Source organism: Narcine bancroftii, chromosome 11 (genome assembly GCF_036971445.1).
Source record: "Narcine bancroftii isolate sNarBan1 chromosome 11, sNarBan1.hap1, whole genome shotgun sequence".
Classification (NCBI taxonomy): Eukaryota; Metazoa; Chordata; class Chondrichthyes; order Torpediniformes; family Narcinidae; genus Narcine; species Narcine bancroftii.
Genome location: NC_091479.1, coordinates 17645787 through 17890771, shown reverse-complemented (window position 1 = coordinate 17890771; position 244985 = coordinate 17645787). Strand labels below are relative to the sequence as shown.

The window sequence follows — 244985 nt, the reverse complement described above, 5'->3', positions numbered from 1 at the left end:
AATTTGTTGCTAGTTGGCACTGTAAATGACCAAGATACGCTTTTGAAGGTAACAGTGATTTTAGCTAGAGAATCCATCAGCATGAATATTTACATAATAGATAACCTGTAATGTTTTAATTTAGACATACAACATGGTAACATGCCCGCGCCACCCAAATACACCAATCTACAACCCCCGTATATTTTGAAGGGCAGAAGGAAACTGGAGCCCCCGAAGGAAATCCACGCAGACACAGGAAGAATGTACAGACAGCGTTGGCTTCGAACCCAGGCCACTGGGACTCTAATAATATTATGCTAGCCATGCATCCCGAGGGCTAGAAAAGGACTGAGATTATAAAAACATTTTTATTACTCATTTATAATTGCACTGGACAACGTTTTTCAAACATTTTGCTTCCTGAAAAAGGGGGTTATGAGCTGAACACAAAGATAATTTCGGATTTGCTGTATCACCAATGAAGTAGGGGAAACATGAACTTTTATTGAATTTAACATTAAGTGTACACTCATCACAAATGTATCACAGCTGCTACAACATTGACAAGATATTTCTGCTGTATTGAATCTTCCTGAAGACAATAAATGCTATTGCCTGAAGAAAATATGCATCAAAATGCATTCAGTCTCTAATCAATGTAATGCACAGCATCTGTACATGTGAGCTGCTTTTATAGCCTGTCTGCATCTATTCTGAATAAGCATACCCAGGCCGAAGACAACATTTGCATAGCGCCTACATGGAGTTCATGCCCAGGCAGGCTTGCACTGAACAAAGCAGCTTGCTTTGTGGGCAATATACTAATAAAATATGAAATTACAAAACCAGGTTACATCTAAAATATGGTACTTGATAGAGGAATATTTAAATTTTTAAAATTAATTGATTAAAAAACATTTACACATACATTTTGGCCCATGAATATGTGCTGCTCAATTAACCTACACCCCCGATACATTTTGAACAGTGAGAGGAAACCGGATCCCCTGGGGAAACAGTCAGACACAGGAGAACATTCAAACCCCGGCCCTGACTGCAGGTGTGTAAAGGCGTTGCCCTAACCGCTAACAGGATTAAGGGTATTTTCGTGATCAGCAGCCCAAAAATACTTCCCAAAAAATGATCGAGGAAGCAAAATTTTTGTTGTCCAGTGTTTGAGCGGGAAGCACGATATGGAAAGATTTTTAAAAAAAGCATGGCGCTGCAAAGAGAAATTTGGAACTTGACAATCAATTGCACAGCAACAGTAGAACATCTCTCCTTGGATGGGGAGAGAGGTGAGCATTTGAATTTAGTTTGTGGCAGTGGGTAAAAGGAAATGGATTTCCCATCCCACCACAGGGCAACAGAAAGGGGTTGGCATAGGCAATCTTAAACAATTTCATGTTCTTGGTCCACTTACTTCTCATGAATCCTCAGCACCCGGTGTACAATTGGAATTTCTCGCCCTTCAATTCTGAAGACAACAATTTCGCCCACTCTAATGGGATCTTCTACACGATTTGTCAGGAACAGAAGGTCCCCTCGAAAGAATGCAGGTTCCATACTCCCACTAAAACATGAAGGAAAGGACAGATTAGCCCCAGCTCTTTCAGACAAGCACATGATGCTTGAGAGAGTCAGCATAAAAGAAAACCTATCTATTCCACCTCCACTATCACCACATCTCAAACAAGGCCCAGTTCTACCAGAGTGCTGGTCTGCACAGGATCAAGGGATGTGGGGTTAGTTCAGAAATGTGGCAGCCATGATCCTAATGGCAGAACAGGCTGGGCAGACAAAATGGCCGACTGTAATTTCTTCTTTTACGGTTTATTGTCAGAGTACATAATAACACCATTTAAAACCCTGAGATTCTTCATCTTGCGGGCACTTTACCACTTATTAGTGCAAAAAAAAACTGTACTCAATGTACACTTGTAAATAAATAGAAATGTGAACAAACTGACTGTGCAATACAGAGAGAGAAAAAAAATCAGTAAAGTGCAACGGTAACAGCTCTTAAATGAGCCCGAGTTTGGTGTTGAGGGGTCTGACGGTGGAGGGGTACCAGCTGTTCCTGAACCTGGGGGTGCGAGTCTAGTGGCACCTATACCCCTTTCCTGATGGTAGCAGTAAGAACAGAGCGAGTGCTGGGTGGTGTGGATCCTTGATGATTGCTGCTGCTCTGACGGCAGCGTTCCTTGTAAATGTTCTCGATGGTGGGGAGGGTTTTGCCTGTGATGTACTGGGCTTTAAGCTCAAGGGTATTGGTGTCCCCAGACCAGACGGTGATGCAGCTGGTCAGCACACTTCCCACTACACACCTGTAGAAATTTGCCAGGGTTTCCAATGTAATACTGAACCTCCACAAACTCCTGAGGAGGCAGAGATGGCAATGTTCTTTCTTCACAATGTCATTAGTGTTTGGCAGTAACTCCCAAGAATTTAATTTTGCGCACTCTCTCCACCTCTGATTCCCCAATAATTACTGGATCGTACATCTCTAATTTTCCCTTCCTGGAGTCAACTATCAGCTCCTTGGTTTTGGTGACATTGAGTACAAAGTTGTTGTTGGTGCATCATTCAGCCAGGTTCTCAATCTCCCTCCTGCATACTGTCTCATCGTCCCTTTTTATACAGCCCACCACCATGGTATCGTCAGCGAATTTGTAGATGGTGTTATCATTCGGAGCCACACAGTCGTAGGCTTTGAGATGTGGTGACGATGGAAGTAGAATGATTGACTGTCTCCAAATCAAAATGATTTATTAGTACCCTAGTATACATAGAGCCACTCCATCAATCATGCCCAAGCCTTCGAATGTTGGTCAAAGAATTTCATTGTATATTTTGCTCAAACAGGGGTCAACACACTCAAAGGTGATGGCTGTGACGATGGTGAGGCTAAAGGGTGAGGGACAATATTCCCTCTCATTTTTAGTAATCAGTGCGTGCAAAAATCTGACGTTGTGCAAATTTTTCTCCTGTGACAAAAGCCTGTGCACACTGAATGCTTGTGTAAAAGTAAACCTGAAATTGTTTCAAGATAATTTTGGCACAGCCTCTCTCATGGCTAATAAAACTGTACTGGCATGTTTTAATGTAATACAAGTATGACTGCATACTACAAATTAACAGATTATAGTACTGAATATAACTACATTAGTTACTAACCTTTCATGTGCACTTTATTTCCTGTTTGTGCTGGCTATAAAATGTGCGCGCACATGTGCACAGCTTATGAGTGGTTCTCAATCTTTTTCTTTCCACTCACATCCCACTTTAAGTAATCCCTAGGCCATTGGTGCTCGGTGATTAGTGTGATTAGTAAGGGATTGCTTAAGGTGGGACGTGAGTGGGAAGAGAAGGTTGAGAATCACTGTTCTCAACCCAATTGTTACTGAAATATTGTGCTTGAGAAAAATTGCCATTGGCCCATTTCCTTTGGAGATCTGAAACCGCGCACATAACGAGTCCATGAGGGATGATTAAAACAGTGGTTTTCAACTTTTTTCTTTCCACCCACATCCCACCTTAAGCAATCCCTTACTAATCACAGAGCACTTATGACATAGGGAATACTTAAAGTGGTATGTGAGTGGAAAGAAAAAGGTTGAGAACCTTAGAGGGAACAGTGGTGAGGGAAGGGTGGGTGAGGACCCTTTAACAAGATACAAACATCTGATGAGCGAACAGAAATTAATAAATTAAATCTCTTACCTGAGTACAACTACAATTGGACTTTCACTCCCTGTGAGAACCATCAATCCTTTCCATATCATCAATGCAGATGATACAATCATACCAAAATTCAACACTTGATAGTACAACTGAAACAAAATGAACATTAATTGTACACAGGCCGTGATTTCTATGTAAATGTACCCAAACCCATCAATCTTGTCATTTTATAAAATAGCAGAATTTGTAAAAGCAAATCTCTCAACAGCACTAGTCGCACAATGTACTCCAAGCACAGGTTAATAGGAAACCACCTTCACAAAGGCAGCATGGTCAACGTAGCAGTTAGCGCCACTCTGCTACAGCGCAAACAGCCCGGGTTCAAATCTGTCGCTGTCTGCTCCAGTATCATCCCACCCTTCAAAAACATATGGGGGGGGAGGGGTTGTAGGTTAATTGGGTGTATTTGGGAGGCACAAGCTCGTGGGTCAGAAGAGTCTGTTACTGTGTTGAATGTCTAAATTAAAAATATTAAACTAGAGCAGAGAACCAAATATCCATAACTTTGGTGGGGGTCAAAAAAATTGCATGTTCCAAATTAAATTTGAGAGAAAACTGCAACACAAAGCCCAATTTCTTAAAAAGATAACAAACTGGACATTGAGATATAAACTTCCCCAGGGCACCAAATACCCACAACTGATTCTCATCTCCTCCAACCTCTCTCCAACTTTCAGGGCAGCAAAGGTAACACTATTTCATCCTCTGGAAAAACAGCGGCCACATTTTTACCCCGACTTCGGAATTTCTGCCAGGCTGCGGATGAGCTTCTTCCCGCAGGCCGAGAGATTGATTAACGGTATCTGTAACTGAGAAAATTATCCCCAAATATTTATATTTAGTTGAAATTATTTACATATTTAAGGGATTATGCCCTGCATTATGTGATCCAAAGTAAAAACACAGGAAATGCTAGAGGATCTCAGCCAGTCTCACAGCGTCCATCACTGTTGTTTCGGGTTTGAGACCTTAAATTTACATATTACATTTAGACGTACAGCACGGTAACAGGCCATTTCGGCCCACGAGCCCTTGCCACCCAATTAACCTACAACCCCCCCCCCCCCCCCACCGCCAGTATGTTTTGGAAGATGGGAGGAAACTGGAGCCCCCAGGGGAAACCCATACAGACACGGGAAGAACGTACAAACTCTTCAGTCAGCGGCAGATTCTAACCATACTGCCCTTCTTCTAGGTTCGAGTCGCAGGTGGATGAATTAAAAGAAAAGCGGGGAGGAGTAAAAAAAGTGTTAATTGGACAACGGAGAGGAGGGAAGGTGAAAGGGAGGGTGGGGGTCGAGGTGAGTGCGTTTCTCTGTGAATGCAGAGCTGGAGTAAACAAGACAGAGGGACTTGAATTCTTCAGCGGTACAGACAGGGGATAATAACCTTGAATTTAAAATGGCACTCAATACTCATAAGACTTGGCTGTTGATTGGCTCAGAAAGTTCACAGATGGGACATGTTTTAAGATGGCAAACGAGACTGGACGTCAATACAGGCACACGATCCTTTATCCGGACATATAAAATCCTGAAAGCTCCAAAATCTGGTAAGTGGGCAGAGAGGCGGCCGGACGACTGGAAGGGGGTGGGGGTGGATACGGCAGCACAATTCGGGTGGGCTTTCCAAAATCTGGAAAAATCCAAAATTCAGAGCACATTGTCCCCCAAGGGTTCCGGATTAAAGGATCGTGTACCTGTAATAAAACTGAAGTTTAGTTAAATGTACAAACCAGGACAAGCAAGTTATCACTAGAATTCAATCACCATCAGACACAGAAGCAAAGTAAATAAACCAAGGGAAAAAAGTGCAAAGAAATTCTTAAAATTAAAGACTGAGGAAAAAAAATCCCCTTGTTAAATGTGATTTTCGGTGGTGGAGTTTTGACTAATTACATTTTACCGTGTCACTACGTTCTTGTGCATTATAAGTTTTGAAACAATCAAAGTAGTTTCAAATGTTATATTAACGGTCTAACAACCAACATTTAATTGTAAAATTAAACTAAAAATGCTGGATGATGGAACAGATTATGCAATCTGTGGAAAGAATTAACTTTTCCAGTCATTTCTTTTCTCTTTGGAGTGAAGGAGGTTGAGAGTTCGACGAGATTTTGAGAGTCAGGGATAGCAAACACCAGAGGACACCTGCACCAAGTGAAGGGAGGGAAGCTTAGGGAGACGTCAGGGATGAAATTCTGTTTATTCTTCACAGTGTTGTGGGTGCCTGGAATGCCTTGTCAGGGGTGGTGGTGGAGGGCACATGGATGAAAGAAACATAGAAAGAGGAAGGAGGAAGGGTTAGTATATTTTTGGTAGGAATATATAGGTCAGCACAACATTGAGGGCTGAAGGGCCTATACTGTAATGTTCTATCTTCTAATACAAGTGTGCAGAGAATAGGTGGTCAAGCTCTAATCATTAACCTTGTTATCCTTCTTGGTGACATTAACAGGGGAACTTCACATGTTTGAAAATGATCACACATTCACAATTTGCCAACTGTATTCATGCACTGGCAGGTAGTTTCTTAGTTATGACTACTGACGGGTGTTTATTTGTACAATAAACTCCACTCCAAAATTAAAATCTGGCACACCAATATTAAAGATGCTCGAGATAGGGACAATCCAAGCCCTTTCTCGCCTAGTCTCTTGAGGCCTAAAGATCACACACAAACCTGGCTCAGATTAAAAGCACAGTGCTAGAGAAACTCAGCAGTTCAAACCGAGTACTTTATGCAGATAAAGATACATAACCAATGTTTCGAGCTTGAGCCCTTCATCAAGGATTGGATAAATGTCGGCAGGACCCCCCGAACAAAATATTAGGGGGTAGGGGGAAAAAAGAGCACAGACCCAAAGGCAGGAGGTAATAGGTGGAGAAGGGAGGGAGGACACACCCACAGACAGGGGGAGGGGGGGGGGATGGCTCTGTGAATGGAGAGGGAAGGGGTAGGGGGTGGAGAGCTGGAAGAATGAAGATAGAGGGGAAAATGAAGGGAAGGAGAACTAAGATTAGGTTAGCAGAAATCAGAGAAGTCAATTTTAATGCATCCAGTGGGAGGGCGCCCAGAAGCTGCATATCAACAAGTCAAGACTGAAGCACACAACTTCTGTGTAACTTCGATTGGGCATTAGATAGTTTAAACCTTACCAAAAAAATTATAATAAGAGACAGAAACAGTGAAATATCAAACACACGTTACGAACAAGTCATTCTCTGCCGGCTGTGACAAAAGGCGGAAAAGCCTGGCTGACTTTCGTGAAGAAAGACGCTAATGGGCAATCGAAACCCTTGTGTCTCTCTGCTCTATCACATCAGATAAGAACCTCAATAGGATACACTTCTTGAGAAAGTACGTAGAACCAAAGGGTATATTCAAACTGAGGTAACTGTGAGATGTCGGCAGTGGGGGGGGGGGGGGCGCGGGGTAGGGGGGTGGGAATACATTCTCGAAAGATGGTGAAAGTTGAAAATTTTTTACCCCGGGGAGCCATGGAGGAATCAATGGATATTTTTAAGGCTGAGATCAGAAGCCATTCAAACTAGAAGAGTCCAGGGACACTGGGAGAAAGCAAAGAACAGAATATGATCCGCGTGGTGGAACAGGTTTAAGGGCCCACTTCTGTTTATGAAGTTATCTGGAATCAATGATGAGAGAACGTCTTGGGCCAAATTACAAAACAGATTTGACTCTTGTATTCTCAAAAGCAATTATACATCTGGTCGTATTTATGCCTGTTAAAAGGTATCAACCCTGAATGAAGAACTTTCCACAAGGAGTAAACCAATCCAAAGGCAAGGTTCAATGGGAGGGCATTGATGGGATGGGGGGAGGGGAGGGGTGGGGGTGGTGGAGGATATGGAAAACATGACCCAGAAGTGCAGGGTGTGGGTGACGGCATGGGGATGGGTATGGAACAACGGCCCGGGAGATACATATAGGAAAGATGGGCTGGAGGGGGGGACAGAAAAGAGATGGCACCACAGCCCCAAGGGGGGGGGGGGGGGGGGGAGGGGGGAGGGAGCCCCGGCCCTTGGTGGGGGGAGGGAGCCCCGGCCCTTGGTGGGGGGAGGGAGCCCCGGCCCTTGGTGGGGGGAGGGAGCCCCGGCCCTTGGTGGGGGGAGGGAGCCCCGGCCCTTGGTGGGGGGAGGGAGCCCCGGCCCTTGGTGGGGGGAGGGAGCCCCGGCCCTTGGTGGGGGGAGGGAGCCCCGGCCCTTGGTGGGGGGAGGGAGCCCCGGCCCTTGGTGGGGGGAGGGAGCCCCGGCCCTTGGTGGGGGGAGGGAGCCCCGGCCCTTGGTGGGGGAGGGAGCCCCGGCCCTTGGTGGGGGGAGGGAGCCCCGGCCCTTGGTGGGGGGAGGGAGCCCCGGCCCTTGGTGGGGGGAGGGAGCCCCGGCCCTTGGTGGGGGGAGGGAGCCCCGGCCCTTGGTGGGGGGAGGGAGCCCCGGCCCTTGGTGGGGGGAGGGAGCCCCGGCCCTTGGTGGGGGAGGGAGCCCCGGCCCTTGGTGGGGGGAGGGAGCCCCGGCCCTTGGTGGGGGGAGGGAGCCCCGGCCCTTGGTGGGGGGAGGGAGCCCCGGCCCTTGGTGGGGGGAGGGAGCCCCGGCCCTTGGTGGGGGGAGGGAGCCCCGGCCCTTGGTGGGGGGAGGGAGCCCCGGCCCTTGGTGGGGGGAGGGAGCCCCGGCCCTTGGTGGGGGGAGGGAGCCCCGGCCCTTGGTGGGGGGAGGGAGCCCCGGCCCTTGGTGGGGGGAGGGAGCCCCGGCCCCTTGGTGGGGGGAGGGAGCCCCGGCCCTTGGTGGGGGGAGGGAGCCCCGGCCCTTGGTGGGGGGGAGGGAGCCCCGGCCCTTGGTGGGGGGAGGGAGCCCCGGCCCTTGGTGGGGGGAGGGAGCCCCGGCCCTTGGTGGGGGGAGGGAGCCCCGGCCCTGGTGGGGGGAGGGAGCCCGGCCCTTGGTGGGGGGAGGGAGCCCCGGCCCTTGGTGGGGGGAGGGAGCCCCGGCCCTTGGTGGGGGGAGGGAGCCCCGGCCCTTGGTGGGGGGAGGGGGAACCCGGGCCCTTGGGAGGAGGGGGGAACCCGGGCCCTTGGGAGGAGGGGGGAACCCGGGCCCTTGGGAGGAGGGGGGAACCCGGGCCCTTGGGAGGAGGGGGGAACCCGGGCCCTTGGGAGGAGGGGGGAACCCGGGCCCTTGGGAGGAGGGGGGAACCCGGGCCCTTGGGAGGAGGGGGGAACCCGGGCCCTTGGGAGGAGGGGGAACCCGGGCCCTTGGGAGGAGGGGGGAACCCGGGCCCTTGGGAGGAGGGGGGAACCCGGGCCCTTGGGAGGAGGGGGGAACCCGGGCCCTTGGGAGGAGGGGGGAACCCGGGCCCTTGGGAGGAGGGGGAACCCGGGCCCTTGGGAGGAGGGGGGAACCCGGGCCCTTGGGAGGAGGGGGGAACCCGGGCCCTTGGGAGGAGGGGGGAACCCGGGCCCTTGGGAGGAGGGGGGAACCCGGGCCCTTGGGAGGAGGGGGGAACCCGGGCCCTTGGTGGGGGGGGGGGGAGCCCGGGCCCTTGGTGGGGGGGGGGGAGCCCGGGCCCTTGGGGGGGGGAGGGAGCCCGGGCCCTTGGGGGGAGGGGGGAACCCGGGCCCTTGGGGGGAGGGGGGAACCCGGGCCCTTGGGAGGAGGGGGGAACCCGGGCCCTTGGGAGGAGGGGGGAACCCGGGCCCTTGGGAGGAGGGGGGAACCCGGGCCCTTGGGAGGAGGGCGGAACCCGGGCCCTTGGGAGGAGGGGGGAACCCGGGCCCTTGGTGGGGGGGGGGAGCCCGGGCCCTTGGGGGGGGGAGGGAGCCCGGGCCCTTGGGGGGAGGGGGGAACCCGGGCCCTTGGGGGGGAGGGGGGAACCCGGGCCCTTGGGGGGAGGGGGGAACCCGGGCCCTTGGGAGGAGGGGGGAACCCAGGCCTTGGGGGGAGGGGGGAACCCGGGCCCTTGGGAGGAGGGGGGAACCCGGGCCCTTGGGAGGAGGGGGGAACCCGGGCCCCTTGGGAGGAGGGGGGAACCCGGGCCTTGGGAGGAGGGGGGAACCCGGGCCCTTGGGAGGAGGGGGGAACCCGGGCCCTTGGGGGGGGGGGGCGGAACCCGGCCCTTGGGAGGAGGGGGGAACCCGGGCCCTTGGGAGGAGGGGGGAACCCGGGCCCTTGGGAGGAGGGGGGAACCCGGCCCTTGGGGGGGGGGGGCGGAACCCGGGCCCTTGGGAGGAGGGGGGAACCCGGGCACTTGGGAGGAGGGGGGAACCCGGGCCCTTGGGAGGAGGGGGGAACCCGGGCCCTTGGGTGGAGGGGGAACCCGGGCCCTTGGGAGGAGGGGGGAACCCGGGCCCTTGGGAGGAGGGGGGAACCCGGGCCCTTGGGAGGAGGGGGGAACCCGGGCCCTTGGGAGGAGGGGGGAACCGGGCCCTTGGGAGGAGGGGGGAACCCGGGCCCTTGGGAGGAGGGGGGAACCCGGGCCCTTGGGAGGAGGGGGGAACCCGGGCCCTTGGGAGGAGGGGGGGAACCCGGGCCCTTGGGAGGAGGGGGGAACCCGGGCCCTTGGGAGGAGGGGGGGAACCCGGGCCCTTGGTGGGGGGGGGGAGCCCGGGCCCTTGGGGGGAGGGGGGAACCCGGGCCCTTGGGGGGAGGGGGGAACCCGGGCCCTTGGGAGGAGGGGGGAACCCGGGCCCTTGGGAGGAGGGGGGAACCCGGGCCCTTGGGAGGAGGGGGGAACCCGGGCCCTTGGGAGGAGGGGGGGAACCCGGGCCCTTGGGGGGAGGGGGGGAACCCGGGCCCTTGGGGGGAGGGGGGAACCCGGGCCCTTGGGGGGAGGGGGGAACCCGGGCCCTTGGGAGGAGGGGGGAACCCGGGCCCTTGGGGGGAGGGGGGAACCCGGGCCCTTGGGGGGAGGGGGGAACCCGGGCCCTTGGGGGGAGGGGGGAACCCGGGCCCTTGGGAGGAGGGGGGAACCCGGGCCCTTGGGAGGAGGGGGGAACCCGGGCCCTTGGGAGGAGGGGGGAACCCGGGCCCTTGGGGGGGGGGGGGGGGCGGAACCCGGGCCCTTGGGAGGAGGGGGGAACCCGGGCCCTTGGGAGGAGGGGGGAACCCGGGCCCTTGGGAGGAGGGGGGGAACCCGGGCCCTTGGGAGGAGGGGGGGAACCCGGGCCCTTGGGAGGAGGGGGGAACCCGGGCCCTTGGTGGGGGGGGGGAGCCCGGGCCCTTGGGGGAGGGGGGAACCCGGGCCCTTGGGGGGAGGGGGGAACCCGGGCCCTTGGGAGGAGGGGGGAACCCGGGCCCTTGGAGGAGGAGGGGAACCCGGGCCCTTGGGAGGAGGGGGGAACCCGGGCCCTTGGGAGGAGGGTGGAACCCGGGCCCTTGGGGGGGAGGGGGGAACCCGGGCCCTTGGGGGGAGGGGGGGAACCCGGGCCCTTGGGAGGAGGGGGGAACCCGGGCCCTTGGGGGGAGGGGGGAACCCGGGCCCTTGGGGGGAGGGGGGAACCCGGGCCCTTGGGGGGAGGGGGGAACCCGGGCCCTTGGGAGGAGGGGGGAACCCGGGCCCTTGGGAGGAGGGGGGAACCCGGGCCCTTGGGGGGGGGGGGGCGGAACCCGGGCCCTTGGGAGGAGGGGGGAACCCGGGCCCTTGGGAGGAGGGGGGAACCCGGGCCCTTGGGGGGAGGGGGGAACCCGGGCCCTTGGGAGGAGGGGGGGGAACCCGGGCCCTTGGGAGGAGGGGGGAACCCGGGCCCTTGGGAGGAGGGGGGAACCCGGGCCCTTGGTGGGGGGGGGGAGCCCGGGCCCTTGGGGGGAGGGGGGAACCCGGGCCCTTGGGGGGAGGGGGGAACCCGGGCCCTTGGGAGGAGGGGGGAACCCGGGCCCTTGGGAGGAGGGGGGAACCCGGGCCCTTGGGAGGAGGGGGGGAACCCGGGCCCTTGGGAGGAGGGGGGAACCCGGGCCCTTGGGAGGAGGGGGGAACCCGGGCCCTTGGGGGGAGGGGGGAACCCGGGCCCTTGGGGGGAGGGGGGAACCCGGGCCCTTGGGAGGAGGGGGGAACCCGGGCCCTTGGGGGGAGGGGGGAACCCGGGCCCTTGGGGGGAGGGGGGAACCCGGGCCCTTGGGGGGAGGGGGGAACCCGGGCCCTTGGGGGGAGGGGGGAACCCGGGCCCTTGGGGGGAGGGGGGAACCCGGGCCCTTGGGAGGAGGGGGGAACCCGGGCCCTTGGGAGGAGGGGGGAACCCGGGCCCTTGGGAGGAGGGGGGAACCCGGGCCCTTGGGAGGAGGGGGGGGGGGAAGGACGGGGACGGAACCCAGGCCCCGGGGCCTCCTGCCCCCACCGACCTGCCGCTTGTTCATCCGCCGCACATCGTTGAGGAAGTCCAGCGACACCATCTCGCCGCCGCCGCCGCCTACACCGACATCGAGCGGCGCTCAGCCTCTCCCTCCCCGCCGCCTCGCACACGCTGCCGCCGGCGGACAAAGAGCGGAGAGAGTAGAGCAGGGCCGCCCACGGCGCGCAGCACTCTGGGAGGGAGCTCCGCCGCGCCCCCTGCCGGCCGGGAGGAGTCCGGGCCAATGAGGAGCTGCCAGGTTGACCTGAACCACTGAGAGATGATTGACACACACCCCAGTCAGAGCAAAATGTGGCTGGATTCCAACCTTTCAACATTTCCAGCCCTGTTTGCATGACGTTGCCAAATTTGATTTGCCCTTCCCATGACGAAGGTGTAGATTAGAGCTAATTTAGACCCACAGCACGGTAACAGGTCCTTTCGGTCCATGAGCCTGCGTTGCCCAATTTTACCCCATTACCCGACACCCCTGAATGATGGGAGGAGACCGGACACCCCCATGGAGAGCCCACCCAGACGTGTATAAGATCCTTACAGACCGCGCGTGCTAAATGACTTCCCTGAAATGGGTCGCACCCAGACGCAAGATTTCAAAGCACAAAGAGGTTCTTTGCTCCTGGGCGGGGACGAGGCAGAATGACCACTTATTGCTCGTGCAAGAACCGTACGCAACGTAAACGAGCAAACTGCAACATAGCGAGGGCATAAGTAAGAATCCCTTAAGAAGTGAGTCCCCCATTGAGTTTGTCTGATGGTGGCGGGGTAGCAGGTGTTCCTGAACTGGGTGGCGCCGATACCCCTTTCCTGAAGGCAGCAGCGAGAACAGAGCGTGGGCTGGGTGGTGTGGGTCCTCGATGATTGCTCCATCGGCAGCGTTCCCTGTAGACGTTCTCTAAAGTGGGGTGAGTTTTGCCTGTGATGTCCTGGGCTGTGCCCACTTCCTTTTGGAGGGCTTTACGCCCCAGACCAGACCTGGTCACCATACCTCTGTAGAAATTTGCCAGGGTTTCTGGTGTCACAACAAACCTCCACAAGCTCCTGAGGAAGTCGAGGCGCTGACGTGCTTTCTTCATGTAGTGAGTTGGGTCCAGGAAAGATCATCCGAGATAGTAACTCTCAAGAACTTAAAATTTTCTCACCCTCTCCTCCCGTGATTCTCCCTATGATCACTGGATCATACACCACTGGCTTTCCCTTCCTGAAGTCAACAATTTGGTGACATCGAGTGCGAGGTTGTTGTTGGTGCATCGTTCAGCCAGATTCAATGCTCCATCACCCCTTTTTACACAACCCACTACTGTGGCATCATTACCAAATTTGTAGATGGTGTTTGTCCCGAGCCACAACCGTAGATGTAAAGAGAGCAGGGGGCTACGAACACAGCCCTGTGGCACTCCAGTACTGTTGGAGATTGTGGAGATGTTCTTACCCCTCCTCACTGGTTTATTGTCAAAGTACATTCATTACATCACGTACAATCCTGAGATTCTTTTTCCTGTGGGTGGGTTTAGCAAATCTTCTCTGCTCTCTGCTTTGCCTCCATGATTCCCCTCCGCACCCTTGGCTCCAAACCCTGCGACCACACCCTATGTCCCACTTGCGCCCACACCTCAGCACCATTCAGGGGCCCCAAGCAGTCCTTCCGAGTGAAGCAACGTTTAAAATTGTGAACTTGCGGGGGTCGTTCACTACATCTGGTGCTCCTGCGGTGGTCTACTCTGCATCGGAGAGAGCAGGTGGCACCTCGGCTCTGTCCGCCCTAATAGCGTGGATCTCCCAGTGTCTCTGAGAAGAACTCTTTTCCCTACTGTTTGGCGAATCTTTGTTTCCTTATGGCCGCTAAAGTTGAAGCATAATGGGGATATTACATTTTTAATGTATTATTAGGTGACAATAAAAGGAACCTTTGGGAAAGCTTTTTTGAACTTTGATAGGGAAATAACTGAATTAAAGAGAAAATAAACACATAAGATATAAATATTCACAGTATTATTTAAATGGAGTCAAGCTAGGGAGTGGGGTAGTGCAAAGGGATCTGGGTGTACTTGTACACCGGTCGCTAAAAGCTAGCATGCAGATTCAGCCAGTTGTGAAGAGGGCAAACAGCATGTTGGCTTTCATAAAGAGGGGATTGGAATATAGGAGCAGAGATGCCCTCCTGCAGTTGTACAGGGCCCTGGTGAGACCTCATCTGGAATATTGCGTCCAGTTCTGGTCCCCAAATTTGAGGAAGGACATTCTTGCTATAAAGGGAGTGCAGTGCAGATTTAACAAGGTTAGTTCCCGGGATGCCAGGACTGACATACGCGGATAGGTTAGAAAGACTGGGATTATATGTGATGGAGTTTAGAAGGATGAGGGGAGACGTGATTGAGGTATATAAGATTATCAAGGGGCTAGACAGGGTGAATTCGGATTATATGTTCCCAGTGTTGGGAAGAGTTGGAATAGTGCAGGCAGCAGTCCTTTTGTGTTGTTGGAGCAGTCCACGATTAGTATACCATGAAGAGGTTTAAGAGCCTGACAGTTGTTGCAAAGAAACGGTTCTTGACCCTGGAGGTGGTGGTCTGCCTGAAGGGAGCAGTGAGAAGAGGCTGCAATCAAGTTTATTGTCTTCTGATTGCACAAGTGCAATCTGTCAATGCAACATTCCCTGGCCCTCAATGCAAACAACACACAACGAGACATAATACACATATAGACAATACATGTGCCGGACAAGTATTCATGGATACAAATAAATAAATATTTCATAAACTTTAGAGTCTCGGACGATCAGTGTGAGCTGTTCCCTTGGTCGTTCAGCATTCTCACTGCCCATGGGAAGAAGCCTGGCGGTGCTGGCTCTGATACCCCTGTGTCTCTTCCGCAATGGGACCAGCTGAAAGATGCATGGTGCGTGGGGTGGAAGGGGTCCTCAGTGATTTTGTGTGCCCTCCTCAGGCAACAATCCAGGTAGGTCATGTCGATGGTGGGGTGGTTGAAGGAGAGACCCCGCTGATCCATTTCACAGGCAGTGAGAAAGCTGAACGACCAAAGGAACGGCTCACATCAACTCAACAAGATTCTCATATTCATGAAACAAAATCTATTTATTTATTTATACGTATGCACAAATACTGGTCCTGCATGTGCATTGTTCCTCTGTATGTGTGTTATTTCTGCGTGTTTTGCACAGAGGACCGGAGAATGCTGTTTTGTCAGGTTGTACTTGTGCGATCGGATGACCTGACCTCGCATCCATTTATGTGAAACACTGTTACTTTTTCTGACAGCCTAGCTATGACTGCTTTGAGGTAAGAATTTTAAGATAACCTTGTACACCCTAGAAGCACAACTCTTGAGTAATTGCCCCTCCACCCTGCCTCATTATCCCCCCCCCCCGAGTATGGTTCTGCCTTTGACTGCAGTCGTGCAGAAGACTGTAGTAGACAATTTGAGGAGCCAGAAAAATAACAAAAACCTGCAGAGGCCAGAATCCCAAGTGGTGAGTGGATCAGGCTGTGCTGTGGAGAGAAACGGGTTGGGACCCCTTCATGGAGCGTCTTATCAAAATTTAAGAGTCAGAATATTGCAGATTTAAGTATCATTCCAAGATGTGATGAAATAATCCACGTGAACACAGCTCAGGAGTGGATGAACGTAGGAGCAGGAGTCGGCCATCCTTCTCCATCATTCAATGGCTGATCTGATGATCAACTCACCTCCTTTTCCCCATATCCCTTAATTCCCCTACTATGTAAAAATCTATGTCTATCTATTCCCCAACTATGTAAAAACCTTGACTTAAATATATTTACTGACGTCGCCTCGACTGCTTCAATGGGCAGCGAATTCCAGATACACCACCCTCTGGGAAAAGCAGTTCCTCCTCATCTCCATCCTAAATCTAGTCCCCTGAGTCCTGGTCTCACCCACCAATGGAAACAGCAACTACCTATGCTTATCTAAGCTTTTCGTAATTTTATAATTTCTATAAGATCCCCTCTCATTCTTCTAAATTCCAGCGAGTGCAGTCCCAGATGAGGCAATCTCTCTTCATAGGCTAAACCCCCCCATCTCTGGAATCAACCTGGTGAACCTCCTCTTCAACGCCTCCAAAGCCAGTCCAGTCTTCCTCAAGTAAGGAGACCACAACTACAAGCAGTCCTCCAGATGCAGCCTCACCCCAGCTCCTAAAAATTGAATTCCTCTTGAAACGAAAGCCAACATTTCATTTGCCTTCTTGATCGCCCGCTGCAACCTACAAACCCATCTTTTGCGATTCATGCACAAGCCTTCCCAAGTCCTTCATGCTGCCATTGCTTGCCATTGGATGATAATTGCATTGCTGGAGAATCCGAAGTTTCATTTGATTCTTCGGACAGGTATTGAAGTTTCTTAGCATTATTTTCAAAGAGGCATCTCCTCCACATCCCTTGGTAATGTTTACGTCAACTGAAAAAAATCCACTTTGTCCAATGATCTCATTGTTGCTTGTGAGAACATGATATCTGCAAGTTGGCTGCAGGACCTCCTAATATTCTATCGGAAATCACAGCACATTTACTGGAAAGGTGGCTGGACGAACACAGAACTACTGTGCTACATGCACAGGTCATAATGCCCATTACTCATCATCTACACTTTTAGCACATCCAATTCTTCCCTTCCTCTGCCAAGCTCTCAAATTCATTCAATCCTTAAAATCTTCCCTCTCTTGCATTTAAAGCAGAAGACTCATCTACATTCATATTCAGCCCTGGATTCAAATGATCCTTTTAGATTTGTAGCAAATCTCTGCACTTACCCGGTCTTCGGATGAGTTTCTTTTTTGTTTTGAATATTGTGGGTTTAAAATGTGGCAATATCTCAAGAAATTGACACATTGTGAGATAGAGAAACATGCTGGTGAAGACAGGTCAGTGGAAGTACCATCCAGAGTAACTGCCAGGCTTCTTTCCACGACTTACTTCAAAAGCCTTCTGCAACTGGCATTACTGGGAATGTAAGTGCACTGGGAAAATCACCGCAATGCTCTGTAGAACCATCCCCTGAAATTCGAAAAAGTTTGAGGTATTGGAATACATTTTCATAGTTGTCAAAATTAACTTGAATTTTACAGAGTAAAACTTTCCAAGCCCCTTAAGGAAATACAGTTAAAATAGACAATGAATCAAAAGGCCTTTTCACACTGCATTGTAAAACGGAGATTCCCTGGACGTTTTCCCGCGAACCCTCCCGTGAACCTGTGCTGTGGAAAGGTTGGCCCGAGAATTTTAAATGGGTCTGTGGCCCCGGGAGATTTTCCTGGACCTCCCTCTCCCTGCGGTGCGAAGAGCCAAATGGCCAAGCAGGGGAAGCCTCGTGACATCAGCGGTGCGAAGAGCCAAATGGCCAAGCAGGGGAAGCCTCGTGACATCAGCGGTGCGTCATGTAGGCGATTAAAATTAAAAGATACTTACCGCCTGACAACCGTGGGCCGCATCAGCACGCCCCGACAGCAGTACATGTCAGGATGAATGGCCGTCCTCGTTAACCATAAACCCTCACCTAGCTGGATTTCCCAGAGCAGTTCTAGCTGGGTGAGGGGTTTAGGGAAACAAAGTCTGCCATTCATCCTGCATTGTGCCGCCGTTACAACGTGGGGGGAGGGGTTGGGGACGGACAGGGGGTGAACTTGAGCAATGCATCATCGGTTGGGGGTGGGAAATCCCCTAAATTACCAGGGAGAGCAAATTCCCAGGAATTTGGACCGTGTTGTGTAAGTTTGTCCTGGGGACAAAGTAGGGTCACTGCTCCCCTGTGGTGTGAAAACGGCTAATGAGAGTGGTGTTGGAGCTTGGTGATCAAAAGCTTGATACATTTAAAGGAATTTTTAAATTTAAAAAATTTAGACATACGTCACAGTAGCAGGTCCTTTCAGCCCACGAGTCCGTGCCATCCAAATACCCCAATCTACCTATAACCCCCGTACGTTTTGAAAGGTGGGAGGAAACCGGAGTACCCGAGGAGAACGTGCAAACTCCTTCCAGATAGCGCCGGATTTGAAACCGGGTTGCTGGAGCTGTAATAGCGTCGTGCTAACCGAGCCCGTCAATGTCTGAAAGGCAAAGAGATGGAAAGGCTTGGATGACAAATACCTGAGGTTATTTCCAAATAAACTGCAAAGGTGTCAGCCATGTCTGAAGGCCGTAGGGAGTAAAAGATGCCATCAACCTCTGTGGCCATGTCCTTTTCCCACTATGTTCATTAGTAGCCTTCTCAGCATTAAGGGGACACGTTTACAGAAGAATAATATTCTGCTTTATTTGGTGAAATGTTCTTAGCCTTATAAAACAGTGCATCCACTGATATACTTGAGAGCACTACCACAGGATAGTTGCTAAATATTTACAGATTACAGCAATATAGAGATAACTGTAAAGGACAAATGGTTAAATTCACTTTGCTGCTTTTATTTGAAACATCTGTAAGTAAACATAATAACAAGGCACAGAGGCCAATGCAGATTAAATAGAGGGGTGATGGCTTGGGGAAGGGGAAAAAATCCCTGATAACATGTAGATCTACCTTTAGCAAACTATATGGGATACCTTGCAAAATGTCTCTCTACACGCTACGACACACATTTATCAAAAAGTACAAACATTCTGTATATGCTGTATCAAGACAATGAAATAAAGTAAGTGAAGAGAGCTGAATTCGAGATAAATACTTTAAATTATTTTGACTGTTTATCAGTAAATAAGAGAGCTGAATTTTGGCTCAAAAAAGTGAAGTGGCAAACTCCAGACTCCAATCACTGCTCTGAATGTCCAGCTCTCTGGATGGATACACTTAACCAGATGTGTCAGCACAGACTCACAACCTCTTCAGACTAGGCGAGGCGCCACTCACGGGTAGAGGATGGCACGCGGCAGGAAAACCTGGGAAGTCAGAGAGGAGTGTGCGTGTCTTGACGGAGTTCTGCTTGGAGTCTAGAACATTCCCTTTGAGTGTAATATAACACAGATCACGTGAACATGGACAGTGTAAGGTAGTACAGCACTTAAATAGAAAGTACGTGAAAATTTTAGTCAATATGACTACAATTAAATATAAATCTCCAAAGTAATTTATAAAATTGAGTAATATGGGAGATACATTTTTTCTTTAAAGGAATTAATTTTACAAACTTAAGATACAGTACAGTGGTCATGTATGCAGGGAATTACACCAGTTTAAAAAAAAATCTTTTAAAATACTTTATTTGGTCCTCCTGTAAACTACTTTTTAGTGCCTTTCACAACGGTACCAGAGGGAACAGCAGTGCACATGTCAGATGATGAACACTTTTCGGAATGGCACTGCCCATTTACGAAGACAGCAATGGCGTCGACTCCCAATTCAATCTCATACATTCTACGATGTCTGCTTCGTGGGAATGAGCAGAAGGAGAGGAATGCGTCACTCTTCCCGGTCGGGGTGAGAGAAGCTGAGGATGCTCTCGTTAAACAGCTGTGCTCTGAAGCGATTTACAGCGAGGAAGGAGATTGGACATTTGCTTGCATCCTCCACTTTGAACGGGTGAGAGACAGAGAAAACAAAACAAACCAATGCACAACCTAGTCTGACAGGAAAACACTTGTTTAAAAAAAACTTTTCCAGGCAAGCAAGGCTCACTTTGGATTTCCCATAATCAGGGAGGGAAAGGGCAGTTTAGTTCACACTGATTGCTTGGACTTGTTTAAAACCAGTGCACAATTCCCACTCAGCAAGAAGAAATAATTTCATAAGTGGATTTCTAAGATTGACTAAACCTCGACAACTTGAAATCTAGCCTCAACCTAAAATATCAGATCATATTAAAGTTGGTTCTTGATCGTTAGCTGTTCAGTGGCTTTACATGATTGTAGCAACACACACTTATCCCTGGTAACCAGCACCAGTGTCAAACATCTTCACTTTATTTTCAGTTTAAATGAGTTTTTTTTTAATTTCTTCCCAAACTGTGAGAACTGGTGGAAATTTTAACTCAGCAGCAAGATTTTCAGTTCAACAATTTCAAAAGCGACTTGCCATCGATCACGTGCAATAGTCTATTCTATATCACAGCTTGGCCTTTTAGAGGGTGTGGAGAATCTCACTCTGCATCTCGGTTCGAACGTTTTTTTTCTAGGTATTTGGGCTTTGGAAAAGAACTATTTCTGTCTTACGGATAAACAAGGAAGTTTGACTGAGGTTTGGTCCGAGATCTCAAAATGGCATCTTGGAGAGAGTGCCATTCAAATTCCCAATAGGAATTCATTCTGCATTCTGATAGTGACTTGTATTGGGCCAGTGTCTGATGCCCAGAATGTAATGAAGGTACTGATACACTCCACTGATCAATCCCTGTAGCGACCAGCAGATAAACTTCCTACAGGCCAGAATAACAAGACTACCAAAATACCCAATTCTGGAGCAAATTGTTGCAAGTCAGTAACTCTACAAATAGCTACGCATTTGAGCGACACAACGTGAAAACTAATTAAAATAACAATGACTGGACAGCTTGTGGTGACTTTTCCTGTACAATGCGAGGTGCTGCAAGGTCTCCTGCTGCCCTCAAGTAAGCTTCGAATAATACCACTGCAATTTTTGTCTGAAAACTTGGATTATTTTACTAGCTTTCTCACCATTTGTGTATCTCGTTTTAGAACAATCTGTGAGCTTTAGGCAAAGATATAGGTTTGAAGATTCTGTTTCATCCTTTTGGGGAGTTGTGCCTGAGAATACGGGGACTTCTATCCCTCCTCCTGCCCCTTGATACCTGGAGAGAGCTTTAAGTTACTCTAAGAATTGAGAACACACAGCTCTTTCTAATTAACAAGGAATAAATATAATGGCTCAAAGCTTCTTCTAACCAGGTGCTACAATTAACTAGTTAAATAGTTTTTCTTCTTTCCTCGATAAAATTAAAAGTCAGTAAAGATATACTGCGACAGTCACACAAAAAAAGGAAATGACTGGGATTACAATTCACAAGAACAAACTGGAAAACGAGAAGCTTGCCTTTGCGAGGTTAGTCCGTGATTTTAAGAGTCCGTCTTCAACACAAAGAGGAGAAAAAACTGTGATTATAAGTAACAGGAAGCAAATGTCAGAGTTTTCAAAAAAGACCTCACAAATTAGGGAGCTGCCACAGAGATCTCAGGTCTGGTGTCCGAGTCAGCCATGTGCATTGGAAGAGACACAGTCGTGCTGTGCTATGGAATTTATCGCAAAACCAACCTCCGGTTACTGCACAAACCAGAGTAAAAAAAAGTCACTTTTGAACAAATGGTTTTGCATTATGTTTCACAGTTTCTTTACAGGAATAAAGAGATGGAAACCTAGAGGTTGCGATTACAAAGTAGATTTTGTAACCGACTACTGTTTAACACGGTTCATTCTGACTACCTGTACTATTCAGCTCCCTGTAACAGGGAGGTGAGGGACATGGTGAAACTGTGGGCAAGAAGCATGAAGGAAACTAATTGATAAGATCAAAAACCTACCGTTGGGGGAGGGGTGGAAGTTAATGGGGTGTAAATTGGGCATAGGCCAAAATGGTCTGTTACCGCGGTGTATGCATGTCTAAGGTGCCACAAAAGTTACGATGGCTCAACAAACTATGACAGGGGCATTGTAATTGTTTGCAGACATTTCTTCATATTATAATCTCTCTATTTACTTCTAAATAAGGAAGTGGAAAGGAAAGGAGATTTAAAATTACCTGAATTACACTGCGAATCCTTATTTCATGCACACCAAACCAATTATATTAACAGGAACTATGAGCCACTAAGTGAGCTTTTAAAAATAGAGGCACCAAACTTCCAGGCCCCAATTCTGATCTAATGTTGACTGGTACGGAAGCAGTGGGTCATGCTTCACACTGTGACATCATGGACTAATAGCTACTCACGCCTGTGGGGAAAGTCGAACTGAGAGCTAGCCTTGAGACAAGCGAGCAAACTAACGCGAGACAGTACAGAATTTGAGAGCACTGAGAGGTGGATGTTTTGGCTTGTTTTCCTTGTGGAGTTCTATTGTGCATTGGGTTGTACAAAGTAGAAAACCTAACGCTTTGAAGCCAACAAGAAAAAGAAAAAAATTAAGAAGAGGGACCCAGAAGCAACACTTGTTTCACTGTCTTGGACTTTTGAAAGGGCAGGGAGAATCTTAAGGATCAGCTATGAACGAGGACCACTTTCCTTTACTTGTTTATATGCTGCTGTGCTATGTTTCCATGAACCAGGCTTATCGTTGCAGACTCGTCCAGGACAAAGGAGATTTGAATCACTGTTCCGATCCTCCGTTCTGCTTAGATAATATAAATCTCATCCCGTGAGTCCGAACGTGAGCGCTCAGTGCTGTTTCACTGTCAAAAACGTCTTTGCAAACTTGGCACTGGAGATCGGCCACCTCGCCCGGCGTCGGCTCCCCATTGTGTTCGCCTTGCCCGTTTTCACTGATCGCGTCAGCCTGAAGCTTCTCGGGGTCTTTAAATTTGTGGACAATGTAGAGATGCCTGTTGAGGGAGAGCGCGGATGTGTAGCAGAGGCCACACTGCGAGCACTGGAAAGTTGAGCCATCAGTCTTGTGCTGGGGGATGTGCTCTTGGAAATCAGGTTGGCTCTTGGTCATGTAACCACACTTGGAACATCTGTACTGTTTGAACAGTGCAACCTTCAGCTTTTTGGAGAACGACGCAATGGTGCTGGAGCTGAGCGGCTCAGCTGCTTCGGAGTCGCTTGCCAACCGCTTGCCAGGTAAGTCCTCCTCAAAAAGTAAATAACAATTAGAAACCATAAGGCCGACATATTTAAGCAGGTGTGCACTAAAAATATGGCTTATTATTTATTTTCAGGGTACTGGGATCACCAGTAATGATTAGCATTTATTGCCTACCCTTGGCTCGCTGCTGATATATTTTCTTATACATCTGCAGTTCTTAACATGCATGTATTCCCACAGAATAGTTATATCCAGAATTCTAATCCAGTAGTATTGGAAAAACAGTGATGAATTACCAAGTCAAAATGTGATCTGAAAGCAGTGGTGCCCTCTCTGCATTTGAGTCAGTCGTGGACCCCTCCCCACCATCAGCAACATCTCCAGGGAACGCTGCCGTCTGAGGGCAGCAGCGATCATCAAGGATCCCCACCAGCCAGCACACAGTCTGTTCTCACTGCTGCCATCAGGAAAGAGCTGTAGGGGCCTCAAGGCCGGCACCGTCAGGTTCAGGAACAGCTGCCACCTCTCCACCGTCGGACACCTCCATGACAAACTCAAATCGGGCACTCGCTTTTCTTTCCCCTCTGTATTGCACAGTCTGTTTATATTTTTGTACTTGTTGACAAGTGTACTTTGAGTACAGTTCCCACCCCCCCCCCCCCACCACCCCCACCAATAAATGGCAATTCAGTCCCGCTTGCAGGAAAAAGAATCACAGAGTTGTAGGTGATGTCAGGTACAATAAAAACCCTTTGCCCCCACCAAGTGTGTGTAGATGATCATGTATGCTTATCCTGTTAACCAGCCTTGTTTTATCATCCCTGCCACTGTGGCTTGTGCTTGTCTTGCTATTTATTCCATGCTTTGAGAACCTGCTTCTGCTACCCCTTCGGACCAGATTCCAACTACCTTCTGGGTGAAAGAATCCTTCTTCAGATCCATTTTGTGCCCCTTACTTCTAGTTTAGTCACCTGTGTTCTGGTAAAATGTTTTTTTTATACACTACCATATCTATGTCCATCATCCTCCTTTGCCCAAGGGGGAAAAATAGATCCCAGCCAATCCCAGCTCTTCTTGTAACTAAAATATTTCCACCCAAGACCACATCTTGTGAATTTCCCAAGCACCCTCTTCAGTGCCAACCTGCCCTTTTTCTGGTGTGGCAACCAGAGCTGGATACAGTACTCCTGTGGCGGCCTGGTCAATATTTTGTTAAGTTATACACCAGGATTCCTGATCCTCAATACTTCTTAGGGCCCTAAGAATTTGAATATCCTAATTTGTATGTCCCCCCAGTGCGCATCACCTCGCACACATCAGGATTAATTTCATCTGTGATTGCTATACCCACCTTACCACCCTGCACCCTATCACCAATAACAACTGGTTTTGGAGTCATCTGTAAACTTTAGAAGCATGCATTCATATTCAATAAATATCCCAAAACAACCCTCCAACTATCACCCCCTGCACACAGTTTGTCTCCCATAAATGCTGAGTTCTTCCATCAGTTTGCCAAACTAGAAGAGCATCCCATATTCTGCCTGAGTAGTGACGTACGACTGAGTGGTATCAACAATAAATTTTCCATTTGCACCTTCCCTCCTTCTCCTTATCACCCAACAGCCTGTCACTCACCTCCACCCCTTTCCCACCCAGATCCATCTGGCCATCAACTCCCCCTGCACCCATCCATCACCTGCCAACCCCTGCCTCAACCCTCCCCCTCACCTCTTTATACCGGCTATCTCCCTTCTACACTTTGCCCTGTTGCAGGGGTCTGGTCTTTTGCCTCCACACATCCTGCCTGACCCAATGAGTTCTTCCAGCAGTTTCTTTTTAAAATTATAGTACTCAAGGAATTATTTATTTTAAGGCTTTGTACAACTGCAGCAAAAGATCCCTTAAAGTGGAGGAGGTGATGGGAATGTGGGGAGAATTTTTAAAAAAGGGATTTACGTGTAAATGGGTTCTTGATGCTTGGCTAAAGTAGGCCAAAGAGCCGGTTTCTGTGATGTATAACTTGATGACAATCAAATCTTTTCCTTGTTTTTTTCTTGGTCTGATCTCATTTGTCCTCAGAGATATGTGCATAAATAATATACCTTGCCAGGTTTCCTGCTGAGGTGTACCTCGCTGATCACCTCAGAAATGATGCAGGGAAGTCCAGACACACAACAGTGCGACAGTGAGAACACTGAACGACCAAAGGAACTGCCGACACCAACCATCCAAGGCTATCATACCCATGAAACAATATTTATTTATTTGTATGTATGAATATTTGTCCTGCTTGTGCATTGTTTGTTTGTGTGTGTGTGTCTGCGTGGTTTTTTTTAAACCAAGGACTGGAGAACGCTGTTTCGTTGGGTTGCATTTGTGCAATCAGACGACGGTAAACTCGACTTGAAAACCTTCAGAAACAAGTGGGGAAGGAAAACTCACCACTTTGGCAGCTGAGTTTGTGTGCACAGCTTTCGCCATCTGGTTAAAGTCTGGGTTTCTGATGCCGTGCATTAGGTTGATGTGTTTTTCCAGCATGAAACGCTTGGCAAAAAAGTGCTTTTCATCTGTGCAGTACCTGGAAATGAGATGAAAAAAAAATCATAAATATCAAAAGGCATTTCTTCCATCAATAGGTTAAGACCAATCCTGTTTTTCCATTTAAGTGCATAGCTAGCCATTGCAATCAACAATTTCAGATTCATTCATCAAAACATTTTCTGGCTAATTTTCTTTCTTCAGCCAAGTGCAAAAATGTTTTAAAACATTCAGTTGATTAGCTCCATCTGTTGCTGTGTCGCTGTTCCAGAAACACATTCTGCTGACCCATTTCTGAATGGATGTCTTCTGGGCAGTCAGATCTCGTCCATTGTATCTCCAATGGATGGAATCCGCAGTCCAGTTAGGGAAGCAGCTCCTACTGGGAGGAGGACGTTCAGGACCACATCGTTCAAGTTCATCATCATCTGATTGTACACCTGAAAGCCGATGAAACAGCATCTCTCCAGACCACGGTGCATGCACAAAAACACACAATACACAGTACAAAGATCACATAAATATATAATATTTGGGATGATTTCACGGTTACGGGATACTGTTTGTCAGTCTCACAGCCTACGGGAAGAAGCTATTCCCCAGCCTGGCAGTCCTGATTTTGAGGCTCCTGTACTTTCTTCTTGATAGTAGTGGGTTAAAGATACTGTGCACTGGATGAAAAAGGAGGTCTAGAATCCCTTGAGCTCTATTTAATCAGCGTTCCATGTAAATGTTGTCTATAGAGAAAAGGGATCTTCTTGGCTGTTTTAACTGTATTGGCTTTGTGGCAATTGTACAACACAATAATGCATCCGGATAGGACCCTCTCAGTCATGCACCTGTAAAACATTGTCAAGATGGGGGCCAGTAGCCTTTCCCTCCTCAGCCTCCTTTGGAAGTGTAGGTGGTGCTGCGCCTTCCTGATGAATCAGGAGGTGCGAGTCCAGTATAACTTGTCCTTTATACACACAATGAACTTGATACTCTCCATTATCTTTCTGATAGAACTGTGGATATTTAGTGGAGAGTAGCCCTAACTTCTACTGTGATGAAATGCTTTGAGAGGCTGGTCATGGCCAGAATTAACACATACCTAAGAAACAATGAATATTGAGAAGTCTAAGCTGGTAGATCAAGATCAAGAGATTGAATACTGTTAAAGAATTATATAATTCGATACTGTTGGGTCCCATTTATTTAACTTTTGGGGTGTGATATATAGCCTGTGTAACCAATTATATTGTATCATGTTTATTGTATTTCTCACAGTTCCGGAGCGTAGCTTTTCCCATGTTTCATTTTTTATCTTTATGACACACCAATGGCATCATGAAGAAAGCCTCTACTTCCTCAGGAGTTTGCGGAGGAGCTAGTGGAGTTGTTCAAGTGAACCGGTACGGACTTGAAGGGCGGACATGGCCTGTTTCCGTGCTGTAAACGGTGATATGGTTATAGACGTCAACCTTTATCCTCCTGAAGTCCACAATCATCTCTTTTGCCTTGTCTACATCAGTGCCATCACTAGGGTTGGTGTCACCCAGTGCGGTAACTCATGGTGTAACACCCCCACCCCCCCATTAACTTCCTCCCGAACCAGACCATATGGATCCTTAATGTTTTTTGTACTAACGTAATTTGTAAATTGTAATTCCCGTAGATCACTGAATCTAACAGCGACAGTAGTGAGATAAGCAACCAGCAAAATTAAAATCACACTATGATATGCAGAGCCTAAATGGATTTACATAGTTTTGTGTGGTTAAAGTGAAAATTCAGTAAGAATAGAATTTGAAATAAAAATGTTTAAGAACCACATTGAAATTATGCTGATTTTGATTTTCCTCCTTCTTTTCCTTTAATTACTACTTCGTTCTCAAAAAAAGTTATTGATCTCGGCTCACAAATAACTACTGCAGCTAAAACACCCAAACATTTGACAAAATCAGGGATTATAAAAACACCAGCAGCAATGAAAACAACAGCGCGCGCTGGTGGCGCGTCCAGGTGCAACCACGTGGTTCGAAACTTCGCAGTCATTGGATAATAACGAGCACTCTGACCAGAGCACATTAGAAGGTTCGACGAGTAAATAAGCATCGAGTTTTCGCCTTGTAGTTGGGTTTACGAAAAATGTTTTTGTTGTTATATCTAACTGGAGGGATATTTTTATTAATAAAAAAAAAATTTCTGCTGAAACACTGAACAAAAATTTTAATGAGTCATTTTGGTGTCACCCCCTCTGATGGTGTCATCTCCCTTGTGACACCAGTGGTCCACGCTGAGGTTCAGGTGGTTGTTCTTGTGCCATTTGGGACAAGCCTTTCAACTTACTCTCTGTAATACATCTCATCATTGAAGATTGATAAGGCCAACTACTGTTGCATTATCCACAAATTTGATAATTCTGTTGCAAATGAACCTGCACTGCAGTTATAAGCCCACAGCAGGCACTGTGTTGGGCTGAGGTGCGCCAGTGCTCAGTTTGATGGGACTTGAGGTTTTGCTGCCAACCCGGACAGACTGTGGTCTTTCCGTCAAGAAGTCCAGGATCCAGTTGCATAGAGGGGTGGCGAGTCCCAATGAGGACAGCCTCTGAGGCCGAGCTGAAGACAATGAACAACAGCTGGGTATATGAGCTATTGTTTCTCTGGGTGGGTCAGAGGCATGCAGCAATAGGGATTGTTTTTGTAAAATTTTCATTTTGGGGTCTCAGCCTACTCTCATTCATCTGGACACTGCCCAGCCAAGAGAAGATGGTGGACAGCTGCTTATTAAACCACTATAGTCCATCTGACGCTATTGGGTAGCAAGCTCCAGGATCAAGATTCAAGACTTCCTTTACTGCCATGCACGCGTGCACTCCGGTTGAGACCTTCTTGATTTTCAGGTCATGTGTGGCCTTCTCTACTTCCTGTTGTCAGGGTTCACAACAGATCAAACATCAGTACAGGCTGGTGTCAAGTGGCGTCAACACTTTTCTCTATCTCCTCTTTCTTCCAAAAGCTTTTAGAAGTGGAGATAATCTAAAGAATGGTAAGCTATTTAATCTACATTGCCTCCACTCGAGAATCAAGGTCACCTCAACTTAAGTTATTGATGTGCAACACTCAAAAAAATGTTTGCTGAGCTCAGGGGTAATTGTTGACTTAAATTACAGAATGAGCGATGTGTTCATCAACCCAAAACAATAATCTTCTACTAACAGGTCTCTATGTTCAAAACACTGCCCTCTCATAACAAAGGCCCAGAACTTTTCTTGTTCAATAAATGAAGTCACTGAAGATGAAATGTACCATTAATTTCAATGTGCAGCATAGATTTTGATCATATTTGATGTTCATGACTTCAACTCAGTATAAGCTCACAGTGTACTAGATCAGTACAATCTTTTTTTTGAAAACATCATTGGTATCTTGCACCACAGAAATTGAACAGATTGAAATCAGACTTATCAGATCCATGTTTTAAATGTGGCAAGGATGTAGGAACCTTCCTGCATTCAACTTGGTCTTGTCCCAAGCTAAGATCTTTTTGGGTGGATTTAGGGAACTTTTTGGAACAAGTTACAGGTGTTGTAATTCTGCAAAATCCAGATCTATATTTTATTAGGAAATATTGAAGGGACAAGACTTGAACTGTCAGTATATCAATTGGAATTTGTTAAAGTTGCATTAGTGGTGGCGAGGAAATGTATTGCAGTTACTTGGAAATGAGATACGCATTTGGGTATGGTAAGAGGAAATGCAGAAATTCAAAGTTGTATTCATTGTGTAAAAAAAAAATCACATATAATTGAAGAAATAAATATGCTACGTTTTTTTTTTACAAATTTGGCACCCGTATACCCAAATATTAGGGTTAAATTTGGAATTGTGCTTCCTGTGAGAATCTCCTCTTAATTGTATTGAAGAACTCGCATCGCTCTGTGCAACCCTGCAAGTTCCTTCGCTCTTTCTTTTATTTTACACAGCTATATTGTATCTTTTATCTGAATTATTTTGAGGGTGGGGGGGGAATATATACCCTGATGTCTGTAGCTTCTAGTTTGTTCTCTTTTTGCAATATGTATTATTATATTAATCTTTGACTACAACATGCATGGAGAAAATTTTAAATAAAATATTTAAAGAAAAGCTCACAGTGAACCAGATCACAGTAACCTTGCTCCTGCAGAATAGAACATTACAGCACAGGACAGGCCCTTTGGCCCTCAATGTTGTACTGATCTATATATTCCAACAAAAAAAAACTAAAACCTTTCTACCTTGTAACCCTCTTCTTTCATCTAGATGCTAGTCAAAGTCTCTTAAATGCCCTATTGTTCCAGCCTGGCAATCCATTTCAGGCACCCTCGGTGTAAAAAGATGTCTCCCCTAAACCTTCCTCCCTTCACTCTGCACGGACATCCTCAGGGGTTTGCAACTCAAGTTCATTTATTATTATTATTGTACAATTGTATAAGGGCAACTGGAAGAAACAGCGTGCTTCGGCCCTTGGTATAAAACTATGTATTCAGAACACATATTTACAAGCAATTTACAGGATATGCAGTACATATAGAAAATAAATAAATATTGTTAAATAATAGTGGAGTCTTGGAGGGATTTATCTCACTGCCCGTGGGAAGAAGTTGTTCTTCAGCCTGGTGGTTCTGGCTCTGATCCTCCTGTATCCTTTTCCCAACGTGAGCCGCTGCAAGAAGGTAGGGGTCCTGAACGATTTTGTAAGCCCTTTCAGACAATGATACTGATAGATCATATCTATTGGTGGGGGAGGTCGACTCCCGTGACCCTCTGTGCTGGTCCTTGGGATTGACCTCTGCAGCAACTATACTGCACTGTGAAGCAGCCGGCCATGACTCTCTCAGTAGAACTCCTGTAGAAAGTCTTCACAGGGAGTGCCATTGCTATTGTCACCCTGGGAAAAGGATGCTGGCTGTCTACCTTATCGATGCCTCTCAGAATCTTGTTGACCTCCGTAAAGTCACCTTAATAGACTTTTGACATACAGTATACTTCGTAAACATATTTGAGGCAGACTATTCACCATTGCAGTTGTTGCTAAATTATCTAAATCCATCAATAAGGTCTGCCGAGTCTGTCACCTCAGGACCCACAGAAAGGGAATGGAAGCCCTTCTTGATTGGACCCTGACCTTTTAAATCTAATCAAATCTCTTAAGAGAGCAACCTCTATCCTCAAGGACCCCCATCACCCAGACCATGTCTCTTCACTCTACTCCCATTGGGAAAATGGTACAGGAGCCCGAAGATAAGCACTCAACGGCACAAGGACGGCTTCTGTCTGAAGGAACAATGAATCACAGACACTGCCTCACTTTGTCTTAAACTTGCACTATTTTAATTTATTTTGTAAGGTGGTTTTATATCACTGCAATACTGTTGCAAAACGACGAACTTCGTGATCTGTTCATGACAATAAATTCTGATTCCGAAACAGCTTGGCAGCTAATTTGTACAGAGCGAAATGCTGCAGACACATCAATCAGTATGTTTTAGTGATGGTTTTGGTTTTGTAATCAACTGATGATATGATACATACTGAAAAATAGACTAGTGATGAAATACAGTCTGTAAAAGTGCTTTGTTTTATCAGCTTGGTGGGTATTTTGTTTTTTTTAATTTGGGAAATAAAGGATTGCCTGCTTTTAAAGTTAGACAAAATATCTTTTATATATATTTGAAAAACAGATTCTTAGCTTTGTTGTTAATTTTGAAAGCTTTTGACCAAAAAGGTATAGAAGCAAATGAAGTAAAAACACATTGCTGGAGAAACTCAGCGGTTCAAACAGTGCACGTGATGTAGGAAAGATAAAGTTACATAACCAATGTTTTGGGCTTGAGCCCCTTCATCAAGTATGGAGATTTTTGTCATACCTTGATGAAGGGGCTCAAGCCCAAAACGTTGGTTATATATCTTTAACTTTGACACTGTTTGACCTGCTGAGTTTCTCGCGTTTTTACTTCATCCTTCATGCTTTATTTTTATAGAAGCAAATGAAATTCCAGTAACACCGTCTTGGAACCGTTTGATGAGGAGCTTCTGATAAGATCAGTAAATCTTTGAAGTTCCACACTTTTACAAAGGAATTTTGATCTTGGTAGCACCCAGGCTAAAAAACATAGTCAACAGTTCCTGGTAAGTTCCAGACAAAGGCAAAGATTTATAGCAGTGGTTCTCAACCTTTTTCTTTCCACTCACATCCCACTTTAAGCAATCCCAATGCCATTGGTGCTCTGTGATTTGTAAGGGATCGCTTAAAATGGGATGTAACTGGGAAGGGAAGGTTGAGAATCACTGCTCTAGACCCAATTGTTACTGAAATATTTGGCTTGAGAAAAATTGTCATCAGCCCATTTCCTTTGGAGTTGAGAAACCGTGCACATAACAAGTCAATGAGTACGATTAAAACAGTGGTTTATAGATTTTTTCTTTCCACCAACATACCACCTTAAGCAACCCCTTACTAATCACCGAGCACCTATGGCATAGGGAATACTTAAAATGGTATGTGAGTGGAAAGAAAAAGGTTGAGGACCACTGATTTATAGTTAATATTGTCTCAAATCTTTGAAATCTAATAATTGTTCTAACTACAGTAAAAATCTAATAATTGTTCCAAATACATTAAAAAAAACCCCAGTATTCAGCACCTACGAGGATTAGTAGATGCCAGATAAGTGAAATTTTACAGATCATCGGTGAACTGTCGGCTAGGGGTGCTAATTTTAAACCTAGAGAATTTATTTTCCGTGCTTTTTTTTGCTGGTTGCTTGAGGCTGGCAGTTGCCTGAATTCTGGATAATGGGGATTTCACTGTAATTACAAAACATCCCCACAAGGTGGCAAAACACATCCATTTCTGAAATTCCTTTTTTTTTTACCTTGGCGCACCCTCATTGATGACTTGGGTGAATCTACATCCATGCAGGAATGTGAATACATATTAAGAATGTACATTCCTTCATCAGGTTAGGGAAGCTATAAGCTGGATTTCACCCACATAAACAAAGTGCTGACAAGTAGTTTCTGGCCTCTGCGTGAAAAGTATCCACCTTTTAAAGTAAAACGCATTCCATTTGGACTTCCAACTAACTTCTGCGACCACCAAAAGCACGATCTTCAGAGCCCACCCCAAGCTCTGCTCCTTAGCCATTGATTCAACTCTGTCTCTCTTTCTCTCTGACAAGTCTAACATTGAATCTGATTGTTTGATTCTTAGTTGAGTCTTGGCTGTTTTATGGAGTGAAACATGAACGTCTGCAGATGTAGTAAAAACACACACAGCTTTGGAGGCGGTGCAGAGGAGGTTCACCAGTCCAGAAATGAGAGGAGAGATTTGGGACTGTTCTCACTGGAATTTAGAAGAATGATAGAAATATTAAATTATGAAAGGCATAGATAAGATAGAGATAGGTAAGTTGTTTCCATTGGTGAGGGAGACCAGAACTAGGGGACATAACCTCAAGATTCAGGTTATTTAGGCCAGTGGTTCTCAACCTTTTTCTTTCCACTCACATCCCACTTTAAGTAATCCCTAGGCCATCAGTGGTCTGTGATTAGTAAGGGATTGCTTAAGGTGGGATGTGAGTGGGAAGGGAAGGTTGAGAACCACTGCTCTAGACCCAATTGTTACTGAAATATTTTGCTTGAGAAGAATTGTCATTGACCCATTTCCTTTGGCGATATGAAACCGTGCACATAACGAGTCAATGAGGTACTATTAAAACAGTGGTTTTCAAACTTTTTCTTTCCACCTACACACCACCTCAAGCAATCCCTCACTAATCACAGAGCACCGACCGATGGCACAGGATTACTTAAAGTGGGATGTGAGTGGAAAGAAAAAGGTTGAGAACCACTGATTTAGACAGATGAGGAACGGTTTTTCCCAGAGGGGGGGTGGATCTGTGGAATTTGCTGCCTGGTGAAGCAGTGGGGGGGCGGGGCGGGGGTGACCTCAGTAAACATATTTAGGGCAAGGTTGGATAGATTTTTACAGAGTCGAGGAATTAAGGGACATGGAAGATGAAGATGAGCCATGTATGGCGGAGCAGGCTCGATGGGCCGGATGGCCTATTCCTTATGTACACACTGGAGGAACTCGGCCGGTAAGACGGGCTCAGGCCCGAAATGTCGGAAATATATCCGTCCATTGGATGGATGCAGCGAAAATGGCCGAGATCCTCCAGCGTTTCTCGTGCTTTTACTTGGCTGATTTATCACTGCCTTTGACAAGATTGTCCGCCCATTTCTACCAACTCTGCCCCCGACTCAGCTTGTTTAAAACCTTCATCCTTGCCTTTGTTGGTTTGAGATGTCTATTCTATTATATGCCCAGCTGGATTTTAAAGTTCTTATTCACATTTTTAAATCCCTCCTTGGCTTTCATCTACCCTATTTCTAATCTCCCCTAGTCCCACTGCCTTCAGCAGAAAAGAATTTATGGTCTGCAATTTCTTCATGAATATCTCCCCTGTTTCCTATTTTAAGAGGTTCCTCAAAACGTGTTTGCAAGGGATTTGTTCATCTGGTCAAAAACCTCATGATAGCCAGTTTGTAATTTTTGCTGGATAACACTGTTCGGAAACACCTTTGAAATTTTACACTGAGCATCAACACAGGTTGGTATTGCGGCGAGGATCATGCTTGTTGGTCTTTGAAATGGCTCTGTCCACGTGTGAATTAACTCCTTTCAGGATAAAAAAATAAAGGGAAAACACTGCTTTTTGAGTACTAGCACCTAGGCTAAAAAACATTGTCAACAGTTCCTGATAAGTTCCAGACAAAGGCCGGAATTTTAAAAACATGTAGACAATAGCAGTTGGCGTAGCGGTTAGCGCCACACTTTACAACACCAGCAATTGGGTCCGGGCCGGGGTTCGAATCCCGCGCTGTCTGTAGTGTATGTTCTCCCCTTGTCTGCGTTGGTTTTCTCCGGGGCCTTTAGTTTTCCCCCCACCGTTCAGTGTAGGTTAATTGGGTGTAAATTTGGCAGCATGGACTCATGGGCCAAAGTGGCCTTTCTAAATTTTATAATTTAAAAATGCACAATAAGACCATTTTGATCCTTGACCCCCGTGCAGGCCAGTTACACCCAATTAATCTACAACCCCTGGTACGTTTTGAACAGTGGGAGGAAACTGGAGTCCCCAGAGGAAATCCATGCAGACACAGGGAGAATGTATAAACTCCTAACAAGTGGGATATGAACTGTGGTCCCAATCATTGCAACGGCATTCCGCCAACTGCTTTGCCAACCGCGCCGCCCCATTCAGCCACATTATGCTTCTTACAAATGTTCTAGAGCATCACAATTAGTTCTTAGAATTGAACAAACAAAACCTGATACCACAATTACCATACTGCTTGCGCATAACTTGCAATTTCATGCATATTCTTCATCACCACCATCAATAAACTTTGAAAGACTTCTTGCATTCAAGAACTCCAATTAAAATGATGCACTTTTTCAACACGGTATCCCAAATAATACTTGATGATTTAATTATATTAAATTCATTTTACATACTCCATGTCTGCTGTGGAGTGATAATCAGTTCAAAGAATCTACTGTGATTCCACTTTGGTGACAAGATGCGCAAGGTGTAAAACTATGAAGTTGTGTTTCTGGTAACTTTGACCACGAACTTTTATCTCTTACTGTGCAAGTCAGATAGCATTAAAGGAAATTGAGGTTGACTTACACTGCTCAATCCTGTCATAAGCCATCTTTAAAAGCTCTCCAAGCTAGAATATTAAATATGGCACTAACTCCAGGAGTGAGAAAGGACGAGTAAAAGGAAAGGAGATACGCAATTCAACTTAACGACTGAATGGTCAACACTCCTGTATAGAAGCACACTGTGTAAATCCCTGACACAGTTTCAATATCTATGGGCAAAATGTATTGATGTTAATTGCTCCTCTATGCATTGGATGCTTCCTCAGTAGTTCAGGGACAGTATTTGAACTTGAATATTTATTTATCTCGAGCACTTCTCAGCAAACTTCACAATATAAAAATTAAATACAGTACAGTACCCTGTGTGCAAAATGCTTGGAACAACAGAACTACGCAGCACAGGAACGTCAGCAGAATACCTGCATCAGTGGTTAAACAGCGACCGGCTTTTTGAGTACCGACATAATGCCACAAATGAAAAATTCACATGTAATAAAGTTTAGTGCTTGCCAACAAAAAATCTCTGCTTACAAAAGGGGATAAATGCAGAAGCAAACTCTAGAAATTCTCCTCGACGGCTTTTTCAAATGTTTCCTCCACCGTCATCTGCCTCGTTAACAATGGTTTTTCTCTTAGAAGTCTCTCGATTTCATAAACTGACATGATTTCTTGTTCTGTTATGAATGCACGGTCCTTCAATCACCACGTCGTCTACAGGCACTTTCTCTGCAGTATTAAGTCACCTTCGTCACGATCACCTCGACGCAGAACAATTTCAGCTATTTCACCATCGGCCAGTAAATGAACAACCAGAGCCTCATTATCGGTTAAAAACTTCTTCAATATCCACTTCTTCCAGCTTACTGGTGGACTCTGAATTTGTATCTTTTGGTAGGAAGTCACACATTTTTTTCTCACCTGAACATGATTGCAGGCTGGGGGTTGTGCCAGGCATGTACAACTGTGTCTTTAGTCACTGCCTCACCATAGACAGAATCCTTTACGCTAAACTCCTTTTGGAAACCCGCCACACCCAAGCCTCTGTTCGCTGCTGTTATTTAAGGCAGTGTTTTTATATTCACTCTTCATTGATCTAAGAATATCTTGGTCACATGGCTGAATTAATGAAGTCACATTTGGGGGAAGGTACATGACACGAATATTATTTTTGATGAGATTTTCAGCTGAAGGGATGAGCAGAACAGTTGTTGAGGAATTTTTAAAAAAATCTTGCAGTCGTCATCCAGTCCAGCTCCCCTGCAGTGTGCACGAGCCGCTGGTACAAAATATTTGTTAAACCAATCTGAAAAAATATCCTTGGTGACCCATGCCTTTTTGCTTGCATAATAATGGACTGGTAAGGAATTCACTCCTTTAAGTCAACGAGGACGGAAGCTTGTTTGTGGCTGCTGTATTAACATATCCTATTTTCCACTAGATCTTTGTACCCGAGAGCTCTGTTGTCACCAAAGTGGTGCCAAATGAGCGTCAGAGCCTCACGTGGGCAAGTCAGGTGTTTAATTTTTTTCAACTTATGACATCATGTCAGTGCCAAAAATGTTTTTGGATCTTCGGATACGGGGCACTTAACTTGTACTGCTGTGGTTCCTCAAATGGAGCTGACTTTATTCCATTGAGATGCTCACACACCAAAAGAACATTTTCAGAACTCTTATTTGACTGTGTGCAGTTTTCCTGCATCCTGGCATATTTCCCAGCGTATACATTATGATTAGTATAAAACTGTTTCTTCAGGATTCTACATTCTTTGAGATCTACAGATATGGTTTGTTCACTGCAATCAATGCATCAAATAAAGTTATTCACCTTTCAAAGTTCTTAAACTGCCACCCTTTAGATTTCAGATTTATTGTCAGAGTACATCCATGACACCAAACACTACACGAGATTCTTTTTTCCTGCTGGGAATGTAAAAAAAAACACATTGCACAACATACACATGTAAACAAATAAAGGAATGTAAATAAACTGTGCAAAACAGAGAGGCTACAAACCAGTGACGTGCAAAAAAAAATCTTTAATTGAGTTTGTGGTTGAGGAGTCTGATGGTGGAGGGGGAGCAGCTGTTCCTGAACCTGGTGGTGTGAGCCTTGTCTTCTTTTTCTGGCTGACCATCGCACAGGATAATGATGGTTCCTTTCAGTCAGTTTGTGGGTCCTGGAGTGGCTGTACAGGCCGATCCTTGACAGGCCCTGGCTGCCACACACTTGGCAGGTGAGACCTGGAGGGGCAGCTGGTGCAGAAACTCTGTTGTGGTGCTTCCTGTGCCTTTCCTCTGTTGCTACAAGACTCACTCAACGATACAGCTTTCTTGATGGTAGCAGCATGAACAGAGCACGCGTGCCAGGTGCTGATGATCGCTGCTCTCCGACGGCAGCGTTCCCTGTGGATATTCTTGGTGGTGGGAAGGGCTTGCCTGTGATATCCTGGGCTGCGTCCACTATCTTTGTAGGGCTTTATGCTCGGAGGGATTGGTGTCCCCATTACCAGACTGTGATGCAGCTGGTCAGCACACTTTCCACCACACATCTGTAGAAATTTGCAGGGGATTCCATATATGGTGCATGTTTAAAAAAAAAATTGCTTGGCATTATATAACAGTATAGCTAGCTTTCAAGCTGAAACACCACCAATGTATTTTTAAAGCTATTTAAATACCCCTCAGAATTTCACAGGAACACTATCAAACAAAGGAAGGTCGAGAAAGTTAGGGAAGCTACTCTAGACCTTAAGGACTTACAAGACACAGTTGGGCTCCAAAGTGAATGATTTGATCAAGCAGATCAGGCAATTTAGAAACATTCCCAGAAATAGATGCATGCTTACCAACAGGTATAGGTTCTCTTGACGCCGTCATGATTTACTCGGATATGTTTCCGCAGACTACGTGAGGAATTGAAAGAACGATCACACTGTCGGCATGGATATCTCTTCATTGACTGTTGAAAATGAGAAAGAAAATTGAAATATACAATTATTGCTTAATTTTTAAAAAAACTTTATTTATTCATTCAAAAAACAAATAATATGACATATACAGCAATTAAACATGAACATATATATATATATATATATATATAAAAAGAAAAGAATCCCCCCATCTTCAGCCAACTCTCCTAAGGAGAGGCATAAAAAAGAAAAAAGAAAGATTAAAAAAGTTAAATATACATATTAAAATCTAATCAATATAAATTGAAATGTAAATATTCTGAGTATAACAGCCATTTATTAATAAAAAATTATAATTATCATGCGAAACATATGTAATTTTTTCCATTATTAAACAATATTTCATCTCATTATGCCATCTATTAATATCAATCATATTTGTATCTTTCCACGTACTAGCAATACATTTTTTTGCTACGGATAAAGCTAAATATACAAAAGCAAGCTGGAATTTATCTAATCCCAAACCTTTCAGAGGTTGAAAACTACCCAATAAAAATACTGTTGGATCTAAAACTATTTTAATCTTATACAGATATTATAAAAACGATTGAATTTTCTTCCAAAAAGATTGTATATGTATATATAACCAAACAGCATGAAAAAAAGTTGAAAAAAATGACTAAAAAAAGTTCCAACCATATCACCACATCTAAAACACAAATCTGATTCATTAAAACCATATTTTTTTAAATTTTCAGGTGTCAAATATAAATGATGTAAAAAATTGTAATTAATCATTGCATAACGTGCATTTATCAATCTAGTTACACTATCATAACAGATATCTAACCAATCATCTTCAGAAAAAATAAAACCAATATCCGCTTCCCATTTAATTTTAGATCTATCCCAACCCTTTTTATCCATACCATCCTGTAATATTTGATACATAGATGAAATATAACCCTTCTCTGGTACCTTCATAAGAAAAGTCTCAAATTTAGTCATTTTAGGTAAAATCATATCTCTATCAAACATACATTTTACCAAAAATCGAATTTGATAATAAAGAAATAAAGAATTCTTATCAATACCAAAATCTTCCCTCATCTGATTAAAAGATAAAAACTTACCCTCTTTAAAACAATCTCCCAAATTTTTCACACCTTTAAATCTCCAATAAACTTTGATTAGAAAAGTTGATTATTATACAACAGAGTCAAAGCCAATAATTTACCCCTAGAGCCTATCATTTTATTTTTCTTTATCCATAACTTCATTAAATGTTTTAGTATAGGCACATTATATTGTTGTAACAAATTTATATTCCACCTAAACAAAAATTGGTGTATTTAAAATTCAGAAATTTTAGCCCAACTAGGAGGCTGTACCAAATCCATCAATGAACTAATAAATTTAAGTTGGGCTGCCTCATAATAATTTTGAAAATGTCGTCCCCCTAACTCATATTTCCAAGTTAATTTATTCAAAGCTACTCTCGAAAATTTACCCCTCCATAAAAACTCCCTAACCATTTTATTTAAATTTCAAAAATTTTTTTTATCAAGTAAATACAGAATAGATTGAAACAAATATTGTATACGCGGAAAGATATTCATCTTAATTGTATTTATCCTTCCCATTAAATTAATAGGTAAATCTTTCCATTTAATCAAATCAGTTTTAATTTTTTTCATTTACGGAGCATAATTTAATTTATATAAAGATTGATAATTAACATTCAAAATTATACCCAGATATTTAATTTGATCAGTCCACTTCAAATTAATAATATTCTTATAAACTGAATAATCTCCTTCACTTGCCGGTAATATTTCACTTTTTTCCCAATTAACTTTATATCCAGAAAGACATCCATATTATATTAAACATTCCTTCAAATGCAAAAGTGACTGAGCTGGGTTTATTAAATACACCAATACGTCATCAGCAAATAAATTAATTTTATACTCCTCATCTAAAACTTTCATACCTTGCATCTGTGTATTTTGTCTTATCAACTGTGCTAAAGGTTCAATCACTAACGCAAACAAAGCTGGTGATAAAGGACAACCTTGACGAGTTGATCGAGTTAACTTAAAAGATTCCAAAATCAAACCATTCGTCAATACTCTAGCTACCGGTTTACTATATAGAGCCCTAATTCAACCAATAAAAGAAGGACCAAACTTAAATTTCTCCAAAATTTTAAACAAAAAATTCCATTCAACTCTATCAAATGCTTTTTCTGCATCTAAGGATATCACCATCGGGTGATCTAAAGATTGTCGAAATCTATTAATCAAACTAATCACACGCAAAATGTTATCTGAAGCATATCTATTCTTTATAAAACTTGTTTGATCAATATGAATCAATTTTGGTAAAAATTTAGCCAATCTATTCGCTAATCTACATTTAATAACGAAATTGGTCTATATGAAGATACTTTCAAAGGATCTCTATCTTTTTTAGGAATTACTGTAATTAAGGCACTAGAACAAGACTCAGGTAATTCATAATGTTCTCCAACTTGATGTAATACATCCCCAAACACTGAAGATCACACATGTCAAACTCTGGCCTGCGGGCCAAATTTGGCCTGCGATATAATTATATTTGGCCCGCAAGATCATTTCAAAAATGTATTAGAGGTGGCCCGCTGGCCGCCGCGCCAGTATAGCGCATACACAGCTAATACTATAAATCCCAGAATGCATTGGCGTCAGCCCGCTAATCGCCCCCACCTCCTCTGTTTACGTTGCAGGGTCTCACCGTGGACTCTAGTTTTGGGGCCTGGCCAGTGTCAGGGGAAGCCAAGGCCGCTTCCCAGCGCCCGGAACTGGAGGCCTCGGGCCTGACCTCGCCAGGGCCATTGCCCACTCCCCCTCCCTGCCGCAGGCCGACCCGTGACTCACGGTGCGGGGCCACTGATCCGCCGAGATGCCGCCCTGCAGCGAGAGCCGATGCCCCCGCACTGTCGTTGTCCGACCCGATCGCCCGCAAACCCCGCCCTCCCGCACACAGGCCTGAGTAAGTAATATGAACTTTAATCTCAGGATAAAACGATCTTCCAGTAGTTTCATGTCACAGTGATAAATATATTCCTGGTTAAAAATGGTCCTGCACCTGGATACAAGCTCATTAGGCATAAAACTTGAAAAGTGTGTAAATCAAAGGATATCAAAAGGGCATGGCAAATAACCCTGCTAGAGTTCATGCCCACAATCAGTCACCCATTGGATTGTTTCAGGAATCATGTTATTCTCCCACATTCTCAATAGCCCTCAGATTTTACTATTCGACAGCACACTAGCAACATTTGACAAATCCTCTATAGAGAAATATTATTTATTGAATATTTTATTTCTCATTTGTTAATGCTTCTGGAAAGAGTTTATCCAAAACTATTATTAAACATTTATTTTAATAAGAAAAAGTTTAACATTATATATGTTGAAAGAAGAGAAAACATGCAGATGTTGAAAAATTTCAATAAATATTTAGTTCGGCCCTCGACTTAGTCCAAGTTTTTAATTTTGGCCCTCCGTGAATTTGAGTTTGACACCCCTGCTGTAGATAAATCATCATAAAAAATTTTATAAAATTCAACTGAAAATCCATCATCACCAGGCGATTTACCGTTCGGCATTTCCAGCATAGCCATTTTAATTTCCGAATCAGTAAATGGTTCTTCTAACTCCTGTATATCTCCATCCTCTAATATCGGTAAATTGAACTGTGATAAAAAAAGATCAATCGATCCAGTTTCTTGTTTTCCTTCAGATGTATATAACTTTTTATAAAATGAATAAAATTCATCATTAATCTCACAAGGTTTATAAGTAATAAGAGAATTCCGTCTAACAGCATTAATAGTCCTTGACATCTGTACTTTCTTTAATTGCCACGCCAATACCTTATATACTTTCTCTCCCCATTCGTAATACCATTGTTTAGTCCTATTAATCACACATACAAATTGATAAGATTGCAAAGTATTATATTTCAATTTCAACCTAGATAATTCTATTTTCTGATCTTCTGTAGCATCTTTCTGAAATTCCTTTTCTAATTCATTGATCTGTTTCTCTAATTCAAGACTCTGATTTAATCGATTCTTTTTTATTTTAGAAGCATAACTAATTATTTGTCCTCTCAAATAGGCTTTCATAGCATCCCATAATACAAACTTACTTTGAACAGAATTAGAATTTTCTTTCAAAAAAAATTAATTTGTTTTTTCAAAAAATCAATAAATTCCATATTTTTTAACAACACTGTATTAAATCTACAACGATAAGCTATTTGAATTTTTTCAGAAGTTTCATATGTAAAGTATAACAGAGAATGATCTGAAATCACCCTACTTTTATATTCCGCTTGTTGTATTTTCCCTTGTAAATGTGCCGATACTAAAAAAAAGTCAATCCTTGAAAACGATTCATGTCTAGACGAATAAAAGGAAAAATCTTTCTCTGTCGGATTAAGACGTCTCCAAATATCTACTAAATTAAGATCTTTCATCAACACTTGGACCTGAATTGCCATCTTAGATTTTTTAACTTTCTTTGGAGATTTATCTAATAAAGGTTCCAAAACACAATTAAAATCACCACCAACTAAAATATTATCATTAGCCTGACCCAAATATAAAAATGCATCCGAAATAAATATTTCATCATCTGCATTTGGGGCATAAATATTAAGTAAAGTCCAAAATTCACTAAAAATCTTACAATTCAATTTAAGAAAATATCCTGCCTTTTCCTCCATTGATTGTAATTCAAAAGATAAATTTTTATGTATCAAAATTGCTACATTATGAATTAAATGAAGAAGAATATACATGCCCAACCCAGTCCCTTTTTAATTTCATGCTTTCCTTCACATTCAAATGTGTTTCTTGTAAAAAGGCAGTATCAATGTTCATTTTCTTAATATACGCCAAGACTCACTTACATTTAATCGGACTATTTAATCCTCGAACATTAAAAGTAGCAAACCTCAACTTTGACATATCTACCATTATTACTAAAAACCAATAATATATTTATATAAAAACTCAAATCAATGTATATAGGCCCTCCAATAAAAAAAATTACAAATTAAAAACTAAAAAAAAAGAAAGAAAATTCCCCCCCCCCAAAAAATGACCAAAAGGTAGTAATCCCCTAAACAAAAATTGGGTGTGGGTCACCCACCAGTGGCTGATGACGAGTAAATAACTTAGTGCAAATCTCTCCCTCCCCAGCCAAACAATCAATAACATCCAAATATCATAGTAACAAAAGAAAAAAAAGAAGAAAATTCTTCTTTTCATCCAAAAGACTCCAATCTCGAAGATCCCAGTTCAGAAGGAGGTAGACTCTTTCCATTCCCGTTTTTCCCATTTCTTCCGTTTCCAGAGCAACCAGATTTTTCTTTAGGAGATAATGGTGGACTACATCTTTGTCCTCTTATATCTGGCAATGAATCAGCAAAAATCATTGCTTCACGATCAGTTTCAAAAAACCGAAATTGATAGTCTTCATAAAACACCTTCAACACCGCAGGGTAACGAAAAGTAGACTATGCCACAAAACTTCTTTAACTGGATTGAATCGACATCGACGTTGATTTACCTCTTGACTCAGATCAGGATAAAAAAAAGACTCTGCTATTCTGAATCAATAATGGGGTTTGTCATTGCCTCGCATTTTATACTGCAAGTCGAAGTATTGCTTCTCTGTCCAATTAACTCAAACATCAAATTATTACCGGTCTCGGTGGTTGACCAGCTGAGGGTGTTCTTCTTAAAATTCTATGGGCTCTTTCTAGTGCCAATCCCACAGAGAAAAATTCTTGCCCTAATATTTGTGGAATCCAGTCTTTAAAGAAACAAAGAGGATCTTGTCCTTCTATACCTTCTGGCAAACCAACAATTTTCACATTGTTCCTTCTGCTTTGATTCTCCAAATAATCTATTTTTCTTTCTAGCTCCTTCTCACGTTCTCCTAATTCTATGATTGATTTTTCCATCTTCAACACTTTTTCTGTGTTAGAAGTCATTTGTTGTTTACAGTCCAAAAAAGCAGACTGAAATTTTAAAAATTCTTCATAAGATGCACCCACACGTGTCTTAACCATATTTAATTCTGAACTTATTTGAGCCATTTCATTAATTTGAGATGTCATCAAAGGTTTTATAACAGCTTGAATAACTTCATTTAATTGCATACACTGTGATTCAGTAAAGCTCAGCTCTGCTCTCTCTGACATGGTGGCAGAACAAGGTAACTGCAGCTCCTGCTGCAACTGAACAGAAGGTATTTTAAAAGTTTTACTGCGGGTCAGGACTCCCAGTGATGGCACCCCGACTTCCTCAGGGGGTCACCACTGGTCTTCCCCGTATCTTGTTGTTTTTTCATCAATTCATGAAGAAAAACGATTTCTTCAGATTTAAATGCTACCTGATGCATTTCCAACAATGGAGTCGTTTTCCTGTGTGCTCCCTCCATTGAAATAGAAAGGCTTTCCAAATTGGGTTCCACTTCTTGGGAACATGCATCTTTTTCCGGAGAACGGGTAATTCCAGCGCCATCCTTCATTTGGTGAATAATAGGTTTTTTTTTCCAGCCCCCACAGGCAATCTTTGGGGTTTAGACAATGAAGAGATTGAGCCTGGGGCTGTATCACGTCGTCTTGGCCCCAAATCTTCAGCACTTCGAAAATGTAACTTCTTATGAACTTGAGGTTTAGTCTTTTTACCATTAGTGGCCATAATAATTCTTTAATACTTTAAACTAAAATTTAAAAAGTTTAAACTTGAAAACAAAGGGTTAAAAAACAGGTATTTAAAAGTCTGGCCAGAGAGGTCGAGATTGCACGTCTAGACTCTACGGCATCTTGCCACGCCCCCATAATTATTGCTTCATCTTAAAGATTGTATGGGCCCAATCTTACCTTGATTGTGGATCTAGAGACAAAATGCTTTAGTTGAGCGAATGACTTAGCTTCCTGAAGAATAACTGGAGTTCATTTACAGGACGTCCTCAGGTTACATGGTTCTGCTCAAGAAATGTTCTTAAGAATTGTGCACAAGTTGGAGGGAGTCACGTGATGGAGTAGTGGCCGGACGGTGAACTCCAGCCCTCTCCAGAAAAGTCGGGAAAAACGAGAGAAAATACAAAGGCACAGAAATACAAGTTAAAGAAAAGTGAATATAAAGGTGGAAAGAAGATGGAGACAAAAGGAGAAAAATCAAAATCAACGGAAAGAAGAGAGGAAGAGAAGACAACGGAGGAAAAAGGTGAAGGCCTTACCTGTCGGAAGAGGCCCGCTGCGGAGAGAAGACCCCACTACCTCAGGTCGGTAGAAAGAGAACTACAACAATGGCTCACAGAGCCGAGTAAAAGTGCGCAACCGCGCATACAAAAAAACACACCGACGGGAGGGGGGACCAGCTGGGGAGTCGATCTCCACAGCCGGCAACGACAGCTGCAGAGCACCTGCAGCAAGAAGACACCACAGAAGACAATGGAAACAAGAAAGAAGAGGAGGAAAGGGCAGCAAAGAAACAACAGATGGTCAACCTAGAGGAAGAAGAAGAGGAAGAGGAAGAGTACAGGGAAATAGAAGAAGAAAAGATAGGCAAGGTAAAGGAGGTACTTGCTCTTGTTAGAGGATACATGGAGTCATTTAAAGAATGGCAAACACAGGAATTCAATGATTTAAGAAGAAGAATAAACAACACAGAAAAGAAAATAAATAAAATGGATATGACCTTAACAGAAATGGGGAAAAAAATGGACAAGATGGAAGAACGGGCAATAGCAGCAGAAATGGAGGTAGAAGACTTAAAAAAGAAATTGGAGGAATCTAATAAAAAAACTAAAGAGACACAAGAATTACTAGCCCAAAAAATAGATATAATGGAAAATTATAACAGAAGAAATAACATAAAGATAGTGGGCCTTAAGGAAGATGTAGAAGGCAAGAATATGAGGGAGTTTATAAAAGAATGGATCCCTAAGGCCCTAGGATGTCCAGAACTACAGCAAGAAATGGAAATAGAAAGGGCACATAGAGCATTGGCCCCTAAACCACAACCACAACAAAAACCAAGATCTATTGTAGTAAAATTCCTAAGATATACTACAAGAGAAAAGGTGCTGGAGAAGACAATGGAAAAAGTAAGAGAGGGCAACAAACCACTGGAGTATAAAGGGCAAAAAATCTTCATTTATCCAGATATAAGCTTTGAACTCCTAAAGAAGAGAAAAGAGTTCAATGCAGCAAAAGCGATTTTATGGAAGAAAGGATATAAATTTACACTGAAGCATCCTGCGGTATTGAAAATATTTATTCCAGGACAACAAAACAGACTATTCTCGGATCCAGAAGAAGCACGAAAATTTGCAGAACAATTACAAAAATAGACTGAGGGATGAAGACGGGTAATGAGAGCAAAAATTATCACGATTGATATGTATGTGGGTAAAGACAAAAATAGACTGAGGGATGAAGACGGGTAAGGAGGGTAAAAATGACCACGATTGATATGTATGCGGGTAAAGAGGTATAAGAGTGAATAGAGACAACGGGCATATGTGAAAGTATCTGTAATTAGAGGAAAACATAGAAAGTATAGACAAGAATTAATAAGGGAAGGTAATGGAATAGAGAGAATAAGGAGGGAACTAAAAGAGTGACCTTTGTGACATATAAAAAACGAAATCTTTTCTGGGGGGGGCTGGGTGGGGGGAAAAGAGCGGTCACTGCAAAATCAGTTGACGCTTGCGAGTGGATTCGCAAATCCAAATGGAGAGGGGAGATGTGGTTGTCCGACAAGGGATAAAGGGCAACTCAGGAGGGGAAGGGGAGATTGGGGATAAAGAAGATAGAAATAGGAGAATAAGGAAAATGTTGGATGTTGTAGGAATGTTGTCTGGTAAAGAGTTGAAAATAAGAAAACAGAAATGGAAAAGGAGGAAAGGTAATGATGGAAAAACGGAAAGAGAAGATAAACAAAATATAAAATGGCTACGCTGAACTATATGACTCTAAATATTAATGGAATACATAACCAAATTAAAAGGAAGAAACTACTAAATTTACTGAAAAAGGAAAAAATAGATATAGCATTTGTCCAAGAAACACATTTAACTGAATTGGAGCACAAGAAATTAAAGAGAGATTGGGTAGGACATGTAACAGCAGCATCGTATAATTCAAAAGCAAGAGGAGTGGCTATATTAATTAGCAAAAATGTGCCATTTAAAATAGAAGAGGAAATAATAGATCCAGCAGGGAGATACGTTATGATAAAATGTCAGATATATTCAGAGCTTTGGAATCTACTTAATATATATTCACCTAACGAAGAAGATCAAAAGTTTATGCAAGATATCTTTTTGAAGGTAGCTAATACGCAAGGGAACATACTAATAGGAGGGGATTTCAATCTGAATTTGGATCCAAATATGGATAAAACGGGGAAAAAAATTAACAGGAAGAACAAAGTAACCAAATTTATAATTAAATCAATGCAAGAAATGAAACTTGTGGACATATGGAGGAAACAAAACCCAAAAGAAAAGGAATACTCATACTACTCGACTAGACATAAAACATACTCAAGGATAGACCTATTCCTGTTATCAGCCCACATACAAGGGAGAGTTAGGAAAACGGAATATAAAGCTAGACTATTATCGGACCACTCACCCCTGTTATTGGCAATAGAGCTAGAAGACATCCCTCCAAGAATGTATAGATGGAGATTAAACCCCATGCTACTTAAAAGACAGGATTTTAGAGAATTTATTGAAAAACAATTAAAAATGTACTTTGAAGTAAATACGGAATCAGTGGAAGATAAGTTTATACTATGGGACGCAATGAAAGCATTCATTAGAGGGCAAATAATAAGTTATGCAACCAAGATGAAGAAGGACTATAATCAGGAAACAGAGCAGTTGGAAAGGGAAATAATAAACATAGAAAAAAAATTAGCAATAAAGGAAGATACAACCAAAAGAAGAGAATTGGCGGATAAAAAAATAAAATATGAAACATTACAAACATATAAGGTGGAGAAGAATATAATGAAGACAAAACAGAAATATTATGAACTAGGGGAAAAAACACACAAAATCCTAGCATGGCAGCTTAAGACAGAGCAAACTAAGAAAACGGTATTGGCAACAAGGAAAAAAGACAAACAAATTACATATAATCCAAAAGAAATTAAGGAAAACTTCAGAGAATTCTATGAACAATTATACCGAACCGAAAACGAAGGGAAAGAAGGGAAAATAGATGAATTTTTGACTAAAATTGAACTACCAAAACTACAAATAGAGGAACAAAATAAATTAACAGAACCATTTGGAACAGTAGAAATACAAGAGATAATAAAAAATTTACCAAATAATAAGACACCAGGAGAGGATGGACTCCCAATAGAATTCTACAAAACATTTAAAGACCTAATAATACCGCCCCTCCTGGATGTAATCAACCAGATTGATGAGACACAAAACTTACCAGATTCATGTAAAACAGCAATAATTACAGTGATACTAAAACAAGGGAAAGATCCACTCTCACCAGCGTCATATAGACCAATATCTTTGCTAAACACAGATTATAAGATAATAGCTAAACTATTAGCGAACAGATTAGCAGAACAGGTACCGAAAATGGTAAATTTAGACCAAACTGGATTTATCAAAAAAAGACGCACAACAGACAATATTTGTAAATTTATTAACTTAATTCATGCAGTAGAAGGAAATAAAGCACCGGCAGTAGCAGTTGCTTTAGACGCAGAGAAGGCCTTCGACAGAGTAGAATGGAATTACTTGTTCAAAGTATTGCAAAAATTCAGTTTACCGGAGAAGTATATTAATTGGATTAAAGCATTATATAAGGGACCGTTAGCGAAAGTGACAGTAAATGGACATGTATCAAAGCAATTTAACTTAAGCAGGTCAACGCGGCAGGGATGCCCACTATCACCATTATTGTTTGCGCTAGCTATAGAACCACTAGCAGAATCGATAAGAATAGATAATAATATAAAAGGAATAAAAATAAAAGACAGGGAATATAAAATCAGTCTATTTGCAGATGATGTGATCGTGTACTTAACAGAACCAGAACTATCAATAAAAGAACTATATAAGAAATTGAAGGAATATGGAGAAGTGTCGGGATACAAGATAAACGTAAATAAAAGTGAAGCAATGCCTATGAATAACGCGGATTTCTCAAAATTTAAGGAGGAATCCCCATTCAGATGGCAAACGCAGGCAATAAGATACCTAGGTGTGCAAATAAACAAAAATCTAGGCCAATTATATAAACTCAATTACAATCCACTAATGAAAAAACTACAGGACGATTTAGAGCATTGGAAAGAGCTACCACTAACACTGATAGGAAGGATAAACTGTATTAAAATGAACATTTTTCCAAGGATACTATACTTATTTCAGGCATTGCCAATACAACTGACAGAAAAATTCTTCAAAGAGTTAAAGAAAATAATAAGGAGATTTTTATGGAGAGGGGGGAAACCGAGGATAGCACTAGACAAATTAACAGAATGGTATAAACAAGGAGGCTTACAATTGCCAAACTTCAAAAATTATTATAGAGCCGCACAATTAAGGTACCTATCAGATTTTTATCAAACAAGGGAAAAACCAGACTGGACGAGACTAGAATTAGATAAAATAGGGGAAAAGATACCTGAACACATATTATATAAATGGGACGAAAAATTGGTACAACATAGAACTTCTCCAGTATTACACCATCTCCTCAATATATGGAAGAAGATACATGTAGAAAGAAATAAAATAAATTACCAAATACCAAAACTAATATTGACGCAAAATAAGCTACTCCCTTTTACAATAGACAACCTTGCCTTTAGAAAATGGGAAAAAAAAGGGATTAAAAGAATAGAAAATTGTTTTTCAGGAAGTAGATTCTTATCCTTTGAACAAATGAGAGATAAGTACAATATAACGGGAGATACAGCGCTGGCATATTACCAACTGAGATCCTACTTGAAAGATAAATTAGGAAGCAACTTGAGTTTACCAGAGGGAAGTAACCTTGAATATGTGATTACAGATACAATGTTAATCAAAAGATTTATAAAAAATATGTATATTAAACTGCAAGAAAAGGAAAATGAGGAAACAAATGGTAAAACTAAACAAAAATGGGAACAAGATTTAAATATAAAGATAAAAAAGGAAACATGGGAGAAGTTATGCTCTGGAACGATGAGAAATACAATAAATACGAGGCTGCGTATGATACAATATAATTGGTTACACAGACTATACATTACACCGCAAAAGTTAAATAAATGGGACCCAACAGTATCTGATAGATGTTTTCGATGTAAAAAAGAAAGGGGAACAACAATTCATGCAATCTGGACATGTGAGAGAGTAGAAAAATTTTGGGATGATCTCAATCAGATATTAAATAAAATAACAGAAAACAATATACCAAAGAATCCAGAGATCTTTCTCCTAAGTAACATAAAAAATAAAGAATTTGGAATTGACTTGGAGGATGCACAAAAAAGATTTGTTAAGATAGCCCTAGCTGTAGCAAAAAAATGTATTATGTCAACCTGGAAATTGGAAGATAATTTGAAAATACAACAATGGTATATAGAAATGAATAAATGTATTCCATTAGAAAAAATAACATATAGTTTAAGAAATAATATTGAAATATTCGAACAAGTATGGGAGCCTTACATTAAATACAATAGCGAAAACCTACCGGGAACAAACATTACCTAAGTTGATGGAAGGAGAAGAGAAGAAAAAAATGGACTCAGTAGAATTTCTGGTGTATTTTTGTTGAATGACAACATTGTCTAACTGAATTAATGCAACCTAGATTGTATAACTAAAATGGATGAGAGGGGGGAGGGATGGGGGGGTGGCTTGGGAGGAGGGAGGGGGGAGGGAGAAAAAGTCACTGTAAATGTGTGGAAAAGAAAAAGTGTATATCATGGCTATTGTGATTTATGGTGTGAAAAATAAAAAAAAAAAAAAAAAAAAGAAAAGAATTGTGCACAAGTTGAAAATGGTTGTGATGGGAACTCAAGCAGATGCAGGAAGAGCAGTTAGAGGTCCAGGCTCTGCCTTAGCCAGCCCCTGATTGGGGTGGTCCATTCATGTGTATTGTGGTATTCATGTCAGCATGAGTGGCCTACCCCTATCCTGATTCAGTCACTTTTTCATTGTGGGGAGGAGAGAGGGCCATGTGAAATGAGAAAGGTGAAAAGGTTTTTGCCAAGAAAAACCACAGATGCCAGGGCACGTCTAACATCTTCAGGACTCTAAGTTCGTCCATCTCTGTTCCTAGCTCAAGATTCCAGCATCTGCAGCTTTTGCATTTCTCATCCTTGGTGACAGATTTTCCCCTGATCCAAGATGGCTTGACAACCACCTCAAGCACTTTAAAGATTTCTGCATTCATACTAATAGTGCAATAAATTAAAATGAGAAAAATGAAACAAAAATAAAACACTCAAACTATTAAACATTATTAATGCAAGTCTGGGCTGACTTCCATCTGAATGATGGCTCTTTCCATTGATCACTGATACAACCCCTGACGTCCAATTCAATAACTAACCTCAACAGTGTCTAAGAATCGAACACCACATAATTTTTATAATCGATGTTTATGCCTTAACAGTTAAAACCAAGGATTCTTTAGCTAGAGGGCCTACTCTCTTTAACCATCATTGGATTAGGTTGAAGTTCTGATCACTTTTCTTGAAAAACATGAAGTTTAGATGACAATTATTTACAGTAAAAACCCTGGTATCTCGCACCTATGGGGATTGGTAGATGCTGGATAAGTGAGTTTTCTGATTGCTTGAGATTCACTCTTACAATGCCTAACTAATACATCTGCATTAAATAAACAGTTTAAAAGACACTACTATATTGTACTTACACTGAACAAAGTTCACTTGCATGAATATATAAACCTTAAAGCATTTTACTTTATTTTCTGTCACATCCTTTGAAAACACTGTATCTGTAGGTTCCTCCCCTCCAAAGAGTTGCCAATATACAAACAGTAACTTTATAGACGGTTACATTTTTTTTTGGTGATATTTTGTGGTGAAACAACTGCATAATGATTCTATCTTTTCTTTTTACAGACTACAATTGGCTCTCCAATCTAGTCTACAGAGGAAATCTATGACCTGTCACCATCAGGAATATCTCAGCCCCTCCTAAAATGGTTTACCAATAAATATTTCAGTCAGAAGCAATTGTCAAATAATAATTCAGAGATATCATCAATTTGGAGAGGATGTGTAAAGCCAGAACTATTTTTTGATTTGATTCTTTAACATCAAGAACTGTGAATAACCCAAAGAAAGAATAATGGTATGAGTTGGGAAGGAAAAATGTAATGGCATAATCACTGAATTAATTATGTGAAAAAATGGCAGGGCTGCTGGATCTTTTGTAATGGCAGCGATGCCATTGGCGCGGACTTGGGAGAGCAGGGGAGTGGAGAGATGGAGCTGCCCTGCAGGGTCCTACCAACTGGTCATGATGCGATGGAACAATACAGACTGTTAGAGGACGGGAGAGCAGGGGAGTGGAGAGATGGAGCTGTCCTACCAATTGGTCATGATGCGATGGCACAGTACAGACTGTTAGAGGATGGGAGAGCAAGGGAGTGGAGAGATGGAGCTGCCCTGCAGGGTCCTACCAACTGGTCATGATGCAATGGCACAATACAGACTATTAGAGGACGGGAGAGCAGGGGAGTGGAGAGATGGAGCTGTCCTACCAACTGGTCATGATGCGATGACACAATACAGACTGTTAGAGGAGCTAACAGTGTTTTTCATAACATCCTGAGACCACTCAGTGACTCTGAGGGTCTCTCTTTTGCTTGTCTTTCTCTTATTGTTGGGGGCACCGGGCAATGCTAATGGCGACTCTTTGACTTTAAGGCAGACAAAAGTTAACGTATATATTACAATTTTTGCATTATTAGATGACGACAAAAGAATCTTTGACCTTGTGGCTAGTAAAAACACAGAAATGCTGGAGGAACTCAGCTGGGGTCGCATAGGAGGTAAAGAAACTTCACTGACGTTTCTGGCCTGAGTCCTTCTTCAAGGTACGAGTGATTAAAAAAAAAAACAGGTGTCTGTATTAAAGGCAGGGGAAAGAAAGGAGAAAAATGGGAGGGGGAGGAGTACAGATCAACGGACAAATGTGCTAATTGGATATGATGAGAATTGATTTTGGCTCTAAGAAAGGAGACGGAGGGAAAAGGAGGGGGGGTAAAGAGAGAAAGGGAACAGGGGAAGAAAATGGTGGGGGTGTTGGCTAGTGCACATTCAAGATCAAGGTCAACATTTTTAAGCCATTGTGAGGCAGTGGTACTTCTCAGATGAAATATTAACATAACAAATAATGCAGTAGAAATCACCTCATGTGCAGCTTAAATTTCATTCCTGCAACACAATGCAAACTGGTTGCTTCACTAATCTAAAAAAAACAGTCCTGATTAGATTCCAAGTCAAAATAGTTTATTGGCCACAGAGATTTTTTGGACAAAGCAAAGAAGGTGAATTTAAGGTAATGGCTGGAGATATGGAGCCACTTTCATAAATGCATGTCTCTCTTTGCTTTCTTAACCACTGAAGTAATCAAAAATTACAAAATAGAAGCAGCGGTTCTATTCAACTAGCCTTCATTAGTGTTTAACTGCAGACGAGCAACACTTCAGTGATGGTACTACTGCTCAGAACTTAAGGAGCCAGGATCTAGGTGATGTATGTGCAGAGTTTGTACATCTTTCCATGAGCGCACAGATTCTCACCAGGCACGCCCGCTTCCTTCCAAAGATGTTCTGCTAAGTGAATGCTGAATTGTGAAGGTAAGTGGGAAGAGAATCAAAGTGACCATTGGACATGCAGGAAATAGAATAAATTGCAGGGGCACATGGAGATAAGGAGAGGGTAAATGACCAATGGCATTGCTCAGTAGGGTAGATGGTATTTTGTCTGCTTTCTGCTAATCATGTTAACTCAGTGTACTCCACAGTCTCACAATTTCCCATATTAAATAGTTTGTATCATACATTGCTTAATTTTCAAACTTCACCATAGTTATAAACTCTTTTATTCCAGGTCCCTGGAATAGATCAATTTATTTACTTGAATACTCAACTTCTTCAGGTTTGGTACGACACCAGAAACCCTGACAAATTTCTACAGATGTGTGGAGGGAAGTGTGCTGACTGGCTGCATCACAGTCTGGTATGGGGACACCAATACCCCTGAGCGTAAAGCCCTTTAAAAGGTAGTGGACCACAGTCAAAACCCTCCTCACCATCAAGAACATCTACAGGGAATCCTGCAGCAATCATCAAGGATGCACACCACCCAGCATACTCTGGCTCTCGCTGATTCCATCAGGAAAGAGGTGTAGGTGCCTCAAGACTCATACCACCAGGTTCACGAATAGCTGCTACCCTTCCACCATCAGACTCCTCAACGACAAACATAATCAGGGACTCATTTAAACACTCTTACTTTTGCACTTTGTTTTTTTTCCCCCCTCTCTGTCTTACACAGTTTACATTTCCTTATTTGTTTACATGTGTACGTAGTGCACAGTTTTCTTTTGCATTACCAATTGGTGGTAATTCTGCCTTGCCTGCAGGGAATAGAATCTCAGGGTTGTATGTGATGTCATGTATGTACTCTGACAATAAATCTGAATTGGATTCTGAACACCTCTGACAAACAATCAAATAAAACCAATCTTACCACATGCTTTTTTTTTTGATGCATTTTTTTCCACATTGCCTTCCATTTTAAATACAATCGTTTCCAAAACATGCAGCCTCAAAGGTGGAAATCATTAAATCCATGGGGAAAAATTTAAGAAGAATTTGGGTTTGGTTAAATGAAGTTAAAGTACCACTTTGGAACTCACTGAATTTAATGTATTACATTCTGTTGAAGTTAATTGTATGTTGGAAACTCTACACAGGAGTATTTTAGATCAATAGACAATAATTTATTCCCAAATTTAAACACATAAATTGAGATTTTAGTACAATTGGTTGCAGTCTACAAATCAGTGATTATAACTAGACTTGGGTCACTTCTTGCAGCTGAGAGGCAAATCTAATGGAAATCTTCAGGGTAGACAAAGAGATGGTGATTCCTCTTGTGGAAAGAGTACAAAACCAGGAGATATAAATTTAAGATAATCACAAATAAATAAGAAAATCTAGACAATATAGCAGTTACAGGCCCTTTTGTTATGCCACCCAAATACATCTACAACCCTCAGTACGTTTTTTTGAACAATGGGAAGAAACTGGACCACCTGGGGAAAACCCAAGCAGACACGGGGAGAATTACACACAGCGCCAGATTCGAACCCCGGTCCGTGGCTTTGTAACAGTGTTGCAGTAACCACTATACCAACCGTGCCACCCCAAGCGCAGTGTGAAAACTACAGAGCAGTGTGAAATGAAAATTGTCGCTACATTACTTGTTGACTACCATGACTACCAGCCTCCCCACATCTCCATCGGGCACACAAAACTGAAAATGGTCAACCAGTTTACCTATCTCGGCTGCACCATTTCATCGAATGCAAGGATCGACAACGAGATAGACAACAGACTCGCCAAGGCAAATAGCGCCTTTGGAAGACTACACAAAAGAGTCTGGAAAAACAACCAAATGAAAAACCTCACAAAGATTAGCGTATACAGAGCCGTTGTCATACCCACGCTCCTGTTCAGCTCCGAATCATGGGTCCTCTACCAGCATCACCTACGGCTCCTAGAACGCTTTCACCAGCGTTGTCTCCGCTCCATCCTCAACATTCATTGGAGCGACTTCATCACCAACATCGAAGTCCTCGAGATGGCAGAGGCCGACAGCATCGAATCCACGCTGCTGAAGATCCAACTGCGCTGGGTAGGTCACGTCTCCAGAATGTAGGACCATCGCCTTCCCAAGATCGTGTTCTATGGCGAGCTCTCCACTGGCCACCGAGACAGAGGTGCACCAAAGAGGTACAAGGAGCGCCTAAAGAAATCTCTTGGTGCCTGCCCCATTGACCACCACCAGTGGGCTGATCTCGCCTCAAACCGTGCATCTTGGCGCCTCACAGTTCGGCGGGCAGCAACCTCCTTTGAAGAAGACCGCAGAGCCCACCTCACTGACAAAAGACAAAGGAGGAAAAACCCAACACCCAACCCACCAATTTTCCCTTGCAACCGCGTCTGCCTGTCCCGCATTGGACTTGTCAGCCACAAACGAGCCTGCAGCTGACGTGGACATTACCCCTCCATAAATCTTCGTCCGCGAAGCCAAGCCAAAGAGAGAGAGAGAGAGAGACTTGTGTTGATATGAATAATATAAATGCTATCCAGTACCACAAGGTAAATACACAAAAGGAAAAGGAGTAGGTTACAGAGATAGATTAAATAGGTGAAATGAGAGGACCATATGCATTTGCATGGATCAGTTGGAAAGGTTTCTGCCAGAACACTTTTGTAATTCTATAAAAAATGATTATTGATTCCAACTGGAGTTGATTAGTAAAATGAGATTTACCTTTCCATGACTTCGCTTCATGTGGGATACGTAGAGCTCTCGTTCTGGAAAGCACTGTAGACATTCACCACAAGTCCAGCCAGGCCTTTTCACTTTGGACTGCCTTTCTGAGTTCTGCAAAGTAGCTTCATCCTTTCTGTCATCGTTTAAGCCGTTAGCAGTTGAATACGCGGTGGAAGCTTCCGGTGTCTGGCCACAGGACGTGCCCCAGGAAGGGGACGCTGGAGTCTTTTCAGTGGGTTCTGCAATGTTGTGAACATCCTAATGTAAAGAAAGTTATAATTATCCAGCTGGTAAGCAACACATTGGAAGCATTTTGTATCATTTGACATGATGTGAGTGTTTATATATACATAGGTACGATGCTCTGATGCATGAAATTCTTACTTCCAGCCACAAATAGTATAAATTAAATCTCCCCAAAAATATACATAAATATTCAGTTAAGAGTTAGTACGAAAACTGACTTTATGATAGCACAGACAGACCTTCTGGTGGATTTAAAAAAATTTAATAATAGTTCAAGTCGATAGAAGTGAACTTTTTCATTTTCTCCCCAACCCTCCTCCCTCTCCACCCCCCCCCCCCCCCCACAAATTAACCCAAAGAAAAATAAGGAAAGGAGTGTAATCTAGTTATTATCCACTTTTTATTGACTCAGTGAATCATATATTATATTTGGTAACATATTATCTCTTTAAGAGATAATCTGACGATCACTAATGAACTTTATATATGGTTCCCAGATTTGTTGAAATTGGCCAAAATTATCTCTTAAATTATAGGTAATTTTTTTTCTAATGGAATACAGTTACCCATTTCTATTATCTTTTGGTGGACGTGAAGTAGTTTATTGTTAGGGTGCTACATGAAGGTTCAACTACTGATATAAAAAAAAATTGGTTTTGAACCTACAGGTGCCAGACTTCAGGCTTCTGCACCTTCGGCCTGAAGGTCACAGACAGAAGAGGCTGTGACCGGGGTGATGGGAAACCCTTATGATGCTGACGGCCTTCTAGATATCCTCAATTGATGGGAGATGGCTGCGATGTGCGTTTGTGTGGTGGAAGCAGGTATGATATCAGCAATTCAAAGGGTTCTGAGCGTGCAGGAAGTGGTAGGATATGTATCATGTACAAACAGTTTTAATTTAATTTAGACATCATGTTCAGTTCAGATATCATGGGTTGAATGAAGGCACTTTTACTGGGCTATATTGTTCTGTATGTAATCAATCTTGTATTGCAAAACCAGTCACTTTTCAAAAGGATGTTATGCCAACTTCAACGTTCAGGAAGTTGTAGCAGATTATACAATGGGCTCAAGCTCTCTTAACAATTGGAAAGTATTCACAAAACAAGTAACAGTAGCACTTGCATTATTTTATTTCCCTCATTATCACACATAGATCATGAAACCCAATAAAAGTTCATCCTGTGGATAATCTCAATTTGATTGAAAACACAAGCTCACTCCAGCCACTCGCTTACCTTGAAGTGTTCCATCATCAACTGTTTGTGCATGTACACCAGGCTGCACTCAGGACATTTGTAAACACCCATTCTCAGCTTGTTTCTGTGTTGCTCGAAGTGGTTGTATAGCAAGAGTTGCTGGTTGAACACAGTTTCACACATTGAGCATTTGAAGATGGCTCTAAGTTGAGAAATATTTCACATTAGCCAGCGTAATTCCACAATGATGAGATTTTTAAAAAGGGTGGAAAGTAATTCCAGGACAGGGACCCATGAGCACTGAATCACACAAGTCTGTCCCCAGTTACATCATAGGGGATGCAGCAACACAAGTCCCTTGATCTCAAATGGCCTCTCCTCTAGGTACCTTCACTCTGTCTGTGCCAGTGACAGGGATCTCTGTGTGCCCCACTCCTGCTCTCTCAACTCTGTCCATGACCTCAAGTACTGTCCGACCAAGACCACCCATAAATTGGAGGAACCACATTTAATTTTTTCGTCTGGGCACTCTCCAAGTGGATGGCATTAACATCGACTTCTCCTGTTTCTGCCAGCCTACTCTCCATTCTCCCTCCTTTCTCATTCCCTTTGTCTTCTTTCCTCCAGCTCTCCACCCCTTCCCTCGCCATTCAGAGTCTTGCCCCTCTCCCCGTTTGCTGGTGTGCCCTCCCTCCTGCCTGTGGGACTGTGCTCCTCCCCCTGACCCTGACCCTCCTCCCCACCATTTTGTTCAGGCGCCTGTCTATATTTTGCCATACCTTGATAAAGGGCTCAAGCCCGAAACGTTGGTTATGTATCTTTATCTTTGCTATATAAAGTACACGGTTTGAGTTTCTCCAGCGTTGTGTTTTTAAATGAAAATGTATTTGAGTAGAGTACATTTCCAATTATCCTAAACTACTTAACAGAAATTCTCAATTATCTGAATTTTTTTTGGTGGCAACAAGAAAAAAAAATTGATATTTTCTTAAATTTATGCATTTATCTTATTTTGTAAGTAGGGATCACATTTTTTTTTGGTAAGAATTAAATATTATTTCATGCTTGAAAAACCTGCCGTTGTTTGTTTCTTCTTGTTGTTTAACCGCTGATACATGTATTCTGTTGATGCTACTGGGCTGTTTAAAGCAATTTCTCCGTTAATCTGAGAAAAATCTGGTCAACCGGAAAATGCCCGGCCCCAAGTATTCTGCATAATCGGAAACGTACCGTATTAATAGAAATGACAACCAATACCTGCCCCTAAAGTTTCCATTGATCTCGCAAGACCGCTTATCCTTTCAGCGACCAGCCTTGGTCTCAACCTCTTTACTCTCTTGTAGTTCAAATTTCATTCAATTCTTTTGTTTTGAATCGATTCAATAACTCACTGCCACAACTCTCTGGTGTGAGAAAAGTCTTTCTTTGGCTTGGCGAACGAAGATTTATGGAGGGGTAATGTCCACGTCAGCTGCAGGCTCGTTTGTGGCTGACAAGTCCGATGCGGGACAGGCAGACGCGGTTGCAGCGGTTGCAAGGGAAAATTGGTTGGTTGGGGTTGGGTTTTTCCTCCTTTGTCTTTTGACAGTGAGGTGGGCTCTGCAGTCTTCTTCAAAGGAGGTTGCTGCCCGCTGAACTGAGGCGCCAAAATGCACGGTTTGAGGCGAGATCAGCCCACTGGCAATGGTCAATGTGGCAGGCACCAAGAGATTTCTTTAGGCAGTCAAGTAACATTCAATTAAATGCATCATTAGAGTGAATCACTAAATTATGATGAAAACCAAATACTGTGATTACTAAGATTCCTACAATATGGTCCTTTTGGAAATATTTCTGTTGCCACAACTACTTCACTCAGGGAAAAGTGAAGCTTATGGAATCATTTGGCACCATCGCCTTCCCAAGATTGTGTTCTATGGCGAGCTCTCCACTGGCCACCGAGACATAGGTGCACCCAAGAAGAGGTACAATGGTGCCTGCCCCATTGACCCCCGTCAGTGGGCTGATCTTGCCTCCAACCGTGCGTCTTGGCGCCTCACAGTTCGGCGGGCTTTGGAGAAGACTGCAGAGCCCACCTCACTGACAAAAGACAAAGGAGGAAAAACCCAACACCCAACCCCAACCCACCAATTTTCCCTTGCAACCGCTGCAACCGTGCCTGCCTGTCCCGCCTCGGACTTGTCAGCCACCAACAAGCCTGCAGCCGACGTGGACATTACCCCTCCATAAATCTTCGTCCGCGAAGCCAAGCCAAAGAAGAAGCTTTATCAATTTGTGTATTGTTTGCTGAGAGGTTAGGGAACACAGGCTAGGACGCCAACAAGCCAAATGGATTAAAAAAAACTGGGTCAGTGACAGGAGACAGGGGGTGGTTGTGGGGGTGGGGGGCAGGTTTTTGGACTGTATCCTGTGGTGTGTCTCCTAGTTCAGTACCAGGGCCCTTGCTTTTGGCGTAATATACATCAATGATTTGGACAAGGATGTCTGTCTGTGACAAGCTGAGTAGATTTGCTGACATGAAAATATGTGCTACATTGGACAGTGAAGGTGGTGACTTGGGGTTTGGATCAATATCAAATTTAGCGAAGGAATAGCAGATGCAAATCGGAGCAATGCAAGGCGCTACATTGGAGTAAATCGAGTACAGTTAGGACGATGTATTAACAGCACTCCTAAGGTGTTATGGAGCACAGGGATTATGCAGGTAAATAGCTCTTTATAGATGGCAGCACAGATAGACCAAGTAGCGAAGAAAGTGTTTGGAACATTCACATTCAATGCCCCAATTTACCAAAGACAAGTGTTGGGACGTCATGTTGAAGTTGTAAAAAATATTGGTGAGGTCACATTTGGAATATAGTGTGCACTTTAATCACCAGCTATAGGGAAGGAGATTTGTTGTCAAAATTAGGAGCTTATCATGAGAGACTGGAAATACTGGGTCTGTCATCCTTAGACAAGTTGAGAGGGGGTCTTTTAGGAGCCCTATTGAATCATGAAGGCCATAGATAAGGTGTAGATGCCGGGGATTGTACCAGGGGTTAAGGCCGGCAAACCCCGGTGTGAGATGACATCATCTGACGCCGCCTTTGAGCAGATTTTGCTTTCTTTAAAGGTCGATTGGTGTTCGATTCCTGGGATCACTGGCAAGTGTGAAAGGGGCTCAAGACGTAAGGTGGAGTGGGATTTAGAAGGGCCAAGAGGAGACAGTTCTTCCCTCAGAGGGTGGTGGCACATGAAGCGAGCTGCCAAAGTGGTAGAGGCAAGAATGGTAGTCTCCTTAAAGAAACACTTTGATAACTAAATGGATGAGTGGGACTTGGAGGGGTAAGGGCCTAATGCAGGCAAGTGGGACTAAAACTAGAGGGCACGTGCTTCGGCATAGACAAGCAGGGCTTATGGGCTTGTTTCGATGCCATGACTCTTTCCTATTGCTGAATGGCTAGAATTGCATACAATTCTCCAAATGAGAGAGGCATTGAGATTGATTTTAAAGGAAGGGGAAAAAAAATGTGCTGGATACAAAGATAGATGGGAACACAAGCTTATTCAAGCATCTGCCTGTTTTATTTATTCCCGATAATAACCATAGAACATTATAGCACAGAAACAGGTCCTTCAGCCCTTTTGGTTTGCGCTGAAATATTATTCTTCCTAGTCCCACTGACCTGTACCAGAGCATAACCCTCCCATTCATGTACCTGTCCATGCTAAAACTGAGCCCGCATTCACCACTTCAGCCGGCAGGTCGATCCACACTTCCACTGCTCGTTGTGTGAAGTTCCCCCTAAACTTTATCCCTTTCACCCTTAACCCATGTCCTCTGGTTTGTATCTCACCTACCCTCAGTGGAAAAAGCCTGCATTTACTCTGTATATATTCCTCACCATTTTAAATCCCTCTATCAAATCTCCACCCATTCCTCTATGCTCCAGGGAATAAGTCCTAACCTTTCCCTGTAATTCAATTCCTGAAGTCTGGGCAACATCCTAATAATTCTTCTCTGGACTCTTTCAATCTTATTAATATCTTTCCTGTAGCAAGGTGACCAAAACTGCACACAATACTCCAAATTTGGCCTCATCAGTGTCTTGTACAACTTTACCATAACATCCCAACTCCTGTATTCAATACTTTGATGTATCAGAATCAGAACCAGGATTTATTATCATGAACAAGTCATGAAATTCGTTGTTTTGCGGCAGCGTCACAGGGCAAACATACATATTATAACCATCTTATGACATTATTATTTTATTTTTTATAGTAATAATAAAATCGCTTAAAAGAAAGGCAGTGTCTTTGGTTTATTGATTATTCAGGTATGAAGGTCAATATGCCGAAAGCTCTCTTTACAACCCTATCTACCTGTGCCGCCACTTTCAGGGAATTATGTACCGCTATTCCCAGATCCCTTTGTTCCTCTGCACTCCCCAGTGCCTTACCATTTACTGTGCATGTCCTACCTTGGTTAGTCCTTCCAAAATGCAACCCCTCACACTCGCCTGCATGAAATCCCAGCTTTCCACCCTTGGACACCATCACACACAAAATAATAGATTCAGTAGGTTCTGATATCCAATAGAAAGTGACTGACCAACCATAATTGCAGTTGGATAAAGACCAAAAAAAACTGATCAAAATCTGGGGAGAGCAAGACAACTTTCTGAAGAAGAAAATCAATTTGCTTTGTAATGAAATCAGTTCAGATCTTGACATTAATTTCACACCAATAAATCTGAATTAATTATGAAATTAATCATTTCATTTGTATTGTATTCATTTAATATTAAATGGTCAGTTCAAGTAATTCCATTGGTTTATATTTCCAGATGACCCATTAATCCAAAGTAGTTCATCTTAAACTTACTCAGGTGGTGAATGATTAACTAATGGATGCTGAGAGATGTAATGGGAGTTGGCGCTTTGGGCTGACTTGAAGGCCATAGGACAAATTGTGCATTTATGAAAAGTTTCGCAGTGGGAAACTTGGATGTGATTCTTGATTGTGTTTGAATTCGTAAAGATGCCTCCACAATGCATGCATCTGTGCAAAGGAGAAAGAGTAAAACATCAGCAAGGCAGAAATGAATCTGTCCACTACACAGTTGCTTTTAAAAGGTGAATAGACAACATTACCAGATATTTTCACCAGTATTAGTTTGAAGTACCACTACCACTAAAATAATAAAATAAATAGGGAGAGAAATCTATTCCCCCCCCCCCCCCCCCCCAAAACCTATGTTAATACAAGATAAACTGTTAATCACACTAGGTTTATTAGAAAATAAACAGACTTGGTTTAAACTTTCCCTTGCTGCCAGCAGGGTACATATTAAAACATCATATCTGGCTTTTGAATGTCCTTTCAAACATCTTCTATGATTCTAGGAGACAAGAATTTTTGGCTGTAATATGATTTTCAGGTGACAGGAAACACCTGGAAAAGTATTTATGGATATGAGGATTTTACCTACATTTATGAGTTAAATTCCAGGAGACCTGTTTTTGTAATCCACATCCATGAAATACCATCAAAATCTATTGTACTTGGGAACATCGGACCATAGAACATGGAAACAGGCCCTTCAGCCATTGTGTTTCCACCAACTGTCAAGCACCCACTTCCAATAATCCTACACTGATCTCATTTTATATTCCCATCAAATCACCCAAATTCTATATTCTGCGAGCAATATGCAGTGGTTAATCAGCGGAGGTTAGGTATGACATCGGAAACCCTGGCAAATTTCTACAGATGTGTGTTGGAAAGTGTGCTGACTGGCTGCATCACGGTCTGGTACGGGGACACCAATAACCCTGAGTGTAAAGCCCTCCAAAAGGTAGTGGACGCAGCCCAGGACATCACCCTCCCCACTATTGAGTACATCTACAGGGAGCGCTGCAGTTGGAGAGCAGCAGCAATGAACAAAGACCCTCACCACCCAGCACACGCTTTATTCTCATTGCTGCCATCAGGAAAGAGGTATAGTGGCCACATGACTCGCATCACCTGGTTCACTACCCCTCCAACATCAGACTCCTCAACAACAACTCAATCAGAGACTCACTGAAGGACTCTTACTTGTGCACTATTGATTTTCTTTTTGTTAGCTCTCTATTGCAGTTTGCTTACATTCGCTATCTAGATACAGTTCTTTGTTTACATGTTTTACGCTGTGTACAGTTTATTTTTTTGTACTACCAATTAGTGGTCATTCTGCCGCGCTCACAGAAAAAATAAATCTCAGGGTTGTATGTGATGTCATGTATGTATTCTGACAATAAATCTGAAATCTAACATCCCACATATCCTGGATCAAGGGCTATGACTATGTGGCTCGGTAAAACACCACCATCTACAAATTCTCTGATGAATCCATGGTAGTGAAGTTGTATAAAAAAAAGAGGCAATGAGGAGGAAGATCGAAAACTTGGTGAAAGGGAGCACCAACAACAACCTGGCACTCAATGTCACCAAAACCAAGGAGCTGATTGTTGACTTCAGGAAGGGCAACCCAGAGGTGTTCGGTCCGGTAATCATGAGGGGATCAGAAGTGGAGAGGGTATCACTATCTCAGAGGATCTTTCCTGGACCCAACACACTGATGGCTTTGTGGAGAAAGCAAATCAGTGCCTCTACTTCCTCAAGAGTTTGCGGAGTTTTGGTATGACATCAGAAACCCTGGCAGATTTCTACAGATGTTACTGGCTGCCTCACAGTCAGGTATGGGACACCAATAACCCTGATTGTAAAGGGGGCCTGCAAAAATGGTAGTGGACAGCCCAGGACATAACAGGCAAAACCATTCCCACGTTTGAGAACATATCCAGGGAGCGCTGATGTTGGAGAGCAGCAGTAATCATCAAACACCCAGCACATGCTCTGTTCTCACTGCTACCATTGGCAAAGAGTTCAGGAACAGCTGCTACCCCCTCCACGACAAATTCAATCAGGGATTCACTTAAGGACTTTTACTTTTGTACTTTATTTATTGTATTTTTCAGTTTGTTTACATGCGTGCAATAAATAGTTTTTTCCCCCCACTACCAATAGGTGGTAATTCTGCCTTGCCCACAGGAAAAATAATCTCAGGGTTGTATATGTTGTCATGTATGTTCTCTGACAATAAATCTGAAAGTACAAATTCCTCAGAAGCAGGTCAGGATCAAGCCCAATTGGCTGGAACTATGACAGCAGCTCCACGAGCTGGTTGTATACAGAGAGTAAATGATACTCAGCCTGGCAACCCCAAAACACGAATACCAAATACCAAAATCCCAAAACAAGCGATCTTGCCTAAATTGATGGTATTCTTCCAGTGATTGGCAAGGCGGTAGTGAAAGAATATCATCAATTTAGGCAAGATCACTTGCCAATCACTGGAAGAATACCATCAATTTAGGCAAGATCACTTGCCAGTCACTGGAGGAATACCATCAATTTAGGCAAGATCACTTGCTCGAACTTTGAGCTCTGGGCAAAGTTTTACACATGCTGCCTCTCTTGTTGAACATTTCTAGCAGATTTTTCTATTAAATCCGTACTCTGAAGAGCTAAAGTGTATTAGAATTCAGAAAATAAATATCATTATTTAGCATCTTGGAAAATTACTGGCAACGTTTATCTGCAAGAGAGCAAAACTGCCTCTTTAATTTATCTATGGTTTTATTGCTTTGGAGCAGTGCTTCCAATGTTTTTTTTTTCTCAAAACTGTACAGAGCTGGAATAAGCTTTTCATACTGACCTATACACTTCTGTCCGTGCATAGTGGAGGCAGTTCTCCTTGACGTGACTTTGGAAGTGAACTGAACGACAAACTGCACCACATTCCGGACAGCAATAAGGGGACTTGTGTGTATGAATACGGAGATGAGCAGCGTAACTGCATTTATTGGGTAGTAGCATCTGGCAGACGCGGCACGTCTTGGAAAGAACAAGAAATGCTATTTAAAAATATTGCAAAAATACATGCCCTTTCATAGACCATCTTAGAACCATAGAACACTACAGAACACAAACAGGCCCTTCGACCCACCTTGTCAGTGCTAAACTATTATGCTGCCCAGTCCCAATGTACCCAGACCATAGGCCCTCCACACCTTTCCTTATCCATGCATCTATCCAAAACTTTCTTGAATATCAAAAATGAGCCCGCATTCATCACTTCAGCTGGCAGCTCGTTCCACACTCTCATCACTCTTTGTGTGAAGTTCCCCGAATGTTCCCTATAAACATTTCCCCTTTCACGCTTAGCCCATGTCCTCTTTTTCTTGCTTTACGTAGAAAAAAAGCCTGCTTTCATTATCTATATCCTTCTTACTTGGCTCCAAATATCTGTATTGTTTGTTGGCGGGTCGAGAAATTATCAGTGTTCACTTAGGATACACAAAGAACCTTGTGAACCAAGCTAGATGCACAACCGTATCCTTCTTTCAGTTCTGACAAAATGCTCATTGCATGAGAATTTTACTTCCCCTAAATTTTATTCACATCTGTTAGGGAGATTTGTACAGGAGAAAGTAAATTACAAAGTACTAACAAGCAAATTGTAAGTTCTACACAAGAATTCAGGTAAAAATATGCTTTTGTTCTTCAATACCAATATAAAACATACAGAAATAAAGATAATTTTTGCATTATTTTAAAAGCAAGATGCCAAACAAAAATAATTGAGAATAATTTCTCACAGTCACAAAGGCAAGATATGGAAAATAATTGAAAACACAGTCAACCTTATGGTAAATAACGAAGGTGAAAAATAACGACCATCGGTGAGCTAAATTTACTACAGGAAATGTATTTCAATTAGATTGAAAGAGTGCAGAGAAAATTTACTTGGATGTTGCCTGGACTTCAGTAACCGAGTTACAGGGAAAGGTTAAACAGGTTAGGACTTTTTTCTCTGGAGCGTAGAAGAATGAGGGGAGATTTGAAAGAGGTATTTAAAAATTATGAAGGGTATAGACAGAGTAAACATAGGTAGGCATTTCCCACTGAGGGTAGGTGAGATACAAACCAGAGGACGTGGGTTAAGGGTGAAAGGGGACATGTTTAGAGGGGTGTGGGCTCAATTTTAATACTGAAGAAGAATTTGGACAGGTAAATGGATGGGAGGGCTATGGACTGGGTGCAGGTCAGTGAGACTGGGCGGAGTAATAGTTTGGCACAGACTAGAAGGGCCTGTTTTCCGTGCTGTAATGTTCTATGGGTCTTCATTATTTCCTAATCTAACCCGAAACGACCTGAGTCTACTTAGTTGCAGAAACAGAGAGCCTGTTATTTACCCGTGGCTGCTCTTAGTCACAGCATGTTGCCAGTTTATAATTCTAATAGATTGCGTACAAATTTAAAAGGGTCGGTTGGTAAAGAAATGAAACTGGGAAAACATTATGCTCGAAGTTTTATTGGAGGTTGTTGCTACACTGGGCTCAGCCCTAAAGCAGTAATTCAAATTGAAAGTGAAATAATAGAATACTGCTAAATCTGCAAAGAAATACCCCAAAGTAATACAAAAGTGCCCACCTGTAATTTTTTTTAAAAAAGCAAATAACTTAAAAAAATTTATACATACAGAAAATGCCTGAATCTGAAACAATTGCAACATTTTAGACTTTAGACTCATGGGGCCAGAGTTCTAGTTCCACAGCAGGGAAACAGACCCCTTGACTCAACTTTCCAACCAAGCTCCTTCCATTTGCCTGAGTTCAGATCATATTCTTCCAAACCTTTCCTGTATAGAATAAAATCTCTGTTATCTGGAATTCAAACAACTGCCAAAAAAAAAAACCATGGAAAATAAATAAGTAAAAAATATGAAAACTGGCGCTATCCACATAATTCACCAATCCATGTAACACGCAATCTCAGGCAACCATAAAATTCATTTATCTGGCAGCTACCAATCCCCATAGGTGCCAGATACTGGGGGGTTTTACTGCACCTTCTTTTAAATGTTACAATTACCCCTCACATCGATCAAGTGTTGGTTTGGCAGCTCATTCCACATAAATTCCTCACTTATTAAATATATGCCCTCTGGTTTTAGATTCCCCTACTCAATGAAAACTCTGTGTTGTATGGTCCTCATAATTTTATGAACCTCTAGAAAGTCCCCTCTTAGCCTCCTGTCTCAGTCCATCCTGCCTTTCCTTATAATTCAAGCCTAACATTCATAACATTCTTATGAATCTTTTCTGCACCCTTTCTGGCTTATGATACTTTTCTCGTAGCTGGCTGGACATCTAAAAAAGCAAGGCATAGAGAAGGATATGGACCTCAGGTGGGCGAATGGGATTAGAGGAGATGGGCAAAATGTCAGCAGGTCAGTGATGGATCCATAGGCCTGTTTTTGCACAGTAGGACCAAATGTCTAACTTTTAACCAAGTGACATGGAGTACACTCGTAGGATCAAGGAAGAGGAAAAGATAACCAAAGTCTGATCTTTCACCCCTTGATCCTAGTCGAACCATGATAATGCCTTTCACGTCAAAATCCATTTGAGGTAGATTCCGGACTGATGTTTCCTCCTCCACAGGGAGTAACTTGGCTGCGATTGGCAAAATGACCCTGGGTGTTTCAAAATGGAAACAATATTCAGCAGTGGTACTGGCTTTGAGGCATTATTGGGAAAAATTACAGAAAATAAGAAATAGGACCAGGAGTCGGCCATTCGGCCGCCGAGCCAGCTCCGCCGTTCAATGAGATAATGGCTGATCTGACGATCCGCTCATCTCCACCTACCCTGCCTTTCTCCCATATCCCTTATCTCTCCTACTTTGTAAAATTCTATACAACCTTGTCTTAAATAGCCTCCACTGCTTCAATGGGCAGTGAATTCCATAGATTCACCCCCTCTCTGGGAAAAGCAGTTCCTCCTCATCTCTGTCCTAAATCTACTACCCTGAACCTTGAGGCTGTGTCCCCCAATTCTGGTCTCCTCCACCAATGGAAACAACTTACCTACCTCTTATCTTATCTATGCCTTTCATAATTTTATACATTTCTATAAGATCCCCTCTCATTCTTCTAAATTCCAGCGAGTACAGCCCCAGATAAATCAAACTCTCCTCATAGGCTAACCTCCTCATCTTTGGATTCAACCTGTGACTCTATACATCATATATCAATACAACATATGTATTCTTCACGAGTGGCAGGTTCAATCACTGTTGGAGCTTTCCTTTTCAAAATGTTCAGTAGGCCCTTCAAGTTGAGATAAAATAATTTCACTATTTGAAACAGGATGAAGGACTTTATGTGCCTCATGGTAATCATTTATCTGTTTTCAGACGTTATCAGAATGTCACAAAAGTCCTGGAGAAACTCCATTACATTGAGGACTACATTGTTACTGTTTCCTTCAACCATGATAACCCAACCAACTTCATCCACTTTGCTGCCAATATCCACCCTGATCTCAAACTGACTTGGTCCATCTCTGTCAACTCTCTCCCCTTTCTCGATCTCTCTGTCTCCATCTTGGGAGACATACTAACAATAGGCATCTTTTATAAACCTACTAACTTTCACAGTTATCTTGAGACCCCGTCTCCTTTCTCTCAATTACTCTGTCTCCACTTCATCTGTTCCCAGGATGAGGCCTTCTGTTCAAGGACATCTGTCCCTCTCCTTCAGAAAATGTGGCTTCCACTCCACTGCCCTTAACTCAGCCCTCATCTGAATCTCCTCTGCTTCAATGTGGCCTCCTTTACTTTGAGAAGATTGGACACAGACTGGGAGATCGCTTTATTGAGCATCTTTGCTCTGTTTGCTGCAAATATCCCCCCAGTGAGCATCTATTTTAATTCCACTCACCAGTGTCACAATGACATGTCTGTCCGTGACCTCGTGTACTGCCAAGCAGAGGCCACCTGCAAATTGGTGGAACAACACCTTATACAGATGGTCCCCGATTTATGATAATTTTAAAAGTACAATAGTTCCAATCTGTACTTGCGATTTCGAGTTCCGATGTGTCCCCGTGCTTGCGATATGCGGCATGCTATTCTCGCATAATTCTGGGTGACGGCAGCATTGCGCGAGAGTACTGTAGAGCATACTCTCTTGCGATGCTGACTCAAACACGCTCGCAGTCGCTGTATTCAACATTTAATTATAAAAATGGTAAGTGAAATATTCTTTTCGAGTTACTTTTTTTTCCGACTTACGATGGGAGTGCCAGAATGGAACCCCGTCGTAAGTTGAGGAGCACTTGTATTCTATCTTGGCACCTCCAACCAATCTCCAATGTCCTTAACCCCCTCTTCCTCTGTTTCTCTATCCCTCAGTCTCCTCTCCTCCAGCCCTGCACCCCTTCCTTTCCTCTTGTTATCAAAGCTACCTTCTGCCCTCTCTTCCCATCACCCCAGCTTTTTTTTCCCTCTCACCTGTATCCACCTATTACATCTTATCTGTTCGCTTGTGATTCTCCTCCGTCCTCCCTTTCTATTCAGGCATCTGGCTGTTGATTTTCTTATCCCAGGTGAAGGACTCAGGCCAGAAATATTGGTCACCCTTTACATGCTGTGTGACCTGCTGACTTTCTCCAGCATACGTGCATTGCACTCAACCCCAGCATCTGCAGACTATCTTGGGATCAGGGACTTCATGCTACAGGTACATAATCTTTTATCCGGAACTTTTGGGGGACAGTGTGTTCCAAATTTCAGAGTTTTCCGGATTTCAGAACAAAAGCCAACTGCCCCAGATTTAAGCCCGCCCGAATTGTGCTGCCGTATCCACCCCCTTCCAGTCGCACTGGGCTCTCTCTCCCCTCGCCCACCAAGTCACGCTGGCGTCTCTCTGTCTCCCCCCTGCCCACCCGAGTTGTGCTGCTGTCTCTCTCCCTCCCCGCCCACCTGAGTTGCGCTGCCGTCTCTCCTCCCCCCCCACCTGCCCGAGTTGCACTGCCATCTCTCTCCCCACCCCCCCACCCTGCCCAACCTAGTCGCGCTGCTCTCTCTCTCTCTCTCTCTCCCCGCTGCACTAGCACCAGGAAAAAAGTGCCGGACTTTGGAGCTTTCCCGATTTTAAATGTCTGGATAAAGGATTGTGTACCTGTATATTTGCATAAGATGTTGGTGAGATCACACTTGGAGTATTGGGTGCAGTTTTCATCACCCAGTTGTAGGTTAGATTAGTCAAAGATTAAGTCACTGCATTGTTAGAGAAGGATCTTGTTTGACCAATTTCATTGCATGTTTTGAAGAGGTAACAAAAGGCAAGGCCTTTGACAAAGGCCCTTAAGGAAAATGTCCATAAGATTAGACCCCTTGGAATCCGACCCAAATATGACTTGATAATAGGGTGGCACGATTAATGTAGAGGTTAGCACAACACTGTTAAAGCGCCAGCAACCCTGGTTCGAATCCCGTGCTGTCTGTAAGGAGTTTGTACATTCTCCCTGTGCCTGTGTGGGTTTCCTCCGCGTGCTCTAATTTTCTCCCGCCCTTCAAAATGTACTGGGGTTGTAGGTCAATTGGGTGTAATTGGGCGGCATGGGCTTGTGGGCCGAAAGGGCCTTTTTAACCTGCTATATGTCTAAAAATTTAATAGATCGTGGGTGAGGGAGGAGAATCGTTTCTGTAAATGGAAGCTTGTGCTGTGCCACAAGAAATCTACTGTTTGTTGTAGACAGTACTGATTTGAAAGTGGGCGGTACAATCAGTAAGTCTGAGGAAGATAAGAAAATTAGCAGCTTTGTTGATAGGAGAAATCTACAGAATGAAACTACTGTAAGACGGGCAAAGCCATGAGCATGGAATTTAAAATCGATTAATGCACGGCAATGGTCTTTAAAATGACTAATACAAGGAAGATGCACACAATTAATTTTAGGGCCCTAGGAAGTATTGTGGAACAAGGGGACTTTCATCCCTGGAGGTGGCTGTATAGACGGGCAAGATGGTGAAGAAGATATGAGAGATACAGTACTTGCCTTTATTATCTGAGGCATAAAATATATAAGCAGAGATGTTATAGCACAAATGTAATGTAACAACTGGAGTACAGCAAAGCCTCTGGTATCCACCACCTGTGGGGATTGGTAGATGCTAGATAAGTGAATTTTCCGGTTGATTGAGATTGCGTGTTGCATGACTGGCGAACTAACAGTGAAGTGCGCCAATTTTAAACCCGTTTTTGTTTTAACCTATTTATTTTCCGTGACTTTTTTGCCGGTTGCTTGAATTCCAGATAACAGGGGGTTTTACTGCGGAGTGCTTGTGTCTTGAGGAGAGACTGGGTTTGTTTTCCTTTGAACAGAGAAGCCCAATTAAGGAAAATAAAATGAAGAACACAAATAAAGTTGGCAGTAGGAAACGTTTCTCCATAGCGGACTAGAAAGAGCAGGCAAGATGGTAGAGAGGATCTATTTTCACCCAGAGACCTGTTGGAATCTGAAACTCACTGCCCAAGTGGATGGTGAAGACAGATACAACAAAGTACTAGCTGGAAGAGCACCAAGTGTTGGTGAATGGGATTAGTAAAGGTAGGCATTTGAAGCCGAGGCTGGAAGTGACTGGCTGGATGCCACATTTCTGCACTGCATGACTCTTCGGTGGTACAATCACAAAAGTTATTTTTGGCTCCTATTACATTTTAAGAATTTTAGACACATAGCATGACAACATGCCTTCCAGCCCACGAGCCCTTGCTGCCAAGTCCATCAATTAAGCTGTAAACCCCATATGCTTTTGGTTATATCACTTCCTTTTTGCATGCAAAAGAAATGAAGAATGATACAACCCAATACAATCAATGCTTGGCTTCCGTACTAGTTTCATTACAGCAGAGCTTTTGTTTAAAATCCTTGGATGGTAATGCATAGAAAATCGTTCAATATTACACTAATGTTTTGGGAGAGAAAGGTCAAGCTAGGAATGTAAATCATTTAGAAAGCCCAATGTAATGATGTCATTCCTGGGCTTATAAAAGTGGGATGGAACTATCTGCGTAATAACCATCTGATTTCCTGGAAATGAATAATCTTGGTCTCCCTGTGTTTGAGACCAGAAAAATAATTTTTGGAGAAAACTTTTTGATTAATACATTTAATTGAATGCAACTGTTTCCGGGCAACATTTGTTCTGAAGGGATAGGCTTCATTTGTAACTGAGAACACTGCATAACAATTGAAAGAAATGCATATTTGAGTCAATTTTTTTTGACCAGTGATGGTATGTGGCCGAGAATGATCTCGAGGTGGCAGAGACAACATTTAGGAGGTTTCTGAAAACAGTCTCTTTTTATCAGAAATGGCAGATTCCTCTGAAATTGGGAGAATTAATAGATTGAGACAACAGTATTTCACCTTCGGAAATCTAGCTTATAATGAAAGGTTAAAAATCTCTATCCATAGGTCATAATCAACTAATCTGATATATAGCAATTTAATTCATATTTTAGACACAAGGGCCGATAATACAGATCCACCTAATGGAACACTAATTGAAAATTTCACACTGAAATCATTTACTGTCTGGAAAGAGAAGTGGAAGACCAAATGTAATACCAAGGCAAAAGCAGAGATTGATCAATTGGAGGTTCGAAATAATTTTACATTCAGTAGTAATGACTGATGCTAACCGTTCTATTCTTTTGTACTAAACTCAAGTTCTACGCATATACCACAAACATCCGATAAATCTTGACGCTATTTTCACTTTGAATAAAATAAATAAAAATTGCAATGCAATTTGCATTTCCTTACCGGTCGTTCAGTATCATCTGTAACCTGCTGGTAGTGACCTGCAAGACCCACATAGTCCTGAAACTGTTGATAGCATTCGAGACATTTTAACCCATGACGTATTAATTTAAACGAATCACAGTGCAGGGGCATGGCAGGACGACTGAGAGCTGGGCTACCCACTCCAATTATCGAGAAATTCCCATCATCCATGCCCACAGCCGAGATCTCATCCTGGGCAAGAGAATCTGCTATCACAAGAGAAGTTACCGGGGTAGTTGGAAACATTTGTTCTGAAGGGATAGGCTTCATTTGTAACTGAGAACACTGCATAACGGCACCTTTGCCCTTGTGTTCCCGTGCATGCAACAACAAACTGCATTTGTTAAAGAAGACCATAACTTTGGAACAATGGCTGCACATAATCTCAATGTGAACGCTTCTCCGCTCGTAATGCTGTGATAAACTCTTTTCCAGGGCAAACGCATCTCCACATTCTAAACAGCGATAGCCACGAGCTGGCATCGATACATTACTGTGTGCTGGTGGCTTGAGGTTTGGTGCATAAATCGGCACAGGATTGGTACCGTTTAATAGCTTGTTAAAAGCTTCAACTACAACATCCTGAGCAGACGTTGGAGATGCGTGGTTCTGTGGAACCGCGTTTCTGACTTGCTGTACCAGTGGCACGGTGACTACCTGAGTGGCAATCTTTTGTCGGCTTGGTCGCACAGTCGTGGACCTCGCTGTAGCGGTGGCGGCCACGCTATGTGGAACTAAGTTGAGGCTTGCCAAATGAACTGCTTTGGGCAGGAAATTCGTGCTGGGAATATTTGCAGATTGTTTTATGCCCATTTGCTTCTGTTGTTGCACCACAGCGGCTGCCTTCATTATAGCACTGCTGGCACTCTCGGGTGACATGTTTGTAACGCCTAAAGCTTTCGAGTTGCTGCTACTATTTATGTTTTCATCAAACACCTGAGCAGCAATCCCCTTAACCGATATACTGGACAGGGAACCAACTTCATTAGCCACGTTACCGACAGATGATGGCCTCTTTACACTTTCCATTGCTGGAGAAGCATGGGTCTGAGATGGGGCACAGGCCACGGGGCTAAATCTTATGCTCAGTTCCTCAGTTAAAGCCATTTCAGTCACTGACTGCTCAGGCGAACTTCTTGACTCGCTCTGTCCACAGTCTGGCATTATCCGGGTCACAGTCCTAGTAATTTCACCAGAAGATGTTTTAATGGTTTTGATCCTGACTTTTGGGATGGCTGGTGGAGAACCTGTGGCAACGTATGGGGATCCTTTGCCGCTGTAGTCACTCGATACGCTCCTTGGGCTATCAGACTGTTTGTTCGCCATTTTCTTTACTCCTTCCATGGGACTTCTCGGACTCTTTGGTGACCTTGCCATTTTGGGACTGCCCCTGACACCGTCTTTCAAACCCAACAACAATTCTTTAGAATTTTCCTTGTACTCCTCCTTTGGAAACTCTGATGTTTTTTTGGCATTCAGGGCTACCAATGCCGCTAAGCACGAGGTCAGTTTTGAATGAGCTGACTTCAGACGCTGGCGGGGTGGAACAGAAGAGGCTAAGCTCAATTCTGGATCATTGAAGATCTTTGCCTCTTCTAGACTATTATTATGCAAGTCACATGAAGACTCCAAGTTGTCAAACAAATTGCTGTTGTTGTCAAAGTCCTTGTTCTCTGGCTCTACTTCTTCGGATGCAGTTGCTGAATTTGCCTTTTGTCCCAAGGCCTCCTCCTTCATTTTACAGTTTCTGACCTCGTTGGCTCGCTCTCGTTTTTTGGAGTATTCGTCAAACATGCTCAGCTCTGTTGCAACTTGCTCAGGCTGTTCCCTTGCACTGTTCATCAGTAAGCTATCTGTAGAAATATACAAACCCACAGAACCAAGGTAAGGCCCCTTGTCTGATTTAATATTATCGACAATTCCAGCATCTTGCATGGCTTCTTCTGGCTCTGGGCTAGAAATTGGACTAAACTGACTAAATGTTGGTAGGATTTCTGACCTTGGTGTATCAAATTTACTTGAGAAATTCCTGGAAGTATCTCCATTGATGAAGGCAGTGACCATTTTATTGTAGTTACTGGAATCAGAGGTAATATCAGTACTTCGAAACCCATTATGAAGCAAATTCTGTCCGACCTGATGGCCATCCTTCTCGGTAATAGATTCAAAGGACTCTTGCCGACTTGTGTTCTTAACGATGACACTCACAACAGGGACGTCAGATATGGAGTGATGTATAGACAACTCATCTATACCCATCCCCGCTTGCTTCAGGTGACTTTCGGATTCCTCACTGCTCGACTGGATGGCCTCCTTGGCATCGAGATCTGGATCAGGAATGTCAAAAGCAGCAAGAAGGTCATCAAAATCTGGAGTCTTCATGTCACCCATGGTTGGAGACTTTCAAAAATCCTTGAAAGAGAGCCAGAAGACATGGTGTTAGTAATTTAGAATTATCTATCTGCCTATCATCCCTCCCTTATCTACCAACCTTTGCCACTACACTTCCCCTCCCTTAACTACCTTATCTTTCAGTTTTACCCATCATCGACCAGCCTCCATCTCAACACTTCCCTTCCCGCATCTGGCTCCATCTGACCATCGTACCCCACCCCTCCCAACCATCTGGTTCACCCTATTACCTACCAGCTTCTGTCTTACACCTCCCTCTCACTTCTACCAACTGGCTGTATTCCCTCTGCCCTCAGTACTGGGCACAGGGTCTCAACCCAATTTGTTGACTTTTGCTTCACCTCTGCAGAAGCAGCGTGACCTGTTGAATTTTACTGGCTTTGCTCCAGTTTCCAGGACTTGTGTCTCTATAATTGCATCTTATCTTATCCATGAAAAAAAACTGCATATGCTTGCATATAAGATGATTTTGTACGATGACCCCTGAATTTCCACCTAAAATGCAGGTTTTGAGTTATATGCTGTGCAAGACTTACTGCCCCAATCATCCTTTGCCAACTATGACCTGTGGAGTGACGCTGGCACAATATTTTAAAAACAAATCACCCAGTAAAGGTTTCAATTTTATTAGCATAATCTAACATAAACCACCGTCAGCTCCTTTAAGATTTCTAGATTAGACCTTGATTTCAGATTTATTGTCAGAGTATAATTACATGACATTACATACAACCCTGAGATTCCTCTTTCCTGTGGTAGTGCAAAATAAATAAACTGTACACAATGTAAAATATGTGAACAAAGAACTGTAAACTGTGCAATACAGAGAGAACAAAAAGAAAATTGATAAAGCGCACAATTAAGTCATTAAATGAGTCTCTGAATTTGTTTTGAGGAGTTTGATGGTGGAGGGGTAGCAGTTGTTTCCGAACCTGATGGTACCTGATGGCAGCAGCGAGAACAGAGTGTGTGCTGGGTGGTGTGGGTCTTTGACGATTGCTGCTGCTCTCTGACAGCAGCACTCCCTGCAAATGTGCTCAATAGCGGGGAGAGTTTTGCCTGTGATGACCTGGGCTTTGTCCACTACCTTTTGGGAGGGCTTTACGCTCAGGGGTATTAGTGCTTCCATACCAGACTTTGATGCAGTCAGTCAGCACACTTTCTTTCACACTTCTGTAGAAATTTGCTAGGTTTTTTGATGTCCTACCAAACCTCCGCAAATTCCTGAGGAAGTAGAGCTGACGTGCTTTCTTCATGATGCCATTGGTGTGTTTGGCCCAGAAAGATCCTCTGAGATAGTGACTCCCAAGAACTTAATCACCCTCTCCACCTCTGATCCCTAGTGATAACTGGATTGTATACCTCTGGCTTTCCTTCCCTGAAGTCAGTAATCAGCTTCTTAGTTTAAATAGGCCGTTTAAAGCCTGTACAGAGCTGACTGCAGTCAGACTGGGCAGATGGACCCTGTGGGGGAGTGCTGAGACTTCGCTGTTACAGTTTGGATTTTACATGGCACGAGGGAGCATTGAGATGAGCTGTTAAGGTTCGGATTTTATACTTGGCATGGGGGAGCACTGAGACTTCGCTGTTAAGGTTCGGATTTTATACTTGCTATATAAGACGATCCCTAGTTTTGGGGTAACATTTTTAAAGTTCAAGCACCAACTTGGCATGTACAGTAAAGGTCTGATCTGAAGCCCAATACTATAGGTTATGACAAAGGGCAGCAAATATGTACTGAAATACAGGGGTTACAAAAATCTCAAAACTAGTACGATTGATGGACTAACCCAAGCATTCCAAATCAATTTCCTAAGCATCTCTTAATTTTGAACCCCAAATATTTTGTTGTCCTAAGGAGAGATAATATTGGTTAAAACAATACCTAATTATCTCCAGTTAACTTTTATTTTTCTAAAAGGATTCCGATATAAAATCCACAGACAGGAAAGATGATATCTAAATGCATTTTTATGGGTTTGATAATTATATAACAACACAGTCAAATCCCCATTATCAGGAATTCAAGCAACTTTCAAAAAAAATTGCAGAAAATAAATTGATAAAAAATATGAAAGTTTAAAATTGGCAACCCTGGCACTTAATTCGCAAATTACACAACGGTCAAAAGGATGGCATTAACACTGACCTCCTGATTCTGTTAAAAATGTACTCACCAATTCCAACATATAAATGATTTACATACAACATGAGAAGTAGCGGACCCAACACCAACCCTGCAAAACACCTCTGGTCACTGGCAGAAAAGGCCCTCTTTACTCCCAATTTTTGCTTTCTGCCCATCTTTTATCCAAGTTTACACCTCTCCCTATCATGGGTTGCTATAGTGTTGAGAAGCCTCACATGTGGCACCTTGTCAAAGTCCAAGTTTACAACATCTACTGACTCTCCTTTGTCTATCCTGCCTGTTCCCAACAGATTTGTCAGGCAAGATCTCCTCTGAAGGAAACCACGCTGACTTTAACCACTTAACCATTTACAGAGTGGAACAGGCCATATCGGCCTTTCGAATCCACACCGGTTCATTAGAACAACTCCACTAGCTCAAATCTCCTGCTCACTGCCAATAACCCTCCAACCCCCTCACCTCCATGTACACATCCAACCTTCTCTTAAATAACAGAAAGAACCCTGACACAACTATCTCATTTGACTTTGGCCTACTTTATCTTGTGGTTTCAAATAACCTGAAAACTCGTCCATAATAATGGACTCTAGGGTATGGGCAACCACTGAAGTTAGCAAACTAGCCTAGAATTTCCTGTCTTTTTTTCTTAAAGAATGGAGTGACATTTGCAATTTTACAGTCCTCTAGAGCACCCATTTTCAGCCTATGGTCTTCCTGGGGGCTACGGATTTAAATCCAAAATTTTTTTAATGTAGTCCATAGGAGAGAAGTACGATAGAAACCAACTAAACTTGACTGGTTCACAGGGAAGGGAGCCCATAAACTTTGAGCAGAGCCCTAAGGAGGCCATAGCCAAAATAAGGTTAAGAATGGCTGCCCTAGAACCATTCCTGATTCAAGAAACTCTTGAAAGATCACTTCTAATGCATTTACAATCTCTTCAGCTACCTCTTTGAGAACACATGCTGTAGTCCATCCAGTCCAGGTGACTTATCCACCTTCACCATCTGACTACACTCGGTGCTTCCCCCCCCCCCCCCCACCCCGACTCTCTCAAATTTCTGGCTTGTCATTGGTGTCTTTCACGGTGCAGATGTGGACGGAAATACCTTTTCCATTCATCTGTCACATCTTTTTTTCTCCATTACCCCTTTCCCAGTGTCATTTTCCAGTGGTCCTGATGCCCAACCTTTGCCTCTTCTACTCTTTATATAGGTGAAGAAACCTTTGGTTACCTCATATTATTGGCCACCCTACCTTCACATTTCATCTTTTCTCCCTTCATTATTTCTTTTGTTGCCAACTGTTGGTTTTAAATTTAAATTAAAAAAAAACCCCAAAATTTAGACAGGCCATTTCGGCCCACGAACCCGTGCCACACAATTAAGCTTTCGAATGGTGGGATGAAACCGGAGCCCCCATGGAAAACCCACGCAGACAACAGGGAGAATGTACAAACTCCTTACAGACAGCACCAGATTCGAACCCTGGTCCTGATCGCTGTTGCTGCACTAACTGCTACGCCAACCCGTGCCGCCCCAAAGCTAAAAGCTACCCAAATCCTCTGGCTTTTCGTGAGTTTTTTCAAAGCCATCTGCCCTTTCTTCTGCTTTTATGCTGTCTTGTCAGCCATGGTCGCATCGGCCTCCCTTTAGAATGCTTCTTCTTTAGGATGAAGAGATCCTGCGCCTTCAGAATTATTCCCAGAAACTCCTGCCATTGCTGCTATGGCTCTCTCCCAATAAAATTCTGACCAGCTCCTCTCTCTTGCCTCTATAGCTACCTCAAGTACAGTTGAGCTACCTACTGGAGCGCAACTGTAATACCAATACATCCAATTTTTTAAAATCTTCTCCCTCTCAAATGACAGAGTGAATTCCATCTTTTACCTTAAACTCCTTAATCAACTCCAGATCATTGCACAACACCAAATCCAGAGTGGCCTTTTCCCTAGTGGGCTCCACCACAAATTACTCTAAAAAGACATAAGCATTCCACAAATTCTTGCTCTTGAAATCTGGCGTCCACCTGATTTTTCCAGTTTGTACCTGCATTTTGAAGTCCACCATGATCACCAGGTCATTGCTTTAATTACAAACTTTCTCTAATCTCCATGGTATTTTTCCACCCTACATCCTGGTCATTATTTGGAGGTGTGAATATAATTCCCATCATGGTCACTTTAATCTTGCAGTTTCACAGCTCCACCGACAAAGATTCCACATCTTCTGATCCCTGCTAAGGTTTGGATTTCATTTTGTTTTAAAAAAACCAACAACAAAACCACCTCACCCCACCACCTACCTGCCTGTCTTTTTGAGAGGATGTCTCTCCTTGGATATTCAGCTCCCAGCTGAGATCCTCCTTCAGCCACATCTCTGTTATGCCCATAAAGTTGAACACGCCCATTTCAACTGGGCTTTAAGCTCATTTTGCACTGTATGCATTTAAATACAAAATCTTCAGTTCCACACTCACCACCCTTCTCACATTTGCTTCTGCGTTGCCAGAGTTTAAATTTGATTTCATTTCTAAACCCTGTCCTATTTCTTTTTCTTCAGTTCTGTTCCCTTTCCCTTTAACTTACTTTTCCAATCTGTTGAACCCACTCCCTTACTATCTTGTTTAAAGCCCTATCCAGAGTAGTGATGTGATTCACCAGGACTCTGGTCCAAGTATGGTTCAGATGGAGTTCGTCCCTTTGGAACAGCTCCCATCTTCCCCAATACTGGTGCTAAATTTCCCGCAAATTCAAACCTAATTCTCTCACATCACTCTTCGAGCCACTCCCTCATCTTATCAATACTGTACCGATTTGCGGGTGCTTTAGGTAGAACCTTTTTGGTTCTGGTTTTTAATTTTGCTCAAATTCCCTCAGAAGAACCTCTTTCCTGTTCTTATTAAAATATTTTTTTATAGAGTTTAACATTTAAGCTGACATATACAGAGCTCTAGAAAGGAAAGCAAATAAAAAATCATTTGTATACATGTAAGCACACAAAAAAAGGAACAAAAATAGATGAAGCTAAGTCAAAAATTCCTTAATAAACATTTGAAACAATAATTTGAATTAACCACACTACACCCGCTTGCTGAGTTAAGCCAGATTTTAAAAAAAGTGAGAAAAAGAAAAACGAGAAAAAATGTTAAAAACTTAATCTAATCTATCTCCCCCCCACCCGCCAAATCCTTATATAATAAATAAAATACCTTTTTTCCTAGTTCTACCAACATCGATGGCACCCACATAGACCAGGACAACTGGATCTTTCCCCTCTCTTCCAAATTCCTCTGAAGTTCAGACAGGATGTCCAGAATCCAGGCAACACAACCTCCAGGAGTCTTGATCTTTGCAACAGATTAGTGTCTAATCTCATGACCCTACTATCCTGTTTCCACCACATTTCTCTTCTCTCCTCAATGACACCGCATTGCGGGGGAGGGTAAGGGAATTGCATTCGTAGAAAAACATGCACTATGATTTTCTTTAACACAAAGCTGCATCATCTGCACACGTCTTAATATTTTAATGTGTTTAGCTTCTATTTTAACTTATATTTATGTAAATATGCTCTATGGTCCTGGAGAAACCTACCTCGTCTTTACCGTCTGAGCATGGTATGAACAATTGCCAAACAATTGTATTTATTCACTTTTTGCACAAATTCTGAGAGCAAATTTTATTCCATATCTTAAAATCTTTGGGCAGTGATTTGTGAACTTTACGAGGGTAAATTTCCGTGGCCTGAACACTAATGGATGTTCACGTGTACATTAAATATTCAACAGAGGAGAAAAAAACTTTGGAAAAGACAGACTTTTTGCATGCACATAGACATACATCAGATAGAAAAATAATCCTCCCGGTCACACACATCCAAACAGTAAAACCCCTGATATCCAGATTTCAAGCAAGTGGCAACCTCAAGCAACCTGCAAAAAAAAAAAAGGAAAATAAATAAATAAAAGTTAAATAAATAAGAAGAAATAAAAATTTAAAATTGTAAAAGTAATCATTCTCTGAAGTAACAATATAAACCTTTGGTGAAGATGGGAGGAAATATTCAGCCAGGGAAGTGCCTTGGTCGTGGTTTGCTGCTTCAATAAAGTTGTGTTTGAATAAAATGGTTAATGCTACTTGCCATTGGGGGACTCTCAGTGCCTCCTTATTTCAGCTTAATCAGAGTCTTTATCTTTACGAGTATACTATATATTAATCAGGCTTTTTCTGTAAACTTGGAGCAGGGGCGATTAATTATTTATAATTATTGTTTGTCTTTCAGGCTGCTCTGTGGAGGTGGGGGGTGGAGGGGGAGGGGATCCTGCAGATGCAACGATGGTTAAATGTTTTCAAAGAATGTGCCTGAAAATAAAGTAAAATACTTCAAGGATTATATATTCTTTCAAGTGAAGTTTGTTCAGTATAACCTTTATTTATTGTTCATACCATGCTCACACGGTAAAGACGAGGTAGGTTTCTCCAGGACCATAGAGCATATTTACATAAATATAAGTTAAACACATTAAAATATTAAGACGTATACTGTAACAGTCCACGATACCCCATCTGCAAATGTTTTGGGAATTCAGGAGTCTGATGGCTTTGGGGGGGGGGGGAAGAAAAGAACTGCTGCCCAATCTGGACATAAAGGCCCGAGTGCTCCAGTACCCCCTACCAGATGGCAGAAGGGATTTGTGGAGTTCTTCACAATGTTTATTGCCTTTCGCCTGTATCAAGTGTTGTACCCTTCTCCATTAACAATGGCATGAAGCAAGGTTGCGTTCTCGCACCAATCCTCTTTTCAATCTTCTTCAGCATGATGCTGAACCAAGCCATGAAAGACCTCAACAATGAAGACACTGTTTACATCTGGTACCGCACGGATGGCAGTCTCCTCAATCTGAGGCGCCTGCAAGCTCACACCAAGACACAAGAGAAACTTGTCCGTAAACTACTCTTTGCAGATGATGCTGCTTTAGTTGCCCATTCAGAGCCAGCTCTTCAGCGCTTGACGTCCTGTTTTGCGGAAACTGCCAAAATGTTTGGCCTGGAAGTCAGCCTGAAGAAAGCCAGCTCCCCACGACTACCAGCCCCCCCACATCTCCATCGGGCACACAAAACTCAAAACGGTCAACCAGTTAACCTATCTCAGCTGCACCGTTTCATCGGATGCAAGGATCGACAACGAGATAGACAACAGACTCGCCAAGGCAAATAGCGCCTTTGGAAGACTACACAAAAGAGTCTGGAAAAACAACCAACTGAAAAACCTCACAAAGATTAGCGTATACAGAGCCGTTGTCATACCCACACTCCTGTTCGGCTCCGAATCATGGGTCCTCTACCGGCATCACCTATGGCTCCTAGAACGCTTCCACCTGCGTTGTCTCCGCTCCATCCTCAACATTCATTGGAGCGACTTCATCCCTAACATCGAACTACTCGAGATGGCAGAGGCCGACAGCATCGAATCCACGCTGCTGAAGATTCAACTGCGCTGGGTAGGTCACGTCTCCAGAATGGAGGTCCATCACCTTCCCAAGATCGTGTTATATGGCGAGCTCTCCACTGGCCACTGAGACAGAGGTGCACCAAAGAAGAGGTACAAGGACTGCCTAAAGAAATCTCTTGGTGCCTGCCCCATTGACCACCGCCAGTGGGCTGATATCGCCTCAAACCGTGCATCTTTGCGCCTCACAGTTCGGCGGGCAGCAACCTCCTTTGAAGAAGACCGCAGAGGCCCACCTCACTGACAAAAGACAAAGGAGGAAAAACCCAACACCCAACCCCAACCCACCAATTTTCCCCTGCAACCGCGTCTGTCTGTCCCGCATCGGACTTGTCAGCCACCAACGAGCCTGCAGCCGACGTGGACATTTACCCCTCCATAAATCTTCGTCCGCAAAGCCAAGCCAAAGAAAAGAGAAGAAGGTAGGAAATGAGCTCCCAATAATCTTTTCTGCCGACTTCACTATCCCCTGCAGGGTCTTGTGGTCCAAGGAGGTACAGCTTCCAAAAGAGGCAGTGATACAGTTGCATAGGATGCTCTTGATTCATCGTCCGCAGAATGTAGTGAGGATGGAGGGTGGGAGATGAACTTCCCTCAGCCTTTGCCGGAAGTAGAGGCGCTGCTGGCCTTTCTTGGCAATGGAGCTGGTGTTAAGGTGAGATTCTCTGCCAAATGCTCTCGAAGGAACTTGATACTCTTGATACAGGATGTTGGCTCTGCACCAGTCTGATGGCAATTGCACCTCATCTCTGTACGCTAACGTCATCCTTACTGATCAGGCCCACCGCAGTCATGTCATCAGCAAATTTGATGATGTGGTTCAAGCGGTGTTTTGCTGCACGATCATGGGACAGCAGAGTGAACAGCAGTGGACTAATCACGCAACCTGGGTGGGGGGGGGGGGGGGGGGTGGGGCCATGCTCAGTGCGATGGTCTTGGAGGTGCTGTTACCAATCCAGACTGCTTGAGGTCTCCCTGTCAGGAAGTCTAGAATCCAATTGCAGAGGGAGGTGTTTAGTACAGTATAGTAGTTTTGTCTTTTAAACAGTTGATTCTTAGGTGTATTAGGTAGGGATTAAAAGAGTGAGTCTCATGCAACAGTAAAATTCTCATTCACCATCGACCAAGTAGGTGCTGGACACCAGGGGCTTCACTGTATAATCTTGAGGGGAAACTACCTAGCATGTGGAAAGATCAATAACTGAAGAGAAAATCAGAATTCTATCACTCTTCCTGAGCCAAAAGAGAGTTGTTAAACCAAATAATGACAGGGATCTGCAGTACTATTCCAGAATCTTAATATACACACTTCATTTAACAAATCAACTATCCACCATTTATACTTTTACAAGGCATTTTGGAAAATAAAGTTTAAAACATGCAATGTCCTTGGAACACAAGAGCTTACAGTATGCCACAGGATGAAGTATGAAACACTTACTGCTAAGGTCGTCTTGCATACAAGATTGCCCATTGCTACCTCAAAAATGCCCTCACCGACTCTGGTTACCTACTGCTGAAACCCACACACTCATCTTTGCTACTCTGCACTTGAAGCCAATACACGGTGCCCACCCTTGCTCGGTGCCCACCCTTGCATGGTGTCCACCTTTGCACGGTGTCCACCCTTGCACGGTGCCCACCCTTGCACGGTGCCCACCTTTGCACTGTTTGTAAGTTCTGAGTTCATCCAAAGTTCCACCCGTCACCAAAATTGTCAGTTTTCAAGCTTCTCTCTTACCCATTGTTCTCTAATCTCCTCCAGGAAAATACATCAACTTCCCCAATTCTATCCTCAAGCAGTCCTTTAATTCTTTACCACTGATAATTTCACTTCCAGTTGATCAACAACTTTTATTTTTTACAACATACAGCTGTCATTTGATGATATTCTTTCCCTTACATAAAAGGACACTGGTTGCTAATCTTTTCTTCCCTTCCGAAGCCGGTTTGTAGTTTTGCCCGGAAAATAAATACACTGCTAAATTAATAACTGCGCTATTTTGCATGATATTTAAAATGTCAAATTCCAATGAGACATGAGAGTAAATTTGGGTGAGACTGTGCCGTGAGGATTCATCAAGTGAAGAAAGGCAAGGGAAATACCATATAACCGTTTGCAGCACGGAAACAGGCCATGTCGGCCCTTCAAGTCTGTACCGGTTTACTTGAACAACTCCACTAGCTCCTCCGCAAACTCCTGAGGAAGTAGAGGCTTTCTTCATTCCTAAGTCTCCCCCCCATCCAACCAACCCCCCCCCTAAAATACACTACAGAATAAAATAGAATATAACTTTATAGATAAACAAAAGAATAATCAAAATTAACTAATAATTTTTGACCAGTTCTGTTACTTGCAATGCCAACTTTAGTAAATGATTTAGAAAGTGGAGTAGTTCACTTTGCTGGGAAAGCTATGTAAACAGCAAAAACTGTAATTACATTGAAATAATGTAATTATATAATAATGTATATAAATAATGTAATAATAATTGATCATAACTGAAAGTCTCAGCCAAGATGTGAGGAATAAAATTATCAGAGTTGAGTACAATATTTCAGAAGATATTACCTCAACAAATATTTGGTGCACAATATGGCACCCGATGATGTTCTGGCTTGAATAAGGTTTACTTGTATTGTCGTATGCTTGTACAGTAAAATCTCTTTCATCCAGAACCCCAGCAAGCAGCAGTTTCAAGCAACCGGCCAAAAAAAAAGAGAAGAAAACAAATAGGTAAAAAAATACAGAAGTTCAAAACTGGTGTGTTCACTAATTTTAAACATCGCCATTAGTTCCACCAATCCACGCAACAAGCAATCTGAAGCAACCAGAAAACTCAATTATCTGGCATTTATCACTCCCCATAGGTGCTGGATACCAGAGGTTTTTACTGCATTAGTCTTAGTGCTGTCTGCAAAGTACTGATATAGCACACTTGGTGTTCTAGTCCAAGTACTCACAGCATATACCCTACTGTACTTTAAAAAATACATCTGCTTAGAACCTGATGAAACCCCGAGTCTCCTAACGTTTTGTTCTGCTGGACCAGGAACTTGCCCTTCCCTCTGCCACCATTCACTTAGCAACGAATTATTGGTATGAATGAGCTGGCTTTAAGAGCTGGTGATGTGTGGGACAGGGTGAATGATGCAGTTGGCTGTGCAGTTTGCACCAAACTAGAATTTTTTCTCTGGTAACATTCAATCATATCTTCCACAAAATTCAAAAGAAGGCGATGACAGAGATCCTCAGGTCAGAGAGCTCTGACAGCACATGGAGCAGCTGTTGTCCTGAGCAATAGCTCATGTTCATCTGATCAGGGAGACCACCTGAGGGATTACGAAAGCTTCCCAGCACAGAAGCTCACGGGAACAGGAAAGTCTCGGGTTTCTACCATATTGATGCACTGCAGTGCTGTCCATAACGCATCTCTCTCTCACTCTCTCTATAAAAATAATGTTATTTGCCACTTCAGAATTAGTTCCATTTCAAGGTCCAGGGAACACAACCTCAGCACTAAGGCGGCAGTGTACCAGTGGTGGAATACTGTATTGCAGTCGTACTGGTTGGCCCGCCCCCGCTACTGTAACTCTTCCCCTCCAGGATCCCTAATAAAGGCAGTATCGCCCAATCCCCTCCCTCATTACTGCCTTGGACTCAGGCCAACAGCATACAAGATATGTCTATAAGTATCACTGTTTAAAAATGTTCGTGATCAAAGGCACTTCATGAAATTAAATCAGAAATTGGAACTGGCAAAAGGCCTTGGACCAGATACCTTAATTGTTTCTCTTTCCACAGAATGTCTGATCTGTTGAGTGTTTCCAACAATTTTGGCTTTTATTCCAGATTTCCAACAGCTGCAGTTTTTTTTTTGAACAGTGTTTTATATATATAGTAGAAAAGGGCTTTGACAGTATAAACAGAGTGGGCTGTGAGCAGGATCTCAATTCATGTCAGGCATTTTCTCCTGCAATATACAGAATTCGAATAGCAGTTGTATTAAATTTAAAGCAATAACCATATCACCGTTTACAGCACGGAAACAGGCCATGTCGGCCCTTCAAGTCCGTACCGGTTCACTTGAACAACTCCACTAGCTCTTCCGCAAACTCCTGAGGAAGGAGAGGCTTCCTTCATGATGCCATTGGTGTGTCATAAAGATAAAAAATGAAACATGGGAAAAGCTATGCTCCGGAACTATGAGAAATACAATAAACACGAGGTTATACATGATACAATATAATTGGTTACACAGGCTATATATCACGCCCCAAAAGTTAAATAAATGGGACCCAACAGTATCTAATTATATAATTCTTTAACAGTATTCATTCTCTTGATCTACCAGCTTAGACTTCTCAATATTCATTGTTTCTTAGGTATGTGTTAATTCTGGCCATGACCAGCCTCTCAAAGCATTTCATCACAGTAGAAGTTAGGGCTAGATTATTTTTTAATTAAAAAATTAATTTAGAGAATTAGCACAGTAACCGGATCGTCTGGCTCATGAGCCCGTGCTGCCCAAGTACACTAACTAACCTATAAACCTCAAATCTTTTTGGAGGGTGGGAGGAACCCGGAGCACCCAGAGGAAACCTACGCAGACAGAGTATAAACTCCTTCGAATCAGCAATACACAGAAGTGCTGGAGAAACCCAGCAGGTCACGCTGTTTATATACAAAGCAAAGGGATACAACCAATGTTTCGGGCCTGAGCCCTTCGTCAAGGTACGAGCAGAAAGCAGGCAAGGTGCCCGAATAAAAAAATTGGGGGAGGGTGGGGGGAAAGAAAAGGCAGGGAGAGGAGCACAGACCTTCAGGCAAGAGGTAATAGGTGGGAGGTCAGAAGAGAAAAAAGCTGAAGTGATGGGGGAGGGGACAGCTCTCTCAGATGCTGTGTGACCTGCTGGGATCTTCAGTACTTTTGAAGTTATTGCACTGCAATCACAGGGGGAAGTGCATCTGTCTTCTGCATCACCTGTTGATTTCACTACCACAGCTAAAGTGTGTGGCCAGCCACTTGTGATTTGAGTGGGAGTTACAGGCTGGGCTAACAGCAATAAGCTCATCTACTTTTTTTGGTCTCTTTGGTTAATGCAGTGTTTACAGGCATAGGTGATGCACCGCCAAAGAATTCTGAAAAGCTGCAGTGCCAAGTTTGAATCCACAAACCAGTTTTTGTAAATATAAAAATAGGGCAGAGTACATACACAATCAGACATTAACTGAATTTTATTTTGTCAGGATGCCAATATTTAATTCTTGGAAAATGCCAGCTCGAGGCTATTAGTTAACAGATGTTCTGGCAAAACATTTTCAACTTTAGTTTCATTTGCTAGAAGCTGCAAATGAACATCCTGGAGAAGAGTGTGGAGGAAGAAAATCTACAAATACAGAGCAACTGGGTCATCAAAAAATATGACTGGATTTCTACAGAGGGACCAACAGTTTTAGCAAGTGACCACTTCAGAAGCTAAATTTGAGAACTTCAATCTGCTTCTGGACTCACTGGATGAAGTCAGTTCTTTGTTCACCATGAGTTTATTTTCAATATCAGGGTTGTATTATGGCAAGATGCCAGGAAGTGTACAGGAGTAGTGAGACAGATCAGCTCGTTGAGTAGTCTTTGCCAGTTCCAATTTCTGATTTAATTTCATTTGATCATGAAAATAACAACCTTGTACTTAAATGTTAGCAAAACTGAGGAACTGATTGTGGATTTCAGGAGGGGTCAAACAGGAGAACACAAAACAGACCTCACCAAGGGTAAAGAATTTTAAATTCCTGGTGTCAACATCTCCGAAGCTCTATCCTTGAACCTTCATATTGATGCAAGGCTCGGCAATGGTTATGCATCATCAGGAGTTTGAGGAGATTTGGTATGTGTACCAAGAAGAGCACAATTGTCTGGTATGGAGGTACCAATGCATAGGACAGGAAAAGGCGACAGAAAGCTGTGAACTCGGCCAATGCCATCACTGGCATTAGTCTTCACTCCATGCACAAGGAGCGGTGTCTCAAGAAAGCAGCTTCTACCATCAAGGACCCTCGCCACCTAGCTCATGCCCGCTTCACGGCTACCATCAGGAAGGAGGTACAGGAGCCTGAAGATGAACACTCAACTGTAAAAAAAAAGCTTCTTCCTCTCCACCATCAGATTGCTGAATGGACAATGAACCACTTTTACTGTTTACTTTTTTCTGTTCTTTTTGCACTAATTTATTGTTTTAAATGTAATTTACAGCAATTTTTGCATCTGTAATGCACAATAATGCTGTCGCAAAACAACGAATTTTGTGACAATAAATTGTGATTCTGAGATTTAGAGAAATGTCATACTGTCCAATGAAAATCATTATATATGACCTTGAGATAAAACTAATCTTCCAAAAGGTTTTTAAAGGTTTTCCATGATCATTGAGGCACATCAAGAGATACCAAAAAAATCCAGAGATCTTTCTTCTAAGTAATATAAGTAAAGAACTTGGCCTTGATTTGGATGGAGCACAAAAAAGATTTATTATGATAGCCTTAGCTGGAGCAAAAAAATGTATAATGTCAACCTGGAAATTAGAAGACAACTTGAGAATACAACAATGGTAAATAGAAATGAATAAATGTATTCCATTGGAAAAAAATAACATATAATTTAAGAAATAACATCACAGTATTCAAACAAATTTGGGAACCGTACATGGAACACAACAGAGAAGTCCTACCGCGGACCTCCACCGCCTAAAATGACAGAAGGAGAAGAAGACGAAATGAACTGACCCAGTGTGTAAAAGTGGATGACACAATTTTCTTGTTTATTTTCATTGTGTGATGACGTTGTTTAATGGGTTTAATGTATCATACAGGTTGAACGTTGAGTGGGTGGGGAATGAAGGAGGGAGGGAAGGGAGGGGAGAAAAGGGGGAGAAAATGACACTGTGTATATTCAAGAGGGAAATGTTTGTGTGTATTTTGGTCAGTATGGTTCATAGTGTGAAAAATAAAAAAAATTTAAAGAAAGTGTGACAGAATACTCTTCACTTGCATGGATAATTCTAATACCAAGAGCATGCAAACAGCTAGCTAACATCCAAGACAATGCATTTTTGTTTGCTTGGCACACCATTCAGCACCATGAACATATATTTCTTCTAGCGCCATGGCTTTGGAGGCCTCACTGACAAAACACACTGTAAGCCAATGGCTTATTCAACGGGGCTTATAGCTCCAAAAACACTGCCACTAGAAGAGCAAATGCAAAGGGTGCATTGGAATAGCATCCTTGCTCGTTCCTCTCCAAATTGCACACCATTGTAGTTTAGAAATGAGAACCTAAGAATCAGGACCAGTCAGCCTTTGAGCCTGTTCTGCTACTCAGCATGACTCTGCCCATTTTGACTAATTTATGCATTAATGTCTCCCCCAGCAACCTTTCATCCCTTGCTTAGCAACAATCTATCCACCTCTGCCTCACTCACAAACATTCTGCTTTCACTGTAAAAGTTTCAAAGACTTTCAAACCATATTTTTTTAAAACCTCATCTATCTTAAATGGACAAATCCTTATTTTCAAATAATAATCCCTTTTTTGATTCTTCTACAGGCGGAAACATGCTCTCCTCCTATCAAGAGTCAGGAGGACCTTAAAGTACAACCACATCATAAGTTAAGGCCAAACATTGGGGCAAGGCAGAGATTGATTGAGAGAGGATATTTGCAGGTAAGGCCAAACATTAGGGCAAGGCAGAGATTGATTGAGAGAGGATATCTGCAGGTAATGGTGAAACTGGAAAGTGAGATACTTTTAAAAGTGAGACAGCAGAAGTTCAGCATAGCATGTTCTTTTTAGGGTGAAAAACAAGGCTGTATAAATTTAGGGATCGCTAAATGATGAGGAATATTGAGGATCAGGTCAGGGAAAAGGAGGTAAACATCATATTGTAGTAGTCTGGATCAAGTGGATCCTTCAGTAAGTACGAGGTGCAGAAAGACACTTCAGATGGGAATTAGAATGGGAAAATGATTAATCTAGTAGACAGGGTAAAGGAAAACTCCCAAAAGAGATTCAATTGCAATATTAAAAGGGTGGCTAAGGAAAGAATTGGTTCCATTAAAAATCAACATTGCTGAGATTTTAAAATAATATTTCTGATCATTCTTTATTGTGAAGATCATGGAAACTAAGGACCTAGGAGCGCATAAAGATGGACCAATCCCCAAGTCCTGATCAGGTGGCTCCTTGGAAGATGGGAAGTCAGGGAAAAATGAGGCTACAGTTGCCTTATTTTTGGTCTCAGATTAAGTGCCAGCACATAGGAGTGTGGCCAATTAAAAGAGCAGCAAGAACAAGCCAAGAAACTACAGGCCATTGAATGATGTCAGCAATAGGAATATTCAAAGTAGTATACTTTCTACTGAGGGTGATTGCCACAGGAGAAGTCTGGACTGACCTGCCGACTCACTTTCCTTTCTGATTGGTCATCCAACTACCTGCAGCCTGAGATTCAGGAGCAACCAACCCACTGTAACCATCACCCATGATCTTCTCGATGTTATCTTCAGGAAGATGACCAAACGTCTGAAGTCCATTACCTCTAGGTTAATGAACAGTTTTTACCTGTCAGGTATCAGGGTCCTGAACCTCTCCCTACTACCCTAACCATGAACTACTTTGGAACCCCCATAAACATCTGTCTAAATGATTGAAACACCACTTATTTTTACATTAACTGTAACTATGCTATAAGTGAAAGTGTGGCTCCCTCATGATCACAGGGCAGGTACCAAAGGGGCACTGATGAGAAGGGATGAGTGGGTAAAGGAGTCATGGAGGGAGTGATTCCTACGGAAGGAGAAGAGGGCAGGGGAAGTCATAGCAGTGGGATCCCATGCTAGCTGGCAGAAACTGAAGAGAATAATTTATATATTGGATGTGGAGGCTAGTGGGATGAGAGGCAAGGATGATGGGAACCCTGCCCTGGTTGTGTCTTGGGGGGGGGGGGGAGAGGGGAAGAGGCCAGGGCAGATGTGCAGGAAATAGATGAGGGTGATGGCAGCAGAGGGGATGCCATGTTTTCTGGATCACAGATGTCCTGGAATGGAAGGTCTAATCCTGGGAGCAAATGAGGCAGAGACAGAGAACTGAGAGTAACGAATAGAATCCTTACAGGCGAGGGGTGGGCAGATGTGTGGTCAAGATCAATGTGGGAGCTAGTGGGTTTATCACAGATGTTTGTAGATAGTTTGTCTTCTGAAATGGAAGACCTCAAGAAAGAGGAGAGAGTTACCAGAGATGGACAATTTCTTCCCCAAGAAATATCAGGGCCTGTACTACCCTTTGGATAACGCTTCTCCAAGATCACCAAAGATCAAAGTGAATAAGGTTCTGATTGAATTAAATAGTGGAATGAGCTATATAGCATAGAACTGCTTCTATTTCCTTTATTCTGTGGTTGGTTTCAGAAGATAGATTGTTCTGTATCTTTTCACTTTCATCTTGGTTGTAGATGATCGATTATCAGCCACTCGTATCAAAGCAAAGAAGGGGAGGGGGAAAATATCAAACCTTAGTGATCTACAAAGCTTGGAGAAAGTGAGCTTAATTAGAAATTTATTACAGGTTGTACCTCTTTAATTCAGCGATGTTGCCAGACCACAAAAAATACCAGAACACAGAGATTAAATTTACTGACTGTCAACTGGCCAGCTCCTCTCTCTGCATTACTCTGCACACTTGGGCTGATCCTCTGAGCTGGATGATGGGTTAGACAGGTTCTAATAAAACTTGAGTTGTGCAATTTGCCTAAAGGTCTGCCATGATGTCAATCCGGGTATTAGTGATGTACAAACGTTTGCAGCTGGGTGAGTTTGAAATGCAACTTTAAACTGTGCAACCAGGAGAGGGAAAAAGAAAGCGGGCCATGCAAATACTGTAAAAGGGCTGTGCGGTACCGTCAGCAATATTTATAGATTTTGGCGCATTAGCGCTGCTAACAGTGTCGCCCTGTGGCAGATCCACAAACTAATAGTGGCAGATTCAAATCGACCACCGAGTGCTGGATTAGAGAGGTACAACCTGCATTGATAACCATGTTTCTTTGGAGTGAATTAAAATCTCTGCTTTTATCAAATCTGTTATTTCGATGCTTGAATAGGTCATGGGAGTCAGAGCCATACAATGCTGAAACTGACCTTTTAGTCCCAAAATGATTTAAATAATGCTCTGCTTTCTATTGTTTATCAAAGTGGATGAGCCTTACATTTCCCATCATTATACTCTTCCATTTTGTATAAATGTTACCCATCCATGTTCCTTTCATTTGAGTCTGGCCCTCAAATTCATCAAAGTTCAAATATATTGTCAGAGTACATACATCACATACAACCCTGAGATTCTTTTTCCTGAGGGCCAGGCAGAATTATCACTTATTGGTAGAGCAAAAAAAAACTGTTCAAGAAGAAAGAAATGTAAACAAACTGAGTGTGCAAATACAGAAAATAAATATTCAATTGTGGCGGCTCACCACGAGGCAGGCGAATCGGCCCCGCTTGTAAGCCACGTGGCGGGACAGCCGGGCAAAATGGCGCCATCGGTGGGGGGGGGGGAGGTTTCCCTTCCTTCCAGCACGGGGCTCAGAAGCCTCTTAAATATACACAGTGGCATTTTCTCCCCTTTTCCCCCCCTACCTTCCCACCCCCCTCCAAACCCATTAAACATTCAACATATACAATACAATAAACCCATTAAACAATGTCATCACACAATGAAAATAAACAAGAAAATTGTGTCATCCACTTTTACACACTGGGTCAGTTCATTTTGTCTTCTTCTCATTTTATGATTTTAGGGGGTGGAGGTCCGAGGCAAGCCCTCTCTGTTATGTTCCATGTATGGTTCCTAAATTTGTTCAAATAATGTGACTTTATTTTTTAAATTATATATTATTTTTTTCCAATGGAATACATTTATTCATTTCCATGTACCATTGCTGTACTCTCAGGCTCTCTTCTGATTTCCAAGTTGACATTATACATTTTTTTTCTACTGCTAAGGCTATCATTATAAATCTTTTTTGCGCTTCATCCAGTTTGAGGCCTAATTCCTTACTTTTTATTTTACTTAGAAGAAAGATCTCTGGATTTTTTGGTATGTTGCTTTTTGTGATTTTATTTAATACCTGATTTAGATCTTCCCAAAACTTTTTCACTTTCTCACATGCCCAAATTGCATGTACTGTTGATCCTGTTTCCTTCTTATAGTGAAAACATCTATCTGATAACATTGGATCCCAATTTTTAAAAAATTTTTGGGGTGTGATATATAACCTGTGTAACCAATTATACTGTATCATGCGTAACCTTGTGTTTATTATATTCTTCATAGTTCCAGAACATAACTTTTCCCATGTTTCATTTTTTGTCTTTATGTTTAAATCTTTTTCCCACTTTTGTTTGGGTTTATAGCTTATTTCATCATTTTCCTTCTCTTGCAGCTTGATGTACATGTTCGTTATAAATCTTTTAATCATTGTGTCTGTAATCACATATTTAAAGCTGCTTCCTTCTGGTAATCTCAGTCTGTTTCCCAATTTATCCTTTAAATAAGCTTTCAGTTGATGGTATACAAACATTGTACCATGAGTTATTCCATATTTGTACTTCATTTGTTCAAATGTTAATAAATTATTTCCCAAAAAACAATTTTCTATTCTTTTAATTCCTTTTCTCTCCCATTCTCTAAAGGAAAGGTTATCTATTGTAAAAAGGGATTAGCTGATTTTGCGTCAATAATGATTTTGGTGTTTGCTAATTTGTTTTTTTCCTTTCTAAGTGAATCTTCTTCTATATATTGAGTAAATGATGCAATACTGGTGAGCTTTTATATCGTATCAGCTTTTCATGCCACTTATAAAGTATATGTTTTGGTACCTTCTCCCCTATTTTATCTAGCTCTACTATCTTAGTCCAATCTGAATTTTCCCTTGTCTGATAAAAATCTGATAAATACCTTAATTGTGCTGCTCTATAATAATTTTTAAAGTTTGGTAACTGCAAACCACCTTGGTTGTACCTCTCTGTTAATTTATCTAACGCTATCCTTGGATTCCCCCCATTCCACAAAAATTTCCTTATTATTCTCTTTAGTTCATTAAAGAATTTCTCTGTTAAGGGAATTGCTAACGATTGAAATAAGTATTGTATCCTTGGGAAGACATTCATTTTAATGCAATTTACCCTCCCTATCAACGTTAGCGGTAATTCTTTCCAATGTTCTAATCTTCCTGCAATTTCTTTATTAGCGGCTGATAATTTAATTTGTACAAGTGGCTTAAATTATTGTCTAACCTAATACCTAGGTATCGGATTGCTTGTGTTTGCCATTTAAATGGTGATTCTTTTTTAAACTCTGTATAGTCCGCGTTACTCATTGGCATCACTTCACTTTTATTTGCGTTGACCTTGTACCCCGATATTTCTCCATATTCCTTCAATTTCTTATGTAGTTCTTTTATTGATATTTCTGATTCTGTTAAGTATACTACGATGTCATCTGCAAATAAACGGATTTTATACTCCTTCTCCTTTATTTTTATCCCTTTTATTTTATTTTCTGTTCTTATCAGTTCTGCCAATGGTTCTATTGCTAAAGCGAACAGTGAGGGAGATAGTGGACATCCCTGCCTAGTTGACCCACTTAATTTAAATTGGTTCAATATATATCCATTTACTGTTACCTTTGCCAATAGTCCATTATATAATGCTTTAATCCAATTAATATATTTTTCTGGTAGATTGAACCTCTGTAGTACGTTGAATAAATAATTCCATTCTACTCTGTCAAAGGCTTTGAACCCATCATGAGTGAGCCTGGGATCAGCGCTATAGCCGTGAAACTGCCTGAATTCTGGGTTCAGGAGCGGGAGACCTGGTTCGGCCATGTGGAGGCTGTTTCACCTCCGCCAAATTTTGTCCGATACAAGCAAATTCTACCTTGTGGTCGCTGCCCTGGACCAGGCCACCACCAGACACGTGCTGCACCTTGTTCAGCACCCACCCGCCGAAGACAAATACGAGACCATCAAGCGAGTGCTTACCGGGTCCCTCGGACTATCCAGACACCAGGTTGCCGCTCGGATGCTGCACATCGACGCCCTGAGGAACAGGTCCCCAATGGAGCTGATGGACGAGATGCTCGCGCTCATGGGTGAGCACACCAACTGCCCACTTTTTGAGCGCATCTTCCTTGACCATATGCCCAGGGACATCCGGCTGCTGCTAGTCCAGGAGAGCTTCACTGACCCGAGGAAGGTCGCCCAGAAGGCCCAAGAGCTATGGCTCGCATGATTCCCGGAGGGCTCAGTGGTCCAGCAGGTCACAAGGCACAGGCACGAGCACGCCAAGCCCGCCTCTAGCACTGCAGTAGAGCATCCGGCCCTTGCAGGGGCCCCCAAGCATAACTAAGGCAACAACATCCGCTCCAGGCCTCTGCTTCTACCACGAGCGCTGGGGAGCCAAAGGCTCAGAAGTGTTGTCAGCCCTGCTCATTCCAGGGAAACGACCAGACCGGCCGCTGTTAATGGCTGCGGTGGCTGGCCAAGGACATAGCCTCCTCTACCTGTGGGACTCAGTCAGTGGCCGGCGGTTCCTCATTAACACTGGAGCCCAGATCAGAGTCATCCCGGCCATGGGCATTGAGTCCAGTAACTGACCTCGTGGACCTCCCCTCTGTGCGGCCAACACAACAGCAATCTGGACGTATGGAGACAAGACAGTCCAGATTGGCCGACGAAATTTCGCATGGAGGTTCACCACCTTGTCTCTCCTGACTGCCATCCTGGGTGCAGACTTCCTCCTCACACACGGGCTTCTGGTGGATGCCCATACCTTCCAGGCCGTTCGCCTCGACACCTCCTGCTTGGAGCAACCGCAGATGGCCACGATCAGCACGCCCAGAGACGAGTTCCAGCGAATCCTGGACGAGTTCCCAACATTCCTCAAGCCACAGTTCTCCACTGCCTCGCCGTGCCACGGGGTGTTCCACCACATCTCCACCCAGGGCCCACCGGTTCACGCCAAGGCACGTCGGCTTCCACCTGACAAGCTCCAGGTGGCGAAGGAGTTTTTGCACCTGTTAGAACTGGGGATCATTCGGGGGTCCAACAGCTTGTGGGCCTCACTGCTCCACCTGGTCCCGAAAGCCTCCGGCGGCTGGCATCCCTGCATAGACTATCGATGGCTCAACGAGGCAATCGTTCCTGACCGTTACCCCATCCCTCATATCCAAGACTTTACGGCCATCCTGCACGGTGCGAGGGTTTTCTCCAAGGTTGACCTGGTGCATGGATATCACCAAATCCTGGTGCACCCTGAGGACATACCCAAGACAGCCATCATCACCCCCTTTGGCTTGTTTGAATTCCTGCACATGCTGTTCGGGCTCAAGATCGCTGTTCAGACCTTCCAGCGCCTCATGGACTCTGTGGGCAGGGACTTGGATTTCGTCTTTATTTATTTGGACGACATCCTCATTGCCAGCAAGGACCGGGCGCAACACAAGGCCCACCTATGTGCCCTTTTCTGCCGGCTGGCCGACTTCGGCCTTACCATCAACTCGGTCAAGTGTCAGTTCGGGAAAGAGTCCATGCAGTTCCTGGGCCATACCATCACGGCTGAAGAAGCCATGCCCGCCGCTGCAAAGGTCGTCGCTATCAGTGAGTTCCCACGCCTGGACAGCCTCAAGGGGCTGCAGGAGTTCGCGGGTATGGTCAACTTTTACAACCGCTTCATCCCGGGAGCTGCGCGCATCATGCAGTCACTGTTCGCCTCATCGAAGCCAAGCACAAAACTCTTGCTTGGAACCCGGAAGCCTGCACCGCAATCGAGGCCACCAAGGATGCCCTCGTGAAGGCCACCATGCTCGCCCACCCGCACACGGACATGCATGTGGCACTCTCTGTCGATGCCTCTGCCACAGCCATCGGTGCCGTCCTGGAGCAGCAGGTTAATGGACATTGGAGGCTGCTGGCATTCTTCAGCTGCCTGCTCCACCAGCCGGAACGCAAGTATAGTGCCTTCGACTGTGAGTTACTGGGCATGTACCTGGTGGTGTGGGATTTCCGCTATTTTTTGGAGGGAAGGACTTTTACCATCTTCACTGACCACAAACCCCTCACCCAGGCGCTCGCGATGGCAAAGGATCCCTGGTCCGCCCACCAGCAGCATTACCTCTCCTTCGTATCAGAATTTACCACCGACATTCGGCACAAGGTGGGGAAGGACAATGTGGTTGCCGATGCACTCTCGCGACTGGCCATCTGTGCGCTGATGCCCGGCCTCAACTTCAACCAGCTCGCCCGGAACCAGAAGTCTGATAAGGAGATGAGGGCCTTCAAGACTGCCATCACAGGCCTGCGGTTCCGAGACCTCCTGACTCCGAACAGCGAAGGCACCATCCTGTGCGATATCTCCATGGGCACCCCGTGGCCAGTGGTTCCCCAGCAGTGGTGCAGGCAGGTCTTCCATCACATCCACGACCTTTCACATCCGTTCATCAGGTCGATGGTCTGGATGGTGGCAGAACAGTTCACATGGCATGGGCTGCGGAAGCAGATCGCGGGTTGGGCAAGAACATGCACCCATTGCCAGACGTCTAAGGTGCACAGGCACACCAGGGTGCCCGTACAGGAGTTCGAGCACGTCCGGGAACGGTTCAGCCATATTCACATGGACATCGTCGGGCCCTTACCAGTTTTCCGGGGCAACCGTTACCTGTTTATGATGGTGGACCGCACCACTCGCTGGCCCGAGGTGATCCCGATGCCAGATGTCTCCACCAACTCCTGCTCCCGAGCACCGTTGCATGTTTGGGTTGCCTGGTTCGGCGTTCCGGGTCACCTCACCAGCGACTGGGGCACCCAGTTCACATCTGTGCTCTGGGCACAGTTCGCCAACAGGTTGGGGATTCAGCTACACCACACCATGGCCTACCACCCGCAGGCCAATGGACTGGTTGAATGTCTGCACTCCCACCTTAAGCCGGCACTCATGGCTCGCCTCACCGGTCCCGACTGGGTGGACGAACTACCTTGGGTGCTCCTGGGCATCCGCTCTACTTCCAAGGAAGATCTGCAGGCGTCATCAGCTGAGCTGGTCTACGGTGCGCTGCTGGCACTACCTGGTGAGTTCCTTCCAGCACGGGGCTCAGAAGCCCGTACTGGGGGACCACGTGACGCCTGGGTAACATCAGCGCCCTCTAGCGCGGTTCTCAGCCAGGTCCTGGCTGGGAGTTTAAGTGCAGCCCAGCAGCCTGCAATAAACTAGTCTGCTCACTGAGCTCAACCTGTCTGGTTGTGTGTGTTCTTGCAGGAGCACTGTAGCCGCCGCTACACAGTCATAAATAATGAGCAAAGAACAAGTCCTTAAATGAATCTCTGAACGAGTCTGTTGTTCAGGAATCTGATAGTTGAGGGGTAGCAGCTACTCCTGAACTTAGAGGTAAGTGTCTTGTGACCCCTACACCTCTTTCCTGATGGTAGCAGTGAGAACAGAGCAGGGTCTGAGTGGTCTCAATGGCAGTGTTCAGTGTAGATTTTCTCGATGGTGCAGGGAGTTTTGCCTGTGTCCACTTCCTTCTGCAGGGCTTTTCGTTTAGCGGTATTGGTGTCCCCACCCCAGGCTGTGATACAGCTCGTCAGCACATTTTCTGCTCTATACCTGTAGAGTTTGCCATGGATTCTGAATCAATTCCAAACTTCTGCAAACTCCTGACGTGCTTTTTCACGAGGGTATTAGTTTGACGGGACCAGGAAAGGCCCACGGAGATGATGACTCCTAGGAATTTAAATTTGCTCATTACTTCCACCTCTGTTCTCCCAATGATCACTAGATCGTATACCTCTGGTTTTCTTTTCCTAAAGTCTACAATCATCCTCTTGGTCTTGGTGACATTGAGTTGATGCAACACAGTTTTTCATCTCTTTCCTGAAAGCTGACCCATTGCCCCTTTTTATACAACCTCTACAGTGGAAACATCAGCAAAATTGTATACGGCATTGTCACACTGAGCCAACATAGTCCGAATACATTAACAGTTTTATCAGCCTTCAGCTGAGAGGGGGAATCTCACTGAAACCTACTGAACAGTGAAAGGGCTAGATAGAATGGATGTGGAGAAGATTTTTTTCAAATAGTGGGAGAGTCGAGGATCAGAGGGCACAGGTTTAGAATAAAAGGTTGTCCCTTTAGATCAGAGAGGAGGAGAGATACCTTCAGCTGTGAAACTCATTGCCACAGACAGGTGTGGAGGTAAGTCATTGGGTACATTTAAAGGTTGATAGGCTCTCGATTACTCAAGGAATCAAAAATTATAGGGGAAAAGGGCAGGAGAATCAGCCATGATTTGAATGGTTAAGTAGACTTGAAAGGCCAAAGCCTAATTCTGCTGCAACGTCTTAAGGCCTCACCAAGTGTTTGTACTATTTACTTTTTCCATCAGGATAGAACAGAAATTCCACAAAACACTAAGAAAATTATCATATATGTCGGCATATAAAATGGTATTTGAACCTTAAAAATGTCCCGCCAAAACTAGGGGTCACCTTATATCCAAGTATAAATTCTGAACCTGAAAATAACAGCACAAAGTTAATGGCCATACACCAGTCCCATTTGAACAGCGAAGTCTCTGCCCTCCCCAGTGGGGTCCATCCTCCCCCATTTGACTGCCGTCAGCTCTGTACAGGCTTCAAACAACTTGTTAAAGGAGCCAAATGTGGTTTATTTAAAAATACACAAATGTTATTTAAACCTTTACTGGGTAATTTGCTTTTAAAATATTGTGACAGTGTCATCCCATACTTGGATGGTTGGCAAACAACTATTGGGGTACAAGCTCTCAATGCTAAGTGCCAGACTTGGGGTGGTCTTATGCAGTAGATAGAGCTCAAAATCTACATTTTAAGTGGAAATTCTGTGGGGGGGAGGGGGGGGAAATCATCTTATATGTTGACATATACAATATTTGTTTCTTTTCAAAAGGTGAAATATCTTTATAACCTTGCAAAATTTTGGTAAATGCTAAACAGCTTCATACTAAGGTTAGGGTTCTCACCAACCTTCTACCAATAGCTATATCAGCCACCATGATAAGGCTCATTTGGGCCTTGGAAGAAATGAAAACCACAACCAAGGCTGGTTCTGCTTCCACCCAGCACTCATGCTGTAAGATGATTTGCAAAGCGGCTCGTTCTTCTGCATTTTATTCAGAGGACGGAGGTCAGATGAGGTGTCCTGCCGCAGTCTTCGATACATTGGGAAGGTAGGGTAGGGTTTGACAATGTAAGCACATAGATAAACTTATTCAGGAGATAGGTAGAGATAAAAGGCAAATGCTAAAGGGTTATATGGTGTTCTTCTCTCCATCAATTTTGTAATTGGTGAGATAGTATGTCAGGCCACTCATCTGAGTGCTACTGGTACCCAGTATTAGCTGTTGCATGATCAGGTGGTTCCCCCACCAGGCTTGCCTGGTGTGGAGGGTGGCTAGGCAACCCTGCAAGATGAAAAACAAGATCTGACAAAGGGTGGAATGATCCTCTTGTAGGGTCAACAGCTATCTAGCAAACAAGTGCTGTGAAGCGCGGGAAGGGCTTCCCTTGCCTTGAAGCTTGGTCTGGCCATTCACTGCAACAGAATTTCCCTCAGCCATCTTGGATGCAGGAGGGGATATCGAGAAGGTGGGCCTGGTCCTATGCAACCCCATCTCACCTAAATCCATTCTGAGGAGTGGAGTGGAGTATCTTCATATCAAACTCCACAAACTGACTGAAAGGAACCATCGTAGCCTGAAAAGAAGAACGATAAGTATTGGCCAAAGTAGTTGCGATTACATCTGCTGATTTCAATAATGGTCGGCAAAACCAAGGAGATGATTCTGGACTTCAGGAGGAAGTTAGGAGAACATGAACCAGTCCTCATCGAGGGGTCAGCAGTGGAAAGGGTCAAGAACTTCAAAATCCTGGGTGTCAACATCTCCATGGATCTGTCCTGGAGCCTCCAGGTCAATGTAATCATGAAGAAGGCTTATCAAAGGCTCTACTTTGTGAAGAGTTTGAAGAGATTCGGAATGTCACCGAACACTCTTGAAAACTTCTACAGGTGTACTGTGGAGAGCATTCTGGCTGGTTGCATCACTGCCTGGTATGGAGGTGCCAGTGCTCAGCACAAGAAAACACTCCAGAGGGTTGTTAACGCAACCAGCAACATCACGGGCACCAGTCTTCACCCCATCAAGGACATCTACAAGAGGCGGTGTCTTAATAAAGCAGCCTCTAAAGGATCCCCACCACCTAGGCCATGCCCTCTTCACTCTGCTACCATCGGGAAAAAGGTACAGGAGCCTGGAGACAAGCACTCAGTGGCACAAGGGCAGTTGTTTGCCATTGGATTCCTGAAGGAACAACGAACCATAGACACTGGCTTAATTTGACTTTTTCTTGCACTGTTTTTATATATTTTGAAAGGTGGTTTTACAGAAATGTTGCACTCTGGAACTGCTGCCTTTTAATGGTTGCTCTGTGAATAACCTCACAAAGAAACAATGGTTGAATTCGAGCAGAACTGAGGATTTGATGTTTTGCTTGATAACCATAAACATGTTCTACAGGAATTAAAATTGTGACACGGTGTTCAATTACTAATGTGACTGTGTTGAAACAATGCAGACAGACAACAAAGGTTGAAAGGAAGTTTTCTTACTGAAAGGCAGTATCATTTTTTAATTTGCAAAAGTGCTGGAGATCTCACAGTGTCTTATACGAGGCAAAGATATACAACCAACGTTTCAGGCCCGAGGTCCTCATCAAGGCAAGAGCAAAACATTACTTATGCACGAGCTTTCAACTCAAGTTTATTGTCATCTGACTGTACCTGAAGAAACAGTGTTCTCTAGTCCTCGGTGCAAAACATGCAGACACACAACTAGGTGTGACATGCATATAGACACAATACACATGCAGGACAAGTATTTAAATAAATATTGTTTCACAAATATGAGAGTCTCAGATGGTCAGTGAGAGCAGTTAATTTGGTCATCCAGTGTTCTCACTGTCCACGAGAAGAAGGTCCTCAGCCTGGTGGCTCTGATACTCCTTCCTGATGAGAGCAGCTGAAAGATGCTGAGTGCAGGGCGAAAGGGGTCTTCATCAATTCTGCACGCCTTCTTCAGACAACGATTTCACTAGATGACATTAATGATCTTCTCTGCCGCTCTTTAATTGAAACCAGGAGCCTCAGAATTATTTAATAACTGAGCATTTAGAATAAAGCTCCTCAAAAGCAAAATGAATGAGCATATAGTGAACAGAAATAATTTCAGAATAGGTTTGTAACTATTTTCTTTTAGTATTGGCCAAGTTGCATTAAACCATTAGACAGATTAACCAGGCAACATTAGGTATAATGTGACAATAAATTTAAACGTGAACATTTGTTCTGGCTTGATCTCAAGTTGCAGAGTGCCTTGAGAGGATGCATATTTTGAAGACATTATACAGACCCAAGCTGTAACATGCTTAAATTGGAGGCTAATCTCTAATTACTTCATGTAACCACTTCAGTCGTACAGTTGATGAGGAATTAGATGCTTAGAATACAAACCATGACCTGGAGTTCGTGTGCGCTGGCAGATAATAAATTAGTAACTGAAAGATTTTGCATATTTAATATGATTAAATTGTAGAGGAACAGTTAGTTTCTGTTGGAACAACACATTACATTTTTCAAAAAATTTAGATGTACAGCACTGTTACAGGCCAATTCGGCCCTACAAGTCCGTGCTTCCCAATTTACACCCCATTAACGTACCCCTTTTTGAAGTACGAGAGGAAACCGGAGCCTCCTAGAGAAAACCCATGCAGAGATGGGGAGAACATACAAACTCCTTACAGACAGCGTGGGATTTGAACACAGCTCTGGTCCAGATCGCAGGTGTTGTAAAGATGTTGCATTACCAAATGAATATGACCAGAGCAAAAATTTATGAACATATTAACTGATAGTACATGCTGCTTTTTATGGAGAATTGGCACAGGTGACAAAGTCACAAGACCATGCAGGTCAATTTTCGAACAAGTGAACAGCACAGGCTTCCTGGGAGAGGAGGAGACTGTTCTCTTTCAGGATGAACTAGGTTCCAGAGGGGAGCGAAAGGAAAAATTCACTGTTACTAATGAGAAAGTCAGCTAATGGGCTGGGTAGGCACCCTTTTGAGGACACTTTTGGCAACGTAACACCCACGAATATTGTCAGCTTTCCAAGATGTCCATCTCTGATTTCTTCAACAGTCGAATGCCAATCATACGTAGACTCTTCTTGCTTATTAGGATGCATATTTTCAGATGAAAGTATGGTATGCTGGTTACAATACCAAGATAGTGAACTACTTGCTAGACAGGCGACCCAGATGCAAAAGGTCAAATGCCACAATTTCTATCAGAATCAGAATTTATTGTTATGAACGTGCCAGTTCATGAAAATTTGTTGCTGCGTCTCAGTGCAAACCACTTTCCAAAATAAATAAAAAATAATGCAAGAAAATGAAAAAGACAAAGTAAGGCAGTGTCTATGGTTCATTCAGGAATCCAATGGCAGAGGGGAGAAGCTGTACTTGTGCCACTGAATTCTAATCTTCAGGCTCCTGTACCTTTTTCCCGATGGTAGCAGAGTAAAGAGGGCATGGGTAGTCAGGGTCCTTGAGGATAGAGGCTGCTTTCTTATGACACCGCCTCTTGATGTCCTCAATGGAGTGAAGACTGGTGCCCATGATGTCACAGGTCGAGTCAACAACCCTCTGGCGTTTGCACTTCCATACCAGACAGTGACGCAACCAGCCAGAATGCTCTCCACAATACACCTGTTTCCGAGTTTATAACAAATAAATGATATAACGAATCTCCTCAAACTCCTTACAATTGACGAGCCTTCTTCATGATTGCATCAACGTGGAGGTTGCAGGACAGATCCTTGGAGATGTTGACACCCAAGAATTTGAAGTCTTGACCCTCTCCACTGCTGACCCCTCGATGAGGACTGGTTCGTGTTCCCCAGACTTCCTCCTGAAGCCCACAATCATCTCTTTGGTTTTGCTAACGTTGAGTGCAAGGTTGTCATTATGACACCACTCAACGAGCTGATCTATCTCCCTCCTGCACTCTTCCTCAGTGCCGTCTGAGATTCTGCTGACAACCGTGGTGTCATCAGCAAATTTGCACGTAGCATTTGAATTGTGCCAAGCCACCGGCATAGGTGTGGAGTGAGTAGAGCAGTGGGTTAAGACCACATCCTTGAAATATGCCTCCTGTGTTGATCGTCAGTGAGGAGGATATGTGGTTTCCAATTCATACTAACTGTGGTCGCCAGAAGGGGAAGTCAAGGATCCAGTTGCAGAGGACCAGGGTTTGGAGCTTGTTGACTAGCAATGAGAGAATAAGGGTGTTGAAGATTGAACTGAAGTCAATGAAGAGCAGCCATATGTATGAGTTGTTGTTGTCTAGGTGTTCCAGAGCTGATAGGCTGAAATAACCAGCACTGGTAATAACCAAGAATTTATAATGGTGTGTTGTTCCAGAACAAAAGTTATATCCACTTTCACCTGTATAACTCTATAAATGTTTAACCTTTAAGTGTCCTGAGATAATATATCAGATATATCAAACTATTGCAACAAAACCCAAAAGCGAATGGGCCTCCCAACATCAACCATGGTGCACCCAGCTCTGCATCTAGAAATGTAAGTTCTCTCACATGACATGCAACTAGCTCCACTGCATACAGTAGCCAAGGTACATCATTCCTGTCAAGTTTCACAGGAAGAGGTTAAATACAATCTCAGATATCCAATGGCAAGTAATCTTCAATGAGCATATTACCAAGGATAAATCTCCTATATTTGGGGGGCGAGGGCGGGAGAATATAGTATGCAGCCAAAGAAAGGGAAATTACAACTTCCATCACATCCATCCCAGCAAGAGATCCAGGGATCTAGGCAATCTTCTTACACCATGAGCAGTTGCTGCTATCTCCCAGAAGTAGCCCATATTCACTATGACCACCATGACGCTGCCCCAAGGTCCACATTTCAGTGCTCAGCAGCTATGCCACTCAACCCCAGCTTGCCCAACACCAGCCTTGAGAGGCGGCCCTGATCAGTACCTTGGTGTCTCACTCAGACTGAGCCATATCTCTTTCATCACCACTGCTGCAGTCTGAGCCCCCAATCAGGTTCCCATCACTTATATATTGCTGCATCATTTATATATTGCTGCAATTGTCCCTTCTGTCGACAATTTAATTGGTGCTCTTGTCCATGAGAACACATCCTGAAAATGACAAGAGATACCAAAACAAGAATTCTCACCCATTTTATTCCTGGAGTTGCTAGTGGAAGTACACACGTTAGCGGCATTTAGGTGAACAAGTAGGGAATGATGGAGTAGAGACTAAGATTCCAGATTGTCAAGGATCTTTTTTTTTTGGCCTGGGCAGGGGAGATGAGATTCATTTCAACTGACAACACAGTCCATGGGCTTCAACATGGACTGAAGGGCCTGTTCCTGTCCTATGCTGTTCAAGGTTCAAAGTAACATGGAAATCATTTGCAGTGTGCTTGGCGAATAGGTGTTGCTGCAAGATTAAGTTGTACACGTGACAACACTGATTGTGCAACCATCTTCAACGACTTCATCAGCACCATTTGCTTCATCATAACATCAGGCAAAGATGTTGGCAGATGTCTGAGGGGCTGCAATCTATTTGCAAATCTTTAATGAAGCAGACAGGTAACCTTCATGCAGGCAGACAAGATGACATTTAGTTCCAGCCAAATAAGTAACAGGTACCAGTTAGAAACATGGAAGGAAAGAGGAATGGCAGATGAGGTTCAATCTGGCTGAGTCTTAGGTGGTGCACTATGGGTGATCAAATGATCTTGAGGTGCAAGACTAGAGCTTCTTCACAGTGGTAATAAGTAGGTAGAGTGGTAAAGGTGTATGACATACTATTTTTTCCCTTCATCAGCTGATCAGTTGGCAAGCCATGTTGCAGCTGTTTAAAACTTTGGTGAGGCCACATTTGGAGCACTGCATGCAATTCTAGTTGCCACATTAGAGGAAGGATAAGGATACTATGGAGAGGGTACAGAAGAGGTTCACCAGAACGTTGCCTGGACTACAATGAGCTACACGGTAGGTTGGAAGACTTGGATAAGGTAGAAAGTCAGAATCTTCTGAACCCCCTGCGGAGAGTGATTTGTGTCCTAATTCTTACACTTGTATCAGTTCTACCATCTACAGAGCACATCATAAATGTAATGGAATTTTCTTCACCCCCTCCATACACACATGCCCACAGCTCAACATTATCCAGAACCTCCATACACACATGCCCACAGCTCAACATTATCCAGAACCTCCATACACACATGCCCACAGCTCAACATTATCCAGAACCTCCATACCCACATGCCCACAGCTTAACATTATCCAGAACCTCCATACACACATGCCCACAGCTTAACATTATCCAGAACCTCCATACACACATGCCCACAGCTTAACATTATCCAGAACCTCCATACACACATGCCCACAGCTTAACATTATCCAGAACCTACATGGCTCATTTATTGACACTTAATCATCTACCAAAAGCACACTATGGCTACTGAATAAATGTTCCATAAAGTCCACTGTGCCAAACCATGAAGGATTCTTAGACCATACTTCCCAATTTTCTGAATGCAGTCACCAAGGACATCGACATCTACCAAGTGCATGGGTATGCTACCACCTTCAATTGACCTCAAGTCACACACTTGCTCCACCTAGAAATATAACCTTTATTCCTTCATTGCACCCAACTATTAAATCAACAGGGAACTTTTACCACAAAAGTGTAAAGAGACACGAGAAATGTACCACCATCTACTCCAGGGCAGTTAGGAATGAGCTATAATTAATGTTGGCATTGCAAGTAATCTCAACATCCTGTATTTAAAGCAGGTTTATGTAGCTAATCTCGTGGTCGACTAATGTAGATTTATACAATCTCAATTATGGCAATAAGAGCTATTAAATGGATCATTGGAATTTTAAAGTATTTTATTCCTTCCCTGGCTCCCACTATCTGCAATCCAGGTATTCTGAATCAGTTTGAAAACTGATTAAAAAATAAAAAATCCCAGCATATGAAGCCGACCATTCAATGTCCATTTTCAGAATTTGATAAATTGAAGGTTGCTTGAAATAACTTTGGAGAATGTTAAAAATGAAGAAAAAACTGAATCCAATGAATTAAAGAAAGGGTTTAGGAATAAAAATTTGGTAAAGCTTGAAAAAGATACAAACATTGTGTAATGTTCCAGAAAACTATTAGGAATGGAGGAAATGTCACTTCCAAATTTTTGATTTTATTACTGGGTGATTAATTTACGCAGTTTATTCTTATTATTACGATAAATTAGCAAGTTGTCCTTCTTGGGAAGAAATGGAACTGAACTTTTCGAAGAAATTGTCCATGTTGGCCAATTTGGCTGCCATGTTGGCTGCTTTATCCTTTTCATTTTCTAAATTAACACATAATCCGATAATGAGAATAGGATTGAGAATATGGGCTCAATTTTTTGGTTACACTAATTTTTCTCTGGCTAGTTCTTTTTTGAGTTTGGAGTCATTTGCTTGAACCTAAGCATCTCAAGGGTCTGTTTCAAAATTAACTGCTGCAGCCTTAAAAGGCTGGACTTTTAAAGCCTTATGATGACAAGAATAGGCCAATATATTAATAGCACATCTCTGAATGAAACATTGTTTATGTTGTGTATTAGGATTCTATTCAAGTTATATTTCCCCTGAGGTAATGACAAGATTTTGGTTAGATACACAAAACTGCTGACCTCCTAATAATTAGGTGCTTCGGTTTCACTGAGCTATGCTGAAAATACCTGTGCCGTCTTTTCATCAAGAACGTGCAGAAGACTGCAACTAATGCATTAAGTATAAACAACTTGCGAAGGTAACAAAAAGCACCTCTTTCTTGCTCAAGAGGTCACAAAACATCAGCTTATTTGCAATTATCTGCATTCCAAACATTGACACTTCGCAATGTATTTCCCATTGCATTCTTTTATTGAGTTGATCAGATATCACTAAGACCAAACGACAAGGCTTAGACATTTTCCCGCAATGCACCCCCAAATTCATGTCATCCTTGCTCTACACTGTAAACTGGACTGTCAGCCTGCAACCGCTACATGCACCAGTTACAAATGTCAATAGGGTCATGATTAAAAAAAAAAGGTTAAGCCATCCTGAGTAGAGAAGTCAGGACATTCTTCATGCTTACACAGCTTACCTCCAGTGTCCCTGTATGCAAAACGCAGCTCTTGCACTTGCTTTGTTCAATTTTGGATTACAGCATAAAAGCTTTGAGAAGTGCATACACACTTTGATGCTGCGGGATTAAAAAAAAAGCAATAGTACAATAAAGTTCTGGTAATTGACCATGACCATCGCGAAGCTGAACAGTTTCTTGGAGAATTATTCATATTTCTTTTGGCAGCTTCCCCATGTATGTCTGATCTAATATTACATACCATTATATGCTGAGCACAGATAGAGGGCGTGAGATGAGGTTCTCATATTTACTGATGGTTTTTTGGACTCTGCACACATTGTTCACTGCAGCATGTATACACTCCAGTGCTCAGTGCCTGCATGCAGCAAGTTCAGGCTCGATACCTTGAAGTCAGGCTCCGATACATATTAATAGATGAAAAGTCCCAGATCTGATCTATCTGAGAGCAATTTTCTGCCAACCTCTGTCCTCAGTTAAAAATTAGATCTCAGACCCGCGGATGTCTCCTCTTCTGGTATAAACACTGCCGCAAACTGGTTTCAAAAACTGGGGCAGCCTGCTATTTGTAAAATATGTCAAAACATATCCACCAAGAACCTTTAGCAAATACCAGAGAATTATCGAAAAAAACCCTTGAGTCACTCACTAAATGCGGTTCCTTTAGGCTCAACTTTGGGAACACTTGCTTTTTGTTCCACATCTTAACCACTCCTAGGTTTCTTCCACATGGTTTTGCTGAACTTTAAAGTCCTTGCATTCAAATAGCAATATAACAACACTCACAGACAACAGTGCACAATTTGTCCCTTTAAAATATTTTTTCAAGAATTTTTCTACTGTGCCTTAATGACCATATATTTCAGAATTAAAATGATACTGGTTAAAAGTATGGAATTATGTACAATTTGTCACAAACATCCATTAAAGTTCTTGTCACCAGAATACCCAAAACAGAGATACAGGCACTCAGAATTACCATAAACTAAAGCACAGATGATGGTTGAGTGATTTGCTGTTTAACCCTTCCTTGAGTATATCTAATGTCTACTTATTGGAAATATATCTCACTTATTCAATACAATGATGCCCTTTGAATACTCCAAACATCACAATTTCCATGTGAGCAGTTAATAGATGTTTAAGCTCTATTCCACTATCTTTTTCAGTCTCTGTGGTAATTGTCCAGCTTTGTTTTTCAGTTTCCAGTATCTATAAAGGGTAGAATTAAGACTTCATATCCATGGGTTGAAATATGGACTATATATCCCTAAAACTATTGCCTCACTTTTTATCCTTGTTTTTATGCCATTTACTTCCATGCCGGGTGTTTTCATTCATAGAGGAGAGGAACATTCTTATCTGCATTGAACTAAATCTCATCACGCAGGACAGAAGATGCCACTAAATAACACCTTCCTGAGTTCCGTGCCATGACGAAGAGCTTTTCTTCTGCTCTGTGTTGATCTTGAACAAGGATTCTCCAACCACCCACTGAGGACTCCTTCTTCATCCTCTTTCACCCCTCGTCCTGGCCTTTTACCTGCTCTGGATCACCTATTCCAAACTTATCCCCTTGGAATACACTGCACTCCATTCTCAACCTCAGATCCCAACCTCACTATCAAACCTGCAGGTTAAGTGTGGCGCTTGCTGTCGTTTGGGGCACTGACCTCTATCTTGCCAAGGCCAGACAACAGCTTTCAGACGCCTCCTCTAACTTACCCCTTGAACTGGGCCTCACTGCCTGATTGAAGAACCACAAAGAAAACATCACTTTACCACAAACAACTGCGCAGCAAACAACGCTCTGTCTTATGGCTATCAGTCTGCTCTTATAATTTCACTGTCTGGCCAGCCTATTGCTCTACTCACTTACGATGTTTGCATCACATACCTTTAACATTCCTCTTTTTGAATTATTAAAACCAATTAGATTAAATCAGTATCCAATAAACTTTATGGCCACTTACATCAAAACCAATTCTTTAAGTTACATTTACGAACAGCAAAGCTAGTGACCTTCCAGCATTCATAGGATCAGCCCAATCTCTGAGATATCAGCCAACTATGGCAGGCCCTGGCCAATATCAATCCCTCAGTTGGACAGCTCTAATGAAAGGTCACTGACCCAAACAGTAACACTGTTTTTCTCTCTCCAGTTGCCTGCTAGTTCCCTTCACTTTATTTTTATTTCTGCCGCAGAGCGTCCTCAGTATTTTTTTTTTGCATTTATCCAAACTCTTTCATAACCTCGTGACGCCGCAATTGCTTTTGTAGCTTATGAACCAATTTTATGGTCCGTACGGTTTTTCAGGCGACTATACAGCCAAAACTTGCATAAGCAGCATGGAGATGTATCTATCTCGGTTAACCCATTTAGTGCCATGAGTCAGTAAACCAGGAAAACACCAATGCTCAAATAGTGCTATTGTGGCATCATTTATGCAGATGGAGGCGTGGTTTCGAGTGTCATCCAAAATAAAAATAAGTGATCTGACAGTATATCGCCACTTGATTAAATACTAAATATGAGGGAAATGGTTTTCAAGTTGGAAATCAGAACCAATCAGCTAATTTCATGTCATGAAATTTAGGCCTCGTGGCCTGAAGGCCTTTAGACTCTCTCACTCTCTCTCCCAGGTTCTTGCAGCCTTTGTACATTAATATTTACTTATACAATCTTTAATTTCATACAACTCCAAGGGAAAAATGTTTTTTGAATATTATTTTTCTTGACCTGCAAGTTACTGAGATGAGCAGCAATATTAACAAATAGTTACTGAGTCATAAACGGGAGATAAGTTAACAGGTAGATGAAAAACTGATCAAACAATGCTAATATTTCTGCTGTTCTGTTGAATGGAAGAGTCAAGATGGTAAATAGCTTGGACTGATACTGACCTCATCATGAAAGGTTAACCAAAGTAACAGGCAGATAGCATAAGATCTGGAGAATTGGTGTTAATTCACAAATGCCAATTCTGAACGCAATGTTCAGAAATACAGTTGATGGGTTCCTTTACAGAATGTCCTAGTGTACAACCGTTGCCTAATTTTAGATGAGGGAGTCTCGACCATTGTGGTTAATATACAAAAGCAAAACAAAAAAAAAACTTTTAACCCTGTAGCTTTAATGTTCAAGGGAAATCTCCAATCATTAAAATGGCAATATTAAGACCTTCAAATAAATGAACTTCCATTGCTTCATGTCTAGTGGTACTTTGAATGCATTTACTAAAAGCACTGAATAAAGTTTAAAAAAAAAACTTTGGATTGCAATATGTTCTGTAACATTGCATCAATTACCATCTATGGGAATATTGGGGAATAAAGCAAAAAAAGAAAAAGGAAGGACAAAAAAGGAAAGGGGAAGAAAGAGAAAAAAAATCAAGATTGGCCTGCCACAGGGAAGGGCAAGGCCAAATAAATTCTGTTGGTGCACATATTATAAAGATGGAACAAGGGGATAAAAAAACCCACTTAAAATGACAAAGGATATCAATTTAAAATCAATCTACACACAGATCTTTATGATCTCACATAGCATTTAGCAGCAAATAAATGTGTCTGTCTGATTTTCAAAATTCCCGAGGAAGGGCTCAGGCTTGAAACGCCGACTCTCTTTTACTTCCTATGGGCACTGCTTGACCTGCTGGGGTTTCCCCAGCACTTTTGTGCACGGCCGCCCAATACGTGACTCATTTAAAAACAAACCACATCTAGCTTGTGCACAGCAAGGTTCTTTGGAGAGTAAAAGGACCTGCAACTCAATTCCAGTCTGTTTGGTGAGCAGGTTGCAATGTTAGGCAGGAAGTATAGGTCCTTTGAATGGCGTCATGGAATTTGAGCAAGCAAACAGGACCTCGCCGTGAGTTTTTAAAATAAGAAAAATAGTACTTTTGACAGTGGAAAATTCCCAAGTACGGCAAAATATCATCCTTAATTCTAGCTTCACGTCCTGAGACATGCTTTGAACCTTGCACTCAAAGGAATTTGTTAAAACTGTTGTAATGGATTTTCTTAAACCATAATAAAATACAAAATAAACTTACAAATGCTTCTTTGTTACAAATGCTCTACAACACTTCAAACTCAGTCACCTTTCTACATGTCAGCTGCAGTGATGCGACTGCCAACCGGTCACTTCTTCCCCATGGCCAGTCTAGAAAAAAAAGAATGGTTTTATCTTAGTTAATTTAAATATTCATAGTTAATTTAAAACTTAGACACAGATTCAAAATTCAGGCAGTCTGTGTAACATGCGCATACCGACCATTTCTATTGCACCGGTCATTGTGCCTGGGAGGTTAATTATCTCTGACATTTGTAAACAAAATTTACAGATGTGAAATCATTATAACTTTCCAGCTAAAGTTCAAATAAAGGAAATTACATGGAAATCAAAGGAGGAAGCCAGTCAGCTCACAGGAGCCAAAAGACCAATTGCAGATTTGCTCGTGACGTCGAGGGACAAAATCTACAGTTGCCTGTGACAGATGACAGAAATATTGACATAGAACTTTGTAACCGTGAATACTGACAAACACGAAGGCAACATAATTGGCTTGCGAACAGGAAAGGCACATTCTACGCAAAATTCAACAACTACTTCCGCTCAACACTGGTTTTAGGGAAGGACTGATTATTATGCTCTCAAGCTCTTGTTTTGAAGAACTGGGAAAGAGCCGAACTATCGAGCAACAGAGCCCAAGGCGCTGGGAAAGTTTTCATTGTTGCTTGAACAAGAGTTCAATTTATTAAGATCTTAGCCAGCATCTATAGTTTGTGCACAGTTTTAGGAGAAAATATAATGGGAGTGTAACAAAGTAAAATGAACTCTTACAATTGCACTGTTCTTGGGCGAAACTAAACCTGGATCATTTGCCCTCCTTACCCAAGAAGAATAAAAGAAAACACCGAAAGTTCACCAAGCTGATTCCTAGAATGGCAGTCAAGATGTAGGAGCCTGGGCACATTGGGCATTTATTCACCAGAAGCTTAGAAGACCAAAGGGAGACATTGCAAAGTTCCCAGTCTGACAGGGGACAGCAGGCTGGATGAAGGACGGATAGTTCCCTTGCCCGTGATGTAGAAGCAGAGGTCACAGTCTCGGAATGGGAGGACACATCCCGCTACATAACAGGCAAAACCCTCCCCACCATTGGGAACATCTCACCACGACACTCTTTCTTCTTAATAATGATGTTTCAAACTGGGTTTTAAAAAATATTTTATTTAATTTTGTTCATAAATGTCATAATAATACAATATCAAAATAAACAATCTGATTACATATAACCATATAACCGTTTAAAGCACGGAACCAGGCCATTTCGGCCCTTCAAGTCCCTACTGGTTCACTTGAACAACTCCACTAGCTCCTCTGCAAACTCCTGAGGAAGTAGAGGCTTTCTTCATCCCTAAGTCTCTCCCCCCACCCAACCAACCCCCCGCCCCCTAAAATACACTACAGAATAAAATAGAATATAACTTTATAGATAAACAAAAGAAAGATCAAGACCAGGTTTGCCCACTGGTACAAGTCCCCCAGTGCTAACATAACCACATAGAGGAGAAAATCTTGTAGGCCCAGAGGCTTAAGAGAATTCTTTACAAATTTAATCCCATTATTTGGGCGTATGGGTGCCAGATTTGTAAAAACATAAGTATTTATTCCTTAAATTATAATTTTTTTTTCCTAAGGGGATACAACTTAGAATTTCAACATGCCACCTTAACATATTCAAAGATGTATCTGATTTCCAAGTAATTGCAATACATTTCCTTGCTAATCTAACAAATTCCAATTGATAAAGTGATAATTGCAATTTTGGTCTTGTACCCTCAATATTACTTAATAAAATGAAGCAGGACTTTGTGGAAAAAGAATATCTATAACTTGTTCCAAAATACTTACATAAATTTCCCCAAAAGGTCCTCACATTGGGACAAGAACACGTCGAATGTATAAAGGATCCTACTTCTTGACCACACCTAAAACAGTGATCTGATACATTCGATTTCAATCTATTCAACTTCTGTGGTGCAAGGTATCATTGATGTAAAAAACTGTATTAACTAATCGATATCGCACATTAATAGTATTAGTCATACAGCTCTTACATATTTTTTCCAAAATTTGTTGATCTATTAATTTTTAAATCTGCTTCCCATCTCTGCCTGGTTCCATGTAATTTAGGAGTTCCCGCTCGTAGCAACGAATATATCAAAGTAATTTTTTTTAATAATCCCACCTCTAATTAGGAGTTCTACTTCAGAACAAGGAGGTAAAAGCATAGATGGTCCAACCTTATCCCTCAGATATGCTCTTATGAAAAAAAAACCAAAAAAGGGTATTATGTGGTATATTGTAGTGTGCGCACTCCTGCCAAGTGTGGAAAGGAGACTGATTTATTGCATTGACAGCTTTGCTTATATTATCTCCCTGCTGCTGATGACGTCACTGCAGTGCCGATCTCTGATTGGGTGGCGTTCCCACCCTTGCTCATTGTTTCTTGCCATGCAAGTGGTCACCTTGGACTGAGGTCGTTGGCCCCTGCATGGTTGTCGGCCATTTTGGGTACCAGGTCACAACCCAGTTAGTGGGCTGCTGCACACACCCACCCCCCCCCCCCCCCAACCAAAACTGGTGATCAGTGGCCTATCTCTGTAGTGCAGTGGCTGCGTGGAGACCGGATGGCTAATGTCCAGGTGTGCTGGTATGAGGCAGTGAATAGCAAAAGTCTCTTCCTTACTACTGATATCCAGCACACGTCGACCTGTTGTGTCTGATTTATACAGCCCCTCGTATGGCCATTGCAGAGGTGTTCGGTGTGCCCCCACCCCCCGAACAAAAATGTACTCACAGGTTTCTAACTCTTTGGGGATGTAGGCTTTGGCTTGGCCATATGGCGGAGGTTGCAGAGGGGCTAGAGTGTCCAGTTTTTCCACTCAGCTTAGTCAATGAGGCCATGGGGTCCTCTGGGTCCAAGAACTCCCCCTGTATTACCAACGGCACACTGTTTACCATCTCAGCTGCTGAGGCATTGCGGATCCCCAGGAGGACCCAGGGTAGCTAGTCTGCCCAGTTCGGCCCCTTGAGCCGAGCCATCAAGAACCTCTCCAGCAATCCATTGGTCTGAGGGTGGTACGCCGTGGTATGGTGGAGCTGGGTTCACAGCAACTTGGCCAGCATCACCCAGAGTCCCGAAGTGAACTGTGTACCCTTATCGGAGGTCATATGCTTGGGGACTCTGAACCTCAACACCAAGATGTCGATCAGTGCCCTGGCGCAGGTTGCGTTGGTTGTGTCGGCCAGCAGGACAGCCTCTGGCTATCTTGTAGAGTGGTCAATCATGGTGAGGAGATATCTTGCCCCATGAGAGACCAGCAGCGGCCCTACAGTGTCAATATGGATGTGACTGTCACACTGGCTTGAAAGTCTGGGCCTCCCCCCTCCACATGGTGCCAAAACAGCCGGGTGGGGGGGGGGGAAGGCATGTGGCGATTACTGTCACCTCAACGAGGCCACCACGCCTGACATATCTTGTGGCCCATTTCAAAGACTTCGCTGTCAACCTGCAAAGGCGTTTTCCAAGGTGGACCTCATCCGGGGAGTACCACCAAATCCCAGTTCACCCCCAGGATGTCCCCAAGACTGTGATTATAACTCCATTTGGCTTGTTCGAATTCCTCCGGATGCCCTTCGGTCTGAAAAACGCGGCACAAATGTTCCAGCAGCTGATGGGCACAGTGGGCCAGGACCTCCCATTTGCGTTCATCTACTTGGACGATACCCTCATCGCTAGCTGCAGCCGCAAAGACCACGCCGCCCACCCGAGACAACTGTGCACCCGGATGAGCGTGTTCTGTCTGAAAATTAACCCCGTGAAGTGTCAATTTGGCCTGGACACTAGTGACTTCCTGGGACACAGGATAAACAAATAAAGATTTTATCAAAATCGCCACTCCTCTAGCCTTAGAGTTAAAAGAAGATGATATTACATGTCCCACCCAGTCTCTTTTCAACTTCAAATGTTTTCAGTTAAAGTGTCTCTTGAAGATACGCCACATCAACTCCTAATTTCTTAAAACAAGTTAATGCTCTCTTTCTCTTTATTTTCCATTTAACCCTTTAACATTAAAATGTTATTCTGTCCCTCTCCCTTGTCTACTCCCGTAAGTCTCCTCCAAATCAATGTATCCGGGGACACTACCTAAAGCAATCCAAAAGATAAAAAAATATGAATAAAAGAATATATTTGTTTACAAAGATCATACCTATAACGAAATAAAAATAATCCTCCTCAACTAGTATTGTCCAAAACAACATTAACTCCCACCATCTTACAGGTTGCGACCAAGGTCACAAAAACACAGATAGTCCTGCAGATAATCCTGCACCTCCCCACTCCTTTCTGCATTTAATATATACACTTTAATCATTCAATTAATTAAAGTGTATCAATTAACTAATAAACCATAATTAACATAACATTTCAAAAAAGAGATAACAGTCAGAATTAAAATAAACAAGAGGGTGTAGCGGCGGCTACACTGCTAACTGAAGGATCGCACAACCAGACGGGTTGAGTTCAGTGAACAAAACTGATTTATTACAGGTTATACTTATACTCCCAGACTGGACCTGGATGAGAACTGCGCTGGGGGCCCCCGATGTCACCAGGGCGTCTCATGGGTTGCCAAGCGCGGGCTTCTGAGCCCGGTGCAGAGATCGAGAGGAAACCCCTGATGGTGCCATTTTGGCCAGCTGCCCCGCTGTGTGCGTGACAAGTGGGGCCGGTTCGCCTGCTCAATGGCGTACCCCCCCCCCCCCAGAACCGGTGCCAATGTCCTTTTTTGCCGGGCAGCCTCGCTTCTTGGGTTGGGCCACAACTACTGGCTCGGTGGGGTCAAGGTGGACTGGCTTTAACCTGTCCACCGTAAATAGTTCCCTCCTACCACCGATGTCCAGAGTGAAAGTGGATCCTGAACGCTGGACGACTTTGTATGGCCCTTCATATGGTCTTTGTAGAGGTGCTGTGGACAGGCCCCGCCTGATAAAAACGTACTCTGTGGAGTACAGCTCGCTGGGGATGCAAGAGGCCTGTGTGCTGTGTCTGGGAGGTGGTGGGGGTGTGAAGGAGTCCAACTGGGCCCGAAGGTGGGGAAGTAGACCTTGCGGTGACTGTTGGGGGTTGTGAAGTGCATTGACGAACTCACTGGGTAGGGCTAGCGGTGCACCGTAGACCAGCTCGGCTGATGACGCTTGTAGGTCTTCTTTGGGTGTCGAGCAGATGCCCAGGAGTACCCAAGGCAGCTTGTACACCCAGTCAGGGCCGGTGAGGCCACTGACTTAAGGTGGCGGTGCAATTGCTCAACTAGCCCATTGGCCTGCGGTTGACAGGCCGTGGTGTGATGCATAGGAACTCGAACAAGCCGAAAGGGGTGATGATGTCCATTTTGGGTATGTCCTCAGGGTGCAGTGGGATTTGGTGATACTCGTGCACCAGGTGACCTTGGAGAATACCCTCGCGCCATGCATGATGGCCGAAAAGTCCTGGATGTGAGGGATTGGGTAACGGTCAGGTACTCTCCCGTCGTTAAGCCATCAATAATCTCTGCAGGGGCGTCAGCCGCCGGAGGCTTTCTGGAACAGGTGGAGTGGTGAGGCCCAAGGACTGTCGGAGCGTCGAATGATCCCCAGCTCCTGCAGATGCGAGAACTCTTCCTTCGCTATCTGAACCTTATCTGGAGGGAGCCAGCGTGCCTTGGCATGGACGGCAGGCCTTGGGTGGGGATGTAATGAAACACCCCTTGGCGTGGTGAGGCAGCGGAGAACTGCGGCTTGAGAACTCGTCCAGGATACGCTGAAACTCGTCCTTGGGCGTGCTAACCGTGGCCATCTGCAGCTGCTCTGGGCAGGAGGTGTTGAGGCAAACGGATTGGCAGGTACGGGCATCTACCAGTCGCCTACCTCGAATGTCGACCAGGAGTCCATGGGCGAGGAGGAAGTCGACACACAGGATGGCGGTTGGGAGGGACGAAATGGTAAACATCCACGAGAACTTCCACTGCCCGATCCGGAAGTGGACGGTCTTGTCTCCATACGTTCGGATCTCCGTTGATCTGGCTGAACGGAGGGGAGGTCCTCAAGGCCGGTTCCGGGACTCGATGGCTGTGGCTGGGATGACGACGAAGAAGCGTTGGCCGCTGACTGAATCCTGCAGGTCGAGATGCCTGTGTTCTTGGCCAGCTGCCGCAGACATTAACAGACAAGCAGGGCTGACGACACTTCTGAGCCTTGGCTCCCCAGCGCTGGTGGAAGAAGCAGAGGCCTGAAATGGATGGCTTGCTTCTGGCTATGCTCTTTGAGGCCCCTGCAGGGGACGGGTGTTCCACTGCAGCGCTAGAGGAAGGCTTGGCGTGATCGTGCCCATGACTCGTAATCTGCTGAACCCTCTGGGAATCGTTTAAGCCACACACGTCAAACTCTGGCCCGCGGGATATAATTATATTTGGCCTGCAAGATCATATCAAAAATGTATTAGAGGTGGCCCGCTGGCCACCGCGCCAGTATAGCGCATGCACAGTAACCACTGTGTCCCAGGGTGAGAGGAGAGAGAGAGAAAAATCCTGGTCCTTGAAAAGTAGTGGTGGGTGGTTTTATAAACACGCTGTCGTGTCCCCCCTGCCCACCCCCCCCCCCCCCCCACCGCAGCGCGGCCTGGCCGGTGTCAGGGGAAGCCAAGGCCGCTTCCCAGCGCCCGGAACCCGAGTGGCACAGCGTTTCTTGGAGCTGCAGATGGAGTCGGGACACTAGCAACATTTGACAAATCCTCTATAGAGAAATATTATTTATTGAATATTTTATTTCTCATTTGTTAATGCTTCTGGAAAGAGTTTATCCAAAACTATTATTAAACATTTATTTTAATAAGAAAAAGTTTAACATTACATATGTTGAAAGAAGATAAAACATGCAGATGTTGTTGAAAATTTTCAATAAATATTTAGTTCGGCCCTCGACTTAGTCCAAGTTTTTAATTTTGGCCCTCCGGGAATTTGAGTTTGACACCCCTGGTTTAAGCCATAACTCCTGAGCCTTTTGAGTGACCTTCCTAGGGTCGACGAAGCTCTCCTGGGACAGTAACAGCTGGATGACTTCAGGCAGATGGTCGAGGAAGGTGTGCTCGAAGAGTGGGCAGTTGGTGTGATCGCCCATGAGCTCGAGCATCTCGTCCATCAACTCATTGGGCTTCTGTCCCCCAAGGCATCGAGGCGCAGCATCCGAGCTGCACGTTGGTGCCTGGAGAGGCCGAGGGAGCCGGTGAGCACCCGCTTGATGGTCCTGTACTTATCTTCCGCGGGTGGGTGGTGAACGAGGTGCAGCACTCGTTTGTCAGTGGCCTGGTCCAGGGCGATGACCACATGGTAAAACTAGGTCGAATCTGATGAAATCTGGCAGAGGTGAAATTGTGCCTCTGCGTGGCTGAACCAGGTCTCCGGCTCCTGAACCCAGAAGTCAGGAAGTTTGATGGCTATAGTGTTGATCGAAGAGTCATTCAGGTCGGGTTCAAAGACATTTGAACCTGTTGGGGTCACCAATTGTAGCAGCGGCTACACTGCTAACTGAAGGATCGCACAACCAGACGAGTTGAGTTCAGTGAGCAAAACTGATTTATTGCAGGCTGCCTGGCTGAAAACCGCGCTGGGGTCCATGGCGTCACCGGGGCGTCACATGGATCGCCAAGCGCGGGCTTCTGAGTCCGGTGCCGAGGTTGGGAGGAAAGCCCCAACAGCGCCACTTTGGCTGGCTGCCCTGCCCCAAGAAGGGCTGGTTCGCCTGCCTAATGGCGGTACCGCCACAAGGGAAATAATTCATTGCACGAAGTCCATAGTGGTTACTTAAGATTGAGCTTGTGGAAGACTCCGCACATACTATTCTGCTAGAGCAGAATTAATGAAGAATTTGTTCTGGTATAAAAATCTTCAAAGTTGCTGGATGTCGAAGAACAAACTTGTATCCTTTATCAAAAAGGATAGAGTTAACAGGGTTTAAATTCTTCAAGTTCTCACTCAAATCAGAATAGAATTCTATCCCTTTCCCACAGCAAAGGGCCTTAATGCTCCCTTACTCCTTTTAAAGTCTCAGAACCTTCTCTTTGTCTTGATAGCAAAGGAACTTTATTAAAATGGAACGTGGCTTTTGATTAGGGAGCTATTTAGGCCGCAGAGCTCGATGGGCTCATTCAATTTCAATAACGTTCTCAATGTTATCTTCACCTGAAACTCTTGGGATCCAAGCTTGGAAGAAGAGTACTACAACTATGTTCTACATAGTTACCCTGTCCTCAATATGCTGTACCTCATCTTGTACTTTAGAAATATTTTCTTCCATTTTCTCAAATTTTTTCTTTAATTTATTTACAATTATTTTATAACCCTCTGGAGTTTATTCTTGTCCTGAGAGTTGGCGTCTCCACACCAGGCAGTGATGCAACCAGCCAGAATGCTTTCCACAGTCCACCTGCAGAAGTTTACGAGACTGTGACCCAGATGATGGTGGTGAAATCCCTCGGCAGGTAGAATGTCCGACCCTTGATCACCAGATATTCCAGGTCGGCGGAGCAGGGCAGGGACATTGACCGCCTTCGTTTCTTTAATTTCATCCCTCACTCCTTTTAAACCTTCATTCATTTCCCTTTTCATTGTTTTGTTCATTCATAATCATCATAAATAACTTCTCAGATTTAATCTCTGGAGTGAATTCGATTTCTTCGTTACCTCCTCTTCAAACATCACTTCTGTCTCTTCTTGGTCCCTCTTCTTCCTCAGCTCAAGAATCTCCTCTTGAGCCCAATTCTTCCTTTTCTGGAGTTGAAGTCAATGTTTCCAAGTTCTCCGAAGGTAATTGCTGCACTCCCAATAATATTTTAGTTCTTGTTGCATTGCGTGTGTGTGACTTCTCACACGTGCATGGTTCAGTCCCTGTTTCTTCACAGACGCCGTCTCTCCACGGCAGCGGCTGAGAGGAGCCGGCAGGGGTCCCCTCAAAGGACTCACCCTCTTGGTCCACAACCAAAAATGTTTGGCCAGCGCTGCCTTCCATGCTGCACGAAATCCTTCTCCACTGATTGCTACGTTGGATTCTCCCGAAGTCCTTTATATCCTTTATTAAAGTCATGGATGTTAAGTGTTGGACCTTTATTGCATGCTTCCCTTATTTCCTCCTTGATACCAGCCCTAATCAAACTATTATTGTATGGTGGTCTCCACACCACTCTCACTGACATTTTCTGTCCTCTGGTTTACCACAACTCAACCCAGATTCCACATTATTTAAACTAACAGCCTTCCCCTTACAATTGTGTTAACCTTTTCTTTAATGAGCAAAGCCATCTTTACCTCCTTGTCATCTGTTAGGCACTAAGTCAATGATCCCATTGTGTGGGTGGAGGGAGTGGAATATGCTGAAGCCTAGATCCTGTTTAGATGTGAGTTAGCTACAGTAACAGTGGGGTAGCAACTTGACTCTCAATACGGACAAGAGAAAGGAGATGATTGTGGATTTCAGGAGGACCAGGAACGACCACCCTCCACTACATTTCACAAATCTCTAGTGGAGAGCATCAAGTTCCTTGGAGTTCTCTTAACGAGAGACCTATCGTGGGCACACAACATCTCCTCACTTGTCAGAAAGGCACAATAGCGACTGCATTTTCTCAGAAGACTGAAGCGGGCAATGCTACCAATCTTCTACAGGAGCTCTACTGAGAGCATCCTTGCCAGTTGTATCAAAGTGTAGTATGGTTGCTGCAGAGAAATGGTAATATGGGAATGTACCTACTTTCCTTTAAATATTAGATTGGAAAACACATTTTGTTTCAGGGATTTGAATTGAAACTCTTTAACAACAAACTTGATGAACTCCAGGCCAGACTTCAACATCAGGAGTGCTGTGCTTTACAGAAATATGGATAAACACAGACATTCTAGACACGGTGCTACAGCCCAAGGGCTACACCCTCCATTGCGCTGACAACACCAGTGTCTGGAAAAACCAGGAGTTTGTGTCATCATAAACTCATCGAGGTGCACAGACGGGGCGGTCAATGTCCTAGCCCTGCTCCGCCGACCTGGAATATCTGGTGATCAAGGGTCGGACATTCTACCTGCCGAGGGATTTCACCACCATCATCTGGGTCACAGTCTCGTAAACTTCTGCAGGTGGACTGTGGAAAGCATTCTGGCTGGTTGCATCACTGCCTGGTGTGGAGACGCCAACTCTCAGGACAAGAATAAACTCAAGAGGGTGTTAACTTGGCCTGTGACATCACAGGCACCAGACGTCACTCCGTTGAGGTCATCTACATGAGGAAGTCTTAAAAAAGCAGCCTCTATCCTTAAAGACCCCCACCACCCAAGCCATGCCCTCTTTGCTCTGCTACCATTGGAAAAAAGGTACAGGAGCCTGCAGACGTACTCAGTGGCACAAGGACAGCTTCCTCCCCGCTGCCATCAGATTCCTGAATAATCAATGAACCAAAGACACTGTCTTACTTTGTGTGCTCTACTATTTTAATTTACTTCTTAAAGTAATGTTGTAAGATGGTTTTATGATTGATTGCACGATGCTTCCACAAAACACCAAACTTCATGATTTGTTCATGACATTAAATTATGATGATTTATATGCAAGAACATTTCATTCATTCAGATGCCTTGTCATTTGGCGTGGGTGATCACGTCTTTCCATCCATCACGATCTCTGACCCTCCGAATTATAGTTGCTCTCCTTCGGTCAAGGCTCCTTCTTTTAGCCGAGACTGGAGTCGATGTTGGTGGATTATGTTCATGATTATACAAGGGAAAAATACTCAAGTGGTTTCCCGTTGCCTTCTTCAATGGCAGTGTCCATTCTGGATGGGTAGCCCTAGCCAGTGATCAGCAGATTCATTTGCCCAGCGTTTTTCTTTTTACAACCATAAATTCCAATTTGTAGAACCTGCTTGTAAAAACCATCCACCATCTGCATACCGTGGCTTCACGTGACCCCGATCGGTACTTGCCCAAGGGTGACCTGTAGGCTATCGGATGGAAGGAGCGGCTTACACCTCCTTTTGCTAAGCAACTGCAGAGCCCTGACATTTTAGAATCCTCTAAACCTCATAAATTTGCAGTCCCTCCATTTAGACAATATTTTACCTTTTGATTACAAAGTGCATGATCTTTCTCTTCTCCGCATTAAAAGCACAATACACTTAAGAGTGCCTGCAACCTGGGTTCAAATCCGATGCTGTCTGTAAGGAGTTTTTCCATTTTCCGCGAGCCTGTGTGGGCTTCATCCAGGCGCTCCAATTTCCTCCCACATTCCAAAGCCGTACAGGGATGCCATTTGTACCCAGTGCTGGCTCATTAATGTAAAGGGTAAAAAGCAAGCGAGGGTCTCAAATTCCAGCTTCAAATCTATGATTAACAGGTTTATTTGCTCAGGGGACAGAGCAGAGAATCCCATGTACTGCAGTCCAGATAGGACTATCCATTTTATTTTGCGGATAAAAGCTATTTAAAAAAAAAACTTTTGGCTTATTTCAATGCTTATCATGAAAATATTTGATCAGGTTGAACACCCAAAGCATTTGGGAAAAAAAACATGTAACTGACCCATGTACAAAACTTTTACCAATCAAATGAATATTACTTATTACTGCAACTTACACCAACCATTGTAGTGACGCTGACATCACCATTTTCCTCAATATTTCCTAATTCCTCTCCACCTTTAATGATTGCTAATTTTTCAGCTCTACACCACAGCCCTGGTCACACCCGTCGGTTCCCCTTAGGCTCAACTCTTCTGCACTGGCATTGTCAAACCAGTTTTTTCACTTTTACTTATTATTCTCTGGCATCGATTTCCTTCAGGATCAACGCTCAACACACCAGCAAACATGCTGCAGCCTTGCCGAGATACCTTTCTTTCTCCTGTGTCACATCCATATCCTTTTGTCTGTTGGTCCCCCTGCCCATTCTGCCTTAGCCTTTTAGTTCAGGCGCCTGCCCGCTTTATACTGATGCCTTGAAGAGGGGTTCAGGCCTGAAACGTCAGTTGTAAATCTTTCCCTCCCATGGGCGCTGCGAGACTTGTCGAGATCCTCCCAACACCTCTGTGTTTTTACTACAATCATAGCGTCTGCAGACTTTCGTGTTTCACTCTTAAATGTACACAGAAACTTGGATGGGGCCTGATCAGCAGTGGTCTTTAAAATAGCAGCATTACTGCCTTTGGATTCCCCCCCCCCCCCAAGTTATGTAACACTTTATCCAGCAGATAGTTGCAGTCTATTGAAAATACTTAATAGGACCTATTTCTTCAACTAATCCTGTCATCCCTCTGCCTATTCAGCAGTTCTCAAATCATTCAGTCACCTTTGCAATGGTTCAAAGTCCTAAAAGCTGACGAATCTACTTCTCCGGCAAACATTAAATCTGTAACCTGAACTGATTTGATATGAAGCTACAGATATCTACTTTCAAATAATTTATGAAAATGTTGGAAGATCAATCAGTTGTGAATCAGCTCCACCAACTGTCAAGCACCCACTTCCAATAATCCTACACCGATCTCATTTTATATTCCCATCGAATCACCCAAATTCTATATTCTGCGAGCAATAATGTAGTGGCTAATTAGCAGAGGTTTGGTATGACATCAGAAACCCTGGCAAATTTCGACAGACGAGTTGGAAAGTGTGCTGACCGGCTGCATCATGGTCTGGTGTACCCCGAGTGTAAAGCCCTGCAAAAGGTAGTGGGCACAGCCCAGGACATTACGGGCAAAAGCTTCCCCACCGGTGAGAATACCATCGGAGAGCAGCAACGATCATCATCAAGGATCCACATCATCCAGCATACACTGTACCATCAGGAAAGAGGTGTTGGTGCCACAAGACTCGCACCGCCAGGTTCAGGAACAGCTGCCCCCCCTCCACCATCAGACTCCTCAACCACACTCTCAACCAGGGACTCATTTAAGGACTTTTACTTTTGCACTTTATTGATTTTCTTTTCTCTCTGTATTGCAATCTGTTTATATTTCTTTCTTTATTTACTTGTGTACGTTGAGTATAGTTTATTTTGCACTACCAATAAGTGGCAATTCTTCCTCGCCTGCAGGAAAAAGAATCTCAAGGTTGTAGGAGATGTCATGTATGTACTCAGATAATAAATCTGAAATCTTAAATGGGACACCATATATTTCTACATCGAGCAACAATCCCTTTGCCAATCCATTTCCAAATTTCCAGTATTTTCAATAGACTGCGACTGTCTGCTGGATAAGTATTACATAACTTGGAAAAAGCCAAAGGCAGTAATGCTGTTATTTTAAAGAGCATTCGTGATCAGGCCCCGTCCAAGCTACATTTAAGAGCGAAACACGAAAGCCTGCAGACGCTTTGATTACAGTAAAAACACAGAGGTGTTGGAGGAACTCGACAAGTGAAGCTGGCAAGGTTATTGGCCGCCATCATGCCAACCTTCTACAGGAGCTCTATCAAGAGCATCCTGGCCAGTTGGATGACAGTGTGGTATAGTTGTTGCAGAGAAATGGATCAGAGGTCAAACCACAGGACCACAAGTGGTTTGCTGGAGACTCCCTCACCTCCCCCCACCATTGACATGATCTACCGTTTTCTGACAAGGGCGTGCTAAACCCTTTCACCTCAGCTGCTACCTTCGAGAAGAAGATACAGGAGTATCTGAGCCGGTATCCAGGCTGAGAAACAACTTCTTCCCGCTGGCAGTAAGAATGTAGAATGACCAAAGGATTTCTCACACTAACCATCCAAGTCTCTCTTATTCACAAAATAATATTTATTTCTGTGCACGAATACTTGTCCTGCATATGTATTGCTTGACTGTATGTGCTAAGCATGGTTGTGTGCCTGTAGGCTTTGCACCAAGGACCGGAGAATACTGCATCATCGGGCAGTACTTGTGCAATCAGATGATAATAAACTTGACTTGAATTGGAAGAGGTAGGGGAGTTGCATGAGAGATTAGGGAGAATGGCAAAGTTGCACGTCAAGAAAACCTTTCAGAAGGTTTATCCAGCGAAGCCATAGGGATAGAACTCTGAAATAAGGTGGGAGTAATCATTATGGCGGAGATGTACTATAGTCCTCTCAATAGTCAGCAGGGGCGTGAGAAAAAGGGAAGCTGGAAGATAGAAAAATGTAAAAATTAGGGTGCTATAGTGGGTAATTTAAACTTTCCTAATAATGACTGGTACTCCCTGAGTGCTGTGGCTTAGTTTGGGTGGGGAAGAATTTGTTTGGTGCATCCAGAAGGGTTTCTTGAAACAATACATAGCTAATTGAACTAGACCGATGCTTTATAATGGAGAATGAGCCTGGCCTGGTGTTTCAGGAAAAATTTGAGGGAAAAAGTGAGGGAACATTTTGGGAAAAGTGATTACAGATAGAACAGAAGAGGTGATATTTGGGAAAAAGTGCAATATGGGGGGGGGGGGGGATTCGAATTACAACAGTGTTAGTGAAACATGAAAGTCTGCAGAGGTTGTGAATGTAGTTTAGAAAAAAATCAGAAATGCTGGAGGATATATGACTGTCATGTCCTGCCTGAGCTCTTCTTTAAGTTATAATCAAAGAACAGGAAGGCGTCAGAATAAAGACTAAACACTGGTAGGGAGAGGATTCGGGACCAAAAACGGGTGTTAATTTGATATGAAAAGAGGGAAGATGAGAATTGATTTTGGCTCTGAAAAGGAGACAGAGGGAAAAGGGAAGAGACAGAAACCCCTTTCGCTCGGGCACCTTATCCTAATAATTAAAGGGCCAGTGCGAATGCTTGCAAATCGACACGAAGGCGTCAAATCATCTGATGCCTGTGTGCTGATTAGCCTAGTGTGAAAGGGACATGTACTATCCAGGAAGAAAGTAGTGACATGTTGATGACATTTTTGCAGGAACATGAAGGAAAGAAAAGATTAAGGCATAAACTTTGTATTCAATTTACTAAATCAATGTATTATGATCTTGTATTTAAACAAAATTAATCATACCTAATTATAATGTAATTATAATTATAAATTATAATTAAGCATATTGTACAGCACAGTTTGAGCCCCTCTGCCCACATTGTTGTGCTGACCAATATAAACCTTTAGAAATTTATAAAATAAAACACATAGGTACACAATTTATAAAGACCATGGGAAAGACGCAGTGGGGATGAAATACACGTACACATACACACAATGAAATGAGTACATACAACAATCAAAGATAGATGTCTGTGAGAAACGGGGGGAAAGGAGAGAGAGAGAGCGATGGCAGACCTTCCTTCCAAGGATTCTGTGTGGCAGAGAAAGGGTTGCACTCATGAAGGGGGTTTCTCTGCCGCATGGAATTCTGGGAGGGCAGTTGCACTATGGCTCGATGCATCACTCACACGTCACTGGTGGAGGATAGGCTCCCCTCTTCCAGGGGATGCCTGGTGGTGAGCGTGAAAGGACAACGAGAACCGGTTAATAGTGGTCCAGTGTGAATGGTAAAATCGGCTTCTTTAACTGGTTCATTGAACAGCCAATTTACTGGTTAGCCAGTGTGAAAAGGGCTATAGAGATAGCGCTGAGGGAAAGGTGACAGGGTGAAGAAGAAATGGGGGAGATTTAAACGGAAGGCAGAGAAGTTGATAGAAGAGCCATTGTTCCTCCAATTTGAGGGTGGTCGCAGTCTGGCAGTGCATGAGACTCTGGATAAACATGACAGCAAGGGAATGGAATGGGGAATTGAAATGATTGGCCACTGGGAAATCCCTGCTATTGCAGCAGACAGAGCAAAGGTGCTCAACAAAGTGATCTCCCAGTCTGCGCCCAGTCTCTCCAATGTGGAGAAGATCACAAAGGGAGCACCAGATGACCCCTGAAGATTCACAAGTGAAATGTTGCTACACTTGAAAGGATTGTTTGGGGCCCCAAACGGTAAACAGATTGGGTGAGGCTGTATGAGAGTAAACCACATTAGATATAAGGGAAGCTTTTAAAAGGCAACGGGCTAGAATTCAGGGTCAATATGTTCCTGCAAGATAAAGATGGCAACCTTGGATGAAGAAATATTGTAAGTTTAGTCAAAAAGAAAAGCAAACCCATATAATGTTTAGGAAGTTGAAATCAGACAAGGTTCTTGAATAATGCAAATACATAATCTTTTATCCGAAATTCTGAAAACTGAAGCCTCCGACAAATGAACAATTTTTCCATGTCATCTGCACACCAAAGCCCGCGTTTGGCACCAAACATGATCCAACGTGACTCATCCCCATCCAGTGCCGTCTCAGTGCTCCTACCAGTCAGACATGCCAGGAATCCCACTCCTACCTGGGAGTCTGAGGCAACTTCTTCAATGTGGGTGGCTGCCAGTCCCCGGCACCTCCCAACTGCCACAGCTGGTCACTGACTAGGGTGACCAGTCTTGCCCGGAAACTCGAGGTGACTTTTTGATGCGGACAGCTGCATCATTTACTCCCCACCCACCCACCCTCCAGCGATGCCGCCGCCACCCCCCACCTTCCCTGTCCAGAGACCCTTCGAGTTAAGAGTGTGTTTGTTTTGCACGAATCTGAAATCCATGCAAATACTTAACATACTATTATCTGAAAAATTCCAGATTTGGAAAAGTGTCCGGTCCCAAGGGTTTCAGATAAAAGATTATGTATCTGAGAAAGAAAGCACGCAATGTCCTTGGCAAGTAAGGAAAAACAAGGACTTGTTAGAGAAAGTCTGCATGGTTTTGACAGGGTAGGTCCTGTCTCAGACTTCATTGTATTCTTATTGAGGCGAAGATGATTGAAGAGGTAAGGGCATTTGTCTATATAGATTTTAGTAAAGCATTTTACAAGGCAGCTCATGGTAAACCAATCCACATGATTAAGTCATTATGCAGAAATGCAAGTCAATGCAGACACAATAATTTACAAAACTAGCTTTGTCACAGACAACAAGAATTGAGAGGGTGTTTTTCTGACAGGTGGTCAGATCCTGGAAATGATTCAAATCTGACAGGCAACAGTCCCAAAATCTTGCAAGGATGCTGGATTTTCACATCAGTTAAAACATTGCACTGCAATTGTACCATTTTCCTATGTACCAAATTTCAGTTTACTGTTCCAGCAAAAACACTCCCAGGTCAGAAATTTATCTTCCACCTCAAACCTCCATTTTGCGATGAGAGGCCCAAGCAAATGCGCAAATTCAGTCGCAAAATGTCAAATAATTTCTGCTTTCTGCTAAATCTGCACTAAACTTGGATCCCCGTTTCTAGTCTAATGACCAAAATCCAGTTGTTCTCTCAATTTTTCAAATCAGCTTTTGTCATAATGCTCTTTACCTACTGCTTTCGGTGCTGTTACAAAGAAACCGAATAAATAAACATAAGGTACATATTGTATCGAGGGAAAAGAGAGAGGAAAAGATCACGCAAATGAATGCAAGAAAAATCATTTATACTGAGGTTAAAAGAGTAGACGGTGACCAGTACTGGACATGAATATCCAGAAACGGTACTGATTTCATCAGGCTGGCTGCCAGCTCTGCCAGGAACTGCTAGCTTAACCGTCTACCAAAACGTAACCACACAAAGAACATTCTTCCAACAGTGACACAAGGGAAGGTGGAAAGGGCCTGGATTTGAACATCCCATTGTGGAAAACTAGTTCTAACAATGCAACACTGGGATGAAAAACTCATTGATGATGTGCAGTAATTCATGAACTTTTAACCTACTTGACCACAAACTGCTTTGTATAACAAGTTACATGTTATATAAGTCTGAATTCCTTCAAATCACTGCAAACAATACCACCATACATCAGCTGCGGAACGTTTTTGTTCATGTCTTGAAAAGGACAAATACAAATTTTAGATGCCAGTAATCAACATTATCCAGAACACCTTTACCTTTCCACGTTCAAGGCATAAACACAGCAGAGTCCCATTCTGATAAAATACCGTTTCCTATGCTTGTGTTTCCTTCCCCCCCACCCCACGCCCCCAAATACAGGTAGGTGTTGCCCAACTTGCTGTTTTCAACATTTTCTATTTATAATTAAAATTATGTTGCCTTGCATCATTAGGAATCCTCTGATCGTTTGACTGATGTAAATCACTCATTTTTCAGTGTCAAAAACAAACTAATGGCAAATCCACATGGAGAGGTTCCTTGCTGGCTCCCTATGGAGTGCACACACTCTTCCCTTGGGAACACCCTGAATTAAATGAGAAAACTTAACCATAGGAAGTGCACATTGAGTGGAGAGGTTCAACCAATCTTAAACAAGGAGCAGCTAGCCACTGGATGCCCTCGATCAGGGGTGTCAAACTCAAATTCACCGAGGGCCAAGATTAAAAACTTGGACTAAGTCGAGGGCCGAACGAAATATTTATTGAAAATTTTCAACAACATCTGCACGTGCATCTCTTCTTTCAACATATGTAAGGTTAAACTTTTTCTGATTAAAATAATTGTTTAGTAATAGTTTTGGTTAAACTCTTTCCAGAAGAAGCATCAACAAATGAGAAATAAAATATTCAATAAATAATATTTCTCTATAGCCTTTAACCTCCTTTTAAATGTATTTTTTTTCACAAGCCAACAAGTCAAAAAAAAATAACAACTTGCTTCAATGAAAATCCAATCTTTCAACTATGAACAGTCCAAAGTTAACCAAAGAAAATATTAATCCAAGCTTAGCTTGCTACACTGTGATTTACTCTGATGCACCTGGGTCTAAACCAGATACTTGGCATCTCTTCTTAGATGCAAGTTCATCAAACTCTGGGGTCAGAGTTTGCCTCCCACCTGTCTTGAAAGGTCCTGTTTTCTGTCTTTCATTTGGCCATTTTTCGTCAGGGGTTTATTCCATGTGAGTTAGGAGACAGGTCGCAGATATAAACAGAGGAGGTGGGGGCGATTAGCGGGCTGACGCCAACGCATTTGCAAAGCATTCTGGGATTTGTAGTATTAGCTGTGCATGCGCTATACTGGCGCGGCAGCCAGCGGGCCAGCTCTAATACATATTTGATATGATCTTGCAGGCTAAATATAATTATATCACGAGCCAAATTTGGCCCGTGGGCCTGAGTTTGACATGTGTGCCCGAGATTAACGTTGACTTAACTGCTTCAGGTCATGGATTATAAAGCAACATTTCCACTTCTATCTTGGTATCATTTTAACTTTTAAGTAATTAATTTGATAGATTGATAGAACATGGCTTTAAGCTGTTGCTGAGTGGACAGGAATATGAAAAATGCTACATTTACATCATCACGTGTGGGAAAGATTCTGCATGTTGGATTGACACTCCCACAACACTTGAGTTTAGCCAAAGCATGATCTTTCTCTGTAGACTCTCTCTTTTAGCTCCAAATCCAGCTTTCCGCTTGGGCCTGAAGATATCTTTTGCTTGATATTTAAAGCATGAAACTAAGGATTATGGAATACATCTTCTGTGCACCAGAAATTTATGCCTATAGTTAGACTTTGCAATTTAGCTACTATTTACCCCCTCACCCTACACTCATAACAGGAGGATTCCAAGTGCTACTGGCATCCAACAGAATGCTGTATATTACAGTATGTTTCAGATTTTCTTAAATGCTTGGGACCTGGCTAATCTTGGTTAAGCGGCTTTCTCAGATATTTGGGAATTTTCTCTGCAGCCGCCCAGTAACATTCGGAGAATACTCATATCAGCTGCTGCCGATCCCCGATTCCTCCCCACACAGTCGCCGATTCCCAACACTTCCCCACAGCCGTTGCCAATCCCGAGGTCTCAACTGTAAGTGGTAGGAGACCGCACAGGAATCGTCGTCCAGCAGAATTTCTGCGACCCTGTTGAAAGGGTATTTCATAGAGGGAGCATCTCAGGCAAGCGGGGAGAGCGCGTGGGTCAGGCGGGTGACCGCGGGGGGGGGGGGGGGGGTGGGGGGGGGAAGAGAGAGAGAGAGAGAGAGCGCGCAGTATTCAATTCAAATTCTAAGAATATCACAATGCAATTTATCACAAAGTTACCGTAGCTCATGATTTAAAAAAAAAGACAATTTATAAATAAATAATTTTCGCGATCCTTTCCTTCCACGTGTAACCTGTGAACAAACGTCGCCTTTGTAAAAATGATTCCCTGCTCTCATGTACAGTGGGTACATTTTTTTCAAATTGTGACACCATGTCTCATGCAAAAAAAAAACTTTTGGATGCACTCCTATGTGCATCACATCTTACTGAAGAAAACCAGTGGCTAATATGCAGCCCAAAATTGCATTGAAGTTGCCTAGATTGCCAAATAAGTGTCGCAACACCTATAAAGAAAAAAGAAAAAAAATAACACTAAGTCTGCAGACACTGTGGTTGAAGTAACAACAATGCAGGAGAAACTCAACTGGTCAAACAGTGTACTTTATAGAGCAAAGATAAAGATACATAACCAACATTTTGGGCTTGAGCCCTTCATCAAGATATGACAAAATGTCACTAAGCACCTGAACAAAATGGTGGTGTGGAAGGGGGTGGTGGGGGAGGAGTGCAAGGGGGGGAGCACAGTCCCACAGGCAGTCGCTAAGTGATGGATAATGGAGGGGGGGGGGGGGGAGAAGCACACCAGCAAATAGGAGATGGCTCAGTGAATGGAGAGAGTAGGGGTGGAGACCTAGAGGAAAGAAGGTGGGAAGGGAAGGAGGGAGAATAGAGTCCCTTATCCACTTATTACCTGCTGCCTGTGGGAATGTGCTCCTCCCCCCTACCATTTTGTTTGGGCACCTGGCAACATTTTTTCATGACCTTGATGAAGGACTCAAGCCCACAACTTTGGTAATCTTTATCTTTGCTATATAAAATACACTGTTTGACCTGCTGAGTTTCTCTAACATTGTATAAAAAGAGAATACACGTGCAAGTTTTTTAAAAATATCCAGATGGACCAGCACCAAAGCTAAGAAAGCCCAGCAGCGCCTCTACTTCCGTTGAAGGCTGAAAGTTCATCTCCCACCCTCCGTCTTCATTACATTCTACATATTGAGAGCACCGTATACAACTGCATCACCACCTGGTTTGGAAGCTGTACCACGAAGTACCGTAGCACTCAGGCCTCATGTCTAGTTTGGCCAACAGGTTTTTTTAAATCCTCAAGCCATCAAGCACCTGAATTCCCAGAACGTATGTGCATTGTGTACCATGGACTGTTACTGGATATGTCTTAATATTTTAACGTGTTTAAACATCTATTCTAACTTATATTTATATAAATATGCTCTGTGATCCTGGAGAAATACTATCTCGCCTTAATGAAGGTATGAACGAAAAATAAAGGTGACTTGACATGCTGTTCTTATAAGGCTATTCCAGTACTTCATTGAAGATATGTAATTCAAAGCCTGTATCCAAAGCCATAATCAGATTCAATCATTTACTGATAAAAGTTTATTAATAATTCATGAATCTCACATTCAAATCACTGTTTATTTCCTGTTCCATCACTAAAATTTGTATTGCTGAAAGATGGACGACTTGTACAGTATTTTCTGTCTTGACATATTGTGGTAATTTAAATATTAATGTAGTTATTGTATCCTGTATGGTTTTAGCAAGCAAGAATTTTAGCGCATCTGTACATTGTACAATAATCTCTCATATTCAAGTCCAGTGAAGCTTCATTTTAATTTTTTATAGCAATGCTTTTTTTCTCGTATACAAATCTCCACAATATACTCTGGTTCCAGTCGTATCACAGATGTATAAATTTATTCAAGACTTGTGTGATCAAATCCTTTTAGATTGATAGGTTAGTATATGCCTTTTCTCTCACTCTCTTTCTCTCTCTCCTCCCTTTAAAAAAAAGTGGGATAATGTTTATTTTGGATCTAGTGTGCAGATACCATTGTAGAAACTAAAATCTTGTTGGTCATTCTTATGGTAGAATGGTAATTTTGTTTTACGCCCAGCATCTCTGGTTGCCCTTTTCAAAACTCTCTGTTAGGAGTTTGAGGAGATTTGGTATTGTCAACAAATTTCGACAGGTGTACTGTCACTGTCTGGTACGGAGACACCAATCCAGAGGTCAGGAGTTGTGAACTCGGCCAGTGCCATTATGGGCATTATTAGTCCACCCCATTAAGGGCATCTACAGAAGCAGTGTCTCAAGAAACCAGTCTCTATTATCAAGCACCCTTACCACCCAGGCCATGCCCTCTTCTCACTACTACCATCAGGAAGGGGAACACACATCAAAAAATCGCTTCTTTCCCCTCGGCCATCAGATTTCTGATTGGACAATGAATCACACACTACCTCACTCCCTCTCTTCTTTTGCACTATTTTAAAAAAAATCTTAATTTATAGCAAATTTTGAACCTGTAATGTTGCCGCAAAATGTATTTTGTGACACCCACCTGGGGGTAGGGGGATGGGGGTAGTGTGGCCATGCTAAGGAACTGAGTCGAAGTGCTTTGAAAGAGCTCTCCACAAAAAATATTCAAAAGATGGTTAGAAAGCTCAAAACCAAAATTTTAGTGTAAAAAATGGATAAAACTAGTGCCAAACAACCAAGGCAACCCAAAGCAAAAACTGAAGAAGCAACAACTCGGCCATGAACATCGAGTGGAAGCCCGATGAGGAGCAACTCAGGAGGCTGAACCCAGCAGAGCTGGGTGGGGGGGTCAGCCCAAGAAATAACCAACATTCTCAACAAGTTGGAAATTTTACGCACTTGTTTTATGAGTGTGGAATCAGCAATGAGAAGCATAAGGTAACGAAAATCAAAGATGTCATGGAAGATTTAATGGAACAAATGACTCGTTCGGAGGCTGTGCTGGCACTGGAAGACAAGCTAAAGATACTGGAAGAAAAAGCAAAAGCACGAGACACAGAAAAATGGATTGATGGACAAGATCAAACAATTTCAGCAGAAATTGTAAGAATCATTGGACTGATAGAAGGAATAGATGGAAAAGACATGGTGAATTTCTTTGAAACATGGAGCTCACAAATGCTGGGACAAAACAAAGCTGCAAATTTAGGGCTCACCGGACCCTCGGACCCAGACGATCTGGTGAACAGCGACCAATGCAAAAAGTAATGTTTTTCCAGGACTTTAGCCCTGCCTTGGTCAAACAAAGAAAGGAATTTGACAAGGTAAAGAGACAACTGAGATCTAAAAACTTTAAATGTTCAATCATTTACCCAGCAACATTAAGGGTGGATGTCTCAGAAGGTAACTGACAAATTTTCAAGAATTAAGAAAAGTGGAATAATTGTTTAAGTTATAAAAAGATTAAAGTTGTCAGCTGAATGTACTGAAGAGACCACTTCAATCAGGACCAACCGAAAGATGTATCTTTTTATTTATATTAGTGGTACTGAACTATCTTGCTTTCACTGTTAAAAGAAAATACACTGTGGTTAAATGGAAAGCTTTGAAAAGATAGAAAGGTGGTAAGGAAAGTAGCAAGGTGGGAACTCCAATTTGGTTGGGGGAGGCAGAAGGTGGCACCGGAAGAGGAGCGGTTTGAAAAGATGGCGCTGAAGGGGGGGTTTTTAAAAAATTCTTTGGAAGAATTCACTGGCTTTTTTTCGCGGGCTTCAAGGTACTATTGTCAACATCACTGTCAGAGCGAGGAATGTTTCTTAAAGGGGAAATGCAAGTGTTGGGAATATTATGACGTTATTTTAAAAATTGGAAAGATTTTATTGTTATACAATATGTTTGAAAATGGTATGGATAAAACGCTAAAGTTTAATTGTCTTAATATTAATTGGTTAAACTGAACGGTGAAGAGGTAGAGGGTCTTGGCATACTTAAAAAAATTAAAAGTGGATACAGTACACCGATTATCCGAAAGAGCGAAAGTACAAAACCAGGGTTGCAGAAGTCAAGGGAAAGATGGGAGTCGGACTTGGGTGTGGTGATTTCAGAAAGAAGCCGGTAAGATAGATGTAAGGACAGGATGACATCAATTATAAATGCAAGATGTGGATTGGTTCAGTATATTTTTTTACACCAATTGTATCTTACCCCACAATATTACACAGATCAAAAGCTGAAATTTCAGAGATGTGTTTCAGATATGGGAATGAGACAGGAACTATTCTACATGCCACGTGGTCGTGCGTGAAAGTGAGGGTATTTTGGCAAGAAATCGCAGAAAAATTAACCAGGCTAGCAGGAGTGGCCTTCACCGGCAATTATTGGGAATAAGCGACAAATTGACCAAATATCAAATCTCATTTATAAAAGGAGCACTGGCGGTAGCAAAATAATGTATGCAATCACTTGGAAGTCTGACTCTTTTCTACTTACAGCACGAGGACTGTGGAAATGTACAGCAATATACCTATGGGAAAAAAAAAATCACAAAAAATAAATATGACACTTTTGTAAAGGTCTGGCAGCAATACCTGGACCACATAAGGATCGAGATTCAGTAACAAAAAGGGAAAAAAAGATTATAAAAGTAACAAAAAAACCAGAGTTTCTCCAATTATACTCGATATACTAAAATATATGTAAGCTCTGACAGTGAACGGATTTGTATTTATGGGGGGGGGGGGGGTGGAGAAACTTGTTTTTGCTTGTTGTGTTTGTAATAAAAAGTTTAATATATTTTATTTAAAATGTTACTATGTATATTTTTGAAAAAAAAATCAAAAATAAAATGTTCTAAAAAAAATTGAACTACATCCCCATGTCAAGGAGGGATTGTATTCCTGGAAAAGCCTCTACCACTATTTTCCAGAAGGCGAACCCATGTCAAAAATGGACAAACTTTAGTCCTTTTAAATTTTGTGTTTATATTTTTGTCATAAATTCAAATTTTTATTCCTCATCTTGTCATAATGCAAGGGTACATTGTATCTGGTGATTTAACAATAACTCTTTTCAAATGGATTCCAATTCTATATTTTGATCTGAGAAGCCTTGATCATTTCTCTCTACTGTACCAATATTTCATCTACCTCAATGCAATGCTGCATGCATACAAGTATAATGGCCTTTTCTCCCCCCCCATAACATTTTACTCACACTGACCTCACTTACCCTGAGTCATAGCATCAGGATTTTTACTAAAGGCATCTTGGCCCACCCTTCCTATGCTGACCAAGTTGCAGACAGGCTGAACCTACCCAAGCATCATTTGCTGGTATTCAGCCTGTACTGTTCCAAACCTTTCCTATCCATGTAACAGTCTAATTATCTTTTAAACATTACAATTGCATCTGCTTCTATCATTTACTCTGGCAGCTCTTTCCATATATCCACCGCCCTCAATGAGGAAAAAAAAGGTTTTCTTGCCCCTCTTAAACCTTTCTTGCCCCTCTTAAACCTTTCCCTACTGTAAGGTAAAACATCATGAGATGGGAATGTGTAAGGAGTTACCCTGTGCAGGGCTGTAACAAGAAGGGGAGGTGTCCTTGTACTCCTGTTAGGTAAAACATCATGAGATGGGAATGTGTAAGGAGTAGCCCTGCACAGGGTAACTCCTTACACATTCCCATCTCATGATGTTTTACCTTACACTACTCATCTATGTCCTCGAGTTTTGGAATTCCCTACCCTGCGAAAAAGATTATGACTGTTTACCTTTTCTAAGTCCCTTCATTAATTAATAAACCTCATCCTTCTATGCTCCAGGAATAAAAGTCCCAGTATATCCAGCCCCTCCCCCTCTCTCCTTAAAAGTCTGGCAGCCCAATAACATTCTTTTCAGCTCATCATCTTTCCTATAGCTGGGTGACCAGAATTGCGCTCAGTGCTCCAAGCGTAGTTGCACCAACAAATCCATATTTTGGTTAGGACTTCTACCCTCGGAGCCTGCAAGTAACCCAGCAATTACAACTAATTGCTGGGTTACTGCTGTTAGTAAATCCAGAAGTAAATTGAACAATAAATGAAAATGAATACATTCTTAGAATACTTTTAAAAAAATTTATTTGTCCAACTTACAGCGCTAGCAACCTGGGTTTGTATCTGGCACAGTCGACGACAAGTTTGCCGTTCTCATTGTGTCTGTATGGGTTTTCTCTGGTGCTCTGGCTTCCTCCCACTCTTCAAAACATATGGCTGTACTTGGACGGCATGGGCTTGTGGTCTGGAAAGGTCTGTTACCGTGTTGTATGTATGCCTAGACGTTTAACTACCAGAGGAGAGGTGGATGGCTTGAAAGGGCAGACAAATAAATAATACAATCTCAAGGAACACACCCAACCAAAGCCAGAAATCCTAGGATAAAATAAATAGAACAAGAAACAACAATATAAAAAATATATTTAGAGATAGAAAAATACTGCTCTAAATGACATGACCTGAGATTTCAGTAATCATCCCCCATTGTACCCAGCAATACAGGAATGACTCGTCATTAGCCCTAAAAAAAATTTCAATTTATATACTGTTGCATGGATATAGAACAATGCATTGTTTCATTACATTGTACAATCAAAGCACACTTTATAACATTTTGTTTTATTTTCATGTTAGCAATACTTTGATTCCGTTGTCTACATCGTAGCCAAACATGTGGGATTGGCTAGAAGAATTTTTTTTCCAACGAAGGATTTGTTCTTTAATCCAACACCCTACATTTTTGTACAGGTCACTCCCACATTTTCTGCCTCAAATTAAACACCACATAAACCATTAACCTTTAAAAAATATTACTCAACTTTGGAATTGAACCAGAGTACAAGTCAGAAGTCCCATTATAGTCTGCAGTAAAACATTCTTGATGAGACTCCATCATAACAAGTAATAATTTTAAAGCTTTTAGAATATTTTCCTTGTCTTCTAAAATCACCAGTTCAAAACTAACCTGACCTTTTCAAAGTATCGAATAAAAATAAATCTCAAAGAAACCGAGTCAGAGTCCATCTGTTTAAAATGATGATCACTTCCCAACAATCACTGATTTTGCCGAGCTGAGGATATGAAAACTTCAACAGTTTAAGAACTTCTACAAAGATGAAGAAATCCTACAAATAATGCAAACTATCAGTAAATGCAAATAGTTGCTGAGATTTAAAAGTAAAATTGCTCTCATTTTACATCTCTTATTGTTGCCCCAATTCTAATTTCCTGTTATATTATTCCACACTTTGGAATTCAGTTAATATTACTTCCAAATTATAGTTTCATTCAACCTTGCCTTTCCCTTTTAGTACACAGCTCATCCAGAACTCTATTAGAGACTAATTGCATGGAGACAATTCTGTATTCTAGCAATTCACTTCCTTGTGCACGTTAATGCAAATCACGGTATTGCAGGTATTAGAAAAATGAACAAAAAGCTAACGCTAGAAGTATTTAGTCAAGCAACATCTGTGGAAAGTGGAAAAGTCTTAATGCGCAGGTCAATAACCCTTTGCCAAAATTGATAGGAGAGAAAAGTTAGTTTTAAGTCAAAGTTCAGATTTATTGTCAGATTTTGTCATATCATCGATTTTCCTTTAAACTGTAGAGGGATGAAGATGATATAAGGAATAGCTAATAAACACAAGCCCATGGGAATGGAGAAGGAAAAACTTAGTCAATATAATAGAATCGATGGTCCATCGCAAAACTGGCCAGGTGCGCTGGGAATTTCTGACACCTCTGAATTTGACACACTTCTACATGTCCCTTTGTTTGCGTTCAGCGTGGTTAGCTACAAAGGCAGTGACTGGGACATGGGTTCAAATCCTGCACCGTCTGTCAGGAGTTTGTACATTCTGCCCATGTCTCATGGGTTTCCTCCCACCATTCAAAATGTACCAGAGTTGTCTGTCAATTGGGTGGCATGGGCTAATTTTATGTGTCTTTAAAAAAAATAAAGATAAAATTCTCTCTCTGGGGTGAAGTGGTTCGGGGAGGGGAGGAAAGAGGCGAGGCAACACTCATCCCCCTACTGGAAAATAAGACAGATAAACAATGCAAGGAATGTGACTGAAGTATTAGTGGGGGAGCACTCTGGGATCAGTTATAATAATTCAATTAGCTTTATAATAGCTACTGAAAGGACTAGGACCAATCTACAACTCAGAAGGCCTAAACTAGAGCAAGGGCAATTTTGCAGGTATTGGACGGGAATTTACAGAGGTTTATTTGGAAAGGCTGTTTTCAGGGAAAAAGGATGTCTGGCAAATGGGAGTTCTTTAAAAGTGAGATAACAGGAGTTCAGGGACACTGTGTTCCTCAGATGAAGGGCAATGCTGCAGAAATTTTGAACTCTGGATGATGAGATACTAAAGTTCTGTTCAAGCAAAAAGAGCCATATGTGAATCCCTAGAGGACTTGTATGCGATGTAGGATATACTTGAGGAAAATAGGATTAATAGGGGGTATGTGATAGCTTTGAAAATAAGGCAAGGGAGAATCCCAAAAGGTTCCATAATTAAAGACAAAATGATAACTATGGAGAGCATATGGGTTCCTAAATGAATATTTCTCATTTATATTTTCCATGGAAATGACCAGGTTCAAGTTCATTATCATTTGACTATACACAGACAAAGCAGTGTTTCTCTGGTGATTGATTCACACACACACATCCCCCCCCCCCCCACCCCCCCCCCCCCCCCCGCACCCCACCTCTCCCTGTGTGCCAGATAACCCAAGCGGCAAGTGAACTGGCCCCAGTGGTCGCAGGAGGGTCTGCAGTCAGCGGTATCCACAGAGATTCTCAATCCACAGAGACTCTCCACAGACACTCAAAATTGCTCTTGCTCTAGTTTAGGCCTTCTGAGTTGTAGATTGGTCCTAGTCCTTTCAGTAGCTATTATAAAGCTAATTGAATTATTATAACTGATCCCAGAGTGCTCCCCCAGTTAATACTTCAGTCACATTCCTTGCATTATTTATCTGTCTTAGTTCCCAGTAGGGGGAAATGAGTGTTACCTCGCCTCTTTCCTCCCCGAACCACTTCACCCCAGAGAGCGAATTTTATCTTTATTTTTTATCCCTTGGCCCAGAAGCCGACGTCATTTCCACTACACAGAGCGCGAGGATCACTGGGAAGCACGGGCCTCTTAAGTGCGCAATTCTGAATGAGTAAATCAGTTAAACTGAAACTCTGCTCGACCGAGTGTGCTTATTTCGGTCTCACTGGCATACCAGCCACAAATGGAATCATTTACTCAGTTCACCAATCTCTCAACTTGCAGGAAGAAGCTATTTCCCTGCCTGGCATTCCAGATATCCATGCTTCCTGATGGTAGTGGGTCAAAGATGCTGTACAATAGTTGGAAAGGGTCCTCAATAAAACTTTTTAAATTATTTTATTTAAATTTTTTAAAAGCCAAACGTGACAGGAAAATATTGAATACAGAATAAAAATGATAATCTATGATACACGATGGCCATGAAAAGTTAGTAAAAAAAAATTCCAAAGGAAAAGAGAAATAGGGATTGTCGTGGATCCATCATCTACTTCACAAGTTTCACATTTTCAAAATTTATATATATATATATATTTCTTTTTAAACGAACATGTCAATAGTTATTTCTTAGGTTTATAAGTAATCTTCTTGAGGGGAGCACGACGATGCATTTCCACATTCCAATGAGCTATACCCAAATGTGAATCCAGACTTCCAAGTAACCACTATACATTTTCTGGCCACTGCCAATGTGATCTTGACAAATATTGTTTGCTATTGGGACAACTTAATTTTGGGTCTTATACTGGCAATATTCCCCAATAAGAATAGTTCAGTGGAAATAGAATTCCTGTAATTTGCTTTAAGAATTTCTCCAGAGCTACCCAAAAGGGTCTTACTTTGGAACATGCCCAAGTTGAATGTAAAAAAAGTTCCTATCTCCTCACTTCACCTAAAGCATTGATCAGAAATATCTGATTTTAATTTATTTAATAATTTTTTGAGCCTATTTAAGCAACACTCCTGGTGAATGTCACCAATATAGGAAAGGGAGGCCTCAGTGACCTTTATGGCCATTTTGATGATTCTCCATTTACTTCCAGCCTGATGCTTTGGAGCTACCATACCACACGATGATGTCACTCGAGCTGCATCCTGCTTTTGGACCCATCATTTCCAATTATTCAGCCAACAACAGTGCTGTTGTCTGCAAATTCGAACTGGAGATGAACTTGGCTGCGTGGTCATGGGTGCACAGGGAATAGAGTCGGGGGACAAAACATACAGCCATGGGGAGCTTGTGTGCTCATGGTCAGCAAGGAGGAGGGCCCATCTGCAGTGATCCGGTCTGTTGATAAGAAAGACAAGGATCCAGTTGCAGAGGAAATCAAGTTTATTGTCATGGGATTGCACAAGTGCAAACAGTGTTCTCCGGTCCTCGGTGCATAACGCACAGGGATACAACCAGGTATAAAGAGAAACAATACACCTGTGGGACAAGTATTCATATATACAAATAAATGTTGTTTCATGAACGTGAGAGTCGGATGGCTAGTGAGAGCAGTTTCTTTGGTCATTCAGCATTTTCACTGCCCTGGGGGGGGGGGGGGAGGAAAGTGCTGGATACTCCTGTATCGATTTCCCGACGAGAGCAGCTGAAAGATGTCGTGTGCAGGGTTGGAGGGGTGACCTCTTCAGACAATGACCTTGGTGGATCATGTTGATGGGGACTGATCCTCTGTGGATTGACCTCCGTTCCATTTCTCTGCAGCGACCGCACCCCACTGTGATGTAGCCGGCCAGGTCGGAGGTCCTGCAGAAGGTGGCTGGCAGCATTGCCGGCTTCAGTCTTCTCAGGAAGTGGCGTTGGGTCTTCCTGATATGAGGAAAATGTGTGTCAATGATGTAGGTCACTAGTTAAGTGAACTCCAAAGAACTTGGTGCTCACTCCATTCTCCACTACAGAGTTGTTGACCAGTTCCTGGACCTCCTCAAGTCCACGATCATATTCTTCGTCTTGTCCACGTTGAGAATCTGGTTGGACCAAAGCATGATTTTCCGCCTCTTCCCTGAGGAATGGGCGGGTGCAGAACCTTTAGCTTGGCCAAACATTTTGCAGATATGCTGGTGTTCCGCAAAGCAAACGCCAAGCTTATCAAATGCAGACGACCAGGTGGGAAGAGGTTGAGTGAACCTTTGCCTTACCTTACAACACACATGTCAAACTCTGGTCAAATTTGGCCCGCAATATAATTATATTTGGCCCGCAAGATCATTTCAAAAATGTATTAGAGGTGGCCCGCTGGCCGCCGCGCCAGTATAGCGCATGCACAGCTAATACTATAAATCCCAGAATGCATTGGCGTCAGCCCGCTAATCGCCCCCACCTCCTCTGTTTACGTTGCAGGGTCTCACCGTGGACTCTGGTTTTGGGGCCTGGCCGGTGTCAGGGGAAGCCAAGGCCACTTCCCAGCACCCGGAACCGGAGGCCTCGGGCCTGACCTCGCCAGGACCGTTGCCCACTCCCCCTCCCTGCCGCAGGCCGACCCGCGACTCACGGTGACGGGGCCGCTGATCCGCCGAGATGCCGCCCTGCAGCGAGAGCCGATGCCCCCGCACTGTCGTTGTCCAACCCGATCGCCCGCAAACCCCGCCCTCCCGCACGCAGGCCTGAGTAAGGATTATGAACTTTAATCTCAGGATAAAACGATCTTCCAATAGTTTCATGTCACTGTGATCAATATATTCCTGGTTAAAAATGGTCCTGCACCTGGATACAAGCTCATTAGGCATAAAACTTGAAAAGTGTGTAAATCAAAGGATATCTGTGCCAATGGAAACAGGGCATGGCAAATAACCCTGCTAGAGTTCATGCCCACAATCAGTCACCCATTTGATTGTTTCAGGAATCATGTTATTCTCCCACATTCTCAATAGCCCTCAGATTTTACTATTCGACAGCACACTAGCAACATTTGACAAATCCTCTATAGAGAAATATTATTTATTGAATATTTTATTTCTCATTTGTTAATGCTTCTGGAAAGAGTTTATCCAAAACTATTATTAAACATTTATTTTAATAAGAAAAAGTTTAACATTACATATGTTGAAAGAAGAGAAAACATGCAGATGTTGTTGAAAATTTTCAATAAATATTTAGTTCGGCCCTCGACTTAGTCCAAGTTTTTAATTTTGGCCCTCCGTGAATTTGAGTTTGACACCCCTGCCTTACAAGATCAGAAGTTTAAAAAAAATTACCGTAGTGGAACTGACAATTAAGGGGGAGCTTATTGCCCAGATGACTGCGTTAGGTGACAGCTAAAATAACAGGAGGGATAGATAATAGCTAGGATTCCTATATTATAGCATTTTGATTATTCAGTCCCTGCCAATAGATTGCACTGGGTGAATTAATTCAGTTTTCTGCTCTTCATTATAATACAAAATTTAGAGGCGGCTACTTTTTTTTTAAACTAATTTTTAATATTTATAAAGATGGCAAGACTGGCTTTTTATTCCTCTTTATTACATTGTCTAAATTTGTGTACCATGCACTGGAAAGAGGGCCATGAAGGGAACGCTTGAGTACAGATCAGTGACACATGTTGGAAATGGGGTGTACGTGCTGGAGAAGTTTTCATCCTTCGTTGTTTTTTTTTGAAATGCCCGAGATTTGATTGGGTCAGTGACGTGACCAAAAACCTGGTCAAAGGTCAGACCCAAAACGTTAGTTGGTTATCTTTGTGACCTGCTGAGTTTCTCCAGCCCTTTTGCACGTTATTACTACAATGAGAGCATCTGCAAACTTTCTTGTTAACATGACTAACTCAATCTGGTACCAAGAGTTCCAACAGAAACACTAAAATTAGGACTCTTTTCTCATTTTGAAACCCCTACTTATGGCTGTTTCAAACCTTTGTTTGAACTAAATTTAGATTCCTAAGAATCAGTACACTTAGACTTGGTGATAAGGATTACATTATTTTTGTTTTGCTTTACTCCTCCCCACTAAGTAAACTACAGTAAAATGAAGTTAGTTCAAATTTTCTTTTTATTTAAAACTCCTCCCATTCTAATTTCAAGGCAAGATTTGAACAATCTACTCTCATACTGGGAATAGTCTCAGCAAGTCTCAGCTTGCCTTTTTACACTTGCCAAACCTAAAGTCTGTCAATTCAAGATATTCTCTTCTGAAAAATAGCAAGTGTTATGTCATAGATGGAATTTCTGAGACAATCCTAAATGGAAGTGACTTTTCAAAGAGAGCAGTGTTCAAACGATCCAGTTTTTAAAAAATCTCTAAACCAATATTGACTAAACAGATTATTAGGTAGTTACCTCCCTACTGTTGGCTGCATCTTGCTCCCATCTGGATTTATTGGGGTGTATTGTTTGCCTGCAGGTGAAATTCAGCTCACCACAAATTCTTTGTTGGAACTATGTGGTAGATTTATTTCCTGCACGGTTGAAAGAAAACTGATGGATTTCCAGGCCTAAATTAAAACAGTAGTCGTTTATACCTTTCTTTTAAAAGGTATACAAGCTCGTTTGCAAATTAACATATATATTTTTTGGAGGATTCAAGATCATTGTGCAACACTTATGTATTTATCCATCATTTGAGGTTCACTTCAATCAAGCATCACTAACCATTGTAACCATCGACTTATGTGGAGGGGAGGTTACTTCCCTCTCCACACGGGGTGTCAAAATGTTTAACTCAGAGGAGTGGTCATTAAAATTCAGGAAATGAAGGATGGGAGGAGAAACTGCTACGCTAAATTAATTTTTAAAAAAATTCTGCAAACTGATTTTTAGTTCAGATAGTTCTAGTTGTATTAAGGTGTAGAGACATCAAACTTTTAAAATTAATTTAGTACATAATGGCTCATTTGCCATTGATTCGGCTCGTACTTTGTTGCGATTGGATGCATTACAAATATGTCTTTTCGTGCAACTCCAGTTTGCTTCTCCACTCCAGCAAATGGTTGAAGGAAATATTCTTCTGCACTTGTGCCAAACAATTATGCACAAAATGTGCAAGTTAATTCTTTGCATGTTTGTGACTGATATCACATCAATTAAAAATGCCCTGAATAAGGAATAATTTGTTGGCCTAAAGATTATTTTGAGTGGCACAATAGCACAGCTAGTACATTTGCTGACTGAAGACTCCAGTGACCTGGGTGCGATCTTGATCTCTAGTCCTGCTCATGTGGAGTTTGCACGTTTTCTCTCTGACCACATGGATTTCTGCCAGATGCTGCAGCTTTCTCCCCCACCCGACCTAAAGATGGGTAGGTGGCCAAATAAATTGTCCCTGTAAATTGACCAACATCTCCTCACTTGTCAGAAAGGCGCAATATCTACTGCACTCCCTGTGAAGACTGAAGTGGGGAAAGCTACCGGCCACCATCATGTCAACCTTCTGCAGGAGACGTAGGAATACGCCTGAAAATGGATAAGATAAATGCAAATAGAGCAACTAACTCAGTTATAACTTTTTGAAATAAATGACGTCTCACCAGAGTGGCCCACCCTGCGTAATAGATGTTGATAATTGCCCTACAGTGCAAAAGATATTGCACTGGAATACCATGGTTATTCAATTTTTGTTTTCAGCATCTATGAAATTGTAAGTTTCTTTTTCATAAAGTACACTGCTAATTTTTTATTTGGAAGATAATATTCTAAGAATAGACTGGCACTATATAACCAAATAACCGTTTACAGCACGGAAACAGGCCATGTTGGCCCGGTTCACTTGAACAACTCCACTAGCTCCTCCGCAAACTCCTGAGGAAGTAGAGGCTTTCTTCATGATGCCATTGGTGTGCCATAAAGATAAAAAATGAAACACGGGAAAAGCTATGCTCCAGAACTATGAGAAATACAATAAACACGAGGTTACGTATGATACAATATAATTGGTTACACAGGCTATATATCACACCCCAAAAGTTAAATAAATGGGACCCAACAGTATCTAATTATTTAATTCTTTAACAGTATTCGATCTACCAGCTTAGACTTCTCAATATTCATTGTTTCTTAGGTATGTGTTAATTCTGGCCATGACCAGCCTCTCAAAGCATTTCATCACAGTAGAAGTTAGTGCTACTGGGCGGTAAAGAGTTCAGACCAAAAATGTTTATTTCTACCTACGGATTTAATAATGTGGATAAGTGTGTGGTTATCCACTTTGGAGGAAAGAATGGAAGGGCCGAGTACTATCTTATGGTATCCAATTAAAAGTGGGCAGGTAGGTGCAGCAAGCAGTAAAAAAAGTGAATGATATGTTGGTGTTCATATCAAGAGGATTTGAGTTCAGAAGAGTTTTGCATTCTCATACATGTGATCCTGCAGAGTAGCCAAGAATCACAAAAAACTGCTATGGCACAGGAGGCTAACAGATGTATGGAGTATATGCAGGCCCAGTAAAACAATCCTTCCTATTGCCTTGTTCTTCTCCATATCATTGCAAATTATTTTTCATCGCCTATCCAGTTCCATTTTGAAAGCCCTGATTCACTATACCCATTTTACTTACATGACTTATAAATCTGGAGTATAACAATTCTCATCAAAATGCCTTTGAATCTTTCGCACAAAACTTTAAATTTGAGACCCCTGCACCTCAAATTAACTATTGAATGCATTTTTAATAAATTTACCCTACCTTAATCACGATCTTGCTCACCTCCAGCAAAAAAAATACTTTCTCTCCATTAATCCTGCCAAAATTTTGATTATTTTAAATTCTGCAGGTAAATCATCCTTTAATCTTCCATTCTTAACAGAATAAACAAATCCAGTCTATGGTTTCGAAGTACTTTAGTTGTAGAAGGAAATGCAAAGAATAATCAACAAGCATGCATTGGGTTCAATAAAAAGATAAAATTCAACAAGACCCCCCCCCCCCAACCCCCATGGCTCAAAAATATATCCCTTGGGTCTTGTATGCAAGGGTCATAATGGTGAGTAATGCAGCATGGCTCACTAGTACTACCGTCATCTGGGGGCGGGCTGCTGCGGGGGGGGGGGGGGGGAGTGGGGCAGTGAGATCAGTGTGGGGGCTGGTGGAGGGCTGTCAGGAGACTCTCCTGCTGGTCTGCTGTCAGTCCCCGCTGCCCCGCTCTCTGCCGCCGGGAGAAAGTGGAGGAGCGGGACCAGGAGAGCGGGCTGCCAGGAGAGAATGGGACAGCAGGCCAGCGGGACCAGCGTGGGGACCGACAGTAGCAGTTTTCTGCTACAGCTCAGCTGCTTTTGCTTTCTCTTATAAATTACAGCAGTAATTATTACTAAGAAGATTTTTCCCGTTGTCCTAGTTGCATGTTTGTCCAAATTTGAAATACTTACCTGTAAATACACAATTTTTTTAAAAATATTCCCTTTTGAAAAGGGGGTGGGGGGTGGGAATCTTATATGCTCGAGGGTCTTGTATGCCGTCAAGATCTCAATTAATCATTCCTTAAATAGTATATTTAAGGAATATTGAATTTACATAAATTTTAATGGTAGTCCAAAAAGGACTTTTACTCATTGTCATAGAAAAAACGTATCACTTCTAATACACCTAGACAATTTCACAAGAGGGTTGGTGCTATCTTTATTTCGCAGTATTAAAATCTGACAGTCACCAAAACAAATGAAAAGTTGGCAAAAATCAGATAGGAGCGCCTCAACTCTCACTGATCCCAGAATGCAAGAAATGACCAGAAGCCTGTAACTTGCTGTATCCACGTTCTAGGCCATTTGGGAAATATAGCAATAGGGCATCACTAGACTGCCAGAGAAAAACACCAAAGGCGATCTTGCCCATTTAGAATTATTTTGCAGATGTTTTACAAGCAAAGGAAGTAACAGTATGAATCTGCCATCACGGAGGTTGCAAAATTGGTGTTTGAAAAAGGAGATGGGAACTGCAACTTCAATTTCAGAATGTCACTTTGAAAAGTGAGATTCTCTAAGTAAAGGAATATTTATTTAACATTAAATGATGTCTACATTTTTTAAAATTTATTTTCTGGTGTTCGTTGATAAAGCCAGCGTTTATTAAATATGCCTGATGAAGTTATTTCCATAGTGCTTTTAAGTGGCTCGTGTATGTTTATATTTTCATATTTTGGCATTTGTATAAAGGATAGGGAGAGGAGGATGAAATAAGGACTCTGTAGAGCATATTACGTGGAAAGAGATTCTAATATTTTGTTTACTGGATTTCCAAGAGTCTTTGGAAAATCAAAAGTAAAATTATTTAAAAAAAAAAGATATTTCCACAACGCTGTTGGGTAGGGAGTTCCAGAATTTCAAGCTGGAGAAGGAAGAATTTCACTTGATATATCCACGTCAAGACCGAATTTGACTTGGGCGTAGAAAGCCTGCAGGTGGTTATTCTCCTGCTATCCTTGTCCTTCTTGATGGCAGAGGTCTTTTTTTTTAACCAATTTGTGCGTGATTTTATCAGTCTGAAGAATGTCAGAGGTCTCAACATTGGTTGTCCACACATGAACAACCAAAACTCCAAATCTCCGTTTCCTTAAGCGAGTTTAGACAGTTTAGTGAAAGTGCGGTAATTAAAGAGGCGGGACTTGCAACTACGTGCTATTCATTAGCCTATCATTCACGGAACGCCTGCACGTAACTTTAGACCTCAGGCGTTCTGGGGAAATTTACTGGGGGTCCAGGAGGTAAAATAACAGAATGGGAACAGCACCCTCATTCCCGTTCCATCCTTTTTACACAGCATGCATTCTGGGAAAATGACAATAATTTCCTGGAATGCAGCAGCTGTGTAAAAAAAAGTATCCTAGATAAGCAACTTCACGGCATTTTGGAAATAGCACAGACTATAACAATGTGACTGAGACAGAGGGATTGATAGTTTATGATGGCAACTGGATGCCAATCAAAAGGCTGCTTGTGTTCCAAATTAATTGATCCTCTTGAATATTGTTAGAGTTGCATTCATCTAGAGAATGGAGAGTATTCCATCACACTTTTAAGTTGTGACTTGCACATGGCAAAGCCTTTAAAGTAAAAACACACCAAAATGCTGGAGGAACTCACCTCAGGTCTTTCAGTGTCCATAGGAGACAAAGATATATTGCCGACGTTTCGCATCTGAGCCCTTCTTCAAGGAATAAGCAGATTGAGAAAAAAACCCAGGAAATCTCAGAATACAGACAGTGCTGAAGGGGTGGGGGGGGGGGGGGGGAGGAGTCCAGACCAACAAAAGGTATTAATTGGATATAAGGGAAGAGATAAGAAGAGGTCTGTGCAAAAGGAGACAGGGAAAGAGTCAGAGCTAGGGGAAGGTGACGGGGGAAGTTGGGGGGGGGGGGTGTTTAAAATGAAACCCGGAGAAGTTGATATTAATGCCATCTGGTTGGAGGGTGCCCAGTCAGAAAATGAGGCATTGTTTCCCAATTTGTGGGTGGTCTCAATTTGGCAGTGCATGAGACTGTGGGCAGATATGTCAGCAAGGGAATGGGATGGGGAATTGAAATGGGTGGCTACTGGGCGATCCACGCTATTGTGGCAGAGCTGAGGTGTTCAACAAAGTAATATCCTAGTCTGCGTCCAATCTCTCTGATGTAAAGGCTTTCGAGTGTCAGGAAACACGAGTCATTTGCTCAAGAACATATAGTCTCTGACCTAATCTTGGAGTCACAGAATGTTGGGTGACTGTTCAAGTTAAGATTTATTTGACATTGTTTACCATAGCCTTGACAAAATGATGATTAATTTTCAATTCACATTATTTGAACAGATTAATATTTTGATTTTACTTTTCTCCATCTGCAATGGAGAATTTCCAACAAATAAAGTCTACTCTTAGGCATCTTGTCAACATGAGGCACTTCCATGTAAGCTTAATGCTATTTCTTCATACTGAACCAAGAAGTCCCCTACCTTTTGAAATACAACTGAAATGACAATAATATTGTTTCCTCTGCACCAGACTGGGAGATCGCTTTGTTGAGCACCTTGGCTCTGTCCACCGCATTAGCGTGGATCTCCCAGTGGCCACCCATTTCAATTTCCCGTCCCATTCCCTTGCTGACATGTCTGTCCATGGTTTCATGCACTGCCAGACTGAGGCCACCTGAAAATTGAAGGACCAACTCATCTTCCATCTGGACACCCTCCAGACGTACAGCATTAACACTGACTTCTCCGGTTTCCATTAAACACCCCCGCTTCTTATTCCCCGTTACCTTTTCCCTAGCTTTGTCTCTCTCTCTCTCTTCCATTTTCCCTCTGGCTCCTTTCACAGAGCCAAAATTAATTCTCAGCTCTCCACATCCAATTAACATATTTTGAGGGTCTGGAACCCTCCCCTGGACAGTCTTCATTCTGAGGCCTACCTGTTCTTTGCTTGTTCCTTGAAGAAGCACTCAGCACTGAAATGCTAGTCTTTCCTCCTATGGACACTGAGACCGGCTGAATTCCTCCAGCATTTGTTTTTAACCAGATTATCAACTGACTAATTCTGAATAAAAATTTCTAAAATACTCATTTTAGCAAACTGGGAAGATTTTCATCCTCTCAATCTAGTCTGCTTCTGAAATTATACGATTTCCCGTTTCATTATGTCACACAATAAGCACCATTTCCCAAAAAAAGGAAAATCAAATGGAACAAAATCAATTCAAACACTAGATATATGGATGTCTGGGGGCGACTTTTGTAAGGTAAAACATCATGAGATGGGAATGTGTAAGGAGTTACCCTGTACAGGGCTGTAACAAGATGTGAATGCATCCTTGTACTTACAAGATAAGAGAGACATTGATGGATTGAGAGGCAGGAAGCTAGCAGGGAAAGGATAGCAACAGTTTTAGTCATTGGACAAGTAATGATATGATGATGTTCTAAGCATGTATCCAAGGGTATAAAAAGTCACCATTTTGCTGATAACGGCAGAATGCATTCTCCGACTAACATGGTTAGTTGCAAGTGTTACAATCCGGTAATAAAGAACAAAGAACCCTGATTTCGACTCAGCCTGGTGTTTGTCTCACTCATTCATGAGCAAAGCAGACCTAACACTTTCAAGTTGCAATCTAATTGAAAGATTAACTATCTTTGAGGGCAGCACGGTTGGTGTAATGGTTAGCACAACGCCTTTACAAGCGCCGGCGATCAGGACCGGGGTTCGAATCTCGCACTGTGTTAGGGTGCAGATGGTTATATAGAATATAATGGATGCTTGAGAATGATTACAAGTGCATAAAGTAATTGAAGGGGCCATGCAATTCACAAAGAGTACAATGGATTATACTTTAGAAGAAGATAGTGTTGTATAAGTTATTTGCCAAGCTTTATTTTAACTCTATAATAGTTATGGTATTTTAATTACTAATCGAAACTACTTATTTAAGGTTATGGCTTGATTTAATGTCTCTCTACAGCAGATTTGCAGATGTCGACAGTTAACTTAACAAGGATTTCCTCTGTGGAGTCACTTTTGCTGAGCCTTGGTGTAGTTTACCATCGAGTTGGCTTTTTCACTGCATAATTCAGGCAGAATCTCATTCTACATCTATAATGGAGGACATTATTGCCTGCTACTTCAGGAAAGATGCAACTTCTTTTTGAAATTATGTTGATGCTATTCTAAGCACTCAATTTTAAAATGATTAGCCATTTCACAATTCTCAAAGATCTTTCCTATTTTGAAAGAAACAAAGAGTTGACTATAAATACAACATCAAGCATGGATTTTGCTGAGTGCTTCTTTACTATCAGCTTATAACATACTGAAGCTGGAGTGACTAACTTACTTATTCTGGATTCCAGCTATTCAATGGTATCCTAAATCGTTCCAATATTCATCATCAGTGCTTTGCAGATTTGTACAGTGCAATGCAAGGTCCCTTCATGGTTTGGAATGGAACTTTATTGAGTTGGACGAGATCCTGCAAGAATCGTGCAATAAAGAGGAAGAGGGTGCAATGATAAACCACACCACCACTGAAAAAGTAACTCCACAGAGGGAATAATTGGGGTCACCTCATTGGAAGTTTGCATTTTTAAAAGAAAAACTATTCTATATTTGCTCAACAAATTAGAAGTTGTGATTGAAAAGGACATGCCCGTGAAATGAGAACTTATTTCAAGTTGTACACTGTACAACCCAACCCTTAAATCATGTGAAAATCAATGAAGTTTAGAATGATTTAGCAACCCAAATCAACTTTTGAATAGGCTGGTTTGTTATTATGAAACACAGTATTGTCCTTTATGATAGAAAGCTTTATAGGTAATTACTATTTCCCCACATCCCTTAATAAAAATCAGACACATCCTGATGTAGGCAATTAATCCATAAAATTAAGTTCGTTTATTACCAAGGAATAATGAAAAAAATGTGGATTTCTAAAAGAATTGTGCAGTAAATGGTAAGAATAGCCATCATTCTTTTGTGAAATGCTGTGATTCCCTCATCTTGCACTTTACATTAGTCAAATTACCAAATTTAAAATGCACAATTAATGATAATTTACAGTCAAAATGAAGTTTCTTATGAAAGTTTTCACTGAATACGTGTTAAGGGGAAACCAAGTTACAATAACTGGAATTTATATATCTACATATTTCTAAGCCTTTGTATAATTCTGAATTACAGGTCACAGTACTATTAATTGTAAGGCTTTATTGCTGCAATTAATGCTGGACGTTAAAATGTCCCTGTAAAGCAAAATTAGGTTTATATTCCCTAGTTTCCCTCCAAGTCACCAGACTATATACAAGTAGATGTCACATCAGTGGAACTAACTCGTAACATATTACGGAAACAAATGATTTACACCATTCCCAGTGGGAATCTGAGAACAAGATACCCAAATGTTCTGTTTGGGGGCTTTAACTTCTCATTATCAACGTGTTCTCATCTTGCACTTTTTATACAGCAGTAATAAAGCCCTTAACATGTTCAAGTTAATAGGTAATAAGCAGATATTTTCCAAAGACACTGTAGTTGAAATAAAAACAGTCCTGGAGAAACTCAGCAGGTCAGTGTATTATATACAGCGAAGATAGATACATAACCAACTTTTAGGGGTTGAGTCCTTCATCAAGATATGGAAAAATTTTAGCATGCGCCTGAACAAAATGGTAGAGGGGAGGGGTAGGGGGAGGAGCATGGACCCAAAGGCAGGAAGCAATAGATGGATAAGGGAGGGAGGGAATTGAGAGGGAAGGGAAAGAAGACAAAGGATAACATAAAAGGAGGGAGAATGGAGAGGAAGTTAGCAGAAACCAGAGAAGTTGATGTCCATGCCTTCTGGTTGGAGAGGGCCCAGATGGAAAATCAATGATTATATGCAATTTGAAAACATTATTCAGGTTGTACTTCAAAATACAGTTTGCAAGAAATTTGACAAAATTACATTCTCATAATTGGGGACGAATGTTCAAATTTTGTTTGGCATGATCAGAGAGGAGATGGAAAGCCAATTTGTGCTTTATGTATTCACCTGAGAAACATGATTACTGACAGTCCCCAAAGAAGTTACTTCACTCTCAAGACTGCTCCGGTGAGCCAGGTAGGCCTCAGGATCCTGTTTACCATGGCAGCTAGCAAGATAAGAGGCAAAGCCCCAGAGAAAACTGACTCTAAACTGGGACCAGAGAGAAAAAAAAACAATGAAGCCAAATTAGAGATTAAAGCTGAACTCTGGTATTGAATGCCCAAAGGACTGAACACAGCCTTCAAGTACAACATTTCATGTCACTCATGCAAAATACACTGAAACACTACAAGTGACTGCCTAAAAATTTAAACACTGCCATTTCAGACACTAGCATTAATTATTTTAAAATTGTAATAGCATGCTAATAGCATACATTTAGATGATTCCAAATTCTCTGATCAGAATGCCTGCAAAATATTTTAAATAAAAAAATAAAACCACACTTCTGGAGAAATTCAGCATGTCAAACAGTAGGCCTTTTCACGCCGTGGGCGAGCCGTGACCCTACTTGGACCTGGGTGAAATTCCCGGGAAGGCAGGATCTCCCGGCCTTTTCACACTGTGGTCCAAATTCCCTGTAATTTGCCCTCCCTGGCAATTTGGTGGGGGAGGGGGGGGTGTGCCCCCAGTGATGACATGTCACACACTCACAGGAGTAAGAGACTACTCTAACCAGAGTTCTCAGGATCTCGAAATTGGACCTTAATGTTCCTTCAAACCAACCTTCACTGATATGTGAACTTGATACAGGATGTTTATTTCATTATCATGTGAACACGTGTCTTCAAAGCATTTCTTTCTCCAATTGGTATTGAATGAGATTCGTATTTGATGATAAGGTCCAAACGTTTAATTTCTAGGAAAGGCAGAGCAGTTCCAGCTGCGTAGGGGATTATAGGTATCAAGGACAGCCATTGATCCTGCCTTGAGCTGCTGCCGTGAGGTGCTGGAGCTGCCCCAAAATGACCTGCTGTTGTCAGGATTTTTGTCATATGATTCTTTATTTTAATCACCTAGGTTATGCAAGTGCTCATGTCACGCTGCTTCCCCTGCTCGGCCATGTTCCAATTAACATCGCAGGGAGAGGGTGACCTGGGATATTACCCAGGTCCACAGCCCTACCCAAGACAAAAAAGGCACCATGACAGCCGTTTCCTCAATGCTTTGCACGTGTGTGCGTACGCGCACATGCTCTGCGACCAGCTCACGAAGGAAATTAATGTGCGCACATCCACAACGCTTCCCAAATAATTTAAAATTCATTATAAATTTTTATTTTGTATTTAGCAAAGCAAACACAACAGCCTCTTTTGTGTAGGCTTCATTTAAGCAAAGCTCAGGGTACTGTCAGAAATATTTCCCCTCTGCTCTAAGCCTTCCCCTCTCTCTCTCTCCCGCCTAAAGTCCCACTTTCTGCCCTCCCCAACCCACCCCCTCCTCCATCCCTTCCTTCTCTCCCGCCGAGCACGTCTACACATGCCCAAATGTTACAAGAAAATTACAATCTTTCTCTCTGCACTAGAACACCAACAAACATAATGAGGCTCGTTTAGTCTGGATTATAGCAAATCTTCCATCTGACCACCAAATCCAGTACTTGCCTTGAGTGCGTACACCTTATTCTCGGGGTTTTTTTCGGAGCCAGGTACACTTTACCGAATGCTCCACAGCTGATGGGTTTGATAATAATGAAGTCCTCGATGCTGGGGGCTGCTGGCACCTTGCTTGCTTTCACGTTCCTGTACACGATGACAGGATTAGCGTCGTCAGTGCTGGGAACTGCCATCTCCCAATCAGATCTCACAGACCATTCCCTACTGTTCCAATGGAACACAGGATGCCCTCCGAACACTGGCACCTGTTTCGTAGCAGCTCTAAAATGTCAGGCTGCAATTGGTACCAAATGTTAATAATGGAATGTATATGAATGCCAATTCTTAATTTGATTTCATTTGTTATTAATTCCGTGCTTTTGAGACGTGTGATCAGGCACGGCTGAAGCAATGGGTCCTGAGGACGGGCTTGCTTGCGGCTAGAGTTGGTGTTACCAGTATGTCTGGTTAAACTACATAGTTTAATATTGTTATTAGCGCTGAAAGACTGTTTAAAAAAAGGTACAGTGTTGAGTTGTTTGACGCTTTTTGAGAACAAACACGGACCTCAATCATCGGTGACAAGGTGAAAAGGCGCCACTTTTGAAAAATGTGCTCAGGGAAAGCGGTTGCTCCCCCTGCACCGCCCCCCCCCCCCCCCACCCCTCCCACCCAGCTACGCCACTGGTTAAGGTTAGAATCCAATTATTTTTCCTTCCTTGAAGCTTTGACTTGCTATATCATTAGGACAGCTCCATTACGGTTCATGTAGTTTCATTCACCACAGCTTTGAGCCATTGGAAAACAGGAAATAACATGCCCTTCTGCAAAGAAAATACTGGTAATTTCAGTAGCTGCACCAGTGGTTGACATAGAAACTGCCTCAAAGAATCTATTACTATTTGTAGATTGTTAGCTTAGTTTCTCAACAAATGAGATGCCTTGGCACTTTCAAATTCACAATGCCTCAGATGGAGGGTTCCCCCCAATGCCTCAGATGGAGGGTTCCCCCCAATGCCTCAGATGGAGGGTTCCCCCCAATGCCTCAGATGGAGGGTTCCCCCCAATGCCTCAGATGGAGGGTTCCCCCCAATGCCTCAGATGGAGGGTTCCCCCCAATGCCTCAGATGGAGGGTTCCCCCAATGCCTCAGATGGAGGGTTCCCCCCAATGCCTCAGATGGAGGGTTCCCCCCAATGCCTCAGATGGAGGGTTCCCCCCAATGCCTCAGATGGAGGGTTCCCCCAATGCCTCAGATGGAGGGTTCCCCCCAATGCTTCAGATGGAGGGTTCCCCCCAATGCTTCAGATGGAGGGTTCCCCCCAATGCCTCAGATGGAAGGTTCCCCCCAATGCCTCAGATGGAGGGTTCCCCCCAATGCCTCAGATGGAGGGTTCCCCCAATGCCTCAGATGGAGGGCTCCCCAATGCCTCAGATGGAGGGTTCCCCCCAATGCTTCAGATGGAGGGTTCCCCCCAATGCTTCAGATGGAGGGTTCCCCCCAATGCTTCAGATGGAGGGTTCCCCCCAATGCCTCAGATGGAGGGTTCCCCCAATGCCTCAGATGGAGGGTTCCCCCCAATGCCTCAGATGGAGGGTTCCCCCCAATGTCTCAGATGGAGGGTTCCCCCCAATGCCTCAGATGGAGGGTTCCCCCCAATGCCTCAGATGGGAGGGTTCCCCCCCAATGCCTCAGATGGAGGGTTCCCCCCATGCCTCAGATGGAGGGTTCCCTCCAGGCCTCAGATGGAGGGTTCCCCCCAATGCCTAGAGTCATGGTTGGGCTTTTAACCCTTTAAGGGATTAAAGCAATAAGGCTGACAAAGTGTCAACTCTTCTTAGGCAGTCCCACAGTGTCAATTATGACATTTTTCTACTCCAGTTCTGAGTTATGGAATCAAGAGTCCAATTGAAATGGAGACTAGTACTGCTGCAGGCATCCAACACTTCAAGTTACATGCTTTACATAGGAACTACCTTGAAGAAGGGCTCAGGCCCGAAATCTTGGTAATACATCTTTACCTCCCAAGGATGCTGCGAGTCCTGCTGAGTTCTATATGTGCTATCTAAATGCAAAACTTTCTGACTCTACGGTATTAAGACTTATTGGTAAATTGTCATTTGATGAAAAGGGAACTTTAAAGTATTCTTGAGCTCAAAGCTCGTGATAAACAAACTTATTGCAACAGCAATACCATTCATGGTCCTGAGACTATCACGGTACTGCACACCAAAGGGTAAATAAATACAAAATACGTGATGATGTGCTTTAAACCAGATAATGGAACACAATCAACACCAACTAGAATTTAAAATAGAATTACACATTATGAAAAAAACATACAATAAACTGCTTGCAATTAAATCCACACTATTCTAAAATGAACTGTTAAAAATGACTGATTATAAAGTACAAGCACTGCACCGTTCTTCATAAAAAAAGCTCGTTTTAAGCCTAATGGTGTGTGAGTGAAGGCTCCTATGGCATCTGTCTGATAATAGGAGAGTAAATAGTTCATGGTTAGGGTGAGTTGCACCTTTGATAACATTTCTCTCCCTGCCCAAACGTCGTTCCCTATAGACAGATTCGATGGTAGGCAATTGCATTCCAACAATCCATTGGGCAGTTTTCACTACCCGCTGGAGTACCTTACGATCTTGTACAGTACAATTCCTATACCACATCGAAATACTGTATGTCGGCATGCTCTCAATTGTGCATCTATAGAAATCCAACAGAAGCGCATCATTCATGCATCTCAAAAAATAAAGACGTTAGCGAGGGAATGTATAGCGGTTTCATGGAAAGTTCAGATGGAACAATCTACAAAGGTGGCATTCAGAAATGAAATCTTGTATACCATTGGAGAAAATGACATAAACATTATGTATTTAGGAAGATTTGGATTGTTTTAATTTGAAAATATGAGAATGGCAATGGGTGCAGCTTCACCTCCACATTGTAAGTGATGGAATGATTTTAAGTTATTCTTCTTAATTTCTTTCCTTTTTTTGGGGGGGGGGGTAGATTCTAGGATTAGTGGGGGGGGGGTAGGGGAATTAGGATCTCTTGTAGGGTTTTTTTCTATGTAACCATGAGTATTTTTGGAAAGTTGTTAACGTTTTAATTTTGTAATTGTAGTTATAACTTTATCTTCTAATAAAATATAATATTTAAAAAAATAAAGACATTGTTGTGCCTTTTTGATCAAAATTGATGAATTCAAGGACCAAGTGAGATCAGCAGAGATACGGAGACCCAGGAATTTAAAGCTCTGTAAACGCTCCACCACCTCTCCATTGATGTAAGTTGGGACGCGAGTGTGGCTTCTGGGCCATCTAAAATGCACAATGACCTCCTTTGTCTTTTGGTTATTGAATAACAGATTGTTCTTAACACACCACAAGGCTAGGTGCTGAACCTCACCCCTATAGGCCGTTTCATCGTCCCCTGTAATCAGGCCTTCCACCGTGGTGTCATCTGTGAATTTAATAATTAAGTTTGTACTATATATAGAAAAGGAATCAGAGGTAAAGATGGAATACAAAAGGGGAGCTCTTAATTATATTTACGATAGGGTGCTTAGATTTCCTTCCACTGCCCAAAGACGTATTCATTGCCTTATTAGTTCAATGTTAATCACATTTTATATTTCCACATATTCTTACAAACTAACCTGCACACCATCACACAAGGGGCAATTTAAAATGTGATTAACAGAGAGTTAATAGGGCAATGAATACATCTTTGGGCAGTGGAAGAAGGAAATCCAAGCACTCTATCTTAATTAAATATAATTAAGAGCCCCCTTTTATGCCAATTCTTTTAATTATCACAATCTTAAAAATAGCCACTGGGTGAGCAAATGTATTTTCAGTATCCTTTTCTGCATATAATTATTGGACAATGAATTATAACATAACATAACAATTTACAGCACGGAAACAGGCCATTAGGCCCTTCTAGTCCGCACCGAACCAAACACCCCTCTCTAGTCCCACCTCCCTGCACAATACCCATAACCCTCCATCTTCTTCTCATCCATAGACCTGTCCAACCTTTTCTTAAATAATACAATTGACTCCACCGCCACTATTTCTCCCGGAAGCTCATTCCACACGGCTACCACTCTCTGAGTAAAGAAGTTCCCCCTCATGTAACCTCTAAACCTCTGCCCCTTAATTCTTAACTCATGTCCTCTTGTTTTAATCTTTCCTCCTCTTAATGGAAATAGTCTATCCACATCCACTCTGTCTATCCCTTTCATAATCTTAAATACTTCTATCAAATCCCCTCTCAACCTTCTACGCTCCAAAGAATAAAGACCTAATCTGTCCATTCTCTCCCTATACTCTAGATGCTTAAACCCAGGTAACATTCTGGTAAACCTTCTCTGCACTCTCTCCACTCTGTTTATATCCTTCCTATAATTAGGCGACCAGAACTGCACACAGAACTCCAAATGAGGCCGCACCAACGTCTTATACAGTCTCAACATCACCTCCCAACTCTTATATTCCATGCAATGATTGATAAAGGCCAGCATACTAAAAGCCTTCTTCACCACCCTATTCACGTGAGTTTCTACCTCACGTTGGCAGAGTTGAAAAATCGAAATTGGATAAATCAGTGACTGTTCAGGAAAGCCAAGTGATATCAGTCATTATTTAAAATCTACAGAGAGAGTCCCAAGTCTCAACCATCTCAATGCAAACACCTCCCATCCTTAGTGTGCTTCAACATTATAATTTCTCATTAGCACAAAATTGTTTTAATCAAGAAATAAAACATAAAAGATGAATGTGTGTGCCTTAGGACTTGCTTGATACTACAATCTCAAACCTTTGGGCTTGAAATTCTGTTCACATGACAAGATTAAAATTAAAAGTTATTGATTGACATGATGGCTAATTAATGACATCCAAACTGCCTTTGACTCCATGGATAGTGACAAGATGAAGCCATTTCAACTTCATGCTAACATTAAATTACGAAATATAAGATTAGTCTAGCCCAAAGGCATAAACATCAGTTGAAATGGTTCTGCAATACTCAAGACAGTTAAACGTTGCAGATCTATTTGAATAATTTGCATCAATCTATATTTGTAGATACACAGAAGCCTTTCAGCCCACCTTGCCAACCACAATCTACCCCTTTATGCTAATTCTATGTTAATTCCATTTTATATTCTCTCCAACTAACCCAGATTAAAGTGCACACCAGCACACGAGGTGCAATTTATAGTTGTTTAATTACCCTGAAAACCTAGATGTTTTGGGGTAGTGAAAGGAAATCCAAGCACCCTATATCGATAGTTATAACTGCACATAAATCCTGTTTTATTCTTCGGCTGCATGTATTGGTGACCGCTCCACTAAGTCTGATACACCTCGTGCACTTATCAACGTTTAATATTACACAAGTTAACGAAAGAAAAGCTTTATTTTTTTCTGATATACGTGAGCAAGTGGATTGATGGCAGAAGTCAATTTTCAAACTGTCAAATTTCAAAGCGTCTCCATTCCCTCCGCACCAATCCCAACAACACTATCAAACTCTGTAGACTGGCACACTAACCTCTATCTTTGCTAAGATCAACCGACACCTCCTCTTACTTACACCCTGATCAGGACCTTACCAAGAAACATCAGACCGCTCTCTCTCTCACTGACCTCGTCACTTCTGTTGATCTCCTTTCCACAGTAGATAACCTCATTGTTTCTGAATCTCACACTTTCTGGTTCTACATCCAACCCAATGGCTGCGGTAGGACCCATCATCTCTGCATGAATAACTCTTGCCCCACCTAATTGGTATCATCATACCTCGAGTCCATTTTGATCATCTTGTCCAGTCCCTTCCCACCTACATCCAGCACATCTCACAGCTCTCCATCACTTTGACAATTGTGCTCCCTGGGCTAGACTGCCACATCTTCACTGTTGACATTCAGACCTTATACACCCATCCCTCATAAAGAAGGGCTCGAGACTCTCTGCCTCTTCTATAATAACAGATCTAACCAGTCCCCCTCCACCACCACTCTCTTCCGCCTGGCAGAAATGTACTCATCCTCAATAACTTCTCCTTTGGTGCATCCTACTTTCTCCAAGTCAAAGGTTCAACTACGGGCCCTTGTATTGGTCCCAGCTATACCTGAATTTTTTTTTGGATGTGGGAAACAATCCATGCTGCAAGCCGACACAGCACAATGCTCCTAAACCTTTCAATCATTACTCTGATACCCATGTTAGGGCTGCGTCCTGCATCCATAAGCTAGCCAACCTCATCCATTTTGCTGCGAACTTCTGCCCTAACCTCAAATTCACAGTCCTTTGAGAGGGAGTCACGTGATGGAGTAGTGGCCGATCAGGAAAACCAGGCCTCTCCAGGAAAATAGAAAAAAAAAGTCAGGAGAAAGCAAAGCATAACAGAAATAAAGTACAAGAAATAGAAGATAAAGATACAGAGATGAGAAAGAAGATGGCTTCCAAGAAGGAGAAAGTATACAGTTGGGAAATAAAAGTAGAAAAGTCACCGGAGAAGAAGGAAGAAGGCCTTACCTGCACAAAGGAACAGGACGCTGTGGTGACGAGGAGCGCCCAACCCTCTGCCCTGCAGAGTCGAGACCCACCAGCTGGTACACTACAAAAATGGCTCTTGGAGCCAAACAAAAGTGCGCAATCAGAGGAGAAAGAGAATACCGGCAGGAGGGGGGCTCAGCAGAGGAGGGGGCTGTCACAGCTGAGAGATGCCTGACACCAGGGCTCTCAGCTGGGGGACGAGGAAGACAGCAGAAGAGGGTACGACGAAACAGACATGGAAGACAGATGGAGGGAAGATCAACGCCAAGAAGCACAACAGATGAGCAGCCCAAGAGGGGAGGACCAGCAAGAAGAGGCCCAGCAAGAAGAGGCCCAACAAAGAGATACAAGCAGCTCATCAAGAAAAACAGAAGAGACACAAAGAAGAGGAGAAGACACAAACATAGGTACCGACACAAAAGAAGAGGAAGAAGAAGACCAAGATCTTCACAGAGAAATAGAAGGTAAAACTGATGGACAAAGAGAAATAAAAGGTAAAACTGATGAACAGAATAGAGATAAAATGTTTTTTGAAGAACAAATGAGATCACTAAAAGAATGGTTGTCATTAGAATTTAATGCAATTAAAAGGAAAATGAAAAGAACAGAAGATAAAATGCAAAGGTTAGAACTGGTCATGACAAAAATCGGGAAAAGAGTAGAGAATGTGGAAGAGCGGGAAACGGCTGTAGAAATGGAAGTAAGTGACTTAAGAGAAAAATTGGAAGAAAGTAACAAAAAAATTAAAGACACAAGAGTTGTTATCTCAGAAAACTGATATGTTGGAAAATTATAGTAGGCGAAACAACATAAAAATAGTGGGCCTGAAGGAGGGTGAAGAAGGCACAGGCATGAAGGAATTTATAAAAGGATGGATCCCGAAGGTCCTGGGAATAACAAAAATGCAGGAAGAAATGGAAATAGAAAGGGCACACAGAGCATTAGCTCCGAAACCACAGGCACATCAAAAACCAAGATCCAATTTAGTAAAAATTTTGAGATATACGACAAGAGAAAATGTACTGGAGCGGGCAAGGAATAAAATTAGGGAAGATAATTAACCATTGGAATACAGGGTCGAAAAATATTTTTTTACCCAGAACTCTTAAAGAGGAGGAAGGAGAGTAATACAGCAAAATCAACTTTATGGAAAAAAGGTTACAAATTCATATTAAGACATCCAGCCGTGCTTAAAATATTTATACCCGGGCAGCAAAACCAGAGAGAGCACAAGATTTTGCAGAACGTTTGCAAGACAGGAGATGAAGAGATGTAACAAGAATGAAGAACGGCGATAAAGTATATATAAAGATATAAAAACAATGTATATGTAAAGAACTAAAGAGGGAAAAGAGAAGGGAAGGAAGGGAGTAAGGGAGAAAAAAGAGAGCTTTGTTACATGTGTTAAAAAAGTGTTTTCTGGAGACGGCTGGGTGGAGGGGGAAAATCAGTTGACGCTGCGAACAAGATCGCAACCCAAATGAAAAGGGGAGTTGTGGTTGCCCGGCAATGGGTATGGGGCAACTCAGAGGGGGGGGGAACTTTTGGGGTTAAGGTATTAGTAGACGTGGGAACTGCGGGGGTGCTTTATGTCTTAAATGTGTTGTTGTATATGAAGTGTAATAAAGAGAAAACAAAGAAATGAAATGGGGAAATGGGAGATGGTGGTAGCAAAGAAGTGGAAAAGAGATTTATGCAAGATATAAGATAGCCATGTTGAACTATATGACTATAAACATTAATGGAATAAATAACCAAATTAAAAGGAAGAGGCTACTAAATTTATTGAAGAAGGAAAAAATATAGCATTTGTGCAGGAAACACATTTAACTGAAGCGGAACATAAACTAAAGAGAGACTGGGTAGGACACGTAACGGCAGCATCCTATAATTCAAAAGCTAGAGGTGTAGCCATACTAGGTAACAAAAATGTACCAATCAAAATAGAGGAGGAAATAATAGATCCGGCAGGGAGGTATGCAATGATATACTCAGAATTTTGGAATTTGCTCAATATATACGCACCTAACGAGGAGGATCAAAAGTTTATGTAGGATATTTTTTTTGAAGATTGTGGACACACAAGGAAATATATTGATAGGAGGGGATTTTAACCTTAATTTGGACCCAATGTTAGATAAAACTGGACAAAAGACAAGAATAAAGTAGCCAAATTTATGGTTAAATCAATGCAGGAAATGAAACTTATTGCAAAAAAAATTCATTATGATAGCCTTAGCGATAGCAAAAAAATGTATAATGTCAACTTGGAAAATGGAAGAGAGCCTGAGAATAATGAATAAATGTATTCCATTGGAAAAAAATAACATAATTTTAAAAATTAAGTCACAATGTTTGAACAAATTTGGGAACCATACATGGAACATATCAGAGAGAGCTTGCCTATGACCTCCATCCCCTAAAATGAGAATGAAAATATTGTTTTATGGTTTTATTGTATTGTCTATGTTGAATATTTATGAGTATTGAAGGGGGGTGGGTAGAGGGGAGGGGGAAAAAAAGACCACTGTGTAAATTTAATGAGATACGTTTGTACATATTTTGGTTGATATGGTTCACAGTGTGAAAAATAAAAAAATTCAGTCCTTTCTGGCAATTCTCTTCCCTTTCTCAATCTCTGCCTCCATTTTCAGAGACAAACTACAGACATCTTTTAGAAATCCACTAACTCACTCAGTTACCTTGACTACACCACTTCCCACCCTATTTCTTTCTCCCAGTTCTTCCATCTCTGCAACTTATGCTCCCAGGATGAGGCCTTCCATTCCAGGATATCCCAGATGTCCTCCTCCTCCCTCAGTTAGCGTGGCTTCGCTTCCACTTCCATTAACTCAACCCTTACCTACATCTCCTCTATTTCTTGCACATCTGTCCTGCATTTCTCCTCCCCTCCCAAATGTAAGGACAGGGTCCCCCTCATCCTTACCTCTCTCTTCTCTCTTTGGCTTGGCTTCGCGGACGAAGATTTATGGAGGGGGTAAATGTCCACGTCAGCTGCAGGCTCGTTTGTGGCTGACAAGTCCGCCGCAGGACAGGCAGACACGGTTGCAGCGGTTGCAGGGGAAAATTGGTGGGTTGGGGTTGGGTGTTGGGTTTTTCCTCCTTTGTCTTTTGTCAGTGAGGTGGGCTCTGTGGTCTTCTTCAAAGGAGGTTGCTGCCCGCCGAACTGTGAGGCGCCAAGATGCACGGTTTGAGGCGAGATCAGCCCACTGGCGGTGGTCAATGTGGTAGGCACCAAGAGATTTCTTTAGGCAGTCCTTGTACCTCTTCTTTGGTGCACCTCTGTCACGGTGGCCAGTGGAGAGCTCGCCACATAGCATGATCTTGGGAAGGCGATGGTCCTCCATTCTGGAGACGTGACCCACCCAGCGCAGCTGGATTTTCAGCAGCGTGGACTCGATGCTGTCGGCCTCTGCCATCTCGAGTACTTCGACCTACCACCCTACCAATCTACGCACCCAACATTAATCTTTGCAATTTCTGCCACCTACAACAGGATCCCACCAAAAGACAGATTTTCCCCCTCCTCTCATTGCTTTCTGTAGGGATTGCTTCCTCCATGACTCCCTCATCTACTTGCCCATTCACACTAATTGCCCGCTTGGAACCTATCCCTGTGACTACAAAAAGTACTATACTTAGACTCACACCTCCTCCCGCACCACCATTCGGGGGCCCAAAAATCCTTCCAAGTGAAGCCACATTTCACTTATGAACCTGTAGGGCTTTTTATCTGGTGTTGCTGGATGAAGCCTCCTTGACATCAGGGAGGCTGGACACAGATGGTTTCATTGAGCACCTTCGCTGTCGGCTGCAACAGCAAGGACCAATGGCCAACCATTTTAATCCTGCACATCACTGCCACACTGACATGTCTGTCCATGGCCTCACATACTGCAAAATTAAGGCCACCTTGTACTCTGTCTCAGCAATCTCTAACCAGACGCCAAAAGAAACCGACCTCCAATTTCCATTAAACCCCTCCCTTCGTCTCTCTCTTTCCATCATTCCTGTTTCCCCTCCTCCAGTTACCCACTCACTTCCCTTCCTTATCCTAAGCCGCTTTCAGGTGCTCGGACGCAGATAATGCGCCGGCAGACGCGGCTGGGGGAGTGCAGCTGGGACGTTCAGGTGGCCGCGGAGAAGACACTTTTCTGTCACCTGAACGTGCCAGCTGAAGGAGAGCCGCGTCCGAGAGAACGCCGGCTCCTGTAGACTGTGGCCGTAGTCCCACTGCTGCTTTCAGGTACAACAGGGGATTCTCAGAGCCGGAGATTATAGCTACAGGAGGAGGGTTAGGTAAGTGCTCCTCCTGGCTAGGTTCTCCACTTTCAGGTGGCCTCCCGACAGCTGCACAGGGGTAGAATATGCAGCTTGACATCGGGGTATTTTGGCCACCTGAAAGTGCCTCTATATTCTTCGCCCGCTGCCCATCACTTCTCAGCTTCTACCTTCTACCTGTCAGCCCATTCTCCTCCCCTCCCTCCACCTTTTTATTCAGATTTCGGTCTGATTTTCAGCACTCCTGAAGAGGGGCTCAGGTCCGAAACATCTGACTTTCTAGGAATGCCGTGAGACCTGCTGAGTTTCTCACCGTGTTTTTATGCACTGCACAAATTTGAAATAGCTCATTCAATTTAAAATGATTTTCCCTGTAGGTCTGTCATATTTAGTGAAAACAGGAGATTACTTTTCATTTCTAAATATGTTACAGCACAACCAAGCCAACAACTGGACCCTGACACTTCAGATGGGATACTCAAAGAACAGGTAATTCATTGAGTACTCTCCTGCACCAGATGCCTACAATATCCTGATTCTAAACACAGGTGTATGTACACAATTTGCATCTACCAGTCAAGTTTTCCCATCAAAAATTAAAGCTCTATATGTTGAAAGGCAACAGTGAGGCCCAGTTGTGATTTCAGTGAGAGAGAAATTTATTTTCAAACATATTCTCTTTCACATTCTGTATGCTAAACATACTTGCTGGGTAATCCCAAGAACTTTAGAATAAATATCAGTTATACTAGCAAAGGCTGCATAATTCATATGCTTCAGGAATGAGAGAAAACAAATCATTTTCAGCTCCATCAACGACTTAAAAACAACAGCACAGTTCAAATTAATTTTCTTAGATACTCAATGCCATTTCAGATTTATTGTCAGAATACATACATGACATCCCATGCAACAAATTCTTTTCTTGCGGGCCAGGCAGAATTACCACTGTAGTGCCAAAAGAAACTTTACTTAACGTACACATGTAAACAAAGTGACTGTGCAATGCAGAGAGGATGAAAAAGCAATGAAGTGCACAAGAAAGAGTCCTTAAATGAGCCCCTGATCGAGTTTGTTGAGGAGTTTCTTGTAGCACTTTTACTTCTTCCCGTTGGTTGCAGCAAAAAGAAAGCGGCTGCGAGATGATGTGGATCCTTGATGATCGCTGCTGCTCTCTGACAGCAGCTTTCCCTGTAGGTGTTCTCAATGGTGGGGAGGGCTTTGCATGTGATGTCCTGGGCTGTGTCCACTGCCTTTTGCAGGGCTTTAAGCTCAGGGGTATTGGTGGCCCCCCCACCCACCCACCAGACCGTCATGACACTTTCCATCACACATCTGCAGAAATTTGACGGGCCATACCAAATCTCTGCAAACTTCCGAAGAAGTAGAGGTGCTGACATGCTTTCTTCATGATGCCATTAGTGTGCTGGATCCAGGAAAGAGCCTCAAGGATAGTTGCTCCAAAGAATTTATTAATTTGCTCACCTTCTCCACTTCTGATCCCCCAGTGATCACATTAAACAAAACAAAAACATCTCCCTGACTATTCCTTTTCTCCCATGAATTATTCAGTAGCAATTAACCTTCAAAGGTACACTACCTTAGAAAGTTTTTAAAGACCAATTCAAACACAGCTTCTTGCCAATGACCTCATTTGGATGCTCTAATTACTTAACCTAATTGATGAGATTAACAATCTGCCAAATTTTCCATGAAGACCATGACTTACATCTCTGCAATGGGAAGGCTATTGATTGATTCTGAATTTAGTGTGAATTAATGTTATCTGAAGAGCAGGTCAAAAATGCACCTTAGGGCAATAGATATGGGCAATCAGATGTGCAGATATGGGACATTGTCATACACACAAGTGCTGCAACTGCACTGATTTACCACAGCTTACAACAAATATGCAACACACTCACTCATTCCTATCAGCATACCATGAAGTCGACTTTCTTTATTATTCGCTAGACACAACATTGCATTCTTCAACTCCCCAAACTCCTCTGACTGCCACTGCTCACTGCCACATGGGTGATCCTGATGCCCACTCTTCCTCCTGCATCAGAGATCGATCACCAGTAACATTGACGCTTAACGTACCTTCGCATGCGCGCTATTACCACCGCGCATCACATCACTTTATCAGCGGTGGTTGGCACTGCCCCCAAAGTAAGTATGTGACAGCTGCCCCCCTCTCCCTCAGCCAGGCAAGGAGGTGATTGATTGGAACTCTCCAAAAGGCTGACAATTCGGCCTGACTTCGTACAATAGCGCAACTCCGACTGGCAAGGGTGCGACTGGTCCTCTGACACCGACGCAGAATATGGACTGGTGGTATATGCCTGGTTCAACCTGTCAATGGAAACTGTGTCAATTTTTCCATTCCTGTCGATCACAAAAATCTTAAGAACTGAAAAGGGCCATCGTAAATGGGCTGAAGTCATTTGTGAACATATCATACTGAAGGAACACACAAGTACAGTGTTGTAAATCATTCGGCACATACGAGTAGGTTGGAATAATCTCACATTTTCCCAAGGACAATCAACAATACTAGCCAGATCATAGAGCGCTGTCCTTGGATTCGGACTCACAAACTCACCTGGTTATTTCGTGGCTGACATTTGTAGAAGTTGCAAGGTGGCTGAAAGGACCAGACAGCAGCACCAAATATACGGTGCTTCCACAAAGACACTGTCCGTCGCCTCTACTGTGACCTCGACCACCACGATTCCAACCAGGTCGACGGAAGGAAATCTACTGCGCGCTCAAAGCCTGACCTGCATACTCAGTGCTGCCTCAACTCAGTTACCTTCGATTGAGAAGGCGCTGGCATTACCGTACTTTGTCTTCTGACTTGTCACACTGAGGTCAGAGAAATGTGCTTGGAGGATCGTGAACCAAAAGGGGGAAATCTTCAGTTTGACCTCCCCAACTGCTCCTGGAAGTCCTCCCCAACTGCTCCTGGAAGTCCTCCCCAACTGCTCCTGGAAGTCCTCCCCAACTGCTCCTGGAAGACCTCCCCAACTGCTCCTGGAAGACCTCCCCAACTGCTCCTGGAAGACCTCCCCAACTGCTCCTGGAAGACCTCCCCAACTGCTTCTGGAAGACCTCCCCAACTGCTCCTGGAAGACCTCCCCAACTGCTCCTGGAAGACCTCCCCAACTGCTCCTGGAAGACCTCCCCAACTGCTTCTGGAAGACCTCCCCAACTGCTTCTGGAAGACCTCCCCAACTGCTCCTGGAAGTCCTCCCCAACTGCTCCTGGAAGACCTCCCCAACTGCTCTTGGAAAACCCTAACTGCTTTGCTCCTGGAAGACCTCCCCAACTGCTCCTGGAAGACCCCAACTGCTCCTGGAAGACCTCCCCAACTGCTCCTGGAAGACCTCCCCAACTGCTCCTGGAAGACCTCCCCAACTGCTCCTGGAAGGGGTTTCTCCTCATCACTATCTATTTTAAATTAGAAGGTACTGTGAAAGCACGGGGTTACCACTTGCAACAGCACTGATTTACCACAGCTTACAAACAAATGAAGAATATACTCACTCATTTCTTTCAACTCACTGTGAATTCAACTTTCTTTATTATTCACTAGACACAACATTGCATTCTTCAACTTCCCCCCACACCACCCAGCCAAACTCCTCTGACCTTCTCAATGGCTCACTGCCACATGGGTGATCTTGACGCTCTCACTCTCTTCCTCCTGCATCTGAGATCGGTAACCAGTATACTGACACTAACACACCATGCATGTGTGTTATTACTCCTGAACGTTGCATCACTTGCGTCAACAGTGGTGGCCGGCAAAAGTACACAACCGCGACAGTACAATGTACACCTTCACTGCAAGTCTTACTTGTTGCAGCCACACAGTCACGCAATATACACCAACTACAATAACATAAATTAAGTTACCACAACATACCAAGACAGAATCGAGGTGCACAGTTAGAGCCAATACTGTTACAGTGTCAGCGACTGGGGTTCAAATCCAATCCTGTCTGTCAGGAGTTTGTACATTCTCCCCCACGTCTGTGTGGGTACTCTGGTTTCTTCCCACCGTTCAAAACGTACCAGGGCTGTAAGTCAACTGGATGCAATTGGAGCAATATAGGCCCATGTACCATGCTCTATGTCTAAATTTAAATAAATACTCACAGCAAGGGACTTATACTGTAATTTCAATATATGGAGAAAGACAGGCAATATAAAATATTAAGAATGTACATCTTTCCCACACATGCCATGAAGCAGCAAAAAGTAAATGGACTGGGCAAATCTAACCAAGAGTCCCAGATGTGAAATATAACTGTTTCACTCTCCACATGTTGTCTAACCTGCTAAATACCTCCTGCATTTTTTATTTTTATTTTAAATTTCCAGTATCTGAGTTTTTTGTTCATTTTCAGACACCAGAGTATTGAAATTAATCTCAGCGTCCAGCGCCTTCAGCACATGAAAATATCTGAAGATGCTGTTAAATAACAATTAACCAAAGCCCAATATGGTATTAGATCATTTGACCAAATGCATAACCAAAGTGATATTTTAAGTAATATATTAAAGGAAGACAGATGGGAAGAGAATCCAGAGGGATTTAGAATTCCCAAATTTCAAACCGTAGCAGCTGAAGATATGAACCTAAACTATGAGGGTGATTAAAATCAGGGGAGCACAGAGGACCAGCAAGGAGCAGTGCAGTTATGTCAGAAGATTGCAAGAGCTGGAGAAAGGGAGACACAAGATCAAACAGACTCAAAAACAATGAGTTGCAGCTACACCACTGAACTATCAGAATTACGGAACAGTAAATGAAGAAGAGACTCCATGATAGTGGATTTTGACAGAGCTGGTCAGAAATACCAGTTCTGGATTCTCTTGCCACCTCCTCCTCCTCTCCACCCCTTTTCCTGAAGCATATGAAAGTTATGGTTAGGCACTCTTGTCGATATTTAATTTTTTTCCGACTCCCCAATCTTTTTGCATAATTTATCTTTAAACAAAACCATCTGATGTAGTCCATCTTCTCTTCTATCTGTTAGATTGGAGCAATTAAATCACACACTTCATCTAAGTCACAGCAAATGGCAAGCAGCTGCTTTCCAAATTCCCATGTTCATTTCTGCATCAATTCAATCTCCCAGAAAAGCCAAAAGACACATTCATAGATAATTCTTCAACTGTGGATTTATATAGGACCTGTCAGATGGAGAGAAGGTATCTGTTGGTCTCTTCTTTCAATTTATCTGCAGAACGAAGCTGTCTGTAAATAACAAGCACAAAGTCTGCTTGCTTCTGGTCTCTCTTGACTAAAACCCACAAAGGAATTACTGTTCTAATTGCTGTCCAGAATCTGCATAATGGTTTGAAAGACTCATTGCATTTGTGAATCCTCTGCAAATACAAAACAATAATGCAAAATGATCACTGGAGAGTTGAAGGTAGATTGATAACATCTATCTTGGCTACGGAGGGCAACAGAAGAATAGCACTTAGGAGTTTGACAAGTTCAAAAGCAGAGAGCTGCATCTGTAAAGTACAAGCTAGCATTTTGATATTGGAATAAATTCTACAATCAACTCAATTCTGTGGATGCAATTTATTTTCATACAAGCGAAAACAATGCTGGAGAAATTCAGGAGGTCAAACAGTGTACTTTATATAGCAAACCAATGTTTCAGGTTTGAGCCCTTCATCAAGGCATACCTGCTGGTTATGTACCTCTATCTTTGCTATCTAAGGGACGGTTTGACCTCCTGAGTTTCTCCAAAGTTATGTTTTTACTTCAATCCTCGGTGCCCGCAGACTTTCATGTCTTCACTCAATTTATTTTCATAACTGTCCAGCATTCACAAATCACACCTTATGATCCCAATTGTTCAAAAGCACCTACAACTCTTAATTGTTTCAACTGCCACTTAACGCACATGTTCCTGCAATTTTAACTGTACTTTTAATTCAACAGATCTGATATTTTTACTTTAATCAAATGGCTTCCTCCAAAATGAATTTTTCATTTTCCATTAATCTGTCACATAGTGGTTTACTACGACCAACCGAGGACCGAGGGCATCAAGTTAGCACACTGCTTTAAAATACTTACATGCCCTCTCTCAGTGCAGCTCAGAAATGACTTACTCTGTACTTTTTTCTCTTACACAAATGTGCTGTAGAAAGTCAGCAGGTCATGCACCATCCATAGGAAATAAAGGGTAACCAACATTTTGGGCCCGAGTCCTTCATCAAGGATCTGCACGGTATGCCGAGTTTCTCCAGCACGTTTATATTGCACACCACCCTAACAACTGAAGACTTTCTTGCTTGCTCAGTTTATACAATCTCCCTGATTTAATATGGTTTATTTACATCTCCTCTAACATGGTCAACTGTTCCTTTTATATTTAAGTTTTATCCACACTGGATCACAATATGCAATTTTTCAGACATTTGCATTACTTTGAATAAATCTCAGCCTCTGTGTCATAGTTAATCTTTTATCTGTGGTAGTCCTTGATGACACGTGGACGACCCAACCTTTTAAAAACATTTAAATGGCATAGATAAGATTGTGATAGGCAAGTTTATTTCATTGGAAGGGAGAGACCAGAATTAAGGGACATAGCCTCAAGATTCAAGATAGAAAAGTTAGGACAAAGACGAGGAGGAACTGCTTTTCCCAGAGGAGGAATGAAGTCCAATGAAGCAGTGGAAACTACCTCAGTAAATATATTTAAGACAAGGTTGGATAGATTTCTACATAGTAAGGGAATTAAGGGATATGGCAGGTGAAGTTGATCACCAGATCAGCCAGAATCTCATTGAATGGCACAGCGGGCTCGACGGGCCGGATGGGAACTCCTGCTCTCATTTCTTATATTCTTAAGCAAAAATCATAACAATTAGCTATTTTTCACAAATGATCTTAAAAGTCATGTGGTTAAAATAAAAAAAATACAAGAGGCCTTGGTTTATATTCCGAATGCATGTTAAATTAAGCCAAAGGGAAGATCCAAGAATCACTAAAATAATATATGCATTATCAAAACTCCATCTGCTGTAAAAACCCACATGACTTAATACTTTGATAGATGGACAAGAACGGTTTAATCCAGTAAATTGAAAATTACAGAAAAAAGTATTTGTAGGATTATAGCAAGGTGACAAGACTGAGAATGGAACTTTTTCTTACACCTTTTCTACTAAATGCATTGATTACTTGCTGTATTAGTTCCAGAATTATTAGTTACCATCCTCCACACCTAAATTTTTCTGATTGTGTCAGTGGGTAATGAACCCAAGCCAATTGGCGTCTCCCCTCACAAAGGGGAGACCATTGCCCTAGTCCATCCACAAGGATGAAATGTGGGTAATTTTCTGGTATGTACAATTCAATTTATTCACCACATGAACCAGCTAAACAACTTTTGGAGAGGATAGTGACAGAAACTTTAACAAACAAAACTCACTTCCGAATGTAAAGGGATCATGAATATTAAATTGCCATATTCTAAATGATGACTTTTTAAACAAGGTCAAAAAAACCATCCTGCGATCTTTCCATTTCTTAACCTTTCTTAACCCTCCCCTGTATACGGTTACACTTGATGTTACTTGCTTAACCTTCTGCATTGATTGAGTGACTGACAGTTTGTTTCACATTCAATGGTTAAATCTAATGGTTTGCAATTCGCAACTGGTGTCAACAGGGCTTGGTTGGCAAGATTCTCGAAAAATCGTTGATTCTTGCTGACTCACCTATATTACATTAAGACTGCACAGTAAGAATTAGAAATACAAGCTTCAGATCAAATTTTAACTCTGATGTGTCAGAACTTGGTTTTCCTGGAATCCTTGCTTACAATAAACTTCAAAAGAATTTTTTTGTGGCATAAGATCAAGATGCCTTAAAGTTTTTCAAAGCCAGTGAAGCAACTGGGAAAGATAGATACAGAAGACAACTTGTACAAGGTTCCAGAAAGCAAAATTGATTAAATCTGAATTAACATTTGTTATGGGAATGACAGCGGCCAAAACATCAGGGAAATACTCCTCTCTTTTCCTAAGTAGTGCATGAGAATGTTTAAATTTACTTGAAAAGTGACTCCTAAAAGATTTGATCACATTTCAATGGAAACTTTGTACTCCATCAAGAATTGCAAGCTAAGATTATGTGCTCATGTATGCATGACTTTCTGAGACAACAGAAATTTAATGTTTATATAAATGTTTTAGGGTAAAATTTAGGCTGTCGACTCTGATGTGCATATTACTTTTGTCCAAATATGATGTTGCTGCAAAACACCGAATTTCATGGCACGTTCATGGCAATAAATTTTGATTCTGCTATGCAGTTTCTCATATTCAAAAGATGTGTGGTGTTAAATGCAGAAAGAATCCTAAAATCAGTTCTGAATTCTCTCTCTCAGCTTTCCACTGGTTTAGCACAAAGATTTGGACAATGAGGCAAAATGATTGGGGGCATAGGAGGAGAGGAAGATTTTGGGGGCAGGAAGGATTTGGACAATGAGGCAAAATGATTGGGGGCATAGGAGGAGAGGAAGATTTTGGGGGCAGGAAGGATTTGGACAATGAGGCAAAATGATTGGGGGCATAGGAGGAGAGGAAGATTTTGGGGACAGGAAGGATTTGGACAATGAGGCAAAATGATTGGGGGCATAGGAGGAGAGGAAGATTTTGGGGACAGGAAGGATTTGGACAATGAGGCAAAATGATTGGGGGCATAGGAGGAGAGGAAGATTTTGGGGGCAGGAAGGATTTGGACAATGAGGCAAAATGATTGGGGGCATAGGAGGAGAGGAAGATTTTGGGGCAGGAAGGATTTGGACAATGAGGCAAAATGATTGGGGGCATAGGAGGAGAGGAAGATTTTGGGGGCAGGAAGGATTTGGACAATGAGGCAAAATGATTGGGGGCATAGGAGGAGAGGAAGATTTTGGGGGCAGGAAGGATTTGGACAATGAGGCAAAATGATTGGGGGCATAGGAGGAGAGGAAGATTTTGGGGGCAGGAAGGATTTGGACAATGAGGCAAAATGATTGGGGGCATAGGAGGAGAGGAAGATTTTGGGGGCAGGAAGGATTTGGACAATGAGGCAAAATGATTGGGGGCATAGGAGGAGAGGAAGATTTTGGGGGCAGGAAGGATTTGGACAATGAGGCAAAATGATTGGGGGCATAGGAGGAGAGGAAGATTTTGGGGGCAGGAAGGATTTGGACAATGAGGCAAAATGATTGGGGGCATAGGAGGAGAGGAAGATTGGGGGCAGGGGAAGGAATGAGACGAAAGGGGGGGTAAAAAAAACAGATGTATGCATTGGTTTTTGAAAGTGCCAAATAGATATCAACTATTGAAAAAGATTTGGTTCTGTTATGATCAAACCAACATAGGAGCCAAACTGAAAATTAGGAGATTGAACACAGGCTTTAATAATCATGTACGTGAAATAATTGGCCATATTCAACAATCAGATAGAAGGATTTTACAAAACCAGGATGGTTGTATTTTGTACAAATGCTAGCCAAGTTAATCAAAATTCTTCAACCACAGGGACTAGAGAAGTGGATCTCAACCTTTTTCGTCCACTCACAATCCACCTTAAGTAATTCTTACTAACCAGAGCACCTATGGCATCCTATGCTCTGCAGTTAGTAAGGGTGGTATGTGAGTGGGAAATAAAAGGTTGGGAACCACTGGAGTAGTGTAACTGATTAATTATGGACACCTTAACTAGGAATAAAGAATCCTGATTAAATAAACTACATACACCGTTTTCCTCAGGTCTGCCACGAATCCACATTGGTAATTTGAATATCAACTAAAAATGCTCTCAGTTTGCAATGTCAGTTTTGACCTTCTTCGCTCCACAAAATCTGACAGGGCGGCTGAGACCTTCCTGTACGCTCTATTTCACTTCAGTATCAGTAGCCTCTCGCTAAATATGGAGGCTGAGGCTCCCTTCTGCCCATGTGTGAGATCCGATGTTCACTTTTCATTTCTGAGCAACTCCAGCAGAAAGTTCAGTTATTTTGCTTTCTTTCCTGCAGGAGCAAACTCTGCTGCCTCGAGTCCTCCGCTTTTTCACTTTAATTCAGCGTCCTGTTTCACTTTAAATGCTCACAAAAGTATTTAGCAATCATGCTGATACCGAAAACAAATTATAATCATACAAATAGATCAGGTGAAGAGTTAACCTTCACCTGATGTAAACACTGAAATGCAAATTATAGGGGCCAATGCTTTGCCTCCTTTCCATTGGAAAAGGTGAGCCCTTGGGAACAGACCAAATTTTCCTGCTTACCTGCAGCAGGGAAGAGGAGACAAAATGCAAAAAGACTAAAACATCTGGAAGCCTCAGAAATCAATAGGATAAAGTAAAAGGAGCCATGAGGACTGTCAGACTAGAAACTTGTGCACCTCAATCCCCAGTGCAAAGAGAGGGCGAAGCAAGAGGCCTGTGAGGAGGGAGGGAGACACTCACCCACCCACCCACCCACCCAGAGGGGGCTGTGACCCGAGCCGAGAGCAGGGCCCATTGTTTGCCGCTGTGCCAGCCCCTCAGCCTCCTCCTCCTCCTCAGCCCCACTCAAGGCCTTCCCAACGCCGGCTCCCACTCGCTGTCCACCTCCCCCCCCTCCCCTCCCAACTCACGGCCGCAGGACAACCCCCCCCCCCCCCTCCTCCAGTTACCAGTTACATCCCGTCTCTCGACCGTGGTGGCAGCAGCGGGTCACGTGGCCCCCATCCTCCGAACCAGCATTCCAAGCTGCGTCCCACCGCGCCGAACGGCCGGGCCGCACGCACGCACGCAAGCACGCGCGCGCGTCCGCCCGCCCTGGGAGTTCCCGGGCGCACGCGCGGCCGGAGCGTGGGCGCCGGGGGGGGGGCGGAGCCTGCGCAGGCGCACCGAGAGTGGGCGCCGAGGGGAGGAGGGCCGGCGTCTGCGCAGGCGCACTGAGAGTGGGCGCCGAGGCGGTTCTCTATATTTATAGATCACTTCCATCAGTGGTTTTCAAACTTTTTCTTTCCACTCACATACCATGTTAAGTAAATTACCAAGGGGGGGGTGCATTTGCAGGCATTGCCCCCTCCCCCCCCCCCAAACGAGGTATTGTGCCCCCACACCCACGCCAGTTTTAGGCCGGAAAGCCTGGCTTTTGAGGAACCTCTCCTCCGTCCGCCCCCAATCCCGACTCGCCCTCTGTCTGGGGTCCCGGGTGAAACGTGGGCTCCGGGGCGGGGGTGGGGGGGGTGGGTGCAGGCGCAAACGGGCTGGGGTACCGGGGTCACCAGCGTCGGCTCCAGCGGAGACGAGGTTCGAAAGCCAACTGGCCTAAATCGTGACAGGCCTCCGGTGTGTCACTGAGTTGTCGCGGCCTCACCAACAATGAGCAGTTTGATTCGGTGCAAAGTGGTTCGGAGTATCGCGGTGACCGTATATAACGTGTGCCACAGACAACCACACTTAAAACAGATAATCTTATTACAAAAAGGCTTACAATGTTCCTTTTTAAACATAATTTCAAGCATTACATGCTCTTTTTTTGCAGTGAAAGTTTTTCATGTTCACTTTTTGGTCAAGTATTGACTTTATTTTTCTTTAAAACTGCTCATTTTGATAAATGAAGCATGCTGCATTTGCTAATGACTAAACTATTAACATTGACCTGTTCATTTCGTCTTTATTCCTCCTTCAATTTGAATTTTAAAAGTACAACCTGAGAATCTAGAAAATCTGAAAATCCAATCCCTGAGCAATCCAGATTTTAGGACATTGACTGTAGTTGGTGTTTTCAATTTCCCTCATATTGACTGGTATTCCAGAGTGAAAAGTGTTTGGATGGGTCAGAATTTATTAACTGTGTCCAGTAAAGTTTCTTTAAACAGTACGTGCCCTGCAAGAACGGGCAGAGGTCGACAGCAACGAGTCCACGCTGCTGAAGATCCAGCTGCGCTGGGTGGGTTACGTCTACAGGATGGAGGACCATCGCCTTCCCAAGATCGTGTTATATGGCGAGCTCTCCACTGGCCACCGTGACAGAGGTGCACCAAAGAAAAGGTACAAGGACTGCCTAAAGAAATCTCTTGGTGCCTGCCACATTGACCACCGCCAGTGGGCTGATATTGCCTCAAACCATGCATCTTGGCGCCTCACAGTTCGGCGGGCAGCAACCTCCTTTGAAGAAGACCGCAGAGCCCACCTCACTGACAAAAGGCAGAGGAGGAAAAACCCAACACCCAACCCCAACCCACCAATTTTCCGCTGCAACCGTGTCTGCCTGTCCCGCATCGGACTTGTCAGCCACAAACGAGCCTGCAGCTGACGTGGACATTTACCCCCTCCATAAATCTTCGTCCGCGAAGCCAAGCCAAAGAAGATATAATAACGTGACTGAAGTTTTAGTGGGGGAGCACCTTGGGAACCATTGATCAAAATTTTGTTAGTTTTTATATAATTATGGAAAAAGATAGGACTGGTTCACATTAAGGCTCTAAATTGGGATTATGGCTAATTTTGAAGGCATCAGACTGGAACTTAAATACGAGAGGCTTTTAAAAGTGGTATTGAGTTCAGGGGCACCATGTTCCTGTTAGAGTGAAGGGCAAGGCTGGCAAGTTTAGGAAGCCTTGATTGATGAGTGATATTGGGGATCTGGTCAGGAAATGGAAAGACACGTTTGTCAGGTGGGATCAAACAAATCCCTTGAGCAATAAATAATGTTGGAATATCTTCTTCTTTGGCTTGGCTTGGCGGACGAAGATTCATGGAGGGGTAATGTCCACGTCTGCTGCAGGCTCGTTGGTGACTGACAAGTCCGACGCGGGACAGGCAGGCACGGTCGCAGCGGTTGCAAGGGAAAATTGGTGGGTTGGGGTTGGGTGTTGGGTTTTTCCTCCTCTTCTTTGGCTTGGCTTCACGGACGAAGATTTATGGAGGGGTAATGTCCACGTCTGCTGCAGGCTCGTTGGTGGCTGACAAGTCCGATGCGGGACAGGCAGGCACGGTTGCAGCGGTTGCAAGGGAAAATTGGTGGGTTGGGGTTGGGTTTTTCCTCCTTTTGTCAGTGAGGTGGGCTCTGCGGTCTTCTTCAAAGGAGGTTGCTGCCCGCCGACCTGTGATATGCTTAAGAGGTAAATTATGAGGGCACGAAGAGAGCATAAAATATCTGTTGGACAAGACTGAGGAGAATGGTAATTCTGTAGATTCCCTTGACTAGGTGATGATGGTCAAACCAACTGACCCCCTCAACCCTGGGGCAATTAAGTGAGGTTTAACAGGCAATGTCCTGCTGATGATGTCCTCGAATATTTTGATGGTCTTTGACAGAAAGCAAAGACACGGAGACTCCCTTCAAAGCATGTTTTATTTGAAATAGTGTTTAGATATTCAGAAACATTTGAAAATTATTTCTACTGTCTAAAATGGTTAAAAAGTAGTTTATAAAGTTGGAATCCCCCATTCAAATAAATAGGATATTCCTGATGAAAGTTGGTAGTGATGGATTCTCAGTGCACTGCTGAACAATCAAAGAATTATTGAGCTCATCTGCCATACTTTCCAGTGATGAAGCTGGGGGATGGATACCTCGGCATCTTCCATTCTCCACATGCAAGACAAGTGGATCTGTGTAAATCTTGAACAAGTAGGAGAGGCCGAATGTTTGCAATTTCATTTGGAACTACTGGTCATGGTTAATGCTCTTCATCCCAACATGAAAATGATTGCATAATTTTAGTGATGTTGACTGAGGGACAAAAATGATCAGTGTTGCAAAAACTGAAGTAAGACATTTCTCAATTTAAAACGATAGAACTGCTGGGGCTCTCATATGCTTCATCTAAAAAAAAATCTCCATTAGTGAGATTAGTTGAGAATTTTACTGTTAATCTATATTTTGTGTACTAGATATTTAACCTTCTTAGCTAATATGAAATTGAGCTGCAGATGCAACTTTAAATTGTCACATGTTAAATAGCCTCTCAATTTTGTAATTAAATTACATGAGGGGAGTAAGATAAGAAGGAGAGACAGTGCAAACTGAAATTCTCTCAATTCAATACAAGTCCGAAAATCGACCACCTGAGAATCTGGACTTCTCAAAAACCTTCTGCTTTGGCGCACGTGCGTGCATGAGTAAGTGCCACAGATGCACAGCGGCAACAAGTGAACGCTCAGAAGTCGCAGAAATGTAAAAAAAAGTTTGATTCTTTTTGTACTTTATATTTATATGAAAAAAAATTGTTAATGAACTATCAAAATATACCTGTTTATTTTCCTTATATTTGAATTTTAAAAGTACTGCCCAAGAAAATCCAGACAGACCCAATTGCCGAGCGGTCCAGATTTTAGGAGTTTTACTATATTTAAAAAAACAAATCTTATGTTAATAAGCACAGTCAAATCTCGGAGTTCAACAGATGTAGATATCCAATTGGGAGGATTGCTTTTGAAATGCACAAATCTAATACGCAAGTTTGCTACCATATTTGACGGCATATGACCCATGGGCATAGAAGACACCCCCCTTCCTTTTAGCAAGGAATATTGAGACTTTTATTTTGTGTATTTATGGGTAAGTTGCAAGAGTCCTGCAAGGCACCTTGTAGATGTGTGTGTGTCCCTTCACTCATCTCGATGGAAACCCTCCAGCTTGCATGGCGGAGATGTCGAAGCTGAATTTTTTCGTACACCACTCACTGGAGCACTTCACCGTGTTGGGCTGAGACAGGTAGGCACCCATTCTTGCTTGGTCACCCGAAGGAAGGTGGCCTGTGAAGCCACAGCACCTTCGCGGGCTTCTTGAAGGTGGGCGAGTAGCTGGCGACCTTAATTTTAGCTTCACATTTAAGACCCGGGTGGGTGGGGGGGGGGGTATTTTGAGGAAAAAAGTGGGTCATGTATGCCGTCAAATATGGTAATTGGGGGAAAAATGAGTTTATGAACACAGTATCTGAGCTGAAGTTCAATTTGAGGAAAAAAAAAAGTTTATACCCAGGACCACTTGCTGATTTTAAAAGGCAAATATTTGTGTAAAACTGATTTACTGAAGTGTGGTTTAACTTCAACTTACAAATAAATGTTTTCAAGAACACGACATTTCACAGTTTAATCATAATTGTCTAAATTATACCAGAAGTATTTTGTATTGATGTTGTAGCTGCCGAGTTTATTCATGAATTGTGCACATTGAAATCACGACACTGTTCAAAATACTCGGAGTGCACATTAGGGAAGAATACAGAGGAAGTATTTGATGGTCTCGTGTAGAGCTGATGTGATGCCAACACAGAAAAAATGGCTTGCAGTAAACAATATAATTCCGTATGTTTTTTGCAGCAGTAGGAAACACATCTTCGCTATTTGAGATAATTCAATGATGCATGGGTTTGTTGAGGACTGTTGGCGTGTAGAAGTGGCTAGAGAAACTATAGCAATGAATAATTTTGTTAAAGGTATCTGAGTGTGCGCAGGGGATGACTTTCGGACAAGTGAGAGTCGCTGCCAGTTCCTCAGAGAATAGGATGGACAAAAAGATGGGGAGAAGAATTCTTGGCAATAATGATAGAACTGAAATGATGCAGGAGGAGACCAGATGAGCTCTCAGTGAAGTAATTCATCTATCTCATTATTCTGTAAGCAAGCAAAATATATTCTTGTATCTATCAAATTCTGATTGACTCAGCTTCCACTGTCCTTTCAGGCAATGAGTTCAAGACGAAAATAAGTTTTTTAAAGAAATATTCTTCCTTTTCAAAATCAGAACTTACTCTCATAAAATTCATTGTTTTGTGGCAGTATCCCAGTACATTTATATAAACCACCTTCTTCTTCTTTGGCTTGGCTTCGCGGACGAAGATTTATGGAGGGGGTAAAAAGTCCACGTCAGCTGCATGCTCGTTTGTGGCTGACAAGTCCGATGCGGGACAGGCAGACACGATTGCAGCGGTTGCAGGGGAAAATTGGTTGGTTGGGGTTGGGTGTTGGGTTTTTCCTCCTTTGCCTTTTGTCAGTGAGGTGGGCTCTGCGGTCTTCTTCAAAGGAGGTTGCTGCCCGCCAAACTGTGAGGCGCCAAGATGCACGGTTTGAGGCGTTATCAGCCCACTGGCGGTGGTCAATGTGGCAGGCACCAAGAGATTTCTTTAGGCAGTCCTTGTACCTTTTCTTTGGTGCACCTCTGTCACGGTGGCCAGTGGAGAGCTCGCCATATAACACGATCTTGGGAAGGCGATGGTCCTCCATTCTGGAGACGTGACCCATCCAGCGCAGCTGGATCTTCAGCAGCGTGGACTCGATGCTGTCGACCTCTGCCATCTCGAGTACTTCGACGTTAGGGATGTAAGCGCTCCAATGGATGTTGAGGATGGAGCGGAGACAACGCTGGTGGAAGCGTTCTAGGAGCCGTAGGTGGTGCCGGTAGAGGACCCATGATTCGGAGCCGAACAGGAGTGTGGGTATGACAACGGCTCTGTATACGCTTATCTTTGTGAGGTTTTTCAGTTGGTTGTTTTTCCAGACTCTTTTGTGTAGTCTTCCAAAGGCGCTATTTGCCTTGGCGAGTCTGTTGTCTATCTCATTGTCGATCCTTGCATCTGATGAAATGGTGCATTTATATAAACCACCTTACAAAATAAATAAAAACAGAGCAAGAAAATGTCAAAGTAAGACGGAGTCTGTGGTTCATTATTCATTCAGGAACCTGATGGCAGAGGGAAAGAAGCTGCCTTTGTGCCTCTGAGTGCTCGTCTGCAGGCGCCTGTACCTTTTAACTGATGTTAGCAGAGGGAAGAGGGCATGGCCATGAGGATAAAGGCTGCTTTCTTAAGATGTCGTCTTGCAGATGTCCTCGATACAGTGAAGACTGGGACATGTGATGTCAGAAGCCGAGCTAACAACCTTGAGGAGTTATTTCCTGTCCTGCGCATTAGCACCTCTGTACCAGACAGTGATGCAACGAGCCATCATGTAAAAGTTTTCGAGAGTCTTCGATGACATACCTAATTTCCTCAAATTCCTCACTATATCTTTTTTCCTTCATTTTAAGGAGAGCCTCCGTTACCAGATATTCAGAACAACATTTTTAAAGTACACCTTTCCAAGGAAAAATGCCTACCGACTCTGATGTTCACAGAAAACATCACTGAGAACAGGTAGAGTTGCAAACTTCAAATATTGCCAGACCCAGTTTTTTTTAAATCTTGAGGGCAGTAATTGTATTGATATCATCCACTCTCATCAATTTGAAATTGCAGCATTAAAATAAACGATCTAGTTAATAGAGACATATGAACATCTTCACTCCAGTAGACCAAGGTATTTCCCTGGTCTAATACCCACTTCCCATTAGTCAATTAATAGAACTAAACAAATGCCTTTCATCACATTGTTTTGTCTAATTGGCCAAAGCTTGGAAATAAGAATTGTTCACTAGTCGCTATTACATCTATTAACAGCAGATTCTGTAATTGAGCTTCCTTTCTCTAATTAATTCACAGATTGTGGGAGTTGATGGCAAGGCTACCATTTATTGTTCATTCTTAATTGCCCTTGAGAAAGAATAGAACAGCACAGGACAGGCCATTCAGCTCTTGATGTTATGCCAACCTATATATTCATTAAAAAATATTACTAAACCCAACCTACCTCATAACCCTCCCTTTTTATTTCATCCCTGTGCCTAAGAGCCTCTGAAATGCCCCTAATGTTTCAGCCTCCACCACCATAAATGGGTAATTTTCAAATGGGGAGGTTGCAATTTATACGTTGCTGTGGGTTATCAGTGTTGAGGCCCCAGCTGCTCAGAATATAAACCAATAAATTGGTTGAGGGGAGTAAGTGTAACATATCTAAGCTTTCTGGTGAATTCAAAATTAAGGTAGGCTGCGGGAATGGTGTAAAAAAAAATACAGAAATGCTTACATCATCCATAGGAGGTCAAGATATATAACTGACTCTTTGGGTCTGAGTCTTCAAAGGAATGATGCAGGGTCTTCTCAGGGAGATATAGAAATTGTATAAATGAGCAAGGACATCACAGATAGAAAATGTATGAGGTTTTTAACTCTAATAGAAAAATGGAAGGGTGGCACATTTTTGAAATGGTGGAAGTTTGGAAGGTGTTGATGTTCAGAAGAACTGAAGATTCCATGGAAGGGTATTGATTGGAGGAAGGTTAAATAGTATGTTAGCTTTTATTGTAAGAGGATTTGCGTAGCTAGGTCTTGTTGGTTTATTAGCCGATTCTTGGGATGCTGGGTTTATAGTGTGAGAGATTAAGTTGATGCAATTCTTGTGCGTTATTGAAACAGAAAACTCCAGATGTAAGGTTGTGAACTGAAACATCAATTCTGTTTCTCTTTCTATGCATTCTATCTAACTTGCTTAGTGTCTGCATTATTTTCTGTTTTGTGTGATATTATAATGTGCTTGAAGGGTAAATGCTGGATAATGGTTCCCTTGACTGAAAGTCTAGAACTGAGAGCCACCAAAATATGGGTCATCCATTTAATAGACAATAGACAATTGGAGCTGGAGTAGGCCCTTCGGCCCGTCGAGCCAGCACCGCCATTTTACAGATCATGGCTGATCACTACCATCAGTACCCCTTTCCAGCCTTATCCCCATAACCCTTAACTCCTTTGCCCACTAGAGTCTTATCTAACTCTCTTTTGAACATAATCAGCGAATCTGCCTCTACCACCCTCTGTGGCAGAGCATTCCACAGATTCACACCTCTCTGGGTAAAAAAATGTTTTCTCATCTCCGTCCTAAAGGGCCTACCCTGTATTCTTAAACTATGCCCTCTAGTCCTCGTCTCCCCCATCATTGGGAACAAGTAATCCGACTTCACCTTGTCTATCCTCCTGATGATTTTGTATACCTCAATCATGTCCCCCCTCATCCTTCTAAACTCCATCGGATACAAGTCCAGTTTTTCTAGCCTTTCAGCATATGTCAACCCCGCCATCCCTGGAACTAACCTTGTAAATCTGCGCTGCACACCCTCTATAGCTAGTATGTCCTTCCTCAAAATTGGAGACCAGAACTGGACGCAATACTCCAGGTGGGGTTTCACCAGGGCCCTGTACAACTGCAGAAGGACGTCTCTGTTCCTATACTCCAATCCCCTCTTTATGAAAGCCAACATGCCATTTGCCTTCTTCGCAGCTTTCTGAACCTGCATGCTAGTCTTCAGTGACCGGTGAACAAGTACTCCCAGATCCATTCAGGTTAGAGGTGAAGGAACCTTTGGAGCTTTTGACCCAAGAGAGCAGTAGAAATGAAACTTCCAAGAAAGAAATCGATAGATCTTTAAAGGAATCGAGGGATATGCAACTGATCCAGAAAGTAGCACAAGGATAATCTTATGGAGTGACAAAGCAGATATGAAGAGCTGAACAACCATTTCATGCTTCTATTACTTGTTTCCTTAATAATGCTTTTGTAAGGTCTACAATATTGTAATAACACTCAGGCAAAAATATTATAAAAATGTTACATGAAAATAAACCACCAATGTGCACCTAGTCCTAATGAATGATGCAATGGCAGTTAAAAGGGCCATTGCTTAAATGATAAAAATAATAAAAAATGGGCAGTAAATCAACATATTCACCTCTTTAAGGTTTGTACATGCTCACTAACAGTACATGGCTATGAAAAGTGCCATTACTGTAGAAATCATGGATATCTCGTGTATTAGTTGGTGGGGACAAGGAACAAAAACACTTTATTGTGGGAGAAGTTCGGGGTTTGTTAAACTCAGAGAATGAAAGCTTGAGGAAAAGCTGAATTTTGTAGACCCGTTTTTAATATTATCTTTATGGTGTCGACTATTCCATGGATAATACTTTTGAGAAACTGAAATTCACATTAGAATCTAAAATACCATATCAGTAGCGGAAATCCAAATGATCTCTAAACAAATAAAGAACAAAAACAATGAATTAATGTAATACTACAGAGTCCTTGCATCAAAGCACATGTCCTACCAAGTAACAGAAGCCATAAGAATAAAAAAGAAAGTGCAAACACTGATTGGAGTAGTAACACAATTGGTGGAAGGCGGAAATAAAAGGGAAGCTCAAAGGAGGAGATGGGGATTAGGTAGGGAGAGGTGTGAAGGGATAGGGAAGGATAAGGAGTGGTGGTGGGGTGGGTGGGAAGAAAGGGGGACCTCAAAGGAGGAGATGGAGGTTGAGTAGAGAGTGGATTGAGGGTATAGGGAAGGGTAAGGAGTGGAGATGGGGGTGGGGGGCGTGGGAATGTACCTGTGGGATCCAGCAGCGATGTTAGCCTTGCGGAAGCTGAGATTGGTGTCGGAACTGGCAAGGGAATTGGCATGGATGCCATTACCTGGGAGGTCGGGACCACATTATCTGCGTCACCAGAGGCATGGGGAGCTCTGGTATGTGTGTGGTCAGGACCAGGTGGGAAATCCCCATCGAAGTTGTTGAAAGCGAATGGTTGGGGCCGAGGTGAGAGTTCACAACTGAGGTGTTGAGAGGACCAGCCTGCAGGTAGCTAGGGCTGAGGTGAGAGACTAGGGTCAACTTTTACAGGAGGTGTATGGAAAATTCCAGATTTTTTGGCTAAAAATGGGTTGACTTTTACCTGAGTATATTTTGTAGTTTGTTCCAGGATAGCTTCTTTCCAATTCTTATCTAGGTACCTTTAAATGTATTTGGCATATGATTGAAACCTGTGACGAACAACTGCAGTATATAAAGGTACCATTGATCCTTGAAACATAGCAAAATATTTTGTGATTACAAGCTTTGCCAGCATAACTCACTGGGGGAGAAAAAACCATGTAGATAAAAACACATTGTAGCTAAAAATTAACTTTAATAAAGGAGGAAGTGTATGTAATTTAGCCATTTGAATCTATCCTGTTATTCAATGGTTAATATGTATTTTAACTCCGTCATCTAGATCAACCATTCTCAACCTTTGGTATGGCCCCCTTAGGAACCTGCTCAAACTCTATGGATTCCTTTCCCTGTGAAGCAGTCAAGTTTAGTTGGTTTCTTCCATACCTCTCCCTACTGACTACATAAATAAAACATAAAGAATATTTTATGATTTTCAGTTTGTGACTCCCCTAAAATTGCTGTGGCCTTCATTGTGAATGACTAATCTTGAGATTGGATTCATGTCCGCACTTGTTTTCTTTAATTGCACAGCCTACTTTAATTCATTGTAGCCATTGTGCATAATATCCAAGCAGTAAGAAAGATGGAAAGTCGGACTCGGGGAAAAGGATTCAAGAACAATATTGGTCAAAATTGTGCTCTGACAATATGACATCATTTATTAATGTCAGATATAGATTGGTACAATTCACCTTTCTACCTGACTGCAAAAGTTGCGTGGTTTAAAATCTGACTCGTGTTTTAGGTGTGGTATAGAGGTTGGAATATTTATACATTCAACCTGGCTCTGAGTGAAAATAAGATATTTTCGGTATGACTTGGCAGAAATGTTGACAAAAATTATAGAAGTGGACTTTCCATTGGAACCACAACTGTATTTATTGAGTAATAAATGGTTATCAGGATAAAACTATCCCAATAGCAAATCCAGTTCGTGAGGACTGAACTCGTGGTAGCCAGGAGATGCATCACAGTTACATGGAAGTCCGACTCCCCCACCCCTCCCACTTATTACTCGTTGGAATATGGAAATGCAAAGTTGTGCCCCTGGAAAAGATAACATAATCTGAAAAAGAAATAGGATGTGTTTGTTACAATATGGCAACCTTATTTGAATCATACTGGCTTAAGGATATAATTAACTTCCCCGAAAAGGTTTAAATAATACAATTAGGTTAATAGTGTTGAATTCCTGAAGATCAAGTTGTGGACTAAATAATGAAGGCAGCTCAAACACCCCTTTTTTTTAATGTTAGCAGTTGGGAGGAGGTGAGGAGAGATTTGGGATCATATGAGATTTTGTAATATTAAAATACTATTTCTATGATGTATTTAATAATGTTCTCTATGAGTCTTGGAAAAATTAAAATATTCACAAAAATTCAGCAACTAAATGCATGCTCTTGGCTCTGTCAGAAAAATGTCACAATCTGTGTAGAAAGAATCTGGAGTTTTTTTTTTCTTGATCTGAGAGTTGGTGCCTCCTTACCAGACAGTGATACAACCAACCAGAATGCTTTCTTGATTGCGTCGACATGGAGGCTCCTGGAGAGATCCAGGAATTTGAAGTTCTTGACCATCTCCATTTCTGAGCCCTCGATGAGGACTAGTTTGCCTTCTCCTGATTTCCACAATCACCTCCTTGGTTTTCTTAAGGTTGAGTGCAAGATTGTTGGTGTGACACCACTCAACAAGCTGGTCTATCTCCCTCCTGTACGCTTCCTCGTTGCCATTTGTGATTCTGCCAACATTGGCAGACTTGTAGATGGCATTGGAATTGTGCCTGGCCACACAGTCGTGGGTGTATAATGAGTGGAGCAGTGGGCTAAGTACACATCCTTGAGGTTCACCTGTGCTGAGAAGGAGATATTGTGTCCAATTCATACTGACTGGTTTGGTGATGAGGATGTCAAGGATCCAGTTGCAGAGGGGAGTACAGAGGCCCAGGGTTTGGAGCTTGTTGACCAGCACTGAGTGTTGAAGACTGAGCTGGAGTCGATGAAGAGCAGCCATATGTATGAGTTGGTGTTTTCGAGGTGATCCAGAGCTGAGTGGAGACCCAGTGATATGGCGTCTGCTGTGGAGCGATTGTGATGACAGGCAAAAGATCAGGTTGACTTGGTGGTGCAGCTGTTTTAGTTGCTACCTCATGTTTCTGGTACCCCACATTCAATTCCTCCAGTGAAATTTGTGTGGAGTTTCCTTTTTCTTTCTGTCTTTCTTTCTTTCTTTTTCAATCTTTTTATTATTATTATAATTTATAAACACATACAGTTCAAAGAGATATAAAAAAAATACATAGTAAGTAATGAATTAATACAGAGATATTAAACAATAATATTACAGAATAAAAATATATCATTAAAAAAAAATTTTGATCAGTTTAGGGTGTGAACTATCTTTAAAAAAAAGATATAATTAATAACAATATATGAAAAAAGAGAAAAAAAAACCCCAAAAAAGAAAAAACAAATCTGAATTAAAAAAACTTAAAAAAAACCCTACAGATATAGCTAAACCACGCCGATCACTCCAATCTCATCTTACAGCCCAATTATCATACATAATCATAGAAAGAAAACAGAGCCAGATCAACTCACCACAAATGAAAATATTGAATAAATGGTCGCCAGGTTAACTCAAACTTAGAAGGGGATTCATAGACAGAGTTTCTAATTTTCTCTAAATTTAAACATAGTATAGTTTGGGTAAACCATTGGAAAACAGTGGGAGGATTTACCTCTTTCCAATTCAATAGTATAGATCTTCTAGCCATTAGTGTAAGAAAAGCAATCATACGATCCGCAGGAAGAGATAAATAAGTCAAATCGATCATAGGTAATCCAAAAATTGCAGTAATGGGATGTGGTTGTAAATCAATATTCAAAACAGTAGATATAATGGAAAAAATTTCCTTCCAATAATTCTGTAAAGAGGGACAGGACCAAAACATATGTGTAAGGGAAGCTATTTCCAATTGACATTTATCACATATAGGATCGATATGAGAATAAAAGCGATGGAGTTTATCTTTAGACATTATGATGTGTGGAGTTTCCATGTTTTCCTTGTGATTCATGGGCTTCCTCTGGACACCACAGTTTTCTCCAATATCACAGATATATAGATTGGAAGGTTAAATGGCATTGTAAAATCACCCTTGTGTTTAGATGAGTGGTAGAATCTGAGTTTTGTAGAATCCGGGAATGTGGGGAGAATGGAATGTGATTAACAGAGGGTGCTTGATGGGTGCCCTGTATGACTCTATGGCATTCACAGGTGGTTTGTGGAGGACTGAGGGATAACATAGCACCCAAAAACACTGAAAATATTCGGCATCATCTCCCCTGTATTTTTTTGGCCACTTCTGTGCAGCCCTTTACTGTGGCAATTCTGTGGTTACAATGGGAGAGATTCTCTGTGGCTCTAATTGCCTTCTCGTGCTTCATAGAAGCTGTGATGGGGAGCAGTGATATTTGCAGGCTGTTGCTCTTGGAAACTGAATAGATAAACTGTTTTACAAATGAATCTGGTAAAAAGACACTAATTATTTTTCTTTAATGTCCCTTCGGCCAATTGGGTGTCGGGGCAGAAGAATGATCTTGTAGATGAAACAACGACTGGGAACCGTGCTGTGGTTTGATGATCATGGGAACTAGGGAGGTGGGGGAATGAAAACAATTTTTGGGGGGGGGGTCGACACCTTGGGACTCAGAAGTGTCACAGTGGGGTCATTTTGGGGGGCCCAGTATGTTGGGTGGGAGCAGAAAGATAATAGTAAGCAAGGAAATTATTTTGATGCTTCCAATCTAGCAATGGTCACATTCGGTTCAATATGGTGTAATATTACCCACAAGAATGAGTGACATGGAAATCATATCAGACATGGTGACTCGCAGCAGGACGTGTGTAATATTTGCCAGATCATAATTGTGGATTTCTTTAAAGTTTTAACTCAAAAGACATGTTCTATAAAAAAATGGGATCAAGTATATTTATTATAGACACCATAGATTTATGAATTGTTGCATTCAGCACATAGAATTTGTACAGGACTTGGGAAAGATGACAGCATAGTCTGATTCTTGAAACCTTTGAGCTGTTCAGATTTCTTTTTCTACTGAAAATGACCCGTTGACTGCAAATCTTCTGTTCTCCACATCTCTCTGCTCTCCCCCTCCCTTTGCTCTCCCTGTCCCTCTGCTCTCCCCCTCCCTTTGCTCTCCCTGTCCCTCTGCTCTCCCCCTCCCTTTGCTCTCCCTGTCCCTCTGCTCTCCCCCTCCCTTTGCTCTCCCTGTCCCTCTGCTCTCCCCCTCCCTTTGCTCTCCCTGTCCCTCTGCTCTCCCCCTCCCTTTGCTCTCCCTGTCCCTCTGCTCTCCCCCTCCCTTTGCTCTCCCTGTCCCTCTGCTCTCCCCCTCCCTTTGCTCTCCCTGTCCCTCTGCTCTCCCCTCCCTTTGCTCTCCCTGTCCCTCTGCTCTCCCCCTCCCTTTGCTCTCCCTGTCCCTCTGCTCTCCCCCTCGCTCTGCTCTCACCCTCTCTCTGCTCTCCCCCTCTTTCTGCTCTCCCCCTCTCTCTGCTCCCCCCCCTCTCTCTGCTCCCCCTCTTTCTGCTTGCCCCCTCTCTCTGCTTGCCCCCTCTCTCTGCTCCCCCTCTCTCTGCTCCCCCTCTCTCTGCTCCCCCTCTCTCTGCTCACCCTCTCTCTGCTCCCCCTCTCTGCTCCCCCTCTCTCTGCTCACCCCCTCTCTCTGCTCCCCCCCATTCTGCTCTCCCCCTCCCTCTGCTCTCCCCCTCCCTCTGCTCTCCCCCTCCCTCTGCTCTCCCCCTCCCTCTGCTCTCACCCTCTCTCTGCTCTCCCCCTCTTTCTGCTCTCCCCCCTCTCTCTGCTCCCCCTCTTTCTGCTTGCCCCCTCTCTCTGCTCCCCCTCTCTCTGCTCCCCCTCTCTCTGCTCACCCTCTTTCTGCTTGCCCCCTCTCTCTGCTCCCCCCCTCTCTCTGCTCCCCCCTCTCTCTGCTCCCCCTCTTTCTGCTTGCCCCCTCTCTCTGCTCCCCCTCTCTCTGCTCCCCCTCTCTCTGCTCCCCCCCACTCTGCTCTCCCCCTCCCTCTGCTCTCCCCCTCCCTCTGCTCTCCCCCTCCCTCTGCTCTCCCCCCTCCCTGCTCACCTTCCCTCTCCCTGCTCGCCACCTCCTCCCTCTCTCGACTCCCTCCTCCCTCTCCTCGTATTTCTCTTCCCCTCTCTCTCCTCACCCCATTTCTACTCTTTGACCCTTCTCGCCACCTTCCCCTCCTTGACTCCTCTCCCTCTTCCTCTCTTTCCTTCTCCCTCCCTCTCTGTTTGTTAAGTGGTCATTCTGCCTCTAATTTAATTGATTTTAGTTCCACACTTTGTTAGCATGTTCCTGGAATATTTAATGTATATCTCTGTCCCAGGTTGTCTCTGTTTATAGATCATCCCAAAAAAGCAGTGTTCTGATTGTCACAGTCTGCAAGTTTTAAACATAACTTTGTCTTAGCCATTCTTTGCAGTTAACACTTGCAACTATGATTTGCTTCTTGACAGTTTAGTACATGATGTATTTACTTAAAACATTTCACAGAATGCTGTTCTATTTCACCAACAGTAGTTAAACACTAAGGTGCTTCAGAGGTACTTGTAAATAAGGTCATGTATTACAAAAGCTCATATGTTACCAACTTCATTACCTGATGAACTGAACACCTATACCCACTTTGAGAAGGACAACCCAATTGTGCCTACGAGAATCCCTGCAAAGCCTGGGATATCTGTCTCTGAGGCCGACGTCAGAACATCATTCAAGAGGCCCTGACACCGTACCTGGAAGGGGACTGAAAATCTGTGCCAATCAACTAGCCAGAGTGTTCACAGACATTTTCAACCTCTCGCTGCTGCAGTCAGAGGTGTCCACCTGCTTCAAAAGGGCATCAATCATCCCGGTGCCCAAGAAGAGTAGGATGAGCTGCCTCAATGACTATCACCCAGTAGCACTAACATCTGCCGTGAGGAAATGCTCTGAGAGGTTGGTCATGGGCAGAATTAACACATACCTAAGTAAAGGACTGGACACGCTGCAATTCACCTGTTGTCACAATTGCACCACAGCAAATGCTGGCTCTCCACTCAGCTCTGGATCACCTTGAAAAGAGCATTTCATACATAAAGCTGCTCTTCATAGACTATAGCTCAACCTTCAATACCATTACTCCCTCAGTTAACATGCTCGCACAAGCAACAAATCCTGGGCCTCTGCATCCCGGTCTGCAACTGGATCCTTGACTTCCTCATCAGAAGACCACAGACAGTATGAATCCTCCATACTGATCATCAACACAGGAGCACCCCAAGGATGCATGCATAGCCCATTGCTCTACTCATTATACATCCATGGCGGTGTGGCCAGGCACAGTTCCAATGCCATCTACAAATTTGTTGATGATACCACGGTTATTGGCAGAATCACAAACGACAATAAGGAAGCAAACAGAAGGGAGTTAGATCAGCTCATTGAGGTGTTTCATGCCAACAACCTTGCACTCAGCGTTAGCAAAACCTCATTGAGTGGAGAAGGTCAAGAACCTTAAATTCCTGGGTGTCAACATCTCTGAGGATCTGAACTGGAGCCTTCACGTTCATGCGATCATGAAGAAGGCCCACCAATGGCTATACTTTGTGAGATGCATTGAGAGATTTGATAGGTTACCAAAAATTCTTGAAAACTTCTACAGGTGTACCATGGAGAGCATTCTGTCTGGTTGCACCACTGTCCGTTATGGAGGTGCCAACTCTCAGGACAAGAATAAACTTCAGAGGGTTGTTAACTCAGCGTGATATCACAGGCACCAGATCACTCCATCGAGGACATCTACAAAAGGCAGTGTCTTAGGAAAGCAGCCTTTATTCTCAAGGACCCCCCCCCACCCCCCACCACCAGGCCACGCCCTCTTCACTCTGCTACCATGGGGAACCTGAAGACGACCACTCAGTGGCACAAGAACAGCTTCTTCCCTGCTGCCATCAGATTCCTGAATGATCAGTGAACTGGAGACATTGCCTCACTTTGAATTGCCATGCACTGTTTTTAATTATTTTGTAATTTATTTATTTATTTCGTAGCGGCATCACAATGAATCTCCTGATTGTTCATGACAATATATTCTGATTCTGAACATTTCACTATTTGTTTAAGCTATCTAATGCAAATACCCAAGCCATTATCTGGACTGATGTATTTAACTCCAGAAGGAAACAAATTTCAAACCCATGATATATTTTTTTTTAAATTTTTTATTTTTCACACTATAAACCATATTGATCAAGATACATACATTTTCCTTCTTAAATATATTCAGTGTCGTTTTCTCACCCCTTTTCCCTCCTCCCCTCCCTCCCTCCCTCACCTCCCCTCCCATTTATTTAAAGTTCAGAATATAAGATACATTAAACCCGTCAAACAATGTTGTCACTCAATAAAAATAAACAAGAAATTCCACTGAGTCAGTTCTTTTCATTATCTTCTACTTCTGTCATTTTTAGGTGGTAGATGTCAACGGTAGGTTTTCTCTATTGTCTTTCATGTATGGCTTCCATATTTGTTCAAATATTGTAATGTTATTTCTTAAATTATATGTTATTTTTTCCAATGGAATACATTTATTCATTTCTATATACCATTGTTGTATTCTCAAGTTATCTTCTAATTTCCAGGTTGACATAATACATTTTTTTGCTACAGCTAGGGCTATCATAACAAATCTTTTTTGTGCTCCATCCAAATCGAGTCCAAATTCTTTGTTTTTTATGTTACTTAGGAGGAAGATCTCTGGGTTTTTTGGTATATTGCTTTTTGTGATTTTATTTAGTATCTGGTTTAGATCTTCCCAAAATTTTTTCACTTTCTCACATGTCCAAATTGCATGAACTGTTGTTCCCGTTTCCTTTTTACAGCGAAAACATCTGTCTGATACTGTTGGGTCCCATTTATTTAACTTTTGAGGTGTAATGTATAGCCTGTGTATCCAATTATATTGTATCATACGTAACCTCGTATTTATTGTATTTCTCATAGTTCCAGAGCATAGCTTCTCCCATGTTTCATTCTTTATCTTTATGTTTAGATCTTGTTCCCATTTTTGTTTGGGTTTACAGCTTATTTCCTTGTTCTCTTTCTCTTGCAATTTGATGTACATGTTTGTTATCAATCTTTCAATTATCATTGTGTCTGTAATCATCCAACCCAAGGCTTTTATTAACTAAAAGACTGGAGCGTATCACATGTAGGTCGACCAGTCCAGAATGACCTGGTCTGGCGAGGAGCCATCCTTTAAGACCTGCCAGTAGGTGGTGCTACACTCTCAGCCAATCACAGGCATCCTACACGACCATCTGTACATATACACCTTGGTGATAGAATCTGTCCTATCACAATAGTGTTTGAAGTTCATTGTTTAGAAGTGAGTTCACTACAGTTTAAGCCGACATGGCCTGTTTCCGTGCTGTAAACGGTTATATGGTTATGAAAGTCTGGAGATGCTGTGATTTTGCAGTAAAAACAAAATGTTAATTGAGTTGATCAAATAAGTAGCGTAAATCGATCCGAGATAAATATGTTTAGCTGAATTATAGTGATACAGACAGATAAATTACAGTAGGATGCAAGAGTACTGGTTTATTCTCTGATTGGGGAGCAGTCCCATGTCCCATTCTCCCTGGATTTTGCTGTACCCCTGAAATTATTCCTTCTCACGCATCTTATTTCTTTTGCCATTAGCGTAAGATAAGTATTAGCTTGACGTGGTCAATTAAACCATCTGCATGTTGATGGCTCCAAGGAAGGGGGAGGAACCTGCTGATGCAGCAATAGTCAAACGTTTTCAAAGAATGCGACTGAAATTAAAGTAAAATGCTTTAAGGTTTATATATTAATTCAAGTGAAGTTTGTTCGGTGAAAGTACAGTACTCGATATTATTTTTGTACTTTTTATTTCAAACTTTATTCTTTTTAAAATTTTTATAAATTATTCACACTATGAACCATATTAACCAAAATACACACAAACATTTCCCTCTTGAATATATTTTCTCCCCCTTTCCCCCCTCCCTTCCCTCCCTCCTTCCCACCCTCAAACTGTATTCTTTATACAAGTATATTAGTTAGGCATTGTAAGATTAAGTCTCAAGCAACCGGAAAAATTCACCTATCCAGCATCTACCTATAGGTGCCGGATGCCAGGGTTTTTACTGTATTAACTTTTCATGGAAGGCTGTGAGTTCAAATAAGTGATATGTACAGCTTCAACTTTAAATTGCATGCAGTTAACCTTTCAAGCATAAAGTATAAAGGCCTTGTGTAGAAGGAGTGCTGGTAACCTGGCCATATTTATCCTTCGCATGCCTGGAAAACAAGTTGTTCATTTACTTACTTGACATTGAGAAACATGATAGTTAATCTCAGGATAGCAAGTGCTCACAAACAGCAATGGGAAAATGACCTGATAATCTGTTTTGCTGATTTTGATTGAGGGATAAATATTTGTCAGGATACCTGGAAGAAATATATTTTCATTTGCAACATATTCATGGGAAATGTTGACGTCTAGCTGAGAGGATAAATTGAATTCCGTTCAAAATCGCCGCTGAAGGAGAGGAGTCACGTGATGGAGCAGTGGCCGGTCGGGGAACTCCAGCCCTCTCCGGAAAAGTTTTAAAAAAACACACAAAACACAAAGGCACAAACACGAAAATTAAAATAAAGTGAAAGTAAAGGTGGGAAGAAAATGGCAGCGAAGAGAGAAAAGTCGAAAGCAACGGGAAGAAGAGAAGAAGAAAGAACGTCGGAAGAAGAAGGTGAAGGCCTTACCTGTCCGAGGAGGCCCGCCGCGGAGAGAGAAGCCCGCTCCCTCAGGTCAGTTGAAGTCCCGAGCTTGGGACTACAAAAATGGCTCGCGGAGCCAAGTAAAAGTGCGCAACCGCGCATGACAAAAAAAACACTGACGCGAGGGGGGACCAGCTGAGGAGTCGATCTCCACAGCTGAGAATGACAGCTACAACACAACAACAGGAAGAGAACATAGAAAATAAAGAGAACAAGAAAGAAGAGAGTAAAAAGAAAACAAGGAAACAACAGATGACCAACCCAGAGGAAGAAGAAGAACATAGAGAAATGGAAGAAGAAGGGAAAGGCAAGACAATAGATATATTTTTTTTTAAAGAATATATGGAATCAGTAAAAGAATGGCAATTACAAGAATTTAGTGAAATAAAAAGAAGAATTAAAAGTACAGAAGAAAAAATGAATAGATTAGAGATGGTCATGTCAGATATAGGAAAAAGAGTGGACAAGGTGGAAGAACGAGAAACAGCCGTAGAAATGGAAGTAGAGGACTTAAAAAAGAAATTAGAAGAATCTAATAAAAAAGTTAAAGAGACACAAGAGCTGTTAGCTCAGAAGATAGATATAATGGAAAATTATAATAGAAGAAGTAATATAAAGATAGTGGGCCTTAAGGAAGATGAAGAAGGCAAGAATATGAGAGAATTTATAAAAGATTGGATCCCCAGGTCCTAGGAAGACCAGAATTACAGGAAGAAATGGAAATAGAAAGGGCACATAGAACATTAGCCCCGAAACCACAGCCTCAACAAAAACCAAGATCCATTTTAGTAAAATTCTTAAGATATACAACAAAATCGCCGCTGAAGGACGCGGTCTCAGATGATGCAGAACCCCTCGTTACTCCACTGGAGAGCCAGCCTTGACTACCCAGTCAAGTTCCTAGCTCGCTGTTCAGTTTTTAGTTTGTGTTGGCACCATTATCCCCATTGCTGCTCCTTGGTTGCACAGTGAACTGTACCTTACACATTAAACAAAATAAACACTTGCGGTAATATTAATGCTGCCCTTGGTTTTGCAGTCTGATGGAGAATATGATGAACAAACACTCTCAAGTTTATTTTAAAAATAGTTGCATCAAAAATGTTATAATAAAAATGCAAAATAATTTCACTTGTATATGGTGACATTTAACGCGGGACAAGAGCAACTGTGATTTGTTTCCTCAATGCATTGTTGATTTTCTTAATTTTGATCTGCTATCAACTAATTCCTCAATGTTGATCACTAATTTTAAACTATGGATTGACACCAAAGACCTCTGAGAATATCTGAGACAAACTGAGTCCTTCTGTTAGTTTGGTAACTGGAGGCATGATAAATGTTGATTTGTTGGTTCATTGCAATGTTAGTGGTAATACTTGTGAATGCCCAGATTGAAACATGATCAATTCACCCTCTGTTGCCATCCAGTTTAAGCAGATCAAAAACTGCAGAAGCCTGAAATAAATCAAAAAATACTAGAAACACTCAGCAGATCAGGCATCAGTGGAAAAAGAAACATTTCATGTCACACTGGAAACCCCTTTACCAGAATTGGAAAAAAAGAGATCTGAATTGTTAACTCTGTCTCCTTTTTCAGTTACTACTTGACTTCCTGAATGTTTGCCATATTTTGTTTATAGATTACAAATCAAGCAGCTGGCTTTATTTGTCATTGCGCAATTTCTTCATAAAACTAAATGAATTTCTCTGGTCCTTCACCCAAATGTGGTCTCTTTGTTGGCAATCTTTAGAGCTGCGTCTATGCAGTACCAAGTTGTAGCTGGGCTATTTTCTACATTTCCAAGACCTATGCTCATTACATTAATCAACCATTATTCATTTAGGAAATAAAAACTTGGTGTCTGTATTACAAAAAACTGTCAAATTGTTTCCTGAAAGAAAAAGCTGGTCTATAAATGCCATTCTTTAGTAAATGACAAAAATCTGTAAACATCGTGGTTGAAGTAAAAACGTGTTCGTAGAGCTTGAGAGCATCAGGGGACCATTGTTTTTATTATAGCTCCCTCAATAGTTTGTTTTGTGGTTAGATCCAATTGTTAACATGATCAAAGATTTCAGATAAAGCCTTACCTGCTCTGGCATATCTCTAATTCACTGCCCGTAGTCCCCCAGCAAGTCACTCAATTATACAAGGCCAACTAGAACATTTGATTATCTTGGGCAAGCATAGTAAAATCAATTGAATCGGGAGGCTAGAAGTCCAGTGACTTGCCATGATGGTGTACTGATATTGTTCATCATGTTACTTGAATAATGCTCTGTGCAACAAATTCGGAGTCCCCTATAAGTTTCCAGAAAAGTTCAGATTCAGGATATTTCGAAAGGATGGAGAGAAATTAAATCATGCATTCTACTTAGAATAAATTAGATATTTTGTTCCTTTAATAGAGCATGACGTGTGCATTGGAGAAGAACCTAATATGGTCAGAAGGGTACTGAAACATAGGGCAATAAAATTAATAATGACTCATCAATTTAAAGTTGAAGCTATAAGTCTCACTTATTTAATTTTTTTTTATTTTTCACGCTATGAACCATACTGACCAAAATACACACAAACATTTCCCTCTTGAATATACACAGTGTCATTTTCTCCCCTTTTCCCCCCTCCCTTCCCTCCCTCCTTCACCCCCCCTCCCCACCCACTCAACGTTCAACATATATGATACATTAAACCCATTAAACAATGTCATCACACAATGAAAAACAACAGGAAAATTATGTCATCTACTTTTACACACTGGGTCAGTTCATTTCGTCTTCTTCTCCTTCTGTCATTTTAGGTGGTGGAGGTCCACGGTAGGACTTCTCTGTTGTGTTCCATGTACGGTTCCCAAATTTGTTCGAATACTGTGATGTTATTTCTTAAATTATATGTTATTTTTTCCAGTGGAGTACATTTATTCATTTCTATGTACCATTGCTGTATTCTCAGGCTATCTTTTAATTTCCAGGTTGACATAATACATTATTTTTGCTCCAGCTAAGGCTATCATTATAAATCTTTTTTGTGCTCCATCCAAATCGAGTCCAAGTTCTTTACTTCTTATATTACTGTAGAGCTCGTCGAAAGAACCAAAGACTTGTTGATCCAAACCAAGGCTTTTATTAGCAAAAGACCGGAGCTCTTCACAGGTGGCCGACCAGTCCGGAATGATCCGACCTGGCTAGGGACACAACCCTTTAAGGCCCAGACAATAGGTGTGGCTTAGCTCTCAGCCAATCGCTGTAAGCACAGTCTAGATACAGTAACTATATACACTATGTACATTGGTGATAGATCTGTACTTTCACAATTACTTAGAAGAAAGATCTCTGGATTTTTTGGTATGTTGCTTTTTGTGATTTTATTTAAACCTGGTTTAGATCTTCCCAAAACTTTCCCACTTTCTCACATGCCCAAATTGCATGTCCTGTTGTTCCCGTTTCCTTCTTACAGCGAAAACATCTGTCCGATACTGTTGGGTCCCATTTATTTAACTTTTGGGGCGTGATGTATAGCCTGTGTAACCAATTATATTGTATCATGCGTAACCTCGTGTTTATTGTATTTCTCATAGTTCTGGAGCATAGCTTTTCCCATGTTTCATTCTTTATCTTTATGTTTAGATCTTGTTCCCATTTTTGTTTGGGTTTACAGCTTGTTTCCTTGTTCTCTTTCTCTTGCAGTTTGATGTACATGTTTTCAATCATTACCAATTCACCTAACAGAGAAATTCTTGAAGGAGCTAAAGAAAATAATAAGGACATTCTTACGGAAAGGGGGAAACCGAGGATAGCGCTAGCTAAATTAACAGAATGGTACAAACAAGGGGGCTTACAGCTACCAAACTTTAAGAATTATTATAGAGCAGCACAATTAAGATACCTATCAGATTTTTATCAAACAAGGGAAAAACCACATTGGACCAGATTAGAGCTAGATAAAATAGGGGAGAAGGCACCTGAACATATACTATATAAGTGGGATGAAAAGCTGGTGCAATATAGGAATTCACCAGTACTGCACCATCTGCTCAACATTTGGAAGAAGATTCACATAGAACGGAATAAAACAAATGATCAACTACCAAAAATAATATTGACGCAAAATCAACTAATCCCTTTCACATTAGATAACCTTTCCTTCAGAGAATTGGAGAGAAAAGGGATCAAAAGAATAGAAAATTGTTTTTCGGTAAATAATTTATTATCTTTTGAACAAATGAAGGACAAATATGGTATAACTCACGGTACAATGTTTGCATATCACCAACTGAAAACCTACTTAAAGGACAAAGTAGGAAGCAGGCTGAGGTTACCAGAAAGAAGCAGCTTTGAATATGTGATTACAGACACAATGATAATTAAAAGATTTATAAGTCTCACTTATTTGAACTCAAGGTCACTCCTAATTTAATAAAAGTACCACGAAATGTTTAAAGTGAGAGGAGAGAGATGTAAAGGGACATTAGGGGGAACGTTTTCACATCGAGGGCGATGAGGAATTATGAGGATAAAAGGCATTGTTAGAATGAGAACCAGTCCCATAAACTTATTCTAATAATTTCAGATTGCATGTCAGAGTACATACACGACATTACATACAACTCTGAGTTTCTTTTTCCTGTGGGCGAGGCAGAATTACCACTAATTGGTAGTGCAAAAAAAACCCTGTATACAGCATGCACATATAAATAAATAAAGAAATGGAAACAAATGTAATAAAAAGATACAACATACAATGTAAACAAACAATATGGTGGCATGGTTGGCAATGCCGGTAATCGGGACTGGGGTTTGAATCGTTAGAAATGTGTCCATTCTCTCTGTGTCTGCATGGGTTTTCTCTGAGGGCTAAGGTTTCCTCCCACCCTTCAAAAAGTACCAGGGGTGCAGGTTAATGGGTGTAAATTGGGCGGTATGGACCGAATTGGCCTGTTACCATGCCATATGTCTAAATTTAAAAAAAAATTGAATTGTGCAATACAGAGAGGAAAAAAAAAGTTCAGAAGTACGAGCCCTTAACTGAGTCCCTGATTGAGTTTGTTGTTGAGGAGTCTGATGGTGGAGTGGGGGTAGCCGCTGTTCCTGAACCTGGGGGTGCGAGCCATGGCACCTACACCTCTTTCCTGATGGTAGCTGCGAGACAGAACATGTGCTGGGGATGTCTTGGGCTATGTCCGTACCTTTTGCAGGTCTTTACACTCAGGAGTATTGGTGTTCCCATACCAGGATGTGATGCAGGCAGTCAGTAGACTTTCCACCACACATTGTAGAAATTTGCAATGTCATACTGAATCTCTGCAAAAGGAAGTGGAGGCACTTCTTTCACAATGCCATTAGTGTGTTGGGTCCAGAAAAATCCTCTGGTGGTGGGATGCTGTACTAAATGCTAGAAATTCCGGCGGATAATGTCTTGGATGCGAAGGCTGGTGGGATGAGGGAGATTCTATGTCTGTTGCATCTGGGGCAGAGGGGGCCAGGGCAGATGAGCAGGAAATGGAGGAGATGCGGGTGAGGGCTGAGTTGATTGTGGTGGAGGGGAAGAAATTTATGGAAGAAGGAGGACATGAAGTGATTAGAGTAGGGGGCTAAGAATGTAGCCCTGTGCTGCTCTGATGCTGATGGAGATTGTGGAGGAGAAGTTCTTACAATTCCTCATTTATTGTGGTCTGGAAGTGAGGAAATCCAAGACCCAATTACATAGTGGGGTGTTGATTCCAGGTCTTGGAATTTGCTGAATAATTTTGAGGTGTTAAATGCTGAACTGTAGTCAATAAAGAGCATCCTGATGTTTGCATCTTTTTCTTTCCAGGTGTTTTAGGGCTTTGTGTAGAGCCTGTATCTTAATCTATCTTACAAGCAGGCATCATTCTGCAATTAGATTCACCATCAATAACTTCAAAGACTAGAAGTTGTAGAAAAACTCATACCAACAGAATGGAGGTACTTCCATGCTGGTCGACTGTCCTGGACTGAGGAGGGGGCTGTGGCACAATCACTTTGATTCAATGGGTAATGTTAATGATCTCACATCGAGCTAGGCGTCTAGCTAAGAGGTTTTATACCATTGTAAATGAGATTAAATAAACTTCCACACCAGATTTAATGTTGACGTTTAACATGGTCAGAGGCATATTTGTTCTGTCTTTCAATAACACTGGACAACAATTTTTTTCAAAAGGTTTGCTTGCTGAAAAAAATTGGGAATTACGACAGAGAACTTCAAGATGAACAAAAAGATAATTTCAGATATGCTGTATCATGGATGAAGTTGTAGAAACATTAGCGTTATATTGAATCTAACATGTTTAATCGCATCATGACACTGACACATTGCGTTAGTTCAACTGATCTAAAAATATTTTGCCGCTGATTTTCGTTTGTACTCAGCATCTGATGCCTCTTGTATCAGTGTCCAACAATAGTCGGCCAGCACTGATGGATTCCATTTGCCCTGATACCACTTTTCCATGGTCGCGATGTCCTGGTGAAATCTTTCACCACGTTCGTCACCGAGGGCACCGAGATCAGCAGAAAAGTAGACCAAGTGTGAATGCAGAAATGAATTTTTAATGACAAGTTGCACACAATGGTTTTGTACGCTTGAAGTTGACTTAAAATTTTATGACAGGAAATCTCAAAAATAGGTTATAGCTGAAAAACAGTAGACGATAGGAAAATTTATGGTGATTTTCATGATTAGCTGTCCAAAATCCATAAATTGCACCCAGAAGTGTTCAGGTAGCATCGTTCAATGTATTCAGAGTTAGTCATCCCAACAGTTTCTGGGATCTTCAGAAGCTTTTAAATCATTCATGTGAATTAATTGTTCTGGAAAATGTGTTTGAACACTCAGGGGTGACTTGTCATTGAGTGCTTCGATTGTAAGCGTATAAACAAAGACTAAAAACGTTGAAGTAAATGGTATCATTTATAGGGATTGAATAACCAGTTATCTTCATTCTTAAAAGTGTAAAACACCTGATGTACATTGATTTGAAATTCAACTGAGAGGGCCCCCAAGAGAATGCCAGTATGTCATGTGCAATAAAAGCCTTTTGCATCTTTACCAGCTTCAGCCTTCACAATGGTGCATGTCTACAGAAAGGAGACGAGGAGCATCGTGGCATGGTAGCAAGATACTGCTTGGAAGTGATCCCAGGAATTAACTGCCAATCGGCAAGATGTCAATGTCGGTCAGACAAAAGAGCTGATTGTGAGTTCAGGAGAGATGGTTTATTTCAAAAATGCTAAAGTGGATAGTTTCAAGTTCCTGGCAATGGTATCCGAATTATACGGTCATGTTCATGTCACTACCTCATTTTCTCTTCTTCGCACTATTTATTTTTGAAATGTAATTGACAGCAATGTTTGCACTGTTATGCAAATATTGCTATCAATTGTATTCTCAATAAATAATTAGTACAAAAAAAAAGAGAAAGTGAGGTAGTGTCTGTGGTTCATTGTCCATTCATAAATCTGGTGTCAGAGGGGAAGAAGCTATATTTGTCCCATTGGATGTTCATCTTCTAGCTCCTACATCTCCTTGCTGACGGTAGTAGTGTGAAGAGGGCATAGCTTGGGTGGTGGGGGAGTCCTTGAGGATAGAGCCTGCTTTCTTAAGACTGCCTCTTGTAAATTTCCTTGATGGAATGAAGACTGATGCCCATGGTGGTGCTGGCCAAGTTTACAACTCTGTAGTCTTTCCCTGCCCTGACAGTGATGCAACTAGTCAGAATGCTTCCACCTGTAGAAAATTGCAAGTCTTTGGTGACAAACCAAATCTCCTCAGGCTCCTCATGAAGCATAGCCATTGGCGAGCCTTCTTCATGATTGCATCGACATAGAGGCCCAGGATAGATCTTCAGAGATGTTGACACCCAGAAATTTGAAGTTCTTAAGCCTTTCCACTGTTGACCCCTCGATGACGTCTGGTTAGTGTTCTCTGGATATCCCCCTCCTGAAGTCATTTCCTCTTTTGGTATCGTTCAGTGCAAGATTGTTGTTCTCAACCAGCTATTCTTTCTCACTCCTGTAAACTTCCTCATTGCCGTCTGTGATTCTGCCAACAACTAAATTTTGTAGATGGCATTTGAATTGTGCTGAGTCACACATCCTTGAGGTATCCCTGTGTTGCGTGTCAGTGAGGAGGAGGCCTTTCCGATTTATACTGACTATGGTCGTCTGATGAAAAAGTCAAGGATCCATTTGTAGAAATCTAGGCTTTCAAGCTGAGTAGTCGATCGAAAGTAAACTGATGTATGTGTTGCTGTTGTCTAGGTGACCCAGGGTTGAGTTGAGAGCCAGTGAGATTGCATCTGCTGTAGGTGAATTGCAATGGCTCCAGATTTTTACTTAGGTGTTAATTTTGGCCGTGACCAACCTCTCAAGCATCTCTTCACACTGGGCAATAGTATTGAGACAGCTCCCTCTACTCTTCTTGGGTACCGGGATGATTGATGCCCTTTTGAAGCAGGTGGGAACCTCTGACTGCAGCGATGAGAGGTTGAAACGCTCTGGATCATTGCATTTCAATGACATGACTAGTTTCAGTACTTTAGTAGTTGCACTGACATGTGATGCCGTGCAATGGATCTTGAGATTATCAACAGGAGCTCGATGAACTTCGTGACACACCTTCACGACAAATTCTGATTCTGACCAAGGGTTCATTGACTTTTTAGCTTCTGGAAAGAGAATAGAGTTTTAAGAGTAAGACAAAGGAATTCCGACTGATTAGACTTTGCGTTAATTGTACTGTACTTCATTGCGTCAGAGGATCTTTTATCTGGCCAAGCAGTAGCAACACCACATTATTACCATAATGGAATCACCGTTATTATTTCTTTTCATGTACAGCAGGAGCATACACTTTCTGCGAAAGTCGGCCGGTTTAGCTCAGGAAATCCTACCGAGCACCTCATTAAATGTTGTGCGTTGCATGCAAATTTCACTTTCAGTCAACATGAGTTTCACGGCCAGATATTTGCATCAATCTCTTGCTCATACATACAGCAGGAGCATACACTTTCTGCGAAAGTCGGCCGGTTTACTCAGGAAATCCTACCGAGCACCTCATTAAATGTTGTGCGTTGCATGCAAATTTCACTTTCAGTCAACATGAGTTTCACGGCCAGATATTTGCATCAATCTCTTGCTCATACATACAGCAGGAGCATACACTTTCTGCGAAAGTCGGCCGGTTTAGCTCAGGAAATCCTACCGAGCACCTCATTAAATGTTGCGCGTTGCATGCAAATTTCACTTTCAGTCAACATGAGTTTCACGGCCAGATATTTGCATCAATCTCTTGCTCATAAGGAAGTGGGGTATGTCCGCCCCTCCCCCACACCAGTCCCTCAACCAACTCTACAGGTGCACTATGAAAAGCATGCTTGCTGGATGCAATGAGAGGTGCTCTGCTCAAGGCTGGAAGAAACTATAGAAAGTAGTGAATTTAGTTCAGGACATAACAAAAACTTCCCTCCCTTTGATGGACTCAGTTTCCTGCTCTACGGCCTTTTTATAGTTTAAAAAAAAGTGAATGTAGGGGCAGATATTCTCCGGTTGAAGTAAAAACACAATGCTCGAGAAACTCAGTAGGTCAAGCAGTGTAATTTATAGAGCAAAGGTAAAGATACATTACCAATATTTTGGGCCTGAGTGCTTCATTCAAAATGAAGGCAGGCGGCCGAACAACTTTATTTTGTTGTAACTTGAATGGCTTAAGTCCAAAACGTTGGTTATGTATCTTTATCTTTAGCCCCTTTCACATTTGCAAGTAGTCCCAGGCATTAACAGTCAATTGGCCTAAAAAGTGTCTAGTGTGAATGCTTTCACATCATCTGCCCCTGGCATCTGCAGATGCTAGCGTTTGAATCAGGCAAGTGTAGAATGGGCATTCTGGGATAGAAATGACCTAAGTGAGTGCAGGCACGTGATGGAAGAAAAGATTAAAATGAAGGTATAAACTTTGCCATGGGAAAGCCACAGCATGGGGAGTGGAGAGAGGGGGGAGGGGGGGGATAAATAGCGAATAGCTGTGCTGGATGGGTCACGTCTCCAGAATGGAGGACCATCGCCTTCCCAAGATCGTGTTTTATGGCGAGCTCTCCACTGGCCACCGTGACCGAGGTGCACCAAAGAAAAGGTACAAGGACTGCCTAAAGAAATCTCTTGGTGCCTGCCCCATTGACCACCGCCAGTGGGCTGATAACGCCTCAAACCGTGCATCTTGGCGCCTCACAGTTCGGCGGGCAGCAACCTCCTTTGAAGAAGACCGCAGAGCCCACCTCACTGACAAAAGGCAAAGGAGGAAAAACCCAACACCCAACCCCAACCCACCAATTTTCCCCTGCAACCGCTGCCTGTCCCGCATCGGACTTGTCAGCCACAAACGAGCCTGCAGCTGACGTGGACTTTTTAACCCCTCCATAAATCTTCGTCCGCGAAGCCAAGCCAAAGAAGAGAAAAGAAAAGCAGACCATTTTGAACTGTGGGAAAGTTGATAGCACACAATTTATAAAGACCATGGGAAAAAGCGATGGTGGACCTGATCCCAGAATTCCATGCGACAGGGAAAACCCCTTCATGATGCTCCGTGCATGCAGCCCTTTCTTTGCTGCATAAGGATTCTGGGAGGCAGGTCCCCATCACTTTTTTGCCATGGTAATTATATTGTAAACAATAGCACTACAAACTTTCCCATGCTGTATAAATTGTGCACTAAAGTCCTATCAACTTACCCACGCTGTTTAAAAATTGTCCGCTATTGCTATTTATTGCTACCACTTTCCCACGGTCCCTTATGAAGGTTTATATAGGTCAGCACAACAACAACAAGAGCTGAAGGGCTCATATGTGCTGTACATAAAGCTTAATTATGTTATAATTTGGCATGATTAATTTTATTCAAATATAAGACCATAATACATTGATCAGGATTTAGGGCAGGTCCACCATCACTCGATTCATCATGATGTCACCAGTAGAAGGTAGAACAGTCCTAACCCCGGGGATGGCTCCTTGCAAGTGTTAACGCGTGCAGTATCCCAGTTAAGATTGGTCTAGTGTGAAAAACCAAACCCCTATTCCTATCCTGGGACACTGACGGCTGATTTAGAGGGATGCAAGTGTAAAAGGGGCTACTGAATGCTTTCACACTTGCAAAGAGACCGTGGGAAAAAACTACCATCTTTCCCACGCTGCATAAATTGTCCGCTATTGCTATTTATTTCCCCTCTCTCTCTCTCTCACTCTTGCTGCAACTTTCCCATGGCAAAGTTTAAACGTTTATTTTAATCTTTTCTTCCTTCACCTTCCTGCACTCACGCAAAAACTTGGGTCATTTCAATCCCACAGTGTAATTGCCCATTTTACACTTGCCTGATTGCAACACTGGTGTCTGCAGACACTGGGGATTGTACTAGGGGTCGAGGCCGTCAGTCCCCAGTGCAAGATGACGACATCTAACGCCGGCCGGCCTTGAGGTGATTTTGCTTTAACACTAGACACTTTAAAGGCCGATTGGCAGTTAATTCCTGGGATCACTTCCAAGCGTGAAAGGGGCTTTAGAGATAACCTGTTGATCTGATCGCAGAGCTCTTCTTACTGTGCTAGGCATTTTGTGACAAAGTTAAAACTTGATTGTATAAAAACTGGAGACTTAACATTTGACAATCTGTTGTGAAAAATACATGCAATATTCATATAACCTTTAATTCCTTTGTAATAGGAAAAATTCCAAACAAAATACTCTATCCCATGATAATTAATTACTTTGGATTGATGCCCTGTTGCTTCTTTCTTGCCAAAATAAACTCCAGAGATTTCAGGTAGTTCTTTGATATATTTCATTCTATAGAAATGGAAGATTTTTTTTGTTATTCGAATCTGGCACTGTCTGTGAAGAGTTCATATGTTCTCCCCATCTCTGCATGGGTTTTACCCGGGTGCTTCTGTTGCCCCCCCCCACTCTCCAGGTTGTAGGTTAAATTTTTGAATTTAAATTTTCAAAATAAATTTTGACTTGCAGCAAGGTACCAGGGCATTTCGGCCCACCAGTCCATACCGCCCAAATTACACCTAATTAATCTACCACTCTGGTATGTTTTGATTGGTGGGAGTGCCCGGGGAAAACCCAGGCAGAGAAAGGGAGAGAATTCAAACTCCTTACAGCATGAGATTCGAACCCGGTCCTGCTCATTGGTGCTGTAAAAAAAAAATTAAAAATCAAGAAAGAATAGGCACTTACATAATGTATTATCTTTCATGACTTCATTGTCGGCGAGTCCAGAAAATCTGATTTTTATTACATTGCTTGAGCATATGCTTCTTCAAAGTTGTTCCATCTGTTACAGTCACTTGAAGGGGCTGATGGTGTAATATTTAAAATACAGACTTACTCTGTGGTATACTGGCATGTTAGTCCAGATTCTATGCTTGCTTTGTGAGGAGTATGACCCAAACTCTCAACCTGCTAACTCTGGAAACAACCAAGGTTGAGCCATAGGGAAACTAATGTAGAAATTTATCAATGATCTACATATCAAAATAACACATCATCTTTTGTTCTTAAGAAAGACCACTCAGATTGAGAGAAAAGCTGTGAAATCTTCTCAGAATCTTCTAATCATTGCCAATATGAAGTAAAATATGGATTCAGTTTGCATCTGTCCAAATCAGCCCACCATTAACATTCCCACTTGCACATTTTTGCTTATTAAAGTCATAACTTTTGGTATTCATTTTCCAGTCTTATTTAAGAAAGGGAAAACGCACAAGATCACAAGATAAAGGAACAGAACTAGGACATTCATCCCATCAAGTCTCCTCCACCTCTCCACCATGAGCTAAACCATTCTCACATCTAGTTCCAATTTCAGGAATTTTCTCTGTATCACTTGATACCCGGACTAATTAGATACTTACCAGTCTCCTCCTTAAACTCCCCCAGCTGTATGTGACAATGAATTCCGCAACCCTCTGGCTAAAGAAATTTTTCCTCCTTCCTGTTTTAAACGGGAGACATCTAATTCTAAGCCCTCTTGTCTTGGACTCACCCACCAAGGGAAACATCCTATTCACAACTACTCTGTCCAATCCTTTCAGTGTTCAAAATGTTTCTATGAGATCCCCTCTCATTCTTCTCTATTCCAATGAATAAGTCCAAGAACCGATAAGTGCTCCTCATACGTTAGCCCTTGCATTCCAGGAATCATCCTCGTAAATCTTCTGAACTCTCTCCAGAGGCTCTAATTGCTCAGTGGATAGAGCACTGGTCTTGTAAACCGGGGTCGCGAGTTCATTCCTTGCTGGGCCTCATTTCTGTGAGGGGTGCTGGACAAAGTGGTGACTCTCTGTCTTCTGTACAGTAGAAAAAGTTAAAGAATTTTATGTATGTTACATTCTAAATGTAGTATTAATAATGGAACCTTTACCTTTACCAACATCAGTATATCCCTTCTAAGATAAGGGGCACAAAACTGCATACAGTTCTCCAAATGAGGTCTTACCAGTGTCCCAAAACCTCCTTACTCTCGTACACTTTTCCTCTTGAAATGAATGCCAACCCAGCATTCGCTTTCTTTACTGACAATCCAGTCTGGTGGTTAACCTTTAGGGTATCCTTGCACGAGGACCCTCAAGTCCCTTTGCACTTCTAAATTTTTAATGTTCTCCCCATCCAAGTAATAATCTGCCTGTTTATTTCCTCTTCTAAAATGTTCAACTGCACATTTCTCAACATTGTTTCACATCTACCATTTGTTACCCTCTCTCCTAAGCTGTCCAAGTCTCTCGGCAACCTTTTGGTTTCTTCAACACATCCTGCTCCTCCACCTATCTTGGCTACAAAACCATTTACTCCATAATCTAAATCAAATTTAGCCACAAAACCATTTAATCCACAATATACATTGTAAACAGAAGCAGCCCCAACACCGACACACCAACAGGCTTAAAGACCGTTTCTTCCCTGCCGCTACCAGGCTCCTGAATGAATTCCTGAACAGTAATATCATGGTGTCTTTGCTTATTGATCTTCCTGTTCATTGTCATTCAGTCCACTGTTGGAGTGTTAGAGATGTCATGTTGGTCTGTTTGCAGAACTCTTCTCACTGTACTAGGCATTTGTCGGAGTGTTAGAGATGACCTGTTGGTCTGTTTGCAGAACTCTTCTCACTGTACTAGGCATTTGTCAGAGTGTTAGAGATGACGTGTTGGTCTCTTTACAGAACTCTTCTCACTGTACTAGGCATTTTGTGACAAACTTAAATTTAAACCTGGAAGAGGTTGAAGTAAAAACACAAAATGCTGGAGAAACTCTGCTGGTCAGAGTCCTTTATATCGCAAAGGTAAAAAAAAAATGCATAACCAATATTTTGGGCTTGAGCCTTTCATCAATGTGTGGGAAGATGTTGGCAGGTGTCCGAACAAAAGAGTAGAGGGGGGAGGGGTGGTCACGAGGCAGGAGGTGATATGTGGAGAAGGGAGGGAGGGGACAGCAGCGATCAAGAGGAGGGGGTTAGCTGGGTGAAGGGAGGGAGGAGAACTGGAAATGAGAAGGGAAGGGGGAGAGGAGAGCAGGTTATCAGAAACCAGAAAAGTTGATCTTAATGCCATGTGGCTGGAGAGTGCCAGATGGAAAATTAGGCGTTGTTGGTGGATGGTCTTGGTGGGTCAGTGCATGCTAACATATGTCTGACTTGCGTCCATTTTAAGATCTGGTTGGTCAGAATGGACGTCGGACGTATGTTGGGGAATGGCTCTATTAGTGATATTTAAAGAGAAAAGCTTGTATTACTATTGACAATGCTTCTTGCTGTTATTTATTTAAACTCTTTTTGATATCGTATACATTTAGTGTTAAATTCAAGATTTAATAATTCCCTCAAAGTGAAACTTAAATAAGTGAAATAGAACTGAAAAAAAGGGTAAAAACATCACAGCACCTTGTTTGTTGAGAGATGTGACTCATTCTTATTTTATGAATCCATTTGTGTGAACTTTACTCCAAGCAATTGAGACTTGACAGGCCCACCCTCAGTGTTTGGAAATCAGCTAATAATTACTTTAAGATGAGATCATTTGTCCACAGGGTTACTCAGAGTCTGTAAATTTGTATGAATGTCACAGCAGTTTGACAGGTCATTATTTCCCTTCTTTGGAAAAAAACCCCACATGTCAAGTGATATCTCACTCTCATTTCTCCTACAAATTGTCCTAATCACAATGTATTCATCTGGCACTGGTGCTCAGCAACCTAGCAATTCACTATTTTGCATTTGCAACTCATCAATCATCTCCTGGGGTCTAACTTATTTGACTGTTACAAACCTAAATGTCTTTTTTTAAAATCTGAGAATTTTAAGTAAAACATGAAAGTCTGCAGAAACCGTGATTGACGTAAAAATGCAAAGCTGGAGAAACTCAGCTGGTCAAACAGTGTATTTAATGTAAACCTAAATGCAGAAACCGTGATTGACGTAAAAATGCAAAGCTGGAGAAACTCAGCTGGTCAAACAGTGTATTTAATGTAAACCTAAATGCAGAAACCGTGATTGACGTAAAAATGCAAAGCTGGAGAAACTCAGCTGGTCAAACAGTGTATTTAATGTAAACCTAAATGCAGAAACCGTGATTGACGTAAAAATGCAAAGCTGGAGAAACTCAGCTGGTCAAACAGTGTATTTAATGTAAACCTAAATGCAGAAACCGTGATTGACGTAAAAATGCAATGGTGGAGAAACTCAGCTGGTCAAACAGTGTATTTAATGTAAACCTAAATGCAGAAACCGTGATTGACGTAAAAATGCAATGGTGGAGAAACTCAGCTGGTCAAACAGTGTATTTAATGTAAACCTAAATGCAGAAACCGTGATTGACGTAAAAATGCAATGGTGGAGAAACTCAGCTGGTCAAACAGTGTATTTAATGTAAACCTAAATGCAGAAACCGTGATTGACGTAAAAATGCAATGGTGGAGAAACTCAGCTGGTCAAACAGTGTATTTAATGTAAACCTAAATGCAGAAACCGTGATTGACGTAAAAATGCAATGGTGGAGAAACTCAGCTGGTCAAACAGTGTATTTAATGTAAACCTAAATGCAGAAACCGTGATTGACGTAAAAATGCAATGGTGGAGAAACTCAGCTGGTCAAACAGTGTATTTAATATAGCAAATACAAAGATACATCACCAACATTTCAGGCTTAAACTCTTTATCAAGGTATGAGCAAAATGCAGACAGGCACCTGAACAAAATGGTGAGGGTGGTTGTTCTGGCAGTAGGAGGAGCATAGTCTCACAGGCAGGAGGTAACAGAAGGGAAGGAGGAAGGAAGATAAGGGAGGGAGGGCACACCAGAAAACAGGGGGAGAGGGGATGGCTCTGTGAATGGAGAGGGAAAGGCTGGAGAGTTGGAGGGATGGGGAGTAGGCCAGCAGAAATCAGAGAAGTTGACGTTAATACCATCTGGTTGGAGAGTGTTGCTCCTCCAATTTATAAGTCGAATCGGTGGGACAGTACATGAGGTCATGGACATATATGCCAGCATGAGAGTGGGGTGCAGATTTGAAATTTTAAACACCTCACCATTCTCTAAGGACTATAAGAGCTGGCATTTTAGGACTGAGATTCTGTTATGTACAAAACCACCAAAAAATGGCACTGCACGATATTGTTTGGAGCTCCATTACTTGTGAACAATCTCCTTTTTAAAAAAAAACATTCTGTTGTGTCCTTTCAAATAGTGTCCATTGCTGTGTCTTCCATTATCTTAGTGACTTCCATATTAGTAAATGTTCCCTAATGGCTTGTCTATGCATAAATCCTGTAATAAAAATTAAACATCACTCTAGCAATATGATGAAATTTCACATCGTATTACATGCTCCACAACATTGCAATGGGGTGGAATGTCCAATCATCTCACCCTTTTGGAGTTTGCGATCTTCTCAACCGTTTCAATGGTCACTGGCCTCTATCTTGACCACTCCCAGAATCTCTGGCTGCTCTTGTGTTTGGAATTTAAGCACCCTACATCACACCCAAGTAGACTCCGTGAACTAAACTGCCTGGGCCGCAGGTAAAAAGAATCACTGAGGTATAGGTGAGGTCATCTGTGTGCACTGATAATAAATTCAAACCTTAACTTGAAACCCTGCCAAGAATGGCAGGTCACTAAAGACTATATGTTGAGAAAAAAGGTAATATTCTTAGACATTTTAAAATATTTTAAAGTAGTACGAGAAATGCTTAAATATTTTTTGAATAAGTGAATATACGGACTGATGTTTGCAAAATACTGCAATTAATTAAGCTAAATATCACTGTATTCTGCTTTGTCCACAAATCAGGTTCAATTTTCCAAAATGAGCCAGTTCAGATCACTGAGTTAATGACCATGCGTGAAAAAAAATTGATTTCCTCTGTAAGGATCCCATGGTTTGTAAGTCATGTAGGTCAGCCGTTCTCAAGGGGGCTACAGGACATTTAAGGAAAGCTGAAATTATAATTTTTTTAAAAATGTGGTCGATAGAAGTACGGAAGAAACCAGGGAAGAAGGCCAGTAAACTTTAAGGGAACCATTGCCATAAAAAAGGTTGGGAAAGGCTGATGTAGAGGCATCTGCACAGAAATTAATTATAAATATGTAATTCTGTAGAGTTTCAATTAATAATCTGAAAAAGATCTCCACGTCATTAATTGCTTTGTGTAACTGGAAATGGAACTCATCAAATCACACCTTCCAGCAACAATGGACCTGTTCCAGTTTGCCTACTGTCCAAACCAGTCTACAGGTGATGCTACAGCCTTGACCTTCCACTCTATCCTAACCCACTTAGAGAATGATACCTCATACGCCAGGCTGTTGTTTATTGACTTCAGTTTGACAATAAACGCAATGGATCTGGTGTTGGGGATCCAGGAGAGATCTTACACTAGGTTCATGCCAAGGAATTTGGTGCCCTTGACTACCTCAACGGTGGAGCCATCGATGGACAGCGGAGAGTGGTCTGGGCTCTCCTGAAGTTGAATGAGGAAGAAAAAGTAGAATAGTATTAAAATGGTGTGAATTTGATCGATGCTGGAGTTCAAAGAGGGATCTGTGTGCCTTATAGAGAAAGTTAGTATATAGGTTTAGCATGTGATTCGGAAGGCAAATCGAATGTTGGACTTTATTATAAAAGGAATAGTATACAGAAGTTGGGAAGTCTTGCTTTCCACCTGCAGCATTATGTGGCCTCAATTAAGGACTATATTCTTGTTTTGAAGTCATTGCAGGGAAGGTTCACAAGGTATCAGCTGGCACTATGTTTTATGATGAAGTTGAAAGAATAACAGATGATTTAATTAAGACAATTTGACAAGTTATATTTAAGAGAATAATATAGAACTAAGGAGCTTGATCTCACTATAACTGGTCATTCGTTTCAGTTAAAAGGTTTTTCAGTTAAAGGGAGTCTTTGAAATTCCCCAGCACAGAGAGCATGGTGAATCATGAAGGATATTCAATGCTGAGATGGATTTTTGGTCTGCTGGAGCGTTAAAAGTGAAACGGTTCATGAAAGAAAGTGGAGTCGAGACCAATGAACAGATAAACTTTAATCTTGTTAAATGGCAGAGCATCTTTGAGAAGCCATAGAAACTACCACAGTTCCTATTTCTTATCTTTTTAATGAAGTTATTAATATGATGAAGTCCATTTTGGGCTACTGGCCAGAGATACCATTTTACACCCACTGTGTTGGCAGTGGCTGTGTACAAGAAAAATTCATTCTAAACTTAAATTGCTTCACCTAAATATTCTTCATGGTTTGTACTTTCAACTGCTTCCACTATTCATTGAAACATACTGCTTTAAATATGTGACATAAATCCAGCGTTACAGTAATTGAACAATTTATCATGGCTATGGGTTTATCCTCTAAAATTACCAACCACAATCCCGGAAAACAGCAGCTGGGGTTTTGCACACATATGCTCAGATGAATGAATGGTGCAGCTTGCACACTGCCTCCAAACTAGCCTAAGCATGTTTCTATCTGAAATTACACTGGGCAACAAATTCTTTCAAATGGTTTGCTTCCTGAAAAAAAAAAGAGGGTTATGAGAGACAACTTTAAGCTGATTACAAGAATAATTTCAGATTTCAGGCAGTTGGAGAAGCATGAAATTAACTTGTATTGAATTTAGCACATTTAATTGCATCAACGCTGACACGTTGCGTTAGTTCAACTGAGCTTAGAAAGTTTTATTGCTGATTTTTGTGTGAGGAGGCCAGGGTTTGTCTTGGTCACCAATTTTACAACCGAAGTAGAGCTCATAGGCTTTCTTAATAAGTACAGTCATGCTGTATCATTGAGCCTTAAGTGTATGGTTGTCATAAATGTAACAGAATGTATCACAGCTGTTGTGATATTAACAAGACATTTTGTTGAATTGAATCTTCTTGAAGACAAAAAATGTTATTGTTAAATATACTCATTATGCTATTGCCTGAAGAACTAGTGTATCAGCATTGCATTCATTCTACTTCAATGTAATGCACAGAATCTGTGAGCTGCTTTTATAGCTTCTCTACATCTATCCTGACCAAGTATGCCTTGGCCTAAGAAAACACTTACATAGCTTGCTTTGTGGGAAATAGTAGACTTATATATGACAAAATAGGTTAAATCTAAAAAGAATGGTACGTGATAGGAAGATTTTAAGACGATTTTCATGATCGGCAGCCCAACACCCATAAAATACACTCAAAAGTGTTCGGGAAGTAAAATCTTTGTTGTCCAGTGTTCCTCACCTTTAGTTGTGAGTCTGAATGCCACACACCTGATGATCTGGGCATTGCTGTACGTTTTTCTGGAGACTAAATCTAGAAGTGGGGCAGTATTTACTGAGAAGTCCTCATCTATATTTATCCCTTAGCCAAAACCACTGAGGTAAATTAATAGGGTGTCCCTAGTTTAGTTTAGATAAGAACCGTGCCTGCTAGAGATATCAAGGGGTGGCAGGTCTTGTATGTTGTAACTTGACTATAGCTACCCTGAGTGATTGCATTTTTCACATTATGGCTCGCGCCACATTGCTGTGCGCAAATTAGTTCCAGTATCTCCAGCAACCACATTTCAAGAAGCAGGTCATCTGCTGTAGAGTACATTAGGGTATCCTCAAGTTTTAAAAGGTACTTTAATAATTTACGTCTTTCTCTTACTTACTGTGTGAAGGTCTCAGGGTTGCTTTTACAAAGACTGGAGAACTGAGTGCTGCCTTGTTGAGTCTTCTTTCTACCATTATTACCATTTAATTTCTCACAACTATTACTTCCCCAACAATGACCACAGATCGTGAGAATGAGCTTCACTTTTAACAATAGCAGAATATCTGAAAAATCAATTTTAAAATAGCTGCAGAAAACTATGCGTGCGTCAGACACTTCAGAGAAATTTAATCCCTGATAACGATAGTCAATTACACCTAAGCTTTCCAAAAACTATACGTAAATCTTTTACAAAATGTAAGTGATTTAAAATCGAGACCGATAAATAAACAACATTATAACGGAGGTGCTACTAACTTTTCTGTTGGCTAACTCATTGTAGTATGGATCGCGGAGGGTCACGTGATCTCTGACTGGAATCCGGTGCAAATGTGGAGGGTCACGTGATCTCTCCGCAGGGAACCTGGTATGAATGTGGATTGCGGAGGGTCCAGACCTCTCCGTCTGGAACCTAGTCGGTAGTCATCTCATTTGCCAATCAAGGTCAAGTCTTTCCCACGGGTCAGTGCACACCTGGTCATTGGCTCCATTAATTGCTTCATTGATAACTGGGCCAGTCTCTCCAGCTGATGAAACGATAAAGTCCACCATGTGTGAGCTGTCTGCCTTTTCTGCCAGCTCCACTCCAGTTTGTGAACTGTGGGCAATGCTTGAAAGTTGTTAGTAAGGTGTGCGCAGAAAAAGGGTTGGGACTATAGTAAAGTGTATCTAGAAATTACTGTCCCTAGTTTAGTTTAGTTAAGAACCGTGCCTGCTAGAGATATCAAGGATCGGCGAGTCTCTTATGTTGTAACTTGACTATAGCCACCCTGAGTGTCGTTTTATCCGGTGAGTGTGTGTCTTTTACCCCTGTTGCGACTGCCCTATGCATGTAAATAAAAACTACTGTTCAACCAGCCCGTGTTCAGATTCATTATCCTTGGGACCCATTGAACTGGTTTCACACACACAAAAGTCATTTTTACTGAAAAGCTGTTATTGTGCCTTTTCGGTCTACATGAAGTTATTTTCTTGTATTTTATGTGAACAAAAATTTGTGTTTCTGCAAACCTACCCTTTTGTTTTTTAATAGAGCACAGTATGACACAGTACAGGCTCTTTGGTCCTTGATGTTGTGCCAACCCATATACTCTTTTAATAAAAAAGTACTAAACTTTCCCTACCCCATAACCCTCTATTTTTCTTTCATCCATATGCCTGTCTTGGAGTCTCTTAAATGCCTCTCATGTTTCATTCTCCACCACCATCCCCAGCAAGGCATTTCAGGCCCCCACGACTCTTTGTGTAAAAAAAACACAAGTACTAAAATTCACATTCAATCAACCGCAAACTCAAACAACCAGCAAAAGAAAAATCGAGGAAATAAATAATAAGAAAGATAAAGTTTTAAATAAAAAAAAACACCCCTAATGTCTCCCCTAAACTTCCCTCACCTTGTATTCATGATCTCTGATGTTTGCCGTTCCTGCCCTGGGAAATAGACACTTGCTGTCCTCCCTATCTATGCCTCTCATTATCTTGTAGATCTCTATTCCTCCTTTGCTCCAAAGTCCCAGCTCTGCTATCCTTGCTTCAGAAGACTTATTTTCTATTCCAGGTAACATCCTGGTAAATCTCCTCTGCACCCTCTCCATAGCTTCCACATCTTTCCTGTAATGAAGTGACCAGAACTGAACACGATACTCCAAGTGTGGTCTCACCAGAGATTGGTAGAGTTGCAACATGACCTCTCTACTCTTGAACTCAATCCTTCTATTAATGAAAGGCAGCATCCATCAACCTGTGTGATAACCTTGAGGGATGTACGGATTTGGACCCCAAGGTCCCTCTGTTCATCCACAACATTTTATAAAAGATTTATGTATAGATTTTGGAAAGCTTAGATATATTTGAATATTGTTATCATTAACCATTGGCAGTATATGTCCTATTAATTTTGAAGGTTAGCTCAACTCTGAGTGGAAGTTAGAGGTGAGATGTAACATTGCATGGACAAAGAATGAGAAATATGTTGGGGCAATAATACAGCCTTGTTTGACACTGAACATCTTGCTCTATTGTCAACAGATTTATTAGAATCATGGTTTGTATGCTGTCATGAAGCAAATCTAAAATTAAGATAATTTCTGTGATAAATTTGGTGTGGCTGTTTCCCAGTTCCTATTGATTGATGGAATCAGGGGCTTTTGAAAAGTTGAAAAAGACCATGTGCAGGCCTGTGTGGACCACATCAACCAGTTAGGCCAAATAGCAATATCTGTGCCTAAATTCAATGTAATTTAATGTATGCTAACTAACTACCATTCTGTTTTACAACACCACAAAAAAAAATCAGGTGGGTGGCACAGTTGGCAATGCTTTTACAGCGTCAACGATCGGGACTTGGGTTCGAATCCCGCGCTGTCTGTAAGGAGTTTGTACATTCTCCCCATTTTTGCGTGGGGTTCCCTCCCACCCTTCAAAATCTAGGTCAGTTGTGTGTAATTGGATGTCACGGACTCGTGGGCCAAAAGGGCCTGTAACTGTGCTGCATGTCTAAATTTAAATTGGCATATTTCCCGGAGAACATAATTTTAAAGATATATACAAATATTAAAAGCCCAATATCTGTGATTGTAATGTTAATATTGTTACTTGATGGAGACAACGTGATCAAGTGAAATCTTCTTTCTGCTGTTGTTCACTGGCTGAGATTCTGGTTCCATGGATAACTGCTATTTCTCGGACATATCAGTCAGTAGATTATTTAAAGGGTACTCTGATTTTTCACGGTGGAGAACTGAAAGTTCCAAAGGTTAGTTTCATCTGTTTTGACAGTTATTGGTTTGGTCGTGCAATACATGTGATGAAGAGGTGGCATGTTTCATTAATGGAAAAATGCACTGACTAATTCTACACGTCCTTTGCTTTAGTTCTACTTCTTTGTACAAGGGCATAAGTCATTTCCCTGTATATTTCGCTTGTGTCAACTTTAATTTTATTGCATGAGTTTTTTTTTTGACTAATGAATTTGTGCATCTGGTCAATTAGATGGAAACATTTGTGTCTATATGCTCGTGATTAACTTCTATACCAACACTTTCAAAGTCAAATAACCTCATGGTTTTAAAAATGAAATAAGAAACACAATCTTTTCTGATTTTAAAATTCACATTCAATCAACCGCAAACTCAAACAACCAGCAAAAGAAAAATCGAGGAAATAAATAATAAGAAAGATAAAGTTTTAAATATAAATTTAAATTTGTAAATGCAAATGTTCTCCAAAACAATGCACAACCCCTTGGTAAAGATGGGAGTAAACATTAAGCCAGCGGAGCGCCCCTGCTGTGCTCTGCCCACAGCAGCTGTTCGAATAAATTTTTATAAAGTTGTGTTTGAATAAAATGGTGGTGCCCAGGATGAAAAGCCGGGCGATGCTGCTCGCTGCTGAGATGACTCTCCCGAGGTCTCTCCCCATTCCTGCCTAGTAAGAGTCTTTATCTTTATCCTCAAACTTGGGGGAGGGGGAGGCAGAAAGAATAGTTATGACGGCGGCATAGTTAGTGCAGTGGTTAGTGCAACGCTGTTACAGCACCAGGGTTCGAATTTAAAGGAAGATGAACTCGTGTGCAGGGGAGTTGGGTTGCGCCGAGTGTCGACCAGGGCACCAGGATGAAGAGCTGGTTGATGCCATTCACTGCTGAGGCAACTCTCCCAAAGTGTCTCCTCATCCCTGCCTTGTAAGAGTCTATCTTTATTTGTATTAGGTATATTAGTAAGGCTTTATCTGTAAAGTTGTGGGGGGGGAGTGGTTAATTATGATGGCGGTACTATTAACATAGCGGTGAGCGCAGCTTTGTACAGCGCCAGCATCTGGGGTTTGACTTTAAATTTTGTAAGTTACGGGAATTACTTGATTAAAGTGAACTTCACATAATACAGGACTACAATACTGATTTTTTTTCCCCAAATTAGTTTACATTTTGCACTGCCTATTGTCATTCAAACAGTGTATTCTTAATGTATTAGTTAGGGCATTGGAAGAGTGTGTCTCAGTCAACTGGAGAATTTGCATATCTAGGTGCAGGATATTTTTAATTGTATTTTGATCAAAATATGTTCTTAATACTGAAATTTCTCTGACTGAACTGTCCACCGAATGTTCCATGTATATTGCGAATATCAAACCTCTTCCCACTCATTATCCAAGTAATGTAAATGAAATCTTCTCATTTGTTGTTGAATATTTGTCTATGAAACTGCTTCCCATTCAAATTTCAAACCCATATATCAATGTTCAATGTGAGTCGATTGTCATATACATTAGTACAATGTTCAGGTACACTGAAATTCTTACTTGCTGCAGCCAGATCATTCTTACTTTCCTGTAATAAGATACACCAACTACAATAATAATTTTTTTAATAACCACAAATACAAGACAGAGATAATACATTTAAAAGAATAAATAAATATACATAAGTTGCAGTTAATGCAAGAAAAAAGTGACTTTTCAGTAGTCCAGACAGATCTATTGGTGGCCCTAGTTTATGGTTCGTGTTCGAGTTGTATGTGAAGATGTTGGATTAAAAAGAAACTGTTATTGAACCTGCTTCTGCTTTGTTTTTGTGAAGGGTGTAATGAGAAGAATTTGTGACCAGGGTGATGAGGACCTTTATGATATAGGCACCCTTCTCGAGGAAGGGCCTCACATTGATGCTATCAATGGATAGGAGGTTCAAAGTTCCTTTTTATTGTCATGTAATAATACTGTTACGAGCCCAAAGGACCCCAAAACCCAACAGCAATAGACAAGTAGTTTTTAAAACAAAAGTTGTTTTTGATCAACTTTAAACATGAAAATAGAATCAACCTTTAACATCTCTATACTTAACTAACCCGAATTAACCCCCTTCTAACTCTAAGCGCATATGTATGTAATGTATGTGTAAATTTAAGAAAAGTTCTTAGGTTCACAGTTCAATCTCACTTCTCCTTCTTCCAAGTTCTCTGGATTCAGGCAATTCTTATACTGAGCACAGAATTTAACATGTATAAAGTTCACCAGGCTTTGGTGCTTGAAAGGTAAATGTTTACCGCTCAGGAAGGTTCTTTGTAGGTTTGCAGAGAGAGATTTGTTGTTCCAGGATTTTCACAACTGAGGTACCACCATAAGTCACCTCAATGTCTCGCTGATGAAACTTGCCCCATCAGGGTTCTCCAGATGATAACCTCTTTCTTTCAGAGTTCCTTTTGTTTCTCTTCTTATTCCAAGAGAAATATCAGACAGATAGCACTTCTAACCATTCATTGCTTTGGAACTTTTTGCTTGTTTCAGCCGTGACTGTTCAGCCTCTTTTCAGTGTCACACTCACTAGCTGAGAGGGCTTGTTTTCTCTCCCCCCTCTCTCTCTCTCCAACTGAGACTGCCAGAAAGCCCACTTTCAAAAAAAGCCCCATCTTCTTCAGCAAACAGGAGTTCTTCTCCTTGGTCAAGGTTTTGTCTTAGATAAATCCAGGAGTGATCTTTCTGTGCACTCTGTCAAAACCCTTGAAAAGAGCTTCCCACAGCCAGAGTGTCTCCAGTCCATTCATTTTATGACATCAGTTCAATTAGCACCTACTTGTGAAATATGCATCTCATTCTCCAGAGATCCTGCAATGTTATTGAACATGAATTCTTCAATCTTTCAAATAAGATCTGTTTTAAAATGTGTGTATGTATGTAACCCACTAATCTTACCAAAATCCCAAATATTTATGATCCATTACAATACATAAAAATGTAACACACATGATATATTTCAACTAGTCACCACAAGCATTGCCTGGCACCTCTAACATTTGGAGAGAGTCCCTTCAGAGACACTGAGTTTCACCTCCGGTGGTCCCGCCGCTTCTGCAGCTGCACGGACTCCAGTTGAGATCATTGGCACCCCGAGCTCCGTATCCAACCCTCCCCTCTGAAAAGGAAGCTGACCGTGCCCAAGGCTCTTTGGGAACTCTTCCTGCCCTAAGCACCCCTTTGAATCCCTGTCCCCGATACCTTGCTCCAATGAGCCAATCTCCAGCAGCTCGCAGCCTGGTGTGAATCGTTTGACCACTTCGCCATCAGCCTGCATTCGTCCTTCAGCTGCTGCCATGGCCATCTTCCTGTAGGAAGATTTGAGTCAAGGAGTAGGGAGATCCTGCTGGAGCTGTACAGGGCCTTGATGAGGCCACACCTGGAGTCTTCTCACTGGGGGAGGGGGGTGTTATCCCTCTTTCTGGTGACCTGCACCAATCCGCTCGTCCCCTGGATTCTACAACCCCTCTGGTTTGCTGCCCATCACAGGCACTGCCATCTTGGGCACAGACCTCCATTGTTGCAGATTTAAAAAAAAACACACCATTGGGTCCATTAATAGGTGGTGCGGAGCTGTTGGCTTCAGGATCAGGCAGCAGTACCCTGCGGAGCAGCACTATTTCTCTGCTCCCTGCTCTCTCAAGTCCACACCAATGGCAGCGCTGCCATTACAGTAGCTCTGGCAGTTCCACCACTTTATCCGACTGACGGTCAGTGGCTGTGATGGACTTGGCTCGGTCTGCTACTTTCTGCATTCCCTGAGCACAAGTTTCTAAGCCAGGCCGTGATGCATCAAGTCAGTGTAACTTTCCACAATATGCCTGTGGATGTTCGATAGAGTATGTGACTACATGCCAAATCTCCTCAGTTTCTTAGAAAGTAAAGGTATTGTTGTAAGTTCTTGACGGTTGTCTCTGTAGAGGCTCCAGAACTATTGTGGAGTCACTGGAACTTGAAGGTCCTATCCCTTTCTACTGCCAGTCTGTCAACGAAGGCAGATACAGGGCCCCTCAGCCTTGTAAGGTAAAACATCATGAGATGGGAATGTGTAAGGAGTTACCCTGTGCAGGGCTGTAACAAGAAGGGGAGGTGTCCTTGTACTCCTGTTAGGTAAAACATCATGAGATGGGAATGTGTAAGGAGTTACCCTGTGCAGGGCTGTAACAAGATGTGAATGCATCCTTGTACTTACAAGATAAGAGAGACATTGATGGATTGAGAGGCAGGAAGCTAGCAGGGAAAGGATAGCAACAGTTTTAGTCATTGGACAAGTAATGATATGATGATGTTCTAAGCACGTATCCAAGGGTATAAAAAAATCACCATTTTGCTGATAACGGCAGAATGCATTCTCCGACTAACATTGTTAGTTGCAAGTGTTACAATCCGGTAATAAAGAACAAAGAACCCTGATTTCGACTCAGTCTGGTGTTTGTCTCACTCATTCATGAACAAAGCAGACCTAACAGCCTTCACTTCCATAATAAACTGCTTGGTTTTGCATCAAATGTTGACTCTCCAGAACATATTTCACCCAATTAACAGAAACTATTAAATGTTCTGATTTGCTAGTAATTTTTAAAGCATTAAATTTTTAAAAATATTATTAAATTTGGACATACAGCGTGGTAACAGGCCATTTTGGCCCGTGCCGCCCAATTTACACCCCATTAACGTACACCCCTGGAATGTTTTGAATGGTGGGAGGAGACCAGAGCCACCGGAGAAAACCCACACAGATACGGGGAGAATGTAAAAGCTCCTGATGGGCAGCCTGGGATTCGGACCTCGGTCTGGTCCTAATCGCTGGCACTGTAAGGGCGTGGCTGTAACTGCTACGCCAACTGATCCGCCCTGCTTTTCAGATGGTGCTCCCTTTTAGTGCATAATCTCTTTCACTTTGGTAAAAGTTCTCTTTATTTGAGCTCTTTGCCTTGCATGCCAGTCTCTGTCAAGGCATTTCAAACTTTGCACTAAGTCCCGATTAGACCACAACATCTCTAAAAAAAATTTGTTTAATCCATTTCCAATCCAGTCCCAATGTATAAAATTCTTTCCCATTCTGTTTCTTATTGTAATCTATCAAATTCTTTCTCCCCTATTCGATCGGTTTTCTTATGCTCTATAAAATTTGAATATACCAACCTGCAACCAGCACTATAAATCCTTATTCATCGAAGGTCTATTTCATATTTCAGAACCATTTTTATTCTCTGAGTTATTTTGAGGCACAAAATGTTTGTATGCAAATAAGTTTAGTGGATTTCACTTTAGAATCTTAGTCTTTCCATTCAGAATTTCAACTTCATTTATGTAGAAGAGTAGTGAAAGAGTTAAAGGGAAGAATCACATTAGTCTTTGGAAAGTCATCGCTTTATCATAATTTAACTGCTGGAAAGATTGGTGCTCAATTCTCCTTTGCACAAATAAGCTGTGAATGCAAATGATTGAAGTGGCCTAATACCATTTGCAGGCTAATTATTAAATAAATGTTTTAAACCTGTCATGAAATAAAGGTTACATTTTGTAATTGACATAATATGTAAATAATCCTGTTATTAGTTCACATCCATTATGACATAACATCAATTTCATTTTTTAGTGAAATTCCAATTCCTCTTTAATTATAGTAAATGGATAATTGTCCCAATACCAGGCATAATCAAGAGGAGGTTTCCTTGCTCAAGTTTGACCCTGTTTCTGAAATGGGGATTAAAAGAAACAAGTTTATCCCCAGTTGTGCCATTTCTGGATTTGATTTGTTCACTGATGCACAGAGAGCTAGTTGACATCACACATGTTACCCACAGCAGTGAACAAAAATCCTCAACTTGTATTTCAATTTTCCATGTGCTTGACATTGTCCAATTACAATTCAGAGTTTTACGTAGAGTGCATTTGTCTAAGGCTAAATTGTCTTGCTTTTATATGACACCCTGGCGTGACAGGTGTAAGAGCGGAGAAACATCATTAATTCATATGTTCTGGATTTGCTGATTCTATAAAAATATTGGGGAGAGGTTTTCCATACTTTATAAAAAAAAATTCATGATAGATCTGACACCGAATCATTTGGTGGCCCTCTTCGGCACAACAGGAGGGAATGATTCTTCATCTTTGGTTCAGAGTCGTGCCATTTCTTTTGCTTCTTTTGGCAAGGCTTGTATGGAAGGATGCTGGCCCGTCTACTCGTGATCAGTGTTTGCATGACATCATGTCCCTGTTTGATCAAGGAAAACATTCATTATCCAGTTAATAATTCAGATATAAGATTCCAGAAGTGTTGGGGATCATTCATGACTCATGATCTTACTTTACGCTCTTACTCCAATGTCCGACGTAGCTTTTCCACGTTCCTTACATTAATTTTTTAACCTTGTTTTTCTTTTAATACCAGTCATATGTAGAATCTGGCAACATGGTTCAGTAAGGGGGTTGAGTTTTTCTCCTCTACTATTTTAGTATTTCCTCTTTTTTTTAATATTATTAGAATTTTTTCCAAAAAAAGGAATATACTATTTAAAATATGAATTATGGATATGATTTACAATTTATGTATGTTAATGATATGTGGAATATCTTATTTAGTTTATGTAACTGTCCATTCCATCTTACTGAATTGCATCCTTTTTGTTTGTATAAGTCCTTTATTGAAATTAATAAAATATTTTTAAAAGAAATTTTCCATTATGTGGAGCAAAGTGCCCCGTGTTGCTTTATGATAATGTTCACACTATTTGGCACTGAACCTATAAGGAGTTAGTAGAATTGATAACCAAGAGTTTAATCAAAGTTTGGTTTTATTTAGTATTTTAATAGTTTATATTGGTCACTAATTAAACTTCTCCAGTAAAAGAAATAACTTGCATTTATCTATCACCATTCACTTCTTCTGTGCGTTCCAAATTACTTTATGACAAATGTAGCACTTTCTAAGGAAATGTGGCCACTGCTTTAATATGGGAACCGCGGCGATCAGTGATGCAAAGGCAAGCATTTAGACGATGTTCTTGACAAGTAACTATCAGCGGGAAACACCCTTCTCTTTTAACACCTTGTTTAGCAGGTGTTTCCATTCTCTCCTGTACTGGTTGAAATTTTAGGCTCTCAGAAAGTTCCTTTTATACTTTCAGAACATGCTGGAAAATTGAAAAGACAGGAAAAACATCACGCAATGCCGAAGAAAGCTCACCTCAGCCCTGAGCTGCGGCTTTCTGCAAAAATTGCAACTCCTGTCTCTTGGTAAAATTTCACCTAATCCTCAGGCATTCTCTTTGCAAACGATAATTTGCCCCTTGCCTTGTGCTAATGTTACCCGGTATTGCTTTCTATGAGTTAGATGGTTGAGCTCACATAGCAAGGACCTGCAGTATTTAGTCTGATGCTTAATTGAAGTTCTGAGACGGTGCTGCATTGTTGTAAGTGTCATCACCAATGACATTGCTTTTATCTTGTCAAGTGATACAATAGATCCCATCGAGTTTAAACAGAATCTGCAAACTCTGCGATTGTAGTTCCGTAGACAAAAGTGCGGTGAAACTCAGCAGGTCACACAGCGTTCCTTGAGTAGCAAAGATATGCAAACAATGTTTGGGTCTGAGCCCTTTGCAAGGTATGAGCATAGAGCAGGGATGGCCAAACTATGGCTCACGAGCCACATGCAGCTCTTTGACATATATTGTGCGGCTCACAGAGATGTTGGCTAGAGGAGATACCAGCACTCCCGAAGCCACCTCGAGACGCTCCAAATCCACGCAGACAGACCAGGACCAGAGTTCCAGGATGGTCACAGCTCGGGCTGTGTCACAAGGAGAGGAAAGAGGGAGTGGGCACTAGAGGAATGACCCCTGCAGAGGAGCAGAGCAAGCAGCGCTCACTGGAGTTGGGTTCTCTTCACTTGGGCTGGGCCACACCATACCAGAACGCCGCCATCGTGGGGTATGCGGTAGGAGGGGTGAGCAAATCGGAGGATCCTCTGCAGTGAGCAGCCGCAGCGATCAGGAAGCTGGGGCTGGGCCAGGAGAGCTTCAATGAGGCATGGCCTGCCCCAGATGTGGGGTGGCTGTCCAAGGCAGGCACTCTGGCAGGGGAGAAGCAAGATTATGGAGATGGGGAGGAGATGCTGGAGGGGGTCCCCAGTGACCACGCAGTCAAGGGAAAAGGTTGGGGGCTGAATGCAGATTTGCAGGGTAGTTATGGAGGAGGTGCTGTCACCAGTCTTCACTGATAATGGCCTGTGAGATAGGAAGTCATGGATTCAATTGCAAAGATGTGTACTGAGTATAGTTACATAGTTTGTGGATGACTCCCACACTGACATGTCTGTCCATGTTCTCATGTACTGTCAAACCAAGTCCTCTGGTAAATTGGAGGAGTGACATCTAATATTCTGTCTGGCACTCTCCAACATTGACCAACATTGTGGCATCAATATTGACTTCTCTGGTTTCTACTCGCCCACTCCCCATTCTCTCTCTCTCTTCCCTATACCTTTCCTCCAGCTCTCCACCCCTTTCTGTCTCCATTCACGGAGTTATCTCCCTCCCCCTATCTACCTCATACATCCTGCCTGTTGGACCCTGCTCCTACCCCTGCCCCCATCCCACCATTTTGTTTGGGTGCTTGCCAGTATTTTGCTCACATCTTGATGAAGAGGTAAAGCCTGAAATGTTGGTTATGATCTTTATCTTTGCTACATAAAGTACATTGTTTGACATGCGGAGTTTTTCAGGCATTGTGTTTTTACTTCAACCACGGTGCCTGCAGACCTTTGACAGGTTAGACCCAACTGTTACGAGCCCAGAGGACCCCAAAGCCCAGCAGCAATAGACAAATAGGAAAAGTTACTTTTAATTATCTTTAAACATGAAAACAGGATCAAACTCTAAACTTATCACTATTAACTAACCTAACTTAACCTCCTTCTAATTCTAAGCACACGTGTATGTAATATGTTCAGAAAAGTTCTTTGATTCACAGTCCAATCTCACTTCTCTTTCCTCTAAGTTCACTGGTTGTAGGCAATTCTTAAACTGTGCACAGAATTTAACATTTATGAAGTTCACCAGGCTTTGGTTACTGCTCAGGAAGGTTCTTATTGGTTTTCAGAGAGAGATTTGTTGTTCGCTGGACACCCACAACTGATTCCTTGTAACCAGCCACGTCAGTGTCTTGCTGAAGAAACTTGCCCCATCAGGGTTTTCTAGATGATAACCTCTTTCTTTCAGGTCACCACAGAGTTCTTTTTTGTTTCCCTTATTTCAAGTGAAACATTATGCAGCCAGTCATCTCCTCTTGTATGAACCACAAAGGCTTTGACTAGACTGAACTAAGCACTCACAACCCGTCTTCCAAATGGGGTTTCTCCCACAAGCTTTCCAGCTTGTCCTGTTCCAGTCCCAGCTACTGCTGCCGACTAGCACTGCAGAATTCTCTCTCTCAGAGAAAAAGCCTGGTTTTTTTCCCTCTCTGCTTGCAAAACCACATGAACTTCTTAGTTCTCCTCCAGACAGCCTGCGGCTCCGACAAGTTCTTTTATCTCTTGCCTTTTTGTAAACAACAATCCATTAGTGAAGTCTCTGGGGCACTCTCCAAAGCTTTTGCAAAGGCTCTTGGCGCCGGCCTGTCTAGCATGAGCTAGAGCTCCAGTAATTTTAAATAAGATCTGTTTTAAAGTGTTTGTATGTGATCTGTCACACAACACAAAATGTTTGAGAGTACGAAGCCATGAACAGACATATAGGCACTGGAGTGGGGCGCAGAAATGTAGTCCCATGACTGCCTACATTTTGTCATACCTTGATAAAGGGGTCAAGTCTGAAATGTTGGTTATGTATCTTTAACTTTGCTACACAGAGTACGCTGTTCGACCTGCTGAATTTTTAGTTTGACGATTGTGTTGAATGTGGAATAGTTTGATGAATGAACAAGAGAATTTACTGTACACTTTGATTTCTTGGATTACACCGAGGATGATGAACCAAAAAAAAAGCAAACCGGCAAAGAAATGGCAATTTCAGAGTCGGGAAGTTTGCAGGAACTAACAAAGGGAAGACAAAAGTAAAACAAATAAAATCTGACGTACAATCAAAGCTGCTGTAGGCGGCTGATGGCAAGAAATATGAGAGGAGATTTGAAGTTTTAGCATTACAGAAAGCCCAGAGACATGAAATCAGAACTCCACCCATGGAAAAATCCAAACAAGAATAATGCATCAAAAATCCACCCCCAACAAGTAATTTTTTTTTATTGAAAGAGCACATTGTACCTTGACTTTCATCACCCACTTTATTTGAGTAATCTGAATCCACAAGGCTTTGAGAAAATTAGAGAATGCGTAAGAATTCACTGTAGTTAACATCATCAGTTTAAGTATGGTGTAAATTGCATCTGCTTTGACACGGTAGGTAGCACTTAATCTGAGTCAGAAGGTAGTATGTCGGTTAAAGATTTGTACAAATTCAGTAAAACCCCCCCCCCCCCCCCAGTATCCAGCGCCTACGGAGATTGTTAGATGCTGGATAAGTGAGTTTGCTTGAAACTGAGCGTTACATAAATAATGGCAATGTGCACCAGATTTAAACTTCCATATTTTCTACCCATTTTTGTTTTGCCGATTATTTGAGTTTGAATTCCAGATAGCAGGGATTTTACTGTAATTTAAACTGGCATTCCAGTTTAATGCTGCACTGTTGGAAAGGCAGATTCCTCATGAGCCTCATTTACCCTTTCAGGTAGTCATAAGAGAAACCAGGAATTATTTCAAAGAAGATCAAGGAAATACACCCCACTGTCCAATCTAATGATGATCCCACAACTTCATCAGTAACAGGCCAGATTTCATCATTTTCTTATTGCAATATAGATTTAGATTTCAGATTTATTGTCAGAGAACATACACGACATCACGTACAACCCTGAGATTCTTTTTCCTGAGGGCCAAGCAGAATTATCACTTCTTGGTAGTGCAAAAAAAAAACCTGTACACAATATAACCATTTACGGAGCGGAAACAGGCCATGTTGGCCTTTCGAGTCCGCACCGGTTGGCTGATTTTGTGTGCCCTCTTCAGGCATTGGTCCCGGTAGATCTTCATTCAACAACGATGGACGAATTCAATGCAGGTGGAATCAGTCGTAGAAATGTTTGTGAAACGTGCAGTTTTCTTACCTTCGCATCCAGGACTTTTGTGATCTTCCAAAGATCAATCAACTGAAGAATTTATCCATTCCAATTCAAGGTTCCAGCATCAACAAGCAGAAATTGGATCCTTGCTTTCTTCTCAAACTGTAGTTCATTTGTATTTGCAATTAAAGCTAATCACAGATTTGCACCCGACTCTTGACAGATTATTGAAGTTCTAATTCTGCTGTCTATGCAAGGCTTCTTCAAAGAAATCCAATAGATTTGTTCAGCAAGATTTTCCCTTAAGGAAACCTTGCTGGATTTGGCTCATCTTGTCATGCGGCTCCAAGTAATTCATAACCTCATCCTTGACAATCGACTCCAGCATCTTCCCAACCACTTTAGTCAGGCTAACTGGTTTATCATTTCCTACCTGCTCCCTCCCTCCCTCCATTCTTGAATAATGGGGCAACATTTGCCATTTTCCAGTCCTCCATGACCATACCAGAATCTATTATTTCCTGAAAGATCATTATCAATGGCTCAACAATCTCTACTGCTATTTCTTTCAGAATGCAATCCATCTGGTCCAGTAGTCATCCACCCTGAGATCATTCAACCTTGGAACACAGAAATCACAGCACAGTACAGGCCTTTTGGCCTTCGATGTTGTGCTGACCTATATATTCCTACCAAAAATATACTAAACCCTTCCTAACTCGCCACTCTCTATCTTTCTTTCATCCGTGTACCTGCCTAAGACTCACTTAAATACTCCTAAATGTTTCAACCTCCACTACCACCCCTGGCAAGGCATTCTAGGCACCCACACCTCCCTGTGTGAAAAACTTACCCCTGATGTCTCCCTTAACTTTGTACAGATGTCCTCTGGTGTTTGCTACACCCACTCTGGGGAAAAGGTTCTGGCTACATACCCTATCTAGGCCTCTCAGAACCTGTAGACCTCTATTAAGTCACCTCTCATTCTTCTTTGCTCCAAAGAGAAAAGTCTCTACTACCCTTTTTTCTTTTTTTTGAATATTTTAATTATAAATTTTCAAACCCAAACAGTAATCAGTTACAGTAATCAATCACAAATTACAATTATCAATTACATCCAAAATTCACTGTTGAGTCTGAGCCATCCCCCCTCCCCACACTCAACAGACATGTAAACAAATAATGGAGGTGAGAGTCTTGTGGCACCTATACTTCTTTCTTGATGGTTGCAGTGAGAACAGAGAATGTGCTGGGTGGTGTGGATCCTTGATAATTGCTGCTGCTCTCCCTGTAGAAGTTCACGATGGCGGGGAAGGTTTTTAACCTCTGATGCCCTGGGCTGTGTCCACTGCCTTTTGCAGGGATTTACGCTCAGGTGTATTGGGGTGCTTATAGCAGACTGTGATGCAGCCAGTCATCACACTTTCCACCACACCTCTGCAGAAACTCGCCAGGGTTTCTGGTGTCGCACCAAACCTCCGCAATCTCCTGACATGCTTTCTTCATGATGCCAACTTTCTGAGATTTCAAGAGCAGTGGACACACAGAGAGATATGATGGAATTGCAGTGCACCTGTGAAATGTTATTGTGCACTCTTTGCTTCCTGAGCCTAGGAAAATTCATTCTTCTTTCTCATGGGGAATGCATAAAGGCTATTTAGGCTTTCTGGAAGTTGAATTACCTTCTCCGTCAGGCCTTGATCCTTAAGGAACGGTGGTGTCTTGGCCTTTGCACGCCACCCAGGAATAACTTAGCTATCCATAAAATATAGCCACACATCTTCCTTTCGTTGGTGGTTGGGAAGTAGTTGGAACTGAATGTCAAGAATGAGGTTATGGATTACCTGGAGGTGCATGACAAGATAGGCCAAAGTCAGCACAATTTCCTTGAGGGAACATCTTGCCTGACAAACCTCCTGCAATTTTATGAGAAAACCACAAACAGAAGAGGCGGATGTTGTATATTTGGACTTTGAAAAGGCCTTTGGCAAGGGGCCGTACATGAGGCTGCTTCACAGGATTACAGGAAAGAGACTAGCATGGGTAAAGCATTGGCCAATTGGCAAGAAACAGAGAGTTGGAATAAAGGTTGGCTACTGGTTACCAGTGCTGTTCTGCAGGGGTCGATGTTGAGACCACTTTTTTTTACGTTTCATGTTATTGATTTGGATTGCGGAATAAATGACTGTGGCTATGCTTGCAGATGATACAAAGAATTGTGGAGTGGCAGGCAGTGAGGAGGGAATGGAAAGGCTGCTGTGAGGCGGATAGATTAGGAGAAAGGACAAATAAATACAATGTTGGAAAGTGTACGGTCAAGCACTTTGGTAGAAGGAATAAGAGAGCAGGTTGGGGAGAAAATTCAATGTTCAGAGGTGCAAAGGGACTTGGGAGCCCTCGGGCAGGATACCCTAAAGGTTAACCTCCAGGTTGAGTCAATGGTGAATAAAGCGAATGTGATGTTGGCATTCATGTCTAGAGGAATAGGATAACCAGAGCAGGGATGTGATGTTGAGGCTTTATAAGACACCAATGAGTCCTCACTTGGAGTACAGAGTGGAGTTTTGGGCTTCTTATTTAAGAATGGATGTGCTGGCATTGGAGAGGGTGTAGAGAAGATTCACAAAAATGATTGTTGGAATTAAGGGATGAGTGTATGAAGAACATTTGATAGCTCTTGGACTGCACTTCTTGGAGTTAAGAATAATGAGACCTAATAGAAGCATTTCCAATGTTGAAAAGCCTGACAAAATAGATGTGACAAAGTTGTTTCCCATGGTAGAGGAGTCAAGGACAAGAGGGCACAGCTTCAGGATTGAAAAGTGCCCATTTAAAAGTGGAGGAATTTCTTTAGCTAGAGAGTGGTGACCTTCTGGAATTTGCTACCATGGGTGGCTGAGGAGTCCAAATCGTTGATCTATTTAGGCAGAGATTGATAGGTACAGAACATAGAACACTTCAGCACAGTACAGGCCCTTCGACCCTTGATGTCGCTAATCCCAGATTTAGATTTATTGTCAGAGTACATACATGACATCATTATACAACCCTAGGTGAGGCATGGCAGGTGGAATTTAATTGTGAAAATGATGAACTGTTGCACTTTGGGATCTCGAATAAAAGATGAAAATATATAGTAAACGGCAGGATCCTTGGAATACTGGTGTATAGATGATCCTGTAATGTATACCCTTGCCATATATGCTGGCATATATTTCGACTCTGTGTAGGATGACCCCGGGATTTTCACCTAAAATGTAGGTTTTGAGCTATACCCTTTGAATAAGATGACCCTAAATCTGGCACTGATACTGACCAGTGGATGCTGTTAAAAGCAAATCTCAATATTTTAATAACAACTTTCCATGTAAAGATTATAATTTTATTTGGATATTTTAAAATAAACCGTGGTTGGCTCCTGTAACAGGCCATTTAAAGCCAGTGCAGAACTGACAGTAGTTGGACTGGGCAGATGGATCCCACGGAGGAGCGCTGAGACTTCAAACATAGAAAATAGGTGTAGGAGAAGGCCATTTGGCCCTTCAAGCCTACACCACCATTCATTTTGATCATGGCTGATCATCCACTCAGTACCCTGTTCCAGCTCTCTCTCCATACCTCCTGAACCCCCTAGTCACAAATACTAAATCTAACTCTCTCTTAAATATAGCTATGGAACTGGCCTCAATCACTTCCTGTGGCAGAGACTTCCATAAATTCACCACCCTCTGAGTGAAAAAATTCTTCCTCATCTCAGTCCTAAAGGACTTCCCCTTTATCCTTAAACTGTGACCCCCTGGTTCTAGACTTGCTCAACATTGGGAACAATTGTCCTCCACCTAGCCTGTCAAATCCCTTAAGAATTTTGAACGTTTCTATTAAATCTCCTCTTAATCGTCTAAACTCCAGCGAGTACAAGCCCAGTCGTTCTAGCCTTTCTTCATATGCAAGTCCCGCCATCCCTGGTATCAATCTGGTCAACCTTTTCTGCACTCTCTCCATGGCAATGATGTCCTTCCTCAGATAAGGAGACCAAAACACAATACTCCAGGTGAGGTCTCACCAAGGCCCTATACCACCAAGGCATCAATACCTCTCTGCTCCTGTACTCGAATCCTCTTGATATGAACGCCAACATACCATTCGCCTTTTTTATTGTTTGCTGCACCTGCCTGCCCACTTTTAATGACTGATGCACAGTGACACCCAGGTCTCTTTGCATCTCCCCTTTTCCTAATTGGATACCATTAAGATAGTACTCAGCCCTCCCATTCTTTCCTCCAAAGTGGATAACCACACACTTATCCACATTATATTGCATCTGCCATGCATTTGCCTACTCACGCAACCTCTCCAAGTCACCCTGCACACTCTTAACAGTCTCTACTCAGCTTATAATGCCTATAACTAACGGGGCATGTGCCAAATTGCGTCGGAGCTTACAGGAAGATGGCAGTGGTGTTGAGACTTTGCCGGCAAGGGATGAATTTTAGACCCAGCATGTGTGATGACCCGGTTTAAGTTTCACTATCATCCTATACGGTAGCTCACTGAAAGTTGCAATGCACGTGGATGGGCTGGCAAAGCTGGTGTATGGCATATCTGAGCAAACAGTGAATTACCCATAAGGAGAGGTTAGACAGATATGGATTTATTTAGGGTGACAGAGGCTGAGGGAGCAATCTGATAGAAATAGAATAAAAAAAATAACATTGACCAGCAAAGATTTTGCTTCCTGAACACACATGGGTGTATTTTATGGATATTGGGCTAAAAATTTCCATTCACGTACTTTTTTTTTAAGCTTTAACCTACTTTTGTGAATTCCTCTCATGTTTTCAGTCTACTTCAAACATACAAAACCGTGAAGTGCAACACGTCATTGAAAATTCTTTATCTGCATTCGCACTTGGGACCTTCTTCACTGCTGATCTCGGTGCAGTCGGTGACGAACATGGTGAAAGGTTTCGCCAGGACATTGCGACCACATGGAAAAGTGATATCAGGGCGACTGGAATCCATCAATGCTGGCTGACTATTGTTGGACACTGACATGAGAGGCATCAGATGCTGAGTACAAACTAAAATGATCAGGAAAACATTTTTAGCTCAGTTGAACTAATGTCAGTACCATTATGCAATTAAATATGCTGAATTCAATAAAAGTTAATTTAATATTTCTTCAACTTCCTACGTGATACAGCAAATCTGAAATTATCTTTGTGTTCAGCTTGAAGTTGCCAATCACAATCCCCATTTTTTTTCAGGAAGCAAACTTTTGGAAATAAAATTGTTGTACAGTGTTGCGACAAGCAAAAAGAGGGTGGGCCGTCAGAGTCTTTTTCCCCAGTGTAGGAATGTCAAATACTGGGGCTATATCTTTAAGGTGAAACATGGAAAGTTAAAAGGAAATTTACAAAGTATCTTCCAGAATGTGGCAGGTGCCTGGAAAGTGCAACCAGGGGAAATGGTGGAGGCAGACACAATAAAAATGTTTGAGAGGCATTTAGACAAGGATATAAATGGTGAAGGCTGATGTACAGTTTTAATTAGCACCATGGTTGACATTGTCTGTCACAGCCTGTACTGCCTTTTGTTTTATTTCACAAAACAGCACAATTTCTTTTCCAAAAATAGAAATGAAGTTCAGTATTTTCTCCATTCATGATTCTAGAAATATCATGATTTTTATGGTCTCATAGGCGATTGTGGAAGTGGTTCTCAACCTTTCTCTTTCCACTCACATTCCACCTTAATTATTCCCTATGCCATAGGCGCTCTGTAAGAGATTGCTTAAGGTGGAATGTGGGTGGAAAGAAAAAGTTTGAAAACCCCTGTTTTCATCATCCCTCATTGACTCGTTATGTGCACGGTTTCAGGACTCCAAAGAAAATGGGCCAATGGCAATTTTTCTCAAGCAAAATATTTCAGTAACAGTTGGGCCTAGAGCAGTGATTCTCAACTTTCCCTTCCCACTCATATACCACTTTAAGCAATCCCTTACTATTTTTCACAGAGCATTGATGGCATAGAGATTACTTAAAGTGATAGGTGAGTGGAAAGAAAAAGGTTGAAAACCACTGGTATAGATTAAGCAAAATAGTTATTTAATATCTTTTTTTACAAGGTACAGTAAAATCCCCATTATCCAGAATTCAAGCAACTGGCGAAAAAAATCGTGGAAAATAAATAGGTTAAAAAGTATATAAGTTTAAAATTGGTGCCCTCAGTGGTTAGTTTGTCAATCCACACACCACACAGTCTCAAGCAACTGGATAATTCACTTATGCAGCATTTACCAATCCCCAGAGGTGCTGGATACTGGGGGCTTTACTGTAGTAAAGTTCAACGACACTTGACAAGCTAAGACTATCTTGCTTTGAGTGACTTCAAGCTTAATTTAACTGTTTAGAATCACAATGAAGGGTAATTTTAGCAAAACAGAATGTGCTTGAAAGCCTCAGCAGCTTGACATCATCTGTGAAGAATCTTTCATTAGAATGAAAACTTTTTTCGTTATAAAAGCCTAAGTTTTGTGCTGACTTTCTTGTCACGGAACCACAGTCACCTGCATCTCCCATGATCTATAATTTTCTACTATATATATATGCTTCAAATTTTATGTTTGTGAATGTTTTAATGATGCTATTTGATTTCCTGATATTGGGATATGTATAGAATTAGCACATTTAAAAATGGAATTTTAAAGAATAAGAAACCCATTTATTTTTTGATATTTTCAGAAACTATAGAATAATTTTGATTTTGGACAGTAATACAAAACAGATGATTGCAAAGTGGCCTCCCCCGCTGATTTTTATAGAACCAGTAATTAGTTGGATATACAATATGCTGCCAAATAACTATTAAACTATTAATAGTTGTCTGTCATGGTTGGCGTAGCAGTTAGCGCAACGCCTTTACATCACCAGCAATAGGGAGCAGGGTTCAAATCCCGCGCTGTCTTTAAGGAGTTTGTTTGTTCTCCCTGTGTCTGCGTGGGTTTTCCCTGGGGGCTCCGGTTTCTGCCCACCGTTCGAAACATATGGGGTTGTAGGTTAATTGGGTGTAAATTGGGCCAATCATCCCCTTGACACCCGCCCACAAGACTGCAGGAGATGCTCCACTTGCGCCCTCACCTCGTCCCTCACTACCATTCGGGACCCCAAACAATCCTTCCTTGCACCAAGGACCAGAGAACACTTATTTAATTGTGCATCAAAATAAAAGAACTTTTTAAAACAATTTAAAAAAATTTTTCTCTCTATGAACCATACTGACCAAAATACACTCAAACATTTCCCTCTTGAATATACACAGTGTCATTTTCTCCCCTTTTCCCCCCCTCCCTTCCCTCCCTCCTTCACCCACCCACTCAACGTTCAACATATATGATACATTAAACAATGTCATCACACAATGAAAAACAACAGGAAAATTGTGTCATCTACTTTTACACACTGGGTCAGTTCATTTCGTCTTCTTCTCCTTCTGTCATCTTAGGCGGTGGAGGTCCACGGTAGGACTTCTCTGTGGTGTTCCATGTACGGTTCCCAAATTTGTTCGAATACTGTGATGTTATTTCTTAAATTATATGTTATTTTTTTCCAATGGAATACATTTATTCATTTCTATGTATCATTGCAAAAAAAACTTGAAAGCCGATGGAATTTTTAAGGACACAGATTTATTACCTTGTCCAATGTTGTACTCTGTTGATCTTAACCATTCAGTTAAAGCCAATACTGCCTCCAAATCTGTCAGTTTCCCCAGGTTAGTTGGTTTAAAATTACTCCAATAAGATCATTCTGCATAGAAATGCTCATTTGACATATTGAGCTAGCAACTCTTTCTTTCTTTGGCTTGGCTTCGCGGACGAAGATTTATGGAGGGGTAAATGTCCACGTCGGCTGCAGGCTCGTTTGTGGCTGACAAGTCCGATGCGGGACAGGCAGACACGGTTGCAGGGGAAAATTGGTTGGTTGGGGTTGGGTTTTTCCTCCTTTGTCTTTTGTCAGTGAGGTGGGCTCTGCGGTCTTCTTCAAAGGAGGTTGCTGCCCGCCGAACGGTGAGGCGCCAAGATGCACGGTTTGAGGCGAGATCAGCCCACTGGCGGTGGTCAATGTGGCAGGCACCAAGAGATTTCTTTAGGCAGTCCTTGTACCTCTTCTTTGGTGCACCTCTGACACGATGGCCAGTGGAGAGCTCGCCATATACAAGACTTCATAATTGGTCCTGTGCCCCTGTTATTTCCCATTCTTTTCCCTTTTATGTACATACTCACTTACCTGCTTGTTCTTTTGACAATTTTCTTAAATAAGAATCCTCTGGTTATCAGCCCAGTTGCAATTTTTTCATTAAAATTTATTAAAGTATTTTTAACTCCCCCCATGAAATCTTTTCTTTTTCAATATTAGTACATGACAATAAAATAAAAGTATTAACAAATCTTGTATAGTAGTATAAATAGCACTGAGTCCTATATTACATTAAAAGGATTAAAGTAAAGACACTAGACTAAATATCTAATTAAATTCCCTCCCTTCGGAGGCAACTGACTAACACAAACAGTCCACTAGGCTCACTTATGCCAAAGAGACCAAGAAAAGGATTTGGAGTCAAATATTAAGAACTAAAGACAAGGAATGAAATATCCCTTCCCAAAAGAGAATGTAACCAGAACGTATAATACTGTGTTCCTTCTTCAGTTATACATTTATCAGTGACAGATGATTTATATTGAATAGAGAGAGAGAGAGAGAGAGAGAGAGAGTGAAAAGCTTGTGGGAAAACCCCATTTGGAAGAAGGGTTGTGAGTTCTTAGTTCAGCCTGATCAAAGCCCTTGTGGTCCATACAAGAGGAGAGGACTCACTGTCTAATCTTTCACTTGAAATAAGGGAAACAAAAAGGAACTCTGTGGCAAAACACTGAAAGAAAGAGGTTATCATCTGGAAAACACTTATGGGGCAAGTTTCTTTGGCAAGTCACTGAAGTGGCTGATCAGAAGGAATCAGTTGTGGGTGTCCAGCGAATAACAAATCTCTCTCTGAAAACCAACAAGAACCTTCCTGAGCGGTAACCATTTACCTTTCAAACACAAAAGCCTCGTGAAATTCATAAATCTTAAATTCTATGAATGGTATAAGAATTGCCTGCAACCAGTGAACTTGGAGGAATGAGAAGTGAGATTGGACTATGAATTAAAGAACTTTTCTAAACTTACCCACATATTACATACACATGCGCTTAGAATTAGAAGTTAGGTTAAGTAAGTTAATAGCAATAAGTTAGAGTTTGATCCTGTTTTCATGTTTAAATATAATTAAAAGTAACTTTTGTTTAAGTAACCATTTGTCTGGGTGAATTTCTGTTGCTGGTGGGTTTTGTGGACCTCTCGGCTCGTAACATATCACATTTAGAAGAGAGATTAGAATAGATTTTAGCCAACTGAACTTTGGAATAGTGGGCCTGGTGTACTACCTTAAATTGTATTAATGAATGTCTAGTACAAAGGGAGGATGAATCTTCTCCTAGCATTCTATTTCCTGAGCATACTAATCATATATTCTCTCTCCTCTGTCCATGAGTGTTTCCTTATTTTTGTACCACTGTGTAATAGCGCAGATGTTTATGAATTTCTTTACGCAAATATTTAACATTTCCTATGATTGTTGTAAGGTAATTACAATTGAGCTGTCTCGTTGTAAACACTTGGTCAAATTTTAAATTATAAAGCCCTTTATTTCAAACTTTGTTTATGCGTTTAATACTTAGAACGTATCCCAGCTGCCTTGTAACTGCTTTTAAAGTACTGTAATTTGATTTAAATAGTACAGTCCTTTCTAAAATTTCCAATAATCTGAGTTGATTTGCCAACTATTTTTAGTATTTAGGAAAACCTTGAAGAAATAATAAACTAAGAACAGCGGAGCAGTTAGTGTAGCAATTAGCACAACGCTATTTACAGCGCCAGCGACCCGGGTTTGAATCCTGCGCTGACTGTAAGGTGCTTGTACGTTCTCTCCCTATCTGTGTGGATTTCCTCTGGGCAACCTGGTTTCCTCCCACATTCCAAAGCTGTACGGGTTATAATTGGTCACATGGGTGAATTTACGCAGTGCAGGCTTGTGGGCCAGAAGAGTGTGTTACCATTGCTGCTTCTCTAAATTGAATTTTAAAAATTGCTAAAGTAGAATACTTTCTTTCTTGATGCAGGGTATGACATGGTTGTAATTTCAATCAGAGATCGCATTGCTTTTATTCCGGAAGTGTTCAGAGACAACAATTGCTGACATTTGTCTGTGAAAGTTCACTTGGCCATACATAACGCATATAATGCACTGTTTGAACCACACACAGGAAACCATATATCTGAGCAGTGGAAACACCCTCCCCATTGGCCACCCACTACTTATCTCCACATATTCATTTTCATTTAAGTCATTTCATTTCTTGCTTCCAGATATAAGATTCTTGAAAATTTAAAGCTAATCTTATATTAAAAACAATATAATTACTAAATAAAGGGGAGAAACATTTGGAAGATCTCACTTCCTATATTAAAGGATGACATGGTTGCCGAGTTGCTGTCTTACAAACCCCGTGACCTTGTTCAATCCTGAATTCTGCTGCTGACTGTGTGGAGTTTGCATGCTCTTCCTCTGACTGTGTGGGTTTCCTCTGAGTGTTCTGGTTTCACCCCATATCCTGAAAAAGGTGTTGTTTGTTTGTAGGTTGATTGGGTTCCGTAAATTGACCCTGGAACCTGAGGGAGGTGATAATGTGGGCAACATCAAAATGGATAAGTGCGGTGGCGCAAGTAGGTGCTTGAGGTTTGGCGTGGACTAGGGGGCATGACTCCATAATCTTTCCCAGCCTTGCCATTTGTTTTGGATCCTGCTGCAGAAGACCTCAGCCATCAGAAAGTGCACTGTGTTTAGTTTTTAAAAAAAATTATGGTAACACCATGGTAACAGGCCATTTTAGCCCACGAGTTGAAAGTAAATGTA

The 244985-nt window shown here is 42.4% G+C and overlaps 2 protein-coding genes across 8 annotated transcripts; both read right to left on the bottom strand.

Annotated features, from left to right (window-relative positions):
• Positions 1-1400: 1400 nt before the first annotated feature.
• sec11a (SEC11 homolog A, signal peptidase complex subunit) lies at positions 1401-12261 on the bottom strand. The gene is made up of 3 exons (XM_069904535.1): positions 12069-12261; positions 3706-3815; positions 1401-1555 (listed from the first exon to the last, which is right to left on the bottom strand). Exons 1-3 carry the CDS (start codon positions 12117-12119, stop codon positions 1402-1404), a joined length of 315 nt encoding a protein of 104 aa, XP_069760636.1. The 5' UTR covers positions 12120-12261; the 3' UTR covers position 1401.
• Positions 12262-18341: 6080 nt separating this feature from the next.
• znf592 (zinc finger protein 592) lies at positions 18342-180017 on the bottom strand. Of its 7 annotated transcripts, none has more exons than XM_069902743.1 (13): positions 179885-180017; positions 114329-114438; positions 110274-110372; positions 87652-87843; positions 86442-86535; positions 73778-76210; positions 65812-65990; positions 62934-63110; positions 58103-58265; positions 56613-56873; positions 37895-38007; positions 25247-25382; positions 18342-22846 (listed from the first exon to the last, which is right to left on the bottom strand). In XM_069902743.1, exons 6-13 carry the CDS (start codon positions 76187-76189, stop codon positions 22364-22366), a joined length of 3924 nt encoding a protein of 1307 aa, XP_069758844.1. In that variant the 5' UTR covers positions 76190-76210; positions 86442-86535; positions 87652-87843; positions 110274-110372; positions 114329-114438; positions 179885-180017; the 3' UTR covers positions 18342-22363. The 7 variants fall into 7 exon arrangements, with proteins under 7 accessions (XP_069758844.1, XP_069758850.1, XP_069758846.1 ...); XM_069902749.1 differs by having other exon boundaries at positions 18342-22843; XM_069902745.1 differs by having other exon boundaries at positions 114377-114438.
• Positions 180018-244985: the final 64968 nt, after the last annotated feature.

Coding starts and splice junctions, on each gene's coding strand:
- sec11a (XM_069904535.1), bottom strand. CDS start 12,119: ATGGTGTCGCTGGACTTCCTCAACGATGTGCGGCGGATGAACAAGCGG. Junction 3,816..12,068: donor GGCGGATGAACAAGCGGCAG/GTCGGTGGGGGC, acceptor ATTTTGTTTCAG/TTGTACTATCAAGTGTTGAA. Junction 1,556..3,705: donor CCAATTGTAGTTGTACTCAG/GTAAGAGATTTA, acceptor TTCATGTTTTAG/TGGGAGTATGGAACCTGCAT.
- znf592 (XM_069902743.1), bottom strand. CDS start 76,189: ATGGGTGACATGAAGACTCCAGATTTTGATGACCTTCTTGCTGCTTTT. Junction 25,383..37,894: donor AAGAGAACCTATACCTGTTG/GTAAGCATGCAT, acceptor TCTCATTTCCAG/GTACTGCACAGATGAAAAGC. Junction 22,847..25,246: donor CAAACTCAGCTGCCAAAGTG/GTGAGTTTTCCT, acceptor TTACTTTTTGAG/GAGGACTTACCTGGCAAGCG.